Consider the following 288358-nt stretch of genomic DNA (forward strand, 5'->3'; position numbering starts at 1 on the left):
GTAGTTGCAGGAATCTAATTTTCTAGGGTTCAGGGTAGCCCTTAAATACTAAATTTAAGGGCGTGTTTAGGTCTGGGGGGTTAGTAGCCAATGGCTACTAGCCCTGAGGGTGGGTACACCCTCTTTGTGCCTCCTCCCAAGGGGAGGGGGTCACAATCCTAACCCTATTGGGGGAATCCTCCATCTGCAAGATGGAGGATTTCTAAAAGTTAGAGTCACCTCAGCTCAGGACACCTTAGGGGCTATCCTGACTGGCCAGTGACTCCTCCTTGTTTTTCTCATTATTTTCTCCGGCCTTGCCGCCAAAAGTGGGGCCTGGCCGGAGGGGGCGGGCAACTCCACTAGCTGGAGTGTCCTGCTGGGTTGGCACAAAGGAGGTGAGCCTTTGAGGCTCACCGCCAGGTGTGACAATTCCTGCCTGGGGGAGGTGTTAGCATCTCCACCCAGTGCAGGCTTTGTTACTGGCCTCAGAGTGACAAAGGCACTCTCCCCATGGGGCCAGCAACATGTCTCGGTTTGTGGCAGGCTGCTAAAACTAGTCAGCCTACACAGATAGTCGGTTAAGTTTCAGGGGGCACCTCTAAGGTGCCCTCTGGGGTGTATTTTACAATAAAATGTACACTGGCATCAGTGTGCATTTATTGTGCTGAGAAGTTTGATACCAAACTTCCCAGTTTTCAGTGTAGCCATTATGGTGCTGTGGAGTTCGTGTTTGACAGACTCCCAGACCATATACTCTTATGGCTACCCTGCACTTACAATGTCTAAGGTTTTGCTTAGACACTGTAGGGGTACCAGGCTCATGCACTGGTACCCTCACCTATGGTATAGTGCACCCTGCCTTAGGGCTGTAAGGCCTGCTAGAGGGGTGTCTTACCTATACTGCATAGGCAGTGAGAGGCTGGCATGGCACCCTGAGGGGAGTGCCATGTCGACTTACTCGTTTTGTCCTCACTAGCACACACAAGCTGGCAAGCAGTGTGTCTGTGCTGAGTGAGAGGTCTCCAGGGTGGCATAAGACATGCTGCAGCCCTTAGAGACCTTCCTTGGCATCAGGGCCCTTGGTACCAGAAGTACCAGTTACAAGGGACTTATCTGGATGCCAGGGTCTGCCAATTGTGGATACAAAAGTACAGGTTAGGGAAAGAACACTGGTGCTGGGGCCTGGTTAGCAGGCCTCAGCACACTTTCAATTGTAAACATAGCATCAGCAAAGGCAAAAAGTCAGGGGGCAACCATGCCAAGGAGGCATTTCCTTACAAACATGAAAAGCTGCTGCAATTCCAAGACCTCAGCTGCACGTCAGACCACTACTGCAAATGATGCAATTCTATTGGTAGCTAAAGTGGCAAAGTATAATCTTGAATCTGTGGAGATATCAAGCTCACTGGCCTCTTGTAAGCCCAAGTAAAAAAAAAAAAAAAGGCACCATCATAATGAGAAGGAAGATCAGCATTCCCCTCTCCACCATCATTTTTTCTCTGGTGGTGTAACTTGCTCACTGTCGGAGCCAAAAAGATAATGTCTGCCCTAGCAATGGCATTGGTACAATCAAGCTGTGTGACAGGTTCTGCTTTAGTAATTTCATAGACCGACTGGTCGAAATCAGGCGTAAGTTGTTTTGTGGTCAGTCATCGGAATCATCACCTGATCCTCTTCTGGCACCAGTGGAGTCAACAAGGAACAGACTAGCACAGGTCCTGGAGCCAGAGTAGATGCACGTACCAGAGTCAGTACGAGGCCCAGCATGGGTCCTGTGGCATCAAACGGTGAGTGAAGGACCAGGTATCAGACAGGAGACCACAGCTGTTCCTTGGGGACCAGAGGCATATCAGAGACAGCCAGACCTACACTGAAAATCTACAGCATGGCCTTTTTAAATGCCTCAGTATACTGAGGCATCACCACTCGCCCCAGAAACTTGGACACACTGGGATCAGTTGGAGTACTGGCTGTGTTGCTGGGACTGTCTGACATCTGACACCCTCTCCTTGGAAACAGAATGGCAGGAACGAGGTTGAGCCACACTTCCATTTTTTTTTTTTTTCGCTTAGACTTCAATTTAGACTTACCGGAGGACTTCGACCGTGAGGAAGACCTCTCTGGGAACAGCCCCAAGAGTGAGAACAATTCCGTGGCAATAACCTGGAGTGGGGCGTTTTATAGACTGTATATTTATTATGTTTAATGAAATACATTTTTGCTTCTCAGTCCCAGATTACCTTCTGGTGCATGAGGGCACAGTTGGTGCACAACTTCAAGTCATGCCCTGAGCTTATACACCAGACACACTTTGGGTGGGTCAGTGACTGACAGCTGTTTTCTACAGCCACAGCACTGTCTGAAACCTGCAGTTTTAAGAGGGATCATCATTCTTTAGCACAATGGATTTTGTTTTGGAGTGGTCAGAAGGCTGCTGAATTTTGCAAGTGGAACTTAAAATCTAGGTTAAAAGGCATAGAAAGAAAAACTGTCATCAGGACACAGAAGTAGCACTTATATGAGGTTCCACTTTGTCACTTCTGGGGTGGCGTGGAGCTGCACTTAGCCACGGAGTATCACAGAAGTGTTATTGAAAAAGGTTTATAGATCCGGTCTGGTGCCTTGCGAGTATTCGAAGGTGAAGAAACTGCGTTCTGAAGTATCTATCTGAAAGGCTATTTCAAGCAAAAAGTTATCTTAGAAGTAACTAGAAGTAATGCTAAAAGAACATAGTTCTTACCTTCGGTAATGCTCTTTCTGGTAGAAACTAACTATTCGCAGATGTCTCACCTTTTGAATATCCCCTAGATGTCAGACTGGATATGGAAACTTTCCAACTTTTCATTGCTTATTCTACCAGGCCATAGCTGCTAACACTGCATTAGTACGCAGAGTCATTGCCCTAGACATTTCCAGGCAGGTATGCAAGCGTCCCTCCATACAATTATGAATCACTATTGTCTGGATAGTCCGGTTCACAAAGAGGGACTGCTGAAATCTACAAGAGTTTCTGGTTTGGGTCTATCTACAGACCCACCTCCAAAAAGATACGGCTTTGGTATCAATTCAGAAGGTGAGGAGTCTGTGGCTTGAAGTCATCTATCAGAAGAACAATTTACTTACCGTCGGTAACGTGCTTTCTGGTATAGACGCTTAACTACCCATAGATTCCATTTCATCCCTCCTACCATCCCTGTTCTGTGGTAAGTATCTATCCATTAATAAGATCCCAAGTCACACCAATTTGCTTTTAGGGCTCTGCATCTAGGAGCGTGGACAGTCTCAAAAGCAATTGATGTCAGCGCTTTGGAATGGTGCCTATATAGGCTCTGCATGTAATTTCCAGAGCAGAACAGTTGCAATGGCCCTGCATACTAGAGGGCAGAGATGCTGTTGAAAATGTTCCAGATCCAGTCTATTGCCTAGAGAATATTCAAAAGTTAAGTAATCTGTGGCTAGAAGTCTCTATCAGAAAGAATAAAGTTACTCCAGAGAGGCTTACAGAATCCAGTATTGCTGCTTTAAACAGAGATCATGATCTACAACGAGAAAGTTGGCACACCTGATCCCTAGTTTATCACCTTGTCAGCAATGAACCCATACTACCATTACTCTGTATGACATCTTGGTTGACCCCGGGTGTGGGTGGATGAATATTAAACAAAACTATTCAGAATTATATTTTCCATAATTTATTTATGTTTATGTAATGGGGATGATTGCTCTTTTACTCACACAGAAATATTCTTCTTTGCTTCTCTTTGAAGGTGGTCAGCAGAATTTTGCCCCTCTGGATGGCATTCATTAAGGAGACGATACATACACCAGGTGAGGATTAATGGAAAATTTGATAAATACAGTTTTTATTCCCTCTAAAACTTGAGTGGTGTTTTCCTTTCCCACTTCCTATTTTAACCAATGTCTTACAAGGAAAAAGTTTATAAATGGAGAAAATAAATGAGAATCATTTGATTCATTCAAGGTATCTATTTAGATTTTTTTTCTTTGATCATGCGCCTTTTTAGGTTAGGATGGCACAAAGTTTAATTTAGTGGCCCCACTCTGTCAGCTATTAGGGGAATCCTTTTCCTGCTCTTCCTTGTTTTTCTCATCTCCCCAACCTGTCTCTTTTCCCTTTGCCTGTCACCCACCTGGCTTTGTCATAGTACTCCTGGACTGTAGCAGACTCTTTGGTTTGACTGACCCTGGGAGCAACAATCACTCCTCACACCACGCAGCAGGAGTATCCTGTTCCAACTCATCACCCACTGGCTCCTCTCTCCGAATCCCCATTGCTGGTCCAGACATCCTGCTTCCATGTCCTTGCTCATCCGAGCTCCCATCTTCCTCCACCAGATAAGTCCACAGCTCCCGATTCTGCATCTTCTTGTCCTGCTCAGGCAGAGTCCTTCCCCCCTTTAGTCCTTCCTTCTTAACTCACCATGTTTTTCTCTTTCCCCTATTCTTTCTTCCCTTCTAACCCTCCTCACTGATGTCCTTTATCTCTTTCTAGTTTGCTCATCAGATCATCACAGGAGCCTACTGTGTACTTACTCTCTTCTAGGTGTCTCCTCTCACATCTCCCTCCACTTAGATCATTGTGTAAAGGACGAATTTGTGACCAGGGGTACCTAAAACTGAGGTTTACTTTCCCTTACTTCTACCCTGTCTATGATATGCTTAGAATTCAAATGACTAATGCAAGGAATTACATTAACGCTCCTGAATTCCTAACCAACCAAGTGAGGGGAGCTTGATCCATATGTAGGACGAATTTGAGACCTTCCAGGTAATATCTTTATGCTTCGATTGCCATTATCAATTAATAGTACAGTTTTCTACTAGTACACAGAACCAGTTACTAATACCTTCTATAACATTTCAGAAAGGGCTACTCCTAGCCCTGTTCCAGAGTCTTCTCTTTATAACAAAGGTTTTGAAAAACGCTTGGGACCGTAAAATGTAAAAATGGATTTGACAAAATAGACTCTTAATTACTCAAAAGCATGAAGTATTTTAGGGCTCTAATTTTTCCAATGATTTTTAGTATTATCTTTAAGCAGGTCAGTTAATTGTGTCGACTTACGAGTAAAATGTGGGAAATATCTACAATAATATCCTAGGAGCTTCAGGAAAGCAAATACATCTTTTGGGATTTTGGGGGCATGATCAGGTCAGTAAGGTCCTTTCCATGATGCATTACATGTTGTGGCAAACAACAGCTAGATAATGATATCATCAATTTTGGTTTGCTGCACACTTCTGGCGAGGACATCAACCATTGGGAAATGGCCAGTGTCCCATGAAGATCAAATGGAAACTCAAACTGCAACAAACTGTCAGGGGTGGAAAAAGCAAACCTTTCCTTATCTTAGATGTTTAAGGGAATCTGCCAATATCCCTTACACAGATCGAAGTATTTAATATGGTGAGGTTCTTCAAGTTACTTATTAAAGCGCTCATCGATATGTACCGAAGCTGGATATTCAAGTAACCTGACTAAAGTTTATGAAGAAGTGCGTTCTTGAATCAGGTTTTAGACAATTAGAACACAATGAGAGTGTTCCACTCACTACTGCAGGTTTCAATTACTCCTAAGTTTAACATTTTTTTGCACTTGTTCCTGGGTGTCTTTTTGTCTAAAAAATGTTACTTGGTCTTACAATTATTGAATGGTGAATAACAAGGGTACACCAAGGCATCTGGTGACATTCTCAAATACCTCTATCCAAGTCTGTTTTTTATTTGATTTCCATTTATTCATCTATACTGACCTGTAGTTTTTGAGAATTCACCTGTCATTGTATTGTCAATCCAATTTCTTCAACAAATTCACATGATAAATTTGCCTCTCATTTCACCTGCCTTCCAATTTTATCTACCTAGTAAGCCATAGGTGTTATAATCTTCCAAATATTATAGGAACCTTGACATTGACTTAACATCTTGTTATCGAAGGTGGGGAAAAGGAGTAACGGTGGGGAAAAGGAGTAACAGTAGGGAAAAGGAGTAACAGTAGGGAAAAGGAGTAACACAATCCCCTGGATGGAATTCTCTCAGTGTAGATTTTTCATAATGTTTTGTTTCTCCTGAGCTTTTTTTCACCTTTTCACTCACAATGTCACATATCTTTCTTAAGCACGCTCTCCATTGGCTGACATATTCTGGAACTGGTATCTGGCTAGGACTCCCCCACTCCTCTAGTCATATCCAATAAGATTCCAGGTTCTGGGAGGATTGTTTCAGAAGCCATCCTGCTGGTGATTCTCCCTCCCCGGTAACTGTCCCCTCTCATACTGGCTCACACGGTAAAAGATGAAAAAGCACTTGCACTTAATATTAATAGGGTATCATGGCAATATACCTCTAATAATGTTTTCCCTGGGTTAGGGTTCCAATCTCTTTTACTAAGTGGAAAAGGGTCACCCATTCTGGCCCTGTTGTCAAATATAATGGTTAACATTTTTGTTGATCTGAAGGGTGACTGGAAGAAGGGAACTCATTCTTCACCATGATTCAGGGCTGCATTCTGATGTACTTGACACTGATCATGCTTAAAACTGATTTACCCTTGATCTGTAATATCATAAAAACTAAGGTGACTGCTTATGCAGTTAGAGTTTTCCCTTGTTGCCTAGGGAGATATAGATCGGCCTATTAGCTTATTGGAGGGTTGCTCATGGATTAGGTGATAACATTTAGGGCCTAACTAGGAGAGCAGGCATCCACACAATTGTGGGAAGGATTGACATTTTTTTATTATACAATAAAAGGTTTAGTATTTATGAAATTTTGGACACAGATGTTTTTTCAAATAAAAAAGTGCAATAGCTTCAAGCCCGCTAGTTTGACAAAATTAAGTATTGGTTTGGCTCAATTCCACTACATGTCCCTTTTCAGTTTTTTTACTTGATTCCAAAACATCAAGTTTTTATGTAGCTGCAGAAAAACACTACAAGGCACTAAGATATACAAAGCTACACTTAGAGAAAGGACAATTGTGTTTCCCAGATTTCAGCTTCTAATTACTAGGAATGTATCTTTCTTTACTAAATGCTGAGGGATCATAAAACAGGATGATTTATATAGTGATTAGGACCCATGATTCAGACCTTAAAATTATGTGGGTACTTAATCCAAAATGAATTGCTATTGTTTGGTGGTGCTTTCACACTGCAAGAATCTGGAAGGAGCACACAACTCCTTTGTTTGACAGTTTAAGGAATTTATTTAGGAAATGGTGGTATTTTGAAAAAGTGTTTTTTGTGATGGGTTTATGCATCGGAGCATTGTTATGTTGATGAAGTATCATTAAGTAATAAAAGGTTTAGTAATTTAATTTGACATTTCATTCCACCTCCTTTCTTCATTTCTCTCACGTCTCAATTCACTACTTCGCCACACTAAAAACAAGGCATTGCCTTACAGCTTTTTAGTTCAATCAATTTTTTTTTGTATCATCATAATTTTGTGTAAGCTGCTGAGCCCAAGTCAATGAAAAATCTGGGTAAAAGCAAAACATATTTTTCGTTGAAAAAAACATGCATACATTGCCACAGTAGCCTTGGAACAGAAGGGAACTACTTTGTGTGTAGTGCTTCTTGTGAAAGGGAAGAGTGCCATCACTCACCATGAAGTTAGCCAATAGCTGAAGTGGGCTGACCCACTGACACAATGTGTATGTTTTAGTGTGCAAAAGAAAAATGTGAATGACAATAACAGACCAATGGATTAAGAGGGTCAGCTGAAACCCTGTATGAGTAAATAAACCATTCATAAACATTTAGTAAAATTAACAGGTCTTAGCCAACTCCAGGCCTAAAACAGGATAAACGAAATTCTGGATAGAAGCCAGGGGTGAAAACCTGGAGGCTGGTTGTAGGAATCTGTCTTGCAAGGAAGAAGCCAATTTAAGTTTGTCATTGCTGATAACATTACTGCATTAATAGTTGTAATGGCTCCTGTTTTAAAGCAGTATTCACTTTTTGTTTCGGGGGTTAGAAGATGGTTCATTACCACTAGACAGAATGTACAGATGAGTACCTGATGTGGACGATAAAGGAAGTGTGGGAACAGGCAAAGAAATCTTCTCCTTGAACTGTATCACTGCTAATTCTGCTGAAAGGTCTGCTGGAAACCATAGTAGTCTTGGATAAAGCAGAACAAATCGTTTGGCATCAGAGGAGCCAACAGGGTAAAGGATTGCATTAACAATGTCTTAGCATACATTAAAAGCTACAGTTTAAAGCACTTATATGCTGAAGTGCCAACTAACTAGTACTCCGACTATGGCAGGAAACTGTATCTACCTCCGCAGCATTGAATTTTACAAAAGCCCCAGCTATCTCTATGGGGGAAGAAGGGGGGGAGTTGGCTCTGGGAACTACATCAATCACATGATGCTTTTGTTCAGTGGAGGCTAAAGTGTGCCTCATTAGTTTAGACAGGACAAAGAGCAGATAAGTCATCCAGTACCATAGGATCCAAAGTCTTGCAGCTTTGCGTTTCCCTGTGAGAGGTATTTAAGTGAGTGCAGCCACAGATCCACCCTCCATCCTGGAAGCATAAGACCCCAGAATATTAATGGCAACATTCTCCCATATATGGGCAGGATTAGCTTTCACCCAAGTTCCAAAGATTCCATGAATTACGTCCATGGTGTCTGTTGCCATTGGCTCGTTTCTGGACAGTCAGGAGATTGGTCTTCAGGGGCCCCAGATACATTCAATCACAGAACATAAATGCACTAGCTAAACAAAAGACTGGAGTGGGTTAAAAAAGAAAAAATGACAATATCGCTTAAAGATGGAAAAATCCTAGGCTTCGAGAGCTATAACTTAGATATTTTATAAATAATGGCACTTTCTGCAGCCACTGCATATTAAATTTGTCAATCATCTAATAAAAAATTGCAGCAATACGTAGGGATTCGATTATATTAGCTTATTTCCTAAAATAAAAAGGGTACAATGTGGTGCATACACATAAAATGACCATCATGTGTAAATGTATAAAAATCCCTATTATGAAGAGCCCGAAGCAGGTGGTTAAAGTATTTCAGTCAGCTGTCGACAGTGATGAGGAACGGGGCATACCAGTGGAAGCCTATGCAAGGCCAGAGTGTCAGCCCACCTTAGAGAGAATTTATATACATATTTTTTTTAAATAACTAAAACGTAACTCAGAAAAGTTTGTAGCTCCTCTGTGAAGTCACATCCACAGGAAATTCTGAGAATGTAATGCTTGGATGGATTGAGCACTCACAAGTTACTCACTACATTGAAGAGATTTATATTCATCTCAGTAGAATTCCTAAAAGTCATGAGTTGATAACGAAACTGACTGTACACAAATTGTTCTCTCATGAACATCGAATCCTTAAAGGAAATGACACCCCTTGGAAAAATATATATATGCGTGTAATGGCAGTGAAACCCCTTAGAAATAATGAGATTATTTATATTGGTTAATTATTAATTAATTCCCTAAATTTCACATTAACAATTATTTTTTCTCTACAAACCTTGATCTTTAGTTTCCTTTTTGACCTCTAGGGATATTAGGCATTACCAAATAGCCATGGAAACAGCCAGGAAGCTTAAATATAGTTTACAATTTTGTTTCAATCTGAATGAAAATATATATACATAAGCAGACTGAACTCTGAATCAGAATAAGTAAGCTTTACAAAATAGCATTGTTTACCATCAATCGTAAATTTCAACAAAAATCACCACAACTTTAGCTTTTTCACTGAGTCACATGCACATCTAATTCCACAACATAAGGACAGACCTATTGTGAATTCCTGCAAACTGATGCACTAATATAAAATTCCTGATATTTAAAGGGATGCTAGAGTCTTCTGTCCACTACTCCAAATCCTACAACCAAAGGCAAAGCCAACAGCTCTGTCTTTTAAAAGTGCCAATTCAGCCACTGATGAGTTTAGGCACTCAGTAAGTCAATACACATGTATTCTGTCAGTCATCCTTAATAATTACTTAATCATCAACCACCCAGGCTCATTATTACATTCACCCCTTTTACCCACCCCCAATAAAATAGACACACAAACTCAAGAAGCATAGGGAAGATACACTGAAAAGAATAAAAGTAGAAAAAAAGAAAACATGCTACAAATAAAACTTGGCAGAAGTATGCTTGCAATAGAAAAATAAAATTAAACAGGGTTTTGGGTAGCCATCTTGAAATGCGATTGTAAATAGTGTAACATTGTTTTAAAGTTCCAGCAAAGCTGCCACATTTAAAAGAAAGGCACATGCCATCTTGGAGTTAACTAACAATGATGATACAAAATAGCATTCCAAAATAGCCACTCAATAACATCACACTAGGCAGTCATCTTCCAAGGTTGAAATGTATAGGGTATCACTGTTGTGCCAATCCAAGATAGATGCTTCTAAGCATGGGAACTATCTTGTAATGGCAAAACAATTATACATTATGGACAATACCATTCCAAGATGGCCGGCCAGCCAGCCACATTGGCCACACAGAATGCAGCACACTACTATGAAGCTGGCTGCGAACTAGCACCCTGGTTGGACTGTCAGAAGAACTGCAGGATGAAAGACAATCAAAAACAAGAAAGGAAACAAGCATTTGCAATGCAATGGGTTTTGCATTTGCTCGAGTTAGAGCTATAACTGTTGTAAATTCCTAACCGGACTTTTCTTGTCACATAAATTGAAAATAAAAAGTAAAATAGTTGACATAAGCAAGCAGTTTCAAAGCGCCACAGCCATCATGAGCAAGAACGAGATACAAAAGGAAAAAGAAGATCACTCGCAGTCAGACATGTCGGCAAATTTGCAATTCTCCATGTAACAGGGTCGATGGCCAAGGCGGTAACAAAACCACCCCAAGGAGGTACTAACGTAAAGCACTTAGAAATGATAAAGGATTTTTGAAAAGGCAAGCCCACAAGCAAATGAGAGGGAGGACATAGAACACTTTCTTTTTCACACACCCTGTCCAGTTGGATTTTAACAGATGCATGTCAGAAAATGAGCCCTCATGTACAAGACCAATCCGGATATTAATTGCTATAAGGGTAAACAAAGGTTAGAAATAACTGGGTTATGTTATGAGTAATTGCAAAGAAGTGTCCTTCTCCCATTACTAAGGCACTAAAGTGCTTTCTTAATCTGGGTACCCTTTTTGAATGGTTCTGGGAGTTCTATGCATCCATAATGTATGATTGCAGAGGGATAGGATTTGTTAGTATAGTTTACTAATGGTTCATGCTGATTAGTGTGAAAGCAAAAGGAGTTTGATCCGTCTTAAGATCTTTGTAGTTTTTTGTGCCAAACATCCTTGCTAATTATCACTTAGCTGTGTTTTCAGCTGTTTTTATACTGAAAGAGCAGTAAGCTTGATAGCACAAGCACAGATGCTAAATAGCTTTAAAGCAGAGATACTGCCAAGTGGGTGCAATGAACAAGCCAACAAATGAATAACATGTTGGAAAGCAGCGCTTGTGCGCTGCTAAGCTTAACCTAGAGGTAGTTATGTAGCTCATTTCAAAATTATGTAACATGTAGTTGATGTGTTATGTTACATTGCTGCTATCCATTATGTTGCAGCCGTCTGACATAATATGCAACTTTGTACAAAGGATAGCACAAATGTAATTTCTGGTGATTTGTAAATCAGGATTCAAAAGACAATTCTTTTGTAGGCTCAGTTTGTTTTTAATGCTTAAGCGTCATGCCAGACACCTCGCTCAGATCTTCTCTTTAATTACCTGGATTATCAACCTCTATATAGATTTGATGCATTATGTTGCATGCATGCTAAGACGAATCTGAATCACTCAGACAAACTTTTCACTAACATCTAAATTAATGTCAGACCGGATAGGAGATAATCAGAGTTGCAGTAGAATGCAAAGCGGTCCAGGGTTAAAGTTCGGGAATATCCAGTGTCAATAAATGATAAAATTATCACAAAAGCTGCGCCTTGTTGCCTCTGAGAAAGGGTCAGCAGCCTGAGTCTACCTTGTTTTTCTCTTAAAATAAACAAGCAGCAGATTGCATTACAGCATGTCAAACATTTTTGAACCACCATCATTTTAAGTGTTTTTTCTAAAATAACAAGCTGTTAAGCAGGAGGCTGTTGAGTCACATACCCCCCTCACTTGTGAAAGAACCAATAACCATGTACCACCTTCTTAACTGTGCCTCCCTCTCACACAACCAGGACCACCAGTGGCAGCCCCTTAACAAAATCTATACGTGGCTGACTCAACGGAGAAAAACCACCAAGAAGGAATGGACTAACTAGCTGCCCTTTACCCGAAGAATGGCAGAGCACAACTCAGAAAGCCTACGTGTGGACTCAGCAGCCAATGTAACGTAACACAAGAACTAGTTAAATGTAATCTTTTGACAACAGTGCCCACAAGCTAAAACAAAGAACTCTAATGAAGTTAGCAGAGCAGCCTGACAAGATTTATGGCCCCATAAAGGAGATAAGCAATGCCCTGTGTGGGATGTCGTGAGTGCTGGCATGGAGGAGTCCTGGAGAGAGAGAGAGAGCGAGAGAGCGAGAGAGGTGTTTGTTTAGTAAAATAAGCTTATTTTAGGAGCATTTGTTTAGTAAAATAAGCTTATTATAGGAGCAGGGCAGAGGAAAGCACTGGTCTAAAACCAAAATCATTTTCAGCAACATGGGAGGAGGTGGGATGAAGGGAATGCTGTGATAAAACGCAGGCATCTACTAGCCTAAAACCCCCACAGTGAAAGGAGAGCACCAAAGAAATGTCAAAAATAGTCAGTCACAGCAATAGATAAAGAAACAAAAGTGGAACAATACAGTAGTAGGTCACTGCCTTGAAACAGAAAAAGGAGGAACAAAAAGGCAGAACTAACCACTAGCGAGGAAGAATTTTTTAAAGGACACGGAAACCGGCAAATGAAATCGCTTCAACCCAAAGTATACGTATAATTAAGCATACACGAGGTCGAACGCTAACGCTCGACCTAAAAATGGAACACGAAAGAACAAGTTACTTACCTGCGGTAAAGCCTTATCTTGTAGAAACTATATCTAGCTGCAGATTCCTTACCTTTGAATTTCCCCATGCATCAGAAGATTTTTTTATGAGCAGTACTCCTGTGCGCCGGTAGGTGGTGTCCATCGGTTCCGCATGAGTCGTCGGTATCATCTGCACCAGAAGTGACGTTAGAAGTACCTATTCAGCTTATCTAGGAGCACAGTCAGTTTCTTTTCACAACTTTCCATGCACGAACCACTGGTGTGAACACCTAGGGTCAGCTCTGTCTATAGAAATTTGTTCCCATGTGGGGTGGGTGGGTGGATAGGTAAGGAATCTGCATCTAGACATAGGTCCTCATTATGAACTTGGCGCCACATAATGTACACAGTGGGGACCGCCACAGGTGGCCCTCCAACACTGCTAGGCTACCGCCGACAGGCAGCCAGACGATGACGGAATTCTTCATCTGACAGGGGAGCGCTGCAAGCAGCGCTGCCCTTCATGTGGTGCAGTCGGCAATGTCCTGGCCCAGCATTCTGCTGGGTGGAAACACGGCTTAATCCTGCCCGTTTAAGTCTATGTTTAGACCGCCAGCATGAACACGGCGGAAAAATCCCGCCGTGTTCATAATGACCCCCATAGTCTCTACCACGTAAGGTGTTACCGAAGGCAAGTAACTTGATCATCTGATATAGACTTCTAGCAGCAGATTCCCAGGCAATACCTCCACGGAGGTGGATCCGCGTTCTAATTTCAAAACAAGGAAGCTCTGCATGACCGAACCGGCAAAGCGTCCATCCCTATGGACCAGGCTGTCCAGATACTGGTGCTTGGTAAATGTGTGCTCAGATGCCCACATTGTTGTCTGGCAGATGTCCAGGAATGCAACGCTGCATGCAAACACATTGGTCTCAGCTTTAGCTCTAGTGAAATTAGTTTGCAAACCTTCAGGAGGCTGCTTCTTGGCCAATGCATACCAGATGTTTTATGCAGAGAACAACCCATCTAGAGATGGACCGCTTCTGTACAGCCCAACCTTTCTTCACACCAACATACTCCATGAAGAGTTAGTCGTCCACCAGGAACTCTCGTGCGCGGTCAAGGTAGAACGACAACGCATTATTGGGGACCAGACGGTGTAGTCGCTCCTCTTCTTAAGAGGGACGTAGCAGAGATTAAAAAAAGTAGGTAGTGTGATTGATTGGCCTACATGAAACTGGGTAACAACTTTCAGTACAAAAGAGGCCATTGTGCAAAGCACCACTTCATCAGGATAGAGGTGGGCGGCTTGAATGATAAGGCCTGTAGCTCACTCACCCTTCAGGCAGATGTAATTGCCACAAGGAAGGCTGTTTTCAATGCCAAGAGCCTGAGGGGACAATTGTGAAGAGGCTCGAAAGGAGCACACATTAAGAATGTCAAGACCAGATTGAGATCCCACTAAGGCATACTAAAAGGCGAGGGAGGGTAAAGATGAACAAGACCCTTTAAAAACCTATATACAATAGGGGATTTGAACAAGGAGGGTTGGTCAAGGAGCTGCAAGAAGACAGAAGGAGCAGACAGATAGCCATTAAGAATGACCAGAGCAGAGCCCAGCTGTGCAAGGGAGTTAGACTTGATAAAAAAGGGCAGAAAGGGGATCAACATGTTTCTCTGCAAACCTGCAGCAAATGTGTTCCAACGGAAGGCGTATGCCATCTTACTGGAGGGGAACCTGGCTGCCAAGGTAACATTACAGACTTCGGGAAGAAGGGTGAAAACTGTCAACTACCGCCGTTCAATCTTCACGTAAGAAGATAGACAGTAGACCGGTTTGGGTGAAGAACCATCACCTGGTGCTGCGACCAAAGATCTTCCTGAAGGGGCAGGCTGATCGGAGGATCAATGACCATGATCAGTAACTCAGGTACCAGACTCTCAGTGCTCACCCCAGAGCCACAAGAATGACTTGGGCTAGATCATTCCTGATCTTCTTGAGAACTTTGGCAGGAGTGGTATGTTAAGAAAGGCATACAGGACGCCTGAGCTCCACTCAAGATGAAAAGCGTCTCCAAGTGAAAGCTGCATTGGAAACTCCGGCCTGCAAAACTGTTGACATTGCACATTCTCGGTGGAGGCGAACAGGTCTAACCAAGGCCCTCCCCACTGCTGAAAGAGACCTTGTGCCACCTCTGGATGGAAACGCCATTTGTGATTCTCTAGGCATCGATGGATGAGTTTCCCTGCTCTAGTATTCAGAGAGCCCCCCAGGAGTTAAACCACCAATATGCCCAGCTGTTCCAGCTAGGTCCAGAAGCGCAGGGCCACCTGACAATGCGTCTATGACCTTACCCTGCCATGTTTGTTGCAGTACCACATTACGGTGGTGTGTTGCCATCAGCGCCTGCACTAACCTTCCCTTGATGGAAGGTAGAACGCTTTCAATGGCAGTCGGATCGCTCGGAGCTACAGCAAATTGATGTGGAGTATGGATTCCACTGGAGACCAGAGTCCTCCGTTCTCCACCTCTCCCAGATGGCTGCCCCATCCTAGAAGTGACGCATCTGTCACTACTGTCAGATATGGTTGGGAAAGGGAGAGGGATCTGCTTCTGACCCAATCGTAGTTCATTATCCACCACTGCAGATCTTGTGCAGTTCCGTCCAAGACCTGGACCGCGTTGAGCAATTCCTCTGATGCTGCACCCACTAGAATTTCAAGTCTCACTACAGCGCCTGCTTATGCCAGGGGGCATTTGTCACTAGCAGGATGCAGAAGGCCATGAGGCCCAGCAGCCTCAGAGTCAGTCTCATTGAAACCATGGATACAGGCTGAAACATCAGTATCATAGCTTGAATATTCCAGACTTTTCGTTTGGGAAGATATGCCAGAGACTGCACTGTGCCCTAACAGCTTCGATGAAAGGGAGTGTCTGAGAGGGAGTCATGTGTGACTTTGGCATGTTGATGGTGAACCCCAGCGACTGCAGAATGTCCGCCATGGTCTGGAGGTGGGAGGCGACAGACTGGGGCGAACACTCCGTTAACAGCGTGTTGTCGAGACTGCAGAAGACTTGGAAGACTGCCCCCGATCTCTGCTGATCGGCTGCAACCTCTAATATCACCTTGGTCAACACCTGAGGGGGCCGTTGGCAGGGGCGCCTCCTCCATTAGGGTAGAGGAGCATTCCAACTCCCCCCCCCCCAACCAGAAGCAACCGCTGCAAACTTTTGCATGAAAATTATGTTAAACTGTGTTTATTACATTTTTCTTGTAAAGAAGCGAGGCATTGGGGTTGACAAGCACTGAGGGTAGTGCACAGAGCACCCCTCTCAGTGCACATGTATGTTTGGCAGGCTGTCTCGGGCCGGCAAAACACACATGCGCAGTAGGCTCTCTCCAGCCCAGCAAAAGAGTTGCACAGGCTCCCAGTCTGCCAGGGAGGGCCCTGGCTGGGCACTCCCAGCCAATCCTAACGCTGCTTTGAGCAGAGTCAGGATTGCCCACAGGGCAGGCTGGGAGCCCTTGCCTGCAACCTGGAACGACGAGGGAAAGAAGAGCAGCACAGCAGCAACGGAGGAGGTAAGCTTTTATCTATTTTTTTATTTATTAAATTACCCCTATCCCCCCCAGCGCTGCTCCGGCCACCCTCCTCCCCCTTCTGAGGGCAGCGAACCGCAACTAGGCGTTGGTAAGGCAAAAGAGAAGCATGGTGAATGGGCGTCCTGCAAGTCCAGTGCTACCATCTAGTTACCTGGGTCCAAGGCAGACAAAACGTGAGCCAACATGAGCATTTTACATTTCTCCTCCTTGAGGAAGAAGTTGATGGCTCGGATATAGGACGAAGGCACTTGTTCTTTTTGGGAACCAGAAAGTAGCAGAAATAGCAACAACAGCCTACGTCTGGCACTGGAACCCTCACTATGGCTCCCTTGGCCAAGAAAGCCACAACTTCTTTGCGGAGAAGGGACAGATGATCCTCGGTTAGCCGGTCGTGAGATGGTGGCATGGAGGGAAGGGCAGTTTCGATGGGGAGGGAGTAGCCCCTTCAGACAATCTGCAAAACCCACCTGTCCAATGCTATGGACTGCCAGTGGAGCAGGTGATGGCAAATCGTGCCACCAACTGGATGCCCATTACGGTAAAGGGGGAGATTAGGAAGGCTTAAAGGCAAGGGCTGCCATTGGGGAGGGCCCTCCTCTAGGACCTGTGCAACCGCGTCCCACAGATTGTGGGACTAACGGCCCAAAAGGCATGAGATGTTCACAGACCACGATGCAAGACTGGCAGGAAAGAAAAAAAAAAAAAAAACGTATTTGCCAAAGAGTACAGCATCTTTGATTATTGGGGGGAAAGGTGGTGTTGGGGGGGTGGTGCTGTGGGATGGTGCGGCTTGGACCACCAAGCTCTCCAGGGTAGGGTATTGGGTGAGGAAGCCTGGGAGCCCCTGGGGCAGGGCGTTGGCAGCAGGCAATCATCCTAATCACAGAAGCCCCTATGTTGGGTTTGGACCAAGGACCCAAAAGTTGTCAGTGAAGGCATCATTGAATGGGTGTGGAGATTCGGACGAGGAAACTCCCAGTTGCAAAACCACTCTCAGGATGCTAGTCGTGACTGCCACCGAGGGCACCTGAAGGTCAAGTACAACAGCGTCCCTCTGCGCACCACCATTGCATTTGAGACTCTCGCCTCTGTAGCCATGGTATTTTTGGGGGTTGGGTAGAGGGGGGAGGATTTGAAAGCAGACCAGTATCTGGGGAAGTATCCAGTCCACTGGGTTCACCCAGTTCCTCACACCAGCACATATTTGGGTCTTCTTCATATGGCTGGTACTCTACAGGGTCCAGCAACTTCTTCCATTCCTCCCTGAGGTCTAACCTGATGCAATAGGGCTCAGTTTTTAATCGAGGAAGATTAGATGCTGCGTCGGGTGATCCCCTCTGGCTCAGTGTCAGAGTCAGGGATCACAATGGGGATGGCACGGCTGGGAGTGTCAGCATCGTGGCCTGAATTGGAGAAGGTCGAGATGGCACAAACTATGCCGGCTGAGATCCAGGAATAGATCCCTGGGGACCCCCAAAAGAGCCAGGGCTGGAGCCGCCAGTGCAAACCAGATGGGACCCCCTTTGACCACACGAGGCCCGAATGTGTGTCAGGCCATCCAAATATGAAGCACATGGCTTCACAGAACTCCTTAAGTTGGGCGGGGGTCGCTCTGGCTCCCGAAAAATTCAGGGAGGCATGCAATCAGACCAGGCGCAGGCTCCAAAGAACTCATGCTCAATCGTCACCCAATGGATGAGGACCTCTGTTTTCACAGTCGCATGCCGGGCTGCCATGAGCTTTACAGACTGCTCCCTAAAAGATTTTGGATACATGGCAAAGACCTCGGAGCACGACTTGGGCTCTGGTCGCACTCCAGACGCAACAGAAAGACAAGGTGCGGGTCAGTCACTGACCGATTACAGGCTCCGCAGGGCTTGAATCCTGTCTTCCTAGATGGGATATCCTATCACACCAGGATGAACACCTAAAAAAACGCTCAAAATGTTTCAAAAATCCAGTCAGATCTTCAGATCAGTGCTGGCTGGCATGGAAAGAAAAGAACTAACATCAGCACACCTAGGTGGCGATAATATAAGGTCTGCAATGTCACTTCCAGCGCTGACAAGGCAGACGCAGGCACAGCAGATCAATGACACCTATTGGCATGCAGGGGTACCACTCACAAAAAATCTTCCAGATCCAGTCTGATGCCTGGGGAAATTCAAAGGTAAGGAACCAGCAGCTACAAGTCTGTATCAGATTGACTGGTTATGACACTGAAGTGTAATCCTTTGCAGGCACAAGAAAACAGTGTTACCCACAAGACAATAGAGACAATGGCAGGCACTGGCTAACCCATTGTCCTATGCAGTATACTGCATAGGGCAACTGCTTTTGTCATGAGTTTTCATAATAAACTGATCCAGCCTATAACGTTGAACAATAGCTTGTCACCATAACCAACTCAAGCTGTCAGACAAGTTAATTGTTAAAAAAAAAAAAAAAACTTTTTCCTGCTGAAGCATACTAGGTCTGTTTAATACGAATCTGTACTGAGAAATCTACATTTGGCCTGAGACAGCACCCCTCTTTCGTTAGCACATTTTAAAAGTACTTTTTGTTAATCACAATGTTAACCAACAGGTGAACTGCCGAGCCGCATCTAAAAAGGTCAACTTCCAAAACATGTGGGATCTCATTATTACTTGTTCAAAATGCTCTGTTAGTCAATGCAACTCCATTGGTTAAACACAAATAAATGATATGCTCTGATTCTGGACTTGAAGCCTCTTCTGTTAACTTTAAAGGCAGATGTGGATATAATAAAACAATGTTGGCCGGCCCATTGTTACCAGGACTTCTTAACCTTTCAAGAGTAATAGGTCATGGGGCAGTTTTTGATTTCTGAAAATGGCGGACATAACACCTTCCCTAGATTTGATTTGATTGGGTCCAACTTTCTGAATGGGAAAAAAATGAGTCTGTAAAGAAATGACTCCCTGTTGCAGTTAACCCCCACTTTTTGCCTGATACTGATGCTGACTTGACTGAGAAGTGTACTGGAATCCTGCTAACCAGGCCCCAGCACCAGTGTTCTTTCACCTAAAATGTACCATTGTCTCCACAATTGGCACAACCCTGGCACCCAGGTAAGTCCCTTGTAACGGGTACCCCTAGTACCAAGGGCCCTGATGCCAGGGAAGGTCTCTAAGGGCTGCAGCATGTCTTATGCCACCCTAGGGACCCCTCACTCAGCACAGACACACTGCTTGCCAGCTTGTGTGTGCTGGTGGGGAGAAAATGACCAAGTCGACATGGCACTCCCCTGTGGCATAGGTAAGTCATAGGCATAGGCAAGTCACCCCACTAGCAGGCCTTACAGCCCTAAGGCAGGGTGCACTATACCACAGGTGAGGGCATAGGTGCATGAGCACTATGCCCCTACAGTGTCTAAGCAAAACCTTAGACATTGTAAGTGCAGGGTAGCCATAAGAGTATATGGTCTGGGAGTGTCAAAAACGAACTCCACAGCTCCAGAATGGCTACACTGAATACTGGGAAGTTTGGTACCAAACTTCTCAGAATAATGAACCCACACTGATGCCAGTGTTGGATTTATTAAAAAATGCACACAGAGGGCATCTTAGAGATGCCCCCTGTATTTTACCCAATTGTTCAGTGCAGGACTGACTGGTCTGTGCCAGCCTACTGCTGAGAGACGCGTTTCGGACCCCATGTGGTGAGAGCCTTTGTGCTCTCTGAGGACAGAAACAAAGCCTGCTCTGGGTGGAGGTGCTTCACACATCCCCCCTGCAGGAACTGTAACACCTAGCAGTGAGCCTCAAAGGCTCAGGCTTCGTGTTACAATGCCCCAGGGCACTCCAGCTAGTGGAGATGCCCGCCCCCTGGACACAGCCCCCACTTTTGGCGACAAGTCCAGGAGAGATAATGAGAAAAACAAGGAGGAGTCACTGGCCAGTCAGGACAACCCCTAAGGTGTCCTGAGCTGAGGTGACTGACTTTTAGAAATCCTCCATCTTGCAGATGGAGGATTCCCCCAATAGGATTAGGGATGTGCCCCCCTCCCCTCAGGGAGGAGGCACAAAGAGGGTGAAGCCACCCTCAAGGACAGTAGCCATTGGCTACTGCCCTCCCAGACCTAAACACACTCCTAAATTCAGTATTTAGGGGCTCCCCAGAACCTAGGAAAGCAGATTCCTGCAACCTAAGAAGAAGAGGACTGCTAAGCTGAAAAACCCTGCAGAGAAGACGGAGACACCAACTGCTTTGGCCCCAGCTCTAACGGCCTGTCTCCCCACTTCTAAAGACACTGCTCCAGCGACGCTTTCCACAGGGACCAGCGACCTCTGATGCCTCACAGGACTGCCCTGCATCTAGAAGGACCAAGAACTCCCGAGGACAGCGGCTCTGTTCACCAAAGACTGCAACTTTGCAACAAAGAAGCAACTTTGAAACAACTTGAGTTTCCCGCCGGAAGCGTGAGACTTGACACACTGCACCCGACGCCCCCGGCTCGACTTGTGGAGAACGATCACTTCAGGGAGGACTCCCTGGCGACTGCGAGACCGTGAGTAGCCAGAGTTGCCCCCCCGAGCCCCCACAGCGACGCCTGCAGAGGGAATCCCGAGGCTCCCCCTGACCACGATTCCTGCTTCTAAGAACCCAACGCCTGGTAGGGACACAGCACCCGCAGCCCCCAGGACCTGAAGGATCAGACCTCCAGTGCAGGAGCGACCCCCAGGTGGCCCTCTCCCTTGCCCAGGTGGTGGCTACCCCGAGGAGCCCCCCCTTGCCTGCATCGCTGTAGAGACCCCTTGGTCCCCCATTGCTTTCTATTACAAACCCGACGCTTGTTTGCACACTGCACCCGTCCGCCCCGTGCCGCTGAGGGTGTACTTTCTGTGTGGACTTGTGTCCCCCCCCGGGGCCCTACAAAACCCCCCTGGTCTGCCCTCCGAAGACGCGGGTACTTACCTGCTGGCAGACTGGAACCGGGGCTCCCCTTCTCCATTGAAGCCTTTGCGTTTTGGACACCACTTTGACCTCTGCACCTGACCGGCCCTGAGCTGCTGGAGTAGGTAACTTTGGGGTTGTTCTGAACCCCCAACGGTGGGCTAACTTGGACCCAAACTTGAACCCCGTAGGTGGTTTACTTACCTGCAAAAACTAACAAACTCTTACTCCCCCCAGGAACTGTTGAAAATTGCACTAAGTGTCTAGTTTAAAAAAAGCTATATGTGATTTATGTGAAAAATGTATATGCTATTTTGCTAATTCAAAGTTCCTAAAGTACCTACTTGAAATACCTTTCATTTGAAGTATTACATGTAAATCTTGAACGTGTGGTTCTTAAAATAAACTAAGAAAATATATTTTTCTAAACAAAAACCTATTGGCCTGGAATTGTCTCCGAGTGTGTGTTCCACATTTATTGCCTGTGTGTGTACAACAAATGCTTAACACTACTTCTTTGATAAGCCTACTGCTCGACCACACTACCACAAAATAGAGCATTAGAATTATCTCTTTTTGCCACTATCTTACCTCTAAGGGGAACCCTTGGACTCTGTGCATACTATTCCTTACTTTGAAATAGTGCATACAGAGCCAACTTCCTATAGAGTCAAACTGTGTATTTTACAGAAACTTTTTCCCATAAATTGGTTAACAAATAACAGGCTTTGAAAGGGCTCTAGATGTATTCCAGTACTTCCATGGTGTGGCAGCTAAGCCTGACCCTTCCAAATAGAGCCACAGGTGTGACATTTTATCATAATGGAGCAGGTTTGCCTACCCAAAGATGATTTTGTCCCAGTCTTTCCCTCTCTCTGTCTCAACATGGGTCTCTCTGACTCTAACAGTCTCTCCCCAAATATCCCTGTGCTTCCTATTCTTTCTCTCTAAGACTTGTTGGCTCACCTACTCTTACTACCTTTTTTTCTCTCTCCTTGTATTTCTAGGTCTTACAGTCTTATAGTTTATTCCACTCAATGCTTGCCTTTCCCAGTCGTTCGGTCTTTACAGAGGCAGCAAGCATTTAGGTCCAATCAAAGTCAGTTATACGGCAGCCTTTTTGGAAAGTGGTCATACTGTCTCTTTTGAATTATAGCTACCATACTCGCAGCTGGGAAGTGTCGCACTTAAAATTATATTGGACCTATTGTGACGGTATGGAAATTACTTGAGTTTTGGTAGACCTGCTAGTTTACCCTCTAGAGCAAGTACAATGTACGCTTTTAGGATGAGTGATAATCGACTTGCTCCTTTCAGGAAATCTGCAATGCTTTTGGTGGGACAGTTACAACACTACTTAGCAAGTTTCAGCAGTTTGAATGGAACAGGAAAATGAAATCAGTATTGCTTTGTTCCCTTAATTCAAAACCATTAAACAGGTCACTGACCAGCAAAGCTGCCATATTCTTGGCAGAACACTTCCCAAGAGATACTATCGGTTTAGCAAGGCACCACATGCACTGTAGAATCTATCCATGATTGGCAGTAGTTCATGTGAATACTTGATGAAAATGATAAATGATGGTTTGGCCACCAAACCCTTAACAAATAAACATGAAAATGTTGCATTTTTGGTTAAGACTGCTCATAAAATGATATGCATATGTTTGATGGAATCCACTGACACGCTGATGATTCAAGACAAAATGATTGCATTTCCAAATCTGTAAATACAGTAGATACTGGCGTGACCATTAGCACTTCTCACTTAATCCCTTACCTAATCTTAAAGAGATCTCTGAAACCCATCTGCTGTCCAAACGTATACGGTCTCCAAAAACAGAGCCAGCACTGCTGAATGAGGCTGTAAAATCTGTCTTGCTTAGATTTGCACTGCCTGCAGCTGTGACCTCAATGAGATTCTCAGTCACGACATAACTGAAAATCTACTTTGAAGGGGCAGGATGATTTAAAAAATGGAAATAACCGTCCTGGCAACTGAAAAAGCAACATTGCATATTCACAACTGCATTTATCACCTATTTTTTGTTGTTGTATGCTATAAATGCATCATTTTGATACCTTTTCATTAAAATTGACTACGATGATACAACACAGCACATCTCCAACACCCCTGCAGAGCGTAAGGCGCATCTATAATACCCCTAAGGTTTGGAATGTCATGAGCTAGATCAGAGACTATGGCTTTTTTTTTTTATTTTATTTTTTTTTAATCACAATTACAATAAAAATGTGCTGTAAAGTGCACTATTTGATTCAGTTTTTCAGAATTTCTCTGGGGAACCCACTCTGCCCGATACTCATGCATATCCCTCTAAAGAATATCAGGATCACTGAAATCGATAGGCACGTAGTGTTCCTCACTTCTTTCAAGGATTAGCAGTGGTACAAATTTTAAGTATGTGCTCTTCCTTGCAGAGAGAGGGGACAAAGCTGTAGTGCAATGCCCAATACCCTACAAGACACCACTGCTGCTAGATTAACATCTACAATTACCAAACACCACACTTCTAAAAACTGAGATTAATTGTTTCACTGCCAGAGCTACTGCATATTCCAATTCATTTTATGATGTATATATGTATCATTAGGTCGGTGGAAGGGTGCCAAAAGAGTCAGGGCTCAAATGATAAGGGCAGCGAGCTGTGCTCGGCAAGAAGTAAACTGAATTCACTGGGATTAATTCAGGTTGCAAAAATATGTTTGTGGAACAGCCGTAGGGTTTGTTCAGCAACTACACGTATGTTGGGGTCAGTACATTTAGCAAAGGTACAACCTTTTCACTTTTCTAGCATCACTGGATTTTGATTTTAATAGCTTTAGCCACTGAACTCAAGGCAGTTCAAGGCACCAGCAATTTGACACAGTTCTAAGGGAAAAAGAAAAACATTTCTGTTCTGCAAAACCGCATGGTGATACAAGATGTGCTGCAAGTTATGATACTTCCTGGCATGTCCACTACTGCAGTAGCTCATTGGTATTAAGCATAAGTAGTTCAATCAGTATTATGAATAAATATCCTAACGACCCAAAATAAACTATGCCATCCCGTGGTTTCAGCATAAATATACCCCGTTTATACTTTGTTAGATAAGATTTGTTATTCAGTTCAGATAAAAATGTGTATATTCACCAACTAAGGAAACAGTGAAAATATGCTTTACTTTCTTTTAAAAAAAGATTAACAAAAACAGTTCAAGAAAAACATTTATTGCACGGTTTACATAACAAAAAATGTAATACGCAGGTCAAAGGGAACGTGACTAATTGATGCATTTATTTGCAAATTGAGAAATGGTCTTCAAAAATAAAGGTTGCGATATCATTTAATTACAGTTGTCAGTGGTAGGATACTTTCTTCTGATACCACGACTGTGGACTGAAGATTAGTGCTCCATTGGTTCCTCTGCCTTCTCTACGACTTCTTCAGCAGGTTGTGCGACCTTAAGCATAAAAAAATAAGACATTTCTATTAAAACTAAAATATTTATAATTATACATTTAAAGTAGTTCATATTTAACAGGCGGAAATAGCTTTCAACATATGCCTAACAGTCTCATAGATACTGCAACCTTTAAGCATGCAATACTATAATGCTGCATCTTCACTCGTTGTGGAGTCAGCCAACTGAACCTGTGAGAATGAGGGTAAAGCTCTTCCCGCATTTCCTGGGGAACAGAAAATGGTAAGCCTGCGGGACAGAACATGGAGGCAGATTATGAAGCATCAGAAGTCCTGAAAAAACGTAATGAAACTTCCTAGAAACGTACATTTGCATAGCCAAATGTGTACATTGATCCAGAGCTCAAAACAGTCAAACAAAACACATAATAAATCACTGCCCAGCCAGTGCTGAGTCTTTTAGTAAAAAATAAAGTACTTTAATATCACAGCGCAAAACGGATTAACATACAATCATATAGGGGCACAAATAAAAGGTAAGCTATCGTCCCCAAGGGATCTTGACCCTTTCTTTAAATCTATGATGACCTTAATATCTATTGTGACTTCCCATGGTCAGGCAAGATAATGCACAAATGAAAGTTCACCAAGCCATCACCACATTAGCATCTGGTAGGTCAGTCTGGATAGTGCTTAAGCCCAAAGAGTTATTGATGCCAAGGTCTCTCTTCTAAGTGCAGCAGGCACTGAATGGTGATAGTCGGGGAACACTGTTAAGGGTCACTCATCCACAGAGGCATTCCTGCTTCTCACTCGGACCTGTTAAGGGACTCTGCACTGCAAGACGGTTTGACTGTTGCTTGTCTACAGAAGTTGGGGATGTCTGGTCCGAGGCAAGTCCCCCACTTCGGTAGCAACAATGGCTCCTCTTGGAAAGACTCAAACATCTGAAGTGGCCAGACAAGCCACAAGCATGCTGTTGTTTGGCTTAAAGTTTCTTTACTGTTTTTTTTTTTTGTTCCATTTGTATACTCATTTTATAGAGTGAGGATGGTTCTGGAAACGGTTTGGGTGGCTGCCTACAAATGATATTTTCTAGCTGTTGTGCAGAGAAAGCATTTGTGAAAGGTGAAAGCTCTTGAAGCAGGTAGTGATGATGCTGGCTCTAGGCAGGAGAACCCAAAATATGGGCTCAATGAAGTGTGATTTCTCTTCACTTGTCTTTCACTTGTCTTTCATCAGTTTTCCTGAGGTAGCAATCAGAAAGAAAACAAGGAGGGACAAACGTATAGATACATACCAACACGTCAGACAAGCAGCGCATGCGCGCTGCTATGCTTGACCTAAAAAGGGCAGGCCTTGCAGAGAAACTTCACCTCCTTCAATAACAGGAACTGCTGACTCAGCCCCCTCTGAAAATCTGATCAGCATTTCCTTGCTAAAAGGTATTCGAGCGATTTGCTAGAGATGGTGCAGTCTCCATTTTTCCCACTTCAGTGTCTGGAACTCTACCTTCTAGTAAGGGAAAGGCAGGCAATGTACTTCCACCATCAGAAAAACTGAATCCATCTTCAATCGTGTGCCAAGCCATGCTAAGCCAGCAGCCATCCAAAACTGAGTCTGTGCGAACATACTCTCAATGCACACAGGCTGCCCCAGCAAATTATTGGCTACTCATGCAAAATCTACATGCAAACAGAATGTCACTGCAAAATGCTGGGTGCCAAACTGAAGGGGAAATTTTAAGTCGGTCTTACTCCTCTGACACAGAAAAAAGTATGTTTCGGAAAACTAACTGATTAAAAAAAATAACACTGCTGCCTCCACTTCAAGTCAACTACCCAGAACATGGGCAGTAGTCCTAAAAAAAAAAAGACCAAGTTTGGTGTGCCCTCCAGGTTTACAGAACCAATCCTGGATTTTGGCATTATTGTGGACTGGCTTAGCCCTCAGGGGGGTTGCTATATTGGCCTATTAGCTGGGCTGGCAAAAAGTTATGATATATTTACATGCAGTTGCATCACTTAGGGTAGGGTTGCACAGCTCTATGCAATGCATGGAAAACTGCCATCCCAAAATTGGCCTTCAGAGGATTTAAAGGAATCTACGTCGAAGGAACTGGATAGGTAAGAGATTTAGTGGAATGCCTAATCTTTCGATTTCCATTAGTCTTTACGGTTTGCATCATAACCATAACATCCCTTGAATGGAGATCTTCTTTAGGGAATTTTATTAATACTTTTTCTTTTTTTAAACCTAAGTGATTATATGATCTTGGTAGACAACTAAAAGACACCTTTAACCAAGGATATTTCATGGAGTCTTGTTTGTTTTATAATTAAAGATTCACTGTTTGCCCAGTACTGCTACTTGCAGGCAACTGCCAACATTGATGTCCAGAAGATACAGGTCAATCATCAACCTTGCGCCTGTGCTAACTCCTACCCTTATTATTCGCCAGGTATGGCAACTGGCCATAAAGATACTGGACATATGATATGGCACTTGGCCAAGGAAGGTACAAAGCCCCATGCCTGCAGTTTGTCAGACTACAAGGCTTGTCTGTTTAAATTTAAGACTATTCCTATCTTCAAGGGATTAATGAAGTGCATTTTTGTTGACTAGATCTGGACATTCATTTACTAGAAAGGAGGACATTTGTTTTGGCTCAGTTGGAAGTATTCAGGACCCATAATGAAACATTTTTAACCAATACTCTAAGCAGTCTTTAAGTGGTTAGAATTATGGTATCCAGGGGGGAGTGGCCGGGCCACGAAGTAAGATGGCTGCCTAGAGAGTGAGCTCCGGGCCGGGGCGATGCCGGGGAGGTGACGGGGGTGCGGAGACAGCCGGAGTGACTACCTTACCCGGCGCTGACCCCTTCTGCTGCCGTGGCCCTGATTTGCGCCAGGGGAGTCCGCAGACGCGAGCCTGTGGACCCGTGACTCGCGACTCTCCCTCAGATGAGAAGGCCTGCCCGGGGGGCGGAGTCGCGTTACTCTGACGCCGCGGCCGACTCGTCTGCAACGGCGACAAGGCAGCCCAGAGAGCCTTCTGAATCTCCAGACCTCCGACCCCCGGTAGGGAGACCTGTTGGAGCACCGGGGGCCCTCCGGCAGACGACGCAAGGATGAGGGCCTTACCGGAGAGGTGGGGCAGCGCCCTCGGAGCCTGAAGCGGAGGACATCACCGGCTGACAAGATACGGCTCCCCTCTTCTCAGCGCTGACAGGGGACACCGTGCCACCTTCCCGATCACCTTTCAGTGGGACATTGCGCTTATACCCTCCTCCTCCCCTTGCAATAAAGAAGAAAGAAAGAAGGAAAGAAAAAAGAAGAAGAAAAGAGAAAAAGGAGAGAGAGGAGGAGAAAGAGGGACAGGGGGAGGGAGAGAAAGGGGGAGAACAGAAGGAGCCGAAGGAGTGGAGGGACAGGAGGGTGAAGGAGAGATGAGAAAGGACAGGTAAAGCTACCACCACCCGGAGAGGGGCAAACACCCTGCATCCCTCTCTCCGCAGGACAAGTAGGAGGGAGACGTGGAGGGAAGGGGCAAGGCAATAAAATAATAAATAAGAAAGAAAAAGGAGGAAAGTAAACAAAAAAAAAGGGGACAGAGGACAAAAGGAGAGAAACAAAAAATGACCAACGTAAAGATGGAACAATAATAAAGGAAAGAGGCAAAAAGTCACGAAAAAGGAAACTACACAAGGGGCAGAAAACTCAAGCTATCATGCCGAGGCGGGCTCCATTACCACCTACCTCTTCCCTCCCACCCAGGTCGCCCAGGCATAGGAGCAGGAGCTAACGCCTTCACCACAATACACACGTGCCAGGGGGACACCAGCGACTACAGGAGGGATGCCCAGAAATACATACTCTCAACCATGATGGACCGCTGGCAAAAGATCTGAAGGACGCGCGTACCCCCCCTGCAACTCACCCTAATCGCAGGAGAGCCCTACACAGCAAATAGAGGACACAGCCTCCACAACACTCTGGGCTACAACAGGCCCTACACTGGCCCTACTATTGCAGAGCCCCCATTGCTATAACTTCCCCCCCCACCTGAGGAGAACAGCAGACTGCCACGCCTCGCAACAGCCACTAGGTTGGTACAAATAAAGGGGGAAAAAGGAATGAGGAGAAAAATAAGCAGACGGGAACAGATAAAAAAAAAATGATAAAAAAAGGAGGGACTGAACAGAAACGGGAAGTGGCTAACTTTGAAAACACACACCCCTATCGGACCCCGAGGAAGGAAGGCCTGGGCTTTAACTGGGCAGTCCCTGCAGACCGTTAAGGCGATGCCCAGTAGCAAACCGGCACAACAACTATTATTCTCAGTAGCGCTCCATCACAGGTACCCAACTCCTACGACGACAGGCCCTCACGAATTGCCACCCCCAACTGAGCCCATCATGATGTCAGACGAGGAACACTCCACAACCATGGAACGGATACTACACGAGATCACCACTGTCAGTCGTCGCATAGAGGGAATCGACGGCTCTATAACTTCACTAACACTGGAGACCAAATCCATGCGATCAGACATTGCATGCTTCCAGTCCAGGGTGACGGGACTGGAACAACGCATGGGATCACTTGAAGCGCAGGCTACTGCGTCCCAGGACCGAGACCAAGACCTCCTCTACCTTAGGAGTAAGCTAACGGACATGGAGGACAGAAGTCGGAGAGATAACATCTGCCTACTTGGGATCCCGGAAAACGAAGAAGGCACAGATATGCAGGCCTTTCTGAGCTCTACTCTCTCAAAACTGACCTCACTGGATTTTGACCCACCGCTAGAATTCCAACGGGCACACAGAGTAGGCCCGAAACGCTCCGACAAATCCTCAAGGCCTCGACCAATCATTGCATGCCTACTACGGCATAACCAAACCCGTCAAATACTCCAAACGGCGCATAGCCATGGACCTTTCTGGGTAGATCAGAATGACATCCGAATAACCGCCAACTATTCCAAAGAGACCAATGAACGCAGAAAGGTCTTTCTAGCTCTACGACCCCGGCTCCGTCAACTGGAGATGAAATATGATCTTTTTTGACCCTGCAAGAATGTGGGTCACCAAAAACGGAGTAGCCAAGGATTTCTATGATCCCGAAGAATTGAGACTCTTTCATGACTCTTTCCAACTCCAACCTATGGATTCTACCAACTCAAATCGCCCGCAAGATATTTCAGGGGATAATGAAGGCAACTGAACTTTCCCCCCAGGAATGGAGAAAGCAAGTATGGCCCTACATGACACTGATACCTGTCAAAGGGGCAGGGACTTGGAGAGACTAGCCAGATCACACGATGATAGGGGCCAGGTCTTACATGCCATGGCAGCCCACACTCAGCTATCGGAAAGAGACAAATCCTGCTCCACTTTAAAACCAACAACTGTATCTCCTTGAGAAGGCGACTCGATACCGTGCATATGTGAGACAATTGCCTGAACATTGATACACAGCCGCCGTCGACCCCAAGGACGGATGAGTACCTATTCAGACCCTATATTTGAATCTTTCTCATAACTGTTTATGGTCGTTGGTGTCATTGTTAAAATTAGGCGGTTGATAGGCCAGAGTTCTTCTCCACAACTTAATATAAGACCTCATGATGTGACAACATCAGGTAAACTGTAAATTGTTTCTAGTGAAAGATAGGGTACACATACCAGCGTCTGGAGTAGATTTCACGGACTCCCACAGGCCACATAAGAATCAAGACCTGGCCTTATAGTTATAGTCTTACACAGGCGCTGTCAAATACCTATCAAATAAACTGATGCGCCTCCACCGCACTACAGAATACCCCATAGTAGCAAACAATACGGCACAAACTAAACCTGCTCCAACATGTGTCACACAAGGTTAACACCGACACCAGAGCTAACTAACCCCCATAGTTATCCTAGGGGCCAAGATCAGACCAAATAAAATTATACTAACCTAAACTTTGTGATACACAACCCAATGTACATTAGTACCTTTTCTAATACAATGCTACAAACCACGGTATCATAAATTGTTAATAACCTCTGCTGAGCATACGTACTCATCCCCAGACTAATTACCGCTGATATCCGCAACCTCCACACAGGATAGGAAGATCATGATTGTATCACATGTTAAACTAGCAAACAGACAATATCTGAATATACTCCACTTTATAGTATTATGATGTAATAACGTATTTACAGTGAAGTGAGACACACACCGCCCACTCATTGCCCAGGAGGTGGCCGCTCTCACTATTTACTCTACGATTAATCGCCTGCCATTCAGTTTAACAGTCAATCATATAACAGTATGACAAGGTATTATGATATATTATGTTATTAGAATTAGCAGGTTACAGTAATGTTGTATTATGTGGTACAGTGACGCTATAGATGAAATGAAGTATTCAGGATGTATTATACCTGCACCTCTTTGTATCTTCGTCTGAACCAGAACTACATTGCCCCACCCACCCTCTCCCTCCCCCGCTCCAACCTCCCCCGCTCCAACCTCCCCTCCCTACCTTCTTTCTATCTACCCTGTCATTACCTCATACTCCCACAATATATCCTCAACTCCCTGCATCAACCCCCTTCTTCCCCTGCTTCACCAAATCACTCCCACAACCTATAATCCCATACAACAGTATTACCCAGGCGCGGTGACTACCCTCTATCTCAAAACTGTAAACACCTGAATCGCGCAAACATCTCGCTTGTCATTATTCGTCGCCGAGCAGACCCGTCCCCATACACAACCACGAAACTCCCACCCTCCCTATCATCGTCACATTGACACGACGCTACCCCTTCAGCAAATCAAACCAAACCAAATCAAACCAAACCAAACCAAATCAAGCCGAATCAAATTAAACCAAACCACCAATACCCTGTGGACTAGGTCCCTGTCCACTACCTAATCCTATCCTCACCCAAGATGTCAAACCTTGATCATTGTCATGGCCACTAATCCCCCCCCTCCAAAATATACTTGGGAGCCCGTGTGGCCCCCCCCCCCCCTGAAACCCGCGCAATCTCTTTTTTCCTCTCTTGCCTTAAATCGAAGCAGACGGCACGAGAGTTCTGAGAGGAACCGGACCTGCAGTTTACAGATCTAACCACAGAGGCTGGATCCCTAGCCTCCCCATCCCATTCTTCTGTATCTCCTCTTTCAGCATGTTATTTTATCCCATATACTGCTTTTCACACCCCCCTTTCTCTTTTCTCTTCTCTGCATTCCCTTTCGGCTTCCCACTATCTATTCTATCCTCTCTCCTTTTGCCCCCCCCTCTCCTCTTCTAGAGAGAACACCCAGCCCCCGCCAGCTGCCCCTCCCCTTTCCCAAGCCATCATACTATAACTAACAAACACACCCCCAACCCTAAACCTAACAGCTGAGATAGCCCCCCCTCCCCTCCCACCAGTACCACCCCTGGAACTGGTGCGGTTCTACACTACCACCCAGAATGTCAGGGAACCCCCCCACCCCCCGAGCGACACGTCCGCTACGGATTCTCTTCTGGAATGTACATGGCATGACGAGCTATGTTAAACGGAAAAATATACTGTCATACCTTCAATCTAAAAGAGCCGATATTGCCCTGCTTCAATAAACTCACTTAGACATCCTTGAATCCAGTAAACTTAGCTGCTGCCCAATAGACCAAGAGACTGGGAATAGCACGCCTCGCAAATGCGGGGTAGCGATACTAATGCGTAAATCCCTCCCGATCACAATCATTAAAATGTGGAACGACACGGAGGGAAGATATATATTCGCTAAATTAAAAATAGGAAATACCTTCCTATGCGTGGGCTCTGTTTACGAACCAACCAGCACAAAGCGCCCATTCTTCCTACAACTAAAGCGGCACCGGACCGAAATCGGAACTACCCGCTATATAATTGGGGGGACTGGAATCTCACCCAAGATACCATATTGGACAGGACAGGTCCTATTGATGTAGGCAATAATCATGATAGGGCACTACTGTCAGACCTAACCACGTATGCCGGCCTAGTTGACTGCTGGAGAATACAACACCCGAAAGATAAGGAATATACTTATCTATCATCTGTCCACAGTACCCAATCACACCTGGACTATTTCATCATATCACACACTGTATCCCCTAAATGCTAGACACCTGCATCCTAGATAGCGGTCTCTCAGACCACTCTGATACTACTTCGGATCCAGACAGGTCAGCTCCGACCGAGAGAGGCTGCCTCTACCTTCCCGGCCATAACATCCTCCTCAGGAGCGGTACTGACCCGCCCGCAAGACATTGTGAACGAATTTGCCACGTACTACCGACATCTCTATACCCCTAAAATATCGACTGATCATACACAGACAGAGGCATTCCTTAACACGGCCAACCTGTCTTGTCTGTCGGAGGAAGGTCGAGCCCTTCTAGAAGGCGATATAAGCAGGGAAGAAATAACGCAAGTTATCGCAAACCTCCCCTACCATAAATCTCCGGGAGAGGACGGATTCCCTGTGGAATTTTATAGATGGGCCGGGGAAGAGGCAATCACAGTAGTGCACGAGGCACTTACGGAAGCATGTCAGGAAGGCTCCTTGGGTGCTCTGTCCAACAGGGCCACGATTGTTGTCCTACCTAAGCCAGGGAGGGACTCTCTACTCTGTGGCAGCTATCGTCCCATCTCCCTTCTGAACGGAGACGTTAAACTCCTAGCCAGCATCTTAGCAGCACACTTACGTAAGGTGATACGCCCCTGATCCATAAAACCCAGGTGGGGTTCGTTCCGGGTCGCACGTCCAGAAACCATATGCGTAACCACTGCCATACCTTACTGGAATACCTACAACTACCAGAGGAAGCCCTAGCCGTATCTCTAGATCCGGAGAAAGCATTCAACCGTATCGAATGGTCCTACCCGTTTGCTACCATGAAGCACTTTGGCCTCGGAGAACAATTCATTTCCAAAGTCCGCCTATTGTCTGACCATCCCACGGCACAGGTTAATTGCGGGGGCTTTCTATCTGACCCATTCCCCATCGGAAGAGGCACTCGCCAGGGTTGCCCCCCTCTCACCGCTCCTATTCCTACTGCCCATGGAACACCTGGCAGCTACCATACGGAACTCCCAACAGATAAAAGGTATCTCTTTAACAGGGGGCTCATCCAAAATCTATCTCTACGCAGATGACATTTTGCTAACTTTTTCCGACCTTGAAAACTCCCTGCCATCACTACTCTCTACCATAGAAGGCTTTGCACCCGTATCCGGATATCAGGTAAACTGGGACAAGAGCGAAGCGCTACCATTATCCCGCATAACGGCGAGAGCTGCAATTCATGGCCTCCCATTTAAATGGACCCCGACTCGCCTTAAATACATAGGAACGTTTATCAATTGAGGCTTGGAACACATGGTCAGGGACAACATAGATCCTCATATATCCAGAATGAAGCAGGACTTCGCCAAGTGGTCACTATTGGGCCTGTCCATGTGGGGCAGGACGCAGGCGGTCAGAATGGTTACCCTCCCGCGCTTCACATATGTATTAGGCATGCTCTCTTTACTGGTATCCCTCTCCTCGCTCCGCCTGATCGATGCATCCATAAGAACCTTCGTCTGGGGCTCCTTACGCCCTAGGTTGAAACCTGCAACAATATTGGCACAACGACCCTATGGAGGTTTAGGCCTACCCTCAGTAGAACACTACTCATTAGCCTAATAACTGTCACAGCTAGCGTACACAATCCCAGATCCACCGCAATGGGTAGCCACAGATAAACTCCTAAGAGGTCAGCATACGGTGATGGGAGGGACATACACTGATCACCCCCACTTACCTAACCCCATCCTTATGGCCACAAACATAGCATGGCGTAGAGCTCACCGATTACTTGGTGTACACCCTTTCCTGCACGCCCAGGCCCCTATAGCAGGGAATAAAAGCATAAAAATAGAAGGAAACCTCCTCCGATGGCCCCAATGGATCGAGGCAAGTATCCATAACATATCTCAAATCATAGATGGAGATAGCTTTCGAACCTTTGCCTTCCTTCAGGAAGAGTTCGGCATACACAGTAACCAAGAGTGGCGATACATGCAGCTTAAGCATTCCTTCTTCTACCCCCTAGATCTCCCGCCTTGACAAACGCCCTAGACCTCGGGCCGAGTAACCAGATACTCCTCCTTTTTCCCTTATCCGACCAATGTCTGATTATTTAACTCATATAAGAAGAACCCATTCCCCAAATAAATCCATTTCAATCTGCATGCCCCTGTGGAGAACTCCTTGATAACTCCTCTCCTGGTGCTATCCTTCCTCATGGGCTAGAACCTTTACCTCATATCTTAACAATCTAGGCATATAGGCCATACTGTCCAACCCCTTGCGACAATTCACATCAGACATGGAATAATCAAACTACTTACGCATTAGCCTTGTTATTATGGATCCAAGGCCTCCGGTCCCTTTATTCATTTATCAATCCTCCCTTCAACCTCCCCCTTATCCCCTCTTAGCTTATACGATATCTTTATCTCCACCCCCCCCCCCCGATTAACCTCTCTCTTTGTTGTTTTTTTTTTCTTATATTCCTTCCCCTTAAATGTTTATTCACAATTTTTAAACCTATTATCCAGAATATTAGTCAGACTGCGTAAGTTTATATACCTATTGTGAAATCACTTGTTGTAAAAAAAAAAAAAAAAAAAAGGTTTTGAAGGTATATTTCTATATATTCTGTATCACCCTATATTCTTTAATAAAACAATTCAAACAGAAAAAAAAAAATGAAAAAAAAAAAAGAATTGTGGGTATCCAGAGTAGGTTTAACGGTAAGCGAGCCAGCCCACGTTTAATATTATAGAATGCAAATATTTCCAACGATCACTAGGTAATACAGGTGAATATAGATAAGATACAAGGTTCATCCTGAGCTACGTTTGCATGGATACAGTATGCCAAGTGTGGTTGATGCTTCAAGTATTTTTCTATATATGGATAATGAGATTCCTAACATAAAAGACCAAAAAGATTCAAATGCCACTGGGGGACTCACACTTGTGAGACAATACAATGGGGGTACTCCAAGGTACTAGATAGAAAGCATACTTGACTTTCAAGAATTCAAATCCAATCAACATGGCGAGGGAAATAAAGAAGGATATCTGTTGACATGGTTGATTCGGTTAATCACAAAAGCAGGTAGCCAAGTGCCTGTTAATGGCCCTAATAGAGCCCTAAGGCAGGGTGCATTATACTTAAGTGAGGACATATCTACATAAGATATGCGCCTGTGATGTCGAGTTCGATTACTAGATATTGTAAGTGAACATAGAAGCCATCTTAAGGTGTGTACTGGGCACTGGTCATTACAAGTTACCCTACTACAAAATGGCTTTACTGAAACCTATGGGGTTTGGTATCAAGCACCTCATCTTAATAAATCCATACTGATGTCAGTATTTGATTTTATTATGACATGCACCCAGAGGGCACCTTAAACCTACTAGTCTTCGACCAGCCTTCCACCACAGACAGGTTTCTGACCCTGCCCCTGATTTTGACAATGCCCAGGCAAGAGAAGAGACCACTAACAACATTGAGGAAGACCTTGTCAATGAAGATGAGCCTAACCACAGTGCTCTTTAGGAAGGTTTTCCTTCTAATACCCGAGAGGGAGGGCAACACATTAGAAACCTCTAACCTAAAACTGTTCCTAGAGTTAGGCCAGGCCCCTCCAAGCACACAGAAGAACTAGGAGATCCAGACCTGAAGCTGGAGGGACTAGCCAAAAGAGTAGCCCTTGAGGCCAAAATCCTGCTCACAAAAGGGCTGAGTTGGGTTTGGCACCCATGAATGGTGGCAGCAACAAAACAAACCGGAAGAGAAAGGAATCTTTTGACCCTAAAATCCCCATAGGGATTGTCCTCAAATATGTCGAAGTTGAGGTTATTACCAAATGATGTACTGCCTTTCAGAGGGCATGTAAAAATAAGAGGTTACATCAGAGACACTGGAGCTCTCTACTCTGGGAGTTTTTCCTCAGGCAACTGCAGTGATACACTCTTGACACTCTATAAGGAAGATGCTGGGTCCTACTGCATCATGAAGGATGCCCTAATTGAGGGCTTTAGACTCACCACTAAGTAGGACAGGATTATGTTCACAGAGACTCACAAAATCTCGAGTCAGACCTGGGTAGATTTTTTTTTTTTCACTTGTCAAAACTCTAGGTGGCTGGTTAAAAGTTAAGATGCAGGATTATGATGGCCTTTATAACCTGATCATGAAAGAACACTTTTTGACAAACTGTACATCAGACAAGTTACAACAGGATTTGGTAGATTCAGCGCTTTCCAGTCCCAGAGAGCTGACTTAGAAGTGTTTAGAATTTATTTTTCAGAGTCCTGGAACAACTTCAGCTCAAAGAAACTCTTGCATATTTAGATGTTATTCATGGATACTTTTGTTCATTTTAGAATAAGTTTGACATGCATAATTAAGGAAACTATGAAATTCTAATTTCTAGGCAATTCTTACATTGAGAGAGCAGCTAGCCTGATGTGGGTAGTGAAAATGACTGAATCATAAAGAGAGCAAAAGACTATCCACCTTGCTGAAGATGGGTCATGGGACAGAAGTTTTGAATTGCCTGATAGATACCAGATGTATTGACTAGACGTACACTTCAGAAAAAAACATTACATCAGTTGATTTGTGTCTCATAAGAGTGTGGTACCGAGCTTTGTGTTACACCAAGCAGGTCTCGAGAAATGGCTGATTTAAATATTTCCAATATAATTATACAGAAAGAATTTACACATTAAAAAAATAACACCTGGGTATCTGCCACAGGTGTGTACAACTGCCATATTCCTATGTATATACACTGCAAGGAAACTTATAAGAGGAGTATATAGGGCTGTAGAGTGTAATTGCAGAACCCTTCTGTCAGCAGATAGACAAAACAAGAGATCCGTTTTAAGGTTTAGACCCCTGCATCAACATTCATTTAACATTACCCAGAGCAAATGTCAAACATTTTAAACAAGATAAGCTCATACAAGCCTAATGAAATCTACATGAGATTGTATTAATTGGATAGAGTTTTTATTAATCTTTTTGCATGCAACAGTCGTTATTGGCCAAAAGGTGACTAAAGAAACTAAAGCAGAGTCAAGTACTGCAAAGTTGACTGAACATTAACTGAAGGATTTCAATGTTTTTTTTTTTAAATGGATAGGCAACCTTTCATCTAAATAAATTTGCAAAATGCTTTGCAAAATGGTAGCTCTGAATACAATCAGCTGGGAGAAATTGCCAAAACTCACAGTCCAGCCCGGTAAGAGAAACGTACTGTAAAGAAATGGCTCCCTGTTGCAGTTACCCCCCACTTTTTGCCTGATACTGATGCTGACTTGACTGAGAAGTGTGCTGGGACCCTGCTAACCAGGCCCCAGCACCAGTGTTCTTTCACCTAAAATGTACTTTTGATTCCACAATTGGCACACCCTGGCATCCAGGTAAGTCCCTTGTAACTGGTACCCCTGGTACCCCTGGTACCAAGGGCCCTGATGCCAGGGAAGGTCTCTAAGGGCTGCAGCATATCTTATGCCACCCTGGGGACCCCTCACTCAGCACAGACACACTGCTTTCCAGCTTGTGTGTGCTGATGAGAACAAAACGAGTAAGTCGACATGGCACTCCCCTCAGGGTGCCATGCCAACCTCACACTGCCTATGCAGTATAGATAAGTCACCCCTCTAGTAGGCCTTACAGCCCTAAGGCAGGGTGCACTATACCATAGGTGAGGGCATATGTGCATGAGCACTATGCCCCTACAGTGTCTAAGCAAAACCTTAGACATTGTAAGTGCAGGGTAGCCATAAGAGTATATGGGCTGGGAGTCTGTCAAAAAAGAACTCCACAGCTCCATAATGGCTACACTGAATACTGGGAAGTTTAGTATCAAACTTCTCAGAATAATAAACCCACACTGATGCCAGTGTTGGATTTATAAAAAAAAATGCACACAGAGGGCATCTTAGAGATACCCCCTGTATTTTACCCAATTGTTCAGTGCAGGACTGACTGGTCTGTGCCAGCCTGCTGCTGAGAGACGAGTTTCTGACCTCATGCGGTGAGAGCCTTTGTGCTCTCTGAGGACAGAAACAAAGCCTGCTCTGGGTGGAGGTGCTTCACACCTCCCCCCTGCAGGAACTGTAACACCTAGCAGTGAGCTTCAAAGGCTCAAGCTTCGTGTGACAATGCCCCAGGGCACTCCAGATAGTGGAGATGCCCGCCCCCTGGACACAGCCCCCACTTTTGGCGGCAAGTCCAGGAGAAATAATGAGAATAACAAGGAGGAGTCACTGGCCAGTCAGGGCAGCCCCTAAGGTGTCCTGAGCTGAGGTGACTCAGACTTTTAGAAATCCTCCATCTTGTAGAAGGAGGATTCCCCCAATAGGGATAGGAATGTGACCCCCTCCCCTTGGGAGGAGGCACAAAGAGGGTGTACCCACCCTCAGGGCTAGTAGCCATTGGCTACTAACCCCCCAGACCTAAACACGCCCTTAAATTTAGTATTTAAGGGCTCCCCTGAACCTAAGAATTTAGATTCCTGAAACTACAAGAACAAGACTGCTGAGCTGAAAAACCCCTGCAGAGGAAGAACAGAAGACACCAACTGCTTTGGCCCCAGTCCTACAGGCCTGTCTCGGCCTTGTTTCCAAGGGACCGGCGACCTCTGAATCCTCTGAGGACTGCCCTGCTTCAAGAAAGACAAGAAACTCCTGAGGACAGCGGCACTGCTCCAAAAGAACTGCAACTTTGTTTCAAGGAGCAGATTTAAAGACCCCTGCAACTCCCCGCAAGAAGCGTGAGACTTGCAACACTGCACCCGGCGACCCCGACTCGACTGGTGGAGAACCAACACCTCAGGGAGGACCCTCCGGCGACTCCGAGACCGTGAGTAACCAAAGTTGTCCCCCCTGAGCCCCCACAGCGACGCCTGCAGAAGGAATCCCGAGGCTCCCCCTGACCGCGACTGCCTGAACTCCCTTTCCCGACGGCTGGAAAAGACCCTGCACCCGCAGCCCCCAGCACCTAAAGGAACGGAACTCCTGTGCAGGAGTGACCCCCAGGAGGCCCTCTCCCTTGCCCAGGTGGTGGCTACCCCGAGGAGCCCCCCCTTTGCCTGCCTGCACCGCTGAAGAGATCCCTTGGTCTCTCATTGAAAACCATTGAAAACCCGACGCGTGTTTGCACACTGCACCCGGCCGCCCCCGCACTGCTGAGGGTGTGCTTTTTGTGCTGACTTGTGTCCCCCCCCGGTGCCCTACAAAACCCCCCTGGTCTGCCCTCCGAAGACGCGGGTACTTACCTGCTGGCAGACCGGAACCGGGGCACCCCCTTCTCTCCATTGAAGCCTATGTGTTTTGGGCACCTCTTTGACCTCTGCACCTGACCGGCCCTGAGCTGCTGGTGTGGTAACTTTGGGGTTGCTCTGAACCCCCAACGGTGGGCTATCTTGGACCCAAACCTGAGACTTGTAAGTGATTTACTTACCTGACAAAACTAACAAAAACTTACCTCCCCCAGGAACTGTGAAAATTGCACTGTGTCCACTTTTAAAACAGCTTATTGTGTTTTATGTAAAAAGTATACATGCTAATGTAATGATTCAAAGTTCCTAAAGTACTTACCTGCAATACCTTTCAAAGGAGATATTACATGTAGAATTTGAACCTGTGGTTCTTAAAATAAACTAAGAAAATATATTTTTCTATAACAAAACCTATTGGCTGGATTGGTCTCTGAGTGTGTGTTCCTCATTTATTGCCTGTGTGTCTGTACAACAAATGCTTAACACTACTCCTTTGATAAGCCTACTGCTCGACCACACTACCACAAAATAGAGCATTAGTATTATCTCTTTTTGCCACTATCTTACCTCTAAGGGGAACCCTTGGACTCTGTGCATACTATTCCTTACTTTGAAATAGTGCATACAGAGCCAACTTCCTACACATACCATACAGCAAAAACTCAATTAACTACAACAAGGAAATAGACAAGTTTTAAACCAGAATTTATATCAGCAGGACTGTAAAATTACTGTGTTTTTCTATTCATTACCTTTCTTTGTGGTCTCTCTTCAAGGCCTTCCAGGAATGTGGCCACATCATCATCATCATAGATTGTAAATTCCATGTCTTTACCAACAATGCCAACGGAAACATTCTGAAAAATCCAAAAAACTGAAAATTAGCCATATCATGAGAGATATCAGATGGACTAAGATTTCCTGAGTTGGGAGAAGTGTGCAAATTTTACTTTAGTAAAAAGATCATGCCACACCCAGTGCATTTCTTTTACAACATACTACACAAGTACATAAAATTAATGATTCTGAACCATAAGTTACAGTTTGACCATTTTTACCGCTGAAATGGAGCGCATCATGATAGCTAAAGACCATATTGAAGATAAGAGTAATATAGTACTCTACAAATATACACCCTTCTGAATATATGTATTCTATTTTTTTTCATGTATTAAGCATGTAAAAATATCCAAACCACAACTATTAATTTTGTTCTGGCAGGCATGTAATATGCATTTCAAGATATTCAAACTGTACTCATCGAAACAGGCAACTGAGAAACAAAATAAACTACATTACTCAAAAGCAGGTGAGGTCCCACTGTATAAATACAATTTTTTCTCAAAATCAAATTGTCTTAAATTGTGTGACATTCATAAAGAAGGCTATAATCAAAGTCAATGTTGCGCCAAGTCGAATTTAATTTTTAAAGGGCAAACAACTCTCAGTGGAGATGTAAGCAAACATAAGTCCCAAAAGATATGCGGAAGCTCAGCCAACACGTGTCTCGCCCCACAGGCGCGTAAGCCAGGGCTTTCTCAAGGCTGGGAAAAAGAGAAATGTCGTAAGACAAGAGAATATAATGTAGTTATATTAAAGAGAGTTATAAAAGACACCGAAAAGTGGGAAGCCAAACGTCCGTGAGGAGGGTCATGCAACCCAAAGACATGATTCTTGATTCCAAGAAAAACCTGTGCTAAGTGATTAATGAGCAAGGAGACAATAGATTGAAGAATATACAAGAAATAGTAAATAAATAATAATTATGAGTGACTATTACAAGTGTCCTTAAAAAACTGACAAATATGAAGAGTAGTGATCAAAAGACAATTATAGGGTTACCAGGACTGACTTATTAAGAGAGAGCATGCAAGAGTGGTTTAGTTAGACTGTATTAACGCTGCGCAGAAAAACGTTAGTGTGATTGGAAACAGTTATTGTGACTAAACAAATAAAAACAACATACCATTCTTTGTAAGTTATGTTCAGATAGCAAAAACAGTCAGTTGTTTGAGCACTAGTTCAACAAATAATCTGCAACATAAGTATATACATATATCACCATGTAACTTGGTAGTTTGGTAAAGCGAAAGTTAACAGTCAGAAGGAGCTGTCTTAAGAGAAAACAACCTAGGTAGTGATGCCTGATATTAAGAGACTACATAAAAGATAATATCAATTGCATAGGGGATCCAAAAACTTTGAAATTGCAATCTTAACCCAAAATAAGGGAAAAAAGGTACATGGTTCGGTAGATACGAGTAACCGGTAGATTAAGAGTTATTATTTGTAAAAATGTCGAAGGGCAATGTGTAAAAATTGCTCACATGCATATTACCTAACAATACTGCTAAGGAACGACCCTCACCCATTATGTGCCGGTGGGATGGTTTGGTTATTGATATTACTGTCCGTCGCTGAAAAATTTAGAACAAGAGACAGCGCGCCGATTTTGCGCTGCGTCTTATATGCAAGACCGGTGTGTTTGTGTGTCCTACTTCAGTGTGGTCTATGAGGTATGGACACCGAGAAAGGACTGTATGAGTGCGACGTCGGTGAGAACAAACAGTGTAGACGGCTCCATCTTGAATACATAAAAAGGCAGCGCCATCTTATAATGGTGTAACATTCGTCCAAATAAAGCACGAAAGGTGCATCAAGGTGAAAATAAAGAACTAAGGAAAACTAAGAAATGTGTATTATAGGTTAATCATGCTAACTACTAAAAATAGGGAGGAATTTTGAGGCAACATTGTTATTAATATGGAGTATGGTGTTACCCTGAAAAACATATTGACAAAAAATTATGGCAAAAAAGGAAATGTTGAATGAACTCATTAGCAACATTAAGCATCCTCCTGTCTATGAAGTAACACTGACCATTTTTTGGAAGCTGTATAGCAAAAAGGAAAATAACCTTCCGAGTAGACAAAAGTACCTATGTAATAAATCAATAGTTGATATGAGAAAAAGACAACAAGCTTAGAATAAATACTTTTGATGAATCGGTGAAGTAGCCTGTTTGGTGATGAGTCACCAGATGATAATAATACAAAATTGGCTCTATTTACATTAGCCAATAATGCCACTCAAGATCCTTTTTAAGTCCATTGTTAACTGTGTCATATTGAATTATCAGTCTGCTTTCCTCCTTGCGCAGACGTAATGGAGTATTGCCACCGCGAGGGGTTGATATAATACGTCGGAGGCCACAAAATGTAAATGTACGTTCATGAGAATGAGATTCAATAAAATGTTCTACAAGTGGTGCCTTCATATCCAGTTTCTGAATATTGCGGTAATGTTCTTGAATCCTTATTTTGAGTGAACGGGTGGTGCTGCCTATGTAGGCTTGATGGCATGGACACCATATTGCGTAAACAACATTCGGACTTTCACAAATAATTAAATCATTGATATAGTAACATTGGTCATTTATGGTAATTGTTGTAGATTTAGAAAGACCCAACTTACAAATTGAACATTTGCTACAGGTGTAAAAACCCTTAGGTTTTGGAAGTAAGAATGTTGTAGGTGGCTTGTTTTGAAAGAAAGATGAGCAGAGTTTGTCTCTTAGATTAGGAGCCCGTCTGAAGCCTATTTGTGGAAAATTAGTTATATATTGGTTAATGGAAGGATTGTTCTGTAGAAGGTACCAATGTTTGCGCAAATGATTCCGGATGAGGTGGTGACCATTGTGGAACTCAGTAATGAACCGAATGACAGACTTCTTATTAGTTTGTTGGGATTTGTTTAGCATCTTATTACGGTCTATATCACGCAGTTTGTCCTTTATAGTATTAAGTGACTTGCGATTATACCCCCTGGCTGTGAGTCTCTCAGTCATTTGGGTAGAGATGTTTTCGTAGTCTGTTGTGTTTCATCAATTCAATCTGGCTCTCCTATATTCGCCTTGAGGAATATTCCGGATGGTGCTAGGAGGATGACAGCTGGTAGCATGAAGGATTGAGTTTGCCACTGTCGTTTTCCGCAACAACTTTGTCTATAACTTGTCGTCTTTAATGAAAATCAGAAGATCCAAGTATTCTACTGATGAGTTTGAGATTTGATAAGTGATGTCAATTCCCCATCTGTTGGGTACTAATGTCTGTAAGAATTGGTTGAGAAGATCTCTCTGGCCTTGCCAAATTAACAAAATGTCGTCAATGTAACGTCCCCAGAAAATTATATGTTGTGAGAGATGTTCGGTTAGATCATTCCATAGCCAGAAGTTTTCAACCGCCCCCATCAGAATACAGGCATACGGTGGTGCAAATTTTGCCCCCATTGCTGTCCCTTGAAGTTGCAGATAGAATTGGCCGTCAAAAAGAAAATAGTTGGTTTCTAAACAGAATTTCAACATTTCCCAAATCATCGAGTTGCGTTCCAAGTACTTCACTGACTTTGTGGAGACATCTTCTTACAGCTTCTAGACCGTCGCTGTGTTTTATGGAAGTGTAGAGGCTGACAACGTCAATAGTAATTTTTGTAAAATGTCTTTGGTATCTCTGACAAAAGAAGGTAAGTTCGTCATGAAAGGCTGCAGTTCCTTATCAATTAGAGTGCCCAGTTGGGGACAAACTGAGTTAATACCTGATCTTATTGGTCTACCCTTGGGTGGATGGCCTTTGTGTATTTTTGGTAAAAGACGGTGGGAAATTGCAGATAGAGAGCACTTTTTTCTTTACTTGAAAGGATTTGACGGGAATGCCAGTGGTCCAAAAGATCGAATAGCCTTTGTTGAATTTCAGCTAAGAAACAAAATAAACAACCAAATCTGTGCCTGCTGCCAAAACAATGGGAGCAGATCAATCCTTCTTTCGCCACATTGTCTCTTTTTACCTTGAAATGTCATTCATTACTAATAATGAAAGTTCTGAGGGAGAAAATTCTAGGAGGCCAGGAGAATGTCTTCTTATGAAACTAGAAAGAGGGAGAATCTCTGGGAGATAAGTAAAGCACTAGGCTCACAAGATGTGAGGAGACATGGTTACTACAAGGTAGGCCGATTCACTTTTGTGCTGTCTGTGCTGCCTTTGCTGTTAGGTTAGAAATGTACCAAGCGCAAAGTGTCTCAACTCCACCTGTGCAGAGTGAAGGTTTGGCTATGGTCTAAGCCACAGTTCTGGCATCCTAATACTCATTACACACCACCCCTGCATGGTAGATGTTGCCATAAGTATTAGTGCACCTTCTTGGATTAATTCCAACTCCCCTTTCCTTTATTTTTGATATACAATACCTCAACATACCCCTGGTGCCCCTGGAGTTAGGCTGTAGCTTTAGTACTGGGCCAGTCACAGTTCCCCAGCAGCATCATGGCCCTCATGCCTTCCGCTGGCAGCTCCGCTTGCATTCCTGAGCCTGTCTGAAACAGCTCCACCCACATCCCTGAACCTGATTGTGACTGCTCCACCTGCATTCCGGAGCCTGATTGTATCTGCTGACACACCTGCGTTGCAAGTAGAGAAAGGAGTTGATTGGGTGAGAAGAATGCTTCTCCTGTGTCGGGAGGACCTAGGTGCTGAATCACTTTCTGATTGGTGGGGAGAGAGCGACGCCTCCTACCGGGATAAAGTGTCAAGCTCTAGTGAAGATGGCACTGTGCCCCACTGGGAAGCTGAGCCAGAAAGGCAGTGTACTCTTCCTGTGTGACAGGCAGGAGAAGTTCCAGCCCAACATTGCATACTTCCCAGATGTGGTGTCGGTGGCAGCTCGCATGTTGCAGAGCTTGATGTACTCTATATACATAGTGCAATGTATCAAGTTTATATGCTGTGCACCACTCTGAGTGACAGTTATTTAATGGATGGATGCAAATAGATACTATCCCTTGGATGGAATTTCTCTCTCTATATATATATATATCTTATATTCAATGGACAATCAATTTGCTCCCTGAGGAAGGTGTGTGACCTTCTGGCCACTTGACACCGAAACGTACGTCAGCACGTCTGCTCACAAGGAGGAACTTGGAATTTTTGGGATTGGGAAATTGCATTATTGGCTATCTACAACTTCTAAAGTAAAGGAATATATAAGGAGTGCATAAAGAACTTTTGAAGGCACATTTGGAATTGGAGAAACATTTATGGTCTCAGATAGACATTTAATATTATATGCACGTTTGATTTAATGGATTCCAGTGTTTCTCCCTAAACAATATGGGTTTACATTTGTCCTCTTATTTTTTATTGATGTATGAGTGAGGTGTAATTGAGGATGAATGAAGGTAGAGAGATTTTTTTTCCTTTAGAGTGTTTGTATAGAAAACATCCAGTTAGTAGGCATTTTTTGAGAAATATATTATTTATCTTCTTTTGCGCATAAGTTGATGTTCTAACAATTGTTGTGCTCAACGTTGATTATATTCTTTTAGGATTCCTGTTGGAACCTTTAATAGGAGGTGGGATAGTTTTCCTTGTTTACGCCTGCGATGCCTCCTTTGTGCCACGGTCGCTCCCGCCTTCCCAGAACATATAATGGAGGCTAGAGCATGGCCATGCCAAAGGCACACCAAAGACAAGACCATCTGCATCCGTCCGCGCCTGGACCACACCCAGTGCCAGGACCCCTCATCCTCCCACCCACCACCAAGGAACCCTAGGCCCTTAATGTCGAACACCCCATCAAAAGCTGCTTCACGGCCTCTCCACGCTCTACTAAAGGACCCTTCACCTGCCTACACTGTCGTTACTCCTGCAACGCAGGCCCACCTGTGCACACTAACACCTCGCACTGCACCCACAAAGAAGACTACGAACAACCAAGCACCACTACAGTGCACCCTGATAGAGGCCCGCTCCTTATGCCAACACATTCACCGTACTTCACCTCAGAACCTGGTACACTCCCTTTTCCTTTGTACATGTGTTTAACACATCACCCTCACCTTCCATCCCTACAACCATTACTTTTCTACACCATCCATATATTCTATGGCTCCTATTCCCCCATAACATTCTGAGCATACCTTTCTTAGGGTGACAAAGGCAAAAGGAACTGCTATGGGAAGCAGGGTCAAGACCTTTGTACTTAACTGTACACCCACCAGAGAGGACCACTTTAGAGCCAGGTTTCATGTGCTCAATGTTCTGATCGCCTTGTTTTGGAGCCTTAATAGACCTCTAGTAAACTGTTGGGAGCCTGGATTAAATGATGTAGCAGTAGTTCAAATGTGCCATTACCCAGACTCATCAGCTCAACACAGTGGTCTTTTCAAGGAGTGGGCAGCTTTTCTGGAAAAGATGCAAACTGATGCCCTTTGCTACTGCACTGATATGGTGAGAAAATGAACGCAGTCAAATAACAAAACATATTTATTACGTTGTGCGGTGAATGGAGGAGCCACTAAGATGAGGGGCCAATTGATTGTAGTAGGTCACACGATCCCCCACCGAACACCCGTATTTCACTTTGGGTTTACTGATACATAGGAAACGCTCATTCATCCAGTGGAACACAAGGTCCAGGAATATGGTGATTTTTAATGACATGCATTCATTTCCACTTGGAAAACTATCCAGCAAACCATGCACATCTGGAGATTAATCACTTAAACAGCTGAAAAAGCTGTGACAAGAGGCACACAGAAAAAAGCATGCAACATGAGGATGATCCCTCTGGCTTCCGGCATGAAGCTATTTGTGACTATGAAGCCAATGATCCAAACTGGACTTTCCGGTTAAAGTTGGGGAAAAAGGATTGGATCCAATAAAGGGCTGCTCTGAACACCCAAGCACATAATTCAGGTCTTCTCTGCAGAATGTTGCGAGCCAGTGTGGTATGCTCCTTGCAGGCCCAGAAAAATGTAAAGCAACGTCTTTCTTGGTCCACAGAAAGAGAGAGTTCTCTCGGATGCTGGCAAGAAGAGATTCATTGTTTCTTGCAGGACTAAGCCCAGATAAATTATATTGTTGAATTATGGTCACAGCGTTATTCTTGAAGCAGTCACCTAAGATCCCCTATAACGGACTTCTTTTGGGTAACAAGACGTAAATCAGACAAGTCTGCTTTTTCAGATGCATCACAGGTGTTTGTAGTTTAAGGCCCAGAATCGGATTCGGGGCAAGTCTGCATTTTCTGGTTGACATGCCTTCCTTTCTGGTTGACATGCGTTCCTTTACAAGCCTGCCTGGCTTTAAAATGTTTGAATACCAAAGAAGCATTGTTTGCTTGACGAAATAAAACTTATGGATTTTGGTGATCCAACTGCCCTTTAATCTTTACACAGAGCAAGCAGGGCACTGTTATCAAAAGGCAAGGGTATGATTTTGTCCTGGATGCCTCCATGAAGTGGTCAACACCTTAGAGAACAATGCCTGCACATGCTAACATCCATTCATCTAGGACATTCAAGTCATAATTCTTTTTAAATTTAAATATATATTTCAGCCTTTGCACACATAGAAAGGACTGAAAAAAATTAAGAGGCAAATACAATCACTGGTATTAAATTATCATTGGATCTTTCACATTAAAAGCTCAATTTATTTTTTCTAATAAAGAAAGAAAATAAAACAAAAATTGTTCTTCTAAATTTCTGGTGGGTTGATTTCAACCCAGGATATACGAGAAGAATATTAACTATATTTGGACTGCTTAACCTACAAAAAGTACATATATTTATCTCTTAGGAAAATCCTCCGTTTCTTGACATATCAAGCACTACAATAAAATCTCTAGTTCTGGAGGTAATACTGCTTGGTTATTCCTGTGTTTGACTGCCAGCGAGAAGCATTCATCTTGTGATATTTGCAGGTTTGCCATATTCAATTATAGAGTATTATTTCAATGAGCTTCAGTTTATTTTTAAAAGCACAGTGAATTCTCAGATATGAGAATTCTGCCACACTTTCAATTTCTGATCAATAGCTTTAAATTTGATTCCAGTGAGTAATAATGCAAAGCAGACAGCCTCAAAAGACAGACTGATGGAACCGTCTTCCAAAATGTTCCCTTCCATTATCATTAGGCCAGCCACCCAATTCAGCAGCCCTTCAAACATGCCTCAGGCCTGCCACTGCTGAGCCTGTGTGGGCAGTTCTAAAATGCCATGTCGACCTGGCAAGTTAACTTTTTTGCCAGGCCCAAACCTTCCTTTTTAATATATACAAGACACCCCTAGGGTAGGCTATAGACAGCTCAAGGGCAATGTACAGTACATTTAAAAAGTAGAACACATACTTGTAAGTTTTATATACCCTATTAGTGAAAAACTCAAATTTGTTTTCCACTACTGCAAGGCATATCTCTCTCATAGTATAACATTGGGATGACCTTATTAAATTTTAGAAGTCTAATTTTCAATTGTGAAGAAATGGGACCCCCGTGTTTGGCGTATCTGGAATCACAATTTAAAATTACAATTTATCGCGAGTCAGGATTTTAAAAAAATGCCACTTTTAGAAAGTTAGCATTTCCTTACTTTAACCACCTGGTGCCTGCTGTCTGACTCTGGATTCACATCTGGGGTGGGTGACAGCTAGGCTTTTGTGCATTCCCTCCAGAAAGCCACACACAAAGGGAACTTAGGTGTGAATGATGGGCCATACACAGTCTGACAGGACATCCTGGGCAGAATGGGACGGAGGAGCTGACACACCTGAATGGACTGTGTCCTGCCCCACACAAGGGCACATACACCCTGCAGTGTGTCTGGAGCCAAGGCAGGAATGGTATGGACTCTATGCACTTCAAAGACCTGTCTTTGAAGTCTACCCCACTTAAAAGACAAAACAGGGTATAAGTACTGCACCTCAGACACAATCATCTCAGTACATTTCCGGACTTGTGGATACTCTGCCATGAAGGAGGACTGCTGTGCTGCTGAAAGCATGGTCACTCTGCTGGACTCCTGCTCTGCTGTGTGGACCTGCTACCCTCCTTGCGTGGTAGTGAGAAAGACTGGACCAGCATCTCTCCAACTGAGAACCAAAGTGACTCAAAGGGCTTGCCTCTTGTTTTCTGAAATCTCAGGGACTAGAACACCTGGACTCTGCAAACTATAAGTCCGACCCTGCCAAGTGGTGCGTTTTGGGGGAATAAAGAGCTGCTCCAGTAGACATCCCCGCGTCGAGGCCACTGTGGGATTCGGAACCGGCATATCAACACCGTTGCAGGATTCAGAACCAGTGCACCGACTTCACTGCATGTATCCAACACAGCTCATAACATTTGCTACCAGTGTATTGCACTCAGAATTGACATATCTGCTAAAGCAGCCGTAGCAACACTTCACATACAGAACCAGCACATCGCATTCGGAACAGACACATGACCACCATTGCTGGGAAAACAATGACACATTGCTTCAACTGCATGGTCCAACCTGACACATCTCTTTGGCTGTGTCACAATCCAGATCAAGGTACTTTTGTTCAGTGGGCCAAGGCTGGTCCCTGTATCCAACCTGGGCAGTCAGCCTGAATTTTTTACTCTGTCCCAGTCCACCGCGACCAGATACCCCACATAGGCATTTATTGCTTCTAAGCGCTAGTTTACAGTTTATTTTTTTTAATTCATACCTTGAGTTCTACTTAATGGATGTGTGACGTTTTGGAATGATTTCATTTATAAAATGAAACTCTATTTTTTTGTCCAGGTGTGGTATCTTTTTGTGTAGTGCTGCAGTTGATTTATTCTTCTTCCCCTGTTTCTCCCAAGCTTTAGCTTCTTTACTAAGAACAGACCATGGAAGAATGAGCCTGTTGCATTTGTCACTGTAGGAAAAATATTACTTGCCTATATTTACTATTTTCTAGCATTGGTAACTTCCAAAGATTCACAGACTAGAAATACTCTGTGTTGTAAAGCTGGGAGCCACAAGGTGACTTTTTAATTGTGGGATCCAAGTAACTACACTGATAACAGGACAAGCTAATCACCTCACTAGAAAAGATCAGAATTCCAGCAAATGAGGTGATAGTGTGCGGATCTCGACTCCTCCCACAGCCCTCCATAATTCAAATTTCTGACATCTGGCTGCACAAAAGGCGGCTTCTGAGCACTTGAGTTGAAGGCCTTACCTTTCATTTATGGTGTTAGATGAAAATTTGTTGCATAACTTACAGTCTTCTGGTTTATACTTGGTAGAGGAAGTGAATACAGTTCGAGTGAGATTCATTCACAAAAAGTCATTTTTGCCATATGAAAAACATGCCTCAAAGAAAAATTTATTTGGCGATTCAGCCATTATTACAGAAAGTACAGCTTTCAGGGAGAATATTCAAGTGCAGTTAAAAATTATGGCTGAGGAAATCAAATCTAGGTTGAGGTTTTGAGGAGTAAGGTGATATGAGAAGAGTTCTGCAAGGAACTCCCTTCCACACAACGTGGATTAGAAATCCAAAGTACGAAAGTGCACTCTCACCTCACTGACTGGAATTGGGGTCTTGTCTAATAGGACAATGTATTACTGCAGTGACTTTACCAGCTCTCTCAGCTCAATGATGGTAATGATTCACACATGCACACCTATGAAAGAACAAATGCTGGAAAATTGCAGCTGATTTAACTGGAACATTTACAATGAATAGACCATACTTTGGTATGAAATACTTTATTATAAATGGCATCCGTGACTGCTGGTTTAGAACTTGGCCTTGTCACATAACAATGGACTGCTGAGACAGATTTTATCAGCGTCAGACAGTTCCATTGCCTATGGTCATCTCCAACATGCATTCATTTACTTTCTTTTCCTTTATCTTCACTGTGTCTTTGCTCTTGTGCCACACAGAAATAGAACCATCTCAATAAGAGTCTGGTACAGAAATGCGTTCTCCCTTCACAGTTCAAATCTCTGGTATTAGCAAGAGGTCTTTTTACCAAATACCCGGAGCAGACCCAAGAAGCACCAGTACAGAGAACATAAACAGAAATGAAAATGTCACTTACCCAGTGTACATCTGTTCGTGGCATCAGTCGCAGTAGATTCGCATGTTCTGCAATAGCTCGCCATCTGGTGTTGGGCCGGAGTGTTACAAGTTGTTTTTCTTCGAAGAAGTCTTTCGAGTCACGGGACCGAGTGACTCCTCCTTTTGTCTCCATTGCGCATGGGCGTCGACTCCATCTTCGATTGTTTTTCCCCGCAGAGGGTGAGGTAGGAGTTGAATTGTAGTAATAGTGCCCATGCAATGGAGTGACTAAGTATGCACCTATTTAAGGTTGAGATGATACATATATAAATAATTGAAGGTAACTTCCAAACTGCTACAGGCTCCCGGGGAGGCGGGTGGGCACATGCGAATCTACTGCGACTGATGCCACGAACAGATGTACACTGGGTAAGTGACATTTTCAGTTCGATGGCATCTGTCGCTGTAGATACGCATGTTCTGCAATAGACTAGTAAGCAGTTATTTCCCCAAAAGCGGTGGATCAGCCTGTAGGAGTGGAAGTAGTCTGAAATAATGTCCTTAATACAGCTTGACCTACTGTGGCTTGTTGTGCGGATAACACGTCTACACAGTAGTGCTTGGTGAATGTGTGAGGCGTAGACCATGTGGCTGCCTTACATATTTCTTGCATTGGGATGTTTCCTAGAAAGGCCATGGTAGCACCTTTCTTTCTGGTTGAGTGTGCCCTTGGTGTAATGGGCAGCTGTCGTTTAGCTTTAAGGTAGCAGATTTGGATGCATTTAACTATCCATCTGGCTATACCTTGTTTTGAAATTGGGTTTCCTGCGTGAGGTTTTTGAAATGCAATAAAGAGTTGTTTAGTCTTTCTGATGTTTTTTGTTCTGTCAATGTAATACATTAATGCTCTTTTGACATCTAATGTATGTAGTGCCCTTTCAGCTACGGTATCTGGCTGTGGAAAGAACACTGGAAGTTCCACTGTTTGATTTAGATGGAACGGTGAAATAACCTTTGGCAAAAATTTAGGATTGGTCCTTAGGACGACTTTATTTTTGTGTAGTTGTATAAAAGGTTCCTGTATAGTAAACGCCTGAATCTCGCTTACTCTTCTCAGGGAAGTAATGGCGATGAGAAATGCCACCTTCCAGGTTAGGAACTGTATGTCGCAGGAGTGCATGGGTTCAAAAGGTGGACCCATAAGTCTAGTTAGGACAACATTTAGGTTCCATGAAGGAACAGGTGGTGTTCTTGGTGGTATAATTCTCCTAAGGCCCTCCATGAATGCTTTAATGACTGGTATTTTATATAGGGAAGTTGAATAGGTAGTTTGCAGGTATGCAGATATTGCTGCAAGGTGTATTTTAATGGAAGAGAAAGCCAGGTTAGATTTTTGTAAGTGAAGCAAGTAACCCACTACATGTTCTGGAGTTGTGTGTAATGGTTGTATTTGATTAATATGGCAGTAGCAAACAAACCTCTTCCATTTACTTGCATAGCAGTGCCTGGTGGATGGCCTTCTTGCTTGTTTTATGACTTCCATACATTCTTGGGTAAGTTGTAAGTGCCCGAATTCTAGGATTTCAGGAGCCAGATTGCTAGATTCAGCGATGCTGGATCTGGGTGTCTGATCTTTTGGTTGTGCTGTGTCAACAGATCTGGCCTGTTGGGCAATTTGATGCAGGGTACCACTGATAGGTCTAGCAGCGTTGTGTACCAGGGTTGCCTTGCCCAAGTTGGTGCTATCAATATGAGTTTGAGTTTGCTTTGACTGAGTTTGTTTACCAGGTAAGGAAGGAGAGGGAGAGGAGGAAAAGCGTAAGCAAATATCCCTGACCAGTTCATCCATAGGGCATTGCCTTGGGATTGTTTGTGTGGGTACCTGGATGCGAAGTTTTGGCATTTTGCGTTCTCCCTTGTCGCAAACAAGTCTATCTGAGGTGTTCCCCAGAGTTTGAAATAAGTGTTCAGAATTTGGGGGTGAATTTCCCATTCGTGGACCTGTTGGTGATCTCGAGAGAGATTGTCTGCGAGTTGATTTTGTATCCCTGGTATAAACTGTGCAATTAGGCGAATTTGGTTGTGAATTGCCCAATGCCAAATTTTTTGTGCTAGCAGGCTTAACTGCGTGGAGTGCGTCCCTCCCTGCTTGTTTAGATAATACATTGTTGTCATGTTGTCTGTTTTGACGAGAATGTATTTGTGAACTATTATTGGTTGGAAAGCTTTTAGTGCTTGAAAAACTGCTAGCAGTTCTAGGTGATTGATATGCAGTTTTGTTTGATGTACGTTCCATTGTCCTTGTATGCTGTGTTGATTGAGGTGTGCTCCCCACCCTGTCATGGAAGCATCTGTTGTTATTACGTATTGTGGCACTGGGTCTTGGAAAGGCCGCCCCTTGTTTAAATTTATGTTGTTCCACCATAGAAGCGAGAGGTAAGTTTGGCGGTCTATTAACACCAGATCTAGAAGGTGACCCTGTGCTTGAGACCACTGTGATGCTAGGCATTGTTGTAAGGGCCTCATGTGCAGTCTTGCGTTTGGGACAATGGCTATGCATGATGACATCATGCCTAGGAGTTGTAATACCATCTTTGCCTGTATCTTTTGTGTTGGATACATGCGTTGTATGATGGTGTTGAAATTTTGAATTCTTTGTGGACTTGGAGTGGCTACTCCCTTTGATGTGTCTATTATGGCTCCCAGGTATTGTTGTACCTTGCGTGGCAGAATTTTGGATTTTGTGAAATTGACGGTGAACCCGAGTTTGAAGAGGGTTTGTATGATCTGATTTGTGTGATTTGAGCACTGTATGAACGAATGGGCCTTGATTAGCCAGTCGTCCAAATATGGGAACACATGTATTTGCTGCCTTCTTATGTGTGCAGCGACTACCGCTAGACATTTGGTAAAGACTCTTGGTGCGGTTGTTAATCCGAAAGGCAGTACCTTGAATTGGTAATGTATTCCTTTGAATACGAACCTTAGGTATTTCCTGTGAGATGGGTGTATAGGTATATGGAAATAAGCATCCTTGAGGTCTAAAGTTGCCATGTAGTCGTGTAGTTTTAGCAATGGCAATACTTCTTGTAGTGTGACCATGTGGAAGTGGTCTGATTTGATGAAAGTGTTCACTACTCTGAGGTCTAGGATTGGTCTCAGCGTTTTGTCCTTCTTTGGTATCAGAAAGTACAGTGAGTAAACTCCTGTGTTTATTTGTGTGTTTGGCACTAATTCGATTGCATTCTTTTGCAATAGTGCCTGCACTTCTATCTCCAGGAGATTGGAATGGTGTGTTGTTAAATTTTGTGCTTTTGGTGGTATGTTTGGAGGGAATTGTAGAAATTCTATGCAATAACCATGTTGGATAATTGCTAGAACCCAAGTGTCTGTAGTGATTTCCTCCCATGCTTTGTAATAATGACCTATTCTTCCCCCCACTGGTGTTGTGTGGAGGGGGTGAGTGACATGTGAGTCATTGTTTAGTAGTAGGGGTTTTGGGGCTTTGAAATCTCCCTCTATTTCTAGGGAATTGCCCTCCTCTATATTGTCCCCGAAAACCTCCTCTATACTGTCCCTGGTAAGTGGACGGTGTTGCTTGTGAGGTGCTGGCTTGTGTGCTTTGACCCCGAAACCCCCCTCGAAAGGGCGTTTTACGGAATGTGCTGTAATTCCCTCTGCTCTGCGGGGAGTAGAGTGCGCCCATGGCTTTGGCAGTGTCCGTATCTTTTTTGAGTTTCTCAATCGCTGTGTCCACTTCTGGACCGAACAGTTCTTTTTCATTAAAAGGCATATTGAGAACTGCTTGTTGAATCTCTGGTTTAAATCCAGACGTTCGGAGCCATGCATGCCGTCTGATAGTTACAGATGTATTAATTGTCCGTGCAGCTGTATCTGCAGCGTCCATGGAGGAACGTATCTGGTTGTTGGAGATGGTCTGTCCCTCCTCAACCACTTGTTTCGCCCTATTTTGGAAGTCCTTGGGCAGATGTTCAATGAGATGTTGCATCTCGTCCCAGTGGGCTCTGTCATAGCGCGCAAGTAGTGCCTGGGAGTTCGCGATGCGCCACTGGTTTGCAGCTTGTGCTGCGACTCTTTTACCAGCTGCATCGAACTTGCGGCTTTCTTTATCTGGGGGTGGTGCATCTCCAGATGTGTGAGAGTTGGCCCTTTTCCTAGCTGCTCCTACAACAACAGAGTCTGGTGGCAGCTGTGTAGTGATGAAAACCGGGTCCGTAGGAGGCGGCTTATACTTCTTTTCCACCCGTGGTGTGATTGCCCTACTTTTGACCGGCTCCTTAAATATGTCTTTTGCGTGCCGGAGCATACCAGGGAGCATAGGCAGGCTTTGGTAGGAGCTGTGGGTGGAGGAGAGTGTGTTGAACAAGAAATCATCCTCGACCTGTTCTGAGTGGAGGCTTACGTTATGAAATTGTGCTGCTCTAGCCACCACCTGAGAGTACGCGGTGCTGTCTTCTGGTGGAGATGGCTTTGTAGGGTAGGCCTCCGGGCTGTTATCTGACACTGGGGCGTCGTATAGGTCCCATGCGTCCTGATCTTGGTCACCCTGGCTCATGGTGGTGTGAGCTGGGGAGTGAGATGGAGTTTGTGCTGGTGAAACGTTAATCACGGGCGGAGGAGAGGGTGGTGGTGTAATTCTTTTAACCACTTTTGGTTGTGGTGCTTGTTCCGTCTGGAACTCCAACCTTCTCTTTCTCCTAATGGGGGGAAGGGTGCTTATTTTTCCTGTCCCCTGCTGAATGAAGATACGCTTTTGCGTATGGTCCACATCAGTTGCTTGTAGCTCTTCCTCAAACCTATGCTTTTGCATTTGGGAGGTTAGCGAGTGCTCTTCTGTATAAGAGCCTGAAGCTGGGTCGCTTGCAGTTTGTTTCGGCGTCGAAACTTTGTCTGCGTGTTTTTTCGGCTCCGAGGTGACTTTTTTCCTTTTCGGGGCCGAAACCTCTCGGCGTCGATCTGTTTCGGTGCCGCTGTCTCGGCGTCGAGCCGTGTCCACACCGGTATCTCGGTGTCAAGGCTTGTCTCCAGCACTTTCTCGGTCCCGAGAAGGCTGCGTGCCGGTGTCTCGACCGGAGTCGGACGATCTCGGCACTGTTTTGGCCTTTTTCGGTGCCGACGGTCGGTCACCGAATTTATGGGTCGAGCCATGGCCTGGTGGCAGTGGCGTCCCCTGGGCCTTGTAAATGTTTCTCTGTGTGTTTTTCGACGTCTTACTCACGGTTTGTGTATCGTCGAATCCTTCGGAGTCTGAGTCTTGGATCGAGAAGGTACCTTCCTCCTCCTGTTCCTCGAACTCCCGTCGGGCTGTCGGTGCGGACGCCATTTGAAGTCTTCTGGCTCGACGGTCTCGGAGTGTTTTTCGGGACCGGAACGCACGACAGGCCTCGCAGGTGTCTTCGCTGTGCTCAGGTGACAGGCACAGGTTGCAGACCAAGTGTTGGTCTGTGTAGGGGTATTTATTGTGGCATTTGGGGCAGAAACGGAACGGGGTCCGTTCCATCGGCGTTCCTCAGCACGCGGTCGGGCCGACCAGGCCCCGACGGAGGATCGAAAAACTACCCCGAAGGGCACCGGAGCTCTTCGATCTTCGATGCGGTGTTGAATCTAAGTACGCCGATCCCGAACGCAACAATACCGACGAGAATCTTCCGAAATTAACTATTTTTTCCGTTCCGAAACTCGGAGCGACAGGAACACGTCCGAACCCGATGGCGGAAAAAAAACAATCGAAGATGGAGTCGACGCCCATGCGCAATGGAGACAAAAGGAGGAGTCACTCGGTCCCGTGACTCGAAAGACTTCTTCGAAGAAAAACAACTTGTAACACTCCGGCCCAACACCAGATGGCGAGCTATTGCAGAACATGCGTATCTACAGCGACAGATGCCATCGAACTAGTCAGTTCTCCAATGGGAAGGATTTGACTAACAGCTTACTGAACTTCTGGGGTATTTGCATTGGGGAAAACCAGAGTGCTCTAAACTGGTTTGGTGCTGTAATGAAGACAATATACCTCTCCATGGAAGAGTAGTAGCCTTTCTCAGGTTTATATTGGTTGAAGAGGTGAGTAATGCTAACTGGGGAGAAAAAGTCTCACTCTCAAGTTTTGTAAATAGGGGATAAATAAAAAGGTGCAGAGTGCTATCCCAACTCTCTTAACTAAACAAGACCAATGCTAAGCAGTCTTCTAATGTCAACATGGAATCAATGGATCCTCACCCACCCCCAAGCTTAAATTCTACTGAATAAGTAAAGTAAATCAGCAGAGTAAACATGCATGGCTTGTTTGCATCAACTACCAAGGAGAAGCCTTTACACACAGTACTCTGGTTGATACCGGTCTCCTATGCAAGATGCTGAAGAAAGAAAATTTGCTCCTCTTTGTCAAGTCAATCGGAATTATCAAAAAACTAAAGAAAATATCCTTCCACAAACAGGCTGCAGCAAGAAGGAAGCCAACATCTCAAACAGTGGTGCTCTATGAGAAGTCATTCTGTCAGTCCATCCAAAGGCCAGAAAATCAGAAACAGGCTGGGATGATTGATAATACTGGAGAAGAAAGTGAGACCAATACACGAGGACAGGGATGCACCAGATTCTACTTGAAAAATCAACAAAGTGTCAGCACTCTTTTAGAGGTATCTTTTACGAGTCTGTCTGTGTGCAGGAAATTACATGAAAGCTGGAATGAGCGGAGAGTAAAAATGACGACTCTGAAAGCAACTGTACTGTGTGCAATTGAAAGGTGTCCCTAAATACCTCCCAAGCTCCTCTTAGGGCCTGGTAAGTGCTGCGGAGCAGTACTCAGACTAAAAAGTGTCACCTGCTCCTTCTAGAGAGGAATCTGAAAGTTAAGAGTGGAAGAGCACACACTCATTCTTAGGTGAAATGGACTGCCAACTTGATGTTGCATTCTTCCTAGTACCACTTAGAGACATTAATGAAAGAATAAGGACTTCCATAGTTTAGCTCTCAGAACTGAAGAACTTCTAAGGAATTTGCTGTTAATAGCACATAATGTAGAAACAACTTTCAAAAATATCCTTTTGCATAATTCCTAAAGCACACAATATTAACATTTCACACAACTGGAAATGGAAAAGTGAAGACTACTTCATTCTCGTCTGATGACCTCGGCTTATATATAAACTACAAAAATACTCTATAATAATATCAAACATTGGGGATCAAAGAAAGAAATGAAAATTTCTTTGTATAAAGAAAACAAAAGCAGGTAGGCTATTTACGTGTAGAATGTGGCCATTTACAATATATTGGCGATGGGATGCAAAAATATGAAAATGCTTATAAAAGGTTACAAGCATCCAAGAAGGTCCTATTAAATTATGTTTTTGTCAGTGTCAACCAACATTTAAAAAAACTATTAAAAAAAAAAGTTTAAAAGTAAAGTGTGCACTCCTACTCCAAGTAGCATGTTGCAAAATGTGTGTTCACAACTGAAGAATTACACCAGTAAGAACCCCAAGGCTGCAAATAGACACAATAATATCTGAATCTGTTATTTTAAAGTAAGCAAACATATGGTAAAAGAAACAGAATGACTCCATAACTTTGACTATTCATGCTTTCTCAGGTACACAGTACACCAGTGAGAAAACATGATATATATGATACAATAACATGTTCAAGTGAGTCAACTTGACAATCTACCTTTGTGGTCAGGTCTTGTTCTGCTGGGAGGGTCTCTCTTAAAGCACGTAGTCCATGCTTCACCAGTTCATTCAGATTGCCTGCAAGTCAAAAGAACAATTACTTTCACAGGAATAGTGAATTACAGTTCTAAAGTCACAGCTGGCAACGTAAACATTTTAAATGTAAAGATGGAACGGCAGAAAAAGCATTAAAACAGATGGGCACAACAATTCAAATGTGTAAGCATGGAGGGACAAATTTCTTACCTTTGGTAGCGCATTATCTGGTAGAGACTATCTAGCCGCAGATTTCTTACCTTTGATTTTCTCAGGCATCAGGCTGGATCTGGAAGCTTTTGCAGAGAAAAACCCCTTGCGTGTGCCGTCAGATGACTCCATTTGGCTGCGCTAGGCATCATTGGCACCAGATGTGATGTTGTGGCCACCTACAAAGGCACCAAGGAGGCGCATGGGCGTCAGTTACTTTTACCACAACTTTCCACGCCAGAAGCACAAAGCCATATTAAGATCTGAAACAATGTGTGTCAAATCTAGGGCCCTGAAAAAGGAATCACCATAACTCTAGTAACAAGTCCGCAGAGCATGGAGGCATGGGTGTGTGTAAGGAATCGGCAGCTAGAGTAGAGTCTCTACCAGATAATGGGTTACTTAAGGTAAGTAACTTGTTCATCTGATAAAGACTTCTAGCTGGAGATTCCTTACCTTTGATTAGATACCCAAGCCATATCCTCCTGGCCGTGGGCTGCGGACAATGTTTTAGACTAAAAAATCTTGCCGGACCAAACAGGCGAAATGCACGTCCCTGCAGACTTGACTGTCCAGGCAGTAGTGTTTGGCAAACGTGTGCAGGGATGCCCACATTGCTGCCTGGCAGATGTCCAGGATTGGAACTATACACGCTAACCCCGTGGTTGCAGCATGTCCCCTGGTGGAATGGGCCCATAAGACCTTGGGAGGCTGCTTCTTAGCCAGGGCGTGGCAGATCTTGATACAGAGAACGACCCAGCACGAAATGGTCTGCTTCTGTACTGCCCATCCCTTCCTTGTTCCTGCATACCCCACAGAGTAGATTGTCCATCCAGAACTCTGGTCAAGGTGGAACGACAACACGCTTTTTGAGCCCAGCCTGTGGAGTTGTGCCTCTTCCTTAGAAGGATGTGGGGGAGCAAAGAAGATGGACAAGGTAACAATTTGACCCAGATAGAATGGGGTCATCAACTTGAGGAGGAAAGAGGCATGGGTGAGTAGCACTACCATTTCCAGAAACACAGCGAGATATGGCGGCTTAGAGAATAAGGCCTGTATCTCACTCACCCTCCGAGCAGATGTTATTGCTACTAAGAAGGTTGTCTTGATAGTCAGCAGCCGGAGGGGGCAGTTATACAGTGGCCCGAAAAGAGCACACATGAGATATCTGAGAACCAGATTGAGATCCCACTGAGTCATTACAAAGGGCGTAGGGTTAAACATATTTACAAGCACTTTAAGGAACCTATTTACATGGAGGATTTGAAAAGAGAGGGTTAATCAGGCAGCTGCAAAAAAGGCTGATAGAGCAGAGAGATACCCCTTAGTGTTCCTAGAGAGGAACTCGGTTGGCCAAAAGAAAGAATGAAAATAAGAATATAGGATAAAGAAGCAGAGAGAGACTCTTACATATCTTTCAATTTTTTGCCAAAGGCAGGCATATACCGTTTTTGTGGAGGAACACCTAGCTGCCAAGATAACGTTACAGACTTCGGGGGGGAAGGTCAAGAGCCGTCAACTGCCGCCACTCAATTTCCACGCATGAAGGCACAGAGTTAACAGGTTCGGGTGGAGGACCCTCCACTGCTGCTGCAACAGACTATCTTAACGAAGGGGCAGCCTGATGGGAGGACATTGGTCCTCTGATCAGGCTGCCCCTTCGTTAGGATCGTTCATTGTCAGAAGCTCGGGATTCCAGACTTTCCGGGTCCAATCAGGAGCACAAAGATTACTTGGGCACCGTCGTTCTTGATCTTCTTGAGAACTCTGGGCAGGAGTGGTATGGGTGGAAAGGCGTACAGGAGGCCTGAGCTCCACTCACAACAAAAAGCATCACCAAGCAAGTGCAGCCTTGGAAACTCCAACCCGCAATATTGCTGAAACTGCACGTTCTCTTCAGAGGCTGCTGAAAGAGACTTTGCGCCATCTATGAATGGAGATGCCACTCATGAGCCGCAAGACACTGGCGGCTGAGTTTGCAGCTCTGGCATTCAGAGAACCTGGCAGGTGTTGAACCACCAGGGTTATGCCCTGCTGTTCCAGCCATGTCCAGAGATGCATGGCCTCTTGACAAAGGGTTCACGGCTCCGCCTTGCTTGCTGCAGTACCACATGGGGGTGGTGTTGTCTGTCAACACCTGTACTAATTTTCCCTTGACAGAGGGGAAGAAATGCCTTCAATATTAGTTGGATCGCCCTGAGCTCCAACAGGTTAATGTGGAGCCTGAATTCAACCAGAGACCAGAGTCCTCTGATCTCCAGGTTTCCCAGATGGCTGCCCTATCCCAGAAGTGACACATCCTTCACTACTAAGAGGTTTGGTTGGGAAAGGGAGAGGAGTCTGCCTCCGACCCAGTGGCAGATCGTTAACCACCCCAGCATGACTGTCGCATTCCTTCCGAGATCTGGACAATGCCCGAGAGATTTCCTTAATGCTGCGCCCACTGGAACTTCAAGTCCCACTGCAGAGCCCGCATATGTCATCTGGCATGTTTTACAAGCAGGATGCCCTGAGGCCCAGCAGCCTCAGAGTCAGAGTCATTCTGCCCCAAATCCGGGATAGAGGATGAAACATCGGTATCAGATCCTGAATATCCTGGAGTCGCTGCTTGGGAGAATAGGCACTATGTCCAGAACTGCTCAGATGAAAGGGAATGTCTGAGAGCGAGAGGTGTGACTTCGGCCCATTTTTAGTGAACCCCAGTGAATGCAGGAGGTTCACCATAGTCAGGAGGTGAGAGACGACAGCCTGGGGTGAATTTGCCTTCAACAGTCAGTCTTCGAGGTAGGGGAAGACTGAAACCCCTGACCTGCGCTGTTGATCTGTGACCACAGCCATCACCTTGGTGAACAGCCGAGGGGCACTGGGAAGGCCAAATGGCAGCACAGTGAACGGAAGGTTTTCGTGGTTTACCTTGAACCGCAGTTAACGCCTGTGGGCTGGCAGGATTGGGCTATGGAAATATGCATCGTGCAAGTATAGCGCTACCAACCAATATTCTGAGTCTAGGACAGACAAGACCTGAGCTAACAAGAGCATCTTGAACTTCTCCTTTTTGAGGAAGAGATTAATGGTCCGTAAGGGACGAAGACCCTTGGTTTTTTTGGGTATCAGAAAGTAGCGGGAATAACAACCACTGCCTACTTCTGATATCAGGACACTTTCTATGGCTCTCTTGGCCAAGAGACACAACTTCCTCTCGGAGCACACACAAATGATCCTCCACAAGCCATTCAAACGTAAGTGGGATAGGGGGAGGAAACTATTGTAAAGGCAGGGCATAGCCCTTTATGATGATCTGCAGTACCCATGCGTCTGATGTTACTGACTTCCAGGGGTGGAGAAGGTATAGGTCACCTCAAACTGGGCAAGCATGGTCCTGCAGATGCAAACTATGAGGGCTTAGAGGCTGCAGGTGCCAGGGGCAATGTGGTAGACTTCTGGCCTGCAGATCCTCTAGATTTGAAGACACCGAAACCACGGCCTCACATACCCTGGGGATAGGTTGCGTGGGGCGGTGACTGGCATAAGGCTAACTAGGTGCCATGCCCCATCCATGGCCACAAAATGGGTGAAAGGCAGACAAGGGGTCGCCGACAGGCCCAAGGACTTGGCCGTAGCCTGAGAGTCTGCCCTCTCGCCAAACAAGCAAGTGCCTTTGACATCCCCCCAAAAAAACAGGTGTCCTCAGCCAGGCATGGCATCTTAAAGCCACTGTCGACGCAACCGCTCTGCCCAGCAAGTTAGTCATGTCTAGTCCACACCATATGATAAACTTAGCTGCATCTCTCCAGTCTTTCACTTCTTGGGAGAGTACGGCCCAGGCCTCCTCTTGGACCTGAGACAGCACTTGGAAAACCATGTCCCAAATGGCATGGGAGAAACAACCCAATAAGCATGAGGTGATCACTGACCTCTGTGCCAGGCTGGTGGAAGAAAACAACTTCTTCCTAAGATGGTCCAGACTCTTGGATTGCCTGACCGGGGGGGCAGAAGGGAATGCGTCATGGGACATAGAGGCTTGGACAACCAAGCTCTCTGCGGTGGAGTGCTGGCTGAGAAAGCTAGGGTCACCTGAAGCAGGCCAATGGTGGCAGGCAATCGTCCTTTTAACATGATTCGCTTAGATCAAGTTCCCAGCAGGACATCTGTAAGTGCCTCACTGAAAGGTAAAAGGGGTTCAGATGTGGAAGCCCCAGGTTGAAGCACTTCTGTCAAGATGTTGTCTTGACTGGCACTGAGGGTAGTTCGAGGTCTGAGGTGCCCTATGCACCACCATCGCATAGGATGCGCCCTACTCTGTAGCGCACCCACAGTGGTGAGAGGGAGCAATCCAGTGTCTGGAGAAGTGTCCAGACCACTGGCCTCTCCAAGCTCCTCATACCAGTCCATGGATCTTTCTATTGGTGTTCTAAATCAGCCAGCAACCCGTCCCACTCTTCTCCTATGCCTGGCAACGTAAAATAAGGGTCAGGCAATGATCTGGCTCCTGTGGGTGCCATAATCGGAATCATGCAATACAGTTCCGGTTCAGGATCATCGGGTATAAGAATGAGGCTGGCAGTGCCGGGAGCATCGGCGTTGAGACTGGTGCTGGGGAAGGTTGCCTGGGTACGACCGACTCCGCCAGAGCCCGAGGCCGAAGCCACCGGTGTGGATCTGGATGGAGTCTCATCTGACCCGGCAGGGCCTGAATGCACGCCAGAGGGGCTGGCTTGCTCAAAAACGCGACACATGGCCTTGTAGAACTCTTATTTGGGGGATGTCAGTCCCTGGAAAAAAGCAGGAGACAGACTCGAACGGGCTAACGGCTCTGCAGAACTGTGCGGGTAACGCTAGTCTTGTCGGCCAATGGACGAAGTGGAGTTTAAGTCCTTCTGGACTTCTTCTTCACTTACCAAGTGTCCTGAGGACCTCAAATGGGAAGAAAGGACTTGGGCTCAGAGATCGGTCCTGCGACCTCTTTCTCGACTGAGATGACCGCAACATCACATCCAGCACCAATGACACCACACAGAGCCAAATTGAGCCATCCGACAGTGCAAACTAGAGGTATTGCTCGGCAAAAGTTTCCAGATCCAGCCTGACGCCTGGGAATATCAAAGGTAAGGAATCTGCAGCTAGAAATCTCAATCAGATATTCCTAAATGCAGACATGAAAAGTAGGTGGGCATCACACAAATGCCAACAGTAATGCTACTGTGTCAGCAGAAGCACATCAACTTAAACATAATATGTGTGTAAAGTGTCACAAGCTTCTAATTCGGTTTACTTCTAAATCTGTGCTATTGTATAACTGGAAAAAGAACCCTAGATCTTTGTTTTTTCCAGACTGTGCTGGACATCTGGCGAGGTTCCAAGATCTTGGCAGGCTTAGATTTAGGAAATTCCCCTTTAAACTCAGTAGGAAGTTGTAAGGAAATGCCTCCTTGGCATGGTTGCCCCCTGACTTTTTGCCTTTGCTGATGCTATGTTTACAATTGAAAGTGTGCTGAGGCCTGCTAACCAGGCCCCAGCACCAGTGTTCTTTCCCTAACCTGTACTTTTGTATCCACAATTGGCAGACCCTGGCATCCAGATAAGTCCCTTGTAACTGGTACTTCTAGTACCAAGGGCCCTGATGCCAAGGAAGGTCTCTAAGGGCTGCAGCATGTCTTATGCCACCCTGGAGACCTCTCACTCAGCACAGACACACTGCTTACCAGCTTGTGTGTGCTAGTGAGGACAAAACGAGTAAGTCGACATGGCACTCCCCTCAGGGTGCCATGCCAGCCTCTCACTGCCTATGCAGTATAGGTAAGACACCCCTCTAGCAGGCCTTACAGCCCTAAGGCAGGGTGCACTATACCATAGGTGAGGGTACCAGTGCATGAGCATGGTACCCCTACAGTGTCTAAACAAAACCTTAGACATTGTAAGTGCAGGGTAGCCATAAGAGTATATGGTCTGGGAGTCTGTCAAACACGAACTCCACAGCACCATAATGGCTACACTGAAAACTGGGAAGTTTGGTATCAAACTTCTCAGCACAATAAATGCACACTGATGCCAGTGTACATTTTATTGTAAAATACACCACAGAGGGCACCTTAGAGGTGCCCCCTGAAACTTAACCGACTATCTGTGTAGGCTGACTAGTTTTAGCAGCCTGCCACAAACCGAGACATGTTGCTGGCCCCATGGGGAGAGTGCCTTTGTCACTCTGAGGCCAGTAACAAAGCCTGCACTGGGTGGAGATGCTAACACCTCTCCCAGGCAGGAATTGTCACACCTGGCGGTGAGCCTCAAAGGCTCACCTCCTTTGTGCCAACCCAGCAGGACACTCCAGCTAGTGGAGTTGCCCGCCCCCTCCGGCCAGGCCCCACTTTTGGCGGCAAGGCCGGAGAAAATAATGAGAAAAACAAGGAGGAGTCACTGGCCAGTCAGGGCAACCCCTAAGGTGTCCTGAGCTGAGGTGACTCTAACTTTTAGAAATCCTCCATCTTGCAGATGGAGGATTCCCCCAATAGGGTTAGGATTGTGACCCCCTCCCCTTGGGAGGAGGCACAAAGAGGGTGTACCCACCCTCAGGGCTAGTAGCCATTGGCTACTAACCCCCCAGACCTAAACACGCCCTTAAATTTAGTACTTAAGGGCTACCCTGAACCCTAGAAAATTAGATTCCTGCAACTACAAGAAGAAGGACTGCCTAGCTGAAAACCCCTGCAGAGGAAGACCAGAAGACGACAACTGCCTTGGCTCCAGAAACTCACCGGCCTGTCTCCTGCCTTCCAAAGATCCTGCTCCAGCGACGCCTTCCAAAGGGACCAGCGACCTCGACATCCTCTGAGGACTGCCCCTGCTTCGAAAAGACAAGAAACTCCCGAGGACAGCGGACCTGCTCCAAGAAAAGCTGCAACTTTGTTTCCAGCAGCTTTAAAGAACCCTGCAAGCTCCCCGCAAGAAGCGTGAGACTTGCAACACTGCACCCGGTGACCCCGACTCGGCTGGTGGAGAACCGACACCTCAGGAGGGACCCCAGGACTACTCTGATACTGTGAGTACCAAAACCTGTCCCCCCTGAGCCCCCACAGCGCCGCCTGCAGAGGGAATCCCGAGGCTTCCCCTGACCGCGACTCTTTGAACCTAAAGTCCCGACGCCTGGGAGAGACCCTGCACCCGCAGCCCCCAGGACCTGAAGGACCGGACTTTCACTGGAGAAGTGACCCCCAGGAGTCCCTCTCCCTTGCCCAAGTGGAGGTTTCCCCGAGGAATCCCCCCCTTGCCTGCCTGCAGCGCTGAAGAGATCCCGAGATCTCTCATAGACTAACATTACAAACCCGACGCTTGTCTCTACACTGCACCCGGCCGCCCCCGCGCTGCTGAGGGTGAAATTTCTGTGTGGACTTGTGTCCCCCCCGGTGCCCTACAAAACCCCCCTGGTCTGCCCTCCGAAGACGCGGGTACTTACCTGCAAGCAGACCGGAACCGGGGCACCCCCTTCTCTCCATTCTAGCCTATGCGTTTTGGGCACCACTTTGAACTCTGCACCTGACCGGCCCTGCGCTGCTGGTGTGGTGACTTTGGGGTTGCTCTGAACCCCCAACGGTGGGCTACCTTGGACCAAGAACTAAGCCCTGTAAGTGTCTTACTTACCTGGTTAACCTAACCAATACTTACCTCCCCTAGGAACTGTGAAAATTGCACTAAGTGTCCACTTTTAAAACAGCTATTTGTCAATAACTTGAAAAGTATACATGCAATTTTTATGATTTAAAGTTCCTAAAGTACTTACCTGCAATACCTTTCAAATGAGATATTACATGTAGAATTTGAACCTGTGGTTCTTAAAATAAACTAAGAAAAGATATTTTTCTATACAAAAACCTATTGGCTGGATTTGTCTCTGAGTGTGTGTACCTCATTTATTGTCTATGTGTATGTACAACAAATGCTTAACACTACTCCTTGGATAAGCCTACTGCTCGACCACACTACCACAAAATAGAGCATTAGTATTATCTATTTTTACCACTATTTTACCTCTAAGGGGAACCCTTGGACTCTGTGCATGCTATTCCTTACTTTGAAATAGCACATACAGAGCCAACTTCCTACATTGGTGGATCAGCGGTGGGGTACAAGACTTTGCATTTGCTGGACTACTCAGCCAATACCTGATCACACGACAAATTCCAAAATTGTCATTAGAAATTGATTTTTGCAATTTGAAAAGTTTTCTAAATTCTTAAAAGACCTGCTAGGGCCTTGTGTTAGATCCTGTTTAGCATTTATTTTAGAGGTTAAAAGTTTGTAAAAGTTGGAATTAGATTCTAGAACCAGTTTTAGTTTCTTAAAAAGTATTCCAACTTTTAGAAGCATAATGTCTAGCACAGATGTGAATGTGGTGGAACTCGACACCACACCTTACCTCCATCTACAGATGAGAGAGCTAAGGTCACTCTGTAAACTAAAGAAAATAGCAATGGGCCCCAAACCTACCAAAGTACAGCTCCAGGAGCTTTTGGCAGAGTTTGAAAAGGCCAACCCCTCTGAGGATGGCAACTCAGAGGATGAAGATAGTGACTTGGAGGGAAATTCCCCCCCTCCAGTCCTACTTAGGGAGAGCAGGGCTTCTCAAGCCCTGACTCCACAAATAATAGTCAGAGATGCTGGTTCCCTCACAGGAGGGACCAACAACTCTGAAATCACTGAGGATAACTCCAGTGAAGAGGACATCCAGTTAGCCAGGATGGCCAAAAGATTGGCTTTGGAAAGACAGATCCTAGCCATAGAGAGGGAAAGACAAGAGATGGGCCTAGGACCCATCAATGGTGGCAGCAACATAAATAGGGTCAGAGATTCTCCTGACATGTTGAAAATCCCCAAAGGGATTGTAACTAAATATGAAGATGGTGATGACATCACCAAATGGTTCACAGCTTTTGAGAGGGCTTGTGTAACCAGAAAAGTGAACAGATCTCACTGGGGTGCTCTCCTTTGGGAAATGTTCACAGGAAAGTGTAGGGATAGACTCCTCACACTCTCTGGACAAGATGCAGAATCTTATGACCTCATGAAGGGTACCCTGATTGAGGGCTTTGGATTCTCCACTGAGGAGTACAGGATTAGGTTCAGGGGGGCTCAGAAATCCTCGAGCCAGACCTGGGTTGACTTTGTTGACTACTCAGTGAAAACACTAGATGGTTGGATTCAAGGCAGTGGTGTAAGTAATTATGATGGGCTGTACAATTTATTTGTGAAAGAACACCTGTTAAGTAATTGTTTCAATGATAAACTGCATCAGCATCTGGTAGACCTAGGACCAATTTCTCCCCAAGAATTGGGAAAGAAGGCGGACCATTGGGTCAAGACAAGGGTGTCCAAGACTTCAACAGGGGGTGACCAAAAGAAAGGGGTCACAAAGACTCCCCAGCAGAAGGGTGATGAGACAACCAAAACTAAAAATAGTAAAGAGTCTTCTACAGGCCCCCAAAAACCTGCACAGGAGGGTGGGCCCAGAGCCTCTTCACAAAACAATGGGTACAAGGGTAAAAACTTTGAACCCAAAAAGGCCTGGTGTCATAGCTGTAAACAGCATGGACACCAAACTGGAGACAAGGCCTGTCCCAAGAAAGGTTCCACTCCAAACTCCCATCCAGGTAACACTGGTATGGCTAGTCTCCAAGTGGGATCAACAGTGTGCCCAGAGCAAATCAGGGTTCACACTGAAGCTACTCTAGTTTCTGAAGGTGGGGTGGATTTAGCCACACTAGCTGTCTGGCCGCCTAACATGCAAAAATACAGACAGCAACTCTTAATTAATGGGACTAGAATAGAGGGCCTGAGGGATACAGGTGCCAGTGTCACCATGGTGACAGAGAAACTGGTTTCCCCTGGCCAATACCTGACTGGAAAAACTTACACAGTCACCAACGCTGACAATCAGAGAAAAGTACATCCCATGGCAATGGTTACTTTAGAATGGGGAGGGGTCAATGGCCTGAAACAGGTGGTGGTCTCCTCAAATATCCCAGTGGACTGTCTGCTTGGAAATGACCTGGAGTCCTCAGCATGGGCTGAGGTAGAACTAAAAACCCATGCAGCAATGCTGGGTATCCCTGAACTGGTGTGTGTGAAAACAAGAGCACAGTGCAAGGCACAGGGTGAACAAGTAGAGCTGGAGTCTGGAAGAATGGCCCAGCCTACCAAGAGAAAAGGAAAGTCAGTTGGGAAACCAACTGCAACACAGCAAAAGAAAGGGAACCTCTCTTCTCAGGAAGAAGTTCTGCCCTCTGAGGGAATTGAGCCTTTGGAGCTTGAACCTTATCAGGTTGAGCTCTTGGGCCCAGGGGGACCCTCAAGGGAAGAGCTGTGTAAGGGACAAGAAACCTGTCCCTCTCTTGAAGGCCTTAGGCAGCAAGCTGCTGAAGAGTCCAAAGGCAAGAAAAATGGAACACATAGGGTCTATTGGGAAGATGGGCTCCTGTACACTGAGGCCAGAGACCCCAAACCTGGTGCCACTAGGAGAGTGGTAGTGCCTCAGCTGTTCAGAGAGTTCATCCTAACATTGGCCCATGACATTCCCCTTGCTGGACATTTGGGACAAACCAAGACGTGGGAGAGGTTAGTCAACCACTTCTACTGGCCCAATATGTCCAACATGGTTAAGGAGTTTTGCCTCTCCTGCCCCACCTGTCAAGCCAGTGGTAAGACAGGTGGGCATCCAAAGGCCCCCCTCATTCCACTTCCAGTGGTGGGGGTGCCCTTTGAAAGAGTGGGTGTGGACATAGTTGGTCCACTGGAACCTCCCACAGCCTCAGGAATGAAAATGTCACTTACCCAGTGTACATCTGTTCGTGGCATCAGTCGCAGTAGATTCGCATGTTCTGCAATAGCTCGCCATCTGGTGTTGGGCCGGAGTGTTACAAGTTGTTTTTCTTCGAAGAAGTCTTTCGAGTCACGGGACCGAGTGACTCCTCCTTTTGTCTCCATTGCGCATGGGCGTCGACTCCATCTTCGATTGTTTTTCCCCGCAGAGGGTGAGGTAGGAGTTGAATTGTAGTAATAGTGCCCATGCAATGGAGTGACTAAGTATGCACTTATTTAAGGTTGAGATGATACATATATAAATAATTGAAGGTAACTTCCAAACTGCTACAGGCTCCCGGGGAGGCGGGTGGGCACATGCGAATCTACTGCGACTGATGCCACGAACAGATGTACACTGGGTAAGTGACATTTTCAGTTCGATGGCATCTGTCGCTGTAGATACGCATGTTCTGCAATAGACTAGTAAGCAGTTATTTCCCCAAAAGCGGTGGATCAGCCTGTAGGAGTGGAAGTAGTCTGAAATAATGTCCTTAATACAGCTTGACCTACTGTGGCTTGTTGTGCGGATAACACGTCTACACAGTAGTGCTTGGTGAATGTGTGAGGCGTAGACCATGTGGCTGCCTTACATATTTCTTGCATTGGGATGTTTCCTAGAAAGGCCATGGTAGCACCTTTCTTTCTGGTTGAGTGTGCCCTTGGTGTAATGGGCAGCTGTCGTTTAGCTTTAAGGTAGCAGATTTGGATGCATTTAACTATCCATCTGGCTATACCTTGTTTTGAAATTGGGTTTCCTGCATGAGGTTTTTGAAATGCAATAAAGAGTTGTTTAGTCTTTCTGATGTTCTTTGTTCTGTCAATGTAATACATTAATGCTCTTTTGACATCTAATGTATGTAGTGCCCTTTCAGCTACGGTATCTGGCTGTGGAAAGAACACCGGAAGTTCCACTGTTTGATTTAGATGGAACGGTGAAATAACCTTTGGCAAAAATTTAGGATTGGTCCTTAGGACGACTTTATTTTTGTGTAGTTGTATAAAAGGTTCCTGTATAGTAAACGCCTGAATCTCGCTTACTCTTCTCAGGGAAGTAATGGCGATGAGAAATGCCACCTTCCAGGTTAGGAACTGTATGTCGCAGGAGTGCATGGGTTCAAAAGGTGGACCCATAAGTCTAGTTAGGACAACATTTAGGTTCCATGAAGGAACAGGTAGTGTTCTTGGTGGTATAATTCTCCTAAGGCCCTCCATGAATGCTTTAATGACTGGTATTTTATATAGGGAAGTTGAATAGGTAGTCTGCAGGTATGCAGATATTGCTGCAAGGTGAATCTTAATGGAAGAGAAAGCTAGGTTAGATTTTTGTAAGTGAAGCAAGTAACCCACTACATGTTCTGGAGTTGTGTGTAATGGTTGTATTTGATTAATATGGCAGTAGCAAACAAACCGCTTCCATTTACTTGCATAGCAGTGCCTGGTGGATGGCCTTCTTGCTTGTTTTATGACTTCCATACATTCTTGGGTAAGTTGTAAGTGCCCGAATTCTAGGATTTCAGGAGCCAGATTGCTAGATTCAGCGATGCTGGGTCTGGGTGTCTGATCTTTTGGTTGTGCTGTGTCAACAGATCTGGCCTGTTGGGCAATTTGATGCAGGGTACCACTGATAGGTCTAGCAGCGTTGTGTACCAGGGTTGCCTTGCCCAAGTTGGTGCTATCAATATGAGTTTGAGTTTGCTTTGACTGAGTTTGTTTACCAGGTAAGGAAGGAGAGGGAGAGGAGGAAAAGCGTAAGCAAATATCCCTGACCAGTTCATCCATAGGGCATTGCCTTGGGATTGTTTGTGTGGGTATCTGGATGCGAAGTTTTGGCATTTTGCGTTCTCCCTTGTCGCAAACAAGTCTATCTGAGGTGTTCCCCAGAGTTTGAAATAAGTGTTCAGTATTTGGGGGTGAATTTCCCATTCGTGGACCTGTTGGTGATCTCGAGAGAGATTGTCTGCGAGTTGATTTTGTATCCCTGGTATAAACTGTGCAATTAGGCGAATTTGGTTGTGAATTGCCCAATGCCAAATTTTTTGTGCTAACAGGCTTAACTGCGTGGAGTGCGTCCCTCCCTGCTTGTTTAGATAATACATTGTTGTCATGTTGTCTGTTTTGACGAGAATGTATTTGTGAACTATTATTGGTTGGAAAGCTTTTAGTGCTTGAAAAACTGCAAGAAGTTCTAGGTGATTGATATGCAGTTTTGTTTGATGTACGTTCCATTGTCCTTGTATGCTGTGTTGATCGAGGTGTGCTCCCCACCCTGTCATGGAAGCATCTGTTGTTATTACGTATTGTGGCACTGGGTCTTGGAAAGGCCGCCCCTTGTTTAAATTTATGTTGTTCCACCACAGAAGCGAGAGGTAAGTTTGGCGGTCTATTAACACCAGATCTAGAAGGTGACCCTGTGCTTGAGACCACTGTGATGCTAGGCATTGTTGTAAGGGCCTCATGTGCAGTCTTGCGTTTGGGACAATGGCTATGCATGATGACATCATGCCTAGGAGTTGTAATACCATCTTTGCTTGTATCTTTTGTGTTGGATACATGCGTTGTATGATGGTGTTGAAATTTTGAATTCTTTGTGGACTTGGAGTGGCTACTCCTTTTGATGTGTCTATTATGGCTCCCAGGTATTGTTGTACCTTGCGTGGCAGAATTTTGGATTTTGTGAAATTGACGGTGAACCCTAGTTTGAAGAGGGTTTGTATGATATGATTTGTGAGATTTGAGCACTCTATTAACGAATGGGCCTTGATTAGCCAGTCGTCTAGATATGGGAACACATGTATTTGCTGTCTTCTGATGTGTGCAGCGACTACCGCTAGACATTTGGTAAAGACTCTTGGTGCGGTTGTTAATCCGAAAGGCAGTACCTTGAATTGGTAATGTATTCCTTTGAATACAAACCTTAGGTATTTCCTGTGCGATGGGTGTATTGGTATATGGAAATAAGCATCCTTGAGGTCTAAAGTTGCCATGTAGTCGTGCAGCTTTAGCAATGGCAATACTTCTTGTAGTGTGACCATGTGGAAGTGGTCTGATTTGATGAAAGTGTTGACTACTCTGAGGTCTAGGATTGGTCTCAGTGTTTTGTCCTTCTTTGGTATCAGAAAGTACAGTGAGTAAACTCCTGTGTTTATTTGTGTGTTTGGCACTAATTCGATTGCATTCTTTTGCAATAGTGCCTGCACTTCTATCTCTAGGAGATTGGAATGGTGTGTTGTTAAATTTTGTGCTTTTGGTGGTATGTTTGGAGGGAACTGTAGAAATTCTATGCAGTAACCATGTTGGATAATTGCTAGAACCCAAGTGTCTGTAGTGATTTTCTCCCATGCTCTGTAATAATGACCTATTCGTCCCCCCACTGGTGTTGTGTGGAGGGGGTGAGTGACATGTGAGTCACTGTTTAGTAGTAGGGGTTTTGGGGCTTTGGAATCTTCCTCTATTTCTAGGGAATTGCCCTCCTCTATATTGTCCCCGAAAACCTCCTCTATACTGTCCTTGGTAACTGGACGGTGTGGCTTGTGAGGTGCTGGCTTGTGTGCTTTGACCCCGAAACCCCCCTCGAAAGGGCGTTTTACGGAATGAGCTGTAATTCCCTCTGCTCTGCGGGGAGTAGAGTGCGCCCATGGCTTTGGCAGTGTCCGTATCTTTTTTGAGTTTCTCAATCGCTGTGTCCACTTCTGGACCGAACAGTTCTTTTTCATTAAAAGGCATATTGAGAACTGCTTGTTGAATCTCTGGTTTAAATCCAGACGTTCGGAGCCATGCATGCCTTCTGATAGTTACAGATGTATTAATTGTCCGTGCAGCTGTATCTGCAGCGTCCATGGAGGAGCGGATCTGGTTGTTGGAGATGGCCTGTCCCTCCTCAACCACTTGTTTTGCCCTATTTTGGAAGTCTTTGGGCAGATGTTCAATGAGATGTTGCATCTCGTCCCAGTGGGCTCTGTCATAGCGCGCAAGTAGTGCCTGGGAGTTCGCGATGCGCCACTGGTTTGCAGCTTGTGCTGCGACTCTCTTACCAGCTGCATCAAACTTGCGGCTTTCTTTATCTGGGGGTGGTGCATCTCCAGATGTGTGAGAGTTGGCCCTTTTCCTAGCTGCTCCTACAACAACAGAGTCTGGTGGCAGCTGTGTTGTGATGAAAGCCGGGTCCGTAGGAGGCGGCTTATACTTTTTTTCCACCCTTGGTGTGATTGCCCTACTTTTGACCGGGTCCTTAAATATGTCTTTTGCGTGCCGGAGCATACCAGGGAGCATAGGCAGGCTTTGGTAGGAGCTGTGGGTGGAGGAGAGTGTGTTGAACAAGAAATCATCCTCGACCTGTTCTGAGTGGAGGCTTACGTTGTGAAATTGTGCTGCTCTAGCCACCACCTGAGAGTACGCGGTGCTGTCTTCTGGTGGAGATGGTTTTGTAGGGTATGCCTCTGGGCTGTTATCTGACACTGGGGCGTCGTATAGGTCCCATGCGTCCTGGTCTTGGTCACCCTGGCTCATGGTGGTGTGAGCTGGGGAGTGTGATGGCGTTTGTGCTGGTGAAACGTTAATCACGGGCGGAGGAGAGGGTGGTGGTGTAACTCTTTTCACCACTTTTGGTTGTGGTGCTTGTTCCGTCTGGAACTCCAACCTTCTCTTTCTCCTAATGGGGGGAAGGGTGCTTATTTTTCCTGTCCCCTGCTGAATGAAGATACGCTTTTGCGTATGGTCCGCATCAGTTGCTTGTAGCTCTTCCTCAAACCTATGCTTCTGCATTTGGGAGGTTAGCGAGTGCTCTTCTGTATAAGAGCCTGAAGCTGGGTCGCTTGCAGTTTGTTTCGGCATCGAAACTTTGTCTGCGTGTTTTTTCGGCTCCGAGGTGACTTTTTTCCTTTTCGGGGCCGAAACCTCTCGGCGTCGATCTGTTTCGGTGCCGCTGTCTCGGCGTCGAGCCGTGTCCACACCGGCATCTCGGTGTCGAGGCTTGTCTCCAGCACTTTCTCGGTCCCGAGAAGGCTGCGTGCCGGTGTCTCGACCGGAGTCGGACGATCTCGGCACTGTTTGGGCCTTTTTCGGTGCCGACGGTCGGTCACCGATTTTATGGGTTGAGCCATGGCCTGGTGGCAGTGGCGTCCCCTGGGCCTTGTAAATGTTTCTTTGTGTGGTTTTCGACGTCTTACTCACGGTTTGTGTATCGTCGAATCCTTCGGAGTCTGAGTCTTGGATCGAGAAGGTACCTTCCTCTTCCTGTTCCTCGAACTCCCGTCGGGCTGTCGGTGCGGACGCCATTTGAAGTCTTCTGGCTCGACGGTCTCGGAGTGTTTTTCGGGACCGGAACGCACGACAGGCCTCGCAGGTGTCTTCGCTGTGCTCAGGTGACAGGCACAGGTTGCAGACCAAGTGTTGGTCTGTGTAGGGGTATTTATTGTGGCATTTGGGGCAGAAACGGAACGGGGTCCGTTCCATCGGCGTTCTTCAGCACGCGGTCGGGCCGACCAGGCCCCGACGGAGGATCGAAAAACTACCCCGAAGGGCACCGGAGCTCTTCGATCTTCGATGCGGTGTTGAATCTAAGTACGCCGATCCCGAACGCAACAATACCGACGAAAATCTTCCGAAATTAACTATTTTTTCTGTTCCGAAACTCGGAGCGACAGGAACACGTCCGAACCCGATGGCGGAAAAAAAACAATCGAAGATGGAGTCGACGCCCATGCGCAATGGAGACAAAAGGAGGAGTCACTCGGTCCCGTGACTCGAAAGACTTCTTCGAAGAAAAACAACTTGTAACACTCCGGCCCAACACCAGATGGCGAGCTATTGCAGAACATGCGTATCTACAGCGACAGATGCCATCGAACATATGTATATCCTGGTAGTAGTGGATCATGCTACCAGGTATCCTGAAGCTATTCCCCTTAGGTCGACTACTGCCCCTGCAGTAGCCAAGGCCCTCATTGGTATCTTTACCAGAGTGGGTTTCCCTAAGGAGGTGGTGTCTGACAGAGGTACCAACTTCATGTCAGCATACCTAAAGCACATGTGGAATGAGTGTGGAGTGACTTATAAGTTCACTACACCATACCATCCACAAACTAATGGCTTAGTTGAGAGATTCAACAAGACATTAAAGGGCATGATCATGGGGCTCCCAGAAAAACTCAAAAGGAGATGGGATGTCCTCTTGCCATGTCTGCTTTTCGCTTACAGGGAGGTACCACAGAAGGGAGTAGGGTTCTCACCCTTTGAACTTCTGTTTGGTCATCCTGTAAGGGGACCACTTGCCCTTGTTAAAGAAGGCTGGGAGAGACCTCTCCATGAGCCTAAACAGGACATAGTGGACTATGTACTTGGCCTTCGCTCTAGGATGGCAGAGTACATGGAAAAGGCAACCAAAAACCTTGAGGCCAGCCAACAACTCCAGAAGTTTTGGTATGACCAAAAGGCTGCACTGGTTGAGTTCCAACCAGGGCAGAAAGTCTGGGTTCTGGAGCCTGTGGCTCCCAGGGCACTCCAGGACAAATGGAGTGGCCCTTACCCAGTACTAGAGAGGAAGAGTCAGGTCACCTACCTGGTGGACCTGGGCACAAGCAGGAGCCCCAAGAGGGTGATCCATGTGAACCGCCTTAAGCTCTTCCATGACAGGGCTGATGTGAATCTGTTGATGGTAACAGATGAGGATCAGGAGGCAGAGAGTGAACCTCTCCCTGATCTTCTGTCATCAGACCCAAGAGATGGCACAGTAGATGGAGTGATCTACTCAGACACCCTCTCTGGCCAACAGCAAGCTGATTGTAGGAGAGTCCTACAACAGTTTCCTGAACTCTTCTCCTTAACCCCTGGTCAGACACACCTGTGTACCCATGATGTGGACACAGGAGACAGCATGCCTGTCAAGAACAAAATCTTTAGACAGTCTGACCATGTTAAGGCAAGCATCAAGGTGGAAGTCCACAAGATGCTGGAATTGGGAGTCATTGAGCGCTCTGACAGCCCCTGGGCTAGCCCAGTGGTCTTAGTCCCCAAACCTCACACCACAGATGGAAAGAAAGAGATGAGGTTTTGTGTGGACTACAGAGGGCTCAATTCTGTCACCAAGACAGATGCTCATCCAATTCCAAGAGCTGATGAGCTCATTGATAAATTAGGTGCTGCCAAATTTCTAAGTACCTTTGACTTGACAGCAGGGTACTGGCAAATAAAAATGGCACCTGGAGCAAAAGAAAAGACAGCATTCTCCACACCTGATGGGCATTATCAGTTTACTGTTATGCCCTTTGGTTTAAAGAATGCCCCTGCCACCTTCCAAAGGTTGGTGAATCAAGTCCTTGCTGGCTTGGAGTCCTTTAGCACAGCTTATCTTGATGATATTGCTGTCTTTAGCTCCACCTGGCAGGATCACCTGGTCCACCTGAAGAAGGTTTTGAAGGCTCTGCAATCTGCAGGCCTCTCTATCAAGGCATCCAAATGCCAGATAGGGCAGGGAACTGTGGTTTACTTGGGCCACCTTGTAGGTGGAGGCCAAGTTCAGCCACTCCAACCCAAGATCCAGACCATTCTGGACTGGGTAGCTCCAAAAACCCAGACTCAAGTCAGGGCATTCCTTGGCTTGACTGGGTACTACAGGAGGTTTGTGAAGGGATATGGATCCATTGTGACAGCCCTCACTGAGCTCACCTCCAAGAAAATGCCCAAGAAAGTGAACTGGACTGTGGACTGCCAACAGGCCTTTGACACCCTGAAACAAGCAATGTGCTCAGCACCAGTTCTCAAAGCTCCAGATTATTCTAAGCAGTTCATTGTGCAGACTGATGCCTCTGAACATGGGATAGGGGCAGTTTTGTCCCAAACAAATGATGATGGCCTTGACCAGCCTGTTGCTTTCATTAGCAGGAGGTTACTCCCCAGGGAGCAGCGTTGGAGTGCCATTGAGAGGGAGGCCTTTGCTGTGGTTTGGTCCCTGAAGAAGCTGAGACCATACCTCTTTGGGACTCACTTCCTAGTTCAAACCGACCACAGACCTCTCAAATGGCTGATGCAAATGAAAGGTGAAAATCCTAAACTGTTGAGGTGGTCCATCTCCCTACAGGGAATGGACTTTATAGTGGAACACAGACCTGGGACTGCCCATGCCAATGCAGATGGCCTTTCCAGGTTCTTCCACTTAGAAAATGAAGACTCTCTTGGGAAAGGTTAGTCTCATCCTCTTTCGTTTGGGGGGGGGTTGTGTAAGGAAATGCCTCCTTGGCATGGTTGCCCCCTGACTTTTTGCCTTTGCTGATGCTATGTTTACAATTGAAAGTGTGCTGAGGCCTGCTAACCAGGCCCCAGCACCAGTGTTCTTTCCCTAACCTGTACTTTTGTATCCACAATTGGCAGACCCTGGCATCCAGATAAGTCCCTTGTAACTGGTACTTCTAGTACCAAGGGCCCTGATGCCAAGGAAGGTCTCTAAGGGCTGCAGCATGTCTTATGCCACCCTGGAGACCTCTCACTCAGCACAGACACACTGCTTACCAGCTTGTGTGTGCTAGTGAGGACAAAACGAGTAAGTCGACATGGCACTCCCCTCAGGGTGCCATGCCAGCCTCTCACTGCCTATGCAGTATAGGTAAGACACCCCTCTAGCAGGCCTTACAGCCCTAAGGCAGGGTGCACTATACCATAGGTGAGGGTACCAGTGCATGAGCATGGTACCCCTACAGTGTCTAAACAAAACCTTAGACATTGTAAGTGCAGGGTAGCCATAAGAGTATATGGTCTGGGAGTCTGTCAAACACGAACTCCACAGCACCATAATGGCTACACTGAAAACTGGGAAGTTTGGTATCAAACTTCTCAGCACAATAAATGCACACTGATGCCAGTGTACATTTTATTGTAAAATACACCACAGAGGGCACCTTAGAGGTGCCCCCTGAAACTTAACCGACTATCTGTGTAGGCTGACTAGTTTTAGCAGCCTGCCACAAACCGAGACATGTTGCTGGCCCCATGGGGAGAGTGCCTTTGTCACTCTGAGGCCAGTAACAAAGCCTGCACTGGGTGGAGATGCTAACACCTCTCCCAGGCAGGAATTGTCACACCTGGCGGTGAGCCTCAAAGGCTCACCTCCTTTGTGCCAACCCAGCAGGACACTCCAGCTAGTGGAGTTGCCCGCCCCCTCCGGCCAGGCCCCACTTTTGGCGGCAAGGCCGGAGAAAATAATGAGAAAAACAAGGAGGAGTCACTGGCCAGTCAGGGCAACCCCTAAGGTGTCCTGAGCTGAGGTGACTAACTTTTAGAAATCCTCCATCTTGCAGATGGAGGATTCCCCCAATAGGGTTAGGATTGTGACCCCCTCCCCTTGGGAGGAGGCACAAAGAGGGTGTACCCACCCTCAGGGCTAGTAGCCATTGGCTACTAACCCCCCAGACCTAAACACGCCCTTAAATTTAGTACTTAAGGGCTACCCTGAACCCTAGAAAATTAGATTCCTGCAACTACAAGAAGAAGGACTGCCTAGCTGAAAACCCCTGCAGAGGAAGACCAGAAGACGACAACTGCCTTGGCTCCAGAAACTCACCGGCCTGTCTCCTGCCTTCCAAAGATCCTGCTCCAGCGACGCCTTCCAAAGGGACCAGCGACCTCGACATCCTCTGAGGACTGCCCCTGCTTCGAAAAGACAAGAAACTCCCGAGGACAGCGGACCTGCTCCAAGAAAAGCTGCAACTTTGTTTCCAGCAGCTTTAAAGAACCCTGCAAGCTCCCCGCAAGAAGCGTGAGACTTGCAACACTGCACCCGGCGACCCCGACTCGGCTGGTGGAGAACCGACACCTCAGGAGGGACCCCAGGACTACTCTGATACTGTGAGTACCAAAACCTGTCCCCCCTGAGCCCCCACAGCGCCGCCTGCAGAGGGAATCCCGAGGCTTCCCCTGACCGCGACTCTTTGAACCTAAAGTCCCGACGCCTGGGAGAGACCCTGCACCCGCAGCCCCCAGGACCTGAAGGACCGGACTTTCACTGGAGAAGTGACCCCCAGGAGTCCCTCTCCCTTGCCCAAGTGGAGGTTTCCCCGAGGAATCCCCCCCTTGCCTGCCTGCAGCGCTGAAGAGATCCCGAGATCTCTCATAGACTAACATTACAAACCCGACGCTTGTCTCTACACTGCACCCGGCCGCCCCCGCGCTGCTGAGGGTGAAATTTCTGTGTGGACTTGTGTCCCCCCCGGTGCCCTACAAAACCCCCCTGGTCTGCCCTCCGAAGACGCGGGTACTTACCTGCAAGCAGACCGGAACCGGGGCACCCCCTTCTCTCCATTCTAGCCTATGCGTTTTGGGCACCACTTTGAACTCTGCACCTGACCGGCCCTGCGCTGCTGGTGTGGTGACTTTGGGGTTGCTCTGAACCCCCAACGGTGGGCTACCTTGGACCAATAAGCCCTGTAAGTGTCTTACTTACCTGGTTAACCTAACCAATACTTACCTCCCCTAGGAACTGTGAAAATTGCACTAAGTGTCCACTTTTAAAACAGCTATTTGTCAATAACTTGAAAAGTATACATGCAATTTTTATGATTTAAAGTTCCTAAAGTACTTACCTGCAATACCTTTCAAATGAGATATTACATGTAGAATTTGAACCTGTGGTTCTTAAAATAAACTAAGAAAAGATATTTTTCTATACAAAAACCTATTGGCTGGATTTGTCTCTGAGTGTGTGTACCTCATTTATTGTCTATGTGTATGTACAACAAATGCTTAACACTACTCCTTGGATAAGCCTACTGCTCGACCACACTACCACAAAATAGAGCATTAGTATTATCTATTTTTACCACTATTTTACCTCTAAGGGGAACCCTTGGACTCTGTGCATGCTATTCCTTACTTTGAAATAGCACATACAGAGCCAACTTCCTACAGAAGTCCTTCGTAAAGTGGTACTACATGTGCCCAGGGCCAGTAAATTAAATGCTACCAGTGGGCCTGGTGCACTGTTTGTGCCACCCATTTGAGTAGCCCCACAAACATGTCTCAGGCCTGCCATTGCAGCCTGTGTGTGCAGTTAAAACTGCCATTTCGACCTGGCAAGTGTATCCACTGTCAGTTCCACCTGCCAGTGAGCCTTTTGCCAGGCCCAAACCTCCCTTTTTAATATGTACATGTCACCACCAATATAGGCCCTATACAGACCAGAAGGCAAGGAGCATTGTATTTAAAACATTGGACACATACTTTTAAGTTCTACGTGTCCTGGTAGTGGAAAATATTTTACATTTGTTTTTTACTACCAAGAAGCCTACCACTCCCGTAAGATAACATCAGGTTACCTTCCTGCATTTAATAAGTGATTACTTTCAATTGGGAACAGATAGACAGAGGTCAAGTCCGATGTTTAAAGAATTGTAATTAATTGCCCTTTTTGATGGTGAAGTGGAGTTTTAAATTGCAACTCTGAAAATGCCACTTATTTACTAGAAGACATGTGTTCACGTCATGTAGTAATGTAGATTCACATGCTATGCAATGCATAAGCTCACCATCTAGTGATGGGATCTGAATGGTGCAACTTGTTTTTCTTCAACAAAGCTTTTCAAGTCACGGGATCAAGGGACTTCTCCTCTCGGTAATACTTCAGATGGACATTGACTCCTCTGTTAGGATTGTTTCGCCCCAGGTGCGAGAGTGAAGTGGTGAAGAGGGAATAGGACGGAAAAGAGGTCCATGCAGTGTATGTATATATGTACAATATTTACATAGATTGCAATGGCCACACACGTCCGGTGAGGAGTGTGGGCACATGTGGATCTACAGCACTACATGCCACAAACAGATGTCTACTGGTAAAGAACATTTTCTGTTTAATGGCATATGCGGCTGTAGATACACATGCTATGCATAGACTGTAAAGCTGTCCCTCCATCAAGCGGTGGCTAGGGTGCAAGAGTTGCAATTGTTTGAAAGAGTATTTCTGGTACTGCTTTCCGAAAATGTGCCCATTGACGTGCAAATACATCAACACAATGTTTTGTAAAGGGATGCTGTGTAGACCACGTAACTGCTTTATAAAGGTCTGCTATAGGTATGTTGTGTAGCCATTTTATTTATAGCTCCATGCACGTTAGTTCAATACACTAGGCCGCTGTGCACTTTGACCGAGATATATTTTATTTGGTTTTGCATTGTTATTTTTACAATAACCAGTTTTACGGTCTTGTTTTAATTTCTTCTATCTAACTGTTTTGCTTATCCCAGCACTGTGTTCTCAAACAAGACATTCTTGATCACTTTGTGCTTCAGTCAAGGCTACAGTTTGGTACATTGCCGGTGAACATGGTAGAAGTTTAGTCTCCAACATTCGTAGAAAATACACATTATCAGCTGTGTTATTATAAAAACACTTCCTAGTCCCATTACGCGGGAGATTCCAGCCAGGGAACCACGACTGTATGTTGATTGCTTCTCTGCAGATTGCTTCTCTGCAGATGCTAACGCAGATTACAGGGCTTTGCTCCAGTATGAGAGTCAATGTCCTCCCGGGGGAACCTGAAAGGCAGGATTAGAGCTTAACATGCTGTGCTCAAATTATGATTCAAATAGAAAATAGTCCATCGATTCTAGTGGCAATATGATAGTGTTATTCTTATGCTTCGCTCTCATCGTCACCATTTTAATATTGTCATGTTGTGTCGTTCTGATTATTGCAGCTCACGCTTTGCTATCTAAAATGCAGTTGTTTTATTAAACCAGTCTTTAAAACCTATACTGCTTTCATTGAAATTTATATATGAGACTGAATTGTGAACGAGAGAACTGGATGCGACCTGAGTGACCACGACTTCCCTGAGAAGTATGATATGTCATGCACTTGGCTGCCCAATCATCTTTACCTTTCGGGAGAGACGAGGCACTGCTAGTTAGCTGGAGCAAAACCCGGATTTAGAGTGACAGGTGTCACCCACTGTGACAGACTCAGTCTCCCACACTGTGGACGATCTTGCTGCTCAAAATCCAGTAGTCTCATTAGAATAATGAGAGCCTACGCGACAGGTATGCCTCTTCAAAATTCCATAGATGCATCTTTTGTCACAGTGGAGTGTACTCTATGGGGTGTAGATAATTGTCGTTTGGCTTTATGATAGCAGGTTTCAATACATCTAGCTATACTTGGTTTAGCTATAACTTCTCTTTCATGGGGCTTTGAAAAAACAAAAGGTTGTTTTGTTTTCCTAGTGTTTGGTTCTGTCTATATAGTACATAAGAGCTCTTTTAACATCAAGTCGCTACAGAATCTGGTTTGGGAAATTCTATTGACTGATTGATATGAAATTGTTAAACTACTTTTGGAAGGAATTTTGGACTAGTTTTTAATACAAGTTTTTCTTTGTGAATTTGGAAGAAAGGTTCTTCCAAGGTTAAAGACTGGAGCTTATTCACAACCTTAGGAAAGTGATGGTGACTATAAGGGCTACCTTTCATGATAGAAATTGTAGAGAACAGGAATGTAGTAGCTCAAAAGAAGGACCCATAAGCCTTGTAAGAACAATATTAATAATCCAGGATGGTGCTGGAGGAACCCCTGGTAGAATTACTTTTAAGCCCTTCCATAAATGCCTTAATGACAGCATTTACAATGCAACGGGTCTTGCATTTGCTCATGTTAGACTTTTCACCTATCGGGCAAAAGTGCATTTATGTACAAAACCAGAAAAAGTGAAATTAACTATGTAAAGCGCTCGACTTCTGCCAAGCGAGATCGCGCTCGTAAATTAGAGAAAAAGAAGTCCACGAGCCCGATGGAAAACAGCGAGCCTCGCATGTTTTCTGTACTTGGTCGCTGCGCTCGAGGAGGGCTAGCCACCGGAAAAGGTATGACGTATGCTTGCCTTCGACTAATGAAAGCAAGCAGATTTTATTAGGCAAGCCCACAAACCAATAAAAAACACTGACATGAAGTTGACAGGGCTCCGAGCCCTTTTCTAACTACAAAAGTGTCTCGCTGCAATACGCATGCGCGAGCGCATGCAACGCAGGCTCGACCCTAAAAAAGAAGTATGCCGTCTGTTCTGAAGATATGCAGCTATAGCTGATAAGTGAAGACAAATGGAGGTATAAGCAAGATTAGCTTTTTGTAAATGTAGTACGTAACAGACAATCTGTTGAATCGTTGGTTTGAGAGGATCAGTGTTTTTTGATTGGCAATAGCAAACGAAACATTTCCATTTTGCTGCGTAACAATGTCTAGTTGTGGGTCTATGTGTTTCTCTAAGAACATCCATATATTCTTGTGGTAGATGCAAGTACCCAAATTATATGATCTCAGGAGCCATATCGCTAGGTTGAGGGATTTGGGGTCTGGATGTATTATTTGCCTTTGATTTTGTGTTAGGTCCCGTCTGTTGGGAAGCTTCTGATATGAAACTACTGAGAGATCCAGAAGTGTTGTGACATGGTTGAGGTGCCCATGTAGAAGCTACCAGGATCATGGTGGGGGAAGATTGTCTGAGCTTCCAAATTAGAAAAGGAATGAGTGGGAAAGGGGGAAAAGCACAGCATTGCCTTTGGAGTGAGGGTGAAGATACATAGAGGCATTCTGAGTTGTGGCAAATATGTCCATCTGAGGTACTCCCCACTTCAGAAAGCACTGGTGAAGGACTGGTTGGTGGAGTTTCCATTCCAGGACTTGTTGTTGCAGCCTTCTTAGTAGGTCTGCAAAATGATTGTCTATAACTGTGAGATATTGTGCCACTATGTGAATGTGGTGATGAATTGCCCATTTCCATATTGTTTAAAGCAAGATGGGATAGCTGTCACCCCGTTTTTGAAGATAGTACATGGCAGTTATGTAGGCTGTACGTACCAACACCACCATGTGTTGCAAGTGTGTAAGGAATGCATTCATTGCTAGGAAGTCTGCTAGGAGTTCCAGGTGGTTGATGTGTAAGGACTGTTGAGTGATATTCTATAGCCCCTGTACTGTGAGGTTGTGATGAGCTTCCCAACCGGTATGTGAGGTGCCTGTAGTGAGAGTGATTTAAGGCACAGGGTCTAAAAAAGGCCATCCTTTCATAAGGTTTTTGGTGTTCCACCATTGCAGAGATAGAAGAGCTTGGCAGTCCAACAACACTAGATCTTTTCTGGTGACCCTTTGCCCAAGACCATTGAAGAGAAAAACACTGTTGCAGGCTACCCATATGAAGTCTGGCATGTGGTACGATGGCGATGCAGGATGCCATCATCTCTAGTAGGCAAACAAAAGTCCTTACTGTGTATGAAAGGTGTAAAGAAATGGCTCCCTGTTGCAGTTACCCCCCCACTTTTTGCCTGATACTGATGCTGACTTGACTGAGAAGTGTGCTGGGACCCTGCTAACCAGGCCCCATCACCAGTGTTCTTTCACCTAAAATGTACCATTGTTTCCACAATTGGCACAACCCTGGCACCTAGGTAAGTCCCTTGTAACTGGTACCCCTGGTACCAAGGGCCCTGATGCCAGGGAAGGTCTCTAAGGGCTGCAGCATGTCTTATGCCACCCTAGGGACCCCTCACTCAGCACAGACACACTGCTTGCCAGCTTGTGTGTGCTGGTGGGGAGAAAATGACTAAGCCGACATGGCACTCCCCTCAGGGTGCCATGCCAACCTCCCACTGCCTGTGGCATAGGTAAGTCACCCCTCTAGTAGGCCTTACAGCCCTAAGGCAGGGTGCACTATACCACAGGTGAGGGCATATGTGCATGAGCACTATGCCCCTACAGTGTCTAAGCAAAACCTTAGACATTGTAAGTGCAGGGTAGCCATAAGAGTATATGGGCTGGGAGTCTGTCAAAAACGAACTCCACAGCTCCATAATGGCTACACTGAATACTGGGAAGTTTAGAATCAAACTTTTCAGAATAATAAACCCACACTGATGCCAGTGTTGGATTTATTAAAAAATGCACACAGAGGGCATCTTAGAGATACCCCCTGTATTTTACCCAATTGTTCAGTGCAGGACGGACTGGTCTGTGCCAGCCTGCTGCTGAGAGATGAGTTTCTGACATCATGCGGTGAGAGCCTTTGTGCTCTCCGAGGACAGAAACAAAGCCTGCTCTGGGTGGAGGTGCTTCACACCTCCCCCCTGCAGGAACTGTAACACCTAGCAGTGAGCTTCAAAGGCTCAAGCTTAGTGTTACAATGCCCCAGGGCACTCCAGCTAGTGGAGATGCCCGCCCCCTGGACACAGCCCCCACTTTTGGCAGCAAGTCCAGGAGAGATAATGAGGAAAAACAAGGAGGAGTCACTGGCCAGTCAGGACAGCCCCTAAGGTGTCCTGAGCTGAGGTGACTGACTTTTAGAAATCCTCCATCTTGTAGAAGGAGGATTCCCCCAATAGGGATAGGAATGTGACCCCCTCCCCTTGGGAGGAGGCACAAAGAGGGTGTACCCACCCTCAGGGCTAGTAGCCATTGGCTACTAACCCCCCAGACCTAAACACGCCCTTAAATTTAGTATTTAAGGGCTTCCCTGAACCTAAGAATTTAGATTCCTGAAACTACAAGAAGAAGAGGACTGCTGAGCTGAAAAACCCCTGCAGAAGAAGAACAGAAGACACCAACTGCTTTGGCCCCAGTCTTACCGGCCTGTCTCCTGCCTTCCAAAGAAACCTGCTCCAGCGACGCTTTCCAAAGGACCAGCGACCTCTGAATCCTCAGAGGACTGCCCTGCTTCAAGAAAGACAAGAAACTCCCGAGGACAGCGGCACTGCTCCAAAAGAACTGCAACTTTGTTTCAAAGGAGCAGATTTAAAGACCCCTGCAAATCCCTGCAAGAAGCGTGAGACTTGCAACACTGCACCCGTCGACCCCGACTCGACTGGTGGAGAACCAACACCTCAGGGAGGACCCTCCGGCGACTCCGAGACCGTGAGTAACCAAAGTTGTCCCCCCTGAGCCCCCACAGCGACGCCTGCAGAGGGAATCCCGAGGCTCCCCCTGACCGCGACTGCCTGAACTCTAATTTCCCGACGGCTGGAAAAGACCCTGCACCCGCAGCCCCCAGCACCTGAAGGATCGGAACTTCTGTGCAGGAGTGACCCCCAGGAGGCCCTCTCCCTTGCCCAGGTGGTGGCTACCCCGAGGAGCCCCCCCCTTGCCTGCACCGCTGAAGAGACCCCTTGGTCTCCCATTGAAACCTACAGAGAACCCGACGCTTGTTTGCACACTGCACCCGGCCGCCCCCGCGCTGCTGAGGGTGTACTTTCTGTGTGGACTTGTGTCCCCCCCGGTGCCCTACAAAACCCCCCTGGTCTGCCCTCCGAAGACGCGGGTACTTACCTGCTGGCAGACTGGAACCGGGGCACCCCCTTCTCTCCATTGAAGCCTATGTGTTTTGGGCACCTCTTTGACCTCTGCACCTGACCAGCCCTGAGCTGCTGGTGTGGTAGGTCACCAGGGTAGGTCGCTCCCACACCTCCGCAGAGCCACCAGTGCCTGACTGCCTCCTCTCACCAACTCTCAGCTCCGCTCCAGCTGCTTTCTTGCCCGCTGGTGTCCTCCTTCTCCCGAGTGCTTGGCCCCGTGTGACTGGCTGAGTGATTGATTTCCCCCCCCGTTATCTTCCGTGTATCACGAGTGCTTGGCCCCGTGTGACTGGCTTGAGTGATTGATTTCTCCCCGTTTTCTTCCGTGTAACCCGAGTGCCTGACCCCCGTGAGTGCCCGGTCCCCCTGCCACGTTTCTCTCACCCCCGTTGTTTTCTCTCCGGCCCCCTCGCCGTTCTCTGGCCCTCGCCTCGCTTTTTGCCTCTTTTTCCACAGCTTTTGTCCACTTTTGGCCCCCTCGCCGTTCTCCGGCCTCACCGATTTTTCCCGCCGTTTTTCGCTTTTCCCTGCCTACCCTCCCGCCGCCCAACTCCCAGCTGACCCCTCCTCCCCCAGCTACCCCATATATGGCGGCCGCTGCGAGGCGGAGGTAGCGACCCTTGACCCCAGGGCAGGTCGCTCCCCCATCTCCGCAGCACCACCAGTGCCTGACTGCCTCCTCTCACCAACTCTCAGCTCCGCTCCAGCTGCCGTCTTGCCCGCTGGTGTCCTCCTTCTCCCGAGTGCTTGGTCCCGTGTGACTGGCTGAGTGATTGATTTCCCCCCGTTATCTTCCGTGTATCCCGAGTGCTTGGCCCCGTGTGACTGGCTTGAGTGATTGATTTCTCCCCGTTTTCTTCCGTGTAACCCGAGTGCCTGACCCCCCCCCGTGAGTGCCCGGTCCCCCTGCCACGTTTCTCTCACCCCCGTTGTTTTCTCTCCGGCCCCCTCGCCGTTCTCTGGCCCTCGCCTCGCTTTTTGCCTCTTTTTCCACAGCTTTTGTCCACTTTTGGCCCCCTCGCCGTTCTCCGGCCTCACCGATTTTTCCCGCCGTTTTTCGCTTTTCCCTGCCTACCCTCCCGCCGCCCACCTCCCAGCTGACCCCTCCTCCCCCAGCTACCCCATATATGGCGGCCGCTGCGAGGCCGCGAAGCGGGCGCGCCGCTGGCGTGCCGAAGGCGTGCCTAAGGCAAGCCAGTCTGCGCCCGTCCACGCCTGGACCGTGCCCAGCGCCCGAACCCCTGGCCCCCGCAACCCCCGCCTGACCTACGACTCCGCCACCCTCGCCAATCTCAACCCCGGCCGCACGCCGGGCTGCAACCGCGCCACCCCGAAACAAACCCACGGACCCTTCACCTGCAGCAACTGCCGCTTCACCTGCCAACGGACTCACACCGCTCCCGTCAAGAACGACTCCCCCGGAAGTAATCTCCACTGCATCCTGGTCAACACCCGATCCGTCCACAGGCACGCCATCGAACTGTGGAACCTCATCAACTCAACGAACCCGGACATCGCGTTCCTCACCGAGACCTGGATGAACCCCTCCTCGGCACCCGACATCGCCATAGCCATCCCCGACGGCTACAAAATCATCCGGAAAGACCGCACCAACCGCACCGGAGGAGGCATCGCCATCGCACACAAAAGCTCCATCCGCATCTCGACCCACACCCACGACTCACTCCCCGACGCCGAACATCTCCACTTCACGATCCACAGCGATCCCAAGACCACCCTCATGTACAGACCACCAGGACCTCGCACCAAGTTCAGCGAAGACATCGCAGACTTCGTCAACCCTCACACACTCTCGTCCACCGACTACATCCTCCTAGGAGACCTCAACTTTCACCTGGAGAACCTCACCGACAACAACTCCACCGCCTGACTGGACAACCTCGCCAACCTGGGACTGAAACAGCTAGTCAACACCCCCACCCACTACGCCGGACACACGCTCGACCCCATCTTCTCCTCCAGCAAACACATCACCTTCAGCCACGCCACCGAACTCACCTGGTCGGACCACAGCTGTGTCCACTTCAGCTTCAAGAAGACCACCATGCATCACCACACCCAGCAACCACCAAGAAGACACTGGAATCGTATCACCACTGAACAGCTCGCATCAACCCTCTCCCAGAACCAACCCACCAACACCACCGACCCCAACGAAGCCGCCAACAACCTCACAAGCTGGATCTCCGACTGCGCCAACCTCCTGGCCCCGCTGAAGACTCAAGCTAACACCAACAACCACAAGAAAAACTCCTGGTTCACCCCCGACCTCAAGGACTCCAAGAAAGAATGCCGCGCCCGCGAGAAGAAGTGGCGCCTCAACCAGACCGAGGAGAACATGTCAGCTCTCAAGGACGCCACCCGCCAACACCACCAACACCTCCGCGCCGCACGAAAAACAGCCTACCGGAACAGACTTGACAACAACGTCCACAACAGCAAGGAACTATTTGGCATCGTCAAAGAGCTCTCCAACCCGGACGCAGAAAACAACTCCATCCCTCCCTCACAAGACCTCTGCGACTCCCTCGCAACCTTCTTCCACCACAAGATCACCGATATATACAACAGCTTCACGACCGCCAACGCGAACCCCCCCCTGGAACCCGCCACCGACATCACCACCACCTGGAGCCCAACCACCACCGAGGAGACCACCCGCGTCATGAACTCGATCCACTCCGGATCCCCATCGGACCCCTGCCCGCACCACATCTACAACAAGGCCGACAACAACATTGCACCGCACCTCCGAGACGTCATCAACACCTCCCTCGCCACCTTCCCGGAGAGCTGGAAACACGCAGAGCTCAACGCCCTCTTAAAAAACCCACAGCAGACCCCACCGAACTCAAAAACTTCCGACCCATCTCTCTCCTACCGTTCCCCGCCAAAGTGATTGAGAAAATCGTCAACGCTCAACTCACCACCGCCCTGGAAACCAACGACTCCCTAGACCCCACACAGTTCGGTTTCAGGGCCAACCACAGCACCGAAACCGCCCTCATCACAGCCACGGACGACATCAGACAAGGGAGAAACCGTGGCCCTCATACTCCTGGACCTCTCTGCAGCCTTCGACACGGTCTGCCACCGCACCCTGATACGCCGCCTCAGCAATGCCGGCATCAGAGGCAAGGTCCTGGAATGGATCGTCTCCTTCCTCTCCGGAAGGACTCAGAGAATCCGCCTGCCCCCCTTCAGATCCACAGCCACGGAGATCATCTGCGGCGTACCCCAAGGATCCTCCCTCAGCCCCACTCTCTTCAACGTCTACATGACCCCCCCTGGCGAACATCGCACGCAAACACGGACTCAACCTCATATCCTACGCCGACGACACCCAGCTCATCATATCCCTCACCAACAACCCCACCTCAGCAAGGACCAGACTACATGACGGCATGAAGGAAGTAGCGAACTGGATGACAGACAGCCGGCTGAAACTGAACACAGATAAGACGGAGGTCCTCATCCTCGGCCCTACTCCCACCGCATGGGACGACTCCTGGTGGCCCCCCGCCCTAGGCAGCACTCCCCAACCCACCGACCACGCACGCAACCTCGGCTTCATCCTGGACTCATCCCTCTCCATGACCAGACAGGTTAACTCGGTGACCTCGGCATGCTTCAACACCCTCCGCATGCTCCGCAAAATCTTCCGCTGGATCCCCACCGACACCAGGAAGACCGTCACCCACGCCCTCGTTACCAGCCGCTTGGACTACGGGAACACTCTGTACGCCGGCATCACCACCAAGCTGCAGAGGAAACTCCAACGGATCCAGAACGCTGCCGCACGACTCATCCTGGACATACCCCGCCACCACCACATCTCCGTACACCTAAAGAGACTCCATTGGCTCCCAGTCAACAAGAGGATCACCTTCAGACTCCTCACCCACGCACACAAAGCCCTTCACAACCTCGGACCCAAACTCATCAACAACCGCGTCTCCTTCTACACTCCTCCGCGCACTCTACGCTCGACCGGACAGGCCCTGGCAGCCGTACCCCGCATCCGCAAAGCCACCGCCGGAGGAAGATCCTTCTCTTTCCTGGCAGCGAAGACCTGGAACTCTCTGCCCAGCCACCTTCGCGCCATACCTGATCACCTCTCCTTCAGAAAGCAGCTCAAGACCTGGCTCTTCGAGCACTGACCCCCTCCCCCCCCACCAGCGCCTTGAGACCCTTTATGGGGGAGTAGCGTGCTTTATAAATACGAATGATTGATTGGTAACTTTGGGGTTGCTCTGAACCCCCAACGGTGGGCTACCTTGGACCCAAAACTGAACCCTGTAGGTGGGTTACTTACCTGCAAAACCTAACAATACTTTACCTCCCCCAGGAACTGTGAAAATTGCACTAAGTGTCCATTTTTAAAACAGCTATTTGTGTTTTATGTGAAAAGTATATATCCTACTGTAATTATTCAAAGTTCCTAAAGTACTTACCTGCAATACCTTTCAAATGAGATATTACATGTAGAAATTGAACCTGTGGTTCTTAAAATAAACTAAGAAAAGATATTTTTCTATAACAAAACCTATTGGTTGGAATTGTCTCTGAGTGTGTGTGCCTCATTTATTGCCTGTGTGTATGTACAACAAATGCTTAACACTACTCCTTTGATAAGCCTACTGCTCGACCACACTACCACAAAATAGAGCATTAGTATTATCTCTTTTTGCCACTATCTTACCTCTAAGGGGAACCCTTGGACTCTGTGCATGCTATTCCTTACTTTGAAATAGCACATACAGAGCCAACTTCCTACATTGGTGGATCAGCGGTGGGGTACAAGACTTTGCATTTGCTGGACTACTCAGCCAATACCTGATCACACGACAAATTCCAAAACTTTTCATTAGAAATTGATTTTTTGCAATTTGAAATTTTTCTAAATTCTTTAAAGTCCTGCTAGGGCCTTGTGTTAGTCCCTGTTAGCATTTCTTTTAGAGTTTAAAAGTTTGGTAAAAGTTTGAATTAGATTCTAGAACTAGTTTTAGATTCTTAAAAAGTATTCCAACTTTTAGAAGCATAATGTCTAGTACAGATGTGAATGTGGTGGAACTCGACACCACACCTTACCTCCATCTTAAGATGAGGGAGCTAAGGTCACTCTGTAAATTAAAGAAAATAACAATGGGCCCCAGACCTTCCAAACCACAGCTTCAGGAGCTTTTGGCAGAGTTTGAAAGAGCCAACCCCTCTGAGGATGGCAACACAGAGGATGAAGATAGTGACTTGGAGGAAAATTCCCCCCTACCAGTCCTAACTAGGGAGAACAGGGCCTCTCAAGCCCTGTCTCCCAACATAATAGTCAGAGATGCTGGTTCCCTCACAGGAGGGACCAACCTCTCTGAAATCACTGAGGATAACTCCAGTGAAGAGGACATCCAGCTAGCCACGATGGCCAAAAGATTGGCTTTGGAAAGACAGATCCTAGCCATAGAAAGGGAAAGACAAGAGATGGGCCTAGGACCCATCAATGGTGGCAACAACATAAATAGGGTCAGAGATTCTCCTGACATGTTGAAAATCCCTAAAGGGATTGTAACTAAATATGAAGATGGTGATGACATCACCAAATGGTTCACAGCTTTTGAGAGGGCTTGTGTAACCAGAAAAGTAAGCAGATCTCACTGGGGTGCTCTCCTTTGGGAAATGTTCACTGGAAAGTGTAGGGATAGACTCCTCACACTCTCTGGAAAAGATGCAGAATCCTATGACCTCATGAAGGGTACCCTGATTGAGGGCTTTGGATTCTCCACTGAGGAGTATAGAATTAGATTCAGGGGGGCTCAAAAATCCTCGAGCCAGACCTGGGTTGATTTTGTAGACTACTCAGTGAAAACACTGGATGGTTGGGTAACTGGAAATGAATTATGTTGGGCTTTATAATTTGTTTATGAAAGAACACATTTTAAGTAACTGCTTCAATGAAAAGTTGCATCAGTATCTGGTAGACCTAGGTCCAATTTCTCCCCAAGAATTGGGAAAGAAGGCAGACCACTGGGTCAAGACTAGGGTAACCAAAACTTCCACTGGGGGTGACCAAAAGAAAGGGGTTACAAAGCCTCCCCAGGAGAAAGTGGGTGACACTAGAAACAAAGAAAAAGAGTCCTCTGTAGGCCCCCAAAAACCAGACCAGGTGGGTGGGCCCCGAGACACAACCCAAAACAAAGGTGGGTACCAGGGTAAGAACTGGGATGCCACTAAGGCATGGTGCCATAACTAAACAGACAGGGCACCACACCAAGGACACTACTTGTCCCAAAAACAAACCCCCTAGCAAAATCCCAGGGGTGACCAGTGTAGCCATTGGGGATGACTCCTCAGATGAGGAGGTCTTCATAGCCTTCAACTGGAAAAAGGGCCCCACAGGTGAGTTGGAGATTCCAGAGGGAAGTAGACACTTCCACCACCTACTGGTGAATGGAATCCCAGCCACTGCCCTGAGAGACACTTGTGCCAGTCACACTATTATGCATGACAGGCTGGTGTTCTCAAACCAGTACATCCCAGGTGAGACTGCCAGAGTAAGAGTTAGCCCAGACAGGGTCACTGATAGGCCAGTGACTTTTGTGCCCATAGAAGTGGGTGGGACTTTTAGCTGGAGAAGGGTGGTAGTCAGTACAGACCTCCCCCTTGATTGTCTCCTTGGAAATGACTACCCAGAGGTTAGTCAGAGCCCAAGAGAAGAACTGGTCCAGGGCCAGTCCTCTCCCAAGGATTCTGGAGGTCCTGCCCCTGCAGTAACTGCAAGCAGGCCCCAGAAGAAAAAGAATAGAAAACAGTGTAGGAAGGGTGGACAACCTTTAGCCAAGGTTCCAGCAAGCCAAGGAGATTCTGCTCCAGTAGGGGAGAACTCCAAAAGTGGCTCTGATAAAGTCCAACCTGACCCACAAGAAGTCCTGACTAGTCAGGCAACTGTTAAACCTGAGTGGGTGGCTCCTCAGCTAACGGAACAAAGAGTGGAAGAAGGGTGTTTACCATAAGATGTGGTAACCCCCACTCTAATACAGCAGACAGGCACCCTGAACCCAAAGAAGCCTGTAACTTAGCCCCTTCCCTTGTTGGTGAAGAGCTAAAGGTGTGGGTCTGGGCACTGACAGCTGTCAGTGGCCTCTGCTGGGTGTTAGCCTTTATGGCTGCACTATCCTTGGCGTGGTGGTCTGACCCCATGCCAAATAGCAAGTTAGGCCCCTTGACCCTGTTGGTCATGGTAGGGTTACTCCAGCTCTGGGTAACCTCTTTGGGTAAGCTAGGGGTGACCCTGGCTAAGATAAGATTAGCAGAGGTGGATACCTCTAACCCCAAAATAGAGAGAATGGGTGGAGACATTAAAGACACAGACAAGAGGCAATTCAGACTAGGTCCTATCACTGTGGAAGTGGGTCAGTTCCCCAGAGGGAATTACCTGAACAGGAGGATGTAAGGCAGAGTAGGCCCTGCAACAAACCAGCCTATTTCCTCTACTCTTCCTCGCCTGACAGACTAGAAAGACTCTCCCAGCTTTGGCTGAGTCTCCTGGCCTGTGGGCTGGGGGGGGGGGCTTGTGTAAAGAAATGGCTCCCTGTTACAGTTACCCCCCACTTTTTGCCTGATACTGATGCTGACTTGACTGAGAAGTGTGCTGGGACCCTGCTAACCAGGCCCCATCACCAGTGTTCTTTCACCTAAAATGTACCACTGTTTCCACAATTGGCACAACCCTGGCACCTAGGTAAGTCCCTTGTAACTGGTACCCCTGGTACCAAGGGCCCTGATGCCAGGGAAGGTCTCTAAGGGCTGCAGCATGTCTTATGCCACCCTAGGGACCCCTCACTCAGCACAGACACACTGCTTGCCAGCTTGTGTGTGCTGGTGGGGAGAAAATGACTAAGCCGACATGGCACTCCCCTCAGGGTGCCATGCCGACCTCCCACTGCCTGCGGCATAGGTAAGTCACCCCTCTAGTAGGCCTTACAGCCCTAAGGCAGGGTGCACTATACCACAGGTGAGGGCATATGTGCATGAGCACTATGCCCCTACAGTGTCTAAGCAAAACCTTAGACATTGTAAGTGCAGAGTAGCCATAAGAGTATATGGGCTGGGAGTCTGTCAAAAACGAACTCCACAGCTCCATAATGGCTACACTGAATACTGGGAAGTTTAGTATCAAACTTCTCAGAATAATAAACCCACACTGATGCCAGTGTTGGATTTATTAAAAAATGCACACAGAGGGCATCTTAGAGATACCCCCTGTATTTTACCCAATTGTTCAGTGCAGGACTGACTGGTCTGTGCCAGCCTGCTGCTGAGAGACGAGTTTCTGACCCCATGCGGTGAGAGCCTTTGTGCTCCCTGAGGACAGAAACAAAGCCTGCTCTGGGTGGAGGTGCTTCACACCTCTCCCCTGCAGGAACTGTAACACCTAGCAGTGAGCTTCAAAGGCTCAAGCTTCGTGTTACAATGCCCCAGGGCACTCCAGCTAGTGGAGATGCCCGCCCCCTGGACACAGCCCCCACTTTTGGCGGCAAGTCCAAGAGAGATAATGAGAAAAACAAGGAGGAGTCACTGGCCAGTCAGGACAGCCCCTAAGGTGTCCTGAGCTGAGGTGACTCTGACTTTTAGAAATCCTCCATCTTGTAGAAGGAGGATTCCCCCAATAGGGATAGGAATGTGACCCCCTCCCCTTGGGAGGAGGCACAAAGAGGGTGTACCCACCCTCAGGGCTAGTAGCCATTGGCTTCTAACCCCCCAGACCTAAACACGCCCTTAAATTTAGTATTTAAGGGCTTCCCTGAACCTAAGAATTTAGATTCCTGAAACTACAAGAAGAGGACTGCTGAGCTGAAAAACCCCTGCAGAAGAAGAACAGAAGACACCAACTGCTTTGGCCCCAGTCTTACCGGCCTGTCTCCTGCCTTCCAAAGAAACCTGCTCCAGCGACGCTTTCCAAAGGACCAGCGACCTCTGAATCCTCAGAGGACTGCCCTGCTTCAAGAAAGACAAGAAACTCCCGAGGACAGCGGCACTGCTCCAAAAGAACTGCAACTTTGTTTCAAAGGAGCAGATTTAAAGACCCCTGCAAATCCCCGCAAGAAGCGTGAGACTTGCAACACTGCACCCGGCGACCCCAACTCGACTGGTGGAGAACCAACACCTCAGGGAGGACCCTCCGGCGACTCAGAGACCGTGAGAAACCAAAGTTTTCCCCCCTGAGCCCCCACAGCGACGCCTGCAGAGGGAATCCCGAGGCTCCCCCTGACCGCGACTGCCTGAACTCTAGTTTCCCGACGGCTGGAAAAGACCCTGCACCCGCAGCCCCCAGCACCTGAAGGATCGGAACTTCTGTGCAGGAGTGACCCCCAGGAGGCCCTCTCCCTTGCCCAGATGGTGGCTACCCCGAGGAGCCCCCCCCTTGCCTGCCTGCAACGCTGAAGAGACCCCTTGGTCTCCCATTGAAACCTACAGAGAACCAGACGCTTGTTTGCACACTGCACCCGGCCGCCCCCGCGCTGCTGAGGGTGTACTTTCTGTGTGGACTTGTGTCCCCCCCCCGGTGCCCTACAAAACCCCCCTGGTCTGCCCTCCGAAGACGCGGGTACTTACCTGATGGCAGACTGGAACCAGGGCACCCCCTTCTCTCCATTGAAGCCTATGTGTTTTGGGCACCTCTTTGACCTCTGCACCTGACCGGCCCTGAGCTGCTGGTGTGGTAACTTTGGGGTTGCTCTGAACCCCCAACGGTGGGCTACCTTGGACCCAGAACTGAACCCTGTAGGTGGGTTACTTACCTGCAAAACCTAACAATACTTTACCTCCCCCAGGAATTGTGAAAATTGCACTGTGTCCATTTTTAAAACAGCTATTTGTGTTTTATGTAAAAAGTATATATGCTACTGTAATTATTCAAAGTTCCTAAAGTACTTACCTGCAATACCTTTCAAATGAGATATTACATGTAGAAATTGAACCTGTGGTTCTTAAAATAAACTAAGAAAAGATATTTTTCTATAACAAAACCTATTGGCTGGATTTGTCTCTGAGTGTGTGTTCCTCATTTATTGCCTGTGTGTATGTACAACAAATGCTTAACACTACTCCTTTGATAAGCCTACTGCTCGACCACACTACCACAAAATAGAGCATTAGTATTATCTCTTTTTGCCACTATCTTACCTCTAAGGGGAACCCTTGGACTCTGTGCATGCTATTCCTTACTTTGAAATAGCACATACAGAGCCAACTTCCTACAAAAGGTTCTCTATTAATAGAGCAATCATTCTTTGAAAAGCTTGAATTTGTGCTGAGCTGGGAAACGAGAATCGCCCCTAGATAGGGTTGTATCTGGAGACGTTGAAGATGTGATTTGAGGTAATTGATGGTGAATCCTAAAGTGTGTAGGAGATCAACTGTAGGTTGATTGTGATGCTGACATTCTTGTAGAGGACTGGCCTTGATACGTCAGTCATACAAGTAAGGTAAGACATTAACTTGTTGTCTTCTGAGGTGTACAGCCATTACTGCAAGACATTAGGGGAATACTCTGGGAGCAGTTGTGACCCCAAAAGGTAAGACCTTGAACTGGTCATGTTCTCCTGCAACCATGAATCTGAGGTATTTGTGGTGTGTTGGATGAATGGGAATTGGATAATAGGCGTCCTTTAGGTTTTAAGCTGTCATGAAATTGCCTTTTTGGAGAAGGGGAATGACATCTTTAAGAGTGACCAGATGAAAGTGTTCTGACAAGTTGTAATGGTTTAAGGGTCTGAGAACTAAGACTGGTCTGAGAGACCGGTCTTTTTTTGGGAATTAGAAAATAGAGGGAGTATACTCCTGTACCTTGGTGTTGTAATGGATCTGGCTGTATGGCCTCTTTGAGAAGAAGAGAGTGTACTTCCTAAGACGAGAGAGATGTTTGAGAAAGTCTGAGAGTATGAGGGGGTATGTTTGGCAGAGTGGATGTGAGCTCCAAATAGTAACCATTTTAAATAATTGAAAGTACATATTGAACTGTGGTAGTCTGAGACCATTGTGGTAAAAGTGCAGTCCTCTGCCGCCTATAGGATGTGATGTGTGGTAGTGGCAGGTGGAGGAAGTCATTGCTTGGTAGTGGATGAGGAGCCTCTAGATGTAGACTGCTTTCTTCGTACTTTATTATTGATCCATCTGTAGGAACCTCTATAATAACCTCTGGAGTATAACTGAGAGGTGAGCTTTGCTTGTGTGAAGTCTGTAAAGGATGACCGAAAGCCTTTTGCGAAACTTGGGTGACGAAAAGTAACCCTGTGTGTGTTGGCTTGGAGTGCCCCTATAGCTTTGGCAGTCTGATTCTCTTTGTTGAGCTTTTAAAGTGTGGTATCCACTTGTGAGCCAAATAAGTGCTCTTTATCGAAAGGCATGCTTAACACTACCTGCTGTACCTCTGGTTTAAAGCCTGAGCACCTAAACCAGGCATGTCGTCTAATGATGTCTAATGATGATGCTGGTATTAATACTGTGTGCTGCTATATCAGCAGCATCCATCACATATCTAATTGAACGGTTGGTGATAGTTTGCCCTTTAGCTACAATTTGTGCACCCCTTTTATGATGTTCCTCTGGAAGATATCGTAGAAGCCCCTCCATGTCATTCTAGTGTGCTCTATCATAGCGGGATAGTAATGCCTGTGTGTTAGCAATACACCAGTGATTGGCTGCTTGAGCCGCCACCCTCTAACTTGCTGCATCTATTTTTTTTACTTTCCCAGTCAGGAGGGGTGTGTCTCCTATTGATTGGCTATTAGCCCTTTTGCAAGCAGTAGAGGCAACAGTCAGGAGAAATCTGAGCCTTGATAAATAAAGGGTCAGTGGGTGCAGCCTTATATTTTTTGTCTACCCTGGGTGTGATAACTCGTGCTCTAACTGGTTCCTTAAAGATTTAATCTGCGTGTCTGAGCATGCCTGGAAGCAAGGGAAGAAACTGACTTTCCTTTTGTGTTGCGCCAAGGGTGTTGGATAGAAAATCTTCTTTTATTGGATCAGTGTACATGTGAACGAAATGAAAAGCAGCTGCCCTAGTTACAACCTGGTGATATAAGGTTGAATCCTTATGTGGTGAGGATCTAGCTGGGTAGAGATCCTGATCATTAGGTGTAACAAGATCCGGATTATATGTATACCATAGGTCTGGATCATCTAATGTAGCTCCTAAACCAGGGGCCCCACAAGGTGGCAAATTAGGTGGTGTGAACCATCGTTCTTTGGCTCACCACGTCATCCCAGTTTGGACCCAGTCATATGCAAATCAGTCTTGACCCTGTTCCTCATGGGAACAGTCCAGCTTGAACTGCCAAACTAGATCCTCACTGGACCGGAAACAAGCAACAAAAAAAAACTGATGGATTAAACCCAGATCTGTGACTGGGGGTGAATGTTTGATTTGTTCTACATTCCGTCCATCATCTGTTGTTTTTGCAAGTGGGAAGGTGTAAGGAAATGCCTCCTTGGCATGGTTACCCCCTGACTTTTTGCCTTTGCTGATGCTATGTTTTGAATTGAAATTACCTGGTATATGCTACTGTAATTATTCAAAGTTCCTAAAGTACTTACCTGCAATACCTTTCAAATGAGATATTACATGTAGAATTTGAACCTGTGGTTCTTCAAATAAACTAAGAAAATATATTTTTCTATTACAAAACCTATTGGCTGGATTTGTCTCGGAGTGTGTGTTCCTCATTTATTGCCTGTGTGTATGTACAACAAATGCTTAACACTACTCCTTGGATAGGCCTACTGCTCGACCACACTACCACAAAATAGAGCATTGGTATTATCTCTTTTTGCCACTATCTTACCTCTAAGGGGAACCCTTGGACTCTGTGCATACTATTCCTTACTTTGAAATAGTGCATACAGAGCCAACTTCCTACAGAAGGGTATGCCCAGACGTGGGTCCTGTGCTTGCTATGCCACCAGATTCATGCTAGCCTGGCTGATGAAGGGTGATACCCTGAAACTGGTCCCAGGATGCTCGTTTCTGGTCCAGGGAAGACCTGGCCTGGCAGTTCGGGCTGGACAGTTCCCATGGGGAAAAGGGTAAAGACTGATTTGCATATGGCTGGGTCTAAACAGGAATGGCATGGCAAACAAAAAACGGATGGATTAAACCCAGATCTGTGACTGGGGGTGAATGTTTGATTCCGTTCATCATCTGAGATTTTTGTGCTTGTGTTCTTGAAGCAGTTTGAAAACCAGCCCTGAGGAGATCTTAATCAAGATGATAAAAGTACTGGAAATCAGATTCTAAAGTCAAATCTTACCTCCTAACAGCTGCTCTAATTTGTATGGAATCTTTATGATGGCATGAAGAAGCAACAATCATGCTGTCCAATTCCATGATTCACCTCCACCATTAAGAGCAACCAACACTCAGTTAACTAAACTGAAGATCCGTGGCCCTGACCTTAATCATTTAAATAGGCTACTTGTCTACAGTTACGGACTTAAGCATACATGAACAATGACAGCTGGCATTCAACACAGCAAGAAAATTATAGACTTCAAAAACGTTCCATTTCAAGCAACTGTAGCAAACAATTGGCTAAACCTTTGATATGAGGCGTCAAACACATAAGGTGAACAAAGACAGGTCTCCAACTTCAAAATCAAGCTCACTGTTAAATTCATTTTTCGGATCTGATTTTACTAGCTCTGCTGCCTTTGACAGTTTACGTCAGTATATTGTTGACTTTAGCTTGGTTAAGTGAGCCCTTAGTACTTCCATCCAAGTTATCTTCAGGTCACACTGCACACTCTTAAATTCCCAGAAGAGAAGCATTTGTAAACACAACAGAAAATTAAGCTGCTACAGTAGGTGGAAAACTTAAGCTTAACACTTACTTTCAGCAAATTCGGTCATGTGTCTCTCCAAGTAAGTCCGAGCTGACTGTGAACGAGCTCCTATAGACATGGCTTTGCAGTCAAAATAGTTAGCAGAGGGGCATGTTTGGAAAATATGAGGCCCCATATCCTAGAGAAAAAGGAAGTGGAGAGTAGTTGACTAGTTTGTAGACATTATATTATATTAGAATTTGGAGATACCTAAATTAAAGCAAGCATTTATATTTTACCTTAACTGCCCCTTCCAACACTTAGAAACAGGAAATCTTTTAGTGCATGAGTATGATGCCGAAGCGTTTACATGCAATACAGCAAATTCAGGTATCACTAAAGTAAAACAGTAGTGGTGAAAAAAGAAAATCGAAGCAATAAAAATACAAATGAAGTTCTATGTTCGGCTAGCCCACTAAACATACAGCTCGCGTGACTGATGCAGAATTTAGTCTAGAGCTTATAAACAAGCTAGAACTGCAAAACAAGGATCTGCTAGTAGAATCAGGAATCTATATTTAAGCTTTCAAGAAAAAGGATAGTGTGTCTATTATTCAAGACACAGCACAATGAGGTACTGTTTAGAAGTAGAATCCCCCCCTAAATAGGAAAGAACACTGTTAGACCGGACATGCCTTAGGGTGGTCACCCCTAACTTTTTGGACACTGTTTTTGCTGGCTTTTAGACTCTGCGCACTTTACCACTGCTAACCAGTGCTAAAGTGCATATGATCTCTCCCTTTAAACATGGTAACTTTGGATCATACCCAATTGGACTATTTAATCTACTTATAAGTCCCTAGTAATGTGCACTGTGTGTGCCTAGGGTCTGTAGATTAAATGCTACTAGTGGGCCTGCAGCACTGGTTGTGCCACCCACTTAAGTAGCCCCTTTACCTTGTCTCAGGCCTGCCATTGCAAGGCCTGTGTGTGCAGTTTCACTGCCACTTCGACTTGGCATTTAAAAGTACTTGCCAAGCCTAAACCTCCGCTTTCTCTACAAATAAGTCACCTCTAATGTATGCCCTAGGTCACCCCTAGAGCAGGGTGCTGTGTGGGTAAAAGGAAGGACATGTATCTGTGTAGTTTACATGTCCTGGTAGTGTAAAACTCCTAAATTCGGTTTTACACTACTGTAAGGCCTGCTCCCTTTGTAGGCTAACATTGGGGCTGCCCTCATACATTGTTGAAGTGGTAGCTGCTGATCTGAAGGGAGTAGGAAGGTCATATTTAGCATGGCCAGAATGGTAATACAAAATCCTGCTGACTGGTGAAGTTGGATTTAATATTACTAGTCTAGAAATGCCACTTTTAGAAAGTGAGCATTTCTCTGCACTTAAAATCTTTTCTGTGCCTTACAATCCACGTCTGGCTAGGTTTAGTAGACCGCTCCTTGTGCCTTCACTCAGACACACCCCAAACACAGGGTACTCAGCCTCACTTGCATACATCTGCATTTTGAATGGGTCTTCCTGGGCTGGGAGGGTGGAGGGCCTGCTCTCACACAAAGGACTGCCACACCCCCTACTGGGAACCTGGCAGAGAGGATTTAACTGAAAGGGGACCTGGTGCACTTCTTAGCCACTCTTTGAAGTCTCCCCCACTTCAAAGGCACATTTGGGTATAAAACAGGGCCTCTGCCCTACCACCTCAGACACTTGCTGGAGAAGAAACCTGAACCAGAACCTGCATCCTGCCAAGAAGAACTGCCTGGCTGCTCAAAGGACTCGCCTGGCTGCTCAAAGGACTCACCTGACTGCTTTCTACAAAGGACTGCTGCCTTGCTGTTGGCCTGCTGCCTTGCTGAACTCTTGCCTTGCTGCAGAAGTGCTCTCCAAGGGCTTGGATAGAGCTTGCCTCCTGTTCCCTGAAGTCTCAGGACCAAAAAGACTTCCATCTTTCAACTGGACTCCTTGTGCGCCGAAAAATTAAACGCACAGCTTGCTCCGCAGTGAAAAATTCACCGCACGCCGATCCGGAAAGACGCCGCTCGACCCCGCCTGTGGTGCGACCGGAACTTTGACGCACGGCCTCCCTGGACAACGCTGCCAGACTTCCAGAGAGGAAATCGACGCCTGCCGTGAGGGAGAAAATTCCACGCACAGCCCACAGGAACGACGTGAAGCCGGACAACAAGCTCGGGATTCCACGCACAGACCCCGGGACATCTGCTAATCCCGCAACCCACAGAGGAGACTGTCCACGCGCCGGAAGTCGACGCAACGTCTTCCCCGCGTGGAAAATAACAACCCAAGTCCGTGTGTGAACGGGCAAAACAGACACACAAACCATTTTTCCACGCATCTCCTCCTCTGCGGCCCTCTACGGAGATTTTCCACTCCAAACTAGGTACTTTGTGCATGAAAGAGACTTTGTTTGCTTTCGAAAGACTTAAGACACTTTATATCCCTTTTCAGTAATATCTCTACAATTTCGTATTGCATCTTTTATTGTTTTGACCTGCAAATACCCAGATAAATATTATATATTTTTCTAAACACTATGTGGTGTATTTTTGTGGTGCTATAGTGTGTTACTGTATGATTTATTGCACAAATACTTTACACATTGCCTAAGTTAAGCCTGACTGCTCAGTGCCAAGCTACCAGAGGATGGGCACAGGATAATTTGGATTGTGTGTGACTTACCCGGACTAGAGAGAGGGTCCTTGCTTGGACAGGGGGTAACCTGACTGCCAACCAAAGACCCCATTTCTAACAAACACTATTAGCCTTTACCTTAATCTATGTATGTATTTGGCACTGGAGCACTGTACAGGGCCGTCTAACCATACCATGAGGCATTAAACCACAAAACAAACAAAACAAGACTATCTTTCTATGATATTTAATACCCAATGTGCATCATCAAGCCATTCTAAGGAACAAAGGACTCCTGCAACTATGGAAAGGCTTGTATTAAGCTGTTCAGTCCATTTATAAAATCACAGAACTATCAGATGAAATGCCAAATCCAGATTCTGTCAACACTTGCACCTTTTGCCACTGAACACTTACGGTCACAGTTCTTATCCAATCAAAATACAACTGCTTACAGAGTAAGATCAGAATCTGAAAATGAACTAATAGCACAATAATGTCCATTATACAGTTATTTTAAAATGGATGCACAAAATGTATGAATACTTACATGAAAATAAAGTTTTGTAATCCATAATCAAATTATAAGTTAATAAGTGTAAGGAAATGCCTCCTTGGCATGGTTACCCCCTGACTTTTTGCCTTTGCTGATGCCAAGTTATGATTTGAAAGTGTGCGGAGGCCTGCTAACCAGGCCCCAGCACCAGTGTTCTTTCCCTAACCTGTACTTTTGTATCCACAATTGGCACACCCTGGCATCCAGATAAGTCCCTTGTAAATGGTACCCCTGGTACCAAGGGCCCTGATGCCAAGGAAGGTCTCTAAGGGCTGCAGCATGTCTTATGCCACCCTGGAGACCCCTCACTCAGCACAGACACACTGCTTGCCAGCTTGTGTGTGCTGGTGAGAACAAAACCAGTAAGTCGACATGGCACTCCCCTCAGGGTGCCATGCCAGCCTCTCACTGCCTATGCAGGTATAGATAAGTCACCCCTCTAGCAGGCCTTACAGCCCTAAGGCAGGGTGCACTATACCATAGGTGAGGGCACCAGTGCATGAGCACTGTGCCCCTACAGTGTCTAAGCAATACCTTAGACATTGTAAGTGCAGGGTAGCCATAAGAGTACATGGTCTGGGAGTCTGTTTTACACGAACTCCACAGCACCATAATGGCTACACTGAAAACTGGGAAGTTTGGTATCAAACTTCTCAGCACAATAAATGCACACCAATGCCAGTGTACATTTTATTGTAACATACACCCCAGAGCCTGAAACCTTAACCGACTATCAGTGTAGGCTGACTAGATTTAGCAGCCTGCCACACTCCAGACATGTTGCTGGGCACATGGGGAGAGTGCCTTTGTCACTCTGTGGCTAGTAACAAAGCCTGTACTGGGTGGAGGTGCTTCTCACCCCCCCCCCTGCAGGAACTGTAACACCTGGCGTGAGCCTCAAAGGCTCACCCCCTTTGTTACAGCACCCCAGGGCACTCCAGCTAGTGGAGTTGCCCGTCCCCTCAGGCCACGGCCCCACTTTAGGCGGCAAGGCCAGAGGAGATAATGAGAAAAACAAGGAGTCACTGGCCAGTCAGGACAGCCCCTAAGGTGTCCTGAGCTGAGGTGACTGACTTTTAGAAATCCTCCATCTCGCAGATGGAGGATTCCCCCAATAGGATTAGGGATGTGCCCCCCTCCCCTCAGGGAGGAGGCACAAAGAGGGTGTAGCCACCCTCAGGGCTAGTAGCCATTGGCTACTAACCCCCCAGACCTAAACACACCCCTAAATTGAGTATTTAGGGGCTCCCAGAACACAGCAAGATAGATTCCTGCAACCTAAGACGAAGAAGGACTGCTGAGCTGAAAAACCTGCAGAGAAGACGGAGACACCAACTGCTTTGGCCCCAGCTCTAGCGGCCTCTCTCTCCACTTCTAAAGACACTGCTCCAGTGACGCGTTCCACAGGGTCCAGCGACCTCTGAAGCCTCAGAGGACTACCATGCATCTAGAAGGACCAAGAACTCCAGAGGACAGCGGCTTTGCTCCACAATGACTGCAACTTTGCAACAAAGAAGCAACTTTGACACAACACAAGTTTCCCGCCAGAAGCGTGAGACTTTGCAATCTGCACCAGACGCCCCCGGCTCGACTTGTGGAGAACAAACACCAGAGGGAGGACTCCCCGGCGACTACGAGACCGTAAGTAGCCAGAGTTGACCCCCCTGAGCCCCCACAGCGACGCCTGCAGAGGGAAACCCGAGGCTCCCCCTGACCGCGACTGCCTGCTTCAAAGACCCGACGCCTAGTAAACACACTGCACCCGCAGCCCCCAGGACCTGAAGGATCAGACCTACAGTGCAGGAGCGACCCCCTGGTGGCCCTCTCCCTTGCCCAGGTAGTGGCTACCCCGAGGAACCCCCCACCCCCCTTGCCTGCATCGCTGAAGAGACCTCTTGGTCTCCCATTGAAACCTATTGTGAACCAGACGCCTGTTTGCACACTGCACCCAGCTGACCCCGTGCTGCTGGGGGTGTACTTTTTATGCTGACTTGTGTCCCCCACCCCCCCCCCCCCCCGGTGCCCTACAAAACCCCCCTGGTCTGCCCTCCGAAGATGCGGGTACTTACCTGCTGGCAGACTGGAACCGGGGCACCCCCTTCTCCATTGAAGCCTATGCGTTTTGGGCACCACTTTGACCTCTGCACCTGACCGGCCCTGAGCTGCTGGTGTGGTAACTCTGGGGTTGCCCTGAACCCCCAACGGTGGGCTACCTTGAACCCAACTTTGAACCCTGTAGGTGGTTTACTTACCTGCAAATCTAACAAACACTTACCTCCCCCAGGAACTGTTGAAAATTGCACTGTCTAGTTTTAAAATAGCTATATGCCATTTGTGTGGAAACTGTATATGCAATTTTGCTAATTCAAAGTTCCTAAAGTTCCTAAGTGAAATACCTTTCATTTATAGTATTGTTTGTAAATCTTGAACCTGTGGTTCTTAAAATAAACTAAGAAAATATATTTTTCTATACAAAAACCTATTGGCCTGGAATTGTCTTTGAGTGTGTGTTCCTCATTTATTGGCTGTGTGTGTACAACAAATGCTTAACACTACCCTCTGATAAGCCTACTGCTCGACCACACTACCACAAAATAGAGCATTAGAATTATCTCTTTTTGCCACTATCTTACCTCTAAGGGGAACCCTTGGACTCTGTGCATGCTATTTCTTACTTTGAAATAGTACATACAGAGCCAACTTCCTACAATAAGGTAAAGCAACAGTAAACTGATTTAGATAGAGGGCTAGAAAGATAGAGGTACCACAGATACTGGCATGCTTACGTCAAAACCAGCTATCAATAATCCCACACCATATGGTCTTCTTCCATAGCGCTGTGTTGGTATTTGTGTTTCTAAAAAAAAGTCATGTTAAGGATTAATCATTCAAGCAACCATAAAGTGTGAAACTTTAGGATAAATTATAGTTAGGAAAGCTGTATTAATATGTTTTACAAAACCAATTTAAACTACATAAAGATTAGAAATAATTATAAATTAGTTATAATTTGCGCCACACCCAAAACTTGCCATGACTTGCACACATCCGTACACAATATTGAGATCTCGCTATCCAGAATACATGACCTATAACTCTCCCAGCTACCATGGAAAATGTGTTCTCAAACATGATGTCATTTGAGATGTCCAGAGTGTTGCTATGAATGCATTGATTTAACATGGTTAAAAAGTGATGTTATATGAAAGGGTACAAGCTGTGCAAAACGCAAGTTATAGTTCATGTTGCCTGGCTACTATACTTTATTATTAACTCACCTTACTGGAGGATTAAAAAAACACTGTATTGTCATCATCAAATGCAATTGAAAGGAGGTACCATTTCAATTTAATTCTATACTGATTAAGCACAATCAATTAATTGTGACCACATCCCATACTTATGGATAGAACTTTGAAACAAATCTGTATATGCATGCATGTCCAGGCACATGAATTGTGATCACACTGCACATGAGTGAACACGTTTGGGTCACTGGGAGATTTAAGGATATTAAACACAAATATGGTAGGGTATGAGCCTTATTTCTATTGACGGTAGTGATCTGAATGTTATAGGGTACAATTTGTATATGTAATATGTACAATATACATTGAATACAGGATGGATTTGAGGACGGGCAACTGGGTTATTTCGGTGAAGGGTTAATATACCTTTTTTACTATACAGGTGAATATGATTAATAATAGAGTTCATGCATCTTCTTGAAACTTTGCATAAAAGTATATCTAAACCTCTATAAATATATTAGAACTGTTTGTAGTTCTTGAAAACTATTCCATACGGTGCTGTGAAAAGTGGATAAAGATTTGCCAATCACTGCCAGAGTTATTGGGAGCTTTGTTTTAAGTTGTATATATTGTTTTTAAGCATATATTAATATATTGTAAACAATATGTGTATATGTTATAGTAGCGCTAAAGTCATGGAGGGGTGAAATATGTTATCTATAGCTACAATCTAAATACCTTTATGAGGAGATGAAAAAACTGAATACAAAATGGATATAGGACTATTGTGCTGTTAAATTGAAACATGGACAACTGGTCCACATCCATGTCGAGTAATACGGCATTTGTGATTTGATTAGTAGTACTGAGTAATATTTTATCCTATTAATGTGCAAGGTGATTGCCCAATAGAGGGTTCATGGTGGCTGGTCCCTCAGTCGTGCAGCCAATTTTCCCCGTTTTTCTTTTGCAACTTATTAAGCACAGCAAAATGATAAGTGCTGTATTGGCTGCTCCAGCCATAGTTTGTAAGAAATTTGTTGTAGTCTGGCCTGCAAGTTCACAACACTGTACGGAGATACGAGTGAGTGGCGTACTGCAGAGTGGAGTGGAGGAGCTTGCAGTGGGGTGGCGTAGAGTGGAGTGTTACAAAGTGACATATCAGAGTGTAGCAGAGTGTCAGAGTGGAGTAAAGTGGTGTGGAGTGGCATAATGGGAGTGCCACAGAGAGTAGGAGACTGGAGCAGAGTGTTGTAGAGAAGGGCAGAGTAGAGGGTTGTAGAGATGTGCTGCATAGCTTGTAGTAAAATGTTTTGAAATAGGTACTACAGTATTTTCTCTATAGTTTTGAGGAAATACTGTGGTACTCGATAAAAATTTTTAGAAACATAAAACAATAAAAATAATTTTACCTAACACTACATACTTTTCTAAAGTGCCCCATTTCTTTCTATACATTCAAAAAACCGCAACAAGCTATATTACTCAATGAATCTCAGAACAAACAAAGTGTGGTATAAACAATGGGGCTGCCTTTTTATTTTATAAGGGCTGTCATTAGCCAATAATATTGTGTTTTGTCATCGTCATGTACCGTGATATACCACAAACCAACATATCACGATGTTTTGCCCCTTATAACTGGAAAAAGTAAATGAACCAATTTAGACCTTTCCACCCCATAATGTATATTCCTGCCAACTGACATGTAAATCCATTCAGTCATTTTGTTGCTACATCTGAGTAAAAAGTCTAAGGAAAATACATTGGTGGAAAAAGGTGTTTTGGGACCTCCATTTTTGATTTGCACCCCCTTAACTAACCTTTGCATTATCAGCCAATGTAGAAAAAAGAATAGATCTGCAAAGTTCTGTGGAGATTTATCAAATGTTGGCAAAGTTATTCAGAATCCTAACTATAACTACATAGTGTCCAATGGGGGGGTGTTTTTATATATATTTTTTTTTCACAGAAAAAATGAAAGGTTACAGGGACGTTATAGTTAAGTTCTGAATCTACTCGTACAAATCCATAGAAATTCATAAGTTATAGTTGAGTTATTTCAAGTAACTATGACTTGTGCCCTAAGGTAACTAGAACTCGCCCTTGCCATGCACAGTTTTCTTATTGATAATTTTATTGCAAATGTTAGTGATAATATCTTCTATGGAATCTTTGATATTATCAATGATATAATATGTAGAGTAATTATCTATCCATGGTGAAGGCGCCAGTTATATTTACCTTAGGAGGTGAGTTATAGTAACTCAAAATAACTAACTAGAACTGCTGAATTTCTATGGTTTTGTACGAGTAGATTCAAAACCTAACTATTATGTCCCTGTAACCGTTGTTTTTTTTTTTCCCACCAGTGAATTTCTACGTTTTTTAAACATTAAGTTATTTTAAATACTATACCTCAATCCAACCACCTTCGGCTGTGCGTGTCAGGATTTGGGCGCACGCCCTGGCCTGTGGCCAGGTCTTGCAGCCAAGCACTTATAGCCACCCAACCATGTGCTGCACAAGGCCTTTGGCCATGCGCAGCGGGGCTTGGCCACCAGGCCTGTCTTGGTCAGTGGGTCTGAAAGTGGGTGTGTGGGTCTATGAGTGGGTGCATGAGTCTCTGAGTGCATGTACCAGTGAATTAATTAGTGTATGAATGAGTCTGTGAATATTGTTTTTTTTTTTGGGGGGGGGGGGGGGGGGGGATATCCTCGAATATTAAAGGATATTGCGCATGATGAAGAAAAATCATTTAAAACCCATAATTTGACCCTAGAACACCACTATATCACACCCCTGGGGTCAGGGCACCTCCACCCTGACCCCTTATACCACTTATTTCTATTTTCAGCCCAGGGGACCCTCTCCAATAACATAACACGGCAGCCACAGCTTTCTAGTCAGGTTGTGGCCAGCCAATTACTGCGCTTCTACTCACGCACACATTCACAAAACATTCACTATTTACTGGAGGCCAAAGATATACAAATGTATTTTCCCTTTAATATCTCCAAAACTACTGGACGGATTTGAACCAAATGAGCGAAAGCACAATCTGCGAACCAAAAGCTAGATTTCTACCAAATTTGGTGCTATTCCATCCAGCCGTTCAGGCTGTAGTCGTGTCTAAAGGTCCTATAGTAATTAACATGGGAAACACAACTTATTTGACCCCTTTTCTCGGTCCTCCCCTATAGATCACACCAAAACTTTCCATGTACAACAAGAATCACCAGCACACTTTTTTTTGTAAAATTTCATGAAGATTCGCCAAACGGTGCACAGATTTAGCCAAGTCAAAAAATGTCTATGGAAATATGGTCCTAACTATAACTACCTACTGGTGACCGGCTAGATAGATATATATGGAAAATGTCACTTACCCAGCGTACATCTGTTTGTGGCATGCGATGCTGCAGATTCACATGCTGTGCATTATCCTGCCATCTAGTGTTGGGCTCGGAGTGTTACAAGTTGTTTTTCTTCGAAGAAGTCTTTTCAAGTCACGAGACAGAGGGACTCCTCCCTTTCGGATCGATTGTGCATGGGCATCGACTCCATCTTAGATTGTTTTCCCCGCAGAGGGTGAGGTAGGAGTTGTGTATATAGTAAAGGTGCCCATGCAATGGAGTGAGTATGTATGTACATAATGTGTATAAAAATTGTATATATCTACAAATTTACAAATGTACAAGTTTCATCAACTTATAACGGCTACAGGCACCCAGGGAGGCGGGAGGGCGCATGTGAATCTGCAGAGTCTCATGCCACGAACAGATGTACACTGGGTAACTGACATTTTCCGTTCGATGGCATGTGTAGCTGCAGATACACATGCTGTGCATAGACTATTAAGCAGTTATCTCCCCAAAAGCGGTGGCTTAGCCTGTAGGAGTTGAAGTTGTCTGAAATAATGTTCATAATACAGCCTGTCCTACTGTGGCTTGTTGTGTTGTTATCACATCTACACAGTAATGTTTTGTGAATATATGAGGCATAGACCATGTGGCTGCCTTACAGATTTCTGTCATAGGTATATTTCCTAGAAAGGCCATTGTGGCGCCTTTCTTCCTAGTGGAGTGCGCTTTTGGTGTAATAGGTAGATCTCTCTTTGCTTTAATATAGCAGGTCTGAATACATTTCACTATCCATCTGGCAATGCCTTGTTTGGATATTGGATTTTCTGCATGAGGTTTTTGGAAGGCTAAAAACAATTGTTTTGCGAAATTGTTTTGTTCTATCAATGTAATACATTAGTGCTCTTTTAATGTCTAACGTATGTAAGGCTCTTTCAGCTACTGAGTCTGGTTGTGGAAAAAAGACTGGGAGTTCCACGGTTTGGTTTAGGTGGAACGGTGATATAACTTTTGGTAAGAATTTGGGATTTGTACGAAGAACCACTTTATGTATTTGTATAAAGGGTTCTTGTATAGTAAATGCTTGTATTTCACTTACTCGAAGAGATGTGATAGCTATTAAGAAGGCTACTTTCAAGGTTAAGTACTGTATCTCACAGGAGTGCATGGGTTCAAATGGTGGACCCATGAGTCGTGTCAATACAATATTGAGGTTCCACGAGGGGACTGGTGGTGTTCTCGGGGATATGATTCTTTTTAAACCCTCCATAAATGCTTTGATAACTGGGATTCTAAAAAGTGATGTTGAACGTGTAATCTGCAGTTAGGCAGATATTGCTGTGAGATGTATTTTGATGGAAGAAAATGCTAGTTTAGATTTTTGTAAGTGTAAAAAATAGCTTACAATGTTTTTTGCGGAAGCATGTAGTGGTTGAATTTGATTATTATGGCAGTAATAAACAAATCGTTTCCATTTGTTTGCATAACAATGTCTTGTAGTAGGTTTTCTAGCTTGCTTAATGACCTCCATACATTCTTGTGTAAGGTCTAAATGTCCAAATTCTAGGACTTCAGGACCCAGATTGCTAGATTGAGCGATGCTGGATTCGGGTGTCTGATCTGCTGTTTGTGTTGAGTTAACAGATCTGGTCTGTTTGGTAGTTTGATATGAGGTACTACTGACAAGTCCAGTAGTGTTGTGTACCACGGTTGGCGAGCCCAGGTTGGTGCTATTAGTATTAGTTTGAGTCTGTTTTGACTTAATTTGTTTACAAGATAAGGAAGGAGTGGGAAAGGGGGGAAAGCGTAAGCAAATATCCCTGACCAACTCATCCATAACGCATAGCCCTTGGACTGAGGGTGTGGATACCTGGACGCGAAGTCTTGGCATTTTGTGTTTTCTTTTGTTGCGAATAGGTCTATTTCTGGTGTTCCCCAGCGTCAAAAGTAGTTTTGTAGCACCTGGGGATGAATCTCCCATTCGTGTGTTTGTTGGTGATCTCGACTAAGATTGTCGGCTAACTGGTTTTGAATCAATGGGATATACTGTGCTATTAGGCGAATGTGATTGTGAATCGCCCAATGCCAAATATTTTGTGCTAAGAGACACAGTTGTGATGAGTGTGTCCCTCCTTGTTTGTTTAGGTAATACATTGTTGTCATGTTGTCTGTTTTGACAAGAATGTGTTTGTGGGCTATTAGTGGTTGAAACGCTTTCAACGCTAGAAACACTGCTAACAGTTCTAACTGATTTATGTGCAGTTGTTTTTGGTGAACGTCCCATTGTCCCTGTATACTGTGCTGGTTGAGGTGTGCTCCCCACCCCATCATGGAAGCATCTGTTGTGATCACGTATTGTGGCACTGGGTCTTGGAATGGCCGCCCTTGGTTTAAATTTTTAGGATTCCACCATTGAAGCGAGAAGTTTGTCTGGCGGTCTATCAACACTAGATCTTGAAGTTGACCCTGTGCTTGTGTCCATTGTGTTGCTAGGCACTGTTGTAAGGGCTGCATGTGTAGTCTTGCGTTTGGGACAATGGCTATGCATGAAGACATCATACCTAGGAGTTTCATTACAAACCTCACTTGATAGTGTTGGTTTGGGTACATGTTTAAAATTACATTTTGGAAGGCTTGTACCCTTTGTGGACTTGGAGTGGCAATCCCCTTTTGTGCGTTGATTGTTGCTTCTAAGTATTGTTATATTTGGCATGGTTGTAGATGTGATTTCTGGTAGTTTAGGGAGAACCCTAGTTTGTGTAGTGTTTCTATGACATATTGTGTGTGTAGAAGACATTGTTGCTGAGTGCTGGTTTTTATTAACCAGTCGTCTAAGTAAGGGAATACGTGCATATGCTGTCTCCTGATGTGAGCAGCTACTACTGCAAGGCATTTTGTGAATACCCTTGGGGCTATTGTTATGCCGAATGGTAATGCTTTGAATTGGTAATGCACGCCTTGGATTACAAACCTTAAGTATTTCCTGTGTGAAGGATGTATGGGTATGTGGAAATAAGCATCCTTGAGATCCAATGTTGACATGTAGTACTGTTGTTTGAGCAAGGGAATCACGTCTTGAAGTGTCACCATGTGAAAGTGATCTGATTTGATGTAAAGATTCAGTGTTCTGAGGTCTAATATGGGTCTCAGTGTATTGTCCTTTTTTGGAATAAGAAAATACAGGGAGTAGACACCTGTTCCTTTTTGATGGTTGGGTACTAGTTCTATTGCTTCTTTTTGTAACAATGCCTGGACTTCTAGTTGTAACAGGTCTATGTGTTGTTTGGACATATTGTGTAGCCTTGGAGGCACATCTGGTAGCAATTGCAGGAATTCTATGCAATAACCATGTTGGATAATGGTTAGGACCCATGCGTCTGTTGTTGTGTGTTCCCAGTTGTGGTAATATGTGGTAAGTCTCCCCCCCCACTGGTGTTGTGTGGTGGGGGTTTGTGACATTTAAGTCACTGTTTGGTTTGTGGGGTTTTTGGGCTCTGGAATTACCCTCTTGGTTTAGGGAACTGTCCACCTCTATATTGTCCCCGAAACCCTCCTCTTTGATACTGGCCCTGATATGTGGGTCTGACTTGCGAGGTGGAAGGCTCTGTGGTTTGGGCACGAAACCCCCCTCTAAAGTGCAGCTTCCTAAAAGTGCCTCTGCTCTGTGGGGAGTAGAGCGCGCCCATGGCTTTGGCCGTGTCGGTGTCTTTTTTTCAGTTTTTCTATTGCCGTATCCACCTCCAGCCCAAACAATTGTTGTTCGTTGAAAGGCATATTCAGCACAGCCTGCTAGATTTCTGTCTTAAATCCGGAGGTCCGTAACCATGCGTGTCTACGAATGGTTACCGCCGTGTTTACTGTCCTTGCCGCCGTGTCTGCTGAGTGGATAGCCGACCTTATTTGGTTGTTAGAGATAGTCTGGCCCTCCTCAACAACCTGTTGGGCACGTTTCTGGAACTCTTTGGGAAGGTGTTGAATGAGATGTTGCATTTCATCCCAATGTGCCCTGTAATATCGAGCCAGTAGAGCTTGAGAATTGGCAATTCGCCATTGATTGGCTGCCTGTGCTGCCACCCTCTTGCCTGCTGCATCGAATTTCCGACTTTCCTTGTCGGGCGGTGGTGCGTCTCCTGACGTTTGGGAGTTTGCCCTTTTCCGGGCTGCTCCCACTACCACAGAATCAGGAGTTAATTGTTGTGTGATATATATACGGTCAGTAGGGGGAGGTTTATATTTCTTCTCCACCCTAGGCGTGATGGCTCTGCCTTTTACTTGGTCCTGAAACACTTGATTGGCGTGTTTTAACATGCCTGGCAGCATTGGCAAGCTTTGGTATTGGCTGTGAGTGGATGACAGAGTGTTGAACAAAAAGTCATCCTCTATGGGCTCTGCATGCAATGCTACATTATGGAATGCAGGTGCCCTTGAAACCACCTGCATGTATGCAGTGCTGTCCTCAGGTGGTGACGATTGTCTGAGACCGGTGCATCATACAAATCCCATGCATCCGGGTCATCCCGTGTGTGTCGGTGACTGCATCATGCGATAGCGATTGCTGTGGTGAGAACCGTGGTGGTGTTTTTTCTTTAGCCACTTTCGCTTTTGGCTGCATTTCCGTTTCTTGGAATGAGAGCTTGCACTTCATCTTTATTGGAGGAAGAGTTCGGATTCTCCCCATGTCTTTTTGTATATGCAACCTCCTCTGGGTATGGTCTGGCTCTCCCATACCCAGTTCTTGTTCAAATCTGTGACCTTGTAATGGAGTTGAAAGGTCTTGTTCTTCTGTATAGGAGCCTGGTTTCAGCTCCGAGGCCGCATGTTTCGGCACCAAAGTCTTTTCGACTGTCTTTTTCGGCTCCGGGGAAACCTTCTTGACTTTCGGGGTGCCGAACTCAGTGTCGAGTTTGGTCGGAGCCGGTATCTTGACCGGAGTCGGATGTCTTTGGCTGCTGGGAGGCCTTTTTCGGTGCCGATGTTTGGTCACTGTGTTTTCGGGTTAAGCCATGGCCTGTTGGCGGTGGCATCCCATTGGCCTTCATTATTTTGGAGTGAGTTTTTGCCGTGGCTGGTTTATTCACGGTTTGCTGCGTCTTCGGCTGCTCACTCTCAGACTCGTCCGAGTCCGAATCTTGAATGGAGAATCTCTCTTCTTCTTCGATGTCGATGTGACCGGCCGGTGTCGACGCAATCTGGAGTCTTCGAGCTCTTCGATCTCGCAGTGTTTTCTTGGATCGAAATGCCCGACAGGCCTCGCAAGTATCCTCTTTGTGTTCAGGAGACAAACACAGATTACAGACCAAGTGTTGGCCTGTATAAAGATACTTTGCGTGGCAGTTGGGGCAGAAGCGGAAGGGGTTCCGGTCCATGAGGTTTTAAGATGGACGCGGTCGGGCCGACCAGGCCCCGCCGAGGAGTGGAAGCCCCGAAGGGGCGCCGGAGCGCTTCTTTCTTCGGTGTAGATGTGCTAGCATTAACCCAGTACTGAGCGCAAACAATACCATCAAATTTTCGGATAATTAACTAACTTTTCCGAACCGAAATACGGAGCGAAGAGGAACACGTCCGAACCCGATGGCGGAAAGAAAACAATCTAAGATGGAGTGGACGCCCATGCGCAATGGAGACGAAAGGGAGGAGTCCCTCGGTCTCGTGACTCGAAAAGACTTCTAAGAAAAACAACTTGTAACACCCAGAGCCCAACACTAGGTGGCAGGATATTGCACAGCATGTGTATCTGCAGCTACACATGCCATCGAACATATATACATTTTACATTGGAAAAAGGAAGTCTGTGGGTGGGGTGGTGATGTGATTCACAGTACTCCGGGCCCCTTCTCCCTATCCGAGGCAGACAAGTGGTAGCTTCATGATAAACAGAAAATGAGACACCGGTCTTTATGTGCAACTTCATTAATGGATCTAAAATTAACAGACCATTCCAGCACAGGCCAAAATTAATCATTGCATTTACAGTTTTTACAAACAAAGGATACTGCTTCCAATGAGGGACACAAGACGAGACACTGGGAGAGGCCGGTCAAATACAAAGCGTGAATCCAGACACTCTTGACGCATGAAGTTACTGTGTGAAGGAAAAAAAAAAACAGAAAAAAGGCCAAGTATTACAAAATGCTTTTCTGTATTCTGTCAAACAAAACAAAATGTCATGCTGTTGGTATCAAGAAAAAGCTTGTTTGATCGGTTCGGGGAAGAACAGGAACATGAGCTAGGTTATACAGGAAACAGTTAAAAGGCTTTATTGCTTACATACTGCCAACCATTATAGTACTGTTTAATCTGCACTGGATTTTTGTGTGTTCTGTCAAATGCTATGTTTTGTTCATTCATTTATTTAAAAGAAAACCACAAAAAAAAAAAAGTTTTAACTGCCACCCTAGGAAAAACTCTTCTCCAAAAGTAACTGGTAATATGTAGTATCAGCACCTTCACTATCATATCCCAGATAGTGTAAAAGGAGACGGAAGTCTTAAGTCTTTAAAAACACCCACAATTATGTTGTCAGCCTTTTTTCCCAGACCAACTAGATCTTCTAATAAGCTCATGCTCATTGATTTCACTTGATACGGAGGTACAGTCAGCTGGAACAGAATGAGCAACAAAGAAAGAGTAGAACACAAAAGGTCCAAAAACACAAATTAAGAAAATAGAGTGCAGATTGCCACCGAGGGAGTTTCTCCTTTTAGCTTCAAATTCCATTTTGTGGTTCCATTATTTTTCAAAACACGTTCAATACAAGGTCACGAAACAGACTCAGTAAAAACCACCCCACGTCACTTAGATACCCCATACCGATGGCTATGAATGAGATCATAACACCCAAAACTAAACACACACTGGTGCACCTTCTTAAAGCTACACTTGGGAGTGCAGAGCTAATAGACTGACTAGTGCTTAGAAGTTGGAGAGTGCACAACAGTTCCAGTAAATAACAGAAAAAAGTCAGAACAATGAGCACTCATATAACACTGCTAATACGGTTGGTTATAATCAAGCACACAGTAAGTATTAGTAATCATGTTTAACCCCTTCTATGAGTCGGGTGGCCAGGAGCCAACCAATGCTGCAGTGCTCATGTGCGTCAGACGGCTCCCAGCAGTCCACGCACATAGCACTGGAAATCCCTCTGGTGCAAGCACCAGGGGGATTTCCTTTCTGCCAAAACAGCCTCTGTAGCTGACAGAAAGGCCACTAGGCACCAGGGATTTTGTTTACACAGCACTGCAATGCCCCCACCCCTCCCCGCAAAAAATCAGTAGTCTTTCTGCCATCCCCAGGGGGCAGAGGGACAGTAGGCCCACTAGGCACCAGGGATTTTGTTTTATTCATATAGGGGTAAAGGTAGGGGCAACCCAGAATGGGCATGGCAATGCCCCTCAAAATAAACTGGCACAGTCAACAAGGGGAGTAGAAAGCCCACTAGACACCAGGGAAGCATTTCTTTTCCCTAACTAGAGGGGTGGGGACTCCTCACCCCCCCAATAAGGTGGACTAAAGCATCTCTTCCCAATGGGGAGCAAGAGGACATCTGACTCTTTTTGGTTTTCATTTTACATATTTGCCAAGAGAGCTTGGCTGACTCCCAATATCGTCCCACTTGCAAAGATGAGTGGTTGCACTTTGGTACGCTGTCACCTGGAAGAACATACCAGACACTCCTGAAAAATAAACAAAATTAACATCGGGGGAATCCAGGGTGGTGTGCTTAACATGTACTCCACACTATTTTCTTACCCACATTGTCCTGCAATACCTCCAACATTGCCTGAAAGCACGCATTTTCCCCACATGTCTGTGATGGAAACTTCTGGAATCTGCAGGAATCCAAAAAAATCCTACCACCCAGCATTGCCCCATCTGTACTGATAAAAAACTCTGCCCCATTTGTGTGGGTGCCCAAAGCAGAGTCAGCCTTTAAAAAGTATGAAACAAAACTGCCCTTTTGGGCCTGCTTCAGTTTCCCTCTCAATTTCTACATGTCTTTGGCCCTTCCCTTGTCGCAGACACTTAGCCCATCCACACAAATGAGGTAGCATTTTTATCGAAAGGCCTGGGGGAACACTGGGTGGTCAGATTCAATAAGTTTCCATCACAAAAATGAAATGCAAAATGTGTTAGGCACACTGCAAAAAAGGAAGTTTACAGTGGAAAAATGTGATGTGTCCACGTTGCATTTTGGCTCATATTTCCTGTCGCGGGGACTAGGCCTACCTAGACAAGTGAGGTACCATTTTTATCAGGAGACCTGGGGGAATCAAAGAATAGTAGAACAAGTGTTATTATCAATTGTCTCTCCCTGCATATGTGCCTTCCAAATGTAAAAGTGTGTAAGAAAGAGGTCATTTTTAGAAATGCCCTCTTATTCGCATTCTAGTATAGGTACCTCAAATTCAGAGATAATAATAATAAGCAAGCTTTATTCGGTCACTGAGGCCATCAAAGCATAAAAATAAAAAAAACAATAAGAACAAGATATAAGAACAATAAAAGAGATAACATTGACTTAATATCACAATGTACATATACATGGTTTAAAACATAACAGTAAAAATACAACCCGTTCATCATACCTTCTAAATCCTAAAAAGTATTACATGGAATAAAAAATGTATTTCAGTGAGTGATGTCGTATACGCCAGGCTGTCCCAAGGAACTTGCTGACAGCATGGATAACATTTATGGAAGTATCACTCTTTAAAATCCTAATAGCTGTAAAGCATTGTCTCAAACCCAGGTTTCGGCAAGTTGCACGGTTCCATTTTGCTCTGGGAGTTGTATAGGCAGGGCAAAAGAACATAAAATGTTCAATAGTTTCTGTGCAAACAAGACAAGCTGGGCAGAGATCTGTAGAAGAAGACCCACCCCAATTCTTAGTTAGAGATAACAACGGGAGGCTTCCAAAACGGAAGCGTGCATAAAGACCCTTCCCCAGCAGGTCAGGAATCAGGTCAAGATATTGTTGAAACTGGGGGTACCACTTGAAATCGATAAACAGATTGGTCAATCTACCATAGGATGTGCAACGGACCAGATCACTCTTTATATGGGACCAATATACTGTCTTTAGAAGAGTCTTGTCAGCTCTCTCCAAGTTATGTGGCTCTACCCAAAACCTTCTTAAACCCAGAACAGAGAACCAATTAGATACATGCATGATCAAGGGTATGGTAGCTGCTCCTGGCCTCCTAAGAATATCCAGTACTGAATCTCTGTATACAATAAGTTCCGGAACAGTCCAAATCCTAACCAAATATAACAAGGGTCTTAGGGCTATCAAATTGGATATACGATTAAAGCCTAGGTACAAAAACACAGGGATCAGAGGAGTACTCTGGGGGCACGCAAGTAGGGCCCTGGCAAAGTTGTTTTCTCCTACTGCCAATCTTTTGCTCTCAGAGTGTCCCCATAGTTCAGCACCATAGGTGGCTGCATCCTGCGCCAGATAGATTTTAATAGCTGGGGAAACCGCCTTGGAAACAGAATTCTTATAGAAGCGCAGGATAGCAGCCACTCTATGCTGAAGGAGCCCCACACTTTTGCCGATTTGCTCCTTCCAATACAAATTATTTGCAAGCCTCACGCCTTGGTAGTCTATGGTCTTTACTCTGCTTAATAGGGCCCCTTCCAAATTGATGGTGCATCTTCGGCTACTGCCAGAGGAAAACACCATCAATTTTGTTTTGATAACGTTCAATTCCAAGCCATGGTCATCACAGAAAGACTTGAATCTATCCATAAGGGTTTGGAGGCCCATAGGAGTCTTGGAGATAAGAAGAGAATGGTCAGCAAACAACAGTAATGGAATCTTCTGGTTATTTAGAGTGGGGGCGTCATTGGTGCATGAAGACACAATTTGCACCACTTTATTGATAAATAACATAAATAATATGGGAGCTAAGACGCAACCCTGGCGAACTACCCTCCGTATAGGGATCTTATCAGTCAATTCTCCTTGGTCACCCCACCTCACTTGTGCGTATGTGTCATCATGTAAGCGTTGTAGCAGCAAAACAAAATTGATGGCGACGACCATCTGGAGTAGTGCTTCCCAAAGCTTTTCTCTGCAAATCAAAGGCAGATCTGAGGTCTACGAAGACAACAAAAAGAGGTTGTTTTGCCAGGGCCACATATTTCCAATACAGGAGGGGCAATCTAAAAACCTGATCTATCGTGCTAGTTTTGGAACGGAAGCCCACTTGCAGCATAGAAAGAGCCTGATGTTCTTGGACCCAGCTTGTTAACCTCTCTAACAGTTGCTTGGCAAAACTTTTCTGCATGTTATCAATCAAACTAATAGGTCTATAATTTGCAGGAAAATTTGCAGTACCCTTTTTGAAAATAGGGATTATCTCAGCACCCTTCCAAGTGCTTGGATTTGAGCCACCAGCAGCAATTCTGTTTGAAATCAAATTAATATAAAAGGAACAAATAGTTATTTCAGATTTATATAGGTCACCTGGTATTTTATCGGTCCCCTGCGCTTTTCCTGATTTTAGGGAATTAATAGAGGTTTTGGTTTCCTCTAATGAAAAAAAGAGTGGCTCAGAGCAGTCACCCCGATTGCCCAACTGAGGGGTAGTTAGGTCATGTGCTGGGGAATATTCAACTAATGCGTTATTAGGGGCAGCATAGAGATGGGTAAAATGATCTACCCACATCTCAGGTTGAATATGATTCCTTATACGCCTCTTGCCCCCTCCTTGCCCTCTGGACAGTAAATCCCAGAACATCACATTGTTATTGTTTTCCGAAGCAAGAATCAACCCTGCCAGATCGAATCATCCCATAGCTTTTTTGCCAGGTTTTCAGCCTTCTTCTATGATCGCCTAGCAGATTGAATCTCAACAAAGGGAGCCTTACTTAATAGCACTGTTTAATTCGGATTTGGCCCTGCTGCAGTCCTCATTATACCATCCTCTATCGCCCTGGGGAAGGACATCACCCCTTTTGGCTCTGGTCTTTTTGTAAAAAAAAAAAACCTCTGCAATCTGTTAAACATTCCTTGATGGATGTCCAGGATAGGGATTTTATCAGTTTTGTGTTCCTCATAAATTGCCAACTCATCTACAAACAATTTATAAATGCCAGCCACCGAATGAGAACTGGACAAAACCTTTGGCCATGAGACCTTAGTGTAATCATTATTCAGCAATGGAGAGGGGACCTCTGTACGTTGTAAGTTTGAGGTTCTTCTAAAAACATCCCCATCCATAGATAATAACAAGGGGTTATGATCACTTTAGCATCGGGGTTCCACTTTCATGTCCTTTAATAAAGGCCATAGCCTAATATCAGGTAAAAAGTAATCTATTACACTTGTGGATGTCCCTCGTTTAAAAGTAGGTGCCAAATTTAGGTCTGAGGGTGTGCGTCCATTGCAGGCCCTGAGACCATACTTTAAGCATAACACAGCTAACTGGAGGGCTACACGAGAGCGAGTGCACAGGTAGTTGTTCGTTAACTGTGGGATTCCCCACATCTCGTCTTCCTCGTCTGTTAAGCCAGCGATCATATCGGAGGGTTCAAAAGCACAGTTAAGCTCTCTGGCTAATATTAAATAGAATGGGGGATTGATGGAGTCAAGAAATTCCGTCAACTGTAACAGAGTTTGAGACTCAAGCCCTCTAGGAGCAGATCTCGCATATATATTAATAACAATAATTTTGTATTCTCGATGCAAGGTAAATTGAACTCCCATTAGATCCATTGAGTCTATTTTTAACCAACAATGATCACATTGTAAGTCCTTGTTGATAAGCATTAATAAGCCCCCTTTAAGTCGGCCTTGGCCCTTTTCCGAAGGCTGGGCAGGAATGTTATATGAATAAAATCCATCAATAAAAATTTGCTCATCAGCCCAGGTCTCATGAAACAAGCAAATATGAAAGTTATTATTAAAAGGTAGCCCCACTCCAAATATCCCAGCTTCTTACGGAGACCAGCTACATTCCATGTTAAAATTAAAAACTCGGAGTTGGCTAAATCATTATCGTTATTGGGGCTAAGTACCTCTTCCATACAAATACGAGTATCCCCAGTGATAACATCTGACCGCACATCCCGATTGCCATTTAGTCAATCAACTGCGTTCAAAAAACAGGAAGACTTGTGGTCCACAGGATATTCACATTACAGGGCCAGAGCTAGCTCACTAGTAATCCTTCCTGTATGGGTACAGGGTGGGGTTAGCGAGAGGTTAATGCAAACCCTTTTCGTGACCCTCAGATCGCGTGTTCGTGTTATAAATTCCATGAGGTGGTCCACCGTGGTTTTTCTTAATAAAGCAGACAGAAATATAATCATGCTCTACCCCTGGTTGACTGTATCTTCTTACCTTATGGATATCGGAACGAATAACCGAAAGACAATCACATCTAAAGCGGAACCAGTGGATAACCTTGTTGGTCAGGGATTCATGGTCTTCGAAGGAGCCAGGTAGCAGTTTGGGCACATTAGTCAGGAAAATAACATTGGCTCTACTTAATTGACCCTGGTGCTGTGCCTGTTTTGCCAACCGTGGCATATCCGTCGCGGAACTGCCAGAGCCTGTGGGAGTCCCATGGGGGCAATCTGCTCCACTAAACCCACTGGATGTGCCAGCCCTCTTAAGTCCATTTTCCACAGGGATAGGCCATATTGCAGTGTGAGCACCCCCCCCCCGTACACCCTATAATTAGGAGCTCCAGTGGTCTTCTGGCATGACCTTAGAGGTTCAATTTGATTGCTCTCTGCATGGGACGGAATTGGATCTAATGGGAGGGGGTTTGTCACCAGCCTAGGGAGAAAAATAACTGGATCTATTCCTGGCTTAGGTACAGTTTTACCCCCACCCATTCCCAGCCCCACCTTTGTTTTTGTTTCCTGGCAGCTGCAACCATTTTTAGGCACTAAGATCTCTTTCATCAACCCTAATAGAGATACAACCAGAGACTTTACTTCGTTCACCTTTCGTAAAACAAGGGCTAAATTGTCATCCTCATGCGAGGATTGCACGCCCCCAGAAGAGGACACTTTGTGTTGGTGACTAGTATCTTCAGTGTAGTCTCCATGCAGAATGTGAGATACATGGTTAGGCAAATCTCCCTCTTCCTCCAGTAGCCCAAATCGATTAGAACATGGAATATTAGGAATTACTACAATCTCAGGGCTTAATGAGGCAGAGGGATAGCTAAAGTACCCATAGAGGGGAAATCCGAATGACTAAGTAAAACGTCCACAGAACTGGGAGGGATAGCTAAAGCCATGTGGGCAGTTTCACCCCTAGGGGCAGGAAATTCCTCAATTGAAGAGGTCAGATCTGGAGAGTGTATTGGATGTGACCTCTTCTTCCTAATGAAGATTTCTGGTATTTTCCCCGTCCCCAAGGTAGCACACTTTTTTGTGGGTGGATGAGGATTACTTTTCAAAAGTTCGTCAACCTCCTTAAATAGCATGTCAATTTGATCGAGGGGGTTGGAACCTTTGTTGTTAGCAGGACTCGCCTGTTTTTTTCATAAGCTTTTTTGATTTTTTAGTGCCATTCTGTCGCGGTGGGACATCCACGGCTTTGCGTTTTCCCACTGCAGCTTACCAGCAGTATGCAAGTCACAGCACCAGAAGAGGTGGAGATTTCCCAGAGTACTTCTCTTGTGTTGAAGAGTGGAAAAGTTTGTTGAACCTCTGGTGCTTAAGGAGTCTAGCACCAACTCAGAACGCCTTAAATAAGTAAAGTAACCAGCACTCAGGTATCGGTTTAACGACACATAACAAAAGGGCCCAATATCATACCTTAGGGCCCAGAGGGGTGGCCCAGCCCAGCCTCAGTCGGTGCGGGCGCGCAATGGGTTTTAAAGGGGCCTTGTGGTCCCGCACCCGTAACGATGGGAACAGCAGCAAGCATCCTGCCCGACCCGCGGTGCGGGCGCGCAATGAGTTTTAAAGGGGCCTTGTGGTCCCGCCCCCGTAACGAAGGGAACAGCAGCAAGCGTCATTTGAAAATGTGCTGTCTGTAAAGGCAGTATGCTACCACACCATGAACACTCCAATCTACACCACTCCAGGCCACACCAATCTACTCTAAACCACTCCAGTCTAGGCCACACCAATCTACTCTGCACAACTACACTCTGCACCAGTGTACTGTAAGCCAGTCTGCAACACTGCACTCTATGCCAATCCACTGTACACCATTACACTCTATGAAACTCTATGCCACTTCGCTCTACTCTATGCCACTCTGCACCACCCCACTGCACTCTTCAGGGCTAAACTCTACTCTGCACCATTATTTACTACTTTACTCTCCATCATTCTATACTTTAATCTCTACACCACTTGACTCTACACCACTCCACGCTACTCCACTCCGACACTCTTCTATGCACCACTCTTATTTACGTCACTGCATTCTACAATGCTACATTGTAAGCAGCTGAATTCAATGCCACTGCAATGTCACTCCACTCTACGCCACTATACTCTGCTAAACTATATGCCAACGCACTCTACACCAGTAGACTCTACTCCATGCCACTCGAGTTGTATGCCGCTCTACGCACCTCCACATTATGCCACTCCAATACACAATACTCTCTGCCACCCCACTCTTCGGCATTCCAGTTTACAACACTCCACCCCACTCTCCTGCACGCCACTAACTTTCAGCCATGCTGAACAGCAGCCAAGCAGGTGTACAACATAGCTAAAACACATTGGCAAAGCCAACAGCTCTTGCATAGGTGAGAGATATTGACTTTGCCAATGCTTGTTGGAGAATACTGTCCCCGATTTTTTTATATTTTCTTTTTTTTTTTAGGAGCGGCGTGTGCAAAGGAGAGAACCCAAGGATATTATCATCACATTCTAGAGTCTGCTGGCAATAGAGAGAAAGGGGAAGTAATGCGTGCACCAGGTAAGTGTCCAGAAGTGTCACGTTGCCCGAGTGAACTAGGTTGACATCAGTACACCTCTCTTCAATTGTGGGTCTGTGTTTATGCACAGCAGTTCATGGCCTGGTGATATCAGCAACACTGGGAAATCTAGTATTGATTTAGCAGCTTTTTCCTTCTCATCAACTTTATGCACCAAACAGAAATGAGAAAGAGAATGCAGCAAGAATTGTCTTGCCTTTAAGGGAAGAGCCTGGACAGATACCTTGAATGAAATTTGGCACTACTTGGTGATGCAACTCTTCTTGGTCAGATAAAGAGTGTAACCACTCATGGTGCAATTTATTGGTCCCTGATGAGGGACAAGTTTGATCCCATTGTGCAACATATCACCTCCAGCAGTAATGGAGCATTTATGGAAAGGCTTTCCATGCTGAAACAGAAAAAAACTAAAATAAAATAAGGGGGACAGATACCCAGAGGCCCAGGTTAACTGAAAATGGTCATTTGGCAAGAAGACAAAACAAAAGACAACTGACTAGGGTGCTCAGCCTTGTGATAGAAGAGGTCATGCATACAGATGCCACCACTACACAAGGTGTTTGGGTTATACTGCTTTTCCAAAGCACTTTATTTTCAACACACACACAGAATAGCACCCATGGTTTAGGAACACGAATGACCTTGTGACTACTGGTACATATAGGATTTAGGCCTTTAGATAGGGAAAAAAAAAAACTTTCCATTTAGAATTTGTAGGCCACGATGCACAGATATTTGACACATGCAGTACAATTTAAAGGTCATACAAGCCTGTTTGTATAGGCAGTGTAATGTCATCAACATACTGCAAGTATGACTGGTCTTTTTAAGGGCCTGCGGTAAAGGGCAATGAAGTAGTCCCATAAGGCATTCATGAGAATAGTGGGCAGAACATCTACACAAAATGGGTACAACTTGCGGGACAAATGTGTGTTCCTACCAACAGCGTCACATCTCAGTTAAGTAGTGGCTTAATTTATCTGAGCCTCCAGGGCCACAGCTGAAAGGGAATAAATACACTGTTGAATGACTTAAAGCAATTTTAATTGTCTATGCAGAGCTGGTACAACTTTACCATCAATTTCTCATGAGTCTCCAGGACAGCTGATTAACTCATCACACTGTAAAGTCTCTGGGACTGTTTGGAATCATTTATTTTGCTCGTCACTGTTTACAGCTCACATTACCAAGTACAAACTGAGATGGTCAGACATGACCATTTACACAGACTAAGAAGGGCTCCCCTCCTCACAGCCCCATGTTTATATCAATCGCATTCATTCAGCCAATGTCCAAGACATCTATTGAATTAAATGAACAGGTTCCCTATGTTTAACCCACATCACAGTACCTATTTTTAGGTTGTCATCAATGTGTTTTATTAGAAAGGACACTGCTGCGCCGCAAAGGCACTGGACAGCTAAGCAGGGGAAAACAGCAGCTGAGGCTATTTTTGTGCAGGTTACTAGTGTGGTGGCCATGACTGAAAATATTTTAACTAAAACACCAAGGATAAAAGGATGACCCAATTTAAATATGTTGTCTGGCAACCTTTCTGACTGCTTTTGTTGAATGAAATCTCCCTCAACACAAAACCATTATAACCAATTGGAACAGTTTGTCAGTCTCAGTAAATAGGCAAGGAATTAAATGTATAGCTTTTGAAATATCAGCCACTTGTAAGCAGAATGAGGAATCTTGCATTAGGGTCCGAGCTTCAGTTTCCCCAAACCAGCTCCTTTAAAGTATTTGGAAATACAAACAGCACAAACATACTTCAGGTTGTAATGTGTACTAAACTGGATAAATATCTTTAACAATCCAACATTTATTTAATGTGCTTACCATAAGAGCCTGGCGTCTGCAGTCAGACCAGCAATTGAGATGCCAATGTGGTTGTCTACATTGAGAATTTTCTTCTGATGAGCAGCAAGTTCAGACTGTGCTCTCTTTATAGACAAAGGAAAAAACAATCAGCTAAGATGCCATTGGAAATGTATTTTAAACATCCAACACCTAGACCTCTGACCAAAGACGTATGCAATGTTTCACAAGTCAAGAGAAGTTGTAGAAAAGTGAACTTAATACACCTCAAGTTCACATATTCTTTTCGAGGAGGACAGGTTATGTTTCAGCAAAATTACACATGTTCTGTAGCCTCCTCAACACTTGGAACTTTAACACTGGAATAGCTCTAAGGGATTTTAGTACAACAAACGTTTTCCCTTATCACAAGTAATATCTTTGAAAACCTTTGTTAATGTACAGACTCAGCTGCAAATAAAACTCCATAAATGAGACTGATGAGGGTTGTCCCGAGGTACAGTGTCCCATAATGCTCTTTAGAGTGCACAGACAACAGCAACGTTTTTACTACAAACAAAAAGTATTTTATATTACTATCCTATTTTGTCCTCTTTTGTGTTCTTTTACAACGCTATTATGAGCAGGCAGTTAAGATGAAGATTCTGTGTAACATGAAGCAACGCAGCCTCTCCTCCCTGTCTTTCCATTTAAAAAAAAAAAAAACGTTAAATTTCGTGGTTAAAAATATTAAATAGGCAACACTGTTATTGTTTTTGAGTATGTCTTTAAAGGTCAGCATTGATGAAAACTTTGAATTGTTTAATAGCAATCTTGAATTTGATTCCTGGATGATGGGGTTTTTCCTTCCTTCGTTGTTTTTTCTTCATGTAGTCATGTATTTTTACTTAAATTCAATTGGCAATACTAATATACATAGCCCAGAATATGTGTAAATACTCAATAGTGATCCTTTATGCCTGCAAACACTGTATAAAAAAAAACAGGCCTTGTATAAGTTTCAACATTCATCAATTTGAGATTTGGAAGAAGAAAATAATCAAACTTAAAGGCAAAAACTTTGTTTTTCTGTACATAATACCAAGAAACCTTTTCCATTCCCAAGAAAGTTTGACTAAAACGAGGAACAAATAGACTGCACTACCACAGTTTCTACATGTTGAACAATATGCCAACCTAGAAGGAAATAGTATTATAAGATGTGCAGCTCAAAATTCAGAAAATAGAGATAAGTAAATGGCTCAGTTACCTATTGCATAATTTATCTTACAGCAAAAAAATTAAAGTTGGGAACACATTTGCATCTTGAACATACATTAGCACTTATTTATGAATGTGGTGCAGCATTATTCTTCCACTCAGGAGAACAGTTTGCTGAAACATACTTAAAACACAGAGTTGCATCAGAGCCCACATTCGTTCAAATGACATTGAAAAATCATTCAGATAAATATTGTGATTACCACAACACTGCAAATGCTGCAACATTCAGTATTCGTCCTAGCAAAAACAGGATCCAACAAGTGGCAAATCATGTAGTACTGAGATAGAAAAAGTACAGAACTGCTTGAAGAGAATGTTTACAGACACCATACTAACATTGCACAAAAAAATATGCCTGCTGTTTTCAGCCCCACGTAGCACAAAACCTACAACTGTTACTGTCTTACTTAACTACCATTTACAGTGAGGGATAAGCTACCATTCCACCAACATTAATGCTCTGCCAGGATTGCTGCTACGAGGAGTAGCAACTATGCAATGAGAAAACTAATTTACCTCGCCCATCTTACCTTACTGGAACCTGTTAAATTTGTGCTGATGCTTACAAGATGTATCCTTAAAAACCCCCATCATACAAAGCCACCAATCAACAATGACAGTTGGGCAGGTGACCTCCAGTATGCCAGGCTGAAGTTAAGCTGGCTTGGCCACACCCTGGTAACAACACAGATAAAGCTGTGCAAGGAAGAGCGCACCCAAGTTTTGTTCTACCTCTTTGTTAACAGAGAATATAAATTGCCTAATAAAGATACTAAAGTGCGTAGGGCCTGGGAGAAGGGCCTGGGAGACAGACCATGACGACAGGAGAGAGGCACCTAAGACGGCAGCTATAGCGACTCAGTTCAGGCATATTCGGTTTAAATTGTTACATCGCACTTATTTTACTAAGGCCCGCCTTCACTGCATGGGGTTTCTGGCCACCAGCACTCGCTTACGATGTGGGGATTCATACGTTTCGGCACTGCTCTGCTCTCCGGTTTCTGGGAGAGGGTGCTGAGAGAGTAGGAGGTGGTCTTGGGTTGGAAAATCCCAAGGGGTCCCAAATTGATCCTTCTGCACGTCACTGACGGGCTGGGAGGAACAAGACATTAAAAAAATCTCCTGTGGTTAGGGTTGGTGCTGGCCAAAAGAGATCGCCAAGGCATGGAAGGCGGCACACGCCCCCTCAGCTAAGGGGTGGGCTAGAAGGCATGAATTTCAGCATGGGATTGGAGAAGCCCATATATGCAGCAAGGGGATGACCCCAAAAGTATAATAAAATTTGGACTGGCTGGGCAGAGGCATGGGGGATACACCTGGATCCAATTCCAGATAGCCCATGGACATTTAATAAATAATGCGGTGTAGGAAGTTGGCTCTGTATGTGCTATTTCAAAGTAAGGAATAGCATGCACAGAGTCCAAGCGTTCCCCTTAGAGGTAAGATAGTGGCAAAAAGAGATAATACTAATGCTCTATTTTGTGGTAGTGTGGTCGAGCAGTAGGCTTATCCAAGGAGTAGTGTTAAGCATTTGTTGTACATACACATAGACAATAAATGAGGTACACACACTCAGAGACAAATCCAGCCAATAGGTTTTTGTATAGAAAAATATCTTTTCTTAGTTTATTTTAAGAACCACAGATTCAAATTCTACATGTAATATCTCATTCGAAAGGTATTGCAGGTAAGTACTTTAGGAACTTTAAATCATAAAAATTGCATGTATACTTTTCAAGTTATTGACAAATAGCTGTTTTAAAAGTGGACACAGTGCAATTTTCACAGTTCCTAGGGGAGGTAAGTTTTTGTTAGTTTTACCAGGTAAGTAAGACACTTACAGGGTTCAGTTCTTGGTCCAAGGTAGCCCACCGTTGGGGGTTCAGAGCAACCCCAAAGTCACCACACCAGCAGCTCAGGGCCGGTCAGGTGCAGAGTTCAAAGTGGTGCCCAAAACACATAGGCTAGAATGGAGAGAAGGGGGTGCCCCGGTTCCGGTCTGCTTGCAGGTAAGTACCCGCGTCTTCGGAGGGCAGACCAGGGGGGTTTTGTAGGGCACCGGGGGGGACACAAGCCCACACAGAAATTTCACCCTCAGCAGCACGGGGGCGGCCGGGTGCAGTGTAGGAACAAGCGTCGGGTTCGCAATGTTAGTCTATGAGAGATCTCGGGATCTCTTCAGCGCTGCAGGCAGGCAAGGGGGGGATTCCTCGGGGAACCCTCCACTTGGGCAAGGGAGAGGGACTCCTAGGGGTCACTTCTCCAGTGAAAGTCCGGTCCTTCAGGTCCTGGGGGCTGCGGGTGCAGGGTCTCTCCCAGGCGTCGGGACTTTGGATTCAAAGAGTCGCGGTCAGGGGAAGCCTCGGGATTCCCTCTGCAGGCGGCGCTGTGGGGGCTCAGGGGGGACAGGTTTTGGTACTCACAGTATCAGAGTAGTCCTGGGGTCCCTCCTGAGGTGTTGGATCTCCACCAGCCGAGTCGGGGTCGCCGGGTGCAGTGTTGCAAGTCTCACGCTTCTTGCGGGGAGCTTGCAGAGTTCTTTCAGGGCTGCTGGAAACAAAGTTGCAGCCCTTCTTGGAGCAGGTCCGCTGTCCTCGGGAGTTTCTTGTCTTTTCGAAGCAGGGGCAGTCCTCAGAGGATGTCGAGGTCGCTGGTCCCTTTGGAAGGCGTCGCTGGAGCAGGATCTTTGGAAGGCAGGAGACAGGCCGGTGAGTTTCTGGAGCCAAGGCAGTTGTCGTCTTCTGGTCTTCCTCTGCAGGGGTTTTCAGCTAGGCAGTCCTTCTTCTTGTAGTTTGCAGGAATCTACTTTTCTAGGGTTCAGGGTAGCCCTTAAATACTAAATTTAAGGGCGTGTTTAGGTCTGGGGGGTTAGTAGCCAATGGCTACTAGCCCTGAGGGTGGGTACACCCTCTTTGTGCCTCCTCCCAAGGGGAGGGGGTCACATTCCTATCCCTATTGGGGGAATCCTCCTTCTTCAAGATGGAGGATTTCTAAAAGTCAGAGGCACCTCAGCTCAGGACACCTTAGGGGCTGTCCTGACTGGCCAGTGACTCCTCCTGGTTTTTCTCATTATCTCTCCTGGACTTGCCGCCAAAAGTGGGGGCTGGGTCCAGGAGGCGGGCATCTCCACTAGCTGGAGTGCCCTGGGGCATTGTAACACGAAGCTTGAGCCTTTGAAGCTCACTGCTAGGTGTTACAGTTCCTGCAGGGGGGAGGTGTGAAGCACCTCCACCCAGAGCAGGCTTTGTTTCTGTCCTCAGAGAGCACAAAGGCTCTCACCGCATGAGGTCAGACACTCGTCTCTCAGCAGCAGGCTGGCACAGACCAGTCAGTCCTGCACTGAACAATTGGGTAAAATACAGGGGGTATCTCTAAGATGCCCTCTGTGTGCATTTTTTAATAAATCCAACACTGGCATCAGTGTGGGTTTATTATTCTGAGAAGTTTGATACTAAACTTCCCAGTATTCAGTGTAGCCATTATGGTGCTGTGGAGTTCGTGCATGACAGACTCCCAGACCATATACTCTTATGGCTACCCTGCACTTACAATGTCTAAGGTTTTGCTTAGACACTGTAGGGGCATAGTGCTCATGCACATATGCCCTCACCTGTGGTATAGTGCACCCTGCCTTAGGGCTGTAAGGCCTACTAGAGGGGTGACTTACCTATGCCACAGGCAGTGGGAGGTTGGCATGGCACCCTGAGGGGAGTGCCATGTCGACTTAGTCATTTTCTCCCCATCAGCACACACAAGCTGGCAAGCAGTGTGTCTGTGCTGAGTGAGGGGTCCCTAGGGTGGCATAAGACATGCTGCAGCCCTTAGAGACCTTCCCTGGCATCAGGGCCCTTGGTACCAGGGGTACCAGTTACAAGGGACTTACCTAGGTGCCAGGGTTGTGCCAATTGTGGAAACAATGGTACATTTTAGGTGAAAGAACACTGGTGCTGGGGCCTGGTTAGCAGGGTCCCAGCACACTTCTCAGTCAAGTCAGCATCAGTATCAGGCAAAAAGTGGGGGGTAACTGCAACAGGGAGCCATTTCTTTACATGCGGGCACTCATGGGCATTGGAAATGAGGAGGCATCATTGTATATCTGGGAGAAAAGGGGAAACATCCATATTGTTTGTATTGCCTTTCTCACTGTCTGTTCCAAAGGCACACTATGTAAAAATACTGATGCTTAATGTTGCAATATTTATTAACGTTTGCTTTGATTGTGGAGGGCCTAAATGCCCGGACGTAACTGAACGGAAAAAGCTAATACAAAGGTTATAAAAAAAAAAAAAGAAGAAAAAAAAAAAGATACTGAAGGATCAGAACCCAACATATGCCCGCTTTTTCACTTGTGGCTGCTGAGTTAGCTGCAGAGTTATTAAATGCAAGTGGGGATGGTGTGGCAGTGAACCACAACAATCACTGTAGTTTAAAAAACCCAGGAAGAGACTGTCTTTCAGCGTGGCATGGTGTCCATAACTAAATGGTGGAACTGATATCCTAATGTTCTATATTTATTTTCTGAGGTGGACATACTGGCATGCGTTTGGCAATGTACATTTTAGAAACTACATGAAAGCCCCTCGTACTACTACTTCACAAAAGTGTCTTGGAACTATTTGGTCTATGCAACAAGGTCCTCTGGGGCAAGGGAAAAAAAAGTGACAATGGGTTCCAATATAAGGAGTTCGAAAGATCATATTGCCTATGTCTTTTGTAATTAACAGGACTTGCTCCTTATGTTGAAATAAGCCTATTTGTCACTTTTACTATTAGAATGTGCCATGAATACCACTACCCAAAATACATTGCACAAAACCCCTATTGGCAGCCCAGCAGTTTCTATTTTTTGTCATTTCGTGGCTATACTTTGATCTGTTATCACCAGTTAAAGGCCAAAATATGTATGCAATTGCAACCTACATGTTATAATATTGTGCAGAGGCATTTATACGTCTAAATAACTGAAGTATGTTGTGTTACAACGCTTGTTTTGGGTGAAATCTTCTGTAAGGACAAGGTAACAAAATGTAACTTAACTTACTTACATCTAAGTGCTAAGTGAAATATTTTTACTGAAGTTACCACCCATGTTTACAATTCTAATGGTTCTATATTTGACTGGCTGTAACCAATTCCTAAGGAAGGAATGTAATCTGCATATTAAAATAATCTAGATAGGCATATAGGCAAAGTAGGTTTGCAGATACCATGCTAGACGCAACAGAATGAATGTTTGAGCAGGAGTACTAGATGAAGCAACTCCAGAAAGGGGTAACCAGACAAACTCCAGTATTATTAAGTGAGGCCTACAGTGCTTCTGATTGCTAAAATGTCAAACACTAAGCAGACAAGTGTGTTTTCTTAAACCAGTAACTGTCCTGCAAAAGTACAAACTTTAGGTGTAAACGCACCGCCCATCGGTCCCCTGCTCAAGCTGCTTTTAGGGCGGGTGATTCTGCTCTCAATCCACTGCCATGCAAGATATCGCACGATCCAACCCCACAAAATCTGGTCACAGCAGGAGACCTTGCTGAAAACTCATTTAAATAGCATAGCCGTGAATAAAAAAAATTTATTATGCAATAGTTGAGACTGATTATGGTTTAGATTGCCCCTAGTCTCAGAGGGGAAAAAAGAAACTAAAGCAGCCTACACCAAAAAACATTTTCTGCAATTTCACTCCATACCTTCAGGGCTACCAGAACAGCATGGGTTTTAGATTTCAACCCTACAGTCGCAGAGCCTTGCTTCACTGCCTCCATGGCATACTCAATTTGATGAATTCGGCCCTAAGCAAAACATAAAAACAGCATTTTTTCAATCAAACATGAAAATATTTTAAACATATCCTAAATCTTGTGCATAATACATCCAAAAATGTTAATGCAAATTTGGGACATTTTTATATAATGACGAGTTGTCTTTTAATGTCTAATTAAGTTTGTATTCTTTGTGTCTAAACACGGGTGAAATGGCTCCAAGACATCTTCATTTCCCGCACTCACCCTAGCCTTTTAAAGCTGCAACTCATTTACCTTCTAGAATCGGACATATACAAGGCTTGGCGGCAAAGGGTAGGTGCATAAGAGACATGGCTTATTTTAAATATAAGTGTCACCAAGGAGGTAAGGAGTGGCAACACAGCAGGCTTATGTTTTAGGGCACCTACAACAGCAATTCACAAAAACTTGGGCCTTAATAATGGGCGCAGATCAAACAATATGCACACAAAAATCAAACTTTTAACAGGACCTGCATATGCAATAGTGTAACTATATTTCAGATTAAACACACAAAATAGCCCATGATCTCCTACTTCACCTTAAAGTATGCTTTCATGATGAAGGCCTGTCGAAGCTGGCAAAGTCCAGCAAGGATCAAATGCGTTAATACAAAGTAGAATGTATGCAAACTAAATCACACGTAGATCGATTACAGATTTTGAACTCACTTGTGCAGACAGGCCCCAACAAACATAACAATGTTTAATTTCCTGCCTTTTAAAATATAACTCTTTGCCACGACCCTGGTGTTCAGAAAGATCTAGAAAACTAAAGTGTCCACGCATGTCTTACCTTCTCAGTTCAAAAGGATACTTAATTCTAGAGGTCCAGAGGTAATATACAACTGTGCTCATATTCTTTTGTTCTTAATCCGTTTATGTAAGCTTTAATTTTCTTACTTTGCCACTGGTTTGAATGATTTTCATTGAAATGCATAATTAACGTCAGTTTTATCTGCGCAATAGCCTGCACGTCCCATTGGGATGGTGATTTTACTTGTGATCCATAAAAACAAAAAAAATCACCCCAGCAAGTATGGTGATATTTTGGTGTTGAATGAGGGTGGTCCCTTTGCTACACAGAGTTATAGTGTCCAGTATGCACAAAAAACTAAATATCTATAACTGACCAATTGTGCTTAAAGAACAGGATAAGCACTGGAAATAAAAAGTATTTTTCAGGTAAAGTTCACCTGCAGGCTAGGAAGTAGTACATTTCCATAGTCTACCCTGCTAATGTGCCTCACGTATATTGTAAATGGCCATGTGAAAAGCTGTGATAAAAGAAAAACAAGCACTGGTAGAGCCAATGGCTCTCACCTTTGGAAACATTGGCTTTGTCCAATGCTGTAAAGTATGGCTAGAGAAATAAAAACAACTTTTGACAATGCTTGCCTGGCCATTTTGATGATGCACGCTCTATGCATGCGTGCGACAACATAATGATGCATTTGCTTTTTTCATTTTTAGTTACTGTCCGTGTCGGGCCCATAACTAAAAAGAAAAAGCATGCAAAAGCAATTTTATTTTAAGAGGGTATTGGGGGAAACAAAATGGGGGGGGAGGGGAGGGGGGATCAAAGTAACATGGGTGGAAATAGCAGGGGGGTACTGATAAGGGTACATGTGCAAAATACGAGATGAATGGTCAGAAGTAATGTGGAGGCAGAAGCAAAACAGGGGATGCAGTGTGGAAAGCAACTCTGATGACGTGGTTAGGGGAAAGCAACAAGGTGCAGGTGGGCGGAGGGAACAGGCAAAAGAGCAATGCAGAGCTTGCGGGATAAAAGCACAACACAGTGGTGAGTGAGAAGCACGCGAGAGAGAAAGAGGAACAGAGTGAGGCACTACACAAGGGAGACAACTAGAAAAACATACACTGTGTTTGCATCATTAAAAATAAAAAGTGTACAAAAAGCAAGCATTCATTGAAGAATAGAATGACCCAATCACAGAAATGGTAAACATGCTGTGCTCCACAAAAGAGGCGAAGACATACTGAACAGGCTAAAGCAAATAAAGCCAGCTAATGGAAACCAATTAAATGTTAATGACAAAGCAATGGCTGAACACATCCCTAGGTAACTTTTAAGCATGTCCCCAGTATGTCTTTGCAACCATACATCTGTGCTGTATGGTAGGCTTTGACCTAAGAAAGAAATATTTAGCCTGCACCACAGAAGTTGTAAAAGAACTACATTGTTGAGCAGTAACTAGGCCATTTTACTAATATATCAATGGGCACAAATCTTGGATTAGAAAGAAAATAATATGGAAATTATTTACGAATTTAAATGTCTTTCCTCATCTTATGGATATAAAGATCCTTCCGATGTTCTCTAATAGGAATACAGACACAGACTTTGGGGGGGGGGGGGGGGAGGGGGGGGGGGGGGAGAGGTGGGGGGCACCCGCAGTACTTTATTTTCCTAATTTAATGATGGCAAGATTTGACTTCTAAACACTGTTAATAACCTTTGTCGTAGTAAAAATTGTACATATTTTGAGTAGGATGCTGAAAACAAAGACAAAAAGCCCTTTAAATCATTCCTGCCGTGCAAGCCTTTGCTTCCTGTCCCTAATTTACCAGCAAATAAATACCATTTTGAGAGCCTCTCTGGCCTCACCACTAGGATGTCAGATGAGAAAATGAAACCACGAGTTAAAGTACCTGAGGGCTCCAGACAGTCACATCGTTGTCATACTGGTTGCGAAACTAAAATGCAATGAAAAACAATTATTCAGTTGAATTAGAAAAATATTTTTGTATAGAATTAAAGAAAAAAACGTTCGTCTGTGCAACCTTAAGCTTCACTGCGTGGGGATGCTCGGTTCAGGAGGTAATTAATAATTTTTGCGTTCAAGTACTTCGACTTCTTGGGGAAATAACGCTGTACATGACAAATAATTGCAGCTACTTAAATTTTTTTAAAAAATGCCCGTTGACCTTCAATAATCAAATAAACATCAGAACCGCTGCCACGGACATGGGAAAGCTACAGCTGAACACCATCTGCGGTATTACACATATCATCTTTTCTGCAATAACATTCGATATGACTAAGCAAAATGTAACAGTTTGATAGCTATTACAGTCCCTGTAATACATAACATAAAAGGCAAAACGTGCAATGTCACAGGTTGGCATTTTTCCCCTGTCATAAATATGACATCAAAGCACCTAGGGCCAGATGCAGCAAAGGGTTTTTCCCATTCTGTCTCAATGGGAAAATGTGTTCGTACATATGGCCCCTAGTGTGCAAAACAAAACAGGGCAGCCAGTTCAATCCGAGCATTAAATAAACACATGGTTATACAACCAGTAAGGTTGTTTTTTTTGTTCTTAAGCAGCGGTTATTTACATACAAAACCTAAAACACTGTCAAATCTACAAAGCATACTCTTTACATTGCAAAACCTTATTATAATAATTAAAAAAAATCCAAATTTCAACTAACATGAGAACTGAAAACTAAGGAGGTAAGGCAGTAGTTTAGGTGCTCAATAGGGCACCAAGATGCTCAAAATTTATCAAATGCATTAAGTATTGCCTATTGTCGTGCTCTGAGAAATAACATGAAAATGTTGGTGGTTATTGCATAACAAATGTATGTCATGATAAATATGAGGCTTGCCTTCTTTCTAAAATCTGACAAGTTTGAGCTGCCGAAAATTAACTAAGAGTGTGGAGGTTTATCGCAGGCTGCAATTGCCAGGCGCTATAAACATTGCACCACGTTTAGCTGTGATCACTGCGTACACAGGTGTTTGATAAGGACAGTGATAAAATTAGCTACTTGGAATTAGGCATCCATTGTGTAATGTAGGTGTCTGTGCTCAAAAAAACAATGAAACTATCATCAAAATCTGACCATTTATCTTACACTGCAACATACTGTAGCACCGGGCTACACTTTGAAAATGGAAGGGGTGTTGGAGGTAGAGAAGGAGAACTCACTACTAGTGCAACTGAACAACTACTGACGCAAGGTCCATGGAGAAGAGTGAGAGAGAGCGAGAGAAAGAGTCTCCCCTCCAGATTAATGGGTCTCTAAGGGAGGCCTGGGCAGTTGTCAGCCACAGTAACATTCCTTATAGGATAGAACAACCATGTGCTGAGTTCTAAAACCATTATACAGTTTCAGGCTACTGAAGTATCACTAAGCATAAAACAGAGGCTTGGCGATGGTACAATTCAGTGCACAATGATAAGATATCCACGCAAGGACCCAGTGGTAGAAGTGGGCTTTGGCCATAAGAGAACCTCTGTGCCGCAGCTCCCAATGGGAAACAGTACTTAAAATATATTTAAGGGCAGTCTCCATATTAACCTATGAGAGGGATATAGCTTGCAATAGTGAAAAATTATTTTGGCAGTATTTCACTATCAGAACACGTAAAACACCTCAATACATGTCTTACCTTTAACATACACTGCACCCTGCCCATGGGGCTACCTAAGGCCCACCTTACGGATGACTTACATGCAGTAAAAGGGAAGGTTTGGGCCTGGCAAGTGGGTACACTTGCTAGGTCGAATTGGCAGCGTAAAACTGCACACAAAGACAATGCAGTGGCAAGTTTGAGCCATGTTTACGTGGCTACTCGTGTGGGTGGCACAATCAGTGCTGCAGGTTCACTAGTAGCATTAGATTTACAGGCCCTGGGCTCCTATGGTGCACTTTACTAGGGACTTATTAGTAAATCAAACATGCCAATCATGGGTAAATCAATCACCAATAGAAGTTATACAGAGAGCATATGCACTTTAGCACTGGTTGACAGTGGAAAAGTGCACAGAGCACTAAAGTCAACAAATCTGGTCTGAAAATAGAAGGGAGGAGGCAAAAGGTTTGTGGATGACCATGCAAAAAGAGCCAACTCCAACAAGATCAAATTACATATTTTGCATTTTTTGGAGTTGCATACCGCATGCAAGTATTTGAGATGCTCACGGGTGCTCCAGAGTTGGGGCTTGCATTACTCTCCAAATCAGAGACAAGCAATATGTAGTGGAAGCTGGAACACGGTTACACATCCTGGTTGTGCTTGTTCAACTACATGTAGGTTGGCAGAAGCTGGGAGACATTTGCATCAGTAAAATTTTTACTGTATTGAGGAATATTTTGCTGAAGTTATGAGGTTCTCGATCACTGAAATTCCTTTATATTTAAGGTTGTTTTTTTTGTTTTCACTGAATTGTACATATAAACACTGTTTAAAAAATCTATTTCTAGATATGTATTTTTAAATATGGAAAAAATTGACAATACATCTTCTTTTGAGTGTACTTTGATACTATCAATCAAGACCAATAGGTCAACAGGTGAGCAGACTAATATGCAGGGGAGTTTAAGGGGACAGGGTTTCCTAATGAAGATGTAAACAGTCTAAGATGTGCATGTGTGCTAAAATGATAATGACATAAGTGTACTGCATATTAGTGATACACTACGTACGGCTTCTTATAGCAGTAAAATCTATTAGTCATCCAACTGCAAGTGTAGCTTTATCCGAAAAAAGATGGAAATGTGCTAGTTTCAGGTTTGTTCACAAAGCAAAATAAATAAGGATAAAGAAAAATAGAGCAAAAATAAGTACAGAGAATTATTACAGATAGAAATGTCAAACAAAAATGCTATATAAATAGGAGCTTTGAATTCATTGGATGTGGAGAACATCAATGTCTAGGTGGAATAAAGTTCATCTTGGGATGTAGCAAAGTTGAAAAGATGACATGCAGAGACTTGATGATATTAATATTAAGTCTGATAGTTTTGATTTTATTGATGAAAAATTGGTAAGCGCAAATAGATTTTCCAAACGAGTAAGGTACTGTTTCAAAGAGAGAATGGACATCTTTGGCGTCAAGTAATACTTTAAGTGTTAATCAGCTGTTTCAATGTTTCGGTTTTCTGTAGAGAAAGCAGACAAGGTTTTTAGATAAAAGACTGCTTTGGCTAGCATTGTTTTCTGTTGAGGCCAACCCAACCAACTGCAGAAACATGAAGGTTTGATACTTCTATTGCTTTCTGTTATTTAGAGAGAACTAACCAATACAAACAAAATACGGCAAAATAGATTTTAAAGTTGATATGTGGGTAGCTCATTCGGTAATCAAACATTCTACTGCCACCTCTTTTGCAGTTGGCTTACTGCGTCGGTTATTTGAAAAGGCAGGCAAAGTTTTCAAAAACATAAAACAAAATGAGAAAAAACAAAACATTCAGTCGCGTTTCTTGTTCCTGTCCACCCTGGAAAAAGATTTACTCCAGCTCTTGATAAGAGTAGTCCTATGACCTTTCCTGTGTGAGCATGGGTCAGAGTAGGGTTTGCCACTACCTACAATCATCTAAGTACGTGGGTATGCAAACATTTTCACAATATTCCTGCACAGGGACGTCCACATCCCTTGGAGTATATTTGCACACAGAAAAATCTTTTGGTTACTACATCTTTTTACATAAGTAAAACCACCTTCTGCGAACTGTAGAAGTGGATTTATAATTGCAAAAAAATGCTAAAAGTGAGTGTAACTTAAACTTATATGCAAAAACAACTGAGAATTAGGTCCACCTACTACAAAGTGCTCCACGACTAGGCATTTTATAGGCAAACCGCAGCACTTGTATACTAGTGATACTAGAAAGCGCAGTACATATTTTCTCTCAAGTTCACCTCACAGTATGCAAGAAGTCTTCTGTAGATGATCGACTCCAAAAAATGTTTAAGGCACTATTTAACTTCACAAACAGAATAATAGTTCTTGTGTGCTTTTCGCTACATATTTGGTACACGGCATGACAGCTGAAGGATCACAACGTAGATTTTGGGGTAAAACGGGGAAGAGGGTCAAAAATGAGCACGCCGTAATTAAACGTGAAGTGAAGATCATTAACATAAAGAGTCATCACTCCTCAAGCGCATTTGTGTCACTACTGCCCTGCGATATTCATAAATCCATCAAATACTAGATCACAAACCACTTCTGATAGGTCTAAGAAGCCCTGGGGCGTATTCCCCGAGAAAGCACTTCCTGGGTCGTCCACTGTTCTCTTGGGATCATTCTTGGCCTGGACTGAAAACCCAAGAGAGTGGTGCCAGACTTAGGAACCAGCACACGAAACAAGGATGGGGTACAATCAGAAGAACAAGAAGTAGGTTCTGGGGACAACAGGACTAGCACTTAAGAGGGGGGCCCAGACAGGCGTGAGGGTGAAATAGTGTGAGGTGTCCAAGAGAGCAGGGTGGCAGCTCTGAAAGAGGAGCACAAGAGGTGGGTGGGTAAACTGTGGAGCAAGAAAAAAAAATACACTTGGATGGCAGAAAAACGCTGACATGAATTCAAACTGCCCATCAAAATTACTTACGCCTGGTTCATACAAACACAAACTTAGCTGTAAGGAAATGCCTCCTTGGCATGGTTGCCCCCCTGACTTTTTGCCTTTGCTGATGCTATGTTTACAATTGAAAGTGTGCTGAGGCCTGCTAACCAGGCCCCAGCACCAGTGTTCTTTCCCTAACCTGTACTTTTGTATCCACAATTGGCAGACCCTGGCATCCAGATAAGTCCCTTGTAACTGGTACCTCTAGTACCAAGGGCCCTGATGCCAAGGAAGGTCTCTAAGGGCTGCAGCATGTCTTATGCCACCCTGGAGACCTCTCACTCAGCACAGACACACTGCTTACCAGCTTGTGTGTGCTAGTGAGGACAAAACGAGTAAGTCGACATGGCACTCCCCTCAGGGTGCCATGCCAGCCTCTCACTGCCTATGCAGTATAGGTAAGACACCCCTCTAGCAGGCCTTACAGCCCTAAGGCAGGGTGCACTATACCATAGGTGAGGGTACCAGTGCATGAGCAGGGGACCCCTACAGTGTCTAAACAAAACCTTAGACATTGTAAGTGCAGGGTAGCCATAAGAGTATATGGTCTGGGAGTCTGTCAAACACGAACTCCACAGCACCATAATGGCTACACTGAAAACTGGGAAGTTTGGTATCAAACTTCTCAGCACAATAAATGCACACTGATGCCAGTGTACATTTTATTGTAAAATACACCACAGAGGTGCCCCCTGAAACTTAACCGACTATCTGTGTAGGCTGACTAGTTCTAGCAGCCTGCCACAAACCGAGACATGTTGCTGGCCCCATGGGGAGAGTGCCTTTGTCACTCTGAGGCCAGTAACAAAGCCTGCACTGGGTGGAGATGCTAACACCTCTCCCAGGCAGGAATTGTCACACCTGGCGGTGAGCCTCAAAGGCTCACCTCCTTTGTGCCAACCCAGCAGGACACTCCAGCTAGTGGAGTTGCCCGCCCCCCCCGGCCAGGCCCCACTTTTGGCGGCAAGGCCGGAGAAAATAATGAGAAAAACAAGGAGGAGTCACTGGCCAGTCAGGACAGCCCCTAAGGTGTCCTGAGCTGAGGTGACTCTAACTTTTAGAAATCCTCCATCTTGCAGATGGAGGATTCCCCCAATAGGGTTAGGATTGTGACCCCCTCCCCTTGGGAGGAGGCACAAAGAGGGTGTACCCACCCTCAGGGCTAGTAGCCATTGGCTACTAACCCCCCAGACCTAAACACGCCCTTAAATTTAGTATTTAAGGGCTACCCTGAACCCTAGAAAATTAGATTCCTGCAACAAGAAGAAGGACTGCCCAGCTGAAAACCCCTGCAGCGGAAGACCAGAAGACGACAACTGCCTTGGCTCCAGAAACTCACCGGCCTGTCTCCTGCCTTCCAAAGATCCTGCTCCAGCGACGCCTTCCGAAGGGACCAGCGACCTCGACATCCTCTGAGGACTGCCCCTGCTTCGAAAAGACAAGAAACTCCCGAGGACAGCGGACCTGCTCCAAGAAAAGCTGCAACTTTGTTTCCAGCAGCTTTAAAGAACCCTGCAAGCTCCCCGCAAGAAGCGTGAGACTTGCAACACTGCACCCGGCGACCCCGACTCGGCTGGTGGAGACCCGACACCTCAGGAGGGACCCCAGGACTACTCTGATACTGTGAGTACCAAAACCTGTCCCCCCTGAGCCCCCACAGCGCCGCCTGCAGAGGGAATCCCGAGGCTTCCCCTGACCGCGACTCTTTGAACCTAAAGTCCCGACGCCTGGGAGAGACCCTGCACCCGCAGCCCCCAGGACCTGAAGGACCAGACTTTCACTGGAGAAGTGACCCCCAGGAGTCCCTCTCCCTTGCCCAAGTGGAGGTTTCCCCGAGGAACCCCCCCCTTGCCTGCCTGCAGCGCTGAAGAGATCCCGAGATCTCTCATAGACTAACATTGCGAACCCGACGCTTGTTTCTACACTGCACCCGGCCGCCCCCGCGCCGCTGAGGGTGAAATTTCTGTGTGGACTCGTGTCCCCCCCGGTGCCCTACAAAACCCCCCCTGGTCTGCCCTCCGAAGACGCGGGTACTTACCTGCAAGCAGACCGGAACCGGGGCACCCCCTTCTCTCCATTCTAGCCTATGTGTTTTGGGCACCACTTTGAACTCTGCACCTGACCGGCCCTGAGCTGCTGGTGTGGTGACTTTGGGGTTGCTCTGAACCCCCAACGGTGGGCTACCTTGGACCAAGAACTGAACCCTGTAAGTGTCTTACTTACCTGGTAAAACTAATCAAAACTTACCTCCCCTAGGAACTGTGAAAATTGCACTAAGTGTCCACTTTTAAAACAGCTATTTGTCAATAACTTGAAAAGTATACATGCAATTTTGATGATTTGAAGTTCCTAAAGTACTTACCTGCAATACCTTTCGAATGAGATATTACATGTAGAATTTGAACCTGTGGTTCTTAAAATAAACTAAGAAAAGATATTTTTCTATATAAAAACCTATTGGCTGGATTTGTCTCTGAGTGTGTGTACCTCATTTATTGTCTATGTGTATGTACAACAAATGCTTAACACTACTCCTTGGATAAGCCTACTGCTCGACCACACTACCACAAAATAGAGCATTAGTATTATCTATTTTTACCACTATTTTACCTCTAAGGGGAACCCTTGGACTCTGTGCATGCTATTCCTTACTTTGAAATAGCACATACAGAGCCAACTTCCTACATTGGTGGATCAGCGGTGGGGTACAAGACTTTGCATTTGCTGGACTACTCAGCCAATACCTGATCACACGACAAATTCCAAAATTGTCATTAGAAATTGATTTTTGCAATTTGAAAAGTTTTCTAAATTCTTAAAAGACCTGCTAGGGCCTTGTGTTAGATCCTGTTTAGCATTTCTTTTAGAGTTTAAAAGTTTGTAAAAGTTTGAATTAGATTCTAGAACCAGTTGTAGATTCTTAAAAAGTATTCCAACTTTTAGAAGCAAAATGTCTAGCACAGATGTGAATGTGGTGGAACTCGACACCACACCTTACCTCCATCTACAGATGAGAGAGCTAAGGTCACTCTGTAAACTAAAGAAAATAGCAATGGGCCCCAAACCTACCAAAGTACAGCTCCAGGAGCTTTTGGCAGAGTTTGAAAAGGCCAACCCCTCTGAGGATGGCAACTCAGAGGATGAAGATAGTGACTTGGAGGGAAATTCCCCCCCTCCAGTCCTACTTAGGGAGAGCAGGGCTTCTCAAGCCCTGACTCCACAAATAATAGTCAGAGATGCTGGTTCCCTCACAGGAGGGACCAACAACTCTGAAATCACTGAGGATAACTCCAGTGAAGAGGACATCCAGTTAGCCAGGATGGCCAAAAGATTGGCTTTGGAAAGACAGATCCTAGCCATAGAGAGGGAAAGACAAGAGATGGGCCTAGGACCCATCAATGGTGGCAGCAACATAAATAGGGTCAGAGATTCTCCTGACATGTTGAAAATCCCCAAAGGGATTGTAACTAAATATGAAGATGGTGATGACATCACCAAATGGTTCACAGCTTTTGAGAGGGCTTGTGTAACCAGAAAAGTGAACAGATCTCACTGGGGTGCTCTCCTTTGGGAAATGTTCACAGGAAAGTGTAGGGATAGACTCCTCACACTCTCTGGACAAGATGCAGAATCTTATGACCTCATGAAGGGTACCCTGATTGAGGGCTTTGGATTCTCCACTGAGGAGTACAGGATTAGGTTCAGGGGGGCTCAAAAATCCTCGAGCCAGACCTGGGTTGACTTTGTTGACTACTCAGTGAAAACACTAGATGGTTGGATTCAAGGCAGTGGTGTAAGTAATTATGATGGGCTGTACAATTTATTTGTGAAAGAACACCTGTTAAGTAATTGTTTCAATGATAAACTGCATCAGCATCTGGTAGACCTAGGACCAATTTCTCCCCAAGAATTGGGAAAGAAGGCGGACCATTGGGTCAAGACAAGGGTGTCCAAGACTTCAACAGGGGGTGACCAAAAGAAAGGGGTCACAAAGACTCCCCAGCAGAAGGGTGATGAGACAACCAAAACTAAAAATAGTAAAGAGTCTTCTACAGGCCCCCAAAAACCTGCACAGGAGGGTGGGCCCAGAGCCTCTTCACAAAACAATGGGTACAAGGGTAAAAACTTTGATCCCAAAAAGGCCTGGTGTCATAGCTGTAAACAGCATGGACACCAAACTGGAGACAAGGCCTGTCCCAAGAAAGGTTCCACTCCAAACTCCCATCCAGGTAACACTGGTATGGCTAGTCTCCAAGTGGGATCAACAGTGTGCCCAGAGCAAATCAGGGTTCACACTGAAGCTACTCTAGTTTCTGAGGGTGGGGTGGATTTAGCCACACTAGCTGTCTGGCCGCCTAACATGCAAAAATACAGACAGCAACTCTTAATTAATGGGACTAGAATAGAGGGCCTGAGGGATACAGGTGCCAGTGTCACCATGGTGACAGAGAAACTGGTTTCCCCTGGCCAATACCTGACTGGAAAAACTTACACAGTCACCAACGCTGACAATCAGAGAAAAGTACATCCCATGGCAATGGTTACTTTAGAATGGGGAGGGGTCAATGGCCTGAAACAGGTGGTGGTCTCCTCAAATATCCCAGTGGACTGTCTGCTTGGAAATGACCTGGAGTCCTCAGCATGGGCTGAGGTAGAGCTAAAAACCCATGCAGCAATGCTGGGTATCCCTGAACTGGTGTGTGTGAAAACAAGAGCACAGTGCAAGGCACAGGGTGAAAAAGTAGAGCTGGAGTCTGGAAAAATGGCCCAGCCTACCAAGAGAACAGGAAAGTCAGTTGGGAAACCAACTGCAACACAGCAAAAGAAAGGGAACCTCTCTTCTCAGGAAGAAGTTCTGCCCTCTGAGGGAACTGAGCCTTTGGAGCTTGAACCTTATCAGGTTGAGCTCTTAGGCCCAGGGGGACCCTCCAGGGAAGAGCTGTGTAAGGGACAAGAAACCTGTCCCTCTCTTGAAGGCCTTAGGCAGCAAGCTGCTGAAGAGTCCAAAGGCAAGAAAAATGGAACACATAGGGTCTATTGGGAGGATGGGCTCCTGTACACTGAGGCCAGAGACCCCAAACCTGGTACCACTAGGAGAGTGGTAGTGCCTCAGCTGTTCAGAGAGTTCATCCTAACATTGGCCCATGACATTCCCCTTGCTGGACATTTGGGACAAACCAAGACGTGGGAGAGGTTAGTCAACCACTTCTACTGGCCCAATATGTCCAACATGGTTAAGGAGTTTTGCCTCTCCTGCCCCACCTGTCAAGCCAGTGGTAAGACAGGTGGGCATCCAAAGGCCCCCCTCATTCCACTTCCAGTGGTGGGGGTGCCCTTTGAAAGAGTGGGTGTGGACATAGTTGGTCCACTGGAACCTCCCACAGCCTCAGGAAATATGTATATCCTGGTAGTAGTGGATCATGCTACCAGGTATCCTGAAGCTATTCCCCTTAGGTCGACTACTGCCCCTGCAGTAGCCAAGGCCCTCATTGGTATCTTTACCAGAGTGGGTTTCCCTAAGGAGGTGGTGTCTGACAGAGGTACCAACTTCATGTCAGCATACCTAAAGCACATGTGGAATGAGTGTGGAGTGACTTATAAATTCACTACACCTTACCATCCACAAACTAATGGCTTAGTTGAGAGATTCAACAAGACATTAAAGGGCATGATCATGGGGCTCCCAGAAAAACTCAAAAGGAGATGGGATGTCCTCCTGCCATGTCTGCTTTTCGCTTACAGGGAGGTACCACAGAAGGGAGTAGGGTTCTCACCCTTTGAACTTCTGTTTGGTCATCCTGTAAGGGGACCACTTGCCCTTGTTAAAGAAGGCTGGGAGAGACCCCTCCATGAGCCTAAACAGGACATAGTGGACTATGTACTTGGCCTTCGCTCTAGAATGGCAGAGTACATGGAAAAGGCAACCAAAAACCTTGAGGCCAGCCAACAGCTCCAGAAGTTTTGGTATGACCAAAAGGCTGCACTGGTTGAGTTCCAACCAGGGCAGAAAGTCTGGGTTCTGGAGCCTGTGGCTCCCAGGGCACTCCAGGACAAATGGAGTGGCCCTTACCCAGTACTAGAGAGGAAGAGTCAGGTCACCTACTTGGTGGACCTGGGCACAAGCAGGAGCCCCAAAAGGGTGATCCATGTAAACCGCCTTAAGCTCTTCCACGACAGGGCTGATGTCAATCTGTTGATGGTAACAGATGAGGATCAGGAGGCAGAGAGTGAACCTCTCCCTGATCTTCTGTCATCAGACCCAAAAGATGGTACAGTAGATGGAGTGATCTACTCAGACACCCTCTCTGGCCAACAGCAAGCTGATTGTAGGAGAGTCCTACAACAGTTTCCTGAACTCTTCTCCTTAACCCCTGGTCAGACACACCTGTGTACCCATGATGTGGACACAGGAGACAGCATGCCTGTCAAGAACAAAATCTTTAGACAGTCTGACCATGTTAAGGAAAGCATCAAGGTGGAAGTCCACAAGATGCTGGAATTGGGAGTCATTGAGCGCTCTGACAGCCCCTGGGCTAGCCCAGTGGTCTTAGTCCCCAAACCCCACACCAAAGATGGAAAGAAAGAGATGAGGTTTTGTGTGGACTACAGAGGGCTCAACTCTGTCACCAAGACAGATGCCCATCCAATTCCAAGAGCTGATGAGCTCATTGATAAGTTAGGTGCTGCCAAATTTCTAAGTACCTTTGACTTGACAGCAGGGTACTGGCAAATAAAAATGGCACCTGGAGCAAAAGAAAAGACAGCATTCTCCACACCTGATGGGCATTATCAGTTTACTGTTATGCCCTTTGGTTTAAAGAATGCCCCTGCCACCTTCCAAAGGTTGGTGAATCAAGTCCTTGCTGGCTTGGAGTCCTTTAGCACAGCTTATCTTGATGATATTGCTGTCTTTAGCTCCACCTGGCAGGATCACCTGGTCCACCTGAAGAAGGTTTTTGAAGGCTCTGCAATCTGCAGGCCTCTCTATCAAGGCATCCAAATGCCAGATAGGGCAGGGAACTGTGGTTTACTTGGGCCACCTTGTAGGTGGAGGCCAAGTTCAGCCACTCCAACCCAAGATCCAGACCATTCTGGACTGGGTAGCTCCAAAAACCCAGACTCAAGTCAGGGCATTCCTTGGCTTGACTGGGTACTACAGGAGGTTTGTGAAGGGATATGGATCCATTGTGACAGCCCTCACTGAGCTCACCTCCAAGAAAATGCCCAAGAAAGTGAACTGGACTGTGGACTGCCAACAGGCCTTTGACACCCTGAAACAAGCAATGTGCTCAGCACCAGTTCTCAAAGCTCCAGATTATTCTAAGCAGTTCATTGTGCAGACTGATGCCTCTGAACATGGGATAGGGGCAGTTTTGTCCCAAACAAATGATGATGGCCTTGACCAGCCTGTTGCTTTCATTAGCAGGAGGTTACTCCCCAGGGAGCAGCGTTGGAGTGCCATTGAGAGGGAGGCCTTTGCTGTGGTTTGGTCCCTGAAGAAGCTGAGACCATACCTCTTTGGGACTCACTTCCTAGTTCAAACTGACCACAGACCTCTCAAATGGCTGATGCGAATGAAAGGTGAAAATCCTAAACTGTTGAGGTGGTCCATCTCCCTACAGGGAATGGACTTTATAGTGGAACACAGACCTGGGACTGCCCATGCCAATGCAGATGGCCTTTCCAGGTTCTTCCACTTAGAAAATGAAGACTCTCTTGGGAAAGGTTAGTCTCATCCTCTTTCGTTTGGGGGGGGGTTGTGTAAGGAAATGCCTCCTTGGCATGGTTGCCCCCTGACTTTTTGCCTTTGCTGATGCTATGTTTACAATTGAAAGTGTGCTGAGGCCTGCTAACCAGGCCCCAGCACCAGTGTTCTTTCCCTAACCTGTACTTTTGTATCCACAATTGGCAGACCCTGGCATCCAGATAAGTCCCTTGTAACTGGTACCTCTAGTACCAAGGGCCCTGATGCCAAGGAAGGTCTCTAAGGGCTGCAGCATGTCTTATGCCACCCTGGAGACCTCTCACTCAGCACAGACACACTGCTTACCAGCTTGTGTGTGCTAGTGAGGACAAAACGAGTAAGTCGACATGGCACTCCCCTCAGGGTGCCATGCCAGCCTCTCACTGCCTATGCAGTATAGGTAAGACACCCCTCTAGCAGGCCTTACAGCCCTAAGGCAGGGTGCACTATACCATAGGTGAGGGTACCAGTGCATGAGCAGGGGACCCCTACAGTGTCTAAACAAAACCTTAGACATTGTAAGTGCAGGGTAGCCATAAGAGTATATGGTCTGGGAGTCTGTCAAACACGAACTCCACAGCACCATAATGGCTACACTGAAAACTGGGAAGTTTGGTATCAAACTTCTCAGCACAATAAATGCACACTGATGCCAGTGTACATTTTATTGTAAAATACACCACAGAGGTGCCCCCTGAAACTTAACCGACTATCTGTGTAGGCTGACTAGTTCTAGCAGCCTGCCACAAACCGAGACATGTTGCTGGCCCCATGGGGAGAGTGCCTTTGTCACTCTGAGGCCAGTAACAAAGCCTGCACTGGGTGGAGATGCTAACACCTCTCCCAGGCAGGAATTGTCACACCTGGCGGTGAGCCTCAAAGGCTCACCTCCTTTGTGCCAACCCAGCAGGACACTCCAGCTAGTGGAGTTGCCCGCCCCCCCCGGCCAGGCCCCACTTTTGGCGGCAAGGCCGGAGAAAATAATGAGAAAAACAAGGAGGAGTCACTGGCCAGTCAGGACAGCCCCTAAGGTGTCCTGAGCTGAGGTGACTCTAACTTTTAGAAATCCTCCATCTTGCAGATGGAGGATTCCCCCAATAGGGTTAGGATTGTGACCCCCTCCCCTTGGGAGGAGGCACAAAGAGGGTGTACCCACCCTCAGGGCTAGTAGCCATTGGCTACTAACCCCCCAGACCTAAACACGCCCTTAAATTTAGTATTTAAGGGCTACCCTGAACCCTAGAAAATTAGATTCCTGCAACAAGAAGAAGGACTGCCCAGCTGAAAACCCCTGCAGCGGAAGACCAGAAGACGACAACTGCCTTGGCTCCAGAAACTCACCGGCCTGTCTCCTGCCTTCCAAAGATCCTGCTCCAGCGACGCCTTCCGAAGGGACCAGCGACCTCGACATCCTCTGAGGACTGCCCCTGCTTCGAAAAGACAAGAAACTCCCGAGGACAGCGGACCTGCTCCAAGAAAAGCTGCAACTTTGTTTCCAGCAGCTTTAAAGAACCCTGCAAGCTCCCCGCAAGAAGCGTGAGACTTGCAACACTGCACCCGGCGACCCCGACTCGGCTGGTGGAGACCCGACACCTCAGGAGGGACCCCAGGACTACTCTGATACTGTGAGTACCAAAACCTGTCCCCCCTGAGCCCCCACAGCGCCGCCTGCAGAGGGAATCCCGAGGCTTCCCCTGACCGCGACTCTTTGAACCTAAAGTCCCGACGCCTGGGAGAGACCCTGCACCCGCAGCCCCAGGACCTGAAGGACCGGACTTTCACTGGAGAAGTGACCCCCAGGAGTCCCTCTCCCTTGCCCAAGTGGAGGTTTCCCCGAGGAACCCCCCCCTTGCCTGCCTGCAGCGCTGAAGAGATCCCGAGATCTCTCATAGACTAACATTGCGAACCCGACGCTTGTTTCTACACTGCACCCGGCCGCCCCCGCGCCGCTGAGGGTGAAATTTCTGTGTGGACTCGTGTCCCCCCCGGTGCCCTACAAAACCCCCCCTGGTCTGCCCTCCGAAGACGCGGGTACTTACCTGCAAGCAGACCGGAACCGGGGCACCCCCTTCTCTCCATTCTAGCCTATGTGTTTTGGGCACCACTTTGAACTCTGCACCTGACCGGCCCTGAGCTGCTGGTGTGGTGACTTTGGGGTTGCTCTGAACCCCCAACGGTGGGCTACCTTGGACCAAGAACTGAACCCTGTAAGTGTCTTACTTACCTGGTAAAACTAATCAAAACTTACCTCCCCTAGGAACTGTGAAAATTGCACTAAGTGTCCACTTTTAAAACAGCTATTTGTCAATAACTTGAAAAGTATACATGCAATTTTGATGATTTGAAGTTCCTAAAGTACTTACCTGCAATACCTTTCGAATGAGATATTACATGTAGAATTTGAACCTGTGGTTCTTAAAATAAACTAAGAAAAGATATTTTTCTATATAAAAACCTATTGGCTGGATTTGTCTCTGAGTGTGTGTACCTCATTTATTGTCTATGTGTATGTACAACAAATGCTTAACACTACTCCTTGGATAAGCCTACTGCTCGACCACACTACCACAAAATAGAGCATTAGTATTATCTATTTTTACCACTATTTTACCTCTAAGGGGAACCCTTGGACTCTGTGCATGCTATTCCTTACTTTGAAATAGCACATACAGAGCCAACTTCCTACATTAGCTATAAAAACTCCACTTCTGGCTGCAGATGTATGTATTTAAACACAGTAACAATTTAAGTTATCCCAAAGCACTTGATTTCAAACAGCTGTGAAAGAGATAACAGTATACAGTAAAAACCACTTCCTCAATCTAGATTATAGTATATTTTTGTCTCTCTCAAGTCGTTCTCAATTCAATACCCATGTTCGGTCGGCAAGGGGGTACCAATACTGAAGTCATATGTCACTCCAAGGACAGTTGGTACAAAAAGTGGGGTAGATCGAGTCAAATCCAGAAACCAGCTGTTAATACTGAATTGGATCCAGGCCAGCACCAGTGAATTATGCTTAATTTGTCCCAGTGTAATTTGCTAATACAGAGCACATTCAGCAGTCCTCGCACGATATCCGTTTTCGGGCGCTGGTCTTTACACTTCCAACACAATGGCCTCACGTGAAGGGGCACCAGCCACACTTTTATTACAGTAGCATCTTGACTGGAAACTAGCCGACGCCTAAAAGATGCCCATGCAATGAAGGAAAACAAAAGTATTCCCCATTATCACTTCACAAGAGCTTAGGCGAAAATATCATTTACAGCCAGGTTTTTTACTTTGTTCACCCCTTTATGTTAAAAAGAAGAAAAAAAGTAACCCTCTATATCAGTAATTACATTACTAATGATCTGTATAACACTTGCTAATGCATTTTATTAAACAACTTTTATAGCAACTCATCCAAACGCATGGCGTCAGAGAGCTTTCCATCTCTTATGCAGTGTAAATACACAGTTTTTCAAGCAAGGGTGTAAATCAATGCAAGGGCAATTTTACATAAGATAAAGAGTTTGGAAAGGTGCAGCAGTCATTTAGCATCCATATAACTAGGCATCGTATGTGAAGAGTGATTGGTCTGGAGAAATACAAAGCCAGGGTATCAAACTTAACAGTGGTTCGGGTTGTATGTACTAAAAAGTTTAGCACTACCAAAACAGAACTCTTTAGTCAAAATTTGGAATACCAGTAGACTGAAGACAAAAAGCAATACGGGTTCTAAACCTTAACCTCGCAGTTTGCACGGAGTTCATTGATGCTGGTTCGTAGCTTACTGTGCAATAGTAGGAGGATTGTAATTTATGAAGCTCCAAAGACAAAAGCAGTAACTCACTGAGCTACCTACGTAAAATGCAAATCACAGCTCGTTGTTAAACATTGTACTATGCAGGAGACACATTAAACCGGTGTGCTACTTTATAAGTCAAAATCGTGGATACACAAAACACAGATCCCTTCACCCTAGTGCATTACCCACAAAAGTTGTCTTATTTAAACTTGCTGGGAACACAAAAACCGCTAAAGATTACAACCGTTTTTTGCTACAACACCTTAATCCCCAGTTTATGAGATCTCAGGGTACAGTTTTTCAATTTCCTGCATTAAAGATGGTAACTATTCAAGTGTAAAATTAGACTGCACAGGGACACAGGTATCGTTGTTATGGGTTACTCTTGGATCTCTATGCTCCGCAAGACTGCCCAGAAGAGCAAAAGGGAAAGCACACCAATGCTCAATGCCCCTTTATGTGTACAGATCCATGGCCGCCGGTACACCGTGAGTCAGCAGCTAAGAGTAGCATCACATGGGAGATGTAGAGCATTAACAGAGACACATTACATACAGACAATAAGCTCCGAACTCCAGAGTGAGAGTTTAGCGCTAGCGCAAGGGAAGACTTGGGTATCACAGCCACCTGTTCCGATTTTCCGTTGGGGTGGCGCTTGCCTTACTTACCATGTTTCCGATCACTCCTATACAGACCCAATGATACTGCGGAAGTGACCGGCCACGGCACAGGAAACTGCAGCGTGCAAGACGTCAATGTCACGTGATCTGCACGTACCGTTTCCCTCTGCTCTTGCGCAGTACAGCGCAATCGGAGGCTGTTGTGTTTGCGTCGTCAAATCAATCAGGGGCGCTGAAAGAGACAAGAGAAAGTGAATTCTAGAGCGCCGCAGAGGGATTACTTCACTTATGTTCCTAAAGACTCAAACATTGAACCGAGCCGTAACCTCCAATGTTGTTATCCTACAATAAAATTGTTTTGTAAATCACAGCAGCTACGTATTTTGGCTAAATTTACGTTATGCTAAAATACCAACGCACGATGAAAAGACAAAAAAAAATGTATACACTAAAGCCTATTGTTTTTAATTTCACGATTCTAGCACTGATGTGCTTTGAGGACAAGTACAGTGGTACTTGTGGTGGGAGCCCTATGTTCGTGATCAGATAAATATACGTAGTGTTAATGCGCAAACATCCTAAATCCCAATTTAAGGGGCCAACCAACGGCTAGGACTGGGAGCGGCGAAGTCACGATTCGGGCACTGAAACTCCCCGACTGGAGCCGGCACTGTGTCTATTTGCTTACGTTTAATTGTACATGCTGAGGCATTCTTCAAGGAAAGGTTGGCAAGGGTTGTCGCTTTAGTTGGTGCTTTATGTAAAGAATCAATAGGCAGATTACAACAATTATGCCATAGGTAGCAAAAAAATCATACGTACAAAGAACTCAGTAGGGTTTGATAACGCCTCCCAATCTAGATGATTTATTCACTCTGGGACTCGTTTTAGGCCGATGAGTCTTTTGACCCTCATTGAAGTCTCCTTTAGACGAGATAACTAGTCAACATATCAATCAATAAATCAATGACCTCATCAATATTCACAATAGCAAGTCAATCAAATCAATCAATAACATCAATAAAATTGAAACACACCATGACCTTTCAGCCATGAATAACCACACAGAATTTAGTAAGATTTATGATATTTATTCCCTATTGATTACACTCTACTAGCAAGTTTATTAGTCTCAAAACCAGAAAACAAATCAACAATGTCATAATATGGCAACTCTAATAAGATTTCAGCAAAGCAAAGATCATGAACATTAGTACATAGCACAACGTCAACATGGATTAACCTTAGCAGAGTATCACTTGTGCATTATTCAACAAAGCATAGATTCAGTCATTTGTCTATTTGTGTCTGTTTAGTGAACTCCCTAACTAACCTCAAATCAGCATTAGCATGTTGGGCTTCATGCAAAACAATTTAGCAACACCAATTTAGAAAACCTCTATCTATGGTCTCTATCAAAAGAAGCAGTTGGTACCTAGAAAGAAAAGGCAAACAGACAATTACAATTTCATCATCATATAGTTACCCTCCGTAGTGAGTCAGCATGCAGAGTCAATCTTCGTCCTCAGGACATCAGTTGATTCGCCATCAGCCAGGAAACACAGCAAAGTTCAGTCTTTGTGTTGCTTAAAGCTTCTTATACCCAAAATCCATATCCCTCCATGATAAAATAAGAACACATGCAATGTCAATTAGTATAATCAACAGAGGGGTTAGAAGCAATTTAAGAATGTCTCCACCTAAGCTACCAAGCCATTCCCTTATTTTAGGATATCCCTCCCCATTGGATCCAAATATAGATCCTAATCCTTCCCAGGCTCCTAACTCTTCCAGCTCAATTAGTTGATGCGCTATGGTCATTATATTAGTGATGTAGCAGCCAAGCTGTTTGTCTATATGCAGAATATACCGTTAGCGCGTCTGACCTTATTTGACTTCTCTTCCTTCATTTATAAGGGGACGCGTTAAAGATTCAATGGACCTTTTGACTGCGCTTAGAGTAGTTCCCACCATAAGAATCAAATTTCAATACCAATCGATAAAAATATCAATCAATAATCTGGGGAGTCAGTAATTTCCACGTAACACGACCCCTTTGGCCATGAATAGCCACACGTTTATGTAAAAGTTAGAAAGTTTATTTCCCTATATTAACAATGCTAATATCACATAACTTATTCTCAAAATCAAATGACAGACATACAGGAACAATACCGGTTGACCAAATCTTCTAAAGAATCTCAATTTAATCAATGCTTGGATCACCACACATTCCAAAGTTACAGTACAAATCAAATATAAGAATAACTGCACAATAGAAATAGCATACACTTAGATTCAGCAAAGAAAATTCATCAACTGTTGTTAATAATTAGCAAGCATCTTCTGTGAGTCTCCGAACTAACTTTCTGATTAGAATGACATGTATGGGCTTCAGGCAAAACAATTTAGTCAACACAAATTTTGAAAAACATCTAGCTATGGCTCTATCAATATTTGTGGTTGGTACCTAGAAACAAAAGACAAATTTCATCATCAATAACATCAGGCTAGTACCCCTCCTCAGTATGGATCAGCATGCTGCAAATGTCTTCGTCAAGTAGACATCTATTCAGTCAGCATCAGCATCGGAACATAGCAATAAAGTTCAAGACAGAATTTCTCTAAGTAAAGGATCAATGCGAGTACACCTCATCGGTGAAGAAAGGAATGGGAAAAGTTTCTAGAATGGGGATAATCTGAAAGGTGCTTCTCAGCAAAGATTAAGAAAGAGTGGGCTACCCTTTCTCTATGCAGTTGGGCTAAGTTAAAATCATCCAGGACACTTTCCACGTTGCCATTGGTAAAATAATCGTATGTTTCCATTTAGTACAATAAAAGTAGAACTTCAAATCTAAGGTATAACTAAACTGTCTTTCACATGTCAATGATTGGCTCCTCTTCTCCTGTTCCCATCATTGTGCTCATCAAGTAACAATTTTGTATTGTCTTGTACTCCAGTCAGTGCATCCATTGTTGGTTCCTGGGAATGTCACCTTTACACACACTAAATCCTACAAAGTATTGCTAACGCAGATGTCTTAATTAGACATTTTTAAGGAATGTTTATGTATTTTGAAAAATGACTTATGTAGAAAAATGAATAACGTAGAAAATAATGTGCAAGTTTGAAATTGTGGCCTCGGAGATTGGCCACTAGTGTTCACAAAATGTACTAATTAACAATTATTTATATGAAATACTGAAAATATATTAGATTAATGTAGTAATGTGTCATATTCGGGGTTATTAATTATGTTTTGCTTATTAATATAAGGCCTTAACGTAGCAAGTGTCTTGGCTTAGTTTTGCCAGGCCTCATGCAGAAGCTGCATTTCTTAGCGTTTAATGAAAAATGCTGACAGAGTGAACTAACTGTGAAATGCTCATTGTTTTAATAAAATGCTTAGCAGAAGTATTCTGTGAGAACCGGCGGACAAAAGACGATGTCTCTAGCAATGTAACTAATAATGTGTAACATGCATGAGATGTACTTTCCCAGGACGCAAGCAATGAAGACACTGACTGGAGACAAAGATGCAACAATTTCGATACCTGACGAGCCGAGAACATCGTAAAGCTGACCAATCGACTACATGTGAACTGTGAAATATTATAATTCGTAGATTTGGTAAAGGGACTTTATTGGGTAGAGTAATAATGTACGATTAATTGACCAATTGGAAATTGGGGGATGGTTTGGGGAACTTTGATTTAACAACGTGACAGAGGGAAGGGACTAGAGATCTTACCCCATTATGAACTGCGATATTGAGAAGAACAGATTTGAGATTCTGTCATTGGGCTCATACTCTCTGACTGAGAACCTGATGTTTTGTTGATCGACTGATGACCTGAGGACAAAGACTGATTCTGCTTGCTGACCCATGGATAGGTAGATATGACAATGACTGAATTGCATTTTTATGCCTTTTCTTTTTAGGTACCAACTGCGCTGACTTAGTTTTTCCTTAAATAAGATGTTTTCCAAATTTGTGTTCTAAATTGTTTTGTATGAAGTCCCACATGCTGATGCTAATTGGAGTTAGTTAAGGTTACTTACATGACCACTGACAAATTACAGGGACAAATGGTTGATCAACTATCTTGCTGAACCTTGATGGATGTCCTGGACTTATTGAATTGTTTTTTTTAACGTTTTATGTTGATGCCTTAGAATGTCTTTTGATCCAAGCTTTGATTAGGTCATGTCTTCTGCGATTTGCCATTTAACAAGTATTATTAGCATTGTTTTGAGTAAGAGCTGATTATTAAAAATTCCTGACTTAGGGGGTCATTACGACCCTGGCGGTCAGAGACCGCCAGGGGTAATGTAGCGTCCGTACCGCCAACAGGCTGGTGGTACGGAGGCCCTTATTATGACCGCAGCGGTAGCGTCGCGGTCGCACCGCCGGGGCCGGCGGTTTCCCGCAGTTTTAGCCCCGGCGGTGATAATCCGCTGATTATGACACCCCTACCGCCAGCCTGTTTCTGGCGGTTTGCACCGCCATGAAGAGGCTGGCGGTAAGGGGTGTCCTGGGTCCCCTGGGGGCCCCTGCACTGCCCATGCCCATGCCCATGCATAGCACACAGTGAAAAGCGCGACGGGTGCTACTTCACCTGTCGCACGGCCGCAACACCGCCGGCTCCATTAGGAGCCGGCTCGTATGTTGAGGCCTCATCCCCGCTGGGCTGGCGGGAATGTCGTAATGGGGGCCGCGGGAGTGCGTAATGACCCCCTTAGTATTGTAAACGAATAGGGAATAACATTTCTAAACTTATACCTAAGGCTGAAGAGTCATGGTGTGTGAAAGTTATTGACTCCATTGGATTGTTGAATTGACAAATGGTTATTGACTATCGTGTATCGATTTCTGATTCTGTATCGAAACTATGGTAAGAACACCCTATAAGAATCAAAGGGTTCATCGACCTATACGCGTCCCTTGTAAGTTTACTTACCAAGGACCGGCGCACCAATAGTATAAATTTCTAGTACAACATTTCCTAGCAAGCAGTTCTCATGGGAAAGAAAATGTAGCTACTATCATTCAGCTAACGCAATGGAAAAACACAAATCTAATTCTCTATGCAGCCATTTTGTGTGACTCGGTTAAGCAACGCAACTTGAAGCCTACAATTAATAAAGCAAATACGTAATACATGATCATTAATGTAACATACTACTACATTAATCTAAACCTGAGCATGACATTTCATTTTAATAAGCAATTAATGAGGACACTCCGCGATTACTGACGGTCATTCAAGTAGAAACATTTTAAAAGTTATGTATTATTTCTCTATATTGATTCCTTTTCTATGCAGATTTAACATTCAGAATACATGAATATTTATTAATAAAATTCAGCATTGACAATCCCTCCTCTGAATACTAAATATGTCATCACACTTACATCTTCCCACACACATTTTTCATTCCCTCTTACAATTTTCCGTAAATAATTTTTCCATTTTAATTTCTTCCCTTCTCTGATCATTTTTTATTCTCCTTCATTTAATCACATTATACAATTTACATATTCCCCATGCCCCAATTATGCAGATTACAATAATCAATATCCCTTCTATTATTTTCAATATTATCCCTTTCCCAAGGTTGCTAAGCCAATTTTCCACTGAGACAAATCCTTTGCCAAATTTTTCCCAAATGCCTGGTTCTTTCAGCTCTTTCAAATCAGCACTATTGTTAGTCAGATTACTAAATTAGCTTCTAATATCTTGGCTATTATCAGGAATATATGATCAACAATGCTTCGAATTCAGCATTTTGCAAACTTCGCCATCCTTTGCTAAAAGAATGTCTAACGCAAGGCGGTTCTTAAGAGTCACAGATCTTACCGCAGCCATTTCTGTATTACTTAGGATCATGGCTCCTGAAAATTTTGTCAACATGTTATCCACAATAGTAGACAACTTTCGAATCTTTAGAGAATTTAGGATAACTCCTACTGAAGGAATTATTGCTCCAAATATATCTCCAGCTATACTAGAAAAAGACTCTCTATTTTGTCTAACATGATGTAAATCTGTCATTTTTGGTAATCTTTTCATGTCCTCAAGTTGAAATTTTTTTGAGAAAACTATCCCCAAGTAACGTGTGCCATCCCATCCTCTTGGAAGACGGTAATAGGCATTTGGTCCACAGATGTAATAGGTTCTGGGAATTGCCGGATCCTATCCATTCAACATGAACGTCCACTTACTCTGAAACAAAAACACAAGTCTGCATTTACTCGTTCCCACAAACAATGTATCAGCTCTAGATTTAGGCCTATATACACAAAGCTTTCCTATGTGTTGCGCATCTAAAGCTCACCTTCCTTGTGTCTTCATTTCACTAAATGCATAATCATTTCTAAATGTTCTTTTCTCTAAATCCTTTTCTAATTTCTCTTTAATGCTTTTCTCCTGTCGTCTGTCTGATCTAAGAATCTCTTTTCTATGGGGGTAAGCAAGCATGTCAGGTTGTTTCTATGCGTATAAGCTTTACCAAATGTTAATGTAGGCTCAAAGAATCCTCTCACTAATTCTATAGTGTTTTCCTTAGCTACTCTACCCAGGTATTTAATTATAGGAACAAATGAAAAGCCAGCTTGTCAAATCTGGTTCTAAAAAACAAACCTTTTCCAGTTACTTTCAATAGTCTCTTTTTCTTTGTACTTCTCTCAGTTTCCAGTTTCAACAGTTCAGTTCATTGGTTCCCTTCAAGTGCCAAAATATTGACCTGAAATGGCTCGATCGAAACAAAAAGACAAAAATTCTCTTTGCCATTCACTTTTTTTGCATACGCCCATTCAGGACCAGCGTACCTTCGATTCACAATAATTTTTCTTTTCAATTTGCCATCTCCTTTTAACTCTCCATCACTCAAATCTTCTCTCCTTGTCATGTCTATTTCTTCCTCAATTGTTGTCATTGTAATTGCTTCTTTTCTCTTCGCTTGTGCCTTCGGACACTTATCTCTTTTCAGTGGACCTTTTGTTAACGCTCTTTTCAGTGTGGGACATGTAATGTCTCTTTGCTCTGCTGGAGTTTCTCTTGACAGACCTGCAACTAGTTCAGGAGGAGTCAGACCACATTGGCTTTGATCTGCCTCAACTCCTTCCCTCTCGGGTCTGTTGTTTGCTCTGTCTGTCTCTCAAGACCATCTGCTTCTGGGAGAGCCCTCCTCAGACTAGACTCTACTGCAGTTGAGGTTGGTTCACTTTCACTTTCCTGTGGGTCTTCTCCTTCATTTCTCACAGCAGTGGCGGACCCGATTTCAGTTTGCTCAGATTTGTTTTTTATTTTCTCCTTCTCCTGTCTCCAATTCTGGAGTTTGTCTGGACGTTGTTGGTATTCTCAACAACTCCTCTTCATTGTCCAACAGACATGCCCCTTCCTCGTATGGCTTGCGTGGATCTAGTTCGGAACTCAAGCACACTTCACAGCTTTGGTAGTGATCAGTATTACCTGGTAAGTGCCTTTCCACCGAAGCTCCGAACTTGTCTTCCTCACGTGCTTCCTGATCACAACCCAGTCACCTACTCTCAGGTTCTGTCCTTGATCTTGCGACAGTTGCAGTGTGGTGGCTTCCACCTAATGAGAGAAAAAGCGAACCACATCAGCCAGACCCTTGCAGTAGTCCAACATCATATCATCTGTTATGTTTGCAAGAACATTTGAAAGATCCGCAGGCAACCTCATTGTTATGCCCATGAGGATCTCATGCAGTGACAGGCCTGTTTTCCTTTTGGGTGTGTTTCTGATTGTCATCAGAACTAACAGTATTGCGCCGGGCCATTTAAGATTCGTGGACGCACACAATTTTGCCATTCTTGATTTCAAAGTACCATTCATCTGTTCCCCAAGTCCTGAGGCTTCAGGGCGGTAACTGCAATGCAATTTCTGCTCAAGGTTTAAAACTGAACATAGTAAATTGATTACTTCATTGTTGAAATGACTTCCTCTATCTGATTCTGAAGAGATCGGAAACCTGAAATGTGGTATCAGTTCCCTAAGCAGTAATTTGGCTAGTGTGAGGCTGTCATTTCTCCGTGTAGGGTAAGCTTCAATCCAATGACTAACGATACAGACAATCACCAACAAGTATCTCAGTTCTCCACACACAGGCATCTCAATAAAATCCATCTGCATTCTGCTAAATGGACCTCCTGCTCTTCCAATGTGGCGCAAATTGACCACTGTCCCTTTTCCCGCGTTCATTTGTTGACAAATGATGCAACAATGGCAACCTTTTTCAGCAACCTGTCTGAACTTTGGATTGAACCAATTCTGTTTGAACACTCGAATCATGGCATCTCTCCCAACATGTGCTTGACCATGATAATATCTAGCCATTTGTGTCAACAAGCTGTTCGGCAATACCAACTGACCCTCTTCTGAAACCCATAGTTCATCCTCACGCTGTACACACTTCATTTTGACCCATGGCCTTTTCTCCTCCCTTTCAATGTTACCCTGCAATGTTTTCAGTTCTTCCAATATATCTATAACATAGCTTGGGCACATCTCGTCGCCATCAGTTAACAATTCCCATTTATCTTTAAATGATATACAGTTCAATGCGCAAAACCTTGCGGCTTGATCCGCATAGCCATTGACCATTGATACAAAGGCCCTAATTACAACCCTGGTGGTCGGTGATAAAGTGGCGGTAATATCGCCAACAGGCCAGCGGTGAAAAAATTAGAATCATGACCATGGTGAAAACCGCCAACACAAACAGCCACTTTAACACTCCGTCCGCCATGGCGGTAGCAACAAACACCGCGGCGGTAACCACCAACAGCCAAACGGAAGACAATGTACCGCCCACTGCATTACAACACGCCCATCCGCCAGCTTTTCCAGGGCGGTACCAACGCCATCAAAAGCACAGCGGAAACAGAATACAGAAGGGAAACAACTCACATCTCGACACTCAAGGAAGAACCAGGACGCCATGGAGCCCGAACTGCAGGTGTTCCCCATGCTGGTGTACCTTCTCATACACCAGGAGCATGAACACTGGCGAAGACGACCACAGTGAGTACTGCACCTAGCACACAGGGGAGGGTGGAGGAAAAAGAGAGTGACACACACAGGCAACACGCAACACCCCCACCCTCACCCCCAACACCATACACACAAACACATGCAACAACATTACATATACACCCCGTAAACCCCAGGAATAATGCAAGGACAAAAGGATTAGAGTAAAATGAGTGTAATATTAGTCATTTTGAGAAATATGTTCAGAAATAAATAAACAGTATGTACAATATATACAATATATACAAAAGGAGGGACAATGCCCACTCCAAAATGTCCGTGGCCCACTGGGCCCAAACACATAGGCCATGGCCACACTTGACTCCTGCCTCAATGTGGAGAGAACACTGCAGGGGCATCAGGTCGAAAACACACAGGCACCTCACAGGGACAGGGAATGGGGGGCACCTCAGCCGGAAGATGGTATAACGCCACTGGCCTGGAGGGGGCTCCATGCCTACTGCTTGGTCAGGGGAGTGCAAAGCCACAATCTCTTAAGTGGGTGGTTTGCCCACTGCTTGGTCCTCTGGAGTGCAAAGCCACAGTCTCTCAAGTGGGTGGTTTGCCCACTGCTTGCTCCTGGGGAGTGCAAGGCCACAGTCTCTCAAGTTGGTGGTTTGCCCACTGGTTGCTCCTGGGGAGTGCAAGGCCACAGTCTCTCAAGTGGGTGGTTTGCCCACTGCAGTTTTCCACTGGTTCTGGAGGGGGCCTTGTGCCCATTGTGCTTCATCCTGGCAAGGAGGGGCTGATTGGATGGCTTCTTCCACTGGTTCTGGAGGGGGCATTGTGCCCAGAGTGCTTCATCCTGGATGGGGGAAGGTCACAGTCTCTCACCTGTGTGTCAGACCGACAGGTGATGCACGGTCTAGGACGCACTTCAGCCCATATAGTCACCACTACACACTGCTCTCCGGCGGTGACGGCTGCTAAGTGGATGCCAGTTGCGCTGCAGGTGGCAGTGCAGGCAGTGGTGGTGGTAGCCTCCAAGTCATCACCTGCAGCCTCGGACGGCTGCCCACTGGGTCTGCTGCTGCTGGCGGCGGGGCAGGTGGTGGTGCTGGCCATGGTGCAGGTGGCAGTGTTGGCCGCGGTGCAGGTGGCGGTGCAGGCAGTGGTGGTGGTAGCCTCAAAGGCCTTCACCTGCAGCCTCGGACGGCTGCCCACTGGGGCTGCTGCTGCTGGCAGTGGTGCTGCTGGCGGCAGGGCAGGTGGCGGTGCTGGCCACGGTGCAGGTGGCGGTGCAGGCAGTGGTGGTGGTAGCCTCCAGGCCTTCACCTGCAGCCTCGGATGGCTGAAGTGCCATGGCTGGTGTTCTGTGCCCCTTCCTGCCCTTGGCAGATGGTGGTGCCTCCTTGCTTCTGCCAGCTGGAGTCTTTGTCTTGCCCTTGCTGGCTGGTTGTGCCTCCTTCCCCTTGCTGGCTGGTGTCCACTTCTTGCCCTTGCTATGTGGCGGACCCTTCTAGGCCTTGGCAGGTGGTGCTGGCACACAGGCTGGGCTGACGGGTGCTTCCTTGGAGCCTCTCACAGCTGTAGAAGCCACAGTGGCTGTGGACTGGGTGGCTGAGGTGCTGGGCTGGGTTCTGGCCACCCTGGACCGAGGTGAAGGATGGGGGCGTGGGGTAGGGAATAGGTCAATGGTGGCAAGGAAAAGTTTCTTAGGGACACTGGGGCCTGAAGAGGGTGAAGGTTTGGGAGTGGAGGAAGAGGGAGTGGTTGTAGGAGGTGTCAGTCTACTGTGTTTGGGTGCAGGTGCATGGGCTGGATGCTGTTGTGAGGTGGATGGCTGTTGGGTGTGTGTGTGGTTGCGTTTGTGTACCTTGGGAGGAGGGGTCATAGACACAGTGGGAGAGGCCATAGGGGATGTGTGCATGAATGTGGGGGTGGTGCCTGCCAGTGAGGGGTGTGTAGTGATAGGCGTGATGGTGATGGAGGTATTGGATGGGGATGTAGTGCATGCAGGTGTGAGTGGAGACGCTACTGGGAGGGAGGTGGATGAGGAGGAGGAGGGGGACACAGTGGAGGCAGTGGATGTTGGTGTAGCTGCATGGGGATGGTGCTTGTGTGAGTGCCTGTGAGATGAAGTTTGGTGCTTGTGTTTGCCTGAACCACTTCTGTGTGTTGATTTGGGTGATTGCTGGTCTGAAGGTGTGCTTGGGATAGGCTGGGGTTGAGGGGATTGGGAATGGGTAGAGAAAGTTGGAGGGGGGAGGCTGGAGACAGGGACAATGGCTGCCATCAGTGCCGAGGCCAGAGCCTGGAATGCTCTCTGTTGGGCTGCCACGCCAGAGTGAATGCCCTCCAGGTATGCATTTGTTTGTTGCAAATGTCCTGCTATACCCTGGATGGCATTCAGTATGGTTGACTGCCCAACAGAGAGGGATCTCAGGAGGTCAATAGCCTCCTCACTGAGGGCACCAGGGCTGACTGGGGCAGGGCCTGAGGTGCCAGGGGCGAAGGAGATGACCATCCTCATGGTGAGCGTGCACAGGAAACACGCTGAGGGGCTGCTGGGAGGGTGGTGCTGGTACGGGGTGGCGGCTGTACCTGTTGTTGGGGTGTCCGCCACCGCCAGGGAGCTTCCATCGGAGGAGGAGTCGATTTCGGTAGTGTCACCTCCTGTCTCTGTCGTGGTGCTCCCCTTGCCCTCCATCCCACTGGTGCCCTCACCGTCGGTGGATTCGGCCTCCAGGCCCATGTGGTTTGCAGCTCCCTCCATCGCCGGTGCATCTGCTCCTCCGCCAGATGATGCTAATGCACACAAGGACAGGGTGACAAAACAAAAAGGGGGGAGAGACAGAGGATACACTTGGTCAATGCCAGCAACAACACTACCGTTGGCGTACACAACACACAGGGTACAGCCCTATGCACTAGGCCATGCACTACCAGTTACAATGCTAGTCACCAGCCCATAGGGTACAGTGCCTAATGCCATTAGCTGCACACCTGAAACCCACAGGACCCTGCCCAGTAGCAGATGCCCACTAACACTATTGGAGTTGGAGTGCATCTGAGCTTGCCCATCATTGAACATACCCTGCCATGTTCACCCTGGCCTAGGGGCACCCACAGCCCACATCCCCCACCCAGGTAAAACCTTAATGCGCGCAAAGTCATGATTCTGAATCTGTGCTCACCCCCTTGTGGCTGCTGTGATGCCTTCAAGTGCCCATCCAACTCTGGATAGGCCACCGCCAGGATGCAGAACATCAGGGGCGTCAGGGTACGACGGGCACCTCTTCCTCGTTGGGAGGCCAGCCCCAGCTGGGCCTCTGCCGTCTTCCTTGCTCAGTGGCGCAGGTCCTCCCAACGTTTGTGGCAGTGGGTGCTCTGCCTGCCAAAGACCCTCAGGTTCCGCACCTCCTTGGCGATGGCACACCAAATACCCTTTTTCTGATGGGAGCTGACCTGCAGAACAAATACAGCAGAAAAGGGATTAGTTATACCTTCTGGACTGTCATACTCATGGACCACCATATCGCTCCCATCCCCTTACGCACATACATTGACCACCATACATGCAGCACTCTGCCCAGAGCCCCTCAGACCCCCCTACACGGGGCTTACACAGACAGCAATCCATACATTCATGACCCAAGCATCATGCTCACAGTGTACTCACCTGTTTGTCTGGAGGACCATAGAGTAAAGTGTACTGGGGAAGGACCGCATCCACTAGTCTCTCCAACTCCTCGGAAGTGAATAAAGGGGCCCTTTCCCCAGACAGTGGAGCCATTGTCGCTTCCAGACACAGGTCACAGCAGCACTTGCACTGTATGTCCTCTCCTATTGAAGGTCAGGTAGCAAGTGAGTCCACAGATAGATAATGGCGGTCACATCCGCGGCAGTGTGTACCGTCACCACCAGCGTACATCGACATTGGCTCCTGGAACCCATAGGGCCCAATGATAACCAATGCAATCTTGCGCGGCGGTCATCGACCACCGACCGCAATGGCGCTCAACTCCAGCAGATTTACCTCATTTCCACTTGTCTCTCCTCACAGGTCAGGCAGCCGCCATTTCAGGGGGGGCAAAGGACATGGCACCTAACTGTGTCACAGAAGACATTGGCACATCAACTGACTCATGAGTTCACATACTGTTTCTGTAAAAGAATAAATGCATATTAATATTGACATATGTGTGAATATGACCTTCTGCCCACTGTTTTTCAGCCTAGAGTTCAACCGCTGAGGATGAATAGGAGATGGAGACATCCCCTGTGTACAGTCCCCTCATGGACCTGGTGACAATGGAGGACAGGCACATTATCCTGACCTACAGACTTGATAGGGCCACAATCCAAGAACTATGTGCCCAATTGGAGCCAGACCTGATTTCAGCTATCCGCCACCCCCACAGGTATCCCCCTCTCTAGTGCAGGTCCTGTCAGTGCTCCATTTCCTGGCAAGTGGTTCCTTCCAAGCGACAGTGGCATCAGGGATGTCTCAGCCAATGTTCTCAAACGTGCTGACCAGAGTGTTGTCTTTCCTGCTGAAACACATGAGCGGCTACATCGTATTCCCCCAGGTGGAGGATTTGGCCACAGTGAACATATCCTCAACATCATTGGTGCCATTGATGGTACACATATTGCATTTGTCCCCCTCCCCCCCCCCCGGAGAAATGAACAAATGTTCAGAAATAGGAAAAGCTTTCACTCAGTGAATGTGCAGATGGTGTGTTTGGCGGACCAGTACATCTCCCATGTCAATGCCAAGTATCCTGGCTCTGTGCATGACGCCTTTATCTTGAGGAATAACAGCATTCCATATGTGATGTCTCAACTCCAGAGGCACAGGGTGTGGCTAATAGGTGAGCCCATGGTCCCCACCCAGTTTATGTAGGTAAATGGGTTTGAGTTTGGCCCTAAGGGTGAGTGTGTGGCTAACAGGTATCCCTCGAATATTTTCAGGTGACTGGTTACCCCAACCTCTCAGGGCTACTGACCCCAGTGAGGAATGCCAGGACAAGGGCAGAGGAACGTTACAATGAGGCATATGGTCGAACCAGGGAGATCATTGAGAGAAGCTTTGGCCTCCTGAAGGCCAGATTCCGGTGCCTCCATCTATTTTCAGATCTATGTGCCCCACTCTGGCTCCTGGTGTGTTTACTACTGCCCACTGCAGGCCATACCTATGTAAATATTATAGTACATTTGAATGTCAATGTTTACAGTTTGTGAAACTAATACATTAGTCATTGTTCTGCTTTCCTTCTTATCTCGTATCAGAGCTTACAGAACATATCAAGAATGCACTTCTAAGTTCAAAGAAGACCTTTATTGTTGTTAATTCTTCCCCACCCACAAGTTCTTGAGGGACGAATTAATAGATTTCAAGCACACGTTCAAATGAGTAAAAGTATCGCAGCAATGAAAACAAAATATATCACAGTACTTCTCAGTTGCAATGTACACAGCAGGTTATATATATAATGCAAAGCAAAACAAATACTTCACTGTGTGAGAAACTATTTACAGCTTCATCTTTCTGGGGTCTGCAAGTTGATGACTCAGGTCAACTGCGAGAAAGAGATTATCTACCCACACGGGAGACTGGCAACTGGCACCAAGTTCCAGCCCGAAGTCAAGCAGACTCGAATCTAAATCTCTGAAGCCCCGAGCCATCCTTTCAAAAGTGTGCCCCCTCCTCTCAGACTCGGGAAAACTAGGCAAGCCTTTGGAGACTGGCCAGATCTCCTAGACTTCTCCTCTTCCCAAGCCTGAGCAGAAAGGAAAACACCAAATGTACTCTCTCTTATCAGGTCTTGTCTGCTGTGCGAAGAAAACAGCTTGGTTCATCTTGTGAAAAAACACAGCTTGGAAAAATACAGCTTGGATTCTCAACTGCAACGTCTAACGCCACGTTAAAGGCAATAGGCAGCTAACCTAAATATAAAATGTAATGTCTAATATCATGTCAAAGCCAATAGGCAGAATACAGCATGTAATGGCTAATGCCATGCCAAAGCCAATAGGCGGCTAAACTGAACAAAACATGTAATGGCTAATGCAATGTCAAAGCCAATAGGCGGCTGAACTGAATACGGAAAGTAATGGCTAATGCCATGTCAAAGCCAATAGGCGGCTAGGCTGAACAAAACATACAATGTGCTACTGGTGAACATTGAGCAACTAATATGCGCAGTGGTGAAACACAAAGTCATTGGTCAAACTCCATTAATAGCATCACAGTCATGGAATTCACAGACTCCATACTTGAATTTGTTCCAAGGGTGTTTATATATGTGCTAATAAGTGTAGGGGGTATTGCAATGAGCTGGGTTGCTGATGGGGAAAGTCCCGGGTAGAGTCCAGTCTATTTGTAGCACAGGTGTATTGTCTTAGTGGACAGTGTGACAAAGTGGGACAAAAGGGTGACAATCAGGAGAGTCTTATTTCCTGGCGGGGTCATGGCAATGTTCTCTGGCTTCTGCCTGGATCGCAGGGACCGTTTGCGGGGTGGTTCTTCTTCTGCAGGGGGTGGGGTGGTGGTGGCCTGTTGGTCCTGTGGCGGGGCCTCCTGTCCACTAGAGCCGGCGGAGGTGGAGGGCTGTTCTTTGGTTTGGCTAGTGTCAGGGGCCCGTTGGTGTGCCACTGCCTCCCTCATGGTGTTGGCCATGTCTGCCAGCAACACTGCAATGGTGACTAGGTTGGTGTGGATGTCCCTCAGGTCCTCCCTGATCCCCAGGTGCTGTCCCTCCTGCAGCCGCTGGGTCTCCTGCAGCTTGGCCAGTATCTGGCCCATCGTCTCCTGGGAATGGTGGTATGCTCCCAGGATGTTGGTGAGTGCCTCGCTGAGAGTCGGTTCCCTGGGCCTGTCCTCCCCCTGTGGCACAGCAGTCCTCCCAGCATCCCTGTTGTCCTGTGCCTCTGTCCCCTGAACCGTATTCCCACTGCCACTGACCCCAGGTTCCTGATCTTCCTGTGTTTGTGGGGTTGCCTGGGGTCCCTGTAGTGGTGGACACACTGCTGATTAACGTGTCCTGGGGACAGAGGGATGGGCCCGCTGGGTGGGTGCTGTGCTGGTGTTTCCTGAGGGGGAGGCTCTGTGGTGTGTTGGGACTGTGGCTGGGTCACCGACTGTCCAGAGGTCCCTGATGGGCCAGGTTGGTCATCGTGATCCAGGCGTGCAGAGCTGCTGTCATCACTGTGGGCCTCTTCAGGGGGGGAATGGATGTGACTGGCACCTCCTCTCCGGTGACGTTGAGTGGGGGCCCTGTGGGGATGTAAATGCAGTATTATTGTATCTGCGTGTGCCATCTTGTACTTGGATATCTTTCCCTCTATGGTTATTATTAGCAAGACAACTTTGGCTTGTGTAAGTTGTGCTTGGTTTGGCTAAGTGATTGTCACTAGTGTGCATGCTGTGGTGATGGGTGTCCTTGCGGGTCTGTGATGGGGGTCCATGCATTGGTGTTGCATGCAGGGCTTGGTACTGGGATGGCTGGGTTTTGATGGTGGGGTATATGTGAGGTGGTAGGGTGATGGGGGTGAAGGTAGGGGTTGTTGTTTGTGATGGTATGCAGGTAGGTGGGAGATAAAGTAGTAAAGATTTGACTTACCAGAGTCCAGTCCTCCTGCTACTCCTGCGAGGCCCTCAGGATGCATGATCGCCAAGACTTGCTCCTCCCATGTTGTTAGTTGTGGGGGTCCACCGCCAGTCCTCTGTACAGCTACCTGGTGTCTTGCTACCACAGAACGCACCTTCCCCGTAGGTCGTTTCACTTCTTCCTGATGTCATCCCTTGTTCTTCGGTGCTGTCCCACGGCGTTGACCCTGTCCACGACTTTCCGCCATAGCTTCATCTTCCTTGCAATAAATGTCTGCTGCACCTGTGATCCAAATAGCTGTGGCTCTACCCAGAGGATTTCTTCCACCATGACCCTTAGCTTCTCCTCTGAGAACCTGGGGTGTCTTTGTGGTGCCATGGGTGTAGTGTGAGTGGTATGTGTGAGGGTGTGTGGGGTGATGTGTTGGGGTGTGTGCTGTGAGGTGTGTAAATGGTGTATGGGTGATGGTGTTTTGTGGCTCAGATTCAGTGGGTGCTCCTGGCTTGTCTCTCTCTCACTTGCCAAAATGTTTGGGTCGTAAAGGATTGTGGGTATTGTGGGTGTGTGGGTGTGGTGTGTGTATGTGTGTCAGATGTGTGTAGTTTGAATTCTCCAATGTGGTGCTGTTTTGTTAGTGTGTGTGTATTTTGAGCGCAGCGGTATGTACCATCAATGGTTTACAGCGGTTGAATGTCCGCCACGGTGATTCGTGGGTCATGATACTGTGGGCGTATTTCTGTTGGCATAACGTTGTGGGTTTTGGTACCGCCAGTTTATCACTGACCTTTGGGCTGGCGGAATTGTGTGGGTGTCTGTATAGTGGCAGATTTCTATGTATGGGTCATAATACCCGATAACGACATACCGCGCAGTCACGGTATGTTGGCGGCAGTTAGCATGGCGGTAAGCAGCACTTACCGCCAATGTTGTAATGAGGGCAAAAGTCTTGTGATTTCAGGTGTGCACTGCATTTCATCACATCAATCTTCTCAAGCATTTGCATAGCTTGCAATAATGCATGAATTCTCCCACCATTTCTGACTGGTGAGCCAGAAGAGGTCAGGAAACCTCTCTGTGACCACAACGGGCCAAAGTCATAAACTATTCCAAATCCATACTGGCTGTCTGTAGAGATGGTAATTTAAGCTGTGCAGAAACATGGCATGCTCTAGTAAGGGCTACCAGTTCCACCACTTGTGCAGAATATATTCCTCAAAGCCAGGATGCTTCAATATACCAGAAATTGTGCATACTGCATATCCTACTCTCAGTGTTCCTGTGTTGTCCCTTAAACAGGAACCATCGACAAAAATAATTTGGTAATTTTCCTCCAATCGAGTATCTCTAATATCAGGTCTCGGTTTTGTGCACAGATCAGTTACTTCAAGACAGTCATGTTCAACATCTTCCAGTTTATCAATTTCAACATTCTCTTTTGGGAATAAGGTTGCTGGGTTACACTGTACACCTTTCATTGACACATTTGGGGACCCCAGGATGCTTGTTTCGTAACAAGTCAGCGTGGCACCTATAAGATACTGCGTCTTGGTTCATGTTAGTAACATTTCAATGGTGTGAGGGACCATAATAGTCAGGGAATGTCTCATTACAATGCTCTCACTCTGAGTGAGGCTTTGTCCAACCGCAGCGTCTGAATGCAAACAGCCTGGTAAAGCTGCTGCAACTGGGTCCAAAGTAGCTGAATAATATGCTACTGGGCGGTTTACACCACCATGAACTTGAGTCAAGACAGACAAAGACATGTGCATCATGCTCATGACAGAACAACGTGAAGGGTTTTATGTAGTCAGGCATTCCCAAAGCTGGGGCTTCGCACAGACTTTCTCTCAACTCAGAAAATGCTTTCATACAAGCTTTACCTAACACTAAGGGATCTGTAACTCCTCTGTGAGTCAGCTTCTGCAATGGCTTCGAAATGACTGAAACGTTAGGAATCCATTGATGGCAGTAGCTTACCATTCCCAAAAACATCCGGACATCTCTCTGTGTTGCTACGGGATTCATCCGCAATATGGCTGTAACCCTCTCTCTGGATATTTTCCTAATTCCTTTCTCAATTTGGTGACCTAAATATTTCACTCCTTTCTGGCAGTATTGTAATTTAGCTGGGGACACTTTATGACCATTCGCCCCTAGATGATTTAATAAGGCAATCGCATCATATTTGAATTCTTCTCTCGTTTTTGACGCAATTAACAAGTCATCAATGTTCTGTATTAATGTCGATTGGAAAGGCACTTCCAATGACTCCAAGTTCTTTTTCAAGATCTGGTTGAAACTAGAAGGTAATTCTGAAAACCCTTGAGGAATTCTACACCCTCAGTAGACTCAATCTAAAAATTTGAAACAGAAGAGAAATTGACTATCCTCATGAAGAGGTAGAGAAAAGAAGGCTTGTGACAGGTCTATTACGGTGAACTATTCAGCATCACTTGGGATCAGAAACAAAATCACTGCTGGATTTGGCACTACGGGTCAACATTTATTCACAATGTCGTTCACTTTTCTCAAATCCTGAAAAATTCAAAATTTCCCACAGGTCTTTCGCAATCCCATTATCGGTGAATTACATGGACTGCTCAACACTTCTTTCAAAGACCCTTTGTTCACAAATTCTGCGATTATGGGAGCAACTTCTGTGTCATGTGGTACTGAGGAATCTAGGGAAAAATCACATTCTGCTTGACTAAAACCTTATCTGGCTCAATTCCTTTTATTAGACTAATGTCTTTTCATGTCAAGTCCCACGCCTTCATTTGAACTGTTCCTTGTAAATCAGAAGGAAGATCCTTTACTGTGAAAACTGGAAAGAAGCTAACCAAAGGGTATTCCTCATTTATTGTCTCACAATCTGTCTCTGGGTCATCTTCATCATCACTGTCAGGATTTCAATTCCATCATTTGAGCAAGTAATCAAACATCTTGTTTTACACAAGTCCCTTCCCAGTAAGGATACCGGACTCGAGTCACAAACTACAAATTTGTGTAATCCCTTAAAGTTGACATTTTTAACCTGTACTGGTTCTGCAATTGGGTTGTTCAAGTACTGATTCACTACTCCTACAATCTCGTTGTTTTTTCCTAAAAGGGGCAAATTTGGAGCTTTTGCAATTCTCACTGTAGAGCATGTAGCTCCTGTGTCAACCAAAAATTAATCCTTGTGACCCCTTACTTTTCCCTTCACATAGTTTCCGTTCTGATCTACTTCTAGAGAAGCTGCAAGCACACATTCTTCTTCATCTGAACTCTCACTCAGCCAGCCATCGTTTATTCCATTCTCACTGGGTAACGGGAATTGGTGTACTGTGTTATTACTCTGGTTAAAACTTTGACCTTCGACCTGCTGAGGAAGCATCACCTGTTGCTGCTCCATTGGGGTCTGAGGTATTTGTATTTGCTGTCTAGGTACCATTTGAACTTTTTGCTGTTGCCTTGGCTGTGACTTTGCCATCTGCATACGTGGCATTTGCACCTGTTTCTTGGGTTGAAAACTCTGCATCTGATTCACATTACTTTGAAAATTTGGATTATGACCTCTCATTCTTGGTCCTCTCATGTTTTGGAAAGAATTGATGTCACCTGTTTGCTGAACCACAACTTCCTGTATTAACATTGGACACTCCCCTTCCAATGTCCGAGCCCTCCGCAAGTGTGACATGGCAACAACTTCTCAATTCCGTGCACATCATTCTGAGCCACTATGGTATTCAAATCGGGACTACGGTTTCAGTTTCCAGTTCGTCCATGACCTCTATCTCTCGCTTGATTCTTGAATACCACATTTCCCTGTTGCTGCGGAAAATGTCCTTGCATTCCTGTTTGTGCTGCTTTAATCTGCATCATCATTGCCTTCTCTTTAAACTTTCTCTGTTTCAACTGAATCTCGTCACTACAGTACTTTGCATACTGCAATACCTCATTGATTTGCTTTGCTTGCCAGCAAATCAAGTGACTCTTAAACATCTGGCTAATTTCAGGTCTCAATCCTTCAACATATCTGAATACAAAATTAATCATGTCTTTCAGCTCAATTGTTCTGTACCACTGTAATGTTTAACCGCCTGCAACAATCTCTCATAGTCGCATGTATGGACTCCTTTGCTTCCTGTGCTGTCCTGTCTTTGTGCTGCCAATCAATATTTTTTAGGCAAAAATCTGTTTTTCAAAAATGTAATCACTTTATAGTAATATTTCATCACCTCGGGAGATGGTGCACCTGTAATGGGGTCTCTCTTTGTTTCCCTTGTCAGCCAACCTACGCTCCTCTTGAATTCAATCCATAGGTCTAGTGGAACTACTATCTCTAACAGGGTGTTCAAATCTTCCCACAGGCATTTTGCGAGTTTCACAAATCTGTCTGTCTGCTGGTACCATTCTACTGGTTTCTATCTCAACCTGGGATATTCACTTCTGCTTCAAGGGACATGAACAAAATTCCCTCCTGGAATTTCTCTGCTTGGTAGAATTTTTACTGGGTCCTCAACCTGCTGCATATTTGCAGTAAGATTCACGGAATCCCCTATCTTATTATTTCTTTTCTTTACCCATCAACCTTCCCATTTGTCTAATGCGCCCCATGTTTGGATGCTTTGAAGTAACTCCCTAAGGTGTGCTTTCCTTCCTGCGGATCTCATGTGTTTGAAATATTTTGAGTCTCTCAATTTCTATGCCGTACTTCTCTGCTAAGTCTGATAGCCTTAGATGTACCTCACCCACTTCCTTTGTAATATTTGGGCAAAAGTATTGTAATTATGCTTCTGTGTAAGATTTGAGTCTGTTCACACCCCGTAGTTCCTTCAATAAGTTCACCAGCTTCCATCCCATGTCTATTATAGTTCAAGTATTCTTCTCCTCTACTTTTGGAGATTGCGGTGTCAGTAACTTCAGGCTGGGACTGATGTTTGACCCTGTTCCAGTATTTGGAGGAGCTCTGAAAGGACTAAGTTCTAACAATGATCCTGTTCCATCACAGGTCTATCCCACAGGAGAGACTACTCTGGCACTCTAATTAAGTCCTCCTCGCATTGCATTCTTACTCAAGATTCTCTGGCCGTTTGTGTTGTTATTTCCCCGGGCAAACAATGGTATGACTGAACCAATGGTGGCGGGTACAGACACTGCATCTGGATTTTGTCTAACATTCGGGATTCGTGGGTGCATGATTCCTGTATTCTGACTCATCAGTACGGACATCTCTCTCCGTGTTCCTGTTATAGGAGTGTACTTTGGTCTCCACTCAAAGCAGTAAGAGCAGAGTTGGCTCCGTCTGAACCAATGTTGGTTTCAGGAAAACCTGTCCTGTTGGCACTATTATATATGTTGCAATTTCCACAATGTGTTCATCAGGGTAAATTCTAGAGATATTCAGTTGTGGCATTGGGTTTTAAGCTGCCGACGTGGTAGGCAGATTTGGACTGCTCTGCATTGGGTTCTGTGTCCGGTTAGGATTAATCTGTACTGGACTCGTCGTCATGTTAACTGGTTTCGGTGAAGAGGGGTTCACACTAGTGCTCGAACAGCTCTCTTGTGCTGCATATGGTGAGGGACGATTTCTCGGTAACTGTAAAATGAACTCATCATCATCTGACTCTTCATAGAGTGTCAAAGATCTTTTAGACTCTTGATTTCTGCCCTCTACTCTCAGAGAGACTTCTGCTTGTCTTTTTGGTAGCTTTCTTTTCTCCTTTTTCACTGTCCTGTGTAATTGCAGGAAACAACTTAATTCCCTGTAAAGTCTCGGTTCTACAAAATCTCTGATTGCTGTCCCTTCTAGCCTCCACTAGTGTCTTTTCTGCCTTTTTCATTTTTCTCTCAAATTTCAGTTGCTGTCTGGCTACTAGTTCCTAAATTGCTAATGCCTCGAACTGTGCTGGTCTCGGAGGAGGTTTTGAATCATATAGCATCCTCCTCAAATTCTCTAAACTCTTCAAATTAAATGTTCCATGGGTAGGAAACGCTAAACTCCCACCTTTCTCTGTCAGCTTGCACCATTGTTTCAACCAAGGACATGGCAGAGCACCCTTCTTTTTGAATACAATATAAGCAGGTGTACCTTCTGGGGTTGCAATGTCTCCTATACATGTTGTAATATATGTATCTCCCCTTAGGGCACTCTTTAAAGCTTTTACAAAATTCATTTCTGTGACTTTATGTTATTTTCAATCAAATCAGGAAGTGACTTTAAATCCCAAAATCCTTTTAGCTAACCTTCTCAACCAGTTGTGCTTCACAGTGGTCCGTCAATCCATGCACAACACTTCTCACTAACCGACCTATCTCAGCTCGGCTCCAATGACGTCACACGTACGGCGGCTGACAAAGTTTTTCGGCTTGTCCTCCCAAACTCGGATTCACACTAAACGAATGCAAAATTGTTGTGAGCACTAAACAAACCAAAACCTCAATTTCTCCCTTTACTACAGGTAGGGTAAAACAATTGCTTCAGAAACCTTACGGATTTTTCACTGGTGGCTTTTTACTCTAGCAGCTACTCTTTCTTTCTCCATTTCCCTGATTCGCAAGCAAAATTCGACCTGCAAATTTTACTCTCAACTGATCAGTGGGTCTGTACTGTGGCACATAGGACTCGCCAGATTTCAGATGAAAATTATTTCGCTCACTTTGACTCACACTCTGACTTGTCGACCACGCCCAATTGACCCACTAAACCAGACAAATTACAACAAAAAACAAGTATCTCATACACTTTTCAATATAGTCTGGAGTCTAAGTCCTCGCAGGGCCCATATGCCAACAACCACGTCGACACTTTTAGAGCACAAAGCGCCACACACATGTGAAGTTCGACAACTTCCCTACTGTCACACTGTGGAGTACGTAAACTCCTTCAACAACTTAATTTGGAGTACGCAAACTCCCTGAAACCTCACAACCATCACAATTCACCTGTGATTTGCATAAGCTGTGCAAGCGCAAAACCTATTCCATTCACAATGTCAATAGAACTGCGAGAACATCCTCAGTCATTGGCAAGCTCCAATGTTCTGGGAAAGTCATCCTAAGTTCTTAAGCTCTTAGGGACACATTCTGCGAACACTGGGTACCTGCTATTTCACACTTATTTTTCTAGGGGGTAAAATGCTTTATGATGGGTTCTTAAGGAGGCAAACTATCCTACTCTTCTACTTATATCTAGAGGGCAAAAAGCAATTTAACTTATGGTGATGGGCTCTTAAGGAGACTAACCATCAAACTCTCTTACCTCTTCTACAGGGCAAAACCTATTTGACTTATGGTGATGGGCTCTTAAGGATCCTAATCATCCTCTGCTACCATCTCTATTAGTGCATCTGACCTTATTTGGCTTCTCTTCCTTAATTTATAAGGGGACGCGTTAGAGGGTTGATTGACCTTTGGACTGCATTTAGAGTAGTTCCCACCATAAGACTCAAATTTCAGTACCAATCAATAACAATATCAATAGAATCAATAATCTGGGGAGTCAGTAATTTCCACACACCATGAACCCTTTGGCCATGAAAAAACGCATCTTTATGTAGAAGTTAGAAGGTTTATTTCCATATATTAACAATGCTAATATCACATATATTAAATGATAGACATACAGGAACAATACTAGTTGACCAAATCTTCTAAAGAATCTCAATTTAATCAAGGCATGGATCACCACACATTCGAAAGTTTCAGTACAAATCAATAACAAGAATAACTGCGCAATAGAAATTGCATATATTTAGATTCAGCAAAGAAAATACATCAACTGTTGTTAATAATTAGCAAGCATTTTCTGTGTTCTGTGAGTCTCCTAGCTAACCTTCTGATTAGAATGGCATGTTTGGGCTTCTTGCAAAACAATTTAGTCAACACAAACACTATGCCGTGGCTCTGTCAAAATTTGTGGTTGGTCCCTAGAAACAAAAGACAAATTTCATCATCAATAACATCAGGCTAGTACCTCTCCTCAGTATGGATCAGCACTTTGCGACTGTCTTCGTCAACTGGACATCTGTTCAGTCAGCATCCGAAAATTGCAATAAAGTTCAAGATAGAATTTCTCTAAGTAAAGGACCAAGGCGAGTACAACCTCATCGGTAAAGAACGAAACAGGAAAAGTCTCTAGAATAGGGATAATCCGAAAGGCACTTCTCAGCAAAGATTAAGAAAGAGTGGGCTACCCTCTCTCTATGCAATTGGGCCAAGTTAAAATCATCCAGGAAACTTTCTACGTTGCCATTGGTCCAAAAATTGTACGTTTACTTTTAGTCCAATAAAAGTAGAACTTCAAATCTAAGATATAACTAAACTGTCTTTCACATGTCGATGATTGGCTCCTCTTCAGTTCTCATCATTGGGCTGGTCAGGTAAAAATTTTGTATCGTCTTGTACTCCAGTCAGTGCATCCATTGTTGGTTCTTGGGAGCATTGCCTTTACATGCACTAAATCCTACAAAGTATCAATCTCTAGTGCAACATTTTTTGCAAGCAGTTCTCATGGGAAAGAAAATGTAGGTACAAGCATTTGGTCAACATGATGGAAAAACACAAATCTAATTCTCTATGCAGCCATTTTGTGTGCCTCAGTTAAGCAATGCAACTTGACATGAAGCCGTACCTCGCCAACTTAAAGCCTACAATTAATAAAGCAAATAAGTAATACATGATTATTAACATAACGTACTACTACACTAATCTAAACATGAGCATGACCTTTCATTCTAATAAGCAGTTCATAAGGACACTTTGTGATAACTGGTGGTCACTAAAGTAGGCACATTTTCAAAGAGGTGTATTATTTCTCTATATTTATTCCTTTTCTATGCAGTTTTAACATTCAGAATACATGAATATGTATTAGTAAAATTCAGCGTTAACAATACACACATCATTTCGGAACAAGAATGACTTTACAAACTCCGACCTTCCTTCGTGAGGAGTAAATCCAATGCAAGACAATTTAGCATAATCATGGCTCTCATTGCAAGCAATTTGTTCTTTATCATGGTTAAGGCACTTGCAGTATTAGTAGCAAGCCGATCAGCTAATGTGGATAATTTTCAAATATTTACATCACTCAATGCTACTCCTTTAGAAGGTAAGAGTGCTCCAACGATATCACTAAGACTCCGCTTAAAGCTATGTTTACTTTGCCTGATGTATTGTTTGAGAGGAAAATCTAGCTCTTTAGTTTTATAAATCCTAGGAAAAACTAGAGCTGCGTAGCAACTACATGTGCAGTCTGGTGGTAGCTGGAAATAAACCGACTTACCACACACATAATAGAGACGCTTTATACTTACTTCTAATTTTGAAAACCTTTATCCCATAACTAAATAATTGTACTTATATTTGTTCCATCCTAATTTCTCAACTGTCTCCTTTCCCTCTGGCTGACCCTTTATATATGAAGATCCCTTCTTGGTGACATCAATATGCAAAGTTGGAGGTGACTACATTTAAGTTTCCTTGGCTTACCCATTGATGTGCTCTGCAGCTGTATTCTATTCTCCACTTTCTTGGTATGTTCGTATCTCCTCATTCAGTTTGTCTGCAAATACTCTGATTAATTTGAAAGTTACATCATGCATGCTCTGATTAGTAAAGCTCATGTTAATTATGGGAGTAAAGAATTGCAACATATACTCAAGCTGATCGCATGATTTTGATCCTTTATAAGAGTGAGAAATATATTTAGTAGCCCACAAATAAACATTTTACCCACTGACAGTCGGTACATCTTCTCAAGAATCATCAAACTCTGAATAAAAAAAAAAACAATGGTATCTTGTTGATAAAAAAGATTTGAGAGAATGGAGCAGGAGAAGGAGTAAGACAGGGTTGGTGAAAGTATGCTGCTCCCTCAACTGCAGAAGCGGAAAGATATGAACAAACGAAACAGTCCTCTATCTTCATCTTCATGAAATTTACATACTCAGACAATATGTGATAATACACATAATAACTATACACACTCTCATGCTGTGGAACATGTGAAACCTTATTTTCAAATAGGCGGATTTTCTACGGGTCCAAAGGTGAAATTGGTTGAAACAGGAGGGATATTCCCTCCCAACAAATAAACATCCAACAGCCATCCAAACATGGAAACAGAAATAGCACTTGCCAAACTCACAAACAAAACTTTGCAGCATTGTTACACCATGTTAACTTAAATCAGATCAAGGAAATCTTTAAAAAAGTGTTAGTCCTCTAGGTACAGTCCTATCATCTCTACCCTATCTCAAAAGCTACCAGGATTTCTCTTTATTCTCTGTCAACTGGAGGCCTAAAAGAGCTATCTTCCTCTGACTGTTACCTCAACTTTTTTACAGTTCTTTGAAAGGTAGTCAGTAGTCAATGAGAATATACTCCCTTTGTGGCATGTCTTTGTCTCAGAGAGGCTCATGAAGTCAGTCAAGCTGTTGTCAGAGTAAAACTTGAAGTTTGAGAGATATGTCCACTCAGGTCCTGAATATTTCTGCTTGATGTTTCTCTTTCTTTTGTGTGTCATTTGGTACTATTCAAGTCAAGGCTTTCACCACAATGTCAATCTGCTCAACCTGCTTTGGTTCTTCTAACTCACTGTCTTTCCTAATAATTTCTTGTCTCTTCTTGGATGTCAGCAGTCTTTTTAATGTAATTGTAGCTTTTAGCTAATCTTCCTTGGAAGTGCTTAATATCTCTGGCTCTGATGAGGCAGTTTCGATCTCCGAGGTGGAACTTCCTTGTCCCGCCTCAACCTCTGTCTAGAGGGATCTGCTGTGCCAAAGAGCACTAATTATTTAGAATAGTCTGGTATTCCAAGAGTGGGTGCACTGCAAAGTCAAATTTTAAGTTCCTGGAAAGCTTCCATGCATTTGTCATCTTTTGATATCAGGTCATTGACATTAGTGTGCGTCAGCCTTATTAAAGGCTTTGCCACAGACAAAAAGTTTGAGATCCACTGTTAGCAGTAGCCAACCATTTCCAAAAACATTCTCACTTCTCTTTGAGTAGTTTGGAAATTCATTTTGAGGACTGTTTCTATACGTTCATGAGAAACTCACCTCACTCCCTTCTCTCTCTGGTGTTCCAGGTATATATGACTTCTCTATGACAATATTTGCAGTTTCTCGGGCGAGACCTTATGCTTGTTCTCAGCCAAATGATTGCATAAAGTAATCATGTCTTGCTCACAAGCTTTCCTAGTCATTGAGGTAATCTGTTGATCATCAATGTATTGGAACAAAGTTGAACTACAGGGTAACTGTAGAGACTCTGGCTTCTTTTTAAGTATCTAATTGAAATAAGATGGACTTGCGGGGCACAACACCACACAAGGGTGTTCTCTTTGAAGTGGAACACAAAGAGAAATTGGCTCTTTTCATGTAACGGAAGCAAGAAACATACTTGGCAAAGGTCAATGACCATGACCCACTCAGCCTCTGGGGGTATTTGGAACACAATTACTGCAGGATTTGGTACTACAGAATAACATGGAACAACAATTTGGTTAATCTTTTGGAGGTCTTTAACGATCCTCCATATTTTATTTCCCTTCTGTAGGGCCATGATTGGGGAGTTACATAGACCACCAATAACTTACTTCAGGATGTCCTGTTCTGTCATGATCTCGATGAGGGGGTGATTCTTGCAATAGCTTCTGGGATCATTTTATATGGGCTAGTGTGGGGAAAAACAACACTGGGCTTAGCACCTTTAGTCAATGCAATCTTTTTCCCTGTGAAATCCCAGACTCCCTTTTTTACTGTCTCTCTCAAGTCCACTGGCAAGTCCTCCACTATAATGACCAGGTACAACCTGACAATAAGGCCTAGGGATTGCAACTGAAACTCGGCGTCTGCCACTTCTGTTTCAATTCTGACTCCATCCTGCGTACAATAAATGACACAGTTGAGTTTGCAAAGTAGATCACAACTTAGCAGGTTTGCAGGACAAGAATCACAGATTACAAATTTGTGCTGCTCTCCGATGTCTTCTATTTTTACTGGTATAGGGGCAGTAACTTGATTGGTATGCTGTTGATTTGTAATGCCTACAACTTGGACTTCTTTTCCTGAAAGTGGAAGGTTAGAGACCTCAACTGTTCTAACCTCTGAACGAGTGGCCTTGGTGTCTATTAGGAATGATATGGGATGTCCGTTAACCTTTCCGTACAAATATGGGCTAATCTGTTCCACTTCCAGGGCTGCGCCAAGCACACACTCTCCCCTCAGGCACTGTCATTGGTCCTGGTAGGAATCTATGGACGTCTCGAACATCATGGATAGTTGACCTCCTTGGAACATCATTGTATTTTGGGGTACCCTGCAGCCTGGTTGGGGTTGAGGAATACCTGCATGTGTCTGCATCTAACTGAAGGAGTTTGACACTATTCCAGATTTAGGAACTATGGGGTAGCCATACGGGGTCTAGATATTGGGGGAAGCTTTTGATGACCTACTAGGCTCATACTTTGGGAATCCAACACAATTCGGTCTGGATTATAACAGCACTTCCACTTCTAATGCCCCACCCTGTTACAAATGTGATATGGGGTAACTTTCTTTAGAGAACTTATGTTGGTACCTGACACATTACCTTGACCTCTCCCCATTCCGAGACACTCACACTGTAGTGCATGGAGACTCCTTGTATTATCATTCTTGGACTGGGGTCTAACTCAGGTCCTTGGAGTGGAACCTTAAATTCCTTGGCCCTCCACTTTGTGCTGAGTTTGGGTTATCATATATTTCTCCTTAAGCCCTTTTTATTTTCCCTCCAACAGGTCACTGCAGTATTTTACATACTGCAAGATTTCATCAACAGGTTTGCTCTGCCAACAAAGGATACCTTGAGTGATTTCATTGCTAATCTTGAGCCTAAGTTCATATTCAAAGGATACAAGAAACCCTCCCATGTTGTCTCCTAGTGTGTCATTTGTTCCGCTATGCTCTTTATACAACTGCATCAATCTCTCAAAATATGCATCTACTGACTCATTTGGTTCTTGAGAGATTCGGAAAACCTTGGGCAATTCCTCTCCTTATAGGGAACCTTCATCTTTAGGTGTTTTTTGAACTCATCATACTTGTTTTTAACAAGGGATGTAGAGGCATTTGTCGCTGCCACCTGTGATGGTTCTTGTGTTGGCCATCTGCCTGGTCTTATACACTCTGCCCACAGGTGTTTTGGGACCACCACATCAAATAACACATCCAAGTCTTCCCATAAAACTTTGGAAATTGTCACAATCTGTTTCATCTGGATGTACCATTTATCAGGATACTCTCTTAGCTTTAGAAAGTTGATTAAATGGAAAAGTCTGATCATGACCATAAGACATGTACATTTGCTTCTCCCTGCTCTTCCCGCAAGGGGTATTCCTTTGCCACTCCTCCTACGGCTCCTTTCTCCTCTTCCCTCATCCCCTATTTCTTTTGCTTCACCTTGACTTTCTCTTTCTCGGACCACAATTCTCTGAACATTTCAGTATCACTCCACACATTAATGTTTCCAATTAGTTCCCCTCACGCGTGTCCTTAACTGTCTCAATTTCAATATTTGTTGCACCGTCTCATTCATCGCCATCCTACCATCCTACCATTCTTCCGCAACTTCTTTCGCTGAGTTATATAAATTCTGCATTCATCTGCCACCTTCTCCATCCGAGCATGCACTTCTCTTGATACTTTTGCTGCTTCCTTACTCACGTAAAGCAAACCATTCTCTCTGTAATGTCTAATACATTCCCACATTTCCCTAAACAAGTGCCTCAAATTCTGTTTTCAGCTGCTGCACAAGATTGATTCATTGTGGGATTTGCCCTACACTTGGTGGGATGACTGATAAGTCTGTGCTGGTGGTTTGACTTCCTGTCCTCCCACCTACTGGGTTTCCTCCTTGTAGAGAAACTCCAGGCTGAGTCCTGAGGAACACTTGGGATAGATAGACCTGGGATGGTACTAGCAAATGCCTCTGCAGGGGAAATGACCAGGGCACCTGACAAAGGCAAGGTAGTTTTCGTAATTGTAATCGTATTTATATAGCGCTTACTACCCCTGACGAGGCGTCGAAGCGCTTTTCGATGAGTAGCACGCTACTCCGGTACCCAACAAGAATTAGTGATGGATTAGTATAATTTAATAAGGAGTACAGTTTTAGTATTATTATGAGTTAATTTGAGTTGCGGATATGAGAGTTTGTTAGTTAGATTGACTGGAGTAATGGAGGGGTGGAGGAGGAAAGAAATCCAAAAGTGTTAATTGGGAGTTTATCCTTCATTTACTCAATCCAAAGGCTTGAGATGAATAAAAGGGGAGCGGAGGGGAAAGAGGATGTGGAAGGGTTAGGGAGAGCATAGTAGCAGGGTGAGATGAATGCAGGAAAATTTAGTAGGGTTGTGTGGGAGGTCACAGAGGTAGAGTGAGGTTTGGTGAGTTAGATGTGGAGGTGGAGGGAAGAGCTTAGGCAGAGATATTTAGGAGATGAAAGTGGTCGAAGGGATTTGGGATGAGTCCGAGTGAGAATGGAGGATAGTTTGATAGAGACATGACATAAGAGTGATGAGTAGATAAGTGTGATAAAAAGAGAGCAGAAATTCATAGATATCTAATATAACAACCCAAAAAACCCAGGAGCCATGCAATGGGCGTGGGAGTCTGAGCAAAGGTATGAATGGTAGTTTCAGCACAACTTGGGGGTGTGTGGATCTCTGTTGAGAGCTCTGCAGGGTTCTGCAACTGTTCCCATCATACCAGAGCAGTAGCACTTGATGCACTAGTTGGTGCACTATATGGCGGTAGCCTCGTGCTAACAAACACATCTATAAATGCGTCTTCCTCCTCACGCTCCATTTCTGTCTCCCTCTTTGATTTTTCCTTCTCTTCCCTTTCTAGCAGGGGATAGGCCCCAACAGTCTTGATGACTTCCTCTCTCTACTTCCTCTGTCTTTGCTCCTCCTGCACGCTTCTGCATGAATGTGCACTACTGCATTTTTAATTCAAATTTCTTTCTTTTCTTCCCACTTGCCATTTGTTCCCAAATGTTCAGGGCTTCAATCTGTATGGGCATATGTTGTGGTTTTAAATCATACATTTGTCTGCTTAAATTTTCCATTTGAGGGATGTGGAAAGTTCCGCTCAATGGTAATCGAAGTTACCCACCCTTAGACATATATTTGTGCTATTGTTGTAGCCACATGAACATGTGTAACCCTTTCTTTGCCACCATTTCTCTAGCTGGAGAACAGTGGCGTAACAAAGGCCCCCACAGCCCCCGCAGTGAGGCGGGGCCCAGAGCTCCAGGGGGTGCCCTCATCACAGCACATTGGCCTGAAAACTCCTAAGCGAGCCCAGAGAGTGGCCCCTCAATGTTCTTTGTAGGGGGCGTCCTACAGTTTCATTACGCCAGTGCTGGAGTACCTTCAAGAAGAAAAGTCTTTCTCCTTTGCCAAAGTATTTCTAATTTAAAAAAAAGTCTCAGTCACTCCCTGTTTTAATATCTTGCTTATTTTGTACTTCTAAGCTCACAATCTGTCTGTCAATACCAGTTTGTGCCTGTCACAGCGCAGCTACATTATCTGACAGCTAATCCCTGTGCAGTATCTTGACAAAGCAACGCTCCAATACCACCAGACAACTTCTAAACCACTTTACAACATTTTCATTACTTGCCTGTGAGGGTCAAGTAAATTATTGGTTTGCAAGAAAATATATCATCCTTCAGGGAGAAATCCCAGCTATTTCTCCTATTCGTCTTAGGACAATGGGTCGTTGATGTTGGCTGAGATTAACCAGGAGCTGTACATCACATTGATCAATAAATAACTTACGATTCCTATTTAATTTTCAGTCAAGAAAGAGAGTTCTGTGTGAATTAAAGGGTTTTATTTTCAAATCTTTTTAGTATTTAATCTTTTTGAGTCATTTATATTCATCAGGATCAATCATTAGTTTGTCAATAATCAAAATAGCTAAACAATAAATCAGAGTAAATGTATTAAGTGTGTTCCAGAAAGGAAAGAATCCCTATTCTAGGAACGGGGAAGAAAAAAGGTGTCAGTCTCAGAACCCATAGAGTTCTTAGTTTGAGAGAGATCAATAAGCATAAAGCTTCAGCATCAAAAATCAGTTCAATAATCAATCAAAGCAGAACTTCTCAGGAAGAGAGGTTCAAGAAACTCAAGAGAGTCTCTAACATAGATTCAGGGTCTGAATGTCAAAGCAGAAAGAGCAGAAAGAGATCTGAGTGCCCTGCTCGAGGAACACATACCATTATAGACATCACATATTTTCAATATTGCAGACGTAGTTCCTTCTTTCTTCAGCCAGCCAATCATCTTTCGATGCTCTCATGGGAATAGGAGAACTCCTCTTCTTCACATCTGAAAGACAATGAACTCAAACAGCAGTCGAATAAAGCAATACCTTAACAAATACAATTTTATTTCTCTTAAACTTTCACAAAATTCATTGGCTTTAGAAATGCTGCATCTTTGTCTGTGAATTTCTTCATTACCTCACTAAATACCAAATCTCGGTTCATTAGTTAACAGAGATCTTTGTGTAAGTAAACAAATTTGCAGAGCTAAATGAAAACATTTTATATAACTATTATTCATTATGAAAAACATGACCATGAGAAAGGTCAGGAAATAAACATTTTATTTTAAATCGGCATTCTTTAGTCATGTCAGCTTGTCAGAAAATGTCGCTTCACTATTCAGCCCTAGTATGAATAAATATGGTTGTCTACTGCAATTTTTGCATTTAAATGCATTTATTTTCATAAAGCCAACACAGTAATTATGCCCGTTATTATAAAATTGCATTATATTTCTCAACATTGTAAAATGGTTCAGCACCTGCTTCGACTATACAAAGGTTTCTACGATAAGAATGCTACCTATTTTCGTACAGTAGTAAGCACTCAAACTGCAAAGATCACTAAGCTCAGCGCATCAACAACCCATGCACTAAAGAACGATCCACAACCAAGTTGGTTAATAAATTCACATAAGAAAGATTACATCTCTATTTTGATGTAATTGATAGCGTCTCACAGTACACCTCACTTGGGGTACCTCTCTTCTGAGATCCAAAAATGTCATAAAAATCACAACAATTATTGCTCCAACAATTGAAACCACATCATAATTGCTCTTGAAATGCTTCCACTGCATTCGATCTTTGTATGTCTACAATTCCTTACATGCACTGCTCCACAACTACTTTCATTTTCTCATTTTGCATGCAATCTCTATTGATACTCATGTTGTTCTTCTTCGGCCACCACGTCTCTCCAGAACCAGGATTGGGTTGGAACTGGGTCAATTCAGATCTCAGGGCAAACAGTCTGGATCATAAAGGTGCAGTACTTGATTCTATGGTCAATTATTTTGTCAATTTGGGTCAGCTCCAATTGGACTCACCTCCGCTACCAGATCTGGCAGCGTGCAAGCTTATCCTAAAATCCAAATTAAGGGGCAAACCAACAGCTAGGAAAGAGAGCAGAGTAGTCCTGATACAGACATAGTGGAGCTGTCACTATGTCTATTTGCTTAAGGTCAAATGCAGATGGTAGAACATTCTTGCAAGATAGACATACAACGGTTGTTGTTTCAATGCTTTATATAAATAATCAATAGGCAGATTACATCAAGTATGCTGTAGGTCAATTTAGTTGCAACGCATACAGATCATAAGTACAATGAACTCAGCACAGTTGTATTTGAAAATTGGCATAGAGTCACCTTCTAAAGGTAAGGAAAAGGATATCCTCCATACATAAATTCATGTCCTTTTATAGAACTTTAGACAAAGACATTCATACATTTTACACAAATACATTGTTCTCATGATATGCACCAATAGGGAATGAGCAAGGAGAAACCTTTTCAACAGAATACATCTGAAGACTCTCTCGTCGAAGTAATACATTGGATTCTAGGCATTCTTTGTTTATTTGGGAAATGCAATTGATACACTGTACAGCAATAGCCTGGGGCATTTAAAATGTCCTTGGTTACGGACGGTGGGGCAAAGTCTTTGAGAACACTCTATGTTTATTAGTGTGGACCCTATCAAAGCTTTATTTAGAACAAAACATCAGCAATAGTGATCACGATATTGTGATGTGAGTGCAAGATGTGGGACAGTGTAAACACAACAAAAGCTAGCATAAGCTCAATTTATAGAGTGTTGTTTGTGAAAGGAAAGAATGACTCACACAACAGTGTTCTACGTTGATATGTTTTAATGCATGTTTCAAATAACAGAAAGCTATGAGATCCGTTAAGTGTTCACACTGCTGGTCAGTTGCTGTTAGGCTGCACTGCCGGCACTCGCTAATAAATGAGTATTACTTACTTGTATGTGATTATTCACTACACAAAATTGGTGGCACACTGTTTCTTCAACGACCAGACAGAGCGAGGATGTGACGCCACTTTTTGGGCCACGACCTGTTTTCCCAGCCGCAGCGTAGCTCAGAAGTCCTCTCTTGGGCTCTTGGTAGTGCTGCGTTCGCTTGCGGCCCCGTAATTTTTCTTACCTGCTTGCTGGACTTTTTTCCTTTTTCCTCTCTTCTTTTTCCTTTTTCTTCTTGTGGCCATATTTTCTTCTTCCCAAGTGTGTGTGTTTCCTTCCCTGAATTCATTGCTTACACCTTTCTACAATGGCATTTTTTCCATTCACCTGTATGTGACTTTCCCAATCCATGATGGTATCTTTAGTCCTTCCTGCATGTCACTTCCTGTTTGTCAGTATAAAAGCACAGTAGGTCTTCTTGTCCTTGTGCTGCAAACACTTCTGTCCTGGGGGTGCTCCTCGCTCCTGCTTCTCGTGTTTTTGGACCTATCCTGTATTTTGCCTGCAGTTTTGTTGTTCCTGAATCTTCATTCTTTTCAGCTTTTCTTTTTTGCCTCTTTCAGGAGTTCCTGTGATCTGAGTTTTTTCCCCCATATTGTGGTTTTTCCTCTGGGACACCTGGAAGTTATGGCCTGCATGGCGTTGAATTGTCAGCAGCACCGTGGCTACTGGATGGCGTCGCCCTTACCTTGGCCAATCCTGAACAAGCAAGAAAACAGGTGGTGCCCTGAGACTGGCAGGCTACAGCGGTAAGAAGCGTGCGAACTGTGACAGATTGCAAAACCAAAAGATTCAGCGTTGCTCTTGAACCATAGAAGAACTTCCTGAAAAGGTTGTAGAAACTGCACAATCCATGCTTCTTACCATACAACAACAAGCCCACAAGTTACAACAACTGCATGCCGAAAAGACAGCATTGAGACAAGCCTTGTTTTCTCGATCACTCATTATACCTACTGTCTCCGCCTCAACACCATGTTATTCTGGAGATCCGAACAAATTAAAGGAGTTCTGAGATTCCTTGACAGTATATTTTGCATTTCGACCCACTCAATTTACACAAGAGAAGACCAAAGTGGGTTATCTGATCAGCGCCCTGTCTGGCCCAGCCCTAGCATGGGCAACCTTCTTGGTAGCCGCTGATAACTCTTTATTGTCAAACTATTCAGCCTTTATTAAGGCCTTTAAACAGATGTTTGAAAGTACGCACTGGAGGTTGCTGCTGAAGAAGCTCTATGCGATATACAACAAGGCAATCAGGATGTCCTGAATTACATAACCCATTTCAAACAGATAGAGGCAGAAACCACTTGGGTAGAACACACTTTGGTAACTCTCTTCTGTCGAGGACTACGAGACGAAATAAATGATGAATTGGTGCATTCCACTCAGGTAGAATCTTTGAAAGAACTGATGGATCTGGCACTAAACACAGAGTATTGTTTATGAGAGCGTAAATTGGAGAAACGAAAGACCAAGGTGCAGTCCCAGTCAGGGGCATTTCGAACCCCAGTACGTCACCCTGATGAAAATCGATCAGAGAACCCAGCTTCTACAGAAGAAGAACCCATGCAAATAGATATTGTTCATGGACCTTTATCTGAATCAGAGTGAGAAAACAGACGATTTAATGGCCTGTGTCTTTATTGTGGCATTGCGGGTCACTTGATTCGAATGTGTCCTATTCGTCCTTATAGACCTTTGGGAAACGACTACTCCTGTCCCCTGTGAGGAGGAAGGGGACGGGCGGTGTTGAGTTACCTTCTATCTGTTCTTTAAAAGAAAATACCACAGCTCTCTTCAAATTGTCCGTAATCCTACAGTGCCCTAATAAGCAAGAAGAATGAGTATTCATATTACTGTATTGTGGAGCAAATGGGATTTTTTTAGATGAGAAATGGGCTAAAGAAAAAGAAATACCTCATGTACCTAAAGAGATACCAGAACACTTCTAAACAGTTGATGGCTCTCCTCTAACCTCTGGACCAGTGGTTGATACCACTCCTACCCTTTGAAGACATCAAGAATACATTGCTTAATCATACTATGGTTTTGGGCATTCCTTGGCTATCACGGCACAATCCATATATGAATTGGGAGACAAGGACTATATTGCTTTCATCCTAATTTTGTCAACAACATTGCTGTTCGACAGACTCTTATTGGTTCCTTAAGGGTCCCATCATAACCCCCAGAGAAGCAGGTTGCACCATCAACATGATCCAAGGAGTGCCCAGCTGCTATCAAGAATTCTCTGATGTGTTCCAAAAACCTACAAAGCCCAGTTTGCCTCCTCATCGGGAATATGACTGTACCATTCCCTTGATACCTGGGGAAGTGGTTCCATTTGGAAGAATGTATTCCTTGTCTTAACAAGAAAAGAAGGTGCTAAAAGAATACATAGATAAAACTGAGTGGATTGATAGCTCCCTCCTCGTCACCTGCAGGGGCTCCTCTTTTCTTTGTACAAAGAAGACTGAGGATCTACTCCCCTGTCTCGACTTTTGAGAGTTGAATAACATCACTATCAAGGGTAGGTCTTCACTGCCCCTTATTAACGATGTCTTAGAAGCAGTCCAAGGAGCCAAGATATTCACTAGGTTGGATCTGTGAGGTGCCTATCATCTTTTTTTTTTTAAACATGTTTTTATTGAGTTTTCAAGAGAGCCATACATTGCATTGCATACAGATGTCATCAATAGCAGGATGTTGTTGATTACAGTAACTCGCTAGGCTCTCCCATATTAAAGTTAACAAACAACTAAGAACTTTCGTACACTTCCAGGTCTGCACAGTCTGATCAATATTTCCAAATTTTGCCGACGTAGAGGTTTAGGGCGTTCTATTGTGGAAAGGCTCTAATGCCGCTAGAGGCGGGGCCCCCACTGCCGCGCGGGGAGGGGGGAAGAGGAGAAGAGGGGGGGGAGGAGGCGGAGGAGGTGGCGCAGTGAACCATGGCGCTAGTGTCTATTGATTGGGCGTGGTGGCCTGTTGGTGCTGCTTGGCATGTGTGCGCTTGGGGGGTTTGATGTGATGTCAGTGGGGACGAAGCGTTGATGACAGGTGTGTATGCTTCCCCTGGTGTAATGCTGCATTACTGAGTCTAGGCCCGCAGCCGTTTAGGTGATCGCGGCTGTCTGCGGTTCAAGGGGGTCTTTCATCGTTTTTGGCCTCTAGTCTGGAGACTAAAGTGTCATTAGCTTCACAGCCTGCTTGTCGCAGTCCCCTTCGTGCTAGGTTTATTAATACCTGGTGCTCAGCGCGGGCCCAGCGAAGCGTGAGGTTAAGCCAGGCTTTCAAGTCGGGTGTGTTGGGGGCCTTCCAGTTCATCACTATCAGTCTTTTGTACATTGCATAAGCTAGATCTACGAACCTGTGCAAGTGTTTGTTTCTTTTCGTCCTTGTCCTGAGGCCAAGTAGGCAGGACTTGGGATTCGCGTCCAGGTTGAGCCCCGTCATTTCCGATAATGCTGTAACCACCCCAGCCCATTCCCCTTGTATCCGCGGGCACTCCCAGACCATGTGGTAAAACTGTGCTGCTGGTGTTTTGCATCTGGGGCAGGCTGGATCCGTCTCGGGGAACATACGTTTAATCCTGGCTGGCGCCAGGTATGTCTGATGTAGGTAATTAAACTGTGTGTATCAGAATCTGGGGTTTCTTGAGACCTCACGTGTGTGGCTCAGAGCTTTTGGCCATTCTGTCCCTGAGATCGGGGTAGGCAATACAGCGTTCCACCTCTCCCAAGCTTTCTGCAGATTGGATTCCGGGGGTCTGTTCAGAAGTTTATATAAATTTGAGACTGCTTTTTCCTGGGGGTCCCAGTTCAGCATATGGTGTAGGGTGGCTGAGGTATTTGGCTCTAGGTCTCCGAATGCCCATGTTTTCCTAATTGCATGACATATTGTGTGGTATGCCAGGAATTGCCCCGGGCTGATCTTTGTGAGGGCCTGTATGACTTCAAAGGACATTAATTTTCCTTCCTCGAAGCAGTCTCCCACTGCATTTATGCCCGCATCTGTCCAGATTGTGGGCGAATGTGAACCGGCATCCACCCACCCGGGGAGCCGTTCTAGTGGGAGAAGCGGTGAGTAGGGAAGTTTTTTGCCGTTCTTTTGAATATACTTCTTCCAGCATGCGTGTGCCGCTGTCATCAGTGGGTTTTTGCGTGTGCTTTTGGTTTGCTTATCCATCAGCCATACAAGCAGGGGGACTCCCTGAAGTCGGGATTTCAGCCAGCTAGTTTCTGCTGAGCTGGGTCTATGGAGCCAATTTAAGATCCACTGCAGCTGTGCGGCCGCGGAGTAGAGCTCAAAGTTTGGGGCACCCAGCCCGCCCGTAGCCACCGGATGACACAGCGTGGTGAGTGCGACCCGCCTTCGGCCCTCGCCCCACACCAGTTGCAGTAGGGCGGAGTTCAAACTGTTGAAAAAGCTTTTGGGGATAATAATTGGCAGGGCCGCGAAGTAGTACAGCAGTCTAGGTAATATCAGCATGTTTGCTATGGCGACTTTACCCAGTGGTGAGAGTGGTAATTTATTCCAGAAGAGTACTGAGCTCTTTACAGAGGTCACCGTTTTCCCCAGATTACCATCCCTAAGGTCTTCTGCTCTATGATAGACGTTGACCCCTAGGAATTTAAATGTGTCAAAGCACCATTTTAGGTGGCCTGACGGAGCGCTCTCTTGCCTCGCTGGGGGCCAGCTGGCTAGTGGGAATATGCAGGATTTCCCCCAGTTAACTATTAATCCGGAGATCCCTCCGAACTCAGACAGCAGCGACATCACCGGGGGCAGCAGCTCCTCCGCTCTACATATGTATATCAAGGCATCGTCTGCGTATAATGATATGGCGTGGAGAGTGCCGCTCCTTGCCACCCCCCATTCTTCTTTTTTTGCACGGACGCGTGCGGCTAGTGGTTCCATCGCTAGGGCGAATAGGAGGGGGGATAGGGGGCATCCCTGTCTTGTTCCCCTGCTGATCGAGAGGCTCTCTGATATGACTCCTACCGTTTTCACCCTGGCCTGTGGGGCAGTGTACAGAATGCGTACCCAGCGTGTAAATTTTGGGCCGATACCCATTAGCTGCATGGTGGCAAACAGAAAGTCCCATTCTAATGTATCAAACGCTTTTTCTATATCGAGTGATATCACCGCTTCCTCGAATGCGGTCGGGGGAGTGTCGCCCATTACACTTATCAGCCTCCGGATGTTGAGGAAGGTGTTGCGTTTCGGGATGAATCCATTCTGATCCTCATGTATCAGAATGTGCATGTAAGGAGCTAGCCTGTTGGCCAGGATTTTACCGAGTATCTTGCAGTCTAGGTTTAGCAGAGAAAGAGGTCTGTAGGACTTAACGTCAGTGGGGTCACGCCCCTGCTTCGGGAGGACCACTATCATTGCCTCCCTCATTGTGTGGGGCAGAATCCCATTGATCCCTGCTTCTTCAATCACTTTTAGGAGGTGTGCGTTAAGGTGTGTCACAAAGGTAGAGTAGTATTCTGATGGCAGGCCATCTGTCCCTGGGGCTTTATTCCTAGGTAGTTGTTCAAGGGCCTTGTTGAGTTCTCCTAGTGTGATGGGGGCCTCTAGTGTCTCTCTATCGGTGTGCGTAAGTTGGGGCAGGGAAGAGTCTGCTAGAAAGGACCCGAGCTGTTGGAGAGAGCATGATGTGCGTTTGTTGTATAATTGTGTATAATATTCCCTAAACGCATCATTTATTTTTACCTGCGTGGTAGCCAGTGCGCCTGCGCCTACCCCTATTGCCCCGATTGGAGGGCACTGCCGGTCCTCCAGCAGGAGCCATGCGAGTAGCCTACCCGATCTGTCGCCTTCCGATTGTAGTCTAGTCAGGTGGTATTTGTAATCATGAAGGCGTAATGTGGCGTCGGCGGTTGCATATTCTGCGTGCGCATCCTTTAGTGACGTGTATGGCGTTTCATTGCGGGCTACTGCATTTTCTGGTGCTCTTAGTTTCTTCTCCAGCTTGCTGACCTCTGCATGGAGTGTACGTCTCACCCCCCATGTAGTAGAGATACAATGCCCGCGGATCACTACTTTGTGTGCGTCCCACTCCACCGCTCTTAAGTTTGTGGTGCCGTTATTTAATTCCCAATACTGTTTTAGCGCTGCTCTCAGTGTGACTGTGAATGCTGGGTCGTGTAAAGCTTCCGCTTGTAGCCTCCATGTTGGGATCACCTGACGCTTCCTGCCCCAGTCCAGAGTTATTTTGAGCGGTGAGTGATCCGATAGTGTTTTGGCTAGGTATTCAATACCGCTGGTTACTGTGCAGATTTCCTGAGTGCCCCACAATAAATCTATCCTGGTGTGTACCTTATGTGGTACTGAGTAGAATGAGTATTCCCTGTGTTGTGGCTGCTTCATGCGCCATATATCATGGAGGCCCATATCACTGGCCCATGTTGGCAATGGGCGTCTGGGATATCTATTAGCTCTTGGGTGTGTGGGGGAGTTAGACCTGTCCAGTGCATTATTAGTGAATCCCGAAACACCCGCCATATGGGGTGGAGACTTCAACTGCACGTGGGAGTTAGACCTGTCCAGTGTGGGTCCGGCATGCAGTTGAAGTCTCCACCCCATATGGCGGGTGTTTCGGGATTCACTAATAATGCTGGGGTGAGCGTGCTCAGGAACTCGGACAGCGCGCTATTGGGGGCATATACCCCTATAATTGATAGTTGTTTGCCGTCTAATTTACCCTCCACTACCACATACCTGCCTTCCGGATCTATCTTGTATGATGTTTGGAGAAAGGGGACATTCCCTGCTATCCATATGAGGACCCCCCCTCGCGAAGGTTGAGTAGGATGTGCCCACAATCTGTCCTCCCCATTTACTACGCAGTTCTTGCAGATCTGGGTCCCGCAGGTGGGTTTCTTGTAGGATTGCGATATGTGTGCCATGGCGTTTAAGTCGTGCATGCACCCTAGACCTTTTGCTTGGGGTCCCGAGTCCCCTGACATTCCAGGTGACTATGTCATATGTGTGTGCTATAGGCTGTAGGTTGGGCCATGTTCATTTTGTAAAAGTGTATCTGGCACTCTACCCCCGATATGGCCCAGTCGGTTTCCCCTGCCCCGTCACCCCAGCGGGCGGGCCCCACACCCCCGGCCGCATGTCCTGTGTTGTGAGCAGACCTGTAGTGTACAAAGTAGTAGTTACCCTCTTTCCCTCCCCAACTGGATCCCGTCCCCAACTGTGAACTTGCAACAAGCTACACTCCCCATTGAGGTGCGAGCGGAACTGTGTCCATGTGGATATCTGCGGGGAAGCAATAATACTATCCGGGTGCGGCTCATTGTAGGGGCTTGCATCCTTCTGCAGACACGGTCTGCGGGTGAGTTAGGGCGCTCCTAGGGCGCGGCTATCCATCCTCCCCCCGCCGCGCTCCGCCGCTAATTACGCGTAGTATGAGTAAAGGAGTTATCTCCAGGAGTAGAGAAATAAGGATACATAAGTTCAGATGATATAACCACCCACTTCCAGTGGGGCTCGCAAAGTTCAGTTCTACTCTCCAGCTGTGGCGGTCGGTCCCTCTGGGGGTGGTGGGTCGGTGGTGTTCGTTCAGATGGTATCTGTGGTCCTGGGAGTAAGCTCCGGGCCCCTCAGTGCCTCCGTTAATGTGGAATCCGAGCTAATCGAGTCTGACTCCGAGCCTTCCTCCGGGTGGGTCCTGAGAGTCTCGAAGGAATTCTGTGTTAGCAGGGGAGTTTCTTTTAGGGCCCTGGCTCTCTCTTCTGCAGCCTGTTTTTCCGTGGGTTGACCCCTGGGGTGCCTCTTGGATTGTTTCCGTGACGTTGTCATTGACCAGTTCTCGTCGGTGCCGGTTGCTTCGCGGGGGTGGGCGATGCCCCTAGCATGCATCCACGTCCAGGCATCCTCCGGTGAGGTGAACACGTGGGTGCGTTCATCTGTTAATACTCGTAATTTGGCGGGGAATAATAATGCGTACTTTATATCATGTTCACAGAGGCGTTGCTTTATTTGGGCGAAGGAGTTGCGTTGCCTTTGCACTTCTTGAGTGAAGTCTGGATAAGCGTGAACAGTCGAGTCCTCGTACCTGAATGGGCCTTTGTTGCGAAACTGTTGCAGTATCGCATCACGGTCTCTAAAATTCAGGAACCTGGCTATCAAAGGTCTTGGGGGTTGACCCGGCGCTGGGGGGCATCCGGGGATCCTGTGTGCTCTTTCCACTGAAAAGAATTTTGATGGGGCTCCATTCAGGACCTCCTTAATTAACCAGTGTTCCAGCAGCAGCTCTGAATTTTGATCCAGTGATTTTTCAGGAAATCTGAGAAACCGTATGTTGTTGCGGCGGGACCTGCCCTCCACCTCTTCTGCTCTTCTCAGCAGTGTCTTTACTTCTGTATCCAGGTGGAGAATTTGTTTTTGGTTATCTGCTACTGTGGGAGCCAGTTCGCTTAGCGCCTCTTCCGTTGACTTCACTTTTTCGGATAATTTGCGGTGGTCTACTCTGAGAATGTTCAGATCTTGCTACACCGTGTCTATCCTGCTCTCCAGTGAGATTTTAGTGTCCATGATTGCCTGTAGTACTTTCTCGAATTGTGAGGAGTGGGCCAGGAGTGTGGATTCCAGCGACTGCAGGGTGGGCATAAGTTGTTGATCGCCAGGTGCCGGGCCATGCGTGTTCCGGTCCTGGCTTTTCGCTGATTTGGACCTCCCGGCCATTTTGTCTTGTCTGGTGTGTCCTGGTTCCTCCTGCACCCACGCGTTCACTCACGTTCCCTGGGCTGTTCAAGCAGGGGGGGCTATATGTCCCCACGGGTCAGCGCCAGTGTACGCTTCAATTTTTGAGGTTTCGGCCCTCCTGGTGATCTTCAAGGTGAGATCTTGCTCAGGCGGTCAGGGATCTCCCGTCACCAGGCCCCCGACCAGCGTGGGCGGGAGGGAGGCAGAGGACAAGGGGGGGGGGCAAGGTCCACACGCCCCGCTAGCCCTCCGGCCGGCAGCCAACTCCAGGCCCTGGATCCTCTGTCAATGTGAGGGGGAAGAGTGTCGTTCCCGTGTGTGCGCGCCTAGTAAGTTCCGGGCGCGCTCAAATTCTTTAGAACAGTTCCACGCTTGTACTGCAAGTCGGCGCCATTTAACGTGAGATATGACTTGGCCTGATCCAGTCTGGCCCTACACGTGCCCCGTCTGTAGTGGCATCGACATCTACCTGCAGTCCCAGGGTCTTCTCCGGGGGGAAGCGCGCCACGCCATCAAGCATGGGGGAGGGGGGCACCCCCAGGGGTCCGCGGCATCCACCATCCTCCGCCCCCCCACATGGGCGGGAGGGGGAATCCGTGATGAGGAAGGGGGGGAAAGGCAGCCCAGGGACGAGGTGAGGGCTCCCTGTCCCCCCGGTATCAGCCCCCCCAGTCGCCGTACACCCACCTCGCCGTCCGGCTCTCCGGATTAAGTTCAGGTCCCCGTGTCAGGGGTAGATGGCGGCCGCGGCCTCTTGGGGAGGGCGCGTCAACCACAACCGGGTCCTCAGCCGCCCGGCAGTTTCTGGGGCCGTCAACGGCAGGTGGGGGGCACAGGGAGCGGATCCCCCCTCCGCCCCCGAGTTGCTGTCACCCCTGGATTGCACCACGGGCTTCCTGTTGTGGCCCCATGTGACCTCTTTGAGGGGGGCGCGTCTCTCCGACGGTCCGCAAATGAAGAAGGGGCACCCTCTGGGGGCCCCGGCTGCTGATCCCTTGCTGCTTGCCGACCCCCCTCGCAGGCGGCGGGGGGGGGAAACTCCGGCGAAAGAGAGGCGGGGGGATGCCCAGGGTAGTGCAGGGCCCGGGTGTGGGCTCACCGCTCTCCCAGGGTGGGCTGGGCCCCTCCTGCCGCCGCACACCCACCTCTTCGTCCGGGCCCCAGGGCAGAGTCCCGATCCTCGCGGCAGAGAAAATGGCGGCCGCAGCTCCCCGCGACGAGTAACTCTTCAGCGGCTTCTCCTCGCGCCGCTCGAACACCTCTGGAGCCACCAGCGAGGGGAGAGAGGCTCCCGGAGCGGAACCCTCCTCCGCCACGAAACGTCAGCGCCCCAGGAGCGCCCCGCAGATATTCTGTGGCGAGCCCGAGACGGAGCGCTTGATTAAGCATCCTTCCCGGTCGCCATCTTGGCTCCTCCCCGAGGTGCCTATCATCTTTTACGAATTAAGGAAGGTGACAAATGGAAAACAGCTTTCCGTACTTCTTTGGGCCATTTTGAATGTTGCATTATGTCTTTTGGCCTGACCAACGCACCTTCCATATTCCAAAGATTTATGGACTCTGTGTTCTCTGATCTCTTGAACCACAGAGTCATCATATAGCTAGATCACATTCTGATATATTCTCGTTACCCTGTACAACATACTAAGAATGTTCTTCAGGTTTTAGAAAGACTTTGATAAAACAATCTGTACTGCAAATCTGTAAAATGTGAGTTCAACAAGACCAAGGTACAATATCTTGTTTTTTGTATCAATCAAGTCGGCCTCGCCATGGACGCAGAAAAGGTACAAGCCATTCTTGACTGGCCCTCTCCTGCTTCTATTAAGGAGACTCAATGTTTTCTAGGGCTATCCAACCTTTATCAACAATTCATTGCCCAACAAAAAGGCCGTATAACCCAGACCATCAAAAAAGAAAACCTAAAAAAGGGTTTCATTTGGACTGAAGATGCTGAAGGGCCTTTCAGAATCTTGAACATGCTTTTACTCAAGCCCCGATATAATGTCATTGTAGCACAACTAAAAAATTCATAGTGATCACTGATGCATGAGACAGAGCCATTGGAACTGTGTTACTACAAAGACAAGACGATGATGGCTTAGAACATCCTGTCTTTAATATATCCTACATACTGACAGATGCTGCACAAAACTATTCTGTGTTGGAAAGGCAATTTCTCGCTTTAAAAGCCGCCTGCAAAGAATGGAGGTATTTTCTGATGGGTACTAAGGAGACATTTGAAGTCAGACTGATCATCATACTCTAAAATGCCTCCGCAGCTTTCAATGTTGAAACAGTTGTCAAGCCAGATGAACTTTCTTTTTCAGTCAGTATGATTTTGTAGTCACATACATACCTGGGTCCCAAAACCTTGTGGCAGATGCTTTATCCCGCCGTTATCCGGTAAGCACAATTAATTCTTCCTCACATATCATAGAACCATGTTGAATTATTGGAGTTGTACAATCATTTCTTGACCACGCAAAATCAGACTATCAGAATCTACCTCTTGAAGAATGGAACACTTTAAGTCCTCACTTAAAATAGAACAAGGAATACTATTATCATCAATACACCTTGTTTCTGCCTACTAAGAAAGTTCAAATAGAAGCCTTGCAAATTTGTCATGATTGTCCTATTGCTGGACACCGTGGGATCAAGAACATGCACATACTGCTCCTTCGTTCCTTTTGGTAGCCAACTTTAAAGACTGATGCTGAAACATATGTACATCCTCGTCCAATATGTGTTCAGACAGAAATATACCCCAAACTAAGCCAGCAGGTTTACTGATGCCCTTATCTGTGCCATCCTTTCCGTGGCATACATTGTCCACATCTATCTGCCATCTTCTGCAGGACACCATGTCATAATGGTAACTGTTGACTCGTTTACCGAAATGGCTCATTTTACGGCCTTGAAGAAATTACCCACTGCTAAGGAAATGAGCCAAATCTTTGCGCAGGATATATTCCGCCTACGTGGCCTTCCACGAGTAATCATTTCTGATCGAGAACCCCAATATGTGTCCCGTTTCTGGAGAGCTTTTTGTAACGTTTTACACATAGATGTTGCTCTATCGTCTGGGTTCCGTCCTCAGAACAATGGTCAAACAGAACGCCGAAATCAGGGGCTATAACAATATTTACGCTGTTGTTGTAATGCCAATCAAAGCAATTGGTCCTCGTATCTTCCATTGGGCGAGTTTTCCTATAATAATACGGTCCACAGTGCAACAGGTTCCACGCCTTTTTTTTGTACTTATGGTTTCCATCTTACGGCTATTCCTAATGTCACTCGTGATCACTCCACTGTTCCAGCAGTTACCTCATTTCCTCAGGACTTGATAAGTACCAATCTTTTAGCTACAAAACGTTATATGAAAAGAGCAGCAGATGCCCGGCGCAGTACTGCACCATCTTACCATCCTGGGAATAAAGTATGGCTTTCTTCTAAGTTTCTGCCCTTTCATTTGTCCCAGAATAAGTTTAAGCCCCATCATTATGGACCTATTAGAATATTGCATGTGTTGAATCCAGTCTCTGTTCAACTTCGTTTGCCACGGACCTGGAAAGTTCATCCAGTTTCTCAACTCAAGCCTTTTGTTCCTGATCCACATCACAGACATGCCCATTGTCCTCCTCCTCTTATGGTTGATGGCCATCCTGAGTATGAGGTACAGGAGCTTTGTGATTCTCGCATTTTTCAGAATCGTCTCCAGTTTTTGGTTCACTGGAAAGGATATCCCCTAAGTGACTGTTCTTGGAAGAATGCTTCCTCTGTCCATGCTCCCCACTTGGTCTGCAATTTTTTTCAATGTTTTGTGACAATCCTGGATCTTTGGGGTGGGGGGAACCTACTGTGACGCCGCGAGGACTCGCGATGTCCCACTCGCTGGCTGTGGTCGGATCAGCAGTCTGCGTTTCAGGTGGCCGGTCCTGCCACGGGCCGTTTTTTGGGCCACAAGTTGTTTTCTCGACCTCAGCGTGGCTCAGGAGTCCTCTATTGGGCTCTTGGTCACACCGAGTTCGCTTGCGGCCCCTGTAATTTTTCTTACCTGCTTTTCTTTTTTCTTCTTGTGGCCATATTTACTTCTTCTCAGGTGTCTGTGTTCCCTTCCCTGCATGCATTGCTTACACTTTTCTACAATGGCATTTTTTCCATTCACCTGTTTGTGACTTTCCCAATCCAAGATGATATCTTTAGTTCTTCCTGCATGTCACTTCCTGTTTGTCGGTATAAACACAGAAGGCCTTCTTTTCCTTGCTTTGCATACACTTCCATCCTGGTGGTGCTCCTCACTCCTGCTTCCTGTGTTTTTTTACCTATCCTGTTTTTTGCCTGCAGTTTTGTTGTTCCTGATTCTTCATTCTTTTCAGCTTTTCTTTTTTGCCTCTTTCAGGAGTTACTGTGATCTAAGGTTTTTTCCCCCATATCGTTTTATTTTCCTCTGTGACTCTTTCTGGAGGTTACGGCCTGCTAGGCGTTGAATTGTCAGCAGCACTGTGGCTACTGGAAGGGGTCGCCTTTCATTGACCAATCCACAACATGCAAGAAACCAGATGGTACCCTGAGACGGGCAGATTACAGTGGTAAGAAGCATGCAAACCATGACAGAGCATCCTGTTTAGGAAACAGACCTGCGTACAAGAATTTACAGTGCACAGACATGATCTCATGTATAAGAAGGATACTTTGGAATCTTAAGCGCCATTCCAATTATCAAAAATCATAACTGCCTGGAAAGCTGTACGGCAAGGTATTTCTGGTTTTAACTCTACATTGTTGTTCTTTGCGGAGTTGGAAAGGCTGTTCCGTCCGCTTTGCGTATCCGAGATCCACACGACCAGTTGCTTTTATCAAAAGAGGAGCCACCACACGTTTTACCATGTGAGGGTACAAAGGGAGGTCACACACTATGACTCTAAGATTGTCCATCTTTGTTAGAGAAATAAATGCTGCAAAGAATCATGAGCCTTTGCTTTACTTTCAACTACATGTTGTATTAGTGGATTTATTTCTTAATGCTGTGTATGTCTGGGGAGCCTTGTACTGCTGGTTAGGGAACCATGTTCCTTTTGGCTTGCATGCAGGTGAAGACTTGTGTTGTTTATTTGCATTTGCCACAATGAGCATTGAAAAAGGGAGGCACCAGCTGTGGTTAGCAGTATTTCATCAAGCGCACTTGGAGGATTAGAGAGAAATTAGCCTTGCTCAATTTTTAATTTTGTAGTGAATGTTGTCGTGGCGGAGAACTGTAGACTATTAATTAGTCCTTGTATGTAAACAAAAAAGAAAATTATATAAAAGGTGAAGGGTGGACATAGAATTGATCCACCATTGTGTGTTATTATGGCATCTTCTGCAAGTGGGTAGAGTGTTAAACCACCTAGAGAATTCCTTTCTATGGAAGGATGCCCCTACTACAATGGGCAGAATGGTAGGAGTATTTGTGAATTACTTGGAAACTGTGAATGAATCTTAATCCTTTATTTCAGAAAGGGTAAAAAACATTTTAATTCATTCTCCAAGGCCCTGTAGGTCAACAAATGTATAGTCTAATTGTAAGGGCTGGAGGTGCTGGGTATACTAATGTATTCATAGATGTTTTAGTAGATTTGAGCACACTACAGTCCAAAAGTATGCATAGGTATAACAAGGTACACATTTGTTTCTATTAAACAACTTAAGGATGAATCTGTAGATGGCTGCATTAGTGCATTGAGAAACTTGCTAGCGACTGTACATTAGAGGCACTACATGATAAGCTAATAAGTGATCAATTAGTCATGCATGCCACTAACCCTGCGTTATAAGAAAGGTTGTGTCTCAATGGAGATTCTCCATTGAATGATTTGATTGCAATAGTCAGGAAGGCAGAAATGTTTGTAAGGTGTGCCGAAGCATTAAAAAAGGATACTGTTCTAGAAGGGGATAGAGTTGTAAAGGTGAATTTAAAAAAAGAACAGATTTGCCTGTCAGTATAACAGACCAAGTAAGGATCAACATAAGAACAATAGTCATTGTTATCATTACAATAGTCTTAAACATTAGACAATTAGCGGGAGCTGTCCTGTCCTTATAAAAAGTCCAGTATTTGCAAAATTATATAAAATTTTGTGAAGGTGGGCAAAGGCAAGGGAAAGTAGAAAAAAGTTATGAGGATGTTTTGAATGTTAGAGAAAAAGCTATTTTGAATATTGTGGATGACAATATGCTCAGGAAAAAAACATACCTTGTAGATGAATATTGCCAGTGTAGGTATTACCAAGCAATGGACTCAGGAGTCTTGCACAGAATTCTAGAAGAGAGTGTATGGGTTGAGAAGTTTGTCAATAAAATAGGGCCAAATTGATGGAAAACTAAAATCAGACCTGAAGTGTACGATTTGGAACCTCTCAATATCTTAGGCCACAGGATTTTAATGTTTAGGTTAAAAAACAGACACACCATGGGAAAATCATATGTTGCAAGAAAGGGGCCCTCTGTCCTCGGATGGTTTAACCAGGGTAATATACATAGAAGTTTGGATCCCAATAGTAAAGTACAGGTTATGATTGTAGATGACAAGGAAACAACTGGTAAAGATACTCTCAAAAGATCTCCCAGTGTTTTCAGTGGAAAGATTAAGAAATTATGCAGAAGTGCACATAAAATTGTGTTGAACAAGGGTGCTTTTCCAAAAATACATAAAGCTAGAATCGTTCCAATATTGGTCAGGGAGGAAATCCCTCAGGAACCTGAAAAATTATTTGAGGGAATCCTCCAATTGGCTGATGCTCCTAGTAGTTGCAAGACAGGCAAATGTCAATATAAGGTCATGTGTGGACCAAAGAGATTTGAACAACAATAATTCTGTGGACAAGTTTTGTCTCCCAAAATAAGTGAAATTCTTGCTTTAGTCAAGGGTATTAAAATGTTCTTCTGTATTGATATATTGACTTCATACCATCAGGTGCCTATACACATGTAAAGTAAAACATTAACTGCATTTATGAAACAGGAAGGTTGCTTTCAATTTAAAAGGCTGCCTTTGGAAATCGCATCCGCTACAGTGGTTTTTTTTAGGAGAATCTGTTGGGCAAGGTTAAGGACGTACTTTTCTTCCAGGACAATATCTTGGTTATGGGGAAAACAAAGAGGATCATGACAGGAGACTGGTGACAGTCATGAAGATTTTGGTTGAAAATGGTCTAGCTGTAGAGTTTGACAAATGCAAATTTGCCAAGCCCAAGGTAATTTATTTGGGTCATTAAATAAGCTGCGAGGAGATTAGAGACAATAAAGAAGATCCTCTCTCCCAGTTGCAAGGAATCTGCGACAACCTCACCACCTTTTTCCAATGGAAAATCCAGTACATATACAAAGGATTCAAGAACCATAACCCACACGCACTGCCCACCAGCATCACCATGGAGTCCACGCCGCAGACCCTGAACCACTGGACCCCTATCTCTACAGAAGACACCCAGAAACTCAGAAACTCCATCCATTCAAGGGCTCCCTCGGACCTGTGCCCACATCACATCTTCAACCTGGTCAGCACCACCATCGCACCAGAGCTCTGCCGCACTATCAACATTTCCATCCAAACTGCCACCTTCCCATCCAACTGGAAACACACAGAGATCAACCTGCTCCTAAAGAAACCCTCCGCCGACCCAAGGGAGATGAAAAACTACAGACCCATCTCTCTGCTCCCCTTCCCAGTCAAGGTGACAGAAAAGGCCATCAACATGCAATGACAGAGTTCCTCGAGTCAAAACACATCCTAGACCCCTCACTATCAGGTTTCAGGAGCAACCACAGCACCGAGACAACCCTCCTCGCGACCACTGATGACATCCGCGCCATACTGGACCACAGTGACACGGCTGCCCTCATCCTCCTCAACCTCTCAAAATAGTCTCCCACTCCAGCCTTTACACCAGACTTCATAACTTTGGTATCCAAGGGAAAGCACTGGAATGGATTTGTTCCTTCTTGTCTGGAAGAACCCAGAGTGTCAGACTCCCACTTTACACTTTCGTGCCCAAAGAATCCTGCTGTAGAGTACCCCTGGGATCCTCACTAAGCCAGACCCTCTTCAACATCTAAATGGCCTGCTCACCAAAATCGTCAGACAGCACAGACTAAATATTTTCTCCTATGCCGCTGATACCCATCTGACCCTCTCCCTGACCGACAACCAATCAACATCCAAGAGAAACTTCCACACGGTATGAATGAGGTCGCTGCCTGGATGGAAGCCAGCGGCCTCAGGTTCAACTCAGACAAGACAGAGATCCTTGTACTCAGCTCCACCCCCTCCGCCTAGGATGACTCCTGGCAGCCAGCCACTCTAGAAAATACCCCTACCCCCACTGACCAGGCATGCAACCTGGGCATCATCCTGGACTCCACCCTCTCCATTATGCGTCAAGTCAATGCCATCTCATCAGCCTGCTTCCATACCCTGCGTCTCCTTCAGAAGATGCTCAAGTGGATCCCCACTGAGATTAGAAGAATGGTCAACCACGTTCTGGTCAGCAGCAAACTGAGTTATGGCAACGCACTCTATGCCGGCATTACTAAGAAGCTACAAGCAAGGCTACAGAGAATCCAGAACGCAGCAGCCAGACTCCTCTTGGACATCCCCAGCCACAGCCACATCTCCACCCACCTCAGACACCTCCAATGGCTCCCGATCGATAAACACATTCCTTCAAGCTACTGACACACGCCTACAAGGCACTTCACAACATCGGACCAGACTACCTCAACCACCGCCTGACCTTCAACACCTCCGCCAGGCAACTCCGATCCTCCCATCTCGCTCTCACCTCCAGCCCAGAATCAGGAAAAGCACAGCCAGAGGCAGATCCTTCTCGTACCTCACACCCCGGACATGGAATACTCTCACACTCAACCTCAGATAAGCCGCATCACTGAAGCAATTCAGGAAGGAGCTCAAGAGCTGCCTATTCGAGTGATTTGTGCACAACAGCGCCTGGAGAACCTACAGGTGATAAGCCACGTTTTACACGTACTGATTGATTGCTTGACTGTACCAGAAACAGGGGGTCATTCTGACTGTGGCGGGCGGCGGAGGCCGCCCGCCAAAGTTCCGCCGTCAGAATACCGCTGCACGGTCAAAAGACCGCCGTGGTAATTCTGAGTTTCCCGCTGGGCTGGCGGGCGACCGCCAGAAGGCCGCCCGCCAGCCCAGCGGGAAACCCCCTTCCATGAGGATGCCGGCTCCGAATGGAGCCGGCGGAGTGGAAGGGGTGCGACGGGTGCAGTTGCACCCGTCGCGATTTTCAGTGTCTGCTTGGCAGACACTGAAAATCTTGGTGGGGCCCTGTTAGGGGGCCCCTGCAGTTCCCATGCCATTGGCATGGGCACTGCAGGGGCCCCCAGGGGCCCGACGACACCCGTTACCGCCAGCCAGGTTCTGGCGGTCAAAACCACCAGAACCAGGCTGGCAGTAAGGGGGTCGGAATCCCCATGGCGGCGCTGCCTGCAGCGCCGCCATGGAGGATTCCCTAGGGCAGCGGGAAACCGGCGGGACACCGCCGGTTTTCCGTTTCTGACCGCGGCTGTACCGCCGCGGTCAGAATGCCCCTGAAGCACCGCCAGCCTGCTGGCGGTGCTTCCTCCGTCCCCGGCCCTGGCGGTCCATGACCGCCAGGGTCAGAATGACCCCCACAGTGTTTATGGTTATGATAAGAAGGGAGTTAAGTATGGACGTTCAGTGGGGAATGATTCTAGACATGAGGCGATAGAAGATAAGGATTTGGTGGATAGTTTAGTCATTTGTACACATAGTTCAAGGTGTTCTGTTACTTCTAATTGTGTAAGAGTGGAAAATGAGTTGAGTGAGAGTTTGGGAAGATGTGATTGTGATGGCTCTGGACTTATGAATGGGTAGGCTTGTTCCAGTGGAAGAACTGATGGTTCTGTTTGTGAGAGATAAGAGATAGAGAGGTGGGTAGAGTGTCTTTAAGACCTCCTGTGAAGTCTTCTGATAATATTTGTGGGTTGAGTGCCTTTTATTATACTTGTCATAGTATTCTTTTATTTTCTTCAAGTGTTATGTATTTTTTTTTAGTTCACTTGTTGAAATGTAAATTTATTCCTTGTATATAATGGGAAGGAATGTGTAGTGTGCGATGTAAGTGTTTTATGTTCTAATGCAGGTTTCAAATAACAGACTACTATGAGGTTAGTTAAAGGTTTGCGTAGCTGGTCAGTTGCTGTTTAGGCTGCGCTGCCATCAGTCACAAATAAAGGAGTATTGCTTCATTATGTGTGATAGCTCAATACAGACAAGTACCATGCTATTTATAGCCAGATGCCCTGTGTTTTTGATCCGATAAGTACAAGGAGTATAGTTAATAATCATTTAGTTCCATACAATTTAAAATGTTAACACAATTGTTGTGAGATTGTGTAGGGTCAATATGTATTATATGTTCTGTAAGTATTATATGCTATTTTAGTATTTACATAAGGCCAACAACCCATACGCAGATTGCTAAAGAACAAACACAGCATGCTATTCTATGTAGGTGGTGCGATTAGAAAGGGCTTATCTTTGTTCAGAGTTTTTCTGGGATTTGTGACCTTGTCATGTGTAATGACCTCTAAGGTGTTGTTATTTTGTTATGGAACACACCACTTGGTGATATAATTAGTGCTACCACTGTGTCTGTCCAAGAAGTAGTAAAGGAGACATATAAATGGGGCAGTAGTTCAGAGATCAAGGGCTGAGAACAGTAAGTATTGAATCTGCGACTGGATGCAAAGGAAAAAAGAGAGACTGACTTCAAGTTTCCTTATTGTATTTCATAAAGACTTTAAAGAAAATATATTTTGTGTGTGTAGGCCCTTCTTTGTATATTTTACAAGACGTTTCTTAAAATAAAGTTAAACAATTTGTAGGCCATTGGAAAAAGCAAGAACTGAAGTTTTACTAATTTATTAATGTTAAAAATCTAGCTTGCTTTACCTTCCACAGCTCGAATGACATTCTGTTCAAAGTTGTTCTGGCACTGGAGGGTTTTCATCATCTGATTCAACATCCATTGGTACTGATGATATGCTTTTTCCAAATTGCTAAATTGTGCGACATTACTCTGCAATTTATTATTGTGCATGGTGTCTTTGGTATATGTAGACATGTACTACCACTTTTGTGAAGACATTTGAATCTTCCTTTTAGAATTTGAAGATTTTGTTAAATCAATCAATCAATCAGGAGGTTCTTGTAACATGTGGGCTTGTCACTCTGGGGGGTCTCCAGGCCCTGGTTTGGTGCTGTGGGGTTGGTCCCTCTGGTGGTGGTGATGGTCGAAAAGGGAGGTCTTGAGCTGCTGCTTGAAGTCCTTCAGGGATGGGGAAGCCCGAAGGTGGGTGGGAAGGTCATTCCAGGATTTGGCAGCGAGGTGGGAGAAGGAACGTCCTCCAAGGCGTTCTCGTCGTATGCAGGAGATGTACCTTCTCCCCACGATAACATACGGGAGCGAAGTACAAAGAGGCAAGGACTCTGACATCGTAAACGTGCAATGAGCAAAGTTTTCCGGACGATCTTTAACATCCCCAGATACACCTCACCTGCCTGACTGAGACTGGAGTTAGGTCTGCCAAACCAATCCATGGCTCAACACGTTGCCTACATAAACTTCTGGAGCAAAGCCCTAGGTGCCTCTCTGGGAACTCTTAACTGTCATATGTGGCAAGAGCTTGAAAGCAAGAGCACCTCCCCGCTCAGAATCCACTTAGATGATTCACTTAAGAAGACGGGGCTCACCGACTTGTGGAGGACACCAGTCCTGCACAAAGCCTTCAAGAAAGCAGCTGGGAAATCACTTAGGCTTCAGTCACTACTGGAGCACAAAGCAGCTTTCTCACGGACGTCTCATGCATGGATGACTTTGCACACCTATACGTCCTTGACACCACAGCCATGCCTAGGCCAGGGCTTCTCAAGATGTACAAAGGGTGTATTCTTAAGGTATCAACTAGGTCTCCTACCACTTGCTTTAAATGCGGCCCCCTGGCTTAGGGATGTAACCAACTCTATCTGCCGCCTGTGTGGTGAGTATACGGAAGATCTCCTCCGGGTCCTCTGCTCATGCATCCATCTTGCACCAGAACGAAAAGCCCTACTAAAAATCGAATTTAATGAAAAAGATATACGGACACGGAGACAAGCAGTAATGGCGTGCGCTGCACCTGGGGACCTGCAGTTGAATTGTGCTTTGGTGGAGTTTCTAATGCAGGTGTCACAAAAGCATGATTTAATTAATCAGCACTGCAGCCCTTGTGATCCACAGGAGGTTAGCTCACAGCTCAATGCCTGACAATGGACTATAATGGCAACAAGCGATGCTCACCTCACACTGGAGCAAGCATAACCCTAAGTAGCAACACTCTTTTAAGCTTTAGAACGAGTTCCTAAGGAGCTCAAATTGAAACAACTGTACAATGTGAATAATCCCTCGATGTATACTTAGTAACATCAGAAATGTATTTTCTTTTTTAAATAGTGTATCTCCTTTCTTTTTTCACTTTTGTTATGGTTTTAAGTAACTGAACAATAAACCTTTCACTTACTTTACTTACTTATGCAGGAGATGTGTACAAGGGTGAGGGAAGCCGAGCAGGGATCTTTGGCAGGCTGGTGGAACTTAAGGAACTGGTTGATGAAGGCGGGTACTGTGTTTTCCAGGGCTCAGTACGCATGTGTGAAGAGCTTGAATAGGCATCTCTGCTGTACGGGGAGCCAGTGGAGGGCCCTGAGGTGGGGAGTGATGCTGGTTCTTCTGGGGAGGTCGAGGATTATTCTGGCGGCGATGTCCTGGATGATCTGGAGGGTCCTAGGAGTTGTCTGCTGGTCCTGACATAGAGAGATTTTCCATAGTTGAGGCAGCTGGTGAGGAAGGCCTGGGTGACTATTTTCCTGGTGGATAGCGGTATCCAACGTAACATCTTACGCAGCATGCAGAGGGTATTAAAACATGTCACGGAGACAGTGTTGACTTGTTTCCTTATGATGAGGTAGGTGTCTAGAATGACCCGAGGTTGTGTGCGTGATCAGTGGGGGTAGGGAGCTGAGGACTGCGGGCCACCATATGTCGGCCCATGGGGAGTGCTTGTGTCTGAAAATGAGGATTTCAGTTTTGTCCGAGTTAAGCTTGAGGCAGTTTTCCTTCATCCAGGTGGCGATTTCAGTCATTGAATCCTGGAAGCTAGCTCGGGTGGAGGGGGCGTCACTGGTGAAGGAGCTGGGTGTCATCGGCGTAGGAGATGAGGTTGACGCCGTGGGTACGGACGAGGTCCACTAGCGGAGTCATGTAGACATGAAGAGAGTGGGGCTGAGGGAGGAGCCCTGAGGGATGCTGCAGATGATGTTCATGGGGGCAGAGGTGAAGGGAGGGAGGAGGATCCTCTGCATTCGGCTGGTGAGGAAGGAGGAAATCTAGTTGAAAGCTTGAATGGTGATTGCATGAAGTCTGGTGATTAGGGTGTGGTGGGAGACAGTGTTGAAAGCTGCTGAGAGGTCTAGAAGGATGAAGGCTGCTGTGCCGCCGAGGTCTAAGATGTTCCTGATGTCGTCAGTGGCTGCGATCAGTGCTGTCTCCATGCTGTGGTTAGGTTGGAAACCGAATTTGGAGGGCTCCAGAAAGTGGTTGTATTTGAGGTTGTTAAAAGCTTTTTTCAGGACCTTGGCGGGAAATTGGAGCAGCGAGATTGGGTGGTAATTCTTGAGCTCATTGGAGTTTGCCCAGGGTTTCTTTACTAGGGGTTTGATATCGGCATTTTTCCAAGCATCAGGGAAGGTGGTGGTGGTGATGGAGGTGTTGAAGATCTCTGAGAGGGTGGACTCTATTTCTTCTTGGCCCAGGTTGTAGAGTTGGTGTGGGCAGGGATCAGAGGGTGAGCCGGGGTTAATTGGAAGTCAGGAGTTTGGAGGTGTCTTCCACGGATATCTGCTTCCATTCGGAGATACAGGGAAAGGTGGTGTTGGTTGGGGTGTGAGGGGAGTCGGGTTGGAGAGCTGGGGCTCAAAATTGCTGTAGATGTTGATGATTTTCTGGTGGAAGGAGTCCGAAAGCTTGTCACAGAGGGATTGGAAGGGGTGGACGGTGTTCGTAGTGGAGGCAGGACAGGAGAATTCTCTAATGATATTGAAGAGTTGGAGCTGGCTTCCATGCAGGAGTTGGAAGCTTATTTCTTGGTGTTCCTGAATTGGGTGTGGTAGGATTTGAGGGCGGACTTGATTGAGTCAAGTTTGGCAGGGGTCTTGTTGACGCGCCAGAGTGTCTCTAGAGTTCTGCATTGCTGCTTGAGAGTGCAGAGTTTGGGGGTGAACCATGTGGCTTGTTTCATGGGTTGGTTGTTTGAGGATCTTTTTAGGTGATCCAGTTGAAGAGGTTTCATAGTTGGTGTTTGAGGGTGCCGGCTGGGGGAGGTTTGGTGCTTTGTAGGGCAGTGGCCCAGGTGGCTTCTGTGACTTTGCCTGAGTTGTGGCGCAGGAGGATGTGAGGTTTGGTGGCGGCATCAAATCGTAGGTCGATGGTGAAGTGTACTATGCTGTAGTCAGTCCATGTTATTTCAGTAGTGTGGGTGAAAATTATTCTGCCGCTGGTGTAGAAGATGGGGTCCAGCGTGTGTCCTGCAATGTGGGTGGGGTCAGAGACCAGTGGATTGAAGCTGATGGTGCTTAGGTTTTCAATAGCGTTGTGGAATTGGCGTTGTTGAGTTCTTTAAGGTGGATGTTCAGGTCTCCCAGGAAGATGTAGTGCTTGGTGTCGACTGCCAGGGGGGTGATGAAGTCAGGTATGGAATTTCAGAAGGAGGGGCAGGGGCCCGGTGGTCTATAGGCATGGGTAACCCTTATAGTTATGTTCATGTCCGGTTTGATTTGGAAGTTGAGGTGTTCCATGAACATCGTGGAGTTGTCATTGGTGGAAGTGCAGTTGATGGAATCCTTGTTGGATGATGGCGATTACCTTGCCGTGTTTGTTGGGACGGTAGCAGCTGATCATTTTGTAGTCTGGGGGGGTCACGGTGGCGATGTCAGGAGTGGATGACGGGGTGAGTCAGGTCTCCGTGATGAACATCATGTCAGGAGTGAGGGTGGGATGGTGTCCCAAACTTCAATGGCATGTTTGCACAGAGATTGGACGTTGGGGAGAGCACAAGGAGTTGAGTGTTGTGACCAGTGGTTCATTGTGTAGGGGTTATGGTGGGTTTTGCATTGCAGGAGAAGTGGCAGTTGCGGCAGGAGAAGGGTCCTTTGGTAGTTCGGGGTGAGGTGATGTTGCAGTCTGAGGCAGGAGCCTTCCATTTGAGTTTGTCACGGTAGTATCAGTTGTAGGCTGAAGGACCAGGGGTCCTGGTGCTGGGCACAATCCAGGTGCAAACAGGGTTGCCTTTAGCACACCTTCAGCGTGCCAGTGCGTGCCTGCTGTGTGCTGTCACGCAGTGATCACCATTAAGTAGGTCCTGGTGGTGGGACGCTGTGGGAGGGGCGAGGGAAACAGAGCGAAGGGCAGGAAAGGGCAGCAGGGGCTGTGGGCGAGAGCAGGAAAGGCATCCGGGGGCAGGGGCATGGAGGAGGAAAGCAGGACATGAGAATGGAGAGAGAGATTACTAAATACAGAGAGCAAGGAGAGAGAGTGCTGAGATAACAGACAGCAATGACAGATCAAATGGAGATCGAGAGCACTGAGCAAAGAATGGGCAGAGAGAGCACTGCCAATGGAGAGTTAAGAAGGGGCAGAGAGAGAGAGAGTACTGAAAATGAAGAGCAAAGAGAGGGGAAGAGAGCACTGGTTAGAGAAAGCAAAGAAAGGCTGCGGGAGAGCACAAAGATGGGCAATGATCGTTGGGCGGCAGAAGGCAGGCAGCAAGCAAGGATCTCGGCTGGGCAACCAACAGTAGGGGAGCAGGGTGCGGGACCTGCTAAATGGGGTTGCACAGTGAACGCCATTAATTAGGTCCTGGGGTGGGATGTATGCTGTAGGAGGGGTGGGGGAAACGGAGCAAAGGGCAGGTAATTGCGGCAGGGGCTGCGGACGAGGGCAAGAAAGGCGCAGTGGGGCAGAGGCATAGAGGAGGAAAGCAGGACCAGAGAATGGAGAGAGAGATTACTGAATACGGAGAGCAAGGAGTGAGGAGAGAGAGCGCTGAGATAACAGAGAGCAAAGAGAGGGTTGGAGAGCACTGGATAGAGAGAGCAAAGAAGGTGCTGAGAGAAAGAGAGAGCACTAAATAGCATGTGCCCAATAAGAATGCCTAAGGTAACCTCTGGCAAAGTGACTGGTAAGTGTGCAGTACTTGAACTTAGACAAGTCTTGTGTACTGTGCAACGTCTGTTATGATACTTTGCACATTGCAACCTTCCTGTATATTAAGGTTATGTTGTTTTTCTCTATTCCTATACAAAGCTAATTACGTGGGTCAAATTTGCAATTCTGTAGAACTGCAGCAGTACCTGTCATTCCTGGGGAGTGCTTGGAAAAAGAATATTTGATAATTAATTAAACTCAACACATCATCCTTAAATGTTAAAGAATCTAGAGACTGCACTCTGTGACACCCACCTTCTGCTGCTGTACTTGTGCTCTAAAAACTACAAGAAGCAAAGCGATGGAGTAAGCATAAAACCTGGACATGTGTAGGTATGGTCTGGCTTCTTTGAGCTGTCATTCATAGCAGTGGATCTGGATCTTGGATTAAATAAAAAATAACCTCAGTGCTAAAACTGTAGTTTTCAAACAATTCTTCCTCTGTTTCTTCAAAAAGTGTTACTCTAAGCCTAAGAATCTGTTCCTGTCTTCTTCTCTTTACCTGGACAGAACATTTTTTTTTATCCTCCTCAACCCAAGCATAAACCCAAGCATAAAAAAAGAGCAACTTAGAAAAAAAAAATTTAATTTTGGGTTCAATTGTGTATCTTCACCTGGTACAACCTAAAGCCACTAGATGTTCATTTGTGAGCTCAAAATGACCATTTTAGCTCTTGTCACAGGTTGTGGATTGTTAATATTTAATACTTGTGTTCCGTTATTAGGAGCTCACAAATAACACCTTTTTCTGACAATAGTACAAACAATATGCTATTACATTGGCTGCACACCAGTTTCTGACCGGTTTGCCATGTGCTAAAAGTCAGTACAACTTGCCCCTACATTTGTCTTTATATGTTTTTCCGAAAGACATTTTCCATTTACATAAACTACCCAGAAATAATATGTCTGATAACGGATCACAGTACATCTGTCATTTTCAGTCCTTTATTAACTATGCACTTGGTATCAAAAGAGCCCTTTCTTAGGGTGTCATCAAATAATAATGTCGACCGAGGGCATATATCTGACTATGAATGTGTATATCTGGTGTTTGATTCAACACTGTCCATTGCAAATCTATATTTCCAACAATCAATTGCATCTATCCCAATACCATACATTTTCCAAACACACATATGCTTTTTCTGCCACTTTTGAGTTTCCTCCACGGACATGTATAAGTGCTCCACTGAACACTCTTTATACTTGATAAACCCAGCTTTCTGTGCAGTCTCTATTTCACCTACAAATATATTTTGCACTACAAAACCACAGGAAAGAAACAAGAAGGAAGCTGGCTTCTGCTGCCATCTAGCCACAAATTATGTGATAGAGGACCGTGTTAGGCTCTGCTCTTTGCCACTATCCAGTACCCTCGTTTCTTTCAAATTTGCTTCTAGAAATATGGGGCATTTTAAGATTGGTAAAATATTAAATTCTGTAACCATTCATCAGGTTTTCTCTATAAGATGCCATATCCACCTCAATTCCTATATCACTTTCTTCATACCTTTTGTGTCCAGCATTTTTCCTAGCCAAGTCACTTTATGTTGTCCTCCCATTCTGATGGATGTTCAATCCTAGATGAAACAGCAGCAAATCAGTGACTCCCATTTTGTATGAAGGTTCTTATAGTTTATGATAGATGAGCCTGGTGGAACAAGACAGTTGTTCCTATTTCTATTGGCAATAGAGAAGACCACTCACCTCTTGACATGGGGGAGTTATGGTTGCATAGCTTACCACAACTGGTGAAATTTCCAACACCTTCAAATACATTTTTCCTAGGGAAATTGTAAGACTTCCTACAATGATCTCAGCAGGTTTTCTATTTTTATCCGCAGCCATACTGTGCAAGCATGTAGATATATCCTTGATCTGGGCTGTGTGTCCATGTGCCAATGGGATGTGTGCCCGTTTCACCCCCTTTACTACACTTCTAGGGGATGGCCCGCAAAAATGCCCTTCAAACAATTAACATAGAGACTGTTTTCCATGACCTGTAAACAGTACTTATACCTGAAATGCAGTCCCCTTATCAGACAATCAGATTTTGGGTAACTTTGAATAATGGACTTTATTACATGTAAGTGATCGAGTTCTTTACAATATGTGTCAATTTTATTGTCAACAGAAATGGGCCAATGGTAGAACAAATGTCCCTTTTTTAGAAAACAGAACAGCTACCAATAAGACACAATTTCTTGTAAGATATGTGACGAAGAACATTAAAGTAGTATGTCAAGGTTCTTTGAGTGGGCAAAGGCAACCTTAAGCCACTCGGTCTTCATGTAGTTGCTCAATAACAAAGTGCCCATAATTGTACATATTCCATTATTTCATTGGCTGTAGCAGACTGCCAAGACAAGGGTGAGATTAATTCAAGAGTATTTTTGGTTTTCCAGGATTCCCAGTAGTAGGACTTGCATGTCTCCATTTCAAAGTGAACTGTGCATTTGTTTGTCCCGTAGATATAAAATATGTTTTTCAATCTCATATTCACCTCAATCTGAGGTTTAATTTACATGATACAATCTCTATAATCTGTTGGTAGCATTAACTCACTGCTACCAAAATTCTTTCTCTTTCCATCTCAATAATTGACAAGGAGTCTGTAGTGTTGTCTACACAATTTTTTATGTCTAACATTTCTTTACCCAAATGTATCTAACGTACCTCTGCATCATGCACTCTCCAAAAGCAGGAGAATCCAAAGTTGTCCACAATTGCTGAATCCATGCCTTTTTCCAAAACAACCACACTAACTATATACATGATTGTCACTATATCCACTGTATTGCATATGAGTATTCTGAAAAACTGGTATTCTGGATTGAAATTTCTTTCCTATTGAGCATGTTGAACACATGCCAGCCCTGCACAGATGGCAATTTTACAGGTGTAAGTTTATGCATAGAATTGTTTAACTAAATCCATTTGTTTTCACAAACATTCTGGACAGAATTAACCGTTCAACTTCTGTTGCAACATGTTTTCATTGAACCCTTCACGAGGATAACACACTATGGCGGTCATTCTGACTGCAGCGGTCGGCGGTCGCCGCCCGCCAAGCGGTTCCCGCCGAAAGACCGCTCTGCGGTCAAAAGACCACGGCGGCCATTCCGGCTTTCCCGCTGGCCCGGCGGGCGACCGCCAGAAGACCGCCGGCTGGCCCAGCGGGAAAGCTCCTTCAACAATGAAGCCGGCTCCGAATGGAGCCGGCGGAGTTGCAGGGGTGCGACGGGTGCAGTGGCACCCGTCGTGATTTTCACTGTCTGCAAAGCAGACAGTGAAAATCTTTGTGGGGCCCTCTTAGGGGGCCCCTGCACTGCCCATGCCATTGGCATGGGCAGTGCAGGGGCCCCCAGGGGCCCCACGGCACCCGTTCCCGCCATCCTGGTTCTGGCGGTGGACACCGCCAGAAACAGGCTGGCGGGAAGGGGGTCGGAATCCCCATGGCGGTGCTGCAAGCAGCGCCACCATGGCGGATTCCCTGGGCCAGCGGGAAACCGGCGGGAAACCGCCGGCTCCCCTTTTCTGACCGCGGCTTTACTGCAGCGGTCAGAATCGCCCAGGAAGCACCGCCAGCCTGTTGGCGGTGCTTCCGCTGCCCTCCGCCCTGGCGGTCATGGACCGCCAGGGTCGGAATGACCCCCTTTTTCCTTTACTTTGGAGATTGGGGCTAAAAGGCATCACATGTATCTCTAAGCCACCAAGTGCCAAAAAGCATCATTTGCAAATTCATAGTGGCATAATTGTAGTTGAAGTCCAACATTCTTAGCACCTTTCCTTTCAGGATCCATTATATTGCTGGAAGTGATTGCTCTTACACCTGCACCAAAGTCTTTCTCCACCTTAGTACCCAACCTTTAGCTGTGAAACTCGTTTGCACTTCTTCTGCCTTCAACTGCACCATTGACCCCATCTTCTCTCATCTCAATGGAGGGGCTCCCTGTGCTTTTGTGTTACTCTCTCAGTGAGCTGTTATAAGAGTTCCCCCAAAGTAGATCCACACCAATAGTATGACTTGATCTCTTATAGGATGGGGGGTCCAACAAGTGAGATAGGAGCTATGACACCCTTTGTCAAACTCCAAGAGCAAATATGAATTAATAAAGGGACAATGCCTCTGGTATTTACAAGTAAGAGATGCTCTTGCCAGGTATAGAGATCAGCTGCAAAATGTGGCAGAGGAAATGACTCTGGAATACCGGGTGCTGGTAGCCCCACTTTATGACCATGCCATTTCACAAATAGAAATTAGAACTGCAATTACAAAAGGGCAGTCTATTTCAATGGTATATTTTTATCAAGAAAGCTCTTAGTTCAACATTGTTAGTAGCAACTATAGGGATCACTCAGAATTTCATGGTACGGGTGAACCACCATAAACTAGCTGTTCCCCCAACCTGCAAAATGCATTTTATCTGTCTCATTTAGAGTCACAGTTTTAAATAACTCATGATTTGGTTACTGCAGTGCTGGGCACATCCTCGGACTTCATATCAGCACTGTACACTCGCCGTATTTTTTCATTTTATTTTCTTTAATCTGTCAGCGTGGTGACACACACACCTTAAGTAGTAACAACAGATGCAGAGTGTTGCACCTTGAAGAATTCTGTACAGTGTGATTACACGGATGCTGTTTTTTAATTTCTTCTTGATTTATAATCTATATTGTGTATTGGTTTCTGGCAGCACATATGTGCACAGTGTTTGTTCTACATGAACAGTATTCTAACTAGTTTTTTTAAATTAATATTAGTAATGGTTCCTGGCTGTTCTCAACATACTGTGTGTTTTGCACCCTTATTGTAATGTGTTTACTATGTTTTGTAATTTGCAGAAAGATGTGTTTTACTTTGAATGTAGCTGTTTTACCATCCAACCTGTAAACCCACCACCATTTTAAGAAACTCCAGGGGCTCTGGCAATCTCTGTAGACAATGGTTTGAAGCCTTTGAGAGATACCATGCGGCCATTGGTGTTTCTAGGTTTAGAGCTGAAAGAAAAAAATACCTTTTGGTACACTCATTAGGTAGATTCACATTCAAACATTTACTTCAAATGGCTTCAGCAGAAGGTGAAGAAATTAACTAGTATCATCAGACTGTTAAAACAAACCTCAAATTAGGTCTGATACTCAACCTACTCTGGTTGTTTTAATACACCATTTTTTAAAAATGAAACAAAAGGTGAGGGAAGATGTTGACATCTACATTAGATCTCGGCACAAACTCATATCTGAATGCTAGTGTGAGAATTTCAGTGACCAAACTGTATGCGGCCAGTTTGTTAGCTAATGTTGTGAAAAAAGCATCCAACAAAAATGTCTGTCCATGGGTAACCAATCTTTGGAGGAAATGATTAGGGTAGAAAATTGTATTGAAATCTTCCAGATTCCTGTTAAGGAACTTAAAGATAAACCTGTTGAAACAGTGTGTGCTGTCCATTCTTGTTCAGATCAACGTAAGAAGAATGACAACTAGAAACACCAACCTGGTCTAAAAGAAGTTACATTTTTTTTTAAACAAACTGATATTTGTTTATGATGTGGTAATCCTACTTATTGGAAAAGTAGTAAAAGGTGCTATGCGAGAAATGTAACTTGCAACATTTGCAAAAATGTGGACATTTTGCCAAAGTTTGTCAAAGTCTTAAGCGTATCATTGCTAAAGTTGGGGAGTTTCTCTGAATGTAAAGATAATGATGCTCGAGTGAACTCTGAGAATGAAGAGAGTGATGAAGTGGTTCTTGTGCTTGGTGAATGCAATGAGTCAATAAAGAACGTATATCCCTCTGGATGTGTTGACCCCCTTAGTCGATATTCGAGTAAGTAAAACGTTTTTACACTTGTTGGTGGAGTCTGATGCAGGAATTACTATGATCACTCAGGAGCTATTCATAACTCCTGGTGAGATAAGCATTTATTTCCACCTGCATGCTCTCCAGTGTCATATGAGAGCCACAAGCAATGTTCCCTGTAAGGTGCGCGCGCGCACCCCCCCTTCCCCCACCGCGCAGACCTGTTTGCCAAGCGCGCACATTTCTGCCTGCCACACGCGAGAGAGTGAAACCGTATGGCAGCGCTACATTTAAAAAACGAAACAGTGCAAAAACGCGGTCACTCTCTTCGCGGCAGATCAGGAAAACAAAACGGCAGTGCAGGACCCGAGGAGAAATCCCTGCACGAGGAGATCTCCAAATGAAAGCAGGTACGTGTAAACACATATGCCGTATTAGTTTGGATTTGAGAGATATTATGACAGATAAAGGGAAAACGTTAAAAGATGACCAGAGGTTATGAAGTAAAACTGTACTCTATAAAGATGGTTGTATTAGCGTGTAGACTTACACAAGCAAGAAGTCATTTAGCACTAGATAAATAAAATTACATTTTTAGGTTTATTGAAATGTTGGCACTTGTGTTATGTATATGCCTTGCCAATGTTCTGGGATGGAATGTAGAATACAGAACATTCAAACTATTGTTGTTCAAGTTAGGAGAGCAGTTGGCAGCTGGTGAGAGGCCAGTGGAGCTGCTCTGGGGACGCGCAGAATAAACTTACCTTACGGTCATCATTCTGGTGTGTTAGAATTTGTGCAAGGTACACACCACATTTTGGTGATGAGTGGACGACTCCCCAGCCTTGAATCCACGTTGTGAAAGCGACAATAATTTTCGTTGACGGCCGCTTTTGTTCACAAGCATGATTACTGATACGCCTTTCCGTGCGCCTAAATGAAGACAAAGGAGGATTCAGCAGTGTTGGACTATTAGAGAAGCCCTGCAAAGCGCTGCTGGTCTGGCTCCAAGCCGGTGACTTCAGCTGCTCCATGTTAATACAGCAATAGCTCACAGGGGAAAGGTGCACAAATGGAGGACACAGTGGATGCCCAGACATCCTGATGAAAGGCAGCTGCACCATGACCAGAGAGTGCATTGCGAGTACTGCCATTTACTCTGGGTCAAATATGCACTTTGCAGGTAGTTAGCTGAAGTGCTGAATTCACATTTTTGTAAATGAACTGCAAAGCATGGCCCTTTGTGAGGAGCCTGCTATAATCACACAGAGGACCGGCTTTTGGCGGTGCGAGCGGTGCAACATCACCGGGACCTGACCTCTGGGGAGCACTGTGTTTAGCAAAAACTTCCAAAACTTGCGATTTAAAAGCACCTGCTGAAAATTTTCTTGTGCGTTTAGCCTTCAAGAAACAATTAAAATGTCAACATGCCTATTGTGATTAATGTTCTTGCTAGAGAGAGATGGGAGTTTTGCCTAGTGGCTGCTTTGACTCAACATAAAGTAGCATAGAGGGTTAATATGCCTGCTGCAAAAAACAGAACTATGGGGCATATTTGAAAAAATTGGTGCTGCACACAGTGCAGTGCCACTTTGCTTGCCCCCTTTAGCGCCCCCTCTAACGCCACCATGAGTGCGTCATATTCAAAATACGGCGCACCATGGCGGTAGTTAGTGGACTAGTGTCAGGATTTTATATGCTAGTCCAGTGCTTTGCAGGATTAGGATAAAAAAATTTGACGCTAATCCTGCAAAGCACACGGAGGCCCATTGTAACCAATGGAAGCCTCCTTTTAATGCCTGATCTTGGTAGTTATGCGCTGCGCTCGCGTAAAGGGTCAATTTCTTGGCGCACGTATCCTTGCCTGCAGCGCACAGAGACCTTACACTGCCGCACACAGTGGAAAAAAATTAGAGGGAACATTGGCCACAAGATTACACTAAAAGGCTGCTTTGAGGATGTTCTAGAGTTTAAGTGAAGACCCATTAAAGGTAAAATATATGTTTCTGTAAAAAGTCTAAACATACTATTGGTTTCATCAGGGTTTGTTTGGTAAGCTCTTCAAACCTGGAGCTGAATAACGAGTGTTAGCTGTCAAAAGTCATGACTCTGCTTATTGTTGGGCACAGAAAATTTCAACGGTGTTCTTGAATGATTTTGGTAAAATTAAAGGGATTGAGGATTAGATCTAAATCAAAGAAGGAGCGTAACCTATTAAACATAGGTTGAAAGATGTTCCTTCCAGTGTAAGAGAAGATTTATTTTGAATTTGAAAAGGAACTGTTAGTAATACAACCAGTGGAGTCTTTGTTTTCGTTATCACCTTAAGTGGTGGCACGTAAGTGGAATGGTGATTTACATGTCTGTCCAAATCTGAGAAGTCTTAAAAAACATTTTTGGATAGATTCTCATCCCCTACTGAAGATTACAGAATTATTAGCATTAACAGTGGGAGTTCAACAAGCTAGATGTGGCTTCAGTCTACCATCAGATTGAACTCCATCTGGATTCAAGGCAGCTCACTGCTTTCATTTCACAAGTTGTTACTTTTCAGTACTGTTAAATCTCATTTGATGTAGCCACTGTCTTGTGTGGCTATTTCTCAAGATAACATACTAATTTATTTTTCTGATCATAGAATTTGCAATACCATTTTGGTGAATGTTCTTACTATCCTTGGAGATCATGGTGTAATTCTGAAAGGGGAGAAATATGAGTTTTTGAAAGACATTATGGAATTTCTTAATTACATAATTTATAGTGATGGCATTCAACCTAAGCCTGGGTTGGTGAGTCCCATTCTTGAAGCATCTCCACCCACTGATGGGACAGGAGTTTAGTCTTTTCAGGGTGAGTGAATTTTAAACCCATTTTATTCTGAATTAGGCCTGTAATATTAAACCAATCGGTAATCTTTTGAACAAAAAATTATTTTTTAAATGACATGATAGTTGCCAAAACACCTACCAAATCACAGTGAATAAGTGTGAAAGCCTTGAAGCCCTTTGAATCTGCGCACACATGTTGTTAGACTGTTGATTTGAGTAACTATTGTTTAGGTGCAGTTCTAACTCAGAAAACTGGAAGTGACGAAAGCAGTGAAGTTCATTAATCAGTCATTAAAAAAGAACTTCTTGCTTGTTGGTGAGCCATAGAAAAGTTTCATAGTCATGTCTTGGGAAAATCCTCTATTCTCCAGGCCAATCACAAGCCATTGGCATACATTCTAGGTGTTGTGAATGTGAAGACCAGAACTCTGGGGACTGCTAGATTATATACTAAGCTTCTTTCAAACCAGTTCAATGTTGTCCGCGTTCCTGGTGGAGAAAAGTTTAGAGCAGACCATCTTTCTAGGTCCCCGTCAAAAGGTGAACTAGAACAAACACGGTCTTGAGGATGATGTGGAAGATAATAATGTTGAATATTACCTAATTGCTACAATTAAGATTCAAAATGTGTGCCTTTGTTCTGAGATTAAGTGGAGAAACTGTGCCTCTCATGATGCTGTTCTTGTCCAAGTTTTAAGCTTTTTGTCAGAGGGGTGGCTGAAAGAAAAGAATCTGAGCTCAGAATTTTAACCTCTTTCCAAATAGCTGAAGAACTGTCTGTTAAGGATAGTTTGGTCATGAGGTCAGACAGGTTGGTACTGCCACCTAGTCTTAGACACAACCTTGTAATTAAAGCACATGAAGGACATTTGGGTGCTACTCTTACCAAATGTCAGTTATAGGCATCAATTTGGTGGCCTACATGAACAGAGACATTCATAAAGTTGTACAGACTTGTGTAAAATGCTTGTCATGTGACAAACCTTTGAAGTTATCTACCCCATCTGTAACACCTATTGAGTTACGTGCAGGGCCCTGGAGTGTGTTAGGTATTGTCCTCATGGTCCTTTTAATTATGCTTTATTTTGGTTATGATTGATTATTATGTAAGTGGTCTGAATTAAGATTTGTTAGAGAACTTAATACGAAAGCTGTTGAGGCATATCTTGAAAGATGCATTGCTCAGGAAACGTTTCCCTGAAACGGTTGTTTCAGACAATGATGTTCAATTTGTGAGCACCGAAGTACAATGTTTTCTCAAATATAGGCCCTCATTACGACCCTGGCGGTCGGTGATAAAGTGGTGGTAATACCGCCAACAGGCTGGCGGTACCTACCGCCAAATTATGACCATGGCGGAAAGATCTCCGAAAGACAGCCAATGTACCACACCGACCACCAGGGCGGAAACAGCCGCCACGTTGGGAGCCTCCTACAGCCAGGCGGAAGTCAATGTTCCGCCCACCATATTATGACCGATATTCCGCCACCTTTTCTGGGGTGGTACCACTGACATCAAAAGCCTAGCGGAAACAGAGCTCAGAAGGGAAAGAACTCACCATTGGAGACACAGAGAAGAACCATGCCACCATGGAACCAGAACTGCATATTGTCCCGATGTTATTCTAAGTTCTGCTCCACCACGAACACCAACGCCAGCGAAGACGACGATGGTGAGTACAGCCGCCTAGCACATGAGGGGGGGAGGAAAAAGAGAGTGACACACACACACACACAACACACACACCCCCACACACACACCATACACACAACCAGATGCATTAAAAAACAACAATTTGACCCCGTAACTCAGCTGAATAATGCAAGGACAAAACAATTTAGCAAAAGTGTTTGTAATAAGATCAACACAGTAGAAATAATAAGTTAGGCAAGATAATAGATATATACATATGTACAGAAAAAGGGACACAGCCCAGTCCTCAATTTTCGTATGCCACATGGCCACAAGCCAAAGTCCAAGGTCACACGTCACCTGCTTCAACACGGAGAGAACAGTGCAGGGGCATCAGTTTGTAAATAGGCAGGCACCTCAGGGGGACGGGGGATCAGGGGGGCACCTCAGCTGGGAGTTGTAACAAGACCACTGGTTTTGGAGGGGGCAACGTGCCCTGAGCTTGATCCTGGGGATTGATGGGCCACAGTCTCTAAGGTGGGAGTCATACCCACTGGTTCTGGAGGGGGCAACGTGCCCTGTGCTGGATCCTGGGGAGTGGAAGGTCACAGTCTCTAAGGTGGGTGTCATACCCACTGGTTCTGGAGGGGGCAACGCGCCCTGTGCTTGATCCTGGGGAGTGCAAGGTCACAGTCTCAAAGGTGGGTGTCATACCCACTGGTTCTGGAGTGGACAGGCCGCACAGAAGCCTATGGACGCAGGATTACATAGCGTCTGCCGGCAGTGATGGCTGCACTGTGGTGGTGCTGCTGGTGGGGGGAGGATCCTGCCCATCCCCTGCAAGCTCGAATGGCTGCACAACCATGGTTGTTGGTGGGTTTTTTTTCACAGTTCCTGGTCCAGGCTCCTTTCCCTTTCTGCCTGCTGTGGCAGTCTCCTTGATCTTCCTGCCTGCTGGGGCAGACTCCTTGGCCTTTCGTGTGGCAGGTGCAGGCTCCTTGCCCTTCTTGCCGGCCGGGGCTGTCTCCCTCCCCTTGAGGCTGGCTGGTGCAGGACCCTTCCCCTTCATTACACGGCCTGGATCCCTTTCCACCACGAGGGGATGCGTTTAGGACTGGGCCCGTAGACTGTGTGGCTGAGGTGCTTGGCTGGGGTCGTGATACCCTGCCTATACGTGCAGGACGGGGGTGGGGTAGGGAAGAGGTCAATGCTGGATAGGAACACTTTTTTAGGGACATTGGGGTGGGAAGTGGGAGAAGGAGTGGGAGTGGAGGATGAGGGAGTGGTTGTTGGAGGTGTCTGTCTGCTGCTTTTGGGTGCAGGTGCATGGGCTGTGTGTTGTTGTGAGGTGGATGGGAGAGGACACAGGGCATGTGTGCATGGATGTTATGAAGGTGTCTGCCAGTGAGGTGTGTGTTCTGCTTGGTGTGGTGATGATGATGGTAGTGGATGATGATGTAGTGCATGTAGGTGTGTGTGTGGATGTGGCTGGGAAGGAGGTGGTGGGGGGAGGAGGGGGAGACAGCGGAAATAGTGGATGTTGGTGTGTCTGCAACTGGATGGTGTTTGTGTGAGTGCCTGTGGGATGAAGTGTGGTGCTTGTGTTTGCCTGTGACACTCTTGGGTGTTGTCTTGTGTGCATGCTCGTCTGTATCTGTGCTTGGGATAGGTTGGGGTTCAGGGGAATGGGACTGGGCAGTGGAAATTGGAGGGGGGATGGTGGAAACAGGGACAATGGCTGCCATAAGAGAGGAGGCCAGAGCCTGGATTGATTTCTGTTGGGCCACCAATCCAGTGTGAATGCCCTCCAGGAATGCATTAGATTGTTGCATCTGGGCTGCCAGCCCCTGGAAGGCATTCACAATGGTTGCCTTCCCTACAGAGATGGATCTCAGGAGGCCAATAGCCTCCTCACTCAGGGCAGCAGGGCTAATCTGGGGCAGGGCCTGAGGTGCCCGGGGCAAAGAAGATGCCCCCCCTCCTGGGTGAGTGGGCATGGGCAACTCGATGAGGGGCTGCTGGGAGGGTGGCGCTGGTACGGGGGTGGCAGCTGTACCTGTAGCTGGTGTGGTCACAGAAGTGTCTGCCACCACCAGGGAGCTTCCATCGGAGGAGGTATCGGTTTCTAAACTGTCCCCCCCAGTCTCCGATGTGGTGCTCCCCTCGCCCTCCGTCCCGTTGGAGGTGTCTGTCTGCTGCTTTTGGGTGCAGGTGCATGGGCTGGATGCTGTTGTGAGGTGGATGGGAGAGGACACAGGGGACGTGTGCATGGATGTTATGAAGGCGGCTGCCAGTGAGGTGTGTGTTCTGCTTGGTGTGGTGATGATGATGATAGTGGATGATGATGTAGTGCATGTAGGTGTGTGTGTGGACGATGCTGGGAGGGAGGTGGTGGGGGAGGAAGGAGAGACAGCGGAAATAGTGGATGTTGGTGTGTCTTCAACTGGATGGTGTTTGTGTGAGTGCCTGTGGGATAAAGTGTGGTGCTTGTGTTTGCCTGTGACACTCTTGGGTGTTGTCTTGTGTGCATGCTCGTCTGTATCTGTGCTTGGGATGGGTTGGGGTTCAGGGGAATGGGACTGGGCAGTGGAAGTTGGAGGGGGGATGGTAGAAACAGGGACAATGGCTGCTATCAGAGAGGAAGCCAGAGCCTGGATTGATCTTTGTTGGGCCACTAATCCAGTGTGAATGCCCTCCAGGAATGCATTAGATTGTTGCATCTGGGCTGCCAGCCCCTGGAAGGCATTCACAATGGTTGCCTTCCCTACAGAGATGGATCTCACTCACTCAGGGCAGCAGGGCTAATCTAGGGCAGGGCCTGAGGTGCCTGGGGCACAGAAGATGCCCACCCTCCTGGGTGAGCGGGCACGGGCAACTCAATGAGGGGCTGCTGGGAGGGCTTCGCTGGTACGGGGGTGGCAGCTGTACCTGTAGCTGGTGTGGTCACAGAAGTGTCTGCCATCACCAGGGAGCTTCCATCGGAGGAGGTATCGGTTTCTAAACTGTCCCCCCCAGTCTCCGCTGTGGTGCTCCCCTCGCCCTCCGTCCCACTGGTGCCCTCACCTTCAGTGGACTCTGCCTCCTGGGTCCTGTGGGATGCAGCTCCCTCCATTACCGGTGCCTCTGCTCGTCCGCCAGATGATGCTAATGCACTTAAGTACAGGATGACAAAATAAAAAGGGGGGGAAGAGAGAAAGGATACACTGGGTCAATGGCTGCACCAACACCACCGTTGGCGTACATAGCACGCTCACACGCAGGGAACAGGCCTAGGCAATATGCATTGCACTTCCAGAGAAATAGCATGCCTCCAATGCATGGGGAGGGGTACACACCACCAAATGCAACACATCTGGGACCCACGCAGCCCTGACAAGTAGTGGATGCCTACGAGCTAGGTAACTAAATTTGCCCTTCTGCACCCTAGCCACCAGGGGACCTACGCTGCAATCTCAGGCCTGGCCTAGGGGCACCCACTGACACACATCCCCCACCCGGATACCACCCTACCATGCGTAAGATGTAATGATGGGCACTGTACTGTAACCCCCTTGTGGCTGCTGTGATGCCCTCAAGCGTCCATCCAGCTCTGGACAGGTCACCTCCAGTATGCGGGCCATCAGGGGGGGTCGGGGTTCGACGGGCACCCCTTCCTCATTGGGAGGCCATCCCCAGCTGGGCCTCCGCTGTCTTCCATGCCCAGCACCTCAGGTCCTCCCCCCTTTTGTGACAGTGGGTGCTCTGTCTGCCACAGACCCCCAGGGTCTGCACCTCCTTGGCAATGGCACTCCATATACCCTTCTTTTGATGGGCACTGACCTGCAGAGGCAATACACACAGGAAAATAGAATTAAACAAACAGTCCAGCCTGTTACACATATGGCCCATCATACCCCTTCACATCACCATTTCCACACACATGACCCAGCACACAACCTACACGCCGCCAAGAGAACATCCACCCACCCCCCTTACATGAGGCCATCAGACACAGAACTCCAATTATTCATGCTGCATGCATCGTGTTCACAGCGTACTCACCTGTTGGTCTGGAGGCCCATACAGCAGTCCGTACTCGGGTAGGACCCCATCCACCAGTCTTTCCAACTCCCCCAAAGTGAAGGCTGGGGCCCTTTTCCTGGTCACAAGGGCCATGGTAGGCTCCAGACACAGGCCACAGCAGCACATGCAGTGTAGGTCCTCTCCTATGGAAGGTCAGGTAACAAATGAGGAATCAGATAGAAAATGGCAGTCACGTCAGCAGCAGTGCATACCGTCACCCCCGGCGTAGATCACCATTGGCCACTGTAACCCATAGGGCCCAATGTTAGCCAATGAGCAGTTGCACAGCGGTTCCCGACCGCCTCCCGCAACGACGCACAACGTCAGCGAAATTTCCTCACTTCCACCTGTCCCTCCACACAGGACAGGCGGATGCCATTTCAGGGTGGGGGAGGGTAGGCCCTGAAATAATGCTGCATCACAGGAGATATTAGCACATACTGGACAAATCACAAGGACCCATTTCATGTTTACAGGATGCAAAGTTCTGTTTTGGTTCCATTGTTCAGTTTGTAACCGGCTCCACACTCTTGTGTCCCTTAGATACCTACCGCTGCGGATGAATAGGAGATGGAGACATACCCCTGTGCACAGACCCCTGGTGGACTTGGCTACACTGGAGGACAGGCACATAATACTCACCTACAGACTGCACAGGGCCACAATCACTGAGCTGTGTGCCCAATTGGAGCCTGACCTGATATCTGCTATCCGTCACCCCACTGGGATCACCCCTCTTGTGCAAGTGCTATCTGTACTCCATTTCCTGGCAACTGGTTCTTTCCAAGTGACAGTGGGCTTGGCAGCAGGAATGTCACAGCCAATGTTCTCAATTGTGCCGACAAGAGTGATGTCTGCCCCGATAAAACACATGTGCAGCTACATTATTTCCCCCAGGTTGAGGATTTGGCCACAGTAAAGGCCATGTTTTATGCAATGGGACATATCCCCAACATAATTGGGGCGATTGATGGAACACATATTGCATTTGTTCCCCTCTGGCAGAATGCGCAGGTGTTCAGGAATCGTAAGAGTTTACACTATATGAATGTTCAGATGGTGTGCTTGGCGGACTAGTACATCTCACACGTCAATGCTAAGTATCCTGGGTCGGTGCATGATGCCTTTGTCCTGAGGAATAGCAACATCCCAAATGTGATGGGCCAACTACAGAGGCACAGGGTGTGGCTAATAGGGGAGCCCTGTTTCCGACCAAGTAGATGTTGGTGTATGGGTATGGTGTGGGCCATATAGGGTAGTGTGTGGCAAAATGTTGTCCCTCAGAATTTGCAGGTGACTCTGGTTATCCAAACCTATCATGGCCCCTGTGAGGAATGCCAGGACAAGGGCAGAAGAATGTTATAATGAGGCCCATGGGCGAACCAGAAGGATCATTTAAAGGACCTTTGACCTCCTGAAGGCCAGGTTCCGGTGCCTCCATCTAACAGGTAGATCCCAGTGCTACTCACCAAAGAAAGTCTTCCAGATAGTGGTGACATGCTGCATGTTGCATAAGCTGGCCCTCAGACACCATCTCCCATTCCTGCAGGAGGAGGAGGCTGGAGATGCCCGTGTGGCAGCAGTAGAGCCTGTGGACAGTGAGGTTGAGGAGGCAGAGGATGAGGATGAGGATAACAGAACAAATGTGATCCGACAATACTTCCAATGACACACAGGTAGGACAGTGTTACTTCACATTTCAATTACTTTTGTTTTAATTTGTGTGCCAGTGGCATGCAAATATTTGCAACTTCTATGCCCACTTACTGTTCTCTCTGGCAATTCCTTTTGCAGATGTTGGTGACCTGATATATACTCCTGGTGTGAACACTACAGCCAGGTACAGGTCATTATTCTATGCTCATTCTCTGTACAATTGATTTGCAATGTTTGTACCTGTTAAAATGAATACATATTTGATATACATGCCATACTCCAAACTGTTTTTTTTAATGGGTGTTTATTGAAGTGCTAATTTATGGAGGGACCAGTGCAATGGGATGGGGTGATGATGGAGGAAAGTCCATGGTATTGTTCCAGTCTATTTGTAGCACAGGTGCATTGTCCTTGGAGACATGGGAAGGGGAGCAATGGCAGTTCAAGGTGGGTAGGGTGACAGAGTGGGAAACAAGGGTGACAATCAGGAGAGTCTCATTTCCTGGCAGGGGTCTTGGCAAGTGTCTGTGGCTTCTGTCTGAATTGCAGGGAACGTTTGTGGGGTGGTTCACCTTCTGCAGGGGTAGGGGTGCTGGTGGCCTGCGAGTCCTGTGGCGGGGCCTCCTGGCCACTAGTGGCAGCAGAAGTGGAAGGCTGTTCAGATGTCTGGCTAGTGGCAGGGGCCCGCTGGTGTGAGACTGCCTCCCTCATAATGTTGGCCATGTCTGCCAGCACCCCAGCAATGGAGATCAGGGTGTTGTTGATGGCCTGCAAGTCCTCTCTGATCCCCTGGTACTGTCCCTCCTGCAGCCGCCTGTTCTCCTGCACATTGTCCAGGATCTGGCCCATCGTGTCCTGGGAATGTTGATAGGCTCCCAGGATCTCTGCGAGAGCCTCCTGGAGAGTCAGTTCCCTGGGCCTGTCCTCCCTCTGGTGCATAGCAGCCCTCCCAGTGTCCGTGTTGGCCTGTGCCTCTGTCCCCTGAACCTTGTGCCCACTGCCACTGACCCCAGGTCCCTGATTGTCTTGGGTGCAAGGTGTGCTCTGGGGTCCCTGTAGAGGTGGATACACTGCTGATTGACGTGTCCTGGGGACAGAGGTATGGGTACGCTGGGTGGGTGCTGTGGTGGTGTTTCCTGATGGGGGAGGCTCTGTGGTGGTGTGTGACTGGGCCTGGGTAACCAGCGGTCCAGATCCTGAAGACCATAGTTACTGTCATCACTGTGGGCCTCTTCAGTTGGGGGACTGGATAGTGCTGGCACCTCCTCTCCGGTTACATTGGCAGGTAGGGGGGTAATAGAAGTAGAGAGTTGACTTACTAGAGTCCAATCCTCTTCTGACTCCGGCCAGGCCTTCAGGATGCAGTATTGCCAAGCCTTGCTCCTCCCATGTTGTGAGTTGTGGGGGAGGAGATGGCGGTCTACCGCCAGTCGTCTGTACAGCGAGCTGGTGTCTTGCTGCAATAGAACGTACCTTCCCCCGTAGGTCGTTCCACCTCTTCCTGATGTCATCCCTAGTTCTTGGGTGCTTTCCCACGGCGTTGACCCTGTCCACGATTCTCCGCCATAGCTCCATCTTCCAAGCTATTGATATCTGCTGCACCTGTGCTCCAAATAGCTGTGGCTCTACACTGACAATTTACTCCAACATGACCTTAGCTCCTTCTCTATATAACGGAGGTGTCTTTGTGGTGCCATGGGTGTTCTGTGTGGTGTGTTGGTGAGGGTGTGTGATGTGTCAGGGTGTGCGATGTGTAGTGCGTAAGTGGTGTATAGGTGTGAATAGTGTGTGGCTCTAGTTGTGTCTGTGGTCTTGGTGTCAATCTCCTGTCAGTAATTCTTGATTGTAAAGGGTTGTGGGTAATGTGGGTGTGTGTTTCATAGTGGTGTGGGTGTGGTGTGTGTATGGGTGTCAGGTGTGTGTCGTTTGAAGTGTCCAATGTGTTGTTGTTTTGTATGTGGGTGTCCATTATGAGCGCGGCGGTATGTACTGCCAATGGTTTACCGCCATTGAATGTCCGCCGTGGTGATTCATGGGTCATAATGTGGTGGCCGTAGTTCTGTTGGCGTAACATTGTGGGTTTTGATACTGCCAGTTTATCACTGACCTTTGGTGTGGCGGATTTGTTTGTGTATGTGTCTGAACACTGACGGATTGGGGTGTGTGTGTGTGTGTCATAATATGGTGAACGGATATCTGCCACTGCGGCGGTAAGTTGGCGGTCGTCAGCGTGCTGTAAATTGGATTTACTGCCAATGTCATAATGAGGGCCATAGCGGAATTCATCATTTTAAGTGCTCTCTTTACCATCCTCAGACCAATGCTCTTGGAGAACATATGAACAAGGTGGCCGGTGACTGCATACAGTGGGCTTTTGAGTGTTAGTGTGATATTCTGAATGCCATTAGGATTATGTTTTGTTTTACAGAACCACTCCACATTCCTCTACTAGTGTTCATCCCCCGAAGATGTTAAGGGGAAGAAAAGCCTCCACTAAATTACACCCTGTGTGGCTGTGTACAATGACAAAAATCAATGTTTCTTCGGAAACTCTTCAGTCTAGAGTCTGAAAAAACATGTTGGAATACTCCACTCAAAAACAAATTCTGGTCTGATGTAAGGAAGAGGTTTAGGGGTCCTCCTTGGACGGGATGATGTTGTCTGGATAAAAAAAAAAACTCCCACACATGGTCAGGTAAAAAATAAAATCTATGATCCTGTTTGTGTTTTGTGGTAGTGCTGCCAGAATGAGTTGAGGTCACTGGTGAAAAGTGTCCAAAGTTGTGAAAGTGAATTTCAACAATTATGTTGTTGGTTATGGAACAAAGATGCATGGATATTGGTTGTTAGAAGGTCCAAATACTCCTCCCGCTGGTAAAGTGGAAAGTTTCTCCAACTAGTGATCTCCAATCATCTGGAGAAGTTCATGAAAAAGTAATAAACGTATTAGATGTAGACATTAAGGTCTGTATTTTTCTTTCACTTATTGTACGTTGCAGTTATTCTGCTAATGTACATTTTTCTCTCTTCAGATATCCTGTCTCTGTTGTCTTTGCCATATTATTTTTGTTGTTCTGTTTTTTTATATATTGTTTCTGTTGTTAAAGTTTCTTTTTCTTTATTTTCTTATGAGGAATGGTATGTAGTAATCATCTTCTGTTAGTGTGTCCTTCTTACCGTTACTGTGCACAATAGGTTGGTACGCTCAGAGTTCTCTTAAAATGTTCATGCAAGTCAACAGTTGGAATGTGACAGTTGAAGCTCACCCTCTGCCTGTGCGCACACAGAGGTGGCTATGCTTTCCATCTGAGAATAAAGGTGAGCTATTGCTCACCTTCATGTCTTACAGCGACAGTACTACAAAATCATTCCACTACAAGGCCACAATGTCATAATGACAGTCTCCTACCTTATTTTGGGTAGATTACTTCATTACATTCCCCTGGATGGAATTGCTATGTGAAGCATGGAACTCAGTCAATTAACTAGACATGCAGAGAGAAACCTCCTTGCATGGCAGGGTAATACATTTTTGTTTTTGAAAAATAAACTCAGGCTTTGGTATGTTCTTTTTGAAAAACAAAAGACTTTGCTGACAGTGGCAAAACCAAATGTGTGCCTGCTCCACAAAGTACTCTGCCTTCACTGCGATTACTGCACTGACAGCTTCACTGAAAGGAGTGATAGGGTGGGCAGTCCTTTGCCAGGGAAGTGGAGGTTGTAGCTTCTGTTGACCTGGCAGGCTGGTCTGCTGCCCACCAGGATCTGAATAAGCATTTTAGAAATTTGTCCATTTGATATGCATATAACAACATGGTCATATTAGCCATATTAAAAATTAAAATCCTTTATACTTGAATTGATATTAACACATTATGGTAATAATACACAGGAATTAAATAGAAAAATACACAAAAGGGTACACAGAGGAAAACCACAAAGGGGGCTGTGGGAAAAACAATGGAATGGAGGCAAAAAGGACAAAAGGGGATACTAGAAATAAAAGGGTAGCAGATGGGGTAACCACCACTGCTCTAGTGTACTACAGCCTGCCACATTTAGAGATCTGCAATGGTTTGCCTAAGATATCTATACCTTTAGTTGAGCCAAAAGTATTGCATGTTTGTTGACCAGCCACCATGTGTCATGCTGTCACTCGCCAAACTTTTTTTTCAAAGTGGGTGTTTGTTTTTGTGAAAAAAAAGACTAATTACTCAGACACAATAGGAGTTTTATATGTGGCTGTGGGGTAATTTTTCTTTTTTGGGTTGTCAGGTTTTAACTGGAACTCCTAAAGAGAAAAAAAGGACATCATACAGTCTGCTCTAAATTGGGTGGATCGTTTTATCCTCTAAGTCCATCTGTGTAAGGTTCCCACCGACAGAGCCAGAGGGGGCATCACCAGCAGAAACATGATGGACAACCCAACTCTAAATAGAGTAGACAGACTGTCAGTTTGGTGGACAGGGTACTCTGTGGCAGAGTGCTCCTGTCCACCTCTGCCAAAATGTAAATAAGGCCCTGTTATCTGAGCTATACACATATTGGTACACAGAAGCTAGACAACTTTTTTTCTTTTTTATAAAAGCTATTTTTTTGTTAATTTAAAGACAATAAAAAGATGTACAGTGTTCAAACGTGAACAAAGGAGAAATTATTTTTTCCACTGGCATGCACCTTTAAATAATAAAAAAAACTCCCCTCACTTTCTGCTCACCCCTCCTTTCCCACCCTAAACTGAGTTTCCAAAACGTCACAGAACTGGAATATTTGTATAGGAATAGCCACCCACTGCAGTAGGTATCAGTAGTTCTCCCCATCTACTGTATCTCTCAGACCTCGAAGTTGTGGTAAGCACACCCAGGCCCTCATTACAACCCTGGCGGTCGGTGTTAAAGCAGTGGTAATACCACCAACAGGCCGGCGGTAACAAAAATGGAATCATGACCACAGCGTAAACCGGCAACAGATACAGGCCCTCATTACAACTCCGGCGGTCGGTGTTAAAGCGACAGTAATACCGCCAGCAGGCCGGCGGTAACAAAAATGGAATCATGACCACGGCGGAAACTGCCAACACAGACAGCCACTTCAACACTCCGACCGCCACGGCGTAAGCAACAAACACAGTGGTGGTAACCGCTAACAGCCAGGCGGAAGACAGTGTACCACCAACAGAATTACAACCTGCCCATCCGCCAGCTTCACCGGGGCGGTACCAATGCCATCAAAAGCACGCCGTAAACAGTACTTTGAAGGGAAACCACTCACCTCTCGACACTCAAGGAAGAACCAGGACGCCATAGAGTCCAAGCTGCAGGTTCTCCCCATGCTGGTGTATCTGCTCATATACCAGGAGCACCAACGCCAGCAATGACGACCACAGTGAGTACTGCACCTAGCACACAGGGGAGGGGGGAGGAAAAAGAGAGTGACACACACACCCAACACACAACACCCCCACCTCCACCCTCACCCCCAACACCATACACACAAACAGATGCAATAACATTACATATACACCCCATAACCCTCAGGAATAACGTAAGGACAAAAGGAATGGAGTCAAATTAGAGTATTATTAGAAATACGTAGAAATACGTACATAAATAAATGAACAGTATGAGGGACAATGTCCACACAAAAATAGACCGTGGCCCACTGAGCCATAACACATAGGCCAAGCTCACTTGACTCCTGCCTCAAAATGGAGAGAACACTGCAGAGGCATCAGGTCGAAAACACACAGGCACCTCAGGGGGACGGGGAAGGGGGGGCACCTCAGCCGGAAGATGGTACAACGCCACTGCTCCTGGAGGGGGCTAGATGCCCACTGCTTGGTCCTGGGGAGTGCAAAGCCACAGTCTCTCAAGTGGGTGGTTTGCCCACTGCTTGGTCCTGGGGAGTGCAAGGCCACAGTCTCTCAAGTGGGTGGTTTGCCCACTGCTTGGTCCTGGGGAGTGCAAAGCCACAGTCTCTCAAATGGGTGGTTTGCCCACTGCTTGGTCCTGGGGAGTGCAAAGCCGCAGTCTCTCAAGTGCCTGGTTTGCCCACTGCTTGGTCCTGGGGAGTATAAGGCCACAGTCTCTCAAGTGGGTGGTTTTCCCACTGCTTGGTCCTGGGGAGTGCAAAGCTACAGTCTCTCAAGTGTGTGGTTTGCCCACTGCTTGGTCCTGGGGAGTGCAAGGCCACAGTCTCTCAAGTGGGTGGTTTTCCCACTGCTCGGTGAAGAACGGGGGGTACGGAAGAGGTCAATGTTGGCTAGAAAAAGCTTCTTAGGGACATTGGGGCGGGAAGAGGGTGAAGGTTTGGGAGTGGAGGAAGAGGGAGTGGTTGTAGGTAGTGTCAGTCTGCTGTGTTTGGGTGCAGGTGCATGAGTTAGATGCTGTTGTGAGGTGGATGGCTGTTGAGTGGGTGTGTGCTTGCATTTGTGTACTTTGGGAGGAGCGATCACAGACACAGTGGGAGAAGACACAGGGGACGTTTGCATGGATGTGGGGGTGGTGACTGCCAGTGAGGGGTGTGTAGTGATGGGCATGCTGGTGATGGAGGTAGTGGATGAGGACGCAGTGCATGCAGGTGTGAGTGGAGACGCTACTGGGAGGAAGGTGGATGAGGAGGAGGAGGGGGAACCCAGTGGAGGCAGTGGATGTTGCTGGTCTGAAGGTGTGCTTTAGATAGGCTGGGGTAAAGGGGAGTGGGACTGGGTAGAGGAAGTTGGAGGGGGGAGGCTGGAGACAGGGACAATGGCTGCCATCAGTGCGGAGGCCAGAGCCTGAAATGCTTTCTGTTGGGCCGCCATGCCAGAGTGAATGCCCTCCAGGTATGCATTTGTTTGTTGCAAATGCCTCTCAACACCCTGGATGGCATTCAGTATGGTTGACTGTCCAACAGTGAGGGATCTCAGGAGGTCAATAGCCTCCTCACTGAGGGCAGCAGGGCTCACTGGGGCAGGGCCTGTGGTGCCTGGGGCAAAGGAGATGCCCACCCTCCTGGGTGAGCGGGCACGGGAAACACGCTGAGGGGCTGCTGGGAGGGCTGGCGGTGCTGGTACGGGGGTGGCAGCTGTACCTGTTGTTGGGGTGGGCACAGAGGTGTCCGCCACCGCCGGGGAGCTTCCATCAGAGGAGGAGTCGCTGTCAGTAGTGTCACCTCCTGTCTCGTCGTGGTGCTTCCCTCGCCCTCTGTCCCACTTGTGCCCTCACTGTCGGTGGAGTCGGCCACCAGGCCCATATGGGATGCAGCTCCCTCCATCGTCAGTGCCTCTGCTACTCCGCCAGATGATGCTAATGCACAGAAGGACAGGGAGACAAAACAAGAAGGAGGGCGAGAGACAGAGGATACACTTGGTCAATGCCAGCAACACTACCGTTGGGGTACACAACACACAGGGAACAGCCCTATGCACAAGGCCATGCACTACCAGGCTATGAGCACCAATGCTAGTTACCAGGCCCTAGGGTACAATGCCTAACGCCATTAGCTGCACACCTGAAACGCACATGACCCTGCCCAGTAGTAGATGCCCACTAACACTATTGGGGTTGGAGTGCATCTGATCTTGCCCATCACTGAACATACCCTGCCATGTTCACCCTGGCCTAGGGGCACCCACATCCCCCACCCAAGTAAAACATTAACGCACGCAAAGTCATGATTCTGATTCTGTACTCACCCCTTTGTGCCTGCGTTACAATGAGGCACATGTACGAACAAGGAGGATCATTGAGAGAACTTTTGGCCTTCTGAAGGCCAGATTCCGGTGCCTCCATCTGACAGGGTGATCCCTCTACTACTCACCCAAGAAGGTGTGCCAGATCATCGTTGCTTGTTGCATGTTACACAACCTGGCCTTGAGACGCCAGGTGCCTTTTCTGCAGGAGGATGAGCCTGGGGATGGTCGTGTGGCAGCGGTGGAGCCTGTGGACAGTGACGAAGAGGAGGCAGAGGAAGAAGATGTGGACAACAGAAGTACACTGATTCAACAGTACTTCAAGTGACACACAGGTAAGACACTGTAACTTCACATTCCATTGCAGTTTTGTGTTTGACATTGAACTTAGCAGCCTGATTTCCCTATTTCTATGGCCATTTACTGTACCCTTTGGCATCTCTATTTTCAGATCTGTCTGCCCCACTCTGGCTCCTGGTGTGTTTACTGCTGCCCACTGCAGGTCATACCTATGTAAATATTACAGTACATTTGAATTGCAATGTTTACAGTTTGTGAAAGTAATACATTTGTCATAGAATTAACAGACTCAATACTTGAATTTGTTCCAAGGGTGTTTATTTATGTGCTAATAAGTGTAGGGGTATTGAAATGGGCTGGGTTGCTGATTGTGGAAAGTCCAGGGTAGAGTCCATTCTATTTGTATCCCAGGTGCATTGTCCAAGGGGGCATAGGAAGGGGAGCAATGGCAGTTCAAGGTGGACAGGGTGACAGAGTGGGACAGAGGGTGACAATCAGGAGAGTCTTTTTTCCTGGCGAGGGTCTTGGCAACATTCTCTGGCTTCTGCCTGGATCGCAGGGACCGTTTGCGGGGTGGTTCTCCTTCTGCAGGGGGTGGGGTGCCGGTGGCCTCCTGTTCACTATCGCCGGCGGAGGTTGAGGGCTATTCTTCAGTTTGGCTCTTGTCAGGGGCCCTTTGTTGTGCCACTGCCTCCCTCATGGTGTCGACCATGTGTGCATGCACCACTGCAATGGTGACCAGGGTGGTGTGGATGTCCCTCAGGTCCTGCCTGATTCCCAGGTACTGTCCCACCTGCAGCCGCTGGGTCTCCTGCAGCTTGGCCAGTATCTGGCCCCTGGTCTGCTGGGAATGGTGGTATGCTCCCAGGATGTTGGTGAGTGCCTCATGGAGAGTCGGTTCCCTGGGCCTGTCCTCCTCCTGTTACACAGCAGTCCTCCCAGCTTCCCTGTTGTCCTGTTGTCCTGTGCCTCTGTCCCCTGAACCATGTGCCCACTGCCACTGACTCCAGGTCCCTGATCGTCCTGTGTTTGTGGGTTGCCTGGGGTCCCTGTAGTGCTGGACACACTGCTGATTGACATGTCCTGGGGACAGAGGGATGGGCCCGCTGGGTGGGTGCTGTGCTGGTGTTTCCTGAGGGGGGAGGCTCTGTGGTGGGTTGGGACTGTGGCTGGGTAACCGACAGTGCAGAGATCCCTGATGGGCCAGGTTGGTCATCGTGATCCAGGCGTGCAGAGCTGCTGTCATCACTGTGGGCCTCTTCTGGGGGTGGACTGGATGTGGCTGGCACCTCCTCTCCGGGGAGACGTTGAGTGGTGGTCCTGTGGGGATGTAAATGCAGTGTTATTGTATCTGCGTGTGCCATCTTGTGCATGGGTGTGTTTCCCTGTATGGTTGTGATAACCCTGTCAGCTTTGCCTTGTGTGTGTGGTGATTTTGTGGGCTAGGTGATTCTCTCTAATGGGCATGCTTTAGTGATGGGTGTCCATGCAGGTCTGTGATGGGTGTCCATGCATTGTTGTTGCATGCAGGGCTTGGTATTGGGATGGGTGGGTTGTGATAGTGGGGTATATGTGAGGTGGTGGAGTGATGGGGGTGAGGGTAGGGCTAGGAGTTTGTGATGGCATGCAGGTAGGGTGGGGGATATAGTAGTAAAGATTTGACTTACCAGAGTCCAGTCCTCCTGCTACTCCTACGAGGCCCTCAGGATGCATGATCGCCAAGACTTGCTGCTCCCATGTTGTTAGTTGTGGGGGAGGAGGTGGAGGTCCACCGCCAGTCCTCTATGCGGCTACCTGGTGTCTTGCAACCACGGAACGCACCTTCCCCTGTAGGACGTTCCACCTCTTCCTGATGTCATCCCTTGTTCTGGGGTTCTGTCCCACGACGTTGACCCTGTCCACGACTCTCCGCCATAGGTCCATCTTCCTAGCAATGGACGTCTGCTGCACCTGTGATCCGAATAGCTGGGGTTCTACCCGGATGATTTCCTCCACCATGACCCTTAGCTCCTCCTCTGAAATCCTGGGGTGTCTTTGGGGTGTCATGGATGTGGTGTGAGTGGTATGTGTGAGGATGTGTGGGGTGATGTGTTGTGGTGTGTGCTGTGAGGTGCGTGGATGGTGTATGGGTGATGGTGTTCTGTGGCTCAGATTGAGTGGATGCTCCTGGCTTGTCTCTCTCTCTGTTAGCAATCTGTGTTTTCGTTGAAAGGGTTGTGGGTAATGTGGGTGTGTGTTTTATAGTGTTGTGGGTGTGGTGTGTCTTTGTGTGCAGTTTGAATTGTCCAATGTGGTGTAGTTTTGTAAGTGTGTGTGTATTTTCAGCGCGGCGGTGTGTACTGCCAATGGTTTACCGTGGTTGAAAGACCTCCGCGGTGATTCGTGGGTCCTGATACTGTGGGCGGATTTCTGTTGGCGTAATGGTGTGGGTTTTGGTACCACCAGTTTATCACTGACCTTTGTCTGGCGGACTTGTGCGGGTGTCTGTATAGTGGCGGATTTCTCTGTGTGGGTCATAATACCCGTAGCGGTATACCGCTGCGATCACGATACTTTGGCGGCTGTCAGCGCGGCGGTAGGCGGCATTTACCGCCAATGTTGTAATGAGGGCCCCAGTGTGGTAGGTTTCCATATTGCATCAAGTGCCACCTGATCCCCTTTGATATTACAAATCAGATATTCCATTGCAAGTATGCCCCAAAACCCCCAGTGCAGTTGGGTCAAAGTGGGTGGATTTTTTCCCCACAGAAATGTATTGCCAGTTTGGCAATTTAATCCCTCTGTTTATTGCCTGGTTAGGGTGATCTGTATGGTAAAGATGAATATTCCCCCATGACTGTCCTATCTTGTCCAAGTATTAACAATAAGACTGTAGGTCAGATTTTTATAAGATCCCAATAAATTGTAAACCATTTAATTTAGTTCAGTAGTCTCAAATCTCAGAGTACCACTGCACTTATTGCAGAGCCACAAGGAGAGCTGACACTTCCAGACTTGAAAACATATTATTACAGATCCCAATTGAGTGTAGTGATAGAATGTTCCAAGACAGATGTGAACTCGTATGAATAGGGCAAGGATGACGAGACCATTAAGGGATTTTATTTGGCCAATTACTTTTCTTAGTTAATTTAAGCACCAGCCAGGGGACAAACATTTTATAAAATCCACCTGCGTAGAAGAATTCAGGGCATGGAGCCGAGTTAGATTGTGTGTAAGGCCTGGCTTACTTCCTGATTAGTTACTGGTGATAGTAGGTGTGTAGTCTGTGTAAGGGGTATCGTAGTGAACCCTGTCTGTACTATAATGCTTTCAATTGGACTCCAAATGCTGATATTTTTCTTTTGAGTGCCAAGGAGGGTGTTATTAGTTTATAAAATCTCCTGAGGGTAGCCATAATAACTATGGCTTTGTGGTGTATCTAATTTACTTTTACGGGGACACAGGAGGTTAGCTTAGCCCTTTGGCTTGCAGACCTGTGCCCCCGTCATGTAGTGACCTTTAACCTACTTAGCTTGCTCTGTTTTAGTCCATTTTTTTTATTATTTCTTTCAAGAAGACTGCCATTGTTTATATTTTATAAAGATGTTTTGATTTACATTATTAGTGCCGCTCTGTGAAGGCGTCACTATCAGTATCATAATCAAGTGATGTACATAGGTAATCACATCATGTCCCATTCTCACTTATGTATGACAGGAATACTTGGGGATTGCTTACATAATTTCTGCCACAGGTCTGCCTCCTTATCAGTTGTTTGGAAACATACCTGCGTCAGGGGTCCTACACGATCTGTATAAATACATCTTACACCGACAAGGTTATTAGAGGGATTCCTTCCAGATGCCATCTATGCTGCACGTCACCTTGCTGCAGAACTCAGTTTTGCGTTACCATGGAGTCTGACCTATAGATCTCATCCCAGGGTAACTAGAATTGAGGGACCTTCTCATGGACATGGTACTGGCAGATTAGGTTTATCATACCTAACTCTCGTTAGGTTAGAGACTAGGGGCCATATGTACAAACACTTTTTCCCATAGACACAGAATGGGTAAAAACCTTTGCTACAACTGGCCCTAGGTTCTCTATGCTAGGGATTTTACATTTCATATTTATTGCAAGATGAGGGTTTTTGTCTTCACAACTCTCATCTTCATAATTATCCTTCTTTTATTGTTCATCATCCTAATCATTGCAGTCATGCATTTTACAGTAAATTGCAGTCCTTTCACTAAATATATTGAAAACTTTCCTGCATCTCCTTTATTGCCTGTGTGTGACTGAGACTTGTTGCTAACTTGAGAAAACGATAACTTCTGTTCCACTACGACTCCCCTGAGATGTTACAATCTAGAGTCCATGCGTAAGGCTGCCAGAAATCCCCTTTTATGTCTGGGATTTTGGTGAGGTACTGCTTGTGAGCCGGGAGGGTTGGGCCCACAGTTGTGACTTTTTGTAGGAATGGCTTAGTCGCCTACAAACAAAAGTGCTGTCATCCCTAAACCAGCAGTCTCACCTAGGAGCAAGAGTCCAACTACAACAACTTTTGTCCTCAAGAATGCCTTAAATGTGTTCCACTCTCCTGACATTGAGTTTGAAATGTTACCTAATATGTATCTTTATTTCCTTTCTATGGATCATTTCTCTCAAGAGTGATGCGTGTAGGTGACAGTGACCTCTCTTTCTTCAGACTGGGACAATGTCAGCTTATATCAGTATTGGGGAATGATCCAACATTATCAGGCTAATAGTAGTGGTTTGAATGAGGTGAGCCAGGTCATTACTCACCATAATATAATTGATTCATGAACACATTCAGTGGGCATCTAGGAGGTAGGTGTATCATTCTTCGTCTGGTTTTGCTGACACGATATGCCCAACAGCCCATTGAAGTGTATTCAATTCTTAAGGTTCTTTCAGAAAGCATTACAAGAAGCCAAGCAAAAGGACTTCCATCATCCATCTACACAGGAAGTGACATCACTGGATTTCTCATCATCCATCTGCACAGTAAGTAACATCACTGGATTTCCCATCATCCATCTGCATAGGAAATGACTGGTTTCTCACCAGAACTGTCCTTAAAAGAAAAAGCCAAGCAAGAGGGCTCATTTCCATTATCCATGTGCACAAAAAAAATACATAACTGGGATTTCCCATTATCTAGCTGGACAGAAAGTGACAGCACTCTTTTCTCTTACCAGGACCTACTTAATGGCAGCCGCAGTGCATGGGTGAAGCAGGTCCACCGCTGGTGTGCCAAATCCACACCTGTCTATGCCCATTCGGGCCTGGATCATGACCAGCACTAGGAACCCTGGTCCTCATGATACTACCTTGATGTGGCCTACAATTTTCTCAGCCTTGTCTGCCGCTCAACATGCTGTTGCCACATCGCACCATGCCACAGCCAACTTTACACTTAGTGGTATTCTCATTGTACGAAGGTAGCCTCTTTCTAGCCTTGTTACCCCCACTTTTGGCCTGCTTGTGAGTATATGTCAGGGTGTTTTTACTGTCTCACTGGGATCCTGCTAGCCAGGACCCCAGTGCTCACAGTGGAAACCCTATTTGTCAGTGTGTTTGATATGTGTCACTGGGACCCTGCTAGCCAGGATCCCAGTGCTCATAGTTGTGGCCTATATGTGTTCCCTGTGTAGTGCCTAACTGTAACACTGAGGCTCTGCTAACCAGAACCTCAGTGTTTATGCTCTCTCAGCTTTTGAAATTGTCACTGCAGGCTAGTGACCATTTTCACCAATTCTGATTGGCACACTGGAACACCCTTATAATACCCTAGTATATGGTACCTAGGTACCCAGGGTATTGGGGTTCCAGGAGATCCCTATGGGCTGCAGCATTTCTTTTGCCACCCATAGGGAGCTCAGTGAAATAACGTCCACGTTATTTCACAGCCATTTTACACTGCACTTAAGTAACTTATAAGTCACCTATATGTCTAACCCTCACTTAGTGAAGGTTAGGTGCAAAGGTACTAAGTGTGATGGCACCCTGGCACTAGCAAGGTGCCCCCACATTGTTCAGGGCAATTTCCCCGGACTTTGTGAGTGCGGGACACCATTACACACGTGCACTACATATAGGTCAATACCTATATGTAGCTTCACAATGGTAACTCCAAATATGGCCATGTAACATGTCTAAGATCATGGAGTTGTCCCCCTATGCCAAATCTGGTATTGGGTTGCCAATCCCATGCATCCCCGGGGCTCCAGCATGGACCCCGGGTACTGCCAAACTAGCTCTCTGGGGCTTTCTCTGCAGCTACCACTGCTGCCAAACCTCAGACAGGTTTCTTCCCTCCTGGGGTCTGGGCAGCCCAGTCCCAGGAAGGCAGAACAAAGGATTTCCTCTGAGAGAGGGTGTTACACCCTCTCCCTTTGCAAATAGGTGTTAAGGGCTGGGGAGGAGTAGCCTCCCCCAGCCTCTGGAAATGCTTTGAAGGGCACAGATGGTGCCCTCCTTGCAAAATACAGTCTACACCGGTTCAGGGATCCCCCAGCCCTGCCCTGGCACGAAACTGGACAAAGGAAAGGGAAGTGCCACTCCCCTGTCCATCACCACCCCAGGGATGGTGCCCAGAGCTCCTCCAGTGCGTCCCATACCTCTGCCATCTTGAATGCGGAGGTGTGAGGGCACAGTGGGGGCCTCTGAGTGGCCAGTGCCAGCAGGTGACGTCAGAGACCCCTCCTGATAGGTGCTTACCTGACTAGGTGGCCAATCCTCCTCTGAGGGTTATTTAGGGTCTCCCCTGTGGGTTTCTCGTCAGATAACGAATGCAAAAGCTCACCAGATTTCCTCTGCATCTCTCTCTTCTACTTCTGCCAAGGATCGACCGCTGTCTGCTCCAGGACGCCTGCAAAACTGCAACAAAGTAGCAAGATGACTACCAGCAACACTGTAGCGCCTAATCCTGCCAGCTTTCTCAACTGTTTCCTGGTGGTGCATGCTCTGGGGGCTGCCTGCCTTCACCCTGCACTGGAAGCCAAGAAGAAATCTCCAGTGGGTCGAGGGAATCTTCCCCCTGCTAATGCAGGCACCAAACCTCTGCATCATCAGTCCTCTGGGTCCCCTCTCATCTTGACGAGAGTGGTCCCTGGAACACAGGAGCTGGATCCAAGTGACCGCGACAGTCCAGTGGTCTTTTTGTCCAAATTTGGTGGCGGTAAGTCCTTGCCTCCCCACGCCAGACAGTAATCCTGTGTACTGCGTGATCTGCAGCTGCTAGGGCTTCTGTGCACTTTTGCAAGGATTCCTTTGTGCACAGCACAGCCCAGGTCCCCAGCACTCTTTCCTGCATTGCTCAACTCGCTGAGTTGACCACCTGCTTCGTGGGACCATCTTTTGTTGGTTTGAGACGACCGCCGTGCTCAGATTTCTTGAACGCCTGTTCAAGTGCTTCTGCGGGTGCTTCCTGCTTCTGCGTGGGCTCTCTCTGTTGCTGAGCGCCCCCTCTATCTCCTCCTTCAAGGGGCTACCTCCTGGTCCTTCCTGTGCCCAGACAGCACCCATTATCTTCAACCGCGACTCTTGCAGCTAGCAAGGCTTGTTTGCGGTCTTTCTTTCTCCAGCACACCCTGGGACATCTTCTGACCAAAGGAGAAGTTCTTGGCACCTTCTGTTGATGCAGAATCTTTGGCTTCTTCCACCCAGAGGCACCCCTTTTGCACCTTCATCCGGGGTTTAGTGGGCTCCTGCCCCCCCGGACACTTGCGTGACTCTTGGACTTGGTCCCCTTCCTTTGCAGGTGCTCAGGTCCAGGAATCCGTCTTGAGTGCTTTGCAGTCAGTTGTTGCCTTTGCAGAAACCCCTATCTCAACTTTACTGTCTTTCTGGGATAGTAGGGTAACTTTACTCCTACTTTTCAGGGTCTTGGGGTGAGGTATCTTGGACACCCTTAGTGTTTTCTTACACTCCCAGTGACCCTCTACACACTACACTAGGCCTGGGGTCCATTTGTGGTTCGCATTCCACTTTTGGAGTATATGGTTTGTGTTGCCCCTAGGCCTATTGTGTCCTATTGCATCTTATTGTATTGTACAGTGTTTGCACTACTTTTCCAACTGTTTACTTACCTGATTTTGGTTTGTGTGTATATTTTGTGTATTTTACTTACCGCCTAAGGGAGTATATCCTCTGAGATATTTTTGGCATATTGTCAGTATAATAAAGTACCTTTATTTTTAGTAACTCTGAGTATTGTGTTTCTTATGATATAATGCTATATGATAAAATTGGTATAGTAGGAGATTTGCATGTCTCCTAGTTCAGCCGAAGCTGCTCTGCTATAGCTACCTCTATCAGCTTAGCTGCTAGGACACTACTAATCTACTAATAAGGGATAACTGGACCTGGCACAAGGTGTAAGTACCCCAGGGTACCCACTATAAGCCAGGCCATCCTCCTACACTCATGTACAGACTACTGGGACAGCGCACCAAGTTCACTGACTCCATCACGGACCTCATTGCACCACTTGCTCTTAACACTAGCAATTACATCCTACTCAGAGACCTGAACTTCCATCTGGAAGATGCAGTCGACCTGAACTCAAAACAACTTATTGAAGACCTTGGAAGCATTGGGCCTCACCCTATGAGTATGTATGGCACACATCTCACGTATACATGGCGGTTGAGCCTTCTCCTACATTACTCATAAAGAGTGGAATGACCTGGCACTACACATAAGAGCCTCCTCCTCACTTGTTGAATTCCCCAAGAAGCTGAAGACCTAGCTTTTCAAGTAGTACCACTATACCTTAGGTTTGACTACGTGCACAGCAGCTCAGTACAAGTATACCATTTTGGGCGACAGTGCACACTACCAATCTGCATAACATAGCATCCCTTTGCCTGATGTATTGAGCGCTCTATCCCATGCCATATTAAACTTGTCCATGTGTATCACATTCCCCTGGCAAAGACTGCCGCGTGTAATAGCAAATCCACTAGGAAGCTGTTCTGCCTTCTGTTTGGGTAATAAACGATCACTAGTGTTAGGCATAGATTACCTAAAGAATCCTAATATTTTTGGAATTTAACATGCTTTTCCCCTTTGCTCTCCAAGAACGGGAAGTGGGATTCTTTGTGAATAAAAGTAGTTACTCCATTATGTTTAGTGGCAGTTGAAGAGTAAACTGCTGTGGGGCCCTCCCATTACAGGATGGAAGAGAGAGAGAGAGAGAGAAAGGGAGAGATTGGGAGAGAGAGAGGGAGGGGGAGAGAGAGAAAGATTGACAGAGAGAGTTTTTTTATGCATTGATGAATGACATACTTAGAATGAGAAATGTGAGGACAAACTGAAAGAAATAGAATTAACAAGTAAAAAGAGTGATATCACCTTTCTATTTGTACCTTACATATTTGAAGCGGAACATATATTAAACCAGGGAAATGACCACTGACACATTTAGACTGGAACCCTCAACTTTCAAAGTAAGGGACTGAGACCTTTACCACTAGACCACAGGTGTCTCTTTACAATACAGCCTCTAAACATAGGTATGACATTCAACCCAATCATTTTGATAGAAAAAAGATGCAAATGTTCCATCACTAGGAATGTTCAACATTGAAAACACAAGTTAATAAACATACATACTGCCATGAGATACCATGATTTGAACCTTCAATCTATAGCGTTACAGTCCAAAAGCTTTACCAGTGGGCTAGAGGTGACTCTGTTGAGCTGTGCGTCAAAGTGTAGCTATAACGTTCAAACCTAACATCTTGCTAGGTTGATGCTTTGAAGTCATTGTATGGAGAGACCATTGCAATAACAGTCTCTCTCTCTCTTCCGTCCCAGAGTGGGATGGAAGCGAGAGGAGGAGAGAGGATGTGAGAGATAGAGAGCATGGGAGAGAGAGGGATTTAAAGAAATAGATTGACAGAGAGAAATTGAGAGAGAGAGAGAGAGAGAGAGAGAGAGAGAGAGAGAGAGAGAGAGAGAGAGAGAGAGAGAGATTTTTAGGCTTTGATGAATGATATACGTAGAATGAGATATTTCCAGACAAACTGATAAGATGTAAACATGTCTTTGTCAAGTAAAAAGATTGAGATCACCTTTCGGTGTGTACCTTAAATATTTGAAGTTGAAATGAAATGAAAGCAGGGAAATAACTACTGCCACACCTAAACTGGAACACCGTTGCTTCTGTGTAAAGGCCTGAGATCTTCACCACTAGGCTACAGGTGATGTCTTATGTTGTGGTGTCCAGACACAACTATGACATTCAACCCAAAGATTTTGACTGTAAAAAGACACAAATGTTACATCAGAGGGAACGCTTAACATTCAAAACACTAGTAGTTATACCGATGCACTACCATGAGATACGATGATTTGAACATTCAACCTACTGACAGTCCAAGAGCTTTAACAATAGCCCAAAAGGGGCTCTGTTTTGATGTGCATCAAAATATAACTTTAACTTTCAAATCAAATATCTTGCTAGTTTGATGATTTGAAGTCATTGTATGGAGAGACACTGCGATAACAATCTCCTACCCTCTCTCTCTCTCTCTACATTCCCATAACAGGAAGGAAGAGAGAGAGAGAAAGTGAGAGATTTCTTAAGGACCGTGAGTTGAGCATGAAGGCCCCCGTGGTCCCAGTCCGCTCAACGCCTCCTGCGGGAGCCGGCATTGCTCCTGCACACAGGGAGTTAGTGTTTGCTCTTGCTTGGCAGAGCTTGCACTTGCTAGGAGACCACCGTTGCAGTTTTTTTTTGTTTGTTTTAGCAGATGTGCAGATCCTAAGTGAATTTCACTTAAAATTAAAAGAAAAAATGTTTTTTTGCCCTGGTGGGTCCCCACACCGAGGCTATGGAGTCGGGCTATTTCTACTTTGCCCCCTTTTCTTGTTTTTAAACACATTTTTTACTTTATTTTTTGGGACTCAGCTGAAGCAGAATGCCAAAATGGCTGCCAACACTTCCTGGATGAAGTGTTGGCAGCTAATCAAATATCAGCACAGGGACTGTTGGATCTGCATCCTTAGATATCTATATTTCTTTTTCCTTTAATATATCTAAACCTACTGAATGGATTTACACCAAATCATAAAAAGCACGATCTGTGCACCAAGATCTAGCTTCCTGCCAAATTTAGTGTAATTTGTGTAGCGGTTCAGGTTGTAGTCGTGTCTAAAGACCCTATGGAAAAATGCATGGGAAAACACATTTTGGGACCCCCTCCCCTTTTTCTCAGCCCCCATTTGATGGATCACCCTGAACTTTCCAGACAGCAGCTGAACGAACTGTCCTATTAGTTTTGAAACTTTTGTGAAGATTCATTGTTAGAAATGGGGTCTCTAGCTGGCAGAGGTATACACCCTTGTCCAAGTAGTCAGGGTAAGTCACACACAATCCAAATTATCCTGTGCCCACCCTCTGGTAGCTTGGCACTGAGCAGTCAGGCCTAACTTAGAAGGCAATGTGTAAAGTATTTGTGCAATAACTCATGCAATAACACAGTGAGAACACCACAAAAAGACACCATGTAGGTTTAGAAAAATATGAGATTATCTGATTAATTTAATTCAAAACTATTAAGATTTGATAAACACAAGTTGAAATATCACTTTTAAAAGGTGTAAAAGAATCTTAATCCTTAGAAATAAACAGCTGTCTTTTTCTTACAAACAATAACAGTATGCGCCAAAAATAACAATGCACGGAGACCACAGAGGAGGGTATACATGGAAAAGTAAGGTGTTGCATTGAATTTTCCGATGAGGTACAGACAATGCGTCAAGGGATTTGCGCTGTTTTTCGGAGCGCAGTCTTGGTTCCTCAGTGCAATGCAGGGATATTTTGACACCCAGGGACAATGCATTTAAAATCCTTGATGCGCTGGAGGAGGGCACAGGTGCTACGTCGATCTGGTAGGCGATGAATCAAATTTTCCATTGCAAGGAAGGCGCTGTGTCAAATTTCCAGTCAGGAAGTCGGGCTGCGTTGTTCCGGTTGGCTGTGTGGCGATTTCTCGATGCAGTGCAGGCTTTGCATTGATTTCTGCAGGCGGTGTGTCGATTTTCGATGCACAAGGAGTTTCTTTTTTTTTTTTCTCATTCATCTCTGGCACCAGGTCTTTTTCCTTCGCTCTTATCCCGAACCATGCTCCTTGGCCCGGGGAGGAAAGGAGCCTCCTTCTTTTCTCTCACCAAATCCTCCTCACGATGAAAAAAAGGAGGAAAAATTGAGAGACCACAGGGAAGAAATAATCATTGGACAACATTTTTTATGCATTCACCAATAGTACATCCAACCAGGCTTTAAAAGGTAGCCAGAATTTCTTAGACTTAGCGATGCCCATTACCGTGTCCATTTTAAATACATAGTTCACTTGGTCCAACCATTCTTTGTAGGAGGGAATAATACTACTGACCCATTTCCTACAAATTTCTCTTCTAGCTAAGAAAAACTGCATAAAATAACCACTTCTGCATATCCGCCCTTGCATTTATTAACTGCTCCGATCTACCAAAAATAACTAATAGTGGAGTAATCTCGATCTCAACCTCCAATACTTCCGACATCGTATGTCTCACTGCGTCCCAAAAAAGTTGTATTGCCAAGCACTCGAAAAACATATGGACGTCCGAAGCCTTTTCCATCCTACACTTTCCACATTTGATCACCTCACCTTTCGCCATCTTAGACAGTCTGTATGGAGATAAAAAAGCTCTATGTAGTGTAAATATATGATTTCGTCTAAACGGAGCAGGTTTACCCACTTGGTATAGAGTGCGCATAGACACCTCCCAAGCCTCTCCCAGTTGTAACTCCGAAAAAACATCACCCCAAAGTTCTTTAGGCAGATTAAATTTGCCATCCCCAACCTCTACCAACTCCCAATACCACAATGCCACGACTTTTTTTGGGAGAGGATCTATATAGGATGTTATCCTCTATCTGAGACTGCAAACCACATCTCTTATTATCTTTAGCTATCCACCCTTTCAATTGGAGATATTTTAGCCTCGACAATACCCCACCTGTCTTCTGCAACATTTTCTCCCAAGACAACAAGTCCCCTTCCTTTACTAGTTCTCCCCAATATTTAAAACCTGCCTTTTTAATTGGGATGGCTAAAACATCCTTCAAACATTCTGGCGTGCCTGGCGAGTACAGATAGGTGACCATTTGCTATAATAATCAATCCCAAACAGAGACCTGACACTAAACCACAATTGGGCAGCATTCCTCAGAAGTTTAAGCTTGATTTTTTTGAAGAATTTCAGATCCCCAAATTTGAACAAATAATGGTTTAACCCCTCCCTTGCTTGTGCTAACATACAATCCAAGTCTGTGGTACCTAAAGAAGAGCCCAAAATCCTGAGATTCTTAAGTTGAAACACCCAACCATACACTAGCAAATCCGGTAATGCTAATCCACCTTTTTCCCTTTTCCTCTGCAGCTTTTTCCAAGAAATCCTCACTCCCTTCTGTGCCCAGATAAATGAATTTATTTCTTGCTGAAATTTGCAAATCAAAACTTTATCAAACAGCAAGGGAATTGTGTCATATAAGAAAGTAACTTTAGGTAAAATTATCATTTTGACTAAATTAATTCTACCCAAAATTGATGAAAGGTAAATACATCCAATTTTTCATAAGCTTACAGCACTCCTTCATTAACAAGCTGAAATTCACCTCTGCTATTTGCTCAATATCTTAGAGTATCTTAATACCAAGATACCTCATTTCGTTTTTACTCGTCCAATTCCCCATACTATGATTGCATGCCATTATTACTGTCTTATCGGCATTTATCTGATAACCCGATACCTTACCAAAATTATTAATTATATCCAAAACGGCTGCTAAAGCCGTCTGTAAATCCGATGTGCAAACTAACAAATCATCTGCATAGAGGGAGGCTTTTTTCTCCCACTCTCCCAGTGCTTAATTTGTGCTTGTTGTTTCCGGTGCTGAGCACCGGCACTTAATTGTGAGGGCCGGGGCTTATTCTTCAGCCTCAAGCAATTGCTGTGAGCAAAAGACACATATGAGAAAGACGGAAGAAGGAAAAACTAAAAAGCATCCTAAAGGGAGAAAGTAGGAAGTTGCAGGATGAGCTGAAGGGGCAGGGGTGGCCGTAAATGGATTGAAGAGGCCCGAGACGGCTTCAGGATTACACTGCCTCAGTATTCAGTGCTGGCAGATTTAATTAAAGCAGTTTTGTGTTTAAGAGAAGGGCTTTGAGCACCGGCACCTCTTTATTTACAAATTAAGCACTGCACTCTCCGTGTACAAAGGAAGGAATTTTCTGCTCCTGTCTAATTCTTCTAGCAAGAGGTTCAATATATAAGTTGAACAATAGTGGCGAAAGTGGGCATCCCTGTCTTGTACCCCTAAATATTTGGATCAGAGGGGTCAAACTTCCATTTACCAGAACCCTAGCCACAGGTTTTAATAAATTAAACGCATCTCCCGACAAAAATTATCCCCAAAACCGTATTCTTTAAAAATATTAAAAAGAAAGACCCAATTCACCCTATCAAATGCCTTTGCAGCATCTGACATTAGTGCAGCTAAAGGAAGACTAAATGAAGTGGCAATATCAATTGTCCCTATTAAACTCCCTGTCAATTCGTATAAATACCTCCCCTTCATAAATCCTTTCTGGTCCTTATGTATGAGACCACCCACCACTTTGTTTAGTCACTCTGCCAGTACCTTAGCAAAAACTTTGTAATCAGCATTAAGAAATAGGTCTGTATGACTCACACCTAACTGGACTTTTGCCTGGCTTCAAAACCACTGTGATTATAGCGCTATTCCATGATTCTGGAAGTGCCTCTCCCATATCGTATATCTACTCGAACAAAGACAATATTATCGGGACGATAGCATCCCCCAACATTTTATATAATTCAATTGGAATACCATCAGGGCCCACAGCTTTCCCCCTCTTGCATGACATAATTGCTGACTTAATCTCTTCCATCGTAAATTTCTGATTCATCATTTCCTTCTCTGTGCCTGAAATTTTAAGAAGTGTATCCGCCGCCAACCAACTTTGAACCACTTTGTTTGTTACCATAGTATCCTCTTTGTATAGATCAGGAAAAAAAGATTGAAAATCCTCCCTAATATCATGGGAACTAGACTGTCTCTGACCCTTATGGTCAAGGATCTCTCAGATTCCATTTCTTGTCCTATCTGTCTTAACTTTCCAGGCCAACAGTTTACTGGGATTCTCTCCATATTCGAAATGAGCCAGCTTACTAACATCCCATCGTTTTTTTTAACCTAGACTGTAATAACGCCTCTAATTGCAATTTCAGATGAGACCTCCTAACCCCTAACTGCTCTAAGGATTCTAAGCCACCCATCTCTATGCGATCACACTCATTCAGTTTACTTTCCAACACCTTAATTTCCAACCTATACTTCTTATACCTTAAAACAGTGAGACTCATAATTTTGCCTCTTAGAAAGGCTTGAAACGCATCCGAAACCATGTTTATTGAAGCAGAACCGATGTTAAACTTAAAAAATTCCTCCGTCTCTATAAACAATTGAGACTTCACCTCTTCCTCCAATAATAATGCTCAATCTAATGTCCTCCTTCTCATCTCTCTTTTGGTGTTGAAATTGAATGTTATAACAACGGCAGAATGATCTGACAGATGTGCGGCCTTATATTCTAAATTATCAACCATATCTTCCAATCCTTGATCTAGCAAAAAATAATCTATTCTAGATGCGTGACCATACTTCTTATTCTTGAAGGAGAAGACCTGTTGTGTACCAGCTCTTACTCTCCAGATATCCCGCAGGCCCAATTTTCTCACCCTGGATTAAAAAAAAATCTGAGATTTTAACATGATTGCGGACCTAGAACTTTGAGACCTATCCAAATCATTATCCAACAAAACATTAAAATCCCCCCCCCATAACTATCGGGTCTGGAAAATCGAGGAGATGCAGGAACATTCCCTTCATTGGTTCTAAATCATCCGAGTTTGGACCATAAAAACCAACCACCGTTAACACTACTCCTCGGATCTGAAGTCTAATTATAACCCAATGACCCATACTATCCACAGCAGTTTTTAACACAACCGCATTAAGTTGCTGTTTGATAACTATGGCCACCCCCCTAATATTAGTAATATTCTCCGTGAAAACCACCTGTCTGACCCACCGCTGAGAATTAAATAACTTAGAACTTTCAGGCCCGTCAAATGAGTCTCCTGCAAAATATAAATATGTGCTGGATAGTCCTTCAAATATTGCAGAATTCTATTTCTCCCGCCGTGTAATCTTAGCCCATTTACATTCCATGTCATAATATGAAGAAGATACTGTCCCTACCCGATTTCTCTTCAACATCACCTATCTCTACCTAATCTTAAGTTCAACTCCGCTATACCCTGGTGAATCTGGGGTGAAAGAGGTTTCCGTTTTATATATTTTTTTCCTTTTTTCCAAATGCTCCCCACCTTGTGCTCACCTGCCACCCCACCGTGCCCCACCTGTCCTCCCAGCCCCCGGGGAACCCATCCCTGATTCATATGGGCAAGTTGGTGAAGCCCTAAATATGAAGCGCCATCAAGAGGAAACCAACCAGAGGGACATTGAGAGGGGGGTACTACCCCATCTTTCAAGGTGTTCCACATCTGATTGACTCTAGAAAATCATCCGCTGTTTTTATGACTCTTAAATTGTGCATCTTGTTATTATACATCACTCGCAAAGTAGCTGGGAATTTGAGCTGTGCTGATGCACCCAACTTCTTAAAATCCTCAATGCGATTACCCAATTCCCACTGCCTACTAAGAGTTGCGCTAGCAAGGTCCGACCTAACTTCAAAGGAAAAACCATCTCCTCTTAGTGATTACTGTTTTAGGGCCTGCAACAAGATTTTCTCTTTTAAAGCATAGGTCAGAAAATTAATCAATATCTTCAGAGGTTTCTTCCTGGCAGTATCTCTCCTAAACGGGTCCCTGTGTACCCTCTGTATGTCCACCGCGATCTACCTTTCAGATTCTTCCAACTGTTGGGATTTCTTGATAAGTGAAGCGCAGAACATCTTAATATTGTCCCCTTCCTGTCCCTCTGGTATATTAAGCATGCTCAGGTTATTTCTCCTAGCCGCATTCTCAATTCGCTCCAACTTATCACGTAAGTCCTGCTCAGAGTCCTTCGACTTCCGCAGATCCTGTTTAATCAGTACTACTTCTTCCAGTAAAGTTTCCATAGAATCTTCCAGAAGCTGCGTTCTTTTTGCCAACAAATCAAATTTACTCTCCAATGCCTCAAACATCTCCTTTATGCTGGCCTGGTTTGCCTCAGACACCGAGAAACCTCTTTTGATCTCCCCAGTCAGTTTCACAATCATCACTTCCGTGGGAGAGAGACAAACAGCCCCCCCCTTTCCTCTGTCCTTGACATCTGCAGAGCACCCAACCCAACATTATCATTTCCCGTTAGCACTCGGGAAGGCTCACCAGTCCGATCCTCCTGTAGATTAAGATCCACCACCGCGGCCGAACACTTTTCTTTTTCCTCTCCGTCATTTTCGCCTGCCGTTCCCACACTCCCTTCAATCGGGACCACCTCCATCCTCACATTCACAGCGGGCTGCGTCCCTTCCTCTAGGCCCATAAGCCGTGTACAGTCCTCTGAAGCCAGTAATGGGAGAATTTTAAAGTAGGACAGCAATGAGGGGGTTATCTTGGGCCTTGTATTAACCGGGGGGTCTATCTTCCCCTTTTTAACCAACTGCTTTCCCTTATGAACGTTCTCTAAAGATGTCTCCTTTAGGCAATCACTACTCACAGCCCCACACCCACCAGTCTTAACCCCAAGGCTCACCTCATGAAAAGGACCAGTTCTTTTTAGGCTGCCGGGCTTCTCCTGACCAAGCCTCTTCCTATCTCCACCTCTCCCCTTCACCAAGCGAGCTGCCTCCTCCAAAACATTCTGACTTCCCTTGGTATCACAGGGCAGAGGCAGTCCGTGTGCCTCCTCATGGGTTACCGGCTGAGTCAGCAGATTGCTTGTGCTGACTCTGCCGCTCCTCCTGCTGCTGCCGCTGATCCTCGCTCGCAGAGGGAAACGCGCCACAGCAAGGCGCATCTTTTGCAGCTCCAGAGCTGCAAGATTGCAAAGCACCGCACCGGCGGCACCACTCGGATTATGCTGTGTACCGGTAAGCCGGCCCTTGTGCCCTCCTCTTCTTGCCCCTCGATCCGGTTCCCCTCAGGCGGACGATGCCAGCCGCCATGTTCCCACGATGCACAAGGAGTTTCTTGAGGAGATGAAGTCTTTGTTGGTCCTGAGACTTCAGAAACAGGAGGCAAGTTTAATCCAAGCACTTCAGAGCCCTTTTGGGGAAGGCAGAGTCCTTCCAGCAAAGTCAGAGCCAGCAGGGCAGCAGTACGTTTCAGAAAAGCAGTCCAGATGAGTCTTTTGGGCAGCCAGGCAGCTCCTCTGAAAGGGTGCAGGTGTAGGTCCAAAAGTGTCTAGTTTGGTGGGGTCAGAGACCCAGTTTATATACCAAAAAATACCTTTGAAGTGGGGGAGACTTCAAAGAGTGGTTTTGAAGTGCACAAGTTCCTCTTTCAGCTCAGTCCAGTCTGCCAGGGTCCCAGTGGGGGGTTTAGCAGTCCATTGTGTGAGGGTAGGCCACTAGCCTCTGAAATGTAAGTGTCAGGCCTCTACGCCATTCCTGCCCAGGGAGACCTATTCAGTATGCAGATGAGTGTAGGTGTGATTGAATATCCTGTGTTTGTAGTTGTCTGGGTAAAATGCACATGGAACAAGCACAGACCAGCCATTGATTGGAGACAGGCTGTAAGGCACAGATGGTTTTAAGTGCAGAGAAATGCTCACTTTCTAAAGGTGGCATTTCTAAAATAGTAATATAAAATCCAACCTCACCAGTAAGCAGGATTTCCTATTACCGTTCTGGCCAAACTAAATATGATGTGGTTAGCCCTTTCAGGTCAGAATCCAGCACTCAAAAAGTATATGGGGGAAGTCCTAATGCTAGTCTATGAAAGGCGCAGGCCTCACAGTAATAGAAAACGGATTTAGGAGTTTTTCACTACTGTGACATGTAAAACACATATGTACATGTCCTGCCTTTTACCTATGTAGCACTCTACCCTGTGGGTTACCTAGGGCCTACCTTAGGGGTGACTTGTATGTAGAAAAAGGGTTTAAGGCTTGGCAAGTACTTTTAAATGCCAAGTCGGAGTGGCAGTAAAATTGCACACACAGGCCTTGCAATGGTAGGCCTGAGACATGGTTAAGGGGCTACTTATGTGAATGGCACAATCAGTGGTGCAGGCCCACTACTTGCATTTAATTTACAGCCCCTGGGCACATGTAGTACACTTTACTAGGGACCTATAAGTAAATCAAATATGCCAATTGGGGATAAACCAATGTTACCATGTTTAAGAGAGAGAGCATATGCATTGTAACACTGGTTAGAAGTGGTAAAGTGTGCAGAGTCCTAAAACCAGCAAACACAGTGTCAGAAACGTGGAGGGAGGCAGGCAGAAAGTTGGGGGTGACCACCCTAAGGCTGTCAGGTCTAACATTCATCAAACCTCTTCAAAGATATTGGCAAAACATACATGTATGGTGTAAAATCTGAACCCAGCGAATTACATCCCTATAACCTTTGTTTTTTTCAGTGAATATAACTTATGCCAACACAATGCACTACTTACGACCTTACATATTACATCACTTGACATGGTCAGTGACATCACTGATGACATCTCAAGTGACATCATTCATGACACTATCCAGCAAATTAAACTTCAATATACTTAATAAAATACGATTTACCTTTTTTTAAAGTAAGAAGGCACAGGTGAGAGATGTACAGCAGACAGCTCACTGTAACCTTATCAACCGCTACACTCAATTTTCACCTAAGAGACATTTCTCAGTGGATAATCCTGTCTCTTCTAAACCACTACTCTAAAAATTAACAACTAAAGTAAAACATCTACCCGTATATGCTAGTTTATATTTCTCTTTTCAGCCTGAGATTTCTGGGATTCACCTCCGCCTCCTTAGATATACAAATTTGTTTTTCCTTTATTATCTCCAAAACTACTGAATGAATCTTCACCAAATCACAAAAAGCAAAATCTACACACAGAGATCTAGCTTCCTTCCAAATTTGGTGTAATTAGGTCCAGCGGTTTAGGCTGTAGTTGTTTTTAAAGACCCTATGGGAAAATGCTTGGGGAAAACACGTTTTGGGACTCCCCCTTTTTCTCGGCCCCGACTTAACCTGAACCATCCAGCAAATGAAACTTCAATATGCTTAATAAAATACCATTTACCTTTTCTAAAAGTAAGAAGGCACAGGTGAAAGATGTACAGCAGACAGCTCAATGTAACCTTATCAACTACTACACTTAGTTTTTACCCGAGACATTTCTCAGTGGATAATCCTGTCTCTTCTGAACCACTACTGTAAACTTTAATGACTAAAGTAAAACATCTACCTGTATACATTAGTCTATTGCATAGCACAACATTATTGGTTAACCTGGAAAGAGATTTTAGTGCAAATGTCAGATTTACACAAACCACTACAACATACAACCAGTAGAGAGGTCTTAGCCTACAGGCTACTATGTCCCAAACCACTAGTAAATTTATCCTTCATCCTGGAGAAAGTCGTGAGCACAGAGATGAATCTGTTGTAGATGTATACTACCGTGAGCCATCACCCTAGAGAAACGTCTTCGCGAACAGATTCATCTATTACAAATGACTATTGCAGTTATTTGTCACAAAGCAGAAAGGTCTAAGGAACGGGTCAGTATGTTATAAACGAGAACAATATTCAGCCACCACTGTGGAGTGAAGTCTCATTGAACAGCTTGGATATTTGCAAAGCACTACCATGCACACATATCAGCAGAGGCCATGTGTCAATATAGATGCTAGTTCACTGACTGTGGAAGGCTTGGCGGTACAAACGACTCTGGGTCGTATATATGGTGTGAAGAAAAAGGGTTTTTATTTGTTTTTATGAAGACGAAGTGAAAAAAAAATGTTCTACAACAAAAATATCTAATGGGGTCAGTTCCACCTAGATTCTTCTTGTCTTAATGTCTTTGTCTTTTCTTCTCCTTTAGGTCTTGCGGAATATTGGATAGCGCAACTCTCCCCAGTGGAACCGGAAAAACAAGAACACAGGATCAAACAAAAGTTAAGTGGATTTGTGGTACACTGGCGCTGTTTTAGTAGGGGAACGTGCAGGGGAAAGGAAAAAGAGTGGGGTGTTAGGGGGAAGAGGTATAGGAGTATACCAGATAGTGAGGCATGATGGGGTTCTCTGAGGTACTTGTGCCACCCACTTTTAGTGCTCAGTCCACCATCTCATCTGTTGTGGTTCGGTCTCCTGTTATACCCCTTGTCTCAACCCCCGCCCCCTCCTCCTTTCTGTTCCCCCTCCTCTTTTCTTGATACTGTCTACAGTGAACCACCGACCTCTTAACAAGGACCGTACCTTGTGAAGCCACGACCCTACGGGGTCGTGGCGGAGGCTATTTTCATCTGTATCCGGCTTTCCCAATTCGTCGTCTCTCTGGCGTAGCGTCTCCGCCTCTGATGCGGCGTCGGCGTCTTCTTCCCGCGGCCCTCTTCCTTCTTCTGACCGTCGACTTCTGCCTCCAGGGAACTCCTCCCCTTCCTGCAAGTCTGTCCTCCGTTTTACTTCCGAAATGCAGAAGTCCGGTGTTGACGGCTCTGGCGGCGTTTGGGCGTTCCCATGGGAACGCGCAAGGGTTCCAGATAAGGCGCGTGAAAGGCGCCAGTCTGCAGAGCTGTGAGACGCGGTAGACGAGACCCGTCTACACTGACAAACAGTGCAGCCAATTTAAAAACAGTATTATAGATCAGTTGACTTATGTTACAAATAGCATCACTCATTAGTGGTACAGGAAGAATAGTAAATTAACTTATGCAGTAGCTTAGTATATATCTTTAAGTCTCAGAAACTTTTACAAAACACTTACATTCACTGGATGATGTCATCACTGATGTCCTCAGTGATGTACTTTGAGATGTCATCAGTGATGTCACTGACCATGTCATCAGTGATGTAATATATGAGGTCATAAGCAGTGCACTGCAGGGGGCGTACGTTATAGTTCACTCAGGTAACTATAACTGGTGAATTTCTATGTTTTTTTGTGTATAAAATCTGAACCTAACTATAACATCCTTGTAACCTTTGTGTTTTTCAGTGAATTTCTAAGTTTTTTTTATTTCTATTTCCTAATTATAACATCCCTGTAACCTTTGTTTTTGTCAGTGAATCAATATATGTATATATACATATATTCACTGAAATATATATATTACCTACTGGCGGTCGCCAGTAGGTGGTTATAGTTAGAACCTAGATTATATAAGAAAAGCGTTTTTTGGTTTGCCTATAACTTTGGTGTATTTTGTCAAATCATCACAAAATTTCCAAAACAGTGCCCTACTTTGTCTAGTTCGGCATGGAAAGTTTTGGGGTGATCTGCCAATCGGAAGGGGGGGCAAGAAAAAGGTGGGGCATCAAAAAATGGGTGTTTCCCATGTTATTTACCATAGAGATTTTAAACACGACTACAGCCCAAACTCCTGAACGGAATTACACTAAATTTGACAGGAAGCTAGACGTTGGTCCAGAAGGAACCCTTTCTATAAATTTTTTTGGAGTTACTAAAGAAAAAAGAAACTCATATCTAGGAACGTGAATCCTCCACTGATCCGACAGATCTCACGTTGAGATCTGATTGGCTGCCAGCACTTCATCCAGGAAGTGCTAGCAGCCATCTTAGAACTCGGGCTCACGCCCCTGCCAGGCACAATTTTAAGATCAATAATTTTACCGCAAATGTTGCAATGATATTATCAATGATGACACAGAAGAATCAATTACTGATGCCATATGTGGGGTAATTAGCAGTGCATGGCGAGGGCTTGAGTTATAGTTACCTAGGCAACGAGTTAGAGTTTCTTGAAGTAACTGAAACTGCTGAATTTCTATGGTTTGTGCATGTAAACACAGATCCCAACTATAACGTTCTTGTGTGGGACATTATACAGGGACGTTATAGTTAGGTTTTGAATTTACTCGCACAAAACCAGAGAAATTCAGCAGTTATAGTAATGGTTATCTCAAGTAACTATAACTCATGACCTAAGGTAATTATAACTTGCACCCTCGCCATGCACAGTTTCCTCATCAATAATTTTATTGCAAATGTTACAGTAATAATATAAATGATGCCAAAGAAGGTGTCATCAATGATGTAATATGTGGAGTAACTAGCTGTGCATGTTATAGTTACTTTAGGGCCCAAGTTATAGTTACTTGAGTTAACCATAACTATAGCTGCTGAATTTCTCTGGTTTTGTGCGAGTAAATTCAAAACCTAACTATAACCCTATAACCTTTGTTTTTTTCAGTAATTTTCTATGTTTTTTTTAGCATACACAGATGTACATATGACCAGCATCGCGCAAGGCCTTTGCATGCACCCAAACCCAAGCTGCGCACAGCCTTTGCCCATGCCCAGAATAAAGTTGGATGCAGTGGTTGTTTTTTTCAATTCTTCTCTAGATCCGTGGATCCAACAGTGGATCTCTGAGTCGACGGATCCATGGATCCACCTGTGGATCGGACGAAAAAGAAAAAATGGGCAATTTTTGCACACGTGTGCCCTATGGGGGCAGGATACAGGTATCCCTTATGTGTTTTTGCATTTGTCTTTTCCCACCTCAAGCCGATGCAACAAACAAAATGGCAGTTGTAACTTTTCTGTCAGGTTATGGCCAGACAATCAGGGTCTTGCATTTCCCTGGGATCCACAGATCCAGACCTGGATCTACGGGTCCGAATCCACGGATGATCCGCATCCCTATATATCTATATTTTTTACACTCTAATATCTCAGAAACTACTGAACAAATTTACACCAGATCACAAAAAGCACACTTTCTGGACAAAGAGCTTGCTTTCTGACAAATTTGGTGTAATTTTGTTTAGTAGTTCGGGCTGTACTTGTGTTCAAAAATTTGAAAAATCCCATTGATGTAGAATGGGGAAAAAGTGTTTTGGGGACCCCCTTTTTCTTTCAAGACAGCAGTTGAGCTGACCAACGTACAAGTTATGAAAATGTTATGAAGATTCATCTAACAGCGGCAAAGTTATTGGCAAAACAAAAAATGCTCCGTCTATGGAAAAGAAGTCCTAACTATAACTGCAGAGTGGCGACGGCCACTTAGGGCCAGATGTAGTAAAATTCTGCATTGCGACTCGCAAATTGCAAGTCAGACAGACTCGCAATTTGCGAGTCGCAATTCAGAATATAGGATGGTGTCCCTGACACTATCTGCGACTCGCAAGGGGGTCGCAAAGGCCCAACTCATTAATATTAATATATATATAGCCATTTCTCTTCTTCCTTTGCTGCTCACTATGTTTTTACTTAATATCCTCATCTACCCTCCCTTTCACTTTCTTTTTTACTGTTGTGTAGTACCCAAGTACCTACACATTTTGTTTCAGATTATATACACTCTTTATTTAGAAATACTTTTTAAAAGAACACCTGAATTCGTATCCCTTTGCTGTTCTCCAGTTTTTATTCCAGCATCGCTTAGTATCTCTTGTCAGTGAAAATCTCAAGTCAGGAACATAGCAATGGTCTTCTACTTTCAATACACAAGTACCAATAATGGCTACCCTTCTCACTGTGCTTCACTGATAGTCCTGTACTTGGCAAATCACTACCTTCCTTTCATCTTTTGTTTTTGTTATACTACTTCTAAAAAGTCAGTATTTTTTAACCCTTTCTAAAACTCCTGTAGAGAAGCCCAATTTGGTAGTTTATTTGGGCCGATTTGTGGACTCTCCATGGTGCTCAAGGTAGCCCCTGCGTAAAATTTACAAAAGATCCACACAGAATCCCTTAGAAAAATTAACAATCTACTGTTAATGCCTTGCTTTATATTTTACTTTGGAAAAAGTACTCTTTTAGAAGCCAAACACTCCCTAATGAGCAATGTTGGTACACCACTCTGCTTTTGAGTTTCACAGTACAGCCTTTTTTGTTCTCTTCCACACCTTCTTTTAACACCATTTCCATGGTGACAATGTTAACAACACTCTCTAGCTCCCACAAGGTCAAAGGTTCACATTACTTTCTCTGAGCAGCATACTAACTTCAAATCAAACTGTAGCAGGTGTTGTTGACTCGTTGCAGTTTCAAGCATATCCATAACAACAGACCTTTTTTTTCATTTTTTCAAAGCCAAACACAGATATAGTTACTTTTTTGTCTAAATCACCACCTAATTTTAGTTAACTGCACATCTTCACCATCCATTCAAATAGGGTATTGTATATTTTAGGTGCTGTCCTCCATTTTAACTGCCTTTCATCTTCAAAACTGCCTCATTCAGCTTCATCCTTCTCCTGTGTACTATTCCTGCTTGCCTCCTAAATGGTCAGAGTGTGGATGGTGAGTCATAGTTTTGTGTTTTGGACCAGAGAGAGTGCTAGAAAGAGTGGCATTTACGGGGACTTGGGTTTACCTAAAGAAGCCATTACTTGGGTCAGCCAGAAGGGCTTAAAGTGGCATCAATTGCTGCATTTGGTTGAAGGCATTCTGGGTTGTTAACATCCAGACCTTATGATTGTGCACTCTGGTGGCAATGACCGAGGCACAATTACTGGGGTAGGATTGGAAATCCTAATGAACAATACATGTGGTAAATGAATGGCACTTTTCCCACACACTACCTTGGTGTGCTCCAACATTTGCCAAAGGCAGAAGTGGAAGTGTTCAACCAAATTTTGTCCATAGATATAAAGATTCAGGAAATATATCAATAAAACTATTTGTGCATTCCTCAGAGACCATTATATGGTCTCCAGATACCACAACAATTTACGCTTTGTTATACAGAATATACAGAAACAATGGAGTTAATTTCACAGAGAAATGCAACAGAGTTCCTCAACAACTTGAAAGACTGCATCCTGTTCTATGTGTAATAATCATCTACACATCATAAACATAAAGGTTCTTTTCAGAGCCAACCATATTCCCAAACACTAGTTTATTTTCTTTTTCAACTCTTTTTATTGTCTCACTCTGATCCATGGATCCATCGCAGATCCCAAAACAAAAAAGCACACATTCGACACAAAATAGTAACATGTTTTATCTCCGCAGATTAATTCCCAACCAAAAGCATTCATGGAAAAACAACACCACATTTAATACATTAGGCCTATTACTGGCTACATGGGTATGTGAGCAAGTGTAGGAGAGGCTGTATCTGTGTGTACATAGGTGTATGAGTGTCTGTATGGGTCTCTCATTGGGTGCATAAGTAATTTTGTGAATCTCTTAGTGGGTGTCCGACTGCTTATGTGGGTCTATAACTTGGTGCGTCAGTGACTGTGTGAGTGTCTGTGTTTATCTCTGTATGGGTGTGTCAGTGGGTGTGTGAGTGCCCTTGTGGGTGGGTGTGTGGGGGGGTCAGTGGCTGTGTAGGTTGTTAGTGGGTTTGTGGGTGGTTGTCTGAGTAATTGTTTCAGCCTATGGGTGCATAAATAGTTGTGTGTGTGTCAGTCATTTGGGGTATTAGCGGCTGTATAGGTGTGTAAGTGAATATGTCACTGTGTAAGTGGATATGTGGGTGGCTGTTTGAGTGGCTGTATGGGTGTGTGAGTTGCTGTATGAGTACATGAATAGGTCTGTGAGTGGGTGTGTAAGTGGTTGTGTGGGTGGGTGTGAGTGTGTGAATGAGTGTATGAATGGGTGTATGAGTGGTTTTGTAGGTTTCTGAGTGGGTTTGTGAGTGTGTCACTGGGTTTGTGAGTGGCAGCATGGGTGTGTGACTGGGTCTGTGAGTGTTGCAATGGATGTGTGATAGTGTGAGTCTCTCTGTGGGTGTGTGAGTGTCTCTGTGGGTTTGTGTTAGTGGGTGTATCAGAGACTAGATGGGTGTGTGAGTGGGTGTTTGAGTGTGACACTGGGTCTGTGAGTGGGTGTGTGAGAGGCTGTATCGGTATGTGAGTGAGTGTGTGAGTGGATATCCCGGTGTGTGGCTGGGTGTGTGAGTGGTTGTAACAGTGTGTGAGTGGGTGTGTGAAATCCTGTATTGGTGTGTGAGTGACTGTATAGGTGTGTGAGAGTGTGCCAGTGGCTGTGTAGATCCCTGATTGGGTTTATGATTGTGAGTGTATGAGTAGGTTTGTGAGTGGTTGTCTGAGTAATTGTGTGAGTCTGTGGGTTTGTAAATAGTTGTGTGTGTGTGTCACTGGTTGTTAATTACTGTATACATGTGTGAGTATGTCACTGTGTAATTGGGTATGTGAATGGTGATGTCACTGGGTGTATGGGTGTGTGACTTGGTGTGTGAGTGGCTGTATAGGTCTGTCAGTGAGTGTACAAGTAGTTTTGGGGAGTGTGGGTGGCTTTGTGAATGTCCTTATGGTGATTCGTTAAGCAGGGGCTGAGAAAAAGGGGAGGTCCCAAAACACTTTTCCCCCCATGTAATTTCCATAGGGATATTTAGACACAACTACAGCCCGAAATGCTGGCCAGAATTACACTACATTTGGCAGAAAGGTAGCTCTTGGTCCAGAATGCACCCTTATTGTGATTTGGTGTAAATCTGTTCAGTAGTTTCAGAGATATTAAAGGAAAACCAAATTTGTATATCTAGGGATGCAGAGGCTCTGCAAATCACAGAGATCTCCTGCTGTAATCTGATTGGCTGCCAACACTTCAACCCCGAAGTGTTGGCAGCCACTTTGGGACTCGGACTCAGCCAAGTCCCAAACACGGTTAAAAAAAAGAAAAGAGGACAGGGTAGGAAAACCTTGACCCCCTATACCAGGTGCTGGCGTACCCCAGGGACCCTGCCAGGACAAAATAAAAAAATTTGGGGGCATGCAGCAAAAAAAGAAGAGGGGCCCACAGTGTCCCCATCCTAAGACTCATTTGAGCCCTGGGGACCGCCACCTCCCTGGGGCTTGAGTTTTGCTACTGAGGGGGTGCTTCACGGACACCCTTCCTGTGGCTCTTTGGAGTCCCAGGGACCACCACCTCCTCTGGGCTTAATTAAAACCTTTGACAGCTCCCACCAAGTGAGAGCAAACTGTAAGTCTGCTCCAAATGGGCGGGAGCAGGAAAACTGCCCCTGCTCACCTGGAGCAAAATTTTAATCTGTTTTCCTGCCCGCTTAACAGCAGACAGGAAAACAGATGAAAGGATTGCGCCAGCATGCAGAGAGGTGCATTTTTTGCAGCTTCCTGAATGCGGGAGCAATGCTAGCTCCCACAGGAGGTGGAGAGCTGACAGGCTCCCCATGGTCCCAGACAGACTTGCACCTCGACAAGGGAAAACCCTTGTGTTCTCTCTCAAGTTTGACTTTTAAAAGTTATTTGAAATCCTTGCTGGAGGTGTTTGCATCATTGCTCCTTCGAGCTCATGTAGTAACTGTGCCAAGTGTTTTTTTTTCTTGCAATGTGCTGTTGAGAGCAGAACATGTTGGTCTTGCTTTTAACTACTACAAGTATGTAAAAGGAGGTAGAGACGCAAATTAGCAAGGAGGGTGGCCCTATTGGGGCTTGACTACAGGGTCTGACAGCAGGCAGGCCTTGCAACCAACCCTCACTATGCACAGCCAAAGGCGTGGCACAGGTTTGGGTTTTCATGGGGGGTTGGCCACGGGCCTGGCCTACAGCCAGGCCCTGTAGCCAACCCCTGCCATGCACAGCCAAAGGCAGTGTGTGGTGCAGGGTTGGGTGCGACCAACTCCCACCGCACACAGCCAAAAGCTGTGCATGGTGCGGAGTTGGGTGCTTATGAGGGGGTTGGCCATAGGACAAGCCCCACCGCTAACCTCCCCGCGCATACTCAAAGGCCGCGTGTGGTTGGGTTAACGTAAAGTAATTAAATATTGCTTAATGTTAAAAAAACACAGAAATTCACACAAAAAAAAGATTAGAGTTTGGAATTAGCATTTAAAAAGCCTTACAAATGCACAGAAAAAGCCAAAGGTTAGAGGCACGTTATAGCTACGTTCTGAATTTGTGTAGCAGATCCCTGCGTGCAGGAGCAATGCCGCTCCCACAGGAAGCAGAGAGCTAGGTGGGACCGCAGGGCCTTGAGGCTCCCCATGCGGTACGAGACAAATAAAAAAAATAATGAATCCTGCCCTGCACATTTATGAGAGATAAATATGCAGGGCAAGATTCATTCTGGCACAAAGGTAATTTCACGGAAATTAAACCTCAACTGGAAGCACTTACATATAAAAAAAAGCAGGTGTCCAAACTGAATCTCCACTTCTGTGAAGTACTAATGATCTTAACTTTGTGCACATGGCCAAGGCAAAGCAAGTTTGTTTTCCCTGTATTTCCACCATGAAAAGTTATCTGTAAATCTTGGAGGAGATGTTTGTATCCTTGCTTTCTTGAGTGCAATATCTCATGTAGTGACTGCGACAAGTGGGTTTTTTCTTGTCATCTGCTGCTGATACCAGATATCATGTTATCCCTTTAAAAAAATACAAGTATGTAAAATGACCTAGAACCCTTTTTGCCCTGCTCCATATAAATTAGTGACATGCAACTTCTTCCCTCCATTTTCCAAGCAAGATGGACAGCTTACTAAAAGGACCTCCCGAATATGTTTCCAAGCGATTTTGAGACACATTCTTGATGAACAGAAATATGATCACATCTCCCCCAAACAAAGAAACACTTCATGAGTGCCGAGGGAAGCCTGGCAACCAATCTCCGTCGCACTTGGCTGAAGGCCGTGCAAGGCATGGGGCAGGGTGGTTATAGGAGGTTGGCTACAGGGCCTGGCTATGTGCAGCAGGGGAAAGATTAAAGTAACTAAAATTACGTTACGTTAAAAAAAATAGAAATTCACTGAAAAAAACGAAGGTTACAGGGAGTTATAGTTAGGAAACAGAATTTTTTTTAAACATGGCTTTTTCCTTCATAACCACCATATTCAAACAGCCATGAACCGCATATGCCTTTGCTGATAAATATTTGTAATCTGATTATGTGTATACTGTCAATATGTATAGTTTTTTAAGAAATATATATAGGTACTATTTCATAATAATAAATTATACCCATACTCTTTAAGCCTGTTTATCAAATGTATATTTGTATGTGTGTATACATATATATGTGTATATTACTCTATGCTAGGTCATTGCATAGCTCCTAGATAAGTTCTTATATTAGATACTTATGAATCCATGCTTTCTTTTTTATATCACAATGAGCACAGGTTATCTTAACTATTTAACAGCAAGCATTTCGCTATCGAAAAATTAAGGAAAGATAAATAAATGTTAGAAAAGTACACTTATTAATAACCATCAAATCTTGCAAATCTGTGTTTATATAATACTCCAAATCCCCTCCTGCTACTATGATCTCCCTAACCCCTTTCCAACATAAACAAAACACTAATCCCATTCAATTTTTACTGGTAATTCATTTTCATAAAGTAAACTTCCTAAAAATGTATCTCATGCCTTATGTGCTCATATATCACACAAACAAGCCTGCGCAAGAGTTCCTTTCTCCTAAATTTGGGCAATAGTAAATTCAATCCATTCTTTAGGAGAAAGAAGCTCTTTATTGTTTATGTTTTTGGTGAAGTTCTAATCATATGAAGGTATATGTTTGACATAATTAATGGGACCTTACAAAACAACAATCATCACTTTCTCGGACAAGGATACTGTAAGGAAATGCCTCCTTGGCATGGTTACCCCCTGACTTTTTGCCTTTGCTGATGCTATGTTTTGAATTGAAAGTGTGCTGAGGCCTGCTAACCAGGCCCCAGCACCAGTGTTCTTTCCCTAACCTGTACTTTTGTATCCACAATTGGCACACCCTGGCATCCAGATAAGTCCCTTGTAAATGGTACCCCTGGTACCAAGGGCCCTGATGCCAAGGAAGGTCTCTAAGGGCTGCAGCATGTCTTATGCCACCCTGGAGACCCCTCACTCAGCACATACACACTGCTTGCCAGCTTGTGTGTGCTGGTGAGAACAAAACGAGTAAGTCGACATGGCACTCCCCTCAGGGTGCCATGCCAGCCTCTAACTGCCTATGCAGGTGTAGATAAGTCACCCCTCTAGTAGGCCTTACAGCCCTAAGGCAGGGTGCACTATACCATAGGTGAGGGCACCAGTGCATGGGCACTGTGCCCCTACAGTGTCTAAGCAATACCTTAGACATTGTAAGTGCAGGGTAGCCATAAGAGTATATGGTATGGGAGTCTGTTTTACACGAACTCCACAGCACCATAATGGCTACACTGAAAACTGGGAAGTTTGGTATCAAACTTCTCAGCACAATAAATGCACACTGATGCCAGTGTACATTTTATTGTAAAATACACCCCAGAGGGCACCTTAGAGGTGCCCCCTGAAACCTTAACCGACTATCTGTGTAGGCTGACTGGTTCCAGCAGCCTGCCACAACCGAGACATGTTGCTGGCCCCATGGGGAGAGTGCCTTTGTCACTCTGAGGCCAGTAACAAAGCCTGCACTGGTTGGAGATGCTAACACCTCCCCCAGGCAGGAGCTGTCACACCTGGCTGTGAGCCTCAAAGGCTCACCCCTTTGTGCCAGCACCGCAGGACACTCCAGCTAGTGGAGTTGCTCGCCCCCTCCGGCCACGGCCCCCACTTTTGGTGGCAAGGCCGGAGAAAATAATGAGAATAACAAGGAGTCACTGGCCAGTCAGGACAGCCCCTAAGGTGTCCTGAGCTGAAGTGACTCTAACTTTTAGAAATCCTCCATCTTGCAGATGGAGGATTCCCCAATAGGATTAGGGATGTGACCCCCTCCCCTTGGGAGGAGGCACAAAGAGGGTGTACCCACCCTCAGGGCTAGTAGCCATTGGCTACAAACCCCCCAGACCTAAACACGTCCTTAAATTTAGTATTTAAGGGCTCCCCTGAACCTAAGAATTTAGATTCCTGAAACTACAAGAAGAAGAAGACTGCCGAGCTGAAAAACCCCTGCAGAGGAAGAACAGAAGACACCAACTGCTTTGGTCCCAGACTTACCGGCCTGTCTCCTGCCTTCCAAAGAAACCTGCTCCAGCGACGCTTTCCAAGGGACCAGCGACCTCTGAATCCTCTGAGGACTGCCCTGCTTCAAGAAAGACAAGAAACTCCCGAGGACAGCGGCACTGCTCCAAAAGAACTGCAACTTTGTTTCAAAGGAGCAGATTTAAAGACCCCTGCAACTCCCCGCAAGAAGCGTGAGACTTGCAACACTGCACCCGGCGACCCCGACTCGACTGGTGGAGAACCAACACCTCAGGGAGGACCCTCCGGCGACTCCGAGACCGTGAGTAACCAAAGTTGTCCCCCCTGAGCCCCCACAGCGACGCCTGCAGAGGGAATCCCGAGGCTCCCCCTGACCGCGACTGCCTGAACTCCATTTCCCGACGGCTGGAAAAGACCCTGCACCCGCAGCCCCCAGCACCTAAAGGAACGGAACTCCTGTGCAGGAGTGACCCCCAGGAGGCCCTCTCCCTTGTCCAGGTGGTGGCTACCCCGAGGAGCCCCCCCCTTGCCTGCCTGCAACGCTGAAGAGGTCCCTTGGTCTCTCATTGATTTACATTGAAAACCCAACGCTTGTTTCTACACTGCACCCGGCCGCCCCAGTGCCGCTGAGGGTGTACTTTTTGTGTGAACTTGTGTCCCCCCCGGTGCCCTACAAAACCCCCCTGGTCTGCCCTCCGAAGACGCGGGTACTTACCTGCTGGCAGACCGGAACCGGGGCACCCCCTTCTCTCCATTGAAGCCTATGTGTTTTGGGCACCTCTTTGACCTCTGCACCTGACCGGCCCTGAGCTGCTGGTGTGGTAACTTTGGGGTCGCTCTGAACCCCCAACGGTGGGCTACCTTGGACCCAAACCTTCCCGAAGACGAGGGTACTTACCTGCTGGCAGACCGGAACCGGGGCACCCCCTTCTCTCCATTGAAGCCTATGTGTTTTGGGCACCTCTTTGACCTCTGCACCTGACCGGTCCTGAGCTGCTGGTGTGGTAACTTTGGGGTCGCTCTGAACCCCCAACGGTGGGCTACCTTGGACCCAAACCTGAGACTTGTAAGTGATTTACTTACCTGACAAAACTAACAAAAACTTACCTCCCCCAGGAACTGTGAAAATTGCACTGTGTCCACTTTTAAAACAGCTTATTGTGTTTTATGTAAAAAGTATACATGCTAATGTAATGATTTAAAGTTCCTAAAGTACTTACCTGCAATACCTTTCAAATGAGATATTACATGTAGAATTTGAACCTGTGGTTCTTAAAATAAACTAAGAAAATATATTTTTCTATAACAAAACCTATTGGCTGGATTTGTCTCTGAGTGTGTGTTCCTCATTTATTGCCTGTGTGTATGTACAACAAATGCTTAACACTACTCCTTTGATAAGCCTACTGCTCGACCACACTACCACAAAATAGAGCATTAGTATTATCTCTTTCTGCCACTATCTTACCTCTAAGGGGAACCCTTGGACTCTGTGCACGCTATTCCTTACTTTGAAATAGCACATACAGAGCCAACTTCCTACATTGGTGGATCAGCGGTGGGGTACAAGACTTTGCATTTGCTGGACTACTCAGCCAATACCTGATCACACGACAAATTCCAAAAATTGTCATTAGAAATTGATTTTTGCAATTTGACATTTTTCTAAATTCTTAAAAGTCCTGCTAGGGCCTGTTAGCATTTCCTTTTAGAGTTTAAAAGTTTGGTAAAAGTTTGAATTAGATCCTAGAACTAGTTTTAGTTTCTTAAAAAGTATTCCAACTTTTAGAAGCATAATGTCTAATACAGATGTGAATGTGGTGGAACTCGACACCACACCTTACCTCCATCTACAGATGAGAGAGCTAAGGTCACTCTGTAAACTAAAGAAAATAGTAATGGGCTCCAGACCTTCCAAACTACAGCTCCAGGAGCTGTTGGCAGAGTTTGAAAGAGCCAACCCCTCTGAGGATGGCAACACAGAGGATGAGTATAGTGACTTGAAGGGTGATTCCCCCCCACCAGTCCTATCTAGGGAGGACAGGGCCTCTCAAGCCCTGACTCCACAAATCATAGTCAGAGATGCTGGTTCCCTCACAGGAGGGACCAACATCTCTGAAATCACTGAGGATAACTCCAGTTAGCCAGGATGGCCAAAAGATTGGCTTTGGAAAGACAGATCCTAGCCATAGAAAGGGAAAGACAAGAGATGGGCCTAGGACCCATCAATGGTGGCAGCAACATAAATAGGGTCAGAGATTCTCCTGACATGTTGAAAATCCCTAAAGGGATTGTAACTAAATATGAAGATGGTGATGACATCACCAAATGGTTCACAGCTTTTGAGAGGGCTTGTGTAACCAGAAAAGTGAACAAATCTCACTGGGGTGCTCTCCTTTGGGAAATGTTCACAGGAAAGTGTAGGGATAGACTCCTCACACTCTCTGGAAAAGATGCAGAATCTTATGACCTCATGAAGGGTACCCTGATTGAGGGCTTTGGATTCTCCACTGAGGAGCATAGGATTAGATTCAGGGGGGCTCAAAAATCCTCGAGCCAGACCTGGGTTGACTTTGTAGACTACTCAGTAAAAACACTAGATGGTTGGATTCAAGGCAGTGGTGTAAGTAATTATGATGGGCTGTACAATTTATTTGTGAAAGAACACCTATTAAGTAATTGTTTCAATCACAAACTGCATCAGCATCTGGTAGACCTAGGACCAATTTCTCCCCAAGAATTGGGAAAGAAGGCGGACCATTGGGTCAAGACTAGGGTGTCCAAAACTTCCACAGGGGGTGACCAAAAGAAAGGGGTCACAAAACCTCCCCAGGGGAAGGGTGGTGAGACAGCCAAAAACAAAAATAGTAAAGAGTCTTCTACAGGCCCCCAAAAACCTGCACAGGAGGGTGGGCCCAGAGCCTCTTCACAAAACAATTCTGGGTACAAGGGTAAAAACTTTGATCCCAAAAAGGCCTGGTGTCGTAGCTGTAGTCAATCTGGACACCAAACTGGAGACAAGGCCTGTCCCAAGAAAGATACCACTTCTAACTCCACTCCAGCTAAAACTGGAATGGCCAGTCTCCAAGTGGGATCAACAGTGTGCCCAGAGAAAATCAGGTGCCACACTGAAGCTACATTAGTCTCTGAGGGTGGGGTGGATTTAGCCACACTGGCTGCCTGGCCCCCTAACATGCAAAAATACAGGCAGCAGCTCTTAATCAATGGGACAAGTGTAGAGGGCCTGAGGGATACAGGTGCCAGTGTCACTATGGTGACAGAGAAACTGGTTTCCCCTGGCCAATACCTGGCTGGACAAACTTATCCAGTCACCAACGCTGACAATCAGACTAAAGTACATCCCATGGCTATGGTAACTTTAGAGTGGGGAGGGGTCAATGGCCTGAAACAGGTGGTGGTCTCCTCAAATATCCTAGTAGACTGTTTGCTTGGAAATGACCTGGAGTCCTCAGCATGGGCTGAGGTAGAACTGAAAACCCATGCAGCCATGCTGGGTATCCCTGAACTGGTGTGTGTCAAGACAAGGGCACAGTGCAAGGCACAGGGTGAAAAAGTAGAGCTGGAGTCTGGAAGAAAGGCCGAGCCTACCAAGAGAAAAGGAAAGTCAGCTGGGAAACCAGCTGCAACACAACAAGAAAAAGAGAACCTCTCTTCTCAGGAAAAAGTTCTGCCCTCTGAGGGAACTGAGCCTATGGAACTGGAACCTTATCAGGTTGAGCTCTTGGGCCCAGGGGGACCCTCAAGGGAAGAGTTGTGTAAGGGACAAGAAACCTGTCCCTCTCTTGAAGGCCTTAGGCAGCAAGCTGCTGAAGAGTCCAAAGGCAAGAAAAATGGAACACATAGGGTCTATTGGGAAGATGGACTCCTGTACACTGAGGCAAGAGATCCCAAACCTGGTGCCACTAGGAGAGTGGTAGTGCCTCAGAGTTTCAGAGAGTTTATTCTGACCTTAGCCCATGATATTCCCCTTGCTGGGCATTTGGGACAAACCAAGACGTGGGAGAGGTTAGTCAACCACTTCTACTGGCCCAATATGTCCCAGAAGGTTAAGGAGTTTTGCCTCTCCTGCCCCACCTGTCAAGCCAGTGGTAAGACAGGTGGGCATCCAAAGGCCCCCCTCATTCCACTTCTGGAATGGGGGTCCCCTTTGAAAGAGTGGGTGTGGACATAGTGGGTCCACTTGAACCTCCCACAGCCTCAGGAAATATGTACATCCTAGTAGTAGTGGATCATGCTACTAGGTATCCTGAAGCTATTCCCCTTAGGTCGACTACTGCCCCTGCAGTAGCCAAGGCCCTCATTGGTATCTTTACCAGAGTGGGTTTCCCTAAGGAGGTGGTGTCTGACAGAGGTACCAACTTCATGTCAGCATAACTAAAACACATGTGGAATGAGTGTGGAGTGACTTATAAGTTCACTACACCATATCTTCCACAAACTAATGGCCTTGTTGAGAGATTCAACAAGACATTAAAGGGCATGATCATGGGGCTCCCAGAAAAACTCAAAAGGAGATGGGATGTCCTCCTGCCATGTCTGCTTTTCGCTTACAGAGAGGTGCCTCAGAAGGGAGTAGGGTTCTCACCCTTTGAACTTTTGTTTGGCCACCCTGTAAGGGGACCACTTGCTCTTGTTAAAGAAGGCTGGGAGAGACCTCTTCATGAGCCTAAACAAGACATAGTGGACTATGTACTTGGCCTTCGCTCAAGAATGGCAGAGTACATGGAAAAGGCAAGTAAAAACCTTGAGGCCAGCCAACAGCTCCAGAAGTTTTGGTATGACCAAAAGGCTGCAATGGTTGAATTTCAACCAGGGCAGAAAGTATGGGTTTTGGAGCCTGTGGCTCCCAGGGCACTTCAGGACAGATGGAGTGGCCCTTACCCAATCCTGGAAAAGAAGAGTCAGGTCACCTACCTGGTGGACCTAGGCACAAGCAGGAGCCCCAAGAGGGTGATCCATGTAAACCGCCTAAAGCTCTTCCATGATAGGGCTGATGTGAATCTGTTGATGGTAACAGATGAGGAGCAGGAAGCTGAGAGTGAGCCTCTCCCTGATCTCCTCTCATCAGACCCTAAAGATGGCTCAGTGGATGGAGTGATCTATTCAGACACCCTCTCTGGCCAACAGCAAGCTGACTGTAGGAAGGTCCTACAACAGTTTGCTGAGCTCTTTTCCCTAACCCCTGGTCAGACACACCTGTGTACCCATGATGTGGACACAGGAGACAGCATGCCTGTCAAAAACAAAATCTTCAGACAGTCTGATCAAGTTAAGGAAAGCATCAAGGTGGAAGTCCACAAGATGCTGGAATTGGGAGTAATTGGGTACTCTGACAGCCCCTGGGCTAGCCCAGTGGTCTTAGTCCCCAAACCTCACACCAAAGAAGGAAAGAGAGAGATGAGGTTTTGTGTGGACTACAGAGGTCTTAATTTTGTCACCAAGACGGATGCCCATCCCATTCCTAGAGCTGACGAGCTGATTGACAAATTAGGTGCTGCCAAATTCTTAAGTACCTTTGACTTAACAGCAGGGTACTGGCAAATCAAAATGGCACCTGGAGCAAAAGAGAAAACAGCATTCTCCACACCTGATGGGCATTATCAGTTTACTGTTATGCCCTTTGGTTTAAAGAATGCCCCTGCCACCTTCCAAAGGTTGGTGAATCAAGTCCTTGCTGGGTTGGAATCCTTTAGTGCAGCTTATCTTGATGATATTGCTGTCTTCAGCTCCACCTGGCAGGATCACCTGGTCCACCTGAAGAAGGTTTTGAAGGCTCTGCAATCAGCAGGCCTCTCTATCAAGGCATCCAAATGCCAGATAGGGCAGGGAACTGTGGTTTACTTGGGACACCTTGTAGGTGGAGGCCAAGTTCAGCCACTCCAGCCTAAGATCCAGACTATTCTGGACTGGGCAGCTCCAAAAACCCAGACTCAAGTCAGGGCATTCCTTGGCTTGACTGGGTACTATAGGAGGTTTGTGAAGGGATATGGATCCATTGTGACAGCCCTCACAGAACTCACCTCCAAGAAAATGACCAAGAAAGTAAACTGGACTGTAGAATGCCAACAGGCCTTTGACACCCTGAAACAAGCTATGTGCACAGCACCAGTTCTAAAAGCTCCAGATTACTCCAAGCAATTCATTGTGCAAACAGATGCCTCTGAACATGGGATAGGGGCAGTTTTGTCCCAAACAAATGATGATGGCCTTGACCAGCCTGTTGCTTTCATTAGCAGGAGGTTACTCCCCAGGGAGCAGCGTTGGAGTGCCATTGAGAGGGAGGCCTTTGCTGTGGTTTGGTCCCTGAAGAAGCTGAGACCATACCTTTTTGGTACTCACTTCCTAGTTCAAACTGACCACAGACCTCTCAGATGGCTGATGCAAATGAAAGGTGAAAATCCAAAACTGTTGAGGTGGTCCATCTCCCTACAGGGAATGGACTTTATAGTGGAACACAGACCTGGGACTGCCCATGCCAATGCAGATGGCCTTTCCAGGTTCTTCCACTTAGAAAATGAAGACTCTCTTGGGAAAGGTTAGTCTCATCCTCTTTCGTTTGGGGGGGGGTTGTGTAAGGAAATGCCTCCTTGGCATGGTTACCCCCTGACTTTTTGCCTTTGCTGATGCTAAGTTTTGAATTGAAAGTGTGCTGAGGCCTGCTAACCAGGCCCCAGCACCAGTGTTCTTTCCCTAACCTGTACTTTTGTATCCACAATTGGCACACCCTGGCATCCAGATAAGTCCCTTGTAAATGGTACCCCTGGTAACAAGGGCCCTGATGCCAAGGAAGGTCTCTAAGGGCTGCAGCATGTCTTATGCCACCCTGGGGACCCCTCACTCAGCACATACACACTGCTTGCCAGCTTGTGTGTGCTGGTGAGAACAAAACAAGTAAGTCGACATGGCACTCCCTTCAGGGTGCCATGCCAGCCTCTCACTGCCTATGCAGGTGTAGATAAGTCACCCCTCTAGTAGGCCTTACAGCCCTAAGGCAGGGTGCACTATACCATAGGTGAGGGCACCAGTGCATGAGCACTGTGCCCCTACAGTGTCTAAGCAATACCTTAGACATTGTAAGTGCAGGGTAGCCATAAGAGTATATGGTCTGGGAGTCTGTTTTACACGAACTCCACAGCACCATAATGGCTACACTGAAAACTGGGAAGTTTGGTATCAAACTTCTCAGCACAATAAATGCACACTGATGCCAGTGTACATTTTATTGTAAAATACACCCCAGAGGGCACCTTAGAGGTGCCCCCTAAAACCTTAACCGACTATCTGTGTAGGCTGACTGGTTCCAGCAGCCTGCCACAACCGAGACATGTTGCTGGCCCCATGGGGAGAGTGCCTTTGTCACTCTGAGGCCAGTAACAAAGCCTGCACTGGGTGGAGATGCTGACACCTCCCCCAGGCAGGAGCTGTCACACCTGGCGGTGAGCCTCAAAGGCTCACCCCTTTGTGCCAGCACCGCAGGACACTCCAGCTAGTGGAGTTGCCCGCCCCCTCCGGCCACGGCCCCCACTTTTGGTGGCAAGGCCGGAGAAAATAATGAGAATAACAAGGAGGAGTCACTGGCCAGTCAGGACAGCCCCTAAGGTGTCCTGAGCTGAAGTGACTCTAACTTTTAGAAATCCTCCATCTTGCAGATGGAGGATTCCCCAATAGGATTAGGGATGTGACCCCCTCCCCTTGGGAGGAGGAACAAAGAGGGTGTACCCACCCTCAGGGCTAGTAGCCATTGGCTACTAACCCCCCAGACCTAAACACGCCCTTAAATTTAGTATTTAAGGGCTCCCCTGAACCTAAGAATTTTGATTCCTGAAACTACAAGAAGAAGAAGACTGCCGAGCTGAAAAACCCCTGCAGAGGAAGAACAGAAGACACCAACTGCTTTGGCCCCAGACTTACCGGCCTGTCTCCTGCCTTCCAAAGAAACCTGCTCCAGCGACGCTTTCCAAGGGACCAGCGACCTCTGAATCCTCTGAGGACTGCCCTGCTTCAAGAAAGACAAGAAACTCCCGAGGACAGCGGCACTGCTCCAAAAGAACTGCAACTTTGTTTCAAAGGAGCAGATTTAAAGACCCCTGCAACTCCCCGCAAGAAGCGTGAGACTTGCAACACTGCACCCGGCGACCCCGACTCGACTGGTGGAGAACCAACACCTCAGGGAGGACCCTCCGGCGACTCCGAGACCGTGAGTAACCAAAGTTGTCCCCCCTGAGCCCCCACAGCGACGCATGCAGAGGGAATCCCGAGGCTCCCCCTGACCGCGACTGCCTGAACTCCATTTCCCGACGGCTGGAAAAGACCCTGCACCCGCAGGCCCCAGCACCTAAAGGAACGGAACTCCTGTGCAGGAGTGACCCCCAGGAGGCCCTCTGCCTTGTCCAGGTGGTGGCTACCCCGAGGAGCCCCCCCCTTGCCTGCCTGCAACGCTGAAGAGATCCCTTGGTCTCTCATTGATTTACATTGAAAACCCGACGCTTGTTTCTACACTGCAGCCGGCCGCCCCAGTGCCGCTGAGGGTGTACTTTTTGTGTGAACTTGTGTCCCCCCCGGTGCCCTACAAAACCCCCCTGGTCTGCCCTCCGAAGACGCGGGTACTTACCTGCTGGCAGACCGGAACCGGGGCACCCCCTTCTCTCCATTGAAGCCTATGTGTTTTGGGCATCTCTTTGACCTCTGCACCTGACCGGCCCTGAGCTGCTGGTGTGGTAACTTTGGGGTCGCTCTGAACCCCCAACGGTGGGCTACCTTGGACCCAAACCTGAGACTTGTAAGTGATTTACTTACCTGACAAAACTAACAAAAACTTACCTCCCCCAGGAACTGTGAAAATTGCACTGTGTCCACTTTTAAAACAGCTTATTGTGTTTTATGTAAAAAGTATACATGCTAATGTAATGATTCAAAGTTCCTAAAGTACTTACCTGCAATACCTTTCAAATGAGATATTACATGTAGAATTTGAACCTGTGGTTCTTAAAATAAACTAAGAAAAGATATTTTTCTATAACAAAACCTATTGGCTGGATTTGTCTCTGAGTGTGTGTTCCTCATTTATTGCCTGTGTGTATGTACAACAAATGCTTAACACTACTCCTTTGATAAGCCTACTGCTCGACCACACTACCACAAAATAGAGCATTAGTATTATCTCTTTTTGCCACTATCTTACCTCTAAGGCGAACCCTTGGACTCTGTGCATGCTATTCCTTACTTTGAAATAGCACATACAGAGCCAACTTCCTACAGATACTATTGGGTGTATGTTCATGTGAGCAGTAGAGCACGCTCAACGGACATTTGTTTATGCCTATGTTAACAATACTGGTACAACAATATTGGCAGTTGTGAAGTGATGCTTGTTCAACGCTATTTAACAAAATACTACAGATTGAAATCCATGCTTGTGGTTTTAATAAAACTCTTCTCAACCTCTACTGCACTGGCACTTGCGATACTCTATGAGCTAACTTGCTTCCACAAAGGTTCTGCATTCATCAGAATCCTGTAAGTATTCAACCACAACCAGATATTTAGAGCTGGGCATCAAACAAATGTGGGACACAGTTCCGAACTGTACTTCAATACTTTCCTATCTGGATGCAAAATCTATTTTCATAGATAATTGCTGAGTGAGAAAAAAACACATAGGTCTGAATGCCAGTGTGTTCTAACTCCTGAGGCAGAAACACTGAGGTTCTGGATGTTCTTAATCTTGTTGGCCACCTAACACCCTGAAAATGTGCACCCCAGTGTATAACTTCAAGTATATATATTGCTTTGTAAGTACATTAAACCCTTGCTGGCCTGCCACTGGGCAGATGCTGCAGTACTTACCTATAGCATGATGCACTGTGCCGAGCAATTGAGATGTGCTGACAGGTCACCCCCCAACCCACAAAGGTAACCCCTTTGCTGCCAGGCCTTTCCCCCCCTGTGCCGATCCTTTTTTTGGCTATTTGGGGAAGTTTGCGCTTAGGCCCTCATAACTTTTTGTTCACATAAGCTACCCACGCCAAATTTGCATCCTTTTTTCCCAACATCCTAGGGATACTAAAGGTACCCAGACTTTGTGGGTTCCCCTGAAGGAGACCAAGAAATTAGCCAAAATACAGTGAAAAGTTTTTTTTTTTTAGACAAAATGGGAAAAAAGGGCTGAAGAAGGCTGCTCGTGTTTTTTCCCTGAAAATGGCATCAACAAAGGGTTTGCAGTGATAAGATCACCATCTTCCCAGCTTTCAGGAACAGGCAGACTTGAATTAGAAAACCCAATTTTTCAATACAATTTTGACATTTTACTGGGACATACCCCATTTTTACTATTTTTGTGCTTTCAGCCTCCTTCCAGTTAGTGACCGAAATGGGTGAGAAACTAATGCTGGATCCCAGAAAGCTAAACATTTCTGAAAAGTAGACAAAATTCTGAATTCAGCAAGGGGTAATTTGTGTAGATCCTACAAGTGTTTCCTACAGAAAATAACAGCTGAAATAAAAACATATTGAAATTGAGGTAAAAAAAACAGCCACTTTTCTCCACATTTTACTCTGTAACTTTTTCCTGCGATGTCAGTTTTTTTAAAGCAATATACCGGTACGTCGCTGGACTCTTCTGGTTGCGGGGATATATAGGGCTTGTAGGTTCATCAAGAACCCTAGGTACCCAGAGTCAATAAATGAGCTGCACCTTACAATGCATTTTCATTCTATACCGGGTATACAGCAATTCATTTGCTGAAATATAAAAAGTGAAAAATAGGTATCAAGAAAACATTTGTATTTCCAAAATGGCCACAAGATAAGCTGTTGCGAAGCAGTGGTTCTTTGCACATCTCTGAATTTTGGGGTGCCCATACTAGCATGTGAATTCCAGGGCGTTTCTCAAATAGACGTCTTTTTTCCACACCGTCTTACATTTGGAAGGACAAAATGTAGAGAAAGACAATGGGCAATAACACTTGTTTTGCTATTCTGTGTTCCCCCAAGTCTCCCGATAAAAATGGTACCTCACTTGCGTGGATAGGACTAGCGCCCGTGACAGGAAATGCCACAAAACACAACGTGGACACATCACATTTTCACAAAGAAAACAGAGCTGTTTTTTGCATAGTGCCTAGCTGTGGATTTTGGCCTCTAGCTCAGCCGACACCTGGTGAAACCTAGCAAACCAGTGCATTTTTGAAAACTAGACACCTAGGGGAATCCAAGATGGGGTGACTTGTGGGGCTCTGCCCAGGTTCTGTTACCCAGAATCCTTTGCAAACCTCAAATTTTGACCAAAAAAACACTTTTTCCTCTAATTTCGGTGACAGAAAGTTCTGGAATCTGAGAGGAGCCACAAATTTCCTTCCACCCAGCGTTCCCCAAGTCTCCCGATAAAAATTGTACCTCACTTGTGGGGGCAGGGCTAGCGCCCGCAAAAGGAGATGCCCCAAAACACAACGTGGACACATCACATTTTTCCACAGAAAACAGAGGTGTTTTTTACAAACTGCCTACTGGTGGATTTTGGTCTCTAGCTCGGCCGGCACCTAGGGAAACCTAGCAAACCAGTGCATTTTTGAAAAACTAGACACCTAGGGGAATCCGAGATGGGGTGACGTGTGGGGCTCTGCCCAGGTTCTGTTACCCAGAATCCTTTGCAAACCTCAAAATTTGGCCAAAAAAACACTTTTTCCTCTAATTTCGGTGACAGAAAGTTCTGGAATGTGAGAGGAGCCACAAATTTCCTTCCACCCAGCATTCCCCCAAGTCTCCTGATAAAAATGGTACCTCATTTGTGGGGGTAGGCCTAGCGCCCGCGAAAGGAAAAGCCCCAAAACCAAATGTGGACACAATACATTTTCACAAAGAAAACAGAGCTGTTTTTTGCAAAGTGCCTAGCTGTGGATTTTGGCCTCTAGCTCAGCCGGCACCTAGGGAAACCTAGCAAACCTGCGCAGTTTTGAAAACTAGACACCTAGGGGAATCCAAGATGGGGCGACTTGTGGGGCTTTGACCAGGTTCTGTTACCCAGAATCCTTTGCAAACCTCAAAATTTTACCAAATAAACACCTTTTCCTCTCATTTCGGTGACAGAAAGTTCTGGTATCTGAGAGGAGCCACAAATTTCCTTCCACCCAGCGTTCCCCTAAGTCTCCTGATAAAAATGGTACCTCACTGGTGTGGGTGGGCCAGGTGCCTGCAACAGAAAAAGGCCAAAGACTTGTAGAGATTGAGGGGATAACACAGCGAGTTGATAAGCACATATTTTTCTTTTATACATCTTTTAGGCTGACTCTGCTTTCGGGACCCATGCAAGTGAGGTATCATTTTACTTGGGGGACTGAGGGGAACGCTGGGTGGTAGGAAATTTGTACCGCAGCAGTGATCCTACAAATGAAAGTGAGGAAAATATGATTTTTATGCAAATTTTGAGGTTTGCCGAGGAGTCTGGGTAAGAAAATGTTTGGGGATCCAGGCAAGCCAAACCTCCTTGGACTCCTTGGGATGTCTATTTTTAAAACGTGTCTGGGTTTGGTAGGTTTCCCTAGATGAAAGCCGCAGCTGGGACCAAAACCATAGGTGCCCCCCCCAAACACAGGTAGTTTTGCAATAGATCATTTTGGTGTGGCCACATACTTATGTGATGTTCCAAACACTGAAATTGTGACAAGAAATGCACTTAGGTTATGTTAAAAAGACCCCTCACCCACCAACTAAGTTGGTGGCATGCTTCATCATAGGGGTCCCACCTGAGGCACCTAGCGTGTCACAGGTGTGCTGCGACGCCTGATTACATTGGAGCAGGTTTTGTCATTTTTACCACATATACTGGTTGGATTTGGCACAAGGGTGAGTGATGGTTCAGTGGATCAAATTTTATTAACAAGGGATTTCACAAAAATTAAATGCACTGTTAATAACTGAAATGCCAAAAAACTGAACCAATGACTCACAGCTCGTGAGCTGTAAAGCCACGGCAAGGCACCAACTGCTTTACAGTCCATTCACACACCTTCATACATGACATGCACAAGACCATTCACGCCGCCAGCGAAGGCCCAGCACATTACAACACTCGCATCGACAGACAGCGCCACTCAAGGGCCCATCACTTACATACGCCCACATGCCTGATACAGCAATCACACCAGCTGATGGGAGTGTGTGGACTGGCGTTTGGCTGGCAGTGTGTTGCAGTAGCCAACAGCAAGTAAATATGTACACCGTCAGCCAAGCGCCACTCCACACAAAATGGCATCACTTTTTTTTTTTTAAACAAAGAAACCACTAACTAATTAGAAATAATTACAAAACTACAAACACAAAAGCTCTAACTAAGTACATGACAGAAATGCCAACCATGAAACTGAACACATGAAAATACAAAACAGGCAGTTTACACTCATGGTTGTTCCCAGTAATTCTGGGTGTGGTAATTCTTGAAACAACCACTCACACTCAGCCCAAGCCTTGAAGGACAATCTGGGCAGTACATTTGAGTCTCCCTCTGGATAGCTCTTCGAAAACACACTCTACATTTCTTAGTTGGAAAGTCTTTTTTGGGTGTGGGAGGAATGTGCTCAGCAAAGTGGCGATTTTTCAATCTAGCCACATTCTCCACCACTGCTTCTCTAGGAACTCTGGCCTATTCCACCACAATAAGGCTCTCTATCACTGACTCCCCAAATTTCACAAATGTAATCTTTGACTCTGGAGACCTATCCTTAAACACAATAAAAGCATTAAAAGTTGCTAAGTGGAAGAGGTGAATTGCTAACTTCTTATACCAAATGTAAGACTTAAAAATAGCAGTAGAAGGTTCCAACCTTTGGTCAACTCTATCTACACCTCCCATGTGCTTATTATAATCTAAAATACACACAGGTTTGCACATTTCAGCAAACTGGCCCCAAACAGTCACAGGGGAAGTACTCTCATCATGGATGGTACTTAGCATGTAGACATCCCTCCTGTCTGAAAATTTCAAAGCTAGAAGCTCATCATTCCGCAAGGCACTACACTGTCCCCTCTCAAGTTTTTCACAGACAAGCTCCCTTGGATAGCCTTTCCAGTTACAACGAATTGTGCCACAAGCAACAGTTTGCACTCTAAACAATTCCTTGAACAACTGCTCTCCAGTGTAGAAGTTATCTACATACAAATGGTGACCTTTGTTGAACAGTGGTCTACCAAGCTCCCACACAATTTTCTCAGTAACTCCAAAAGTGGGAGGACAACCAGGGGGTCAATACTGGAATCCCTACCAGTGTGAACACGGAAACTATACACATATCCTGTACTACTTTCAGACAGCATCTACAATTTAATTCCATATCGTGCGCTCTTGCTATGGAATTTACTTCCTAAAAACCAAAGACTCGTCCACAGCTATTTCTTTGCCTGGAACATAGACCTCTGAAAACCGATCTACAAAATGATCAAGGACAGGCCTAACCTTAAAAAGACGGTCAGAAACAGGGTAATCTCGTGGCAAGGCTAATGCATTGTCAACAAAATGCAGCATCCTAAGAAGAAGCAAATACCGATTACGACTCATGGTTGCAGGAAATATAGCTGTTGCCATCATGGTACTAGTAGACCAATAAGAAGCCAGTGATGGCTTCCTAATCAACCCCATCAAAAGAGTCAAACCCAAAAACCTTTTCATCTCCTCCAAATTTGTGGGAATCCACTGGGTAGCTCTAGAGCGTGGCCTAAGTCTAGCAGCGTTGTCCCTCAAATACTGCTCTGCATACAAATTAGTCTGCTCAACAATCTTTTCCAAAAACTGATCATCCACAAATAACTCAAAGAAATTGACAGGCAAAAAGTTCTCTGTATTGACTCCACACCCCGGGAGACCAGTAAAGGCAGGCAACTCTGGCTGCTCCATGTTTGGGGCAACCCAAAGTTCAGGTCTTCTAACGGGAAACCTTTCAGCACCAGGTTGCTGCACTAATGGCACATCAGTGTCCTCCTCTAAAACAGGCCCTTCATCTGGCTTCCTCATTAGAAGATTCCTCTTCGACAGAAACTTCACTGCCAGAATCTCTCACTTCCTCCTCTGCCTCAGATGCAGAGTCCGTCTCATAATCATGATCAGACAATGACTCAAAAAGCATACCAACCACCTGCTGAGTGGTCATCCTGCGGCTAGCCACGATCTTTCCTACGAAGATTAACTGGACAAATGCACCACCAACAACCAGCACTGTGTAAGATAAGTAATAAAGTGTAGCTTTATCAGTAAGAGTTTTAAAGTAAAAAACTATACCGCTCACTTGCCTGAAAAAGCTTGACTCACCAGCAACTACTCTGCACAGACACAGCAATCACCAATGATTTCCCACTAAAAAGAAAGAAAGAAAAGCAAATTAGAAATAAGACAACACAAATATCATTGTGCACAAATCTAAGGACAATTCCACACTCAAACCTGCATTTAGTACACCACCTGCAAACATGTCATTCATGCATGGTAACAATACTCCTTTGGAGTAAATTGCTTTTACTTACCTAAAACATGCAACTATGCAAACCGCAGGTCAACCACCGCCAAAACCGCAAGGAGCCACAGCAAAGAAAGCAAAAGCTTTGAACTAGAACAAAAAGGAGGAAAAAAATTATCACAAATGCAAATACTTCATCAGTTGACAAACACCCCACCATCAAGCATTTAGAAACTGGTGCCTACGTGGATTCTGCCATAGGGGCAGATGGGCCTACTATAAAAGAGGCCTATCTGCCCCATGGAGGGCAGAAAATACCTTTAGTAGTGTGTCCCTACAGGGAGCGACCCTTGCCCAAGGGGCCACCCCCAAACAACAAAAAAACACACACACACTATCCCTGGTGCCTAAGTGGCTTCTGCCCCCTTGGGAACAATGGACCTAAAAAAAATAGGCCAACAGTTCAATGCCCCCCTTGCCCAAGAGAACGCCTCCCCACATAAATAAACATATAAAAAAATCCCTGGCGTTCTAGTGGTTTCTGCCCCCCTTGGGGGCAGATCAGCTTAAAAATAATATGCCGATCTGTCCCCAAGGGGGGCAGAAATGGCTTTGGTACGCATGCCCCCAAAGGGTGGCGACCCTTGCCCAAGGGGCTGCCCCCCACTCCACTAACACACACACTCACACACACAATCCCTGGTGTCTAAGTGGCTTCTGCCCCCCTTAGGCCCATCTGCCCCCAAGGGGGGCAGCAATGGCCAACAGTTCAATGCCCCCCTTGGGGGGGGTGCCTCTTGCCCAAGGGGGCGCCCCCCCACATAAATAAACATATTTTTAAAAATCCCTGGCGTTCTAGTGGTTAGGCGATCTGCCCCCAAGGGGGGTAGAATTGGCCAACAGCTCAATGCACCCCTCGCCCCGCCCACATAAATATTTTTTTTTACTAAAATCCCTGGTATTCTAGTGGTTTCTGCCCCCCTTGGTGGCAGATCAGCCTAAAAATAATAGGCTGACCTGCCCCCAAGGGGGGCAGAAATGGCCACAGGTAACATGCCCCCAAAATGGGAGCGACCCTTGCCGGAGTGGCCGCTCCCAAACAACAAAATCAAGCAAATCCCTGGCGTACTAGTGGTTTCTGCCCCTCTTGGGGGCAGATCAGCCTAAAAATAATAGGCCGATCTGCCCCCATGGGGGCAGAAATGGCCAACAGCTCAATGCCCCCCTTGCCCAAGGGGGCGCCCGCCCACATAAATAAACATTTTTACTAAAATCCCTGGTGTTCTAGTGGTTTCTGCCCCCCTTGGGGGCAGATCAGCCTAAAAATAATAGGGCTTCCCCTTCCTTCCCTGCCTTGGGGGGGTGGGAGGGAGCCCACAGAGTGCCCAGGACGTAATGGTTACGTCCTCGGCACATGAGCACTAATGTAAATTACCTCCTCATGGATTCTTCCTTGTACCAGCTATAACCATTGAGGCATCCCAGCTGCCAGCCACCCATAC

At 45.6% G+C, this 288358-nt stretch overlaps 1 protein-coding gene across 1 annotated transcript; it reads right to left on the reverse strand.

Annotated features, from left to right (window-relative positions):
• Window positions 1–24722: 24722 nt before the first annotated feature.
• PSMA1 (proteasome 20S subunit alpha 1) lies at window positions 24723–155430 on the reverse strand. The gene is made up of 10 exons (XM_069223693.1): window positions 155322–155430; window positions 138403–138447; window positions 135638–135739; window positions 128709–128812; window positions 117930–118018; window positions 108110–108180; window positions 102177–102306; window positions 59866–59945; window positions 41068–41172; window positions 24723–24971 (listed from the first exon to the last, which is right to left on the reverse strand). The coding sequence occupies exons 1-10, from the start codon at window positions 155322–155324 to the stop codon at window positions 24915–24917; spliced, it is 786 nt and encodes a 261-aa protein (XP_069079794.1). The 5' UTR covers window positions 155325–155430; the 3' UTR covers window positions 24723–24914.
• Window positions 155431–288358: the final 132928 nt, after the last annotated feature.

Source organism: Pleurodeles waltl, chromosome 3_1 (assembly GCF_031143425.1).
Source record: "Pleurodeles waltl isolate 20211129_DDA chromosome 3_1, aPleWal1.hap1.20221129, whole genome shotgun sequence".
Taxonomy (NCBI): domain Eukaryota; kingdom Metazoa; phylum Chordata; class Amphibia; order Caudata; family Salamandridae; genus Pleurodeles; species Pleurodeles waltl.

Bases quoted from the DNA above. Each gene is read 5' to 3' on its own strand.
- PSMA1 (XM_069223693.1), bottom strand. The intron at 108,181-117,929 runs GTATCCTTTGTT...ACTTTTTTTTAG, and splicing joins TGTGTCCCTCATTGGAAGCA to AAACACAAATACCAACACAG. The intron at 24,972-41,067 runs GTAATGAATAGA...TTTATGCTTAAG, and splicing joins AAGAGAGACCACAAAGAAAG to GTCGCACAACCTGCTGAAGA.